Raw genomic sequence first — 288,358 nt, 5'->3', positions numbered from 1 at the left:
ATTTAGAATTGCATGTTCATTTGTGTAGTTTTCACATCTCACCTTCCTGTTTGCCATTTGCATTGATAACGTGCTAAGAAAGATTTGTTGCTATTAGAAGTTAAAGAGTAAAAGTAATACATTAAGGGGTAATTTGTAAAGCACGCACACAGCTTTGCCTAAGATACAAGGAAAGACCTGGGTGGTGCTCGGTAGATGATTGAAGACCATCTACATTGATAAACGTGTTAATTGTATTTCTGTGGACATATCTGGCTGGCATATACGTGTTTCTAACAAAAGGGTTAGACTAGTGTACGCAACGTAAAGGCCGACGCACGCAGCGTATATTACGCAACGGAGCGTCTGGGTACGCCCACGTAACTCAAATCACACTATAGTATTATTTTAACAGGCGAAAAGGTGGCAACGCGATAAATAGCGCAAGTCAATTTTAGTGTCCGAAATTTAAACTAATAGATCCTTCTCTAAATTTACGACTCATCTGGTCTAAAGGAAAGAAATTTCTGCGCAGAAATAGAAACAAAAGTAAAGTGTACATGTGGTGAGTGAGTGTTTGTATATATATGTTTTTACAATTTTTGGGTTGAACCACAAGAAGTCGAGTTCTCGTGAGGTACATACATGTAAGTGACGTGCATGGTGGCTGGGGAGGCATCCCTTGTTAAACATAAATTTGAGCATTAGAGTATAGCAGACCAGGAGGTCTACTGTAGCACAGACCAGGAGGTCCGGAACAGACCAGGAGGTCCAGGTACAGCAGACTAAGAAGTCCGCTATAGAGAAAGGAGCACAACCCAGGGGGTTGGTGCAGAACCCATATAGGCCATTAAAGCTCTGGCTGAAGGAATTCGCAGCCGCAATTTTCGATTCCACTGGTCGCTCCGCACATAAGATTAGTTGCTTATGTGCCGAACGATTGTACCGCACGTAATTGTGTGCATTAGTTAGTAATTTGACCCAGTATCATTTGCGTACGCTAGAGGGGTCATAAACGCTATTTGTACACTCTAACGTGATTTGTGTAATTTTTTTTATTTTAAGGGAGGTTCGCTGGTCACTCGGGAACTATCCAACAACCGATACTTGCTGGGGACTGGTAGGTCCAACACGCCCCAGTAAGTAAAGGTTCATAGGGGGCCTAGGTTGGGTACAACAGCTCTGGATACAGTGATTGCAGTACTGGCCAACGTGGGCGAGGAGTGAGTGGAGTACTCGGTAAACTTCGCCGCCGGCCTGCACCGGACATCTTGGTTTTTGTAAGGGTTCGCTGAAGACCCTGATTTGAAGGTCAGAGGTAGTGAAAGCAACACCTGCAAGTTATGGGGGCCAGTTGTTCAGGTAGGGGGCGATCAACCTCGGTTCGGGTTGACTCAATAAACCGGCCAATCGGGTCGGCAAGGTATGTTATGTGTGAAAAATACGGTTCACACACACAGGTTTTATGTGATGAATGGGAAAGAATGACTGTGCATGACGGGGAGAAGTTTCCCCGGGTAGGTAGCTTTAGCCCAGATGTGTTACAAAATCTAAGGAGAAGGATAGGTCTCATTAAATCAGCAAAGAGACGGATCAAACATTATGACTATTTAAAATTGTGGCAACAGGAAAGTGAAATGCAAAGAAGTTTAACTGACATATCTGACTCTCATCTTGGGAGGAGAGACATGGCAATGGAGAGCATTATGGTTGCGGAGAAAGGCACAATGTTGTACGATAAAAATGCACTTAGTAACTGTATTAAGGATGAAAGTAACAAATGTAATAATGTTTATGAAAATGAAAGTGTAAAAAATTACAAATGTTAACCTGTGCAAGTCGCACCCCATGTCAAACTTCCCTCAGGACTACAAGCAAGAAAGTGAGCCCAGCACGATGTCGGCACCTTTACCAGCAGCCATCACACAAGACATCCAGGTGGACACGACCAAATCGGTAAAGGCAATAATCAAACCCCCTAACGGAGGGTCAGGTGAGGTCGTGTCCACAGGTACGTACAATGTTTTATGTCACGCACAAACAAATGTACCCCATATTGTAAGACCAACACAAGATGATGTAGTTGAATTTGATCCTGTCAGGGTGATCACAGTCCCCAATGGGAAGACTGACGATCAGGGAATCACTCCCGTCGGGGACAGTGCAATGCGCTGTCTCTGGTCCCGGACCGAATTGAGATCAATTATGTCTGAATTTCCTGATCCTAGGAAAAATCTAGTCGCATGTCAAAGGTTTATTAAAGAACTAGGAAACGCCACAGAACCCAACAACAAAGATTGGCGGACAGTGCTGAGGGCATGTTTGCCCTCCAGTGTTGACCCTGCGAAATTTATTACTGATTGTCAATTAGACACAGAAGTACCTCAAACGGAGGAACACAATCAGGAATGTATTAAGCAGATTAACCGACAGTTAGAAGTATATTTCCCTGCCGTTGTCAAGTGGAATGAAATTTTCTCCATAAGACATAACGAAGGGGAAAGTATTTCTAATTATTTCAATCGAGCACTGCAAGTAATGGCTAGAAACACTGGGATCACAGACATCAAAACTAATGCACAGCATAGAGAAATAGCGGTTAAGGTATTAATGAATGGTTTAAAGGAGGTATTGAGAACTAGGATACAGACCACCAACCCAAACTGGAGAAATATCTCGGTGGCCACATTAAGAGAGGCCGCTATTGATCATGATCAGAATATCACCAGATACAGGGAGTCACAAAGTGATAAGTTAATGGCCGCAAGTATACAGGCCCTAACCACAAGACCATTCCAGCATAAGCCCCACACCACTGCGAGAAATTCAAATGTGGAAGTCTGTTACAATTGTCATAAAGAGGGACACTTTGCAAGAGATTGTAGATCAATAAAAATACAAAAATCATATCAACCCCCTAGACAACAACATAACCATGATATCCAAGGAATCAGGGAGGTACAGGGAAAGCGGTTGATGGTGATGAGCATCCAAGCGTTTGAGGAGGCATCAAATCAACCAAAACCTCAGGTCACTGACACTTGGAAGAAGCCCAGGGTTTGTTATCTTTGTAAAAGAGAAGGGCATTATGCCAGTAACTGTAACAGCCCACATAAAGTCAGACCCCCTAGACAAGAACATGAGCAGAGTTATGATACACAAAATCGTAATCAGATACCACATATGTAAAAAAAATTTGAGTTACACCTATAAGTTGCAATCAGGAAAGGTGATCATTAAGACTGATGGTAAGCCTGAGGTTATAGTTAATAAAGTGGGAGGTCATTCCCTGAAGACACAGGAATGACCAGGTGAAACGTTGTAAATGTATCTGTGAAATGTTTTTTCTCTCTCCCCATCTCTGACGATTATTGGTAGGACTCAAACATTGCATAGCTACTTGGTCTTTGCAGAAGTCTACCAAACCCCAGCATGACCTACCCGCATCAATGTATCCTGGCCAGATACAAAGGGTGGAGTATGGAGGTGCTGGTGGGAGGGACTGCGCAAGGATACCATTGGACATGTAGATATGACAGCCTGATGATGAACGGCAGATCTGACAATGTTTTTTTTTTTTCTCTCCTGAAAAATGTTTGAAAAGTTTTTTTCCCTGTTGTTGTTTATTGTTGGTTTATGTAATATATATATATATGAATTGTTCTCTCTCTCTTTTTTTGTTTTTTTTGTTTTCTCTCTTCTCACTCATGTTTTCATGTTTTAAAGATGGTACGTCACCCATCAGTTAGACAAATGGTAATGCAAGATTTTTGCTCCGTACAGAGAGATCGCTGGTTTGGAAGGAATATTGCATCACCGGAATGTTCGTTTGGAAGACTGAGAGACAGCACCTTTGAGATGACAGCAGAACAAGAAGGACGACAAGACTAGAGAACTAATTATCGTAACAAGTTTCTCTCCCCCTCAAACTGTTTTCCTGTACCCCCATTACAAATTTCTCCTTTTCTCCTCCTGTAAGATGGACTTGCCCCAAGAGACTGTGATCCGGATTTTCCTGTTGACCATGATGTTGACCCGAGCAGTCTGTTCCGGCGAGAGTACCATGGAGGTCGAGAAAGGATCCAGAATGGGTTTCTGATGACTGAGACGGAGGTGTAAATTTCCAATAACAACACAATCACTGAGCAAAGGCGAGTACCGGAAACGATCTAGCAGCCATGTTATTTGTAAACATTGTGAAGGATTGTTAGCTGAAAAGAGAACTGTATCTGTAGACTCTGTGACAGTGTAGTAGAGGATGGGTGCATCAAGAAATGTCAGTCCAGTTTTAACATTAACATGGACCGGCACCCATTGAGTGACTATCACTCCTTAGTGGGTAAAGTGTTAAATCAGACAGATTGTTGGGTATGCTTTCAAGTACCCCAAGGCCATAGCAAATCAGGCTTAGTACCATTCCCTTTAACGGTAGGGGAGGTACTTGAGCTAAGTGGTGGGAGGCCGGTGGACAGGAGGTTTAATATCTCCAGTCCTCCTAGTTTGATGCTCCACCAATATCATGTGGATAGATCCCTAATATGTTTTAACATTTCCAATCCCCGAAAGCCGGGAAATTGGGAAGCGTCATGGAATAACCAAACCATGACCTTTTCATATAGAGCAGATAGAATGCCTACAGATACAGAGCTTATACGCCACATAGCCGGTAGTGGAAAATCTTTCCGATATAGGTATACCCTAGGAAGTAGGATCATGAGAGTTGGAGAGGTATCACCAGGATACTGTGCACATATCATACAAACAGATACGTGTACTAGACAGATGGGAGAATTAGGGTTAGGAGATTTCATATGGAAAATGTGTAATATGGTTATGTCCTACTCCGTCCCATATGTTCTCCCCGATGATGCATATTTCATATGCGGGAGAAAGGCGTATGAGCGGCTTGCCCCAAACTCAGAAGGATTATGTTATATTGGAAAAGTACTGCCTGAGGTAATGACTGTATCGCATAACAAAATTGATTTGATTTATGACCCAACGATAGAGACACTGTTGTGATGAAAATGTGATTCCACGGTCCGTTTCTTTCACCTGTTTCTCCTTTGTTTTTCTCCAAGGTAAAAAGACCCGCTTGGAAGAGGAATTTGACGACCGTGTATACAGACAGCAGATAGACTAAAGAAGAAGTTTTGACAACCTTGTACACAGACAACAGATGGACTATGCCATAGACCCCCTTATCCCTAGTAACGTTAAAATTACGCTAGCCCAACACTTTTTGTAAGTCTATGGACATTGACAAAGCTTTTGCTCGCACTTTTGACAAAAGCCCAAAGAAGACTGCAGTCAACATGTACATCAAGACAAGACTTCAATCAACAAATGTACATTAACCTCACATAGAATATGACTGCATTTTCCATAATTGTTCTTTATCTTCATCTCTACAACCTTCAGGTAATGACACACATAGTCGATAGGGAATACAGGCACAGATATCAGCACTCACATATCCCCCCATTCATGTATCATCAACTAAAATGTGCTCCCCCATTTTGTTGCAACCAAAAGCCGAAAAGAGCTCGGTAAAGTTTGACAGCCCATCCACAGACCCTTAATACAGGATAAGAAGGAATTCAAATGTATACTTCGCAATACCTCGAAGCTTGATTTAAAACACGTACGGCACGATGATACATGACCCCCCAAACACGGATTCATACATACATACTTTTACTATTTCACTAGGTCATACCCTTTTCCCACCTTCTTCTCTCCTCCCTTACCCAATCATAGAAATGTATTTACATATGACATATATTTTTCTCTTTTTGAACTGTTTTAGGAAGTGGCAGTTATTGGTGACTGCCAAAGGGTGGACTGTCAAAGTCAAAAATATTACATAGAGAGAACATACAAACTGCACACATTTAAGTCGCTATACTTGCAAATATGCGTAGCAAGCACAGCAATATATGGTAACACACGCATTTACACGGACGTGGCACAGAGATGGATTCGACACTTATTTCATACAGTACATAATTATAATAATATCAAGCACCAGACATCATGGAGATTTAAAATTAGCTAATGAATTAATGTCATGAATGTGTATTATTTGAACAGAACCAGATACACCCGTCATGTTTAATATTGAAACAAGCAGATTGGTGTGTAGATTAATTTGATACTTGTTGTGAAGTTGTGGGACATTGCAGCGGATAGATATGATTATATGTATAAAAGCTAAAATCCCTTTGTTAGAACAATGAATGATACAGTTGGCAGTTTTCAGGGCTGAACCTGATCAGCATATACAAAGCAAGAGAGACCCCTCCCCCAGGAACTAGTCAAACCGGAAAGTAGTTCCTGGCTAAGAGAAGAGGTCAGAGTTCAGTTGCTTGTGATCTCAGAGAACAGATGTACTGTAGCTACACTCAGAACCAAGCTGGCATCCAGAAGAAATGGCTTGCTTATCACCAGGCTCCAAGCGAAAGGCTAAGTATTGAATCCACATGGCTGATTGGCATAGAATAGTTTAAAGTAGTTGTGAAATGATTGGTATTGAATAGTTAGTGGAGATACAAATGGCTTAAGGTTAATGAGGCTTGTGCAGTTGTGTGATTGTTCTGTGTTGGTGATAATACTCTATGAAATCTGTAATGAATTGGAACAGTAGACAATCTGTAGCATAGTATTCCTGGTATACATTTATGGATGGTGATTTATAACAGATTATAGTAGTTTTACATGATGCATCTTGCTGAAGGCTTGCAATCAAAACATACTTCCTTTTGTTACTGTAGTCATGTGCTTGTAGCAATGGCAGGCTGATATGTGTGGTTACATTGTGATCTGGTCTTGTGATGATTCATATAGCATAGCCAGCATACCATATGCTCAGGTTATTGAGATACTGAGTTTGTTTGGAATGTGAAATTGAATAAGATGGTTCTAGGAAGTTGGATTGGAATGTGGAATATAATTAGTTGGATTGGAATGTGGAATAAGATTAGTTGGTTTGTAGAAAATGGCTGCTGCTGGGTGTTTTCTCCTCCCCCTTTGAACCATGTGTTGCAGTCTTTGGAATCATGGGAGTTTTCCCAAAATGGAGTCTAGCTTCTGTCCCATGCGGTATTGTAGGGTTGTGTATATAGGGACAGCCAGTATGGGTAAGCTCAAGTATTCTCTCCACAAAGATTCTCAGCATTGACTAACTGCGCAGCGATTGTTTCTCACATGTGTAAGTTTCTCTGCAACCATATTGCCTTTATTGTTATTGTAAGCCATTCTCTCTCTCTCTCTCTCTCTCCTTCCCCTTAAACGTACTTGTGTCTTTATTGTATTATATGTTAGTTACTTGGTTAGATATTTTATGTTATTTTGGTAGTGTATAGCTTGTATTGTATTATTCTTTTTGAACGTTCATTCTCTCACTAAAGGCGTTAGAACCTTAGACCGGTATTTGGTTGATTATTGTATTACTAAGGGGTTCTCAGAGCGTCATAGTCGCTCATACAGCTTTTAAGCTAACAAGGTTACACTGCATTACATCTACACATTATCACTGCACAAATGTTTACAGTATAAGTACATTCCTTAAGGTATAGTTAAGGGAGTACCCTTGCGGTACTTTTTGCGCCAATTGCGTACTGTGTTCTTTAACCTTTAACGTGTTTTTAATAGGACAAATATTATAGACATTGTCAATATATATATATATATATACCCTGTTGCAAAGCGGATTACTGAGGCCATAACAACTATGCTGGTGTTAGACGTGCACCCGGTATCCGCCATTAGTGCAGTGGGACTGCAGTGCCAACCCTCGATGGGCCAGGTGTTTGTACCGCACACTTGTGTCACTTAGCTTAGTCATACAGCTACCGTATTGCACCTCTTTTACTTCTTTGCATGATGTGCTGTTTGGGTACTAGTTTTTCTTAAGTGCCATCCTGTCTGCCATTGCCATTAAGATCCCGCGATATACCGTGGCCCCCCTGAAGCACCTATTTAAATGTCGGCAAGTGTGAACAGACAAGACCCTGTCTATTATACATAAATAGGTTAAAATCCACACTATTTCTATAAATACAAAAAAAATCCATGATTTATTAAAAAAAAAAAAAAAGTCCAATGATAAATATTCTACTGGTTCCCTTTTTTGATGCAGAAGTCTGAACTATATGATTGAAATAAGTATTTAAATTATGCTGGTACATCTACATGTCATTATCCTGTGACTTTCAGCCAGTGAATGCTTGATGTAATTCCCAGAATCTATTCCTCTTTTCTAGGTGCAGAGAAACTCACACCTCCAGTCATTGCACTGCTGTATATTATAAATATAGTTTTACTACCTTCCTTGTTACCACTGACAGCTCCAGTACAGCTAATATCTGAAGTACATAGCAGGGAAGTCTTAATCTAGGTTTACAGCAGCCCTGAAGTGAGAGCATGCTTCTGAGAAAGATAGAGAAAATGTGAAATAAGTAGCCATCCACATGCATTATCATAACTATACATATTAGGAGCCTCTATTGGGATAGGAGCCTAGGCAGAGGTGGAACTACCATAAGTGCAGCAGATGTGTGCCGGAGTAATAGAGGAGTCCTGCCACCTATCAACGCTGATGATCACAGCCACTTGCTGCCTCTAACTAACAGACAGCTGTACATGTTTTCTGATTCTCTGCACCATGCAGGACATTTGGCTTATACCCCTGTAACCAGGCTTGGACTTTCCCACAGGGGTACAGGGGAAACCACTGGTGGGCCCCACTGCCTGGGGGCCCACCTCCTGCTCTAAGGATCAGGTTCCAGACTATGCACTTAAATAATACATTATACATATGTTACCTTATACTCATACTTGCCCACTCTCCTGGAAAGGCCGGGAGGCTCCCGAAATTAGGGTGGCACTCCCGGCCCCCCGGGGAAGGGGGCAAGTCTCCCGCATCCACCCCCCCCCCCCCCCCCGCGCCGCACCCCGCTCTCCTCCCGCTGCTCCCCACGCCCCCCACCACTTTCAGCCCGTTAAACAGAAAAAAGGGGCGGGGCGATGATGCGATCGCGCTAATTCGCGTCATCGTAGCCCCGCCCCCTGCCCTGCAATACCGATATTGTGGGCATTACAGAGCAGGGGCGTGGCTATGATGATGCAAACTCATCACCACGCCCCCATAGCGCCTCCTCTACGCCCCCTCTTGTGTGACCTGGCTGCTCCCTCCACAGCCACAAAGTAGGTAAGTATGCTTATACTGGACTATGGTGTATTTTCTACAGTTAATCTGTTATTAATCTGGTACATTATCATGCATGCAGCATCTGATTTTACTGTATATATTTATGAAGGGGCCCAGACATTGCACTCTCTAATGGTAAGTCAAACCAATGAGGTGGAAGGTCACATCCCCTCTGCAGACTGGCCACACCCCTAAACATGGGCCCCTACCACTGCATTCCCCCGGTGGGCCATACATGCCCCAGTCCGACACTGCCTTTAACCCACTCTCTCCCTGTCACCCACTTCCTCCCCCTGCATTCTGTGTCACTGCCTGTCATCCACTGCTGTGTGGCATATTGTGAACTTGTGTGTGGCATATTGTGAACTTGGGTTGGGGTGGAGAGGGCCTAAATTATATTTTTGCACCTGGGCCCATCACTCACAGGTTCCTCTGGGCCTAGGTCACATCATTGAGAGGGTATATCTGCATAACAGGGGCTGAGCTTAAAGTGACCATTTACCGGTCTTTGGTGCATGCGGTACCCATTCACTAGGAACAGCAGTGAAGGGGTCATACTTCCTAATTCTGTGCACATAGGGACGGACAATTACAGTAGAAAGGCAGTAGTGAGGGGAATGCTTGCGAAAGTGCGAAAAATTCCAAACCAGGCTTTAGGTGACGATACAACTATTTTTTATATTGCCAGCAGCTGTTGCATGTGAACTCATTTGTATGGGGAAGTCTATTTAACACATACTTCCCTACTCTCTTCTAATGTGCTCATTTGTATGGGGAAGTCTATTTAACACATACTTCCCTACTCTCTTCTAATGTGCTGGACACTAACCAACTTTGGAGAGTACTGCCAGATTCCCAAGGCCACACTCTTAGATCCCGCTTCTCTTTCTTGCAAAGTATGCTAGTCAGACCTATGATATCCCATCATCACCCCTCCCCCACCGCCCACCCCCCGACTTGCCTCCAAGAAGTAGGTAAGTATAATCTAACTACTAATGTGGCGCCTCTTGTGCTGCAGTGACACGTTATCATTTCAGAATTATTACAATATTATTAGAATAATTCTTTGTAAAAATGAAATAGTTTATAAATGTATTTTATTAATTTTAAAATAAATTGCATCTAGATTTATTTTTTATTATTTTTATTTTCATTAATCAGTGGAACTGGAGCCCAAATTTTGCATACACGTGCACTGGTCAGCAAACCTGTATTTCAACTCTTAACATTTTGGGCCAATACAGTATAGCAACATTGTGGCCTAGGTTTATCAAGTCTTAGAGAGTGATAAATTGCATGATGATAAAGTGCCAACCAATCAGCTCCTAGCTGTCATTTTTCAAACACTTACGGTAACATGGCAGTTAGGAGCTGGCTGGTTGGTACTTTATCACTGTGCAAATTATAACTCTCCAAGGACTGATAAATCAGGGCCTTTGTTTGTTGCTGTAATTTTTTTTATTATTGCTACAAAAACAATGCAGGGGGAAAAAAATCAGCCGCAGTAAAATATTAAAAGTTAGGCAGTTTCTTTATGTTGGTATGAACTGAAGTTTGCCTTTAACTGTATTCATATCCATTAATATTGCATGTGCATTGTAAATATTGCAGCTAGGATTGTGAGGAAATGCTGACTTAAATGTTACATATTTTATCACAATGCTATTTATTTTTCCAAGCCAGGTTTACTATATTTATTTTATTACTCTGACATATATTATACGTCTGTGGAGACCATTTACCAATATTTTGGACAAAACTCATTATAACAAATGAATTGTCACAGATTCTCCTGAAGACATCGCTGTAACAACTGCTGACTGGGTCCCTTTTATAAACTATTTTCCCGTCGTGGAGGATGTAAATGGGACACTTTTTTTTTTTTTGTTAACTCGGAGAGAAAGAATAAAAAAATTAATTCCCAAGGATTTAATTATATTTTGTTGCTATTGTCTGGCAATAGGCAGTGGCATGTCTTATGCCTGTGAAAGCATAACATTAAACATCGTGATAAACCCGGGAAATATTTGGAGCGTCACTTGTTTTATGCATACACTGTTCTATAATTAAATTACTCCTCTCCAAGATGCAATGACAAAAATGAAGATAAATAACAGGAACAAATGAGTATGCATGAGTGGGACCTGCTTCTAATAAGACGCTTTATCATGCTCCACGTCACACTAATAGATGTTTGAGGTACATTACTAAAGCTTAAAAATGTAGAAGATTACTGTGTTAATAGAAACTTAGATTGGAAATTGGCATGCTATTAATAGAACGTCTTTGGAGCAAAAACAAAATCTTTAAAAAGAAACTGCGCACAATGGGCTGATTCTGACTCGCAGGAATAGTGGCTGTATTGGCAACAACCCGCATAAGCCAGATTTACTACCTTATGCTAATGCCAGACTCTGTACAGCTAATGAGAGGGTCTGCAAGTGGGATGATGCTCTGGCCACTGATTTTCCGCCAACCATACAACTGTCATCTTCACTTGCATCCGCCCCATGCTCGGTGCAAGAGATACATACTTTAGAAGCCTTCCCCATAGGCATGACTCAGAATTGTATGGAGCTCTGCATGCATGCGCACGACAAGTCAAGGCAGTACCTTGCGCTCATATTGTCACTGCCCAGTTGCTGCACACAAAAGCCCAATTTCACAGAAAGACGGATCAGGCCAAGTTCCCTCTGACTCAGAATAGGATGCACTTATGCAGAAATACATAAATTTCAATATGCTTTTAAACTCGCCATTTGCGTCCATGCACAGAGATCCGTCTGACTCAGAATCAGCTCCAATGAAGGCAGAATTTATGGTCTGAGAGAATCTGATTGGTTGTTATGGGCAATATCTCCACTGTACCCGCAATTTGCTCTCTCTCTCTCTCTCTCTCTCTATATATATATATATATACACACACACACACACACACACACACACACACACACACATTAATGGAATGATCCCAAGGCAAAATGCAGGAGTGTCACAGCCGTTTTCAGGATGTGCATCTGCTGACGTCTGCAAGCTTACACGTGCACAGACATGGCGTCTGAGTCGCTACTGCTGTGTTCAGTCTGTGTAGCAATACACCGACCTTTAGCCCCGATGTTCCTCGTTTTTGCGTATAGGTTGCAAATTTGTATGCAATTGGAATTGAGTTTGCAATGACCCCGGTGGGCGTTTCTTTTAATTTCTGGGCGGCAGCTTCACTTGCTAACATTGCTAGCATTTCCATTTGAAAAGACTGACTTAGATTCAAGATGGCTGATTTCAAGATGGCGCCCATGTTCGGTACATACCCTAAAAGATAGGCCACCTCACCCATACCTTACTGGAGTATTCAGTTTTCCCATTTCCTGCACAGTTTTTGAAACAAAGGGGTGTACTGCGACTTTTGAATCACCCTGTATATGTTTTGGGTTTATAAAAAGTTTTGTTCTTTTTTCTTAGGAATTTTAGATACATTTTTTTTATCTTGTTTGGATAATATATTGGAAAACATGAGTTAATATGTGTTTACTATTATTGTTATACAGTTAGAACAGTCCTACAAATATCACCCTAAATTTATTTAGCAAAATCTGATGTGCATAGTGTTAACTAATGGATGTACTGTTCAAAGTTTGGTGTATTTGTATAGGCCATAGTAAAAATCTGTGTATGTACAGTATATGGTATATGGAAACGGGCAGAGTAAGTCTCGAGCTACTCAGAAACTGCACAGAGAAGTCTTTTCGCATTATTGCGAATCTTTCGTTCGCAATTTTAATATGCTAAGATTCACTCCCAGTAGGCGGCGGCTTAGCGTGTGCAAAGCTGCTAAAAGCAGCTTGCGAGCGAACAACTCGGAATGACCCCCAGAATCGGCAGCAACTGCACCCACTTTTGAATCAGGCCCTATATCTTAAATTTCTATTATCAGATGGGAGTCTATGAGACTCATAATTTCAATAATACAGCTCTATACAGCGTAATTGTCAGTGTAGTGTAGTAATGGCATATTGTTTTTTTGGCAAGAGTGTATCTTGTTCAGTTTAACAGAATGCATTGATAAGATATATGACAAAGTTGGGATAAGACAGCAGGTGTACAAACCCCAAATCCTCCTTGAAATTTTCTTTTAGGTCATTGTTGACAAACACAACAGAAAATACATTTGTAACACAGTTATACAAGTACACAAGTACTGTACATTTGTGTTCGGCTTGTTTATAAGAAGCATTTTAGGTGTCATTTAAATGCTAATTGGTTCTGTTTATAAATTATTTGAAGTGTGTGAGCAGACAAGAGCATTCATTCAGTCATTATTATAGCATAATAGCTAATGAGCAGACTAACTAAAATTAATTGCCACCTTGGCATGTATCCTTTCTGCAATAACATAACATTATAGATGAGGAGTATTTAACTCTCTGTGCTACTTCGCTATTTGGGAAGCAATATCACATAATACCGTTAATTCTGACTTGTCCAGTAAGTCAGATTTATAAGTAAGATTTTTAGAAGGATCCAGCCATAAAGTTAAAACTACACTCATTGATACTCTGGCACAGTAAGAAACCCAGCATGAAACACATCAGAGTTTTTGGATAAAATAAATTGTTAAAATGTTGTTGTTTTTTAAAACGCTGCAAACTGCAGAACGGGGCAGGATATGGAATCCAAGAACAGACAAAGAGACCATGAGCAACAACGTGACTTTACTGAGGAAATAAGAAATGATGTGATGGACTTGGTAGATCTAAGGCCCTCATTCCGAGTTGTTCGCTAGCTGCTTTCGTTCGCAGCGCAGCGATCAGGCAAAAATACGGCATTTCTGCGCATGCGCGTCGTACTCTTACAACGAACTATGTAGTTTCACACAAGGTCTAGCAAAGCTTTTCAGTCACACTGCTGACCGCAGAATGATTGACAGGAAGTGGGTGTTCCTGGGTGTCATCTGACCGTTTTCAGGGAGTGAGTGGAAAAATGCAGGCGTGCCAGATAAAAACGCAGGCATGGCTGGGAAAACGTAGGCATGGCTAGGCGAACGCAGGGCGTGTTCGTGATGTCAAAAACAGGAACTGAATAGTCTGAACTGATCACAAGCTAGGAGAAGGTCTGGAGAAACTGCACAAAATTATTTTGTAGCTGCTCTGCGATCCTTTCGTTCGCACTTCTGCTAAGCTAAAATACACTACCAGAGGGCGGCGGCTTAGCGTTTGCACGGCTGCTAAAAGCAGCTAGCGAGCGAACAACTCGGAATGAGGGCCTAAGTACGGAGGAGAACATACAACCAATACAGCTGCTGAACCAGCCATTGAACTTGGTGAAAAGAACACAAAGGTAGTACACCTGTACACCTTTCATACAGAGCTAGTGCAATCGGTATACTGTATGTGACCCTCCTACATGACACAAAGGAGTACCTCATTCTTCAGGAGGGGAAGATGATAGACATTTAAAGGCAGTCAAGTCTATGCAAGACACTGAAGCTTTGAGCTGGATGAAGACATTACAGGTTATTGAGAAAAGTTTAGTGGCCTGATTCTTAGTTGACGGTTGTCGCAGACACTACTGCAAATGTATACTAATGACACTAAAGGTGTCCTGTGCAAGTAGAAGCGTACAGCCAGCCTCTGTGATCCGCTGCTGTGCAAGTGGCTGCAGCATCGGATCATCTGCGAAAACATCGGCTATCTGCTGGGACCAGGAAATATTAATCGGAAGATGCAAACCTTGGCCTCGGCACACCTATAAAAAGTGGGCGACTCGCCCCCATTCTGAAAAACGCTCTCACTGTTGCCGTACCCACACCGCCCCCAAACAGCCGCAGCATGTCAATTCTGCTGCAACTTGGGGGCCCTTGGAGCGACCTCGCAGGAGGAGATCTGCACATGCTCAGTACAGATTCTGTGTATGCGCAAATCTCTCACCATCAGGTTTGTGTACAACACCGAATCTGGCCCTGAGCCTCAGCTGCTGAGAACTGATGTTGGAATACAGCAACAGCTTCAGTCTTAATATGAGGAGATACACTGGATGGACCACAGGTGGTGCTGTTACTAATGTGCCTCTGTATAGTGTCTCTATGGTTTAATGCTCTGGGTGTCCTTCAAGTTACATAAATAATGCATGGATGGTGAAATGCCTGCACTGTTCATTATTTTTTATTATTATTATTATTATTATTATTCCTACCAGTTATTTATATAGCACACATATATTCTGAAGCGCATTTCAGAGAATATTTGGCCATTCACATCATTTCCTGTCACAGTGGAGCTTTCAATTTATAGTCCCTACCACGGGATGCAGTCAGTTTACCTCCAATCAAAATCCCGACACCAATTGACCGATGGTCAAAATCCCGACAAGGTCAAAATGCCGACAGGTCAAAATACCGACATGAGTTTTTCATGATTTTTTTCATTGAAACCATCCCAGTGGACCTGGAGGGGGAATATAATAGTGTGTCGAGCGCAGCGAGGCACCGTGCCCGAAGCATGGCGAGCGCAGCGAGCCATGCGAGGAGACGCGGTACACTTTATATGGTGTCCATGTTGATTTATGTCGACATACACACAAAAAACAACAAAAACGCATGTCGGTATTTTGACATGTCGGCATTTTACATGTCGGTATTTTGACCTTGTCGGTATTTTAAATGTCGGTATTTTGTCCATGTCGGGATTTTGACCTTGTCGGGATTTTGACCATCGGTCAATTGGTGTCGGGATTTTGATTGGAGGTATTTCATACCGATCCCCCTACCACATGTACACCATCCGTGCTGTTCATACAAAAGTTATTCTATGTGTGTTTGATGACTGATAGAGAACATATTCTGAAACACCTTCATCCATTGTTAACCCTTTAAAAATAAAATAAGAATATTCTTTCCTGCACTAGTTCTAACAGAAGAAACAAATGAGTAATGTAAATAGATGACAATGCTAATAAATGAAGTACTATCAGCTGGAGTGGGCACCTTCAGCTGCTTAACAGTCATCATCCTTGTTGCATATCACTGCCACAGCCATATAGAACCCACAAAAGATACATGTCCAAGGAGGTGTATCTGGGTATACGTCCAAGTCATTATGTCGCATGTCCAAGGAACGTGCTACACTTAGATGAACACTCCCTTAATGTGCTTAATGTACATTTGCCTGCCGGTTTCCCACTTCTCTAAGAGTAAGGGATACACTAAAATCTAGATTTTCATGCATTTTGGGAGTCATACATAGTATGAGAAGTTGGGGGGGGGGGGCTAGTGAAGAAGTACATGATGAGTTATCCATAAAACACAGGGACTGACCAAACTGGGCAATACCTTTAATGAAAAGTATTGTAAAGCTATTTCTCCTTTAAACCAATAGATGGAAAGCAAATTAAGCTTGGCAAGTTCATCAATTGATTTATAGATAATGGCTTATTACTTTAATTAAGTGCCGTTAATAGTCTTGACAAAACTGTGTTAATTGGTCTGTGAATATCAGAGCAATACAATTAATTCAACTAAGCAACTCTCCTAAAATAGTAAAGACAAATATTGACTACAGTAGAAGCCCCGCTATACACCAGCCCACACCAGGTGGCACGTCTGAACCAAAACAACAAATTCCACAGCTGGAGAGTGCTCAGTCATTAATGAGTTGCTTGGGCTTGGATAGATCCATTGGTGTCACCAGATGCTTAGGCTAGTACAATACTGGGTAACGAGTTCAGAGTTTGCAATGGTCGTATTCCAGGATTATTATAATAAGGGAGCTTGACTGAGAAGCCCATTTAATTGCTTAAATATTGACCAACTCCTTATTTTAATCATTTCTGGAAACCCCTTTCACTGCAATATGTGTATATTAGTAACCAGCCAGTCAAAATGACGGAACAATATAACAGTGCGCAAAACATTTTAATTTTCCCCATAGAGGTAAGGAGCAGCGTTAGCCTTTTATTATATAGGATTATTATATTCAAAGGCTTATTCCATCAACGTGGGTGAGGAACATTGCAGAACCAGGGCCGTAACTAGGTGTGTGCTAGTGGTGCCTGGCACACAGGGCAGAAACGCTGGAGGTGCAGAACCACCAGCAACACCTGTCTGGCAGCTCCGCCGCTGCTGTCTCCGCTGCACTGTGGCATCCTGGCCGCATCTCCCCGCTGTCACCAGCCAGCCCCCAGCTGCATTGCCCGGCTACCTCTCACATAGGTAGCCGGGCAGCACTGCAGCTCCCCCTCCGATCCCCCGTGTGCTAGGAGAGATGACGTCTCTCCCAGCCCGCCCCCAGCCCATCCACAATGCCCTGCACTGTGAAGAGCGCAGCATAGGGCAGGAAGACGGAAGAGGAGAGGCGAATCTATCATGCCGGCTTGTCACAGATGGTGAGTATAACACACACACACACACACACACACACACACACACACACACACACACACACACACTCTCTCTTTCTCTCTCTCCTTCTTTTCCTTTCCCTCCCCACCCATGTGTAAAAAGGGGACTGCCTGCAGTAATGCATAAAAAAAGGGGGACTGCCTGCTGTAATGCGTAAAAAAGGGGGACTGCCTGCCGTAATGCGTAAAAAAGGGGAACTGCCTGCCGTAAAGTATAAAAAACGGGGACTGCCTGCCGTAATGCGTAAAAAAGGGGGACTGCCTGCCTTAATGCGTTAAAAAGGGGGACTGCCTACTGTAAAGCGTAAAAACGGGGAACTGCCTGCCGTAATGTGTAAAAAACGGGGACTTCCTGCTGTACGGTGTAAAAAGGGGGACTGCCTGCTGTAATGTGTACAAAAGGGGACTCTGCTGCCATAATGTGTAAAAAAGGGGGGCTCTGTTGGAAAAGAGGGACTTTGTTTTCGTAACATGTAAAAAGGGAACTGTGCTGCCATAATGTGTAAAAAAGGGGGTCTCTGTCTGCCGTAATGTGTAAAAAAAGGGGGATTGCCTGCCGTAATCTGTAAAAAAGGGGGATTGCCTGCCGTAATCTGTAAAAAAGGGGGTCTCTGTTGCTGTAATGTGTAAAAGGGGACTCTGCTGCTGTAATGTGTAAAAACGGGGGGCTGGGTTGCTGTAATGTGTAAAAGGGGGACTCTGCTGCCGTAATGTGTAAAAGGGAGCTCTGCCTGACGTAAAGTGTAAAAGGGAGCTATGTGGCCACGCACCTTCCCCATGAAGCCACACCCCTATATATATTTTCACTGGCCCTGTTTTGTATATGGGGGGGGGGGGGGAGGGGGCACCGGTGCGGTTTCTTGCACACAGCGCTAAAATGTCTAGTTATGGCACTGTGAAGAACAGTAAATAGTTTTTGATCATTCTCAAGATTCTCAATGGGATTGATGTTTGGGTTTTAAAAGGGAGACTCCAGGTCAAACACTTCTTTTTTTGTAGTGAAGCTTCTCCAGTGTATGTTTTATAGTATGCTTTCTGTCATTGTCATGCTGGGGTGAGGGGAGACCGCCAGTCAGCATACCGACGCTGGGATCACGGTAGCAGAATCCCGGCGAGGGGTGGCGAGTGCGGCAAGTCCCTTGCGGGCTCGCCACTCTGCGTGCTCGGTGGCGACCTATGGTCACCATGGGATCTATTCCTACTCTATGGGTGTCCACGAGTGGGAATAGCCCTGTTGGTCGGCATGCCAACCGTTGGGATTGTGAGGGGGCGGGATGTAGGGGGAGGTTATGTGACCGTCGATCTCCTGACCGCTGGTCACATAACTACATCCCGTCATACTGGAGTATAAATCTTCTCCAAAGATCTAGGCATCCTGCAGACAGCACCAGGCTTTTCTCCAAGTGTGTGTATATTCTTCACCATCCTCTACTTTGGTAAGTCTTCCAGTTGTAACCAAAGGACAAGCCTACTCCAAGAATCTTTGATGATTAATTAGCTTCTCACAGCCCTGGTTATGGTACTTTGCTTCTACATAGAAACAAAGTGCCATAACTACATAGAAACAAAGTGCCATAACTACATAGAAGCAAAGTGCCATAACTACATAGAAACAAAGTGCCATAACTACATAGAAGCAAAGTGCCATAACTACATAGAAACAAAGTGCCATAACTACATAGAAGCAAAGTGCCATAACTACATAGAAGCAAAGTGCCATAACTACATAGAAACAAAGTGCCATAACTACATAGAAACAAAGTACCATAACCACATAGAAGCAAAGTGCCATAACTACATAGAAACAAAGTGCCATAACTACATAGAAACAAAGTGCCATAACTACATAGAAGCAAAGTGCCATAACTACATACTGTAGAAGCAAAGTGCCATAACCATCTATTCTCAGGACACTAGAGGTCAAATCAGGTAATCTCTGCCAGACTCCCCGTGACACAGATACTGAACCCTAAATGTAAGTGGGGTAAAGCCACCACTGCCGCTGTATTTCCTTGCAAAGAGTGATTAGGAGTGGAAATACTTATAAATGCGTTGGAAATTTAATGGGGGAATAGATAAATGTGCTATAGCTGGGGTGGTCTTTAGTATGCCGGCTGTCGGGATCCCGGTGCACAGTATACCGGCGCCGGAATCCCGGCAGCCGGCATACCGGCACTCATTCTCCCTCGTGGGGGTCCACGACCCCCATTGAGGGAGAATAAAATAGCGTGGTAGCGCGCCACCGTGCCCTCAGCGTGGCAAGCGCAGCGAGCCCGCAAGGGGCTCATTTGCGCTCGCCACACTGTCGGTAAGCCGGCGGTCGGGCTCCCGGCGCCGGTATGCTGGTCGCCGGGAGCCCGACCGCCGGCATACCATACCACACCCCTATAGCTGCCATGAGTAAAACATGTAGAATACATAGTTTAGTGAAAGTGGCAACTGCACTATACAGCACAGTATGTATGATTCTTCCTCTTCTGTAGCAGCAAATATAACTAATACATATATACTGCAACTAGCAACAAACTAATGACCAAATAATATATATAGCCCTATATCCAATGAAAACACCTCACCAGAGATAAAGATTTTTGGCTTTTAATAAATAGAACCCGGAGTTTCTGTCTTTAAACTCTCTCTTTGTGTCTCTGAATCCAGTGTTAACTGGGTAATAGGTTGTACAATATTTCAGTCCCACTGGCTCAAGTAGTGACCATACTAACCGATTACTATTATCGAAACGGGCATACACACAAGAAGTATACGGCTGGTAGCCGTCGGCTGGTAGTGCTTCCATAGAAGTGCTGACATAAAAGTGTTATTATAATATTAGCGTTATACCTGCGTTAAGTTATATCCTCAGCTGTTATCGATTGTGAACTGACTTCTCATCACTCCTTCTCCTTCTCATTAACAGGTACACTGAACTATCATTACTACCATCGAATGCAAATGAAATAGGATTGTGTGGCATAGCAGTGTTGTATTACATAGGCACATTGAAAAAGGTTTTGATTTTTTGTTATTTGTAAAGATTTAGTTGGCTGCCTTATTGGAATGTAATGCCTGTTTTTCTTAGCTAATTTATGGCCTTAGCTTTAAAGGGGGATTGTATTGGGTGGAGTTAGCAATCATTGCATTCACATGACAATTTTTCCTATTTAAAGTCTAGTATACGGCTGGTAGCCGTCGGCTGGTAGTGCTTCCATAGAAGTGCTGACATAAAAGTGTTATTATAATATTAGCGTTATACCTGCGTTAAGTTATATCCTCAGCTGTTATCGATTGTGAACTGACTTCTCATCACTCCATCTCCTTCTCATTAACAGGTACACTGAACTATCATTACTACCATCGAATGCAAATGAAATAGGATTGTGTGGCATAGCAGTGTTGTATTACATAGGTACATTGAACTATCATTACTACCATCGAATGCAAATGAAATAGGATTGTGTGGCATAGCAGTGTTGTATTACATAGGTACATTGAAAAAGGTACATTGAACTATCATTACTACCATCGAATGCAAATGAAATAGGATTGTGTGGCATAGCAGTGTTGTATTACATAGGCACATTAAAAAGGTTTAGATTTGTTGTTATTTGTAAAGATTTAGTTGGCTGCCTTATTGGAATGTAATGCCTGTTTGTCTTAGCTAATTTATGGCCTTAGCTTTAAAGGGGGATTGTATTGGGTGGAGTTAGCAATCATTGCATTCACATGACAATTTTTCCTATTTAAAGTCTAGTATACGGCTGGTAGCCGTCGGCTGGTAGTGCTTCCATAGAAGTGCTGACATAAAAGTGTTATTATAATATTAGCGTTATACCTGCGTTGTTATATCCTCAGCTGTTATCGATTGTGAACTGACTTCTCATCACTCCTTCTCCTTCTCATTAACAGGTACACTGAACTATCATTACTACCATCGAATGCAAATTAAATAGGATTGTGTGGAATAGCAGTGTTGTATTACATAGGTACATTGAACTATCATTACTACCATCGAATGCAAATGAAATAGGATTGTGTGGCATAGCAGTGTTGTATTACATAGGCACATTGAAAAAGGTTTCGATTTTTTGTTTTTTGTAAAGATTTAGTTGGCTGCCTTATTGGAATGTAATGCCTGTTTGTCTTAGCTAATTTATGGCCTTAGCTTTAAAGGGGGATTGTATTGGGTGGAGTTAGCAATCATTGCATTCACATGACAATTTTTCCTATTTAAAGTCTAGTATACGGCTGGTAGCCATCGGCTGGTAGTGCTTCCATAGAAGTGCTGACATAAAAGTGTTATTATAATATTAGCGTTATACCTGCGTTAAGTTATATCCTCAGCTGTTATCGATTGTGAACTGACTTCTCATCACTCCTTCTCCTTTTCATTAACAGGTACACTGAACTATTATTACTACCATCAAATGCAAATGAAATAGGATTGTGTGGCATAGCAGTGTTGTATTACATAGGTACATTGAACTATCATTACTACCATCGAATGCAAATGAAATAGGATTGTGTGGCATAGCAGTGTTGTATTACATAGGTACATTGAAAAAGGTACATTGAACTATCATTGCTACCATCGAATGCAAATGAAATAGGATTGTGTGGCATAGCAGTGTTGTATTACATAGGCACATTAAAAAGGTTTAGAATTTTTGTTATTTGTAAAGATTTAGTTGGCTGCCTTATTGGAATGTAATGCCTGTTTGTCTTAGCTAATTTATGGCCTTAGCTTTAAAGGGGGATTGTATTGGGTGGAGTTAGCAATCATTGCATTCACATGACAATTTTTCCTATTTAAAGTCTAGTATACGGCTGGTAGCCATCGGCTGGTAGTGCTTCCATAGAAGTGCTGACATAAAAGTGTTATTATAATATTAGCGTTATACCTGCGTTAAGTTATATCCTCAGCTGTTATCGATTGTGAACTGACTTCTCATCACTCCTTCTCCTTCTCATTAACAGGTACACTGAACTATCATTACTACCATCGAATGCAAATGAAATAGGATTGTGTGGCATAGCAGTGTTGTATTACATAGGTACATTGAACTATCATTACTACCATCGAATGCAAATGAAATAGGATTGTGTGGCATAGCAGTGTTGTATTACATAGGTACATTGAAAAAGGTACATTGAACTATCATTACTACCATCGAATGCAAATGAAATAGGATTGTGTGGCATAGCAGTGTTGTATTACATAGGTACATTGAACTATCATTACTACCATCGAATGCAAATGAAATAGGATTGTGTGGCATAGCAGTGTTGTATTACATAGGTACATTGAACTATCATTACTACCATCGAATGCAAATGAAATAGGATTGTGTGGCATAGCAGTGTTGTATTACATAGGCACATTAAAAAGGTTTAGATTTTTTGTTATTTGTAAAGATTTAGTTGGCTGCCTTATTGGAATGTAATGCCTGTTTGTCTTAGCTAATTTATGGCCTTAGCTTTAAAGGGGGATTGTATTGGGTGGAGTTAGCAATCATTGCATTCACATGACAATTTTTCCTATTTAAAGTCTAGTATACGGCTGGTAGCCGTCGGCTGGTAGTGCTTCCATAGAAGTGCTGACATAAAAGTGTTATTATAATATTAGCGTTATACCTGCGTTAAACCGAAGGAAAACAGAGGGAAAACAACAACACACCAAAACTATGCCATATGGACTGCCTTAATGCCTCAAAAGTATGTAATTCATCTTGTGCATATTATCTGTCTTTAAAACCAAGAAAAGACAGACCCAATCTGCTCACTACAGTTCTCTCTTATGCAAACTCATGTATGTTTTTGATGTAATGATTTGCTTGTAATTGGCATTGCATGTGTGGGGAAGTTGTTCAGTTAAACAGTTTATTACTGCATGCTGTCTGGTGTTTACCTCCTTTGACCGTTTGGCCATTGTGGACAGGTGTACTATATCTTTACATTTAGGGGGTCATTCCGAGTTGATCGCTCATTGCCGATTTTCGCAACGGAGCGATTAAGGCAAAAATGCGTATGCGCATGGGGGTGTAGTATGGCTGACCGGCGGTCTCCTGACCGCCGGTCAGCTTACCGACGCCGGGATCCCGGCAGCATACCGACGCCGGGATCCCGGCGGGGAGGGACGAGTGCAGCAAGCCTCTTGCGGGCTTGGTGGCGACCTGCGGCCGCCACGGGTTCTATTCCCACTCTATGGGTGTCGTGGACACCCACGAGTGGAAATAGTCCTTGTTGGTCAGCATGCCGACCATCGGGATACTGAGCCGGCGGGATGGTGGAGGAGGTCATGTGACTGTCGGTCAGCAGACCGCCGGTCACATGAATACCACCCGTGCATGGTACGCAGTGAGCATGCGCTAAGTATTTTAGCACAAAACTTAGTAGATTTACTCATGTCCAAACGAAGAATTTTCATCGTTGTAGTGATCGGAGTGTGATTGACAGGAAGTGGGTGTTTCTGGGCGGAAAGTGGCCGTTTTCTGGGAGTGTGCGGAAAAACGCAGGCGTGTCAGGGAAAAACGCGGGAGTGTCTGAAGAAACGGGGGAGTGGCTGGCCGAATGGAGGGCATGTTTGTGACATCAAACCAGGAACGAAACGGCCTGAACATCACCACCAAACAGGTAATTTCAACTTTAAACTTGACATTTATTTTGTACTGTCTGGACATGGCTACTTATTAGTAGATGCACAGACAAAATTCTTAAAGCTATGTGCGCAAATGCTAGGAGCTTAGGAGACAAAATTCCAGAGCTAATTGCGATAATGACAAGGGATGACCTGGATATTGTCGCAATTACTGAGTCATGGTGCAATGAGAATCATGACTGGGACATAGCTTTACCAGGATACAATTTATTTAGGAAGGATAGAATGGGAAGAATAGGAGGAGGGGTAGCAATGTATGTGAAAAAAGCATAAATGCTACTTTAATACAAATGTTGAGGACAAAACTGAGGCCCTTTGGGTCACCACAGAAACCGGGGAGAAGGACATTATTCGCATTGGGGTGATCTATAGACCACCAAGCCAGGGGCAGGATTTGGACAGGAACCTATTGTTGGACATCTCTAAAATGGCTTTAAAGGGAGAAGTCATAATCATGGGAGACTTTAATTTACCTGATGTAAATTGGGAAGGGTCCTTTGCAAGTTCAGCTACAAGTGGCAATTTTTTAAATTCCTTACAGGGAGCATCTCTCAAGCAATTGGTGAGGGAGCCCACTCGCAAAGACTAAATATTAGATTTAATTCTTACAAATGGTGACAGGATATCAGACATATATGTGGGTGAGCACCTGGGATCCAGTGATCATCAAGCAGTATGGTTTAGTATAAAGACAGGATCCCACTCCTGTCACACAAAAACAAAGGTGTTGGATTTTAGAAATGCTGACTTTGCAAAAATGGGGAGATGTTTAAGTGATTCATTGGCGCACTGGAGGAACTTGGAAGGGGTGCAGGAGAGGTGGGAAAAACTGAAAAGTGCAATACTAAGGGCAAAAGACCTTTGTATCAAAAGGGTTAGGAAAAGCACCAGGAAAAGGAAGCCAGTGTGGTTCACAAAAGAAGTATCAACTAGTGTGAAAGCAAAAAAGATGGCTTTTAGGAAATACAAACAGACTCAAAATAATAATGACAAAGAGGTGTATCTTGACATACGGGAGAATGCTAAGAAAGTGATCAGATGTGCAAAGGCAGAAGCTGAGGAGAAAATGGCCCAGTCAGTAGATAAAGGGGGCAAAACTTTTTTTTAACTATATAAATGAAAGGAGAAAATCAAATGGAGGAATAATAAGACTTAAGACAGAGAGTGAGAATTTGGTGGAGGGAGACAAGGCAATAGCAGATCACCTAAATAATTATTTTTGCTCAGTATTTACTACAGAAGGAGAAGGGAAGGGACCAGAGTTAAGTTGCAAGGACATTCATAAAAATAAGGTAGATGAAGGTACATTTACAGAGGAGAAGGTCCTAACTGAACTTTCAAAACTAAAAGTGGATAAATCAATGGGGCCAGATGGGATACACCCAAGGATACTAAAAGAGCTAAAAGATGTGCTGGTGGCACCAATAACAGAATTATTTAACCAGTCACTAAATACAGGTGCCATTCCAGAGGACTGGAAAAGAGCAAATGTAGTTCCACTGTACAAAAGTGGAATCAAGGAAGATGCAAGTAACTACAGACCAGTAAGCCTTACATCACTAGTAGGGAAAGTATTGGAAAAACTACTAAAAGAAAGAGTTGTGGAATATCTTAAATCTACCAATTTACAGGATCCAAAACAGCATGGATTTACTGGTGGGAGATCATGCCAAACAATTCTTATTGGCTTTTTTGACTCTGTGATGAAAATAATAGATCAAGGGGGAGCTGTAGATGTAGCATATCTAGACTTTAGTAAGGCATTTGACACTGTCCCACATCGCAGACTGCTAAATAAACTTGAAAGTGTGGGGGTGGATTATAAAATCATTAAATGGATAAGAAACTGGTTGCAGGATAGGAAACAGACAGTTGTAGTAAGTGCAATCTATGGAGGGAAATGTTACCAGTGGAGTACCCCAGGGATCTGTACTCGGACCAGTTCTCTTTAATATCTTTGTTGGTGACATTGCAAATGGTATTGAAGGGAAAGTATGCCTTTTGGCAGATGATACAAAGATATGCAACAGGGTAGACACACCAGGAGGGGTAAAGCAAATGATTGATGACCTAGCTAGACTTGAAAAATGGTCAAGAACATGGCAACTACAGTTTAATGCTAAAAAATGCAAAATCATGCACTTGGGTCTCAAAAACCCAAAGGCTAAATATAGTATCAAGGGTACTATAATGGAAACTACTGAGGAGGAAAGGGATTTAGGAGTCACTATTTCAAGTGACTTAAAGGCAGGAAAGCAATGCAACAAAGCAATGAGAAAGGCAAGTCAGATGCTTGGTTGCATAGGAAGAGGAATCAGTAGCAGGAAGAGAGAAGTAATAATGCCACTGTATAGGTCATTGGTGCGGCCTCATCTGGAATACTGTGTCCAGTTCTGGAGACCATGGGGTATATGCAATTGCGGACGAATTGCCGCAAATGTCGAAAAACGGGGCATTTTCAACACAAAAAAAAATTCGACAATGCAATACAGTACTTTTCGACAAAAAAACGGCCGTTTCAGATTTGACTTTTTGAAATTCGACAGTTGTCAAATTTGACATGTCTGCAATGGTAAAAATGCGGCTTTTCGACAAAAGTATATTCAATTGAAGAATGTCGATTCGACAACAGTGCTTTTCGACAGTCATTTCGTCAATTTCAGTCCGCCTCATTTTGGTGGCGGAATCTAATAAAAAAATTTAAAAACATGTTGTTTTCTTTGTGGTTTTTTTTGTTGCTAATAGCATATATATTTATATTAGAAGGGATTATCTACTTGGTTTGTCTATTAGGAGCCACAAGTATTATTTATATATTTTTTAAAATAATATATTTTTTGTTTTTACTGACTAAAATAATATGAAGAGATCAGAGCATGTTTTTCAGTGGGAAGTGGTGGGAATGGGTTAAAAATAAAGAAAAAAAATGCGTGGGGTCCCCGCTCCTAAGCATAAGCAGCCTCTGGCTCTTTGAGCTGGTCCTGGTCGTAAAAATACGGGGAAAAAATTGTCAGGGGATCCCCCGTATTTTTACAACCAGCACCGGGCTCTGCGTCCGGTCCTGGTGCAAAACATACGGGGACAAAAAGCGTAGGGGTCCCCCGTATTTTTAACATCAGCACCGGGCTCCACTAGCTGGAGAGATAATGCCACAGCCGGGGGACACTTTTATACTGGTCCCTGCGGCCGTGGCATTAAATCCCCAACTAGTCACCCCTGGCCGGGGTACCCTGGAGGAGTGGGGACCCCTTAAATCAAGGGGTCCCACCTTCCAGCCACCCAAGGGCCAGGGGTGAAGCCCGAGGCTGTCCCCCCATTCAAGGGCTGCGGATGGGGAGCTGATAGCCTTGTGTCAAATAAAAGAATATCGTTTTTTGTAGCAGAACTACAAGTCCCAGCAAGCCTCCCCCGCAAGCTGGTACTTGGAGAACCACAAGTACCAGCATGCGGGGGGGGGGGGGGAACGGGCCCGCTGGTACCTGTAGTTCTACTGCAAAAAAATACCTAAATAAAAACAGTACACGCACACCGTGAAAGTAAAACTTTATTACATACATGCACGCCGACACACACATACTTACCTATGTTCACACGCCGACTCTGTCCACTTCTCCAAGTAGAATCCACGGGGTACCTGAAAATAAAATTATACTCACCATAATCCAGTGTAGATCTGTCCTCTTCTATTTTGCAATCCACGTACTTGGCAAAAAAATAAAACGCAAAAGCCGGACCACGCACTGAAAGGGGTCCCATGTTTACACATGTGACCCCTTTCCCCGAATGCCGGGACCCCCCGTGACTCCTGTCACAGAGGGTCCCTTCAGCCAATCAGGGAGCGCCACGTCGTGGCACTCTCCTGATTGGCTGTGCGCGTCTGAACTGTCAGACAGCACATGCCGCTCCATTATCTTCAATGGTGGGAACTTTGCGGTCAGCGGTGAGGTTACTTGTGGTCAGCCGCTGACCGCGAGTAACCTCACCGCTGACCGCAAAGTTCCCACCATTGAAGATAATGAAGTGGCATAGTGCTATGCTCCGTCTGAGCTCAGACGCGCACAGCCAATCAGGAGAGTGCCACGACGTGGCGCTCCCTGATTGGCTGAAGGGACCCTCTGTGACAGGAGTCACAGGGGGTCCCGGCATTCGGGAAAGGGGTCCCATGTGTAAACATGGGACCCCTTTCAGTGCGTGGTCCGGCTTTTGCGTTTTATTTTTTGCCAAGTACGTGGATTACAAAAAAGAAGAGGACAGATCTACACTGGATTATGGTGAGTATAATTTTATTTTCAGGTACCCCGTGGATTCTACTTGGAGAAGTGGACAGAGTCGGCGTGTGAACATAGGTAAGTATGTGTGTGTCGGCGTGCATGTATGTAATAAAGATTTACTTTCACGGTGTGCGCGTACTGTTTTTATTTGGGTATTTTTTTTGCAGTAGAACTACAGGTACCAGCGGGCCCGTTTCCCCCCTACATGCTGGTACTTGTGGTTCTCCAAGTACCAGCTTGCGGGGGAGGCTTGCTGGGACTTGTAGTTCTGCTACAAAAAAACAATATTCTTTTATTTGACACAAGGCTATCAGCCCCCCATCCGCAGCCCTTGGATGGGGGGGACAGCCTCGGGCTTCACCCCTGGCCCTTGGGTGGCTGGAGGGGGGGACCCCTTGATTTAAGGGGTTCCCACTCCTCCAGGGTACCCCGGCCAGGGGTGACTAGTTAGTGATTTAATGCCAGGGCTGCAGGGACCGATATAAAAGTGTCCCCCGGCTGTGGCATTATCTCTCTGACTAGTGGAGCCTGGTGCTGGTGTTAAAAATACGGGGGACCCCTACGCTTTTTGTCCCTTGTATTTTTTGCACCAGGACCGGACGCAGAGCCCGGTGGAGGTTGTAAAAATACGGGGGATCCCCTGTCAATTTTTTCCGCGTATTTTTACAACCAGGACCGGCTCAAAGAGCCCGAGGCTGGTTATGCTTGGGAGGGGGGACCCCACGCAATTTCTTTCTGGGTTTTTAAACACTTTTGTGCCGTCCAAAATATCGAATCCAGGACGCACACTATCCGTCAATTGGTCCGTTTTTCGACAGCGGGACTGTCGAATCCGTTTTTTATTGAATATGTCGAATTCGGGTCCCGGCGGCAGGGTGTCTGACTGTTGAATTGTGTCGAATTAAAAAACGATCGAATTCCAGCCGGAATTCGACCGCAATTGCATATACCCCCATATCTCCAGAAGGCTATAAATACATTAGAGAGTGGACAAAGAAGGGCAACTAAATTGGTGCATGGCCTACATCACAAAACTTACCCGAAAAGGCTAAAAGATCTTAACATGTATAGTATGGAGGAGAGAAGGGAAAGGGGAGACATGATAGAAACTTTCAAATATACCAAAGGTTTTAACAAAGTTCAGGAGGGAAACATTCTTCAAAGGAAGAGAAGTATTAGAACTCGAGGACATACACTGAAACTGGAGGGAGGCAGGTTCAGGGGAAATTTAAGGAAAAATTACTTCACAGCAAGGGTAGTGGATAAGTGGAATAGCCTCCCATCAGAGGTGGTAGAGGCTAAGACTGTAGAGCAATTTAAACATGCTTGGGATAGGCATATGAATATCCTTACAAAGAATTAAGGTTCAAAAAGGGTTGAGATTACCTAAAGGATAAAAAGTAAAAGGGGCAGACTAGATGGGCCAAGTGGTTCTTATCTGCCGTCAAATTCTATGTTTCTGTTTAAGATTGTGCCTTAATAAAGATAAAGATTCTCCTTGCAATGTCCCCAGCTGCAGAATGAAAGATATAGAGTATACACCGTGAACGATATAGTGAACCCCTCCCATCCTTGAACACAGCAGTCATGAAAGACATAGCCTAAATAAGGACTGCATTTTCTCCTGATAAAGATAAACGATAACGATCCGTGGTCTCTAAGGTAGCATTAGCAGCCACTAATAAGGCTAAATGCAGTCGTGGCCCTTAACAAACACATACCTCCCAACTTCTTATTGTTGAGGGTTGGGACATGCCGCGCCGGAGACGCGACTGCGGCCTAAAAGGGGTGTGGCTCCAAGTGGAGGGGTGGGGCCTCGAGTGGAGGGGCTGTGGCCTATCGCCACGACCCCCGTTTTTTAATTTTGGGGGCGTGCCCAGTGCTCCCTGAGCGGCTGGGCAACCCCCGACTCCACTTTCTGCACTGATAGATGCTGTGCATGTGCACACGACACCTATTAAGTGATCACCGGCTGCTTTGCAGAGCAGAGCAGCGGTGATCACTGGCTCTCCCAATCTCTCACCCGCAGCACACTGTAATTCTGTTTCAATAATGCACTATAAACAACCCTACCGCTGGAACACAGACTACACCTAGAAAGGTGCGCTTAGCTTGGATTTAGGTGAATGCCCCTACGTGAGTTCCAGTTGCACCATTTGTGTGCACACAAGATACACTCTGTGAATGACCGTATGTTAGCTCTCCATCAGACTCTGGAAGCCACAAAAATAGAGCAATGTATTTAGTAAAGTTACAAGACGATTTATATAAACCAATAAAATCATACAATCCATGTGTTCTTAGGAAACCCTTTGAATGTGCCTCATAAGAGATTGTGAACCAATATATAAGTTTTTGTAGAATGTTAAACATTTTTCAAAGGCTTTGCTAGAAATTCTATATAGATAATTGTAACACTAGAAAGCTTAGGATATGTTTAATTGGGTGGGCTTATTACACTGTGCAGTTCAGGCTGAATATACGATGCTATATATCAAAGCAGGACAACAGGCAGATGTTTGAAGTAGTTTACAAATAACAAGTCATCCTGAGATATAATTAGTTGAGATATCTGCCACTTTTATAAAGAAATAAATCATCATATTTAATTCTGTGAATCATTCCATAATCACTAACATCTCGTGATGTCTTCCATGACCTGATAGTGTCATAAAGATTAATGAAAGGCAACGTTAGTCAATGAGTAATTTATCCATACTAATTCAATATTCCCATAGGGTACCATAATGCTATTGTAGAGATAATTCACCTTCACAATAATAATGTGCTGTACATGTTTATTTACACAGTGCTCTAGAGATGAGAAATTATTTCTTTAAAACAAGCTTAGGCATCCTGAAGCTCACAACCCTTTGTGGAACTAAAAGTCACAATATGCCATCCGCATGGAATGCTGTGATGTCTGGTTCAACAGCACCTGTACATCTGCTTCAGCACAGATAATTAAAGTTCCATCTTTGCCGATCATCAAGCAACCTCCCGTATCACCTAATTTCACTGTTCTGCTCTTTAGAGCGAGATTTTTAAAATGTTCCTTTTCAAGGACAATTCATAATTGAGATATAAGGCAGAGCTGCTGAATTGTGTCATATGCCCTGTTTCCCTGTTATCCATTTTGCTAATAATACTCTTCAGAAAGACTTTGCGGAGGTATAGGCGGTGGTGGGACTACTGTTGGAACCGCCTTTATTGCCACCATTCTGCTCATGGATAAGTGTTGGGATTAGCTCATGTAGTGGAGCCCCAATTGGCTTTCAGTTGAACAGATGAACCATCATTACTTTCTTTGCCACGATAACTATCACTGCAAATACAGTACAGTGTACATTGATTTTGCCAAAGATCACAAGGACCATTGCCAGACATTGGCAAGTAGGAGTGCCTCTTGATCTGTAGGAAGATGTAACTGGAGACTCCAGTTAATGAAGTCTACAACTTTATACTAGTATTTGGATGTTTTTTCTACAATTCAAAAAGTTATGGATAAAGTGTATGTTTGCAATGGAATTGTGAGATGTACGCCCTATTTAGTATTATAACATGTATATTTTTTAGTGCAGCCAGATGGTACAATTTCATATTTCTTGCTATGTGACATAATAATGAGACAGTAAGAGAGGGAAGGTCTTTCTGACAATTCTTCACCACTCACAACCACAGTGTCAGTGTCCCTATGAATAAGATCAGTATAGACATAGCCAGATTAAGGGGGGGGGATGCAGGGCATACTGTACCCCAGGCCCCCATCCCCCCCCCCCCAGCCAGAGCAAACTCACTCACTAGCTTTCCCTCTTATACAGCAGCAGAACCAGACAGACAGAATGCAAGCAGGACAGTATGCGGTGCAGGCAGAGACACAGGAGTATCAGATTTCATGAACTATCGACAGACCTTCCCAACAAGAGGAGAGATAGGAGGTTGGAGAGAGCTGTAAGTGACACAGGGTGGGATCCCTGTGTCACTTACAGCTCTCTCCACACCTGGGTGGGAGCCCTGTGTAACTTGTCATCTAATGAGGGTCTAGAGAGACACACACACATACACACACACAGAGTCCTCCTGAGTCCTCTCCTAGTGTGTAAGTAGTACAGAGGCTGCTGCTATTTTTGCATGTGACAAGATAAACATGCTCTCTACCTGGACTTCCTTCTTAACTTATGATTGCAATCACCTGTGTTGAATTACCTTTCTTATCAATTAAAGGGAGGTATGCACAATCTTATATATAGCCCCCCCCCCCTCCCTTCCACTGGGTCCCCCCTGTCCAAAGTACCCCAGGCACCCCCAAGGCTAAATCCGGCCCTGAGTATAGACATGTCTGAATCAAAACTGATTGGGGTGCAGGAAGTTAAACAAAGACTCAAGAGGTTCTGGCTCCTGCTTTGGAGGAGAATGTGACATATAACGGTCAATGCATAATGACACACTTGGAGATATATGTAAAGTTGATGGTTGGACAATCCTGCTCTGGGAATTATTCCACATGGGTCAAACACTGTATATACTCGAGTATTTGTCGACCCGAATATAAGTAGAGGCACCTAATTTTACCACAAAAACCTGGGAAAACTTATTGACTCGAGTATAAGCCTAGGGTGGGACATGCAGCTCTAGCCGTACACAGCCCTCATACTGCCAGATATGCCCCCACAGTGCCAGATATGCCCCCACAGTGCCAGATATGCCCCACAGTGCCAGATATGCCCCCACAGTGCCAGATATGCCCCCACACTGCCAGATATGCCCCACAGTGCCAGATATGCCCTCATAGTGCCAGATATGCCCCCACAGTGCCAGATATGCCCTCATACTGCCAAATATGCCCCCTCAGTGCCACATATGCCCCCCCCCCCCCCCCCCCAAGTGCCAAATATGCTCCCCCAGTGCCAGGTTTAACTTACCTTCACAGTACTGTATATATATATATATATATATATATCTACTATATAACAGCGAAAATTTGTCCTTCTGTCTTTCTATACAAATCCACAGTTTACAAGCTAAGCTATGATCGTGAAATTTTACATACGAGCGTATTAAAACACGGCCGAGGCAACTAAAACAATTAGAAATCCCTAGAACCCCTAAGGGGGGAGACAGCAGCACAGAGTATATCAGCAGACAGCATAACTCCGGATTTGCTGGAGCAATGTACTAAAAAATTGATACAAATATGCCTTACAATCTGGCAACAAACACTGTGGGAGGGTAGACACCCCTAGCACCCCTAGGGGTGAGGCAGCAGCACTGAGTATTTCAGCAGACAGCATAACTCTGGAATGCCTGCAGCAATTTACACCAAACTTGGTACACATATGATTTACAATCTGGAAACAAACACTGTGGGGATCAGACACCCCTAGCATCCGTAGGGGTGGGACAGCAGCACAGAGTATGTCAGCAGACAGCATAACTGTGGAAGGCCTGGAGCCATTTACATCAAACTTGGAACACATCTGACTTACAATCTGGGAACAAACTCTGTAGGGGTTAGACACCCCTAGGGGTGGGACAGCAGCACAAAGTATTTCAGAAGACAGCATAACTCCCGCATGCCTGGACCAATTTACAACAAACTTGCTACACATATGACTTACAAGCTGGGAACAAAAACAGTGCGGGTAAGACACCCCTAGCACCCCTAGGGGTGAGGCAGCAGCACAGAGTTTTTCAGCAAACAGCATAACTCTGGAATGCCTGGAGCAATTAACACCAAACTTGCTACACATGTGACTTACACTCTGGGAACAAACACTGTAGGGGTAACACACCACTAGCACCCCTAGGGGTGGGCCAGCAGCACAGACTATAGGAGGACATGCATGATATGTCAGTGATGACAGGGCTGCATATGACACGGCCAGTGACATGATGTGAGGAGGGCAATGGAGGTAGCACTAACCCACACACTGACAGTTATATAGCGGAAGTAGTATGGTCCCCCAGCAGCACAGAGTATATCAGGAGAAACATAATGTGCTATGTTATATAAGAAACTGTAATTAAATTGATACTTTCACAGGGGCACTGGCATGATGTGAGGAGGGGAACAGAGACAGCAGGAAGCCACAGACTGAGAGTTGTGTAGTGGGAAGAGCAGGTTCCCTTGGGGGAACAAAAAGGGGTCTGGCCACTACACAAGGAGGGTCATTCCGACCTGATCGTAGCTGTGCTAAATTTAGCACAGCCACGATCACTTACACTGACATGCGGGGGGACGCCCAGCACAGGGCTAGTCTGCCCCGCATATCAGGCCGCCTCCCCCCCCTCGCACAAGTACAAAAGCATCGCACAGCGGCGATGCTTTTGTACTTGAACAGTAACTCCCGGCCAGCGCAGCTCCTGCGGCTGGCCGGGAGTTACTTGTCGGTTCCCGGGTTGCAGCGGCTGCGTGTGACGTCACGCAGCCGCGGCGGCCCACCCCCGCATAATCCGGCCATACCTGCATTGGCTGGATCGCGCCCACAAAACAGCGGCGTTTGCCCTCCCGCCCAGCGACCGCCTCTGCCTGTCAATCAGGCAGAGACGATCGCTAGGCAACGACAGCCATCAGCTGTATCATATGTGCCGGCGCACTGCGGCATCGGTGCATGCGCACTTCTGACCCTATCGCTGCACTGAGATGAACGGCAGCGAGCGATCAGGTCAGAATGACCCCCAAAGTGCATCAGGGAAGCAAGATATGCCTATATACTAGATCTCCAACCAACGTAAATTAACGAACAACTAACATTCTAATTTACCATCCTCATCCCGTAGCGAAGCACGGGTATTCAGCTATCTACAATGGTATTTATACTATGTGTTTAATATTTACATTTATTTTTGTAAACAGACATTCTTAAAATTCTAGGCAACACCAGGTACTCCAGCTAGTATACAGTTGTGCTCATAAGTTTACATACCCTAGCAGAATTTGTGATTTTCTGGCCATTTGTCAGAGAATATGAATAACTCATAAACTTTTCTTTCACTCATGGTTAGTGGTTGGGTGAAGCCATTTATTGACAAACAACTGTGTTTACTCTTTTTAAATCATAATGACAACAGAAACTACCCAAATGACCCTGATCAAAAGTTTACATACCCCAGTTCTTAATACCGTGTATTGCCCCCTTTAACATCAATGACAGCTTGAAGTCTTTTGTGGTAGTTGTGGATGAGGCTCTTTATTTTCTCAGATGGTAAAGCTGCCCATTCTTCTTGGCAAAAAGCCTCCAGTTCCTGTAAATTCTTGGGTTGTCTTGCATGAACTGCACGTTTGAGATCTCCCCAGAGTGGCTCAATGATATTGAGGTCAGGAGACTGAGATGGCCACTCCAGAACCTTCACTTTATTCTGCTGTAGCCAATGACAGGTCGACTTGGCCTTGTGTTTTGGATCATTGTCATGTTGGAACGTCCAAGTACGTCCCATGCGCAGCTTCCGGGCTGATGAGTGCAAATTTTCCTGCAGTATTTTCTGATAACATGCTGCATTCATCTTGCCATCAATTTTGACAAAGTTTCCAGTGCCTTTGTAGCTCACAAATCCCCAAAACATCAGTGATCCACCTCCGTGTTTCACAGTAGGAATGGTGTACTTTTCATCATAGGCCTTATTGACTCCTCTCCAAATGTAACGTTTATGGTTGTGGCCAAAAAGTTCAATTTTGGTCTCATCACTCCAAATGACTTTGTTCCAGAAGTTTTAAGGCTTGTCTCCGTGCTGTTTGGAGTATTGTAAGCAGGATGCTTTGTGACATTTGCGTAGTAATGGCTTTCTTCTGGCGACTTGACCATGCAGCCCATTTTTCTTCAAATGCCTCCTTATTGTGCATCTTGAAACAACCACACCACTTTTTTTCAGAGAGTCCTGTATTTCAGCTGAAGTTATTTGTGGATTTTTCTTTGCATCCCGAACAATTTTCCTGGTAGTTGTGGCTGAAATTTTTGTTGGTCTACCTGACTGTGATTTGGTTTCCACAGAAACCCTCATTTTCCACTTCTTAATTAGAGTTTGAACACTGCTGATTGGCATTCTCAATTGCTTGGATATCTTTTTATATCCCTTTCCTGTTTTATACAGTTCAATTACCTTTTCCATCAGATCCTTTGACAATTCTTTTGCTTTCCCCATGACTCAGAATCCAGACACGTCAGTGCAGCACTGGATGAAAGATGCAAGGGTCTTTCAGGAGTCCAGAAACTCACTGACATTTTATACACACACACTGATTACAAGCAAACAGATCACAGGTGAGGATGGTTACCTTTAGTAGCCATTCAAACCCGTTTGTGTCAACTTGTGTTATCAGGCCAAAATCTCCAGGGTATGTAAACTTTTGATCAGCGTCATTTGGGTAGTTTCTGTTGTCATTATGATTTAAAAAGAGTAAACACAGTTGTTTGACAATAAATGGCTTCACCCAACCACTAACCATGAGTGAAAGAAAAGTTTGTGAGTTATCATTCATATTCTCTGACAAATGGCCAGAAAATCACAAATTCTGCTAGGGTATGTAAACTTTGATAAAGCTAAATATTTATCTTATAACATTCACTATATGTTGGTAAGAGACTCAGTACGCAACTGGCGTATGGGGTACCGTAAGGGTACGCACTTAGTGTAGCAGACGCTTAGCCGTGGTCGAGACGCACATGCGGCACGCTCGCTCACAGCTTAACGCTTGGTGTCGAGCACGCTATAGGCGACCGACTACCGTAATGCTACGCAAACAGCGTAGCGGACGCTCGTGACCACGATGGGAACACGAGCGGCGCAGACGCTCACGGGATGACACTCAGTAAACCTTGTATGCAACACAATTGAATTTGTACTGTAAATCTTACTGAAATACCGTAGCGATATAACGCTGCTTAACCTTGTTAATACAAAAAGCTGCTTGAGCGATTGAGACGCTCCGAATACCCTCAGTAATGTAATAAACACACAATACCTTGCTAAGGTTCCAACACCTTTACTAACAATATCTAGCTATGTGAAAAAGGGTAAACAGTTAACAGTTCATACACTACAGGCTAACATCAATATCTAAGCAGAATAACTACACATAAATAAACAATAGCGTCTTAATCCTATACAATAACAGAGAGAGAGAGAGAGAGAGAGAGAGAGAGTATGGCAAATACAAACAGGGAACAAGTTGGTTACAGAGAATTACTTACACACACTGGGGAATGATTCGCTGCGCAGTCCTGGTACCAGCTCCGAGTTAGTCAAGATGAAAACCGTTTGTGGAGTGAGAGACTGAGCTGGCCAGGCTGGCTGTTCTTTTATACACTGCGTACAGTACACTACAAAGGGACCTATAATCTCATTGTTCATTGGACACAGGAATGTCTCCCCGCATCATAACAAAAGGTCATAGGTTAGTTTGAACAGGTGGGCTGTGACTATATCAAACTGCTCAGGTGGGAGGGAATCTCAGAATTCCCGCCGCATGGATAATGAACCGCAAATATAGTAAATGTCCAGAAACTACTAATAGACATAACTATACGCAGGAGCGATTAATCTCTACCTAACCAGCACCGGATTGTTTCTAATAAAATGTTCTTTAGTTAGGTACCAAACACAACTGCTCAAACCCTGTCTGACCCTTCGTATCATGCAAAGAGGAATTCCTCTGTCCAGCGACCAGTTACAATAAACAAACTTACAGTTATTATTAAGGGGAACGTTACCTATAAAACATACTATTTGGATTTACTATGTAACATTTGAGTCGCCCGCTAGACGCACACAAACTCTACCGTAAATGCACATACCACGCGTTAATGCGCACGGCCGTAGAAACTACATTACGCAACTGCGAATATGCGCACGCACGGGAGAGAATGTGCACGTGCAACGGGCAAGCGCATGGGGTGAATATATGGCAGTGTGTAGCATAATATTTTTCGACTTTGACAGTCCACCCTTTGGCAGTCATCAATAACTGCCACTTCCTAAAACAGTTCAAAAAAGAAAAATATATGTCATCATGTAAATACCTTTTTATGATTGGGTACAGGGAGGAGAGGAGAAGGTGGGAAAAAGATATGACCTAGTGAGATAGTAGAAGCATGTGTGTATGAATCCATGTTTGAGGGGTCATGTATCATCGTGCCGTACGTGTTTTAAATCAAGCTTCGAGGTATTGCGAAGTATACATTTGAATCCTTCTTATCCCTTATCAGGGATCTGTGGATGGGCTGTCAAACTCTACCGAGCTCTTTTCGGCTTTTGGTTGCAACAAATGGGGAGCACATTTAGTTGATGATACATGAAGGGGGGGACATGTGAATGCTGATATATGTGTCTATATTCCCTATCGACTATGTGTGTCATTACCTGGAGGTTGTAGAGATGAAGATAAGAAACAATCGTTATAAATGCAGTTGTAAACTATGTGAGTTTAAATAAACAGTCGTTGATTGAGGTCTTGTCTTGTCTTGATGTACATGTTGTCTGATGTCTCTCTGTGCTTTTGCTATAAATATCGAGCAAAAGTTGTTCCATTGTCCATAAAGTTACAGTCTCTAAAGTATTGGGCTATCGTAAAAGTTAAAGTCACTAGGGATATTGGGGCTTGTAGCATAGTTCATCAATGGTCTGTATAAAAGAGGTTGTCAAATTCTTCTTCCAAGCGGATGTCTTTGTACCTTGGAGGAAAACAAAGGAGAAACGGGTGAAAGAAACGGACCGTGGAATCACATTTTCATCACAACATTGTCTCTATCGTTGGGTCATACATCAAATTAGTTGTTGTTATTACAGTGTCTTCGCTCCTTAGACTCATCACTCTAGTACTACCTTTACACTTCGTCAAAACCCGAACGCATCTAAATATCAGGCCAACCAATATGGCGACTCCCAGAATACACAAGAGAAATTTCCCTACATCCATAATAATACCTTGGGCCCATTCTCCTAAGCCCGAGAACCAATTTCGTGGGTTCAACCATGACACCCAACTGGTCAGCTCATTACCCACAGCAGCGAGTGTGAGATTGTGTTTCCTTCGAAACTCCCACTTTAATTGTAAAATGTCATCCATCTTTTGGTCTATGACCTCGGCTGGGTCCTCCGTGCTGTTGGTAATGTATGTGCAGCACTTTATTCCATATTGAGTTGCTAGGGTAACACAATACCCGCCTGTCACTGCTGTGAGATAATTGAGAATCATCCTATGCTGAACCAGTTCTGTTTTGTAGGCCTGTAACTCTCTCCCAGTATACCTGAATGTGTCGTCATACATTTCGGTGATATTGTCTAACAAATTTGCAAGCGCAGATATATACTTATAATTTATCACTCCTCTGGCGGTACGAGTGATATCTAACGCGAGTAGGAATTGAATCCCGGTGGATTCATGGATCAGATCAGAGGCCGGATGCTCTGTCCTCTCTATCAGGTGCCTTTTAACGATGTGCTCGTAATGAGTGCGAGTATAAGGAGCTTGGGCACCGCGGTGAATGTCTTTCATTTTGTTATGGGATACAGTCATTACTTCAGGCAGTACTTTTCCAATATAACACAATCCCTCTGAGTTTGGGGCAAGCCACTTATACGCCTTTCTCCCACATATGAAATATGCATCATCGGGGAGAACATATGGGACGGAGTATGACATTACCATGTTACAAATTTTCCATGTGAAATCTCCTAACCCTAACTCTCCCATCTGTCTAGTACACGTATCAGGTTGTACGATATGTGCACAGTATCCTGGTGATACTTCTCCAACTCGCATGGTCCTACTTCCTAGAGTATACCTATACCGGAAATATTTTCCATGGTCGGCTATCTGGCGTATAAGTTCTGTGTCTATGGGCATTCTATCGGCTCTATATGAAAATGTCATGGTTTGATTACTCCATGACACTTCCCAATTTCCCGGCTTTCGGGGATTGGAAATGTTAAAGCATACTAAAGACCTATCCACATGATACTGGTGGAGCTTCAAACTAGGAGGACTAGAGATATTAAACCTCTTATCCACCGGCCTCCCACCACTTATCTCAAGTACCTCTCCTACAGTTAAAGGGAATGGTACTAGTCCTGATTTGCTATGACCTTGAGGTACTTGAGAGCATACCCAACAGTCTGTCTGATTTAACACTTTACCCACTAAGGAGTGATAGTTACTCAATGGATGCCGGTCCATGTGGACATTAAAACTGGACTGACCTTTCTTGATGCACCCATCCTCAACTATATTGTCACAATGCCTACAGATGCAGTTCTCTTCAGCTAACAATCCTTTATAATGTCTATAAATAACATGGCTGCTAGATCGTTTTCCGGTACTCGCCTTTGCTCGGTGATTGTGTTGCTATTGGAAATTTACGCCTCCATCCTGGTCATCAGAACCCATTCCAGATCCTTCCTCGACCTCCATGGTACTCTCACCGAAACAGACTGCTCTGGTCAACAACATGGTCAACAGGAAAACACGGACTGCAGTCTCTTGGGGCGAGTCCATCTTACAGGAGGAGAAAGATAAATTTGTAATGGGGGTACAAAAAAATACTTTGAGGGGAAAGAAAAATGTTACGATGTCTTATGTCCTCTAGTCTTGTTGTTCCTCTTGCTCTGCTGTCATCTCAGTCTTCCAAACGAACATTCTGGTGATACAATATTCCTTCCAAATCTGCGATCTTTCTGTAAGGAGCAAAAATCTTGCATTACCATTTGTCTAACTGATGTGTGACATACCATCTTTAAAGCATGAGAACATGAGAGAGAAGAGAAAAAAAAAACAAAAGAGAGAGAGAACAATTCATATATATGTTACATAAAACAACAAACAAAAACCATTGTCAGATCTTCCGTTCACCATCAGGCTGTCACACCAACACATCCACTGGTATCTCTGCGCAGTCCCCTCCCCACCAGTATTTCCACACTTCACCCTTTTGTGCCTGGCCAGGACACACCGATGTCGGTAGGTCACACTGGGGTTAGGTAGACTTCTGCAAAGATCAAGTAGCTATGTGATGTTTGAGTTCTGCCGATGAACGTCAGAGTTGGGGAAAAATAAACATTTACAGATAAATTACAACGTTTTACCCGGCCGTTCCTGTGTCTACAAGGAACTGACCTCCTAATATCATTAACTGTAACCTCAGGTTTACTATCAGTCCTAATGATCACCTTTCCTGATTGCATATTACAGGTGCGGCCCAAAATTCTTCCTATATGATCCCTGATTACAATTTCGTGTATCATGACTTTGCTCATGTTTTTGTCTAGGGGGTTGATATGATTTTTGTGCATTTTTCAATCTACAGTCTCGTGCAAAATGTCCCTCTTTATGACAGTAATAACAAGTTACCACATTTGACTTACCCACAGGGGTCGGAGACTTATACTGAGGTGGCCTTGTGGTCAGGGCCTGTATACTTACGGCCATTAACTTATCACTCTGTGACTCCCTGTGTCTGGTGATGTTTTGCTCATGCCCAACAGCGGACTTTCTTAATGCAGCCACCGAGATATTTCTCCAGTTAGGTAGAGAGGTCTGTACCCTGATTCTTAGTGTGTCTTTTAAGCCGTCCATTAATACGGACACAGCTACCTCCCTATGATGTACATTTGTTTTGATGTCCGTGATCCCAGTGTTTCTAGCCATTACTTGCAGTGCTCGATTGAAATAATTAGAAGTACTTTCCCCTTCTTTTTGTCTTATGGAGAAGATTTTGTTCCACTCGACAACGGCTGGGAAATATACTCCTAACTGTCGGTTGATCTGCTTAATACATTCCTGATTGTGTTCCTCCGTACGAGGTACTTCTGTGTTTAACTTACAATCAGTAATAAACTTCGCAGGGTCAACACTGGAGGGCAAACATGCCCTCAGCACTGTCCGCCACTCTTTGTTGGTGGGTTCTGTGGAGTTTCCTAGTTCTTTAATAAACCTCTGACATGCAACTAGCTCTTTCCTAGGGTCAGGGAATTCAGACATAATTGTCCTTAATTCTGTCCGGGACCAGGGACGGCGCATTGCACTGTCCCTGGCGGGAATGACTCCCTGAGCGTCAGTCTGTCCATTTGGGACTGTGATCACCCTGATAGGGTTAAGTTCAACTACATCATCTTGTGGTGGTTCTACAATATGAGATACATTTGTTTGTGCGTGATATATAACACCGTACGTACCTGTGGACATGACCTCACCTGACCCTCCGTTAGGGGGTTTGATTACTGCCTTTACCGATTTGGTCGCGTCCACCTGGATGTCTTGTATGATGGCTGCTGGAAAAGGTGCCGACATCGTGCTGGGCTCACTTTCTTGCTTGTAATCCTGAGGGAAGTTTAACATGGAGTGCAACTTGCACGGGTTAACAGTTGTACATTTAACTGTTTTACTTTTATCATTGTTACATTTGTTACAATTATTCTTATCATCTATACAGTTACTAAGTGCATGTTTATCACACCCCAGTGTGCCATTCTCTGTAACCACCTTCTCTCCCGTTGCCATATTTTTCTTACCAAAGTGAGAGTCAGCTGTGTAAGCTAATTCCCTTTGTATCTCACTTTCCCGTTGCCATGACTGTAAATAATCATAATGTTTGATCCGTCTCTTTGCAGATTTAATGAGACATATCCTTCACCTTAGATTTTGTAACACCTCGGGACTAAAACTGCCTACCCGTGGGAACTTTTCCCCGTCATGCACAGTCATTCTTTGCCATTCATCACACAAAACCTCTGTGTGTGAACCGTATTTCTCACACATGTCATACCTTGCCGACCCGATTGGTCGGTTTACTAAGTCAACCTGAACCGAGGTTGATCGCCCCCTACCTGAACAACTGGCCCCCATCTTTGCAGGTGTTGCTTTCACTACCTCTGACCTTCAAATCAGGGTCTTCAGCGAACCCTTACAAAAACCAAGATGTCCGGGGTAGGCCGGCGGCGGAAGTTTACCGAGTACCTCCACTCACTCCTCGCCCACGTTGGCCAGTACTGCAATCACTGACTCAGAGCTGCTGTACCCAACTTAGGGCCCCTATGAACCTTTATTTACTGGAACATGGGGGTGTGATCCGAAGAGCACTTAACCCTTCCCAGTAACTATTGGTTGTTAGAGAATTCCCGAGTGACCAGCGAACCTCCCTTAAAATAAAAAAAACTACACAAATCACGTTAGAATGTACAAATAGCGTTTATGACCCCTCTAGCGTACGCAAATGGTACTGGGTCAAGTTACTAACTAATGCACACAATTACGTGCGGTACAATCGTTCTGCACATAAGCAACTAATCTTATGTGCGGAGCGACCAGTGGAATCGAAAATTGTGGCTGCGAATTCCTTCAGCCGGAGCTTAATGGCCTATATGGGTTCCGCACCAACCCTTCCTGGTGTTGTGCTTCTTGACTTTTAAATAGCCGACTTGCTAGTCTGCTGTACCTGGACCTCCTGGTCTGTACTACAGTAGACCTCTTGGTCTGCTATACTCTAATGCTCTTCTTTTAATATGTTTAACAAGGGATGCCTCCCAAGCCACCGTGCCGTCACTTACACGTATGTACCTCACGAGAACTCGATGATTTCCTGTGGTTCTACCCAAAAATTAGAAACTTATATATATGTATACACACTCTTTCACCTCATATACTCTTTACTTTCGTTTCTGCGCAGAAATCCCTTTCATTCAGTATCGCAGGTTAATCCCGAGGAGTTGCAACTAGAGAAGGATCTATTAGCTTAAAATTTAGGACACTGAGATTGATTTGCGCTATTATCTCGTTGCCTCCATATCACCTACTAAAACAATACTATCGTGTGATTTGTATTATGTGGGCGTACCCAGACGCTCCGTTGCGTAATATACGCTCCGTGCATCGGCCCTTGCGTCGCGTACGCTAGTCCCGCCCTTTGTTAGAGACACATGTACGCAAGCCAGGTATATCCACAGAAATACAACTAACACGTTTATATCAATGTAAATGATCTTTAACTGTAATCATCTACCGAGCACCACACAGAACTTCCTTGTATCTTAGGCAAGCCGTGCGCGTGTTTTACAAATTACTCCTTAACGTATTAATATTACTTTTAACTACCAATAGCAACAAATCTTTCTCAGCACGTTATCAATGATAAATGGCAAGCAGGAAGGTGAGACGTGAAAATACAAATAAAAGAAATGCAGGTGTGTGCGTGTGTTCCGTACGCAAAACAGAGATAAACAGTTTTAAAAGACAATAGCGTTTTGTTCTTACCTTCCGGTTCCGGATTCCACCAGCACTCCTACAGCGTAGCGATGCAGACGCTTATCTAGTCAGCACTACTGTGTCCCTCACCACCAATACGGATATGAAGGGATACTGCCTTCCCGCCCTTGCTGACAGATAAAGTCTGCGTTCGCTAGTGCGGATATGTGGAGGACGGATGAGCCGCCAATTGATAAAGCTAAATATTTATCTTATAACATTCACTATATGTGGGTAAGAGACTCAGTACGCAATTGGCGTATGGGGTACCGTAAGGGTACGCACTTAGTGTAGCAGACGCTTAGCCGTGGTCGAGACGCACATGCGGCACGCTCGCTCACAACTTAACGCTTGGTGTCGAGCACGCTATAGGCGACCGACTACCGTAATGCTACGCAAACAGCGTAGCGGACGCTCGTGACCACGAGGGGAACACGAGCGGCGCAGACGCTCACGGGATGACACTCAGTAAACCTTGTATGCAACACAATTGAATTTGTACTGTAAATCTTACTACTGAAATACTGTAGCGATATAACGCTGCTTAACCTTGTTAATACAAAAAGCTGCTTGAGCGATTGAGACGCTCCGAATACCCTCAGTAATGTAATAAACACACAATACCTTGCTAAGGTTCCAACACCTTTACTAACAATATCTAGCTATGTGAAAAAGGGTAAACAGTTAACAGTTCATACACTACAGGCTAACATCAATATCTAAGCAGAATAACTACACATAAATATACAATAGCGTCTTAATCCTATACAATAACAGAGAGAGAGAGAGAGAGTATGGCAAATACAAACAGGGAACAAGTTGGTTACAGAGAATTACTTACACACACTGGGGAATGATTCGCTGCGCAGTCCTGGTACCAGCTCCGAGTTAGTCAAGATGAAAACCGTTTGTGGAGTGAGAGACTGAGCTGGCCAGGCTGGCTGTTCTTTTATACACTGCGTACAGTACACTACAAAAGGGACCTATAATCTCATTGTTCATTGGACACAGGAATGTCTCCCCGCATCATAACAAAAGGTCATAGGTTAGTTTGAACAAGTGGGCTGTGACTATATCAAACTGCTCAGGTGGGAGGGAATCTCAGAATTCCCGCCGCATGGATAATGAACCGCAAATATAGTAAATGTCCAGAAACTACTAATAGACATAACTAAACGCAGGAGCGATTAATCTCTACCTAACCAGCACCGGATTGTTTCTAATACAATGTTCTTTAGTTAGGTACCAAACACAACTGCTCAAACCCTGTCTGACCCTTCGTATTATGCAAAGAGGAATTCCTCTGTCCAGCGACCAGTTACAATAAACAAACTTACAGTTATTATTAAGGGGAACGTTACCTATAAAACATACTATTTGGATTTACTATGTAACATTTGAGTCGCCCGCTAGACGCACACAAACTCTACCGTAAATGCACATACCACGCGTTAATGCGCACGGCCGTAGAAACTACATTACGCAACTGCGAATATGCGCACGCACGGGAGAGAATGTGCACGTGCAACGGGCAAGCGCATGGGGTGAATATATGGCAGTGTGTAGCATAATATTTTTCGACTTTGACAACTTATGAGCACAACTATATATATATATATATATATATATATATATATATATATACTTGCAATTGTCGGATCGGCACTCTCCTAGCGATGGATATGTTGCTCAGGTGCCATCTGGAGGAATTAATGCAGGTAGCAAACTGTGTAACAAACAGCGGCACTCAGAGACTGACACAGCGTGAATAAAGTGCTGGTGCTTTTAATTCATGGCTGGTTACCAGCCATGAATTAAAAGCACCAGCACTTTATTCACGCTGTGTCAGTCTCTGAGTGCCGCTGTTTGTTACACAGTTTGCTACCTATATATATATATATATATATATATATATATATATATAACTGAATTGCAATGACTCCTGTGGGTGTCTCTTTTCATTTCTGGGTGGCAGCTTCACTTGCTAACATTAGCAGTTCTATAGCCTAGAAAATCGTAATGCATTTGCATACAAACATGAAATAGGTCCGAAGCTTTTATGGGACAGACAAAGGAGACAGGTGACCAGACCTCCTCAAAAGACTTTGATTTGGCACACAAATCTACATCTGAATATCTGAAAGTTCTCCTAGACTTGAATCCTAGACCTCAGACATGACTACTTTTTCAGTGGGAATCAATATGATTCTAGGAGGAGACTGGGTGGATCATGCTCTTGATTAACAATGAATTTAGATAAAAGGTTCAGGCTTCAAGGAATAGAACTGTGGTCTATTTAGTGTTTTTCCATTCACGCCGTCATATCTATATACATATAAACACGAAATCCCTCACTCACTGACTGTGGGAAGGATAACGCCCAAACGGACAATCAGATCAAAATTTGGATTGCACCTCCAGTGGGTAGAATTGAATAACCTACAAAAATGCTCCTGTCACATTTTACCGTCTCTGCTATGGGTGCTCCTCGGGTAACGCGAAGAATCATAGATTAATATTTACTTACATTAAGACGTCTCAGATTTACAGCTCTATACAGTTACCAAATTTTTGACACTCTTACATGTTTACATAACATAACATATTTACAACCGTGAAGATCAGAAACTCACATGCGAAGAACGGGTAGAACAGCTAGTGTAATTTAAGGTGCATGAATGACAACTAATGCCCGAATTTATGTTATTTGTTATATACCTCTCATCCCTAATACTAACATAAATGAAGTCTACGTAATATTAATTTTGGCTCTGAACCTCTCTTATTGCAACTTTTTACTACTTAATTCTGCACTTCTATATTTTAATATTTTGCATTAAGTTGATAATACATTTCAGTAATCAATAAAAAAAAAAGTTATGTTTTAGATACTAATATCTAAGGAACAGTGCACTGTAGTAGGCCATATTGTAATTTTTTTTTCCTTTTTCCACTAATCAGAATTACCAACACCACATTTCTGGCAGTGATACATTGCACTGTACTTCCTGTGTTCTGTGGGGATCCGGTCAGGTGGTGGTTAGGTTTAAAGATGCGGGGGTAGGGTCAGTGGCGTAACTAGAAATTTTTCTCCCCCAAACCAAAAATTCTCTGGCGCCCCCCCCCCCCCTCTCATCCCCATAATTGGCACTAGTAAAGGGATGAACCTGAGCGCGCCGAAGGCATGTGCGCCGCAAAAGAGGGTGTGGTTTGTTGAAATGGGTGTGGCTTTGCAAAAGGGGAGTGGCTTTGTTGAAATGGGCGTGGCTTCGCAAAAAGGGGCATGGCATTGCAGGGAAAGACTACCTTATACCCCAGTTTTGCACCCTGCACGCCAAGACGTTGGCCACCACAGGAAAGAAAAATAATCCTGATTCATGCCCCTTACATTATTTGTCATTTTTCCTCCTTATAGTAATGCCCAGTATATATTATGCCACATACTGCAATGGCCCTTAGACATTATGCCACACACAATAATGCACATGACACAATATGCACACACCGTAATGCCTGTGACACATTATGACAGGAATCGCAATGCCCGTTATACATTATGCTACACACTGCAATGCCCCTGATACATTATACCACATACAATGCCCCCGACACATTATGCCACACACCGTAATGCCTGTGACACATTATGACAGGAATCGCAATGGCCGTTATACATTATGCTACACACTGCAATGCCTCTAATACATTATAGCACGTACAATGCCTGTGACACATTATGACACACACCGCAATGACCCTGAGACATAATACCACATACTACAATGCCCGTGATATAGTATACCACACACCGTAATGCCTGACACATTATGACACACACCGCAATGTCCGTGATACATTATGCCACACACTGCAATGACCCTGAGCAATTATACCACATACCACAATGCCCGTGATATAGTATACCACACACCGTAATGCCTGTGACACATACCGCAATGCCCGTTATACCCTATGCCACACACCGCAATGCCCGTTATACATTATGCCGCACTGCAATGCCCCTGAGACATTATACCACATACCACAATGCCCGTGATATAGTATGCCACACACCGTAATGCCTATGACACATTATGACACACAGCAAAATGTCCGGGATACATTATGCCACACATCGCAATGCCCATTACACATTAAGTTCTACAGTAAGGCTTCTAATTACTTTTAAATTACCTGCTCATTGCAAGGGGTTTCATGCTCTTGGTTCCATGCACAGTGCCAGGGGTTTTCATGCTCAGGGTGTCATGCTCGTTGCCAGGGGTTTCATGCACTGGGTGTCATGCTCGTTGCCAGGGGTTTCATGCACTGGGTGTCATGCTCGTTGCCAGGGGTTTCATGCACTGGGTGTCATGCTCGTTGCTAGGGGGTAATGCTTGTGGCTAGGGCTGTGTTCCCAGTGCCAGATATTCCCCCACAGTGCCAGGTACACACATGCCCTCAATGCCAAATATGCCCCCCCCCCCAAGTGCCAGGTACACGTATACCCCCGAGTGTCACATATGCCCCCTCAGTGCCACATATGCCCCAAGTGCCAAATATGCTCCCCCTCCCCCAGTGCCAGGTACAGCTCCCCCCTCGCTCCCCCGCTGCTGTAAGGAGGGACACAGAGGGCACAGCGCGCGCCTCTCCTGTGTCCCTCCTGCGTCTCCGGCGTGTGTGTTAAATGAAGTGCCGGTTCGTGAGCCAATCAGAGCTCACGAACAGGCACTTCATTCAATAGACCCGCCGGAGACGCAGGAGGGACACAGGAGAGGCGCGCGCTGTGCCCTCCGTGTCCCTCCTTACAGCAGCGGCTAGGGAAGGAGGGAGACAGCAGATTGACATGCGGAAGGCTCGTCTGCATGTTAATCTGCGCTAAATCAGTGGCGGCGCCCCCGCAGCCCTGCGCCTCCAAACCACCGCGAGGGCTGCAGGGGCAGTAGTTGTGTCACTGGGTAGGGTTATGGTTTGGCGTCGCCCCGGGGAGGTTAGGGTTAGGCTTCGGGGAGAGGGGGTTAGGCTGCATGCAGGGCCGGATTAAGCAGTCAGGGGGCCCAGGGCACTTAAGGATGGGGGCCCTCCCCTTCTTGTCAGCAATTACCCCCTGGATGTGCCTGCTGTGCCCCCCACCCCCACCTCTTCCAACACAATGAGGCTAGTCACTGAACACACCTTAAGAACATGTTCTCCCTGGCGCTGCACTATTTCGTGCTCCTCATTTATTTGCTGGGGCTGGCTGCTGGTGAGTCTCCAGGCTAAGGTGTGGAACAGAATGCGGGCGGGCAGCCAGCACGGGGAGGATGGGGAGGGGAACTTTGGGGCATGCTGTCGGGAAGGGAGGGTTTGATGATGCGGGGTGTGTGGTGGTTGAGGGAGATTTCGGGGCAGGCTGTCGGGGATGAAGGGTTTCAGGATGCGGGGTGGGTGGAGGTCGAAGACTTTAGGGTAAGCCGTCGGGCAAGGAGGTTTTCAGGGATGGACAGGGGAGAGGGAGAGTAGTGACTCACATGCAGGCGCCGCAGCAGTGTGTTATCAGGCGTGCAGCATCTCCCTCCCCTCCACCTCCTCTCGGGCAGCGCGCAGAGTTATACTGTAATCTCCAGCCTCCGCTGCTGCCAGTGGAGGCTGGAGAGGGGAGACAGCACCATCAAAGCTGAGGCAAAACAGCTCTGGCTGGGGAGCCCCTTGAGCCAGGGGGGCCCAGGGATACTTACCCCCTGGGTTCCCCCCTTAATCCGGCTATGGCTGCAGGGGAGGGGGACTAGGTTTAGGCTGCGGGGAAGAGAGGTTAGGGTTAGGCACCACCACCAAGGGTTAGGGTTAGGCTGCGGGTTAGGTTTAGGCTGAAGGGAGGGACGGTAAGTATACTTACCTTCCCCTGTTGGGATTCCGAACACTGTCAGTATTCTGACCACTGGCATCCCAAACACCGGCAAATAGAACCCAACCTGCATGTGTTCATTTTTTTTTGCCTGTCACCCAAACGAAACCTTCTACACATAACCCCACCATAGCTGGCCTGAGCCTAACCTATTCCCACTGGTGATGTCATTTATTAAAGGATATGAAACAAAAATTAAAATGTAGAACACTCTAAATGATACAAATCAATAATAGTAAGAATAATAATCAAAAGATTATTTAAAATGTTTGCATTTAACGAGTGCCAGTGAAACAGGGATAAAAAAAATAGGATTTTAATACCTACCGGTAAAACCTTTTCTATGAGTCCGTAGAGGATGCTGGGGATGCTTCAAGAACCATGGGGGTATAGACTGGATCCGCAGGAGACATGGGCACTTTAAGACTTTAAATGGGTGTGAACTGGCTCCTCCCTCTATGCCCCTCCTCCAGACTCCAGTTATAGGAACTGTTCCCAGGGAGATGGACATTTCGAGGAAAAGGATTTATTTAACGTTTTTAACTAAGGTGAGATACATACCAGCTCACACCTCAAATCACGCCGTACAACATGGCATTCAACAACAACGCATGCAACAGCATGACCAACAACAGTCACAGACTGACTGAACTTAACTCAACATGAGTGTAACTACAACCAACTGCAGATACGGCCCGCACTGGGACGGGCGCCCAGCATCCTCTACGGACTAAGAGAAAAGGATTTACCGGTAGGTATTAAAATCCTATTTTCTCATACGTCCTAGAGGATGCTGGGGATGCTTCAAGAACCATGGGGTTTATACCAAAGCTCTAGAATGGGCGGGAGAGCGTGGATGACTCTGCAGCACCGATTGACCAAACAAGAGGTCCTCCTCAGCCAGGGTATCAAACTTGTAAAACTTCGCAAAGGTGTTTGATCCTGACCAAGTAGCCGCTCGGTTAAGCTGTAATGCCGAGGCCCCCCGGGCAGCCGCCCAGGATGAGCCCACCTTTCTGGTAGAATGGGCCTTCACAGATTTTGGTAACGGCAATCCTGCCGTAGAGTGAGCTTGCTGAATCGTAGTACAGATCCAACGTGCAATAGTCTGCTTGGAAGCAGGAGCCCCAATCTTGTTGGGAGCCCACAGGACAAACAGAGCCTCTGTTTTCCTAATTTGAGCTGTTCTGGCGACATAGATTTTCAAAGCTCTGACCACATCGAGAGACTTTGATTCCGCCAAAGCGTCAGTAGCCACAGGCACCACAACAGGCTGGTTTACGTGAAACGAGGAAACCACCTTTAGCAAAAATTGCTGACGAGTTCTCAACTCCGCTCTATCAGCATGGAAGATTAAATAGGGACTTTTGTGAGACAAAGCCGCCAATTCAGAGACCCGCCTTGCGGAAGCCAAGGCCAACAACATGACTACTTTCCAAGTAAGGAACTTTAACTCAACCTTACGCAAAGGTTCAAACCAATGAGATTGCAGGAACTGCAACACCACATTCAGATCCCATGGCGCCACTGGGGGCACAAAGGGAGGTTGGATGTGTAGTACGCCTTTCACGAAGGTCTGAACTTCTGGAAGGGAGGCCAATTCTTTCTGAAAGAAAATCGATAAGGCCGAAATTTGTACTTTAATTGAGCCCAACTTTAGGCCTGCATCCACACCAGCTTGTAAAAAATGGAGCAAACGCCCCAGCTGAAATTCCTCCATAGGAGCCTTCTTGGATTCACACCAAGAAACATATTTCCTCCAAATACGGTGGTAATGCTTTGCCGTTACTTCTTTTAGCCTGAAGAAGTGTGGGAATGACATCACTGGGAATACCCTTCCGGGCTAGGATTTGGCGCTCAACCGCCATGCCGTCAAAAGCAGCCGTGGTAAGTCTTGATACACGCATGGACCCTGTTGTAACAGGTCCTCTCATAGAGGAAGAGGCCAGGGATCTTCTATGAGCAACTCCTGAAGATCTGGATACCAGGCCCTCCTTGGCCAGTCTGGAACAATGAGTATCGCCTGAAGTCTTGTTCTTCTTATGATCTTTATCACCTTTGGAATGAGTGGAAGTGGAGGGAACACATATACCGACGGAAACACCCACGGTGTCACTAGGGCGTCCACCGCCATCGCTTGAGGGTCCCTTGACCTGGAACAATATCTCAGAAGTTTCTTGTTGAGGCGGGACGCCATTATGTCTATTTGAGAATTCCCCAATAACTTGTCACTTCTGCAAAGACCTCTTGATGAAGACCCCACTCTCCTGGATGGAGATCGTGTCATCTGAGGAATTCTGCTTCCCAGTTGTCCACTCCTGGAATGAAGACCGCTGACAGAGCGCTTGCATGGTTCTCCGCCCAGCGAAGAATTCTCGTGGCCTCAGCCATTGCCGCTCTGCTCCATGTTCCGCCCTGGCGGTTTATGCACGCTACTGCTGTTATGTTGTCTGACTGAATCAAGACGGGCAGACCGCGAAGATGATCCGCTTGCAGAATGCCGTTGTAAATGGCCCTTAATTCCAGAATGTTTATGTGCAGACAGGCTTCCTGGCTTGACCATTTTCCCTGAAAATTTCTCCCCAGTGTGACTGCTCCCCAGCCTCGGAGACTTGCATCTGTGGTCACCAGGATCCAATCCTGAATCCCGAACCTGCGTCCCTCCAGAAGGTGAGAACTGTGCAGCCACCACAGAAGGGAGATTCTGGTCCAGGAAGATAGGAATATTTTCCGGTGCATGTCCAGGTGAGACCCGGACCACTTGTCCAGCAAGTCCCACTGAAACACCCTGGCATGGAACCTGCCATACTGAATGGCCTCATAGGCCGCCACCATCTTCCCCAGCAACCGAGTGCATTGAAGAATCAACACTCTTGCCGGTTTCAGAATCTGTTTTACCATGTTCTGTATTTCCAGAGCCTTTTCCACTGGAAGAAAAACTCTCTGTAATTCTGTATCCAGAATCATACCCAGGAACGACAACCGTGTCGTTGGAACCAACTGTGATTTTGGCAAGTTTAGGGGCCAACCATGTTGTTGCAGAACCGTCAGAGACAGTGCAACGTTTTTTAGCAATTGTTCCTTGGATCTCGCCTTTATCAGGAGATCGTCCAAGTACGGGATAATTGTGACTCCCTGCTTGCGCAGGAGAACCATCATTTCCGCCATAACCTTGGTGAAAATCCTCAGAGCCGTGGACAGACCAAATGGCAACGTCTGAAATTGGCAATGACAATCCTGAACAGCAAACCTCAGGTATGCCTGATGTGAAGGATATATGGGAACGTGTAAGTAGACATCCTTTATGTCGACTGACACCATAAAACCGCCCTCCTCCAGACTGGAGATCACTGCTCGGAGAGATTCCATCTTGAATTTGTATCTTTTTAGAAAGAAATTGAGAGATTTTAGGTTCAGAATCGGTCTGACCGAGCCATCCGGCTTTGGTACCATGAACAGACTCAAATAAAAACCCTCCCCCTGTTGTGACGGGGGTACCGTGACAATGACTTGATTTTGACACAGCTTTAGTATCGCAGCGCATACAACCTCTCTTTCTGGAAGAGAAACTGGCATGGCCGATTTGAAAAATCGGTGAGGGGGCATGTCCTGAAACTCTAATTTGTACCCTTGGTCTACTATTTCTAATATCCAAGGATCCAGGTCCGAGTGCACCCAGACCTGACTGAAGAGCCTCAGACGTGCCCCCACTGGTGCGGACTCCCGCAGAGGAGCTCCAGCGTCAGGCGGTGGATTTGGTAGAAGCAGGAGAGGACTTCTGCTCTTGGGAACTTGCCACAGCCGGTGACCTTTTTCCCCTTCCTCTCGCAGCAAGGAAGGAGAAGCCTCGTCCTTTCTTGTATTTATTGGGCCGAAAGGACTGCAGCTGACAGTGGGGCGTTTTCTTCTGTTGTGCAGCAACATAAGGTAAAAATGACGACTTACCCGCGGTAGCCGTAGATACCAGGTCAGTGAGGCCGTCACCAAACAAGACACTACCGTTAAACGGTAACGACTCCATCGCCTTCTTAGAGTCAGCATCAGCATTCCATTGATGAATCCACAATGCTCTCCTTGCCGAGACAGCCATGACAGTGGCCCTTGATCCCAAAAGGCCAATATCCCTTACAGCTTCCTTTAAATATGCTGCAGCGTCTCTGATATGACCCAGAGTCAAAAGCACATTATCCCTTTCTAGGGTATCTATCTCAGATGACAAGTTATCTGCTTACTTTTCAATAGCGCTACTCACCCATGCCGAAGCAACGGCAGGCCTGAGTAGCGAACCCGTAGTGACATAAATGGATTTTAGGGTATTTTCCTGCTTACGATCCGCAGGATCCTTTAGGGCTGCCATGTCAGGAGACGGAAGCGCCAACTTTTTGGATAGACGCGATAAAGCTTTGTCTACCGTGGGGGTTGACTCCCACTTTTCCCTGTCCCCAAAAGGAAACGGATATGCCACTGGAATTCTTTTGGGAACCTGTATCTTCTTGTCAGGATTTTCCCAAGCCTTTTCAAAAAGAGCGTTCAGTTCATGAGAGGCAGGAAACGTTACCTCAGGTTTCTTTCCTTTATAGATACAGACCATAGTATCAAGAACAGCAGGGTCCTCTGTTATATGCAACACTTCTTTTATTGCCACAATCATGTACTGAATGCTCTTAGCCAGTTTTGGATTCAATCTGGCATCACTCTAGTCGACACTGGAATCAGAGTCCGTGTCGGTATCTGTATCGGCTATCTGGGTAAAAGCACGTTTCTGTGACCCCGAAGGGGTCTGAGCTTGTGACAATGCATCCGCCATGGATTTTCTCCATGTCTGGTTCTTAGACTCAGATTTATCAAACCTCTTAGACAACCGAGTCACATTTGCATTCAGAACACTCAACATATTTACCCAATCGTCCGTCGGCGGTGCCAACATAGTCACTCTCACAGTCATTTCTGTCCGCACTCCAGCCTCCTCCTGGGAAGAGCACTCAGCCTCAGACATGTCGACACACACATACCGACACCCACAACCACACTGGGGCTATAGGAGACAGACCCACAACAAAGCCTGTTAGAGAGACACAGAGGGAGTTCTGCCAGCTCACAACCCAGCGCCTATCCCGGTACTGAAGCGAGTAAAAAGACTGCCCAGACCTCTTAGCGCTTTATATTAATATCAATTAGCACCAAATCACTTGTGCCCCCCCATTTTGCACCCTGTTACTTGCACAGCAGTGTGCAGGTCAGGGCCAGCGTCTCTGCAACTTCTGTGAAGAGAAAATGGCGCTGGTCAGAGCTGTGTGGGCTAAGCCCCGCCCACTACATGGCGCACTTCAGTCCCGCTTAAACTTATATTTATACTGGCGGGGGTCCCTTAACTAGTGCCTAGGCACTGTTTTAACTTATGCCAGTCGCTATTTGAGGTCTTTCATGCTGCCCAGGGCACCCCCCCTGCGCCCTGTAGTGCCGTGTTATGAGTGGGAGCATGGCACGCAGCGCGGCCACTGTGCGGTACCTCAAACGCGTCTTCTGCCGTCACTGAAGTCTTCTGATCTTCTCATACTCACCCGGCTTCTATCTTCCGGCTCTGTGAGGGGGGTGGCGGCGCGGCTCCGGGAACAAGCAGCTAGGCGGACCAAGTGATCGAACCCTCTGGAGCTAATGGTGTCCAGTAGCCTAAAAAGCAGAGCCTTTGAACTCAGAGAAGTAGGTCTGCTTCTCTCCCCTCAGTCCCACGATGCAGGGAGCCTGTTGCCTGCAGGTCTCCCTGAAAATAATAAACCTAACAAAAGTCTTTTTCCGAGCTCCTCAGTGTGTGACCAGTCTCTCTGGGCACAGAATCTAACTGGAGTCTAGAGGAGGGGCATAGAGGGAGGAGCCAGTTCACACCCATTTAAAGTCTTAAAGTGCCCATGTCTCCTGCGGATCCCGTCTATACCCCCATGGTTCTTGAAGCATCCCCAGCATCCTTTAGGACGTATGAGAAATTGGTACTTCATCTGCAGGAGGCCAGACCACTCCCGCCAACATCAGAGGAATTACTTTGTTTGAATGCATTCAACATTAGGCACAGTCTTTTTGAAATGGCATTACTTAATCCATTTTTCAAACTCATCCTAACAGGTATGGGGACCCGGTCATCCATGGTTTAGAACCCCGAGGATAAGACTGTAAGTGGCTTAAAGCTCAAAGCCAGCAACATGCCTAAATGGACAGAATTATTATTTTTGGAAACAAACCTTCCATGGAGGTAAACTCACATTGCCTGCCAGTCGACCATATAACAACTGGACTCATGAGGCATAGCCAGTTCTCTCAGCGGCCATACGTATATGACATTACTTATTTTCTATTTAAACTTTTCACAGCATTGCAGTGGGATGTGTATTTATTTGTTTTTGAAGCTGAGGATGGAAATACTTTGTCACATGTTCTAATAAATCTGCAAAGGATAGTCAGTAAAAAGCAAAATTATTTAATTTATCATCATTATTCATGCATGAAAATTCTAAATGTTTGGCATTTTATAGTTTATTCAATCTACAGTATATTACAAGCATTTCATATTGTGTAATTCTAGACAAGTTTAATATGGGAGTCACAAAGGTTTGTTTCTAAACCATAGCAACCAATTAATCTGTCCAGCACGAGTTAGACAATGGAAACAAATGTCTGATTGCTATGGTTTCAGTCCACCTTTTGCCCCTCTGAGTAATGTTAGCACTGTATGTGTTAAAATCGTATATATATATATCCTACCTTTACAAAAAAAATTACCAGTTTTCACAAACTGAATATATAGGATTTTAATTACCTACCGTTAAATCCTTTTCTCGTAGTCCGTAGGGAGTAATGGGAATCTATTTAGTACCATGGGGTATAGGGGGTAATTCAGAGTTGATCGCAGCAGCACATTTGTTAGCAGTTGGGCAAAACCATGTGCAGTGCAGGGGGGGCAGATATAACATTTGCAGAAAGAGTTAGATTTGGGTGGGTTATATTGTTTCTGTGTGGGGTAAATACTGGCTGCTTTATTTTTACACTGCAATTTAGATTGCAGATTGAACACACCCCACCCAAATCTAACTCTCTTTGCACATGTTATATCTGACCCCCCTGCAGTGCACATGGTTTTGCCAAACTGCTAACAAATTTGTTGCTGCGATCAACTCTGAATTAGGCCCATAGACGGGTCCACTAGGTGCCATGGGCACTATAGAAGTTTGATTGTGTGTGCTGGCTTCTCCCTCTATGCCCCTCCTACCAGACTCAGTCTAGGAAACTGTGCCCGAGGAGACGGACATACTTTGAGAGAAGGATAAAGAAAACGAAAGTGGTGAGAATTCGAACCAGCACAACCAGAACAAGAGGAAGGCCATGTTAACCAAACTTGCAAACAGGGACAGCAATAGCTGAACCAAACAACATTACTTAATCAAGTAACAGAGCAAGAAGACTGAAGCACCGGGTGGGCGCCCAATATCCCCTACGGACTATGAAAATAGGATTTACCCGTAGGTAATTAAAATCCTATTTTCCTCTTACTTGGAATCCATTTAGTACCATGGGGAAGTACCAAAGCTCCCAAACCGGGTGGGAGAGTGCTGAGGTTCCTGCAGAACTGATTGACGAAACTAAAGGTCCTCAGAGGCCAAAGTATCGAACTTGGCAAATGTGTTCGAACCCGACCAAGTAGCTGCTCGGCAGAGCTGTAAAGCCGAGACACCCCGGGCAGTTGCCCAAGTGGAACCCACCGACTTAGTAGAGTGGGCTTGGACAGATTTCGGAATCGGCAAACCTGCCGTGGAATAAGCATGCTGGATAGTTAGCCTGATCCAGCGCGCAATGGACTGCTTCGAAGCAGGACATCCAATTTTATTGGGATCATACAGAATGAACAGCGAGTTCGATTTCCTGTGACGAGCTGTTCTCTTCACATAGACCTTCAAAGCCCTTACGACATCCAAAGACTTTGAAGTAGCAGAGGCGTCCGTAACAGCAGGAACCACAATAGGTTGGTTGATGTGAAACGCAGACACCACCTTAGGAAGAAATTGCTGACGAGTTCTGAGTTCAGCTCTGTCCTCATGGAAAATTAAGTAGGGACTTTTGTGAGACAACGCCCCCAGCTCCTACACATGTCTTGCTGAAGCCAAGGCCAACAGTGTGACAGTCTTCCATGTAAGATACTTTACGTCCACCTCCTGTAACGGTTCAAACCAGTCCGATTGGAAGAACTTCAGCACCAAATTGAGATCCTAAGGTGCCGTGGGAGGCACAAAGGTAGGTTGGATGTGCAGAACACCTTTCAAGAATGTCTGGACCTCAGGGAGAGAAGACCATTGTTTCTGAAAGAAAATCGACAAGGCCGAAATCTGAACTTTTTTGGAGCCTAGGCGTAGGCCCACATCCACTCCCGACTGCAGAAAAAGCAAGAAACGTCACAGATTAAATTGTCACAGACAGAATATTGTCTGCTCTCACACCAAGAGCCATATTTCTTCCAGATACGATGGTAATGTTTAGATGTTACCCTCTTTCTGACTTGGTTTATAGTCGGGATGACCTTGTCAGGAAACCCTTTCCTGGCTAGAATCAGCCGTTCAACTTCCATGCTGTCAAACGTAGCCGTGGTAAGTCTTGATAGACGAACAGGCCCCATTGCAGAAGATCCTTTCAAAGAGGCAGAGGCCACGGATCTTCGATCAGCATCCCAAGAAGATCCGCATACCAGGCCCTTCATGGACAGTCCGGAGCAATGAGGATTGCTTGAACTGTTTCCCTTTTTATTCTTTTTAGAATTCTTGGGATCAGAGGAATGGCAGGAAACAAGTACATCAGCTGGTAGACCCAGGGAGTTGTCAGGGCGTCTACCGCCACTGCCTGTGGGTCCCTCGACCTGGAACAATACCGCTTGAGCTTGTTGAGACGAGAGGCAATCATGTCTATTTGTGGATACCCCCACCGACGTATCAACCACTGGATCACCTCCGGGTGCAGATTCCCCCAGGTGCAGATCGTGTCTGCTGAGGAAGTCTGCTTCCCAGTTGTCTACTGCCGGAATGAAGATCACCGACAACGCGACGGCGTGTTTTTCCGTCTAGAGGAGAATTCTTGACACCTCTGACATAGTGGCTCTGCTTTTCACTCCGTCCTGTCGGTTTATGTACGTTACCGTCGTCACATTGGGCCTGAATGGCCTGATTCTGAAGAAGAGATGAGTCCTGCAGAAGGGCTTTGTAGATAGCCCTGAGTTCCAGGATGTTTATTGGAAGGACGACTTCCTGACTTGACCATCTTCCCTGAAACTGCACCCCCTGGGTGACTGCTCCCCAACCTCTGAGACTTGCGTCTGTGGTTAGCAGAATCCAATTCTGAATCCCGAACCTTCGACCCTCGACTAGGTGAGAAGTCTGTAGCCACTACAGGAGGGAGATCCTGGCGTTTTGTGACAGACGAATCCTCTGGAGCATGTGAAGATGCGATCCAGACCACTTGTCCAATAGATCCAGCTGGAAGGTCCTCGCATGAAACCTTCCACACTGAATTGCCTCGTGAGAAGCAAACATTTTCCCCAGAAGGCGTATACAGAGATGCACTGAGATTCGGGTCGGCTTTAAGATGACCCGAACCATCGGCTGGATTTTCATTGCCTTTTCCAAGGGAAGGAATACTTTCTGAGACTCTGTGTCCAGTATCATTCCCAGGAACTGAAGCCGCTGCGTTGGTTCTAGGTGAGATTTTGGCAGATTCAGAATCCACCCATGATCCAATAGTAGTCTGGTTGAGAGGGCAATGTTCTCCAACAGCGGTTTCCTGGACGGTGCCTTTATCAGAAGATCGGCCAAGTACGGAACTATGTTCACTCCCTGTCTGTGGAACATCATCATCATCTCTGCCATCACTTTGGTGAACACCCTCGGTGCCGTGGAGAGACCAAATGGCAGGGCCTGGAACTGGTAGTGTCAGTCCTGCAGTGCAAACTGTAGATAAGCCTGATGAGGCGGCCAGATCGGAATGTGAAGGTACGCATCCTTGACATCCAAAGACACTACGAATTTCCCCTCCTCCAGACCTGAGATTACCGCTCTCAACGACTCCATCTTGAATTTGAACACACGTAAGTACGGGTTCAATGACTTGAGGTTCAGAATCGGTCTTACCGAACCATCCGGTTTCGGTACTACAAACAAGCTGGAATAGTAACCCTTGTTGTGTAGATGAGGTGGAACTGGAATAATGACCTGGGTCTGTATCAGTTTTTGAATGGCGTCGTGTAAATTTACTCTCGCCTCTTGTGAAACTGGCAAGCCTGATTTGAAGAATCTGTGAGGTGGGAGATCCTGGAACTCCAGTCTGTAGCCCTGGGATATAAGGTCTATGACCTAGGGATCCTGGCACGATCCTGTCCAGATGTGACTAAAGAATTGTAGCCGGGCTCCCACCCTCATGTCTTCCAGGCATCGCGGTCCACCGTCATGCGGAATGTTTTGAGGAAGCAGAGCCTGAGCCCTGTTCCTGTGAACCAGCAGTCGCTGGTTTGCGTGGTTTACCTCTAGGACCTCTGGCGGCGGTAGAGGACCCTCTGGCCTTGCCCCTAAACTTGACAGTCCGAAAGGACTGTAGATTAGGTCCTGGGTAGGCTTTCCTTGCTGGCAGAGCTGCAGAGGGGAAGGTATGTGGACTTACCCCGTATAAGGTAGGTTTTCCACTCATTTCCTGGAGTCCGCATCAGCAGTCCACTGACGTAGCCGACACTGCCATAGCTGTAGTGCATGCATTAAGCAAACCTATTTATTTTATGGCGTCCACCATAAAGTTGTATATATTGCAGGAGCAAAATAATTTCCTCTTGAGGTAAGGTGTCTAAAACGCTGCAGCGCCGCAGTTTTTAAGCAGCGCGCGGTGAAACACCTGCCCATAGAAAACATCAAGGGAACCAGCCGGCCGGAGAGGACAAGATCTACCACCAAAGGATAGTCAGCTAGGGACAGACAGTTAGCACTGGACTTAACTACTACCTTTGTGGCTCCAGCCGCCGGCAATTATCAGGACCCGCCGCTGTCATTTAACCCGCACGGACTGCTATCATCACACACGCCTAAAGGAGCGTAAACACTTAACTTAACAACCTCCTTTTTTCTTACAGGTATTGTAGTACACATTAACCCTACATATATCACTTCATATATCCACAGTTAATAATTTATCATTCAAGCGCTCCCTATAATCTATTATTATTAAGGTGTCTAACCCCTCAATTAAATTACCTGACCATTTAGCAATGGCTCTTGTAATCCACCCACATGCTATAGTGGGTCTCTGGCCCATCCCGGCAGCAGTATACAAAGATTTTACTGTAGTCTCAATCTTGCGACCAGCCGCATCTTTTAGGGAAGCTGCACCAGGCACAGGTAGTTCAATTTTACGTGAGAGCCTGGAAACTGACGCATCCACTATCGATGCATTTTCCCATTTTTTCTTATCCTCAGGAGGAAATGGAAAAAAGATGATAACAACCGCCTGGGAATTTGACATTTCTTATCTGGATTAACCCACGGTTCTTAAAACAGGGTATTTAGGTGGTCATTCCGACCAGATCACTCGCTGCAGTTTATCGCAGCGCAACGATCGGGTCGTAATTGCGCATTCCGGCCGTCGTTCAGTAGCGATCGCCTCTGCCTGATTGACAGGCAGAGGCGGTTGCAGGGCGGGAGTGGGCTGGACGGCGGCGGGGGGGGGGGGGCGGCCCGTGGCGGCTGCAGCCAGTGGCAGCCACGATCAACTCCCGGCCTGCCGCAGGAGCTGCGCTGGCCGGGAGTTACTCCACAAATACAAAAGCATCGCCGCTGTGCGATGCTTTTGTATTTGTGCGGGGGGTGACTGACTGACATGCGGGGCGGACTAGCCCTGTGCTGGGCGTCCCCCCGCATGTCAGGGAAGATGATCATAGCTGTGCTAAATTTAGCACAGCTACGATCAACTCGGAATGACCCCCATAGTTCCTTTGACACAGGAAAAGTGGCTGAGGATTTCTTCTTCTTTTTTCAAAATACTTTATTGGACAACCGCAAAAATGGGATTTTAATACCTACCGGTAAATCCTTTTCTCTTAGTCCGTAGAGGATGCTGGGGATTCCAAAAGGACCATGGGGTATAGACGGGATCCGCAGGAGACATGGGCACACTATAAGACTTTGAATGGGTGTGAACTGGCTCCTCCCTCTATGCCCCTCCTCCAGACTCCAGTTAGAGAACTGTGCCCAGGGAGACGGACATTTCGAGGTAAGAATTTATTGTTTAAACACGGTGAGTGTCATACCAGCTCACACCTCGAACATGCCGCAGAACGTGGCATTCAATAGAACACCAGCCGACGGCATGAAAAATATACAGCAATATGCTGATCGAAAAAGTAACACAACCTGTGTGTAAACACGACTAATAATAGCATACCGCATGCCATGGCATGAATAACGTCAGCAACAGACCTGACTGAAAAGAAACAGCACATGAGTGTAACCACAACGAATAGCTGCAGATACAGTACGCACTGGGACGGGCGCCCAGCATCCTCTACGGACTAGGAGAAAAGGATTTACCAGTAGGTATTAAAATCCTATTTTCTCCTACGTCCTAGAGGATGCTGGGGATTCCAAAAGGACCATGGGGTTTATACCAAAGCTTCAGACCGGGTGGTAGAGTGCGGACGACTCTGCAGCACCGATTGAGCAAACCTGAGGTCCTCATCAGCCAAGGTATCAAACTTGTAGAACTTAGCAAAAGTGTTTGAACCCGACCAAGTAGCTGCTCGGCAATTGAACCGCCGAGACTCCTCAGGCATCCGCCCAAGAAGAGCCCACCTTCCTGGTAGAATGGGCCTTCATCGACTCAGGTAACGGCAATCCAGCCATAGAATGAGCATGCCGAATCGTATCACAGATCCAGCGTGCAACAGTCTGCTTAGAAGCAGAAACCCCAATTTTCTTGGGAGCATACAGGATAAACAGAGCCTCTGTTTCCCCAATCTGAGCCGTTCTGGCGACATAAATATTCAAAGCTCTGACTACATCGAGAGACTTCGAATCAGTCAAGGCTTTAGTAGCCACAGGCACCACAATAGGTTGGTTCATGTAAAAAGCAGAAACCACTTTCGGCAGAAATTGTAGCCGAGTTCTCAATTCCGCTCTATCCACATGGAAGAGCAATTAGGGCTCTTGTGAGACAAAGCCGCTAATTCCGACACCCGCTTTGCGGACGCCAAAGCTACAGCTTGACCACTTTCCAAGTGAGAAATTTTAACTCAACCTTTCGTAAAGATTCCAACCAGTGTGACATAAGAAACTGCAACACCACATTAAGGTCCCATGGTGCCACTGGGGGCACAAATGGAGGTTGGATGTGCAGCACCCCTTTCATGAAAGTCTGAACTTCTGGAGGGGTGGGATCCGGTCTGAAGATCGACAGTATCTAGGTCGACAATGTTTAGGTCGACCACTATAGGTCGACAGTCACTAGGTCGACATGGATGGAAGGTCGACAGGGTTTCTAGGTCGACATGTGCTAGGTCGACAGGTCTAAAGGTCGACATGAGTTTTTCACATTTTTTTTGGGGGGGGGGGGGGTTTCATACTTAACGATCCACGTGGGATCCCGGTCACTCTACGAAGAAAACGACACCAAAAATGTTTTTCCCCCTCATGTCGACCTTTAGACCTGTCGACCTAGCACATGTCGACCTAGAAACCCTGTCGACCTTCCATCCATGTCGACCTAGTGACTGTCGACCTATAGTGGTCGACCTAAACATTGTCGACCTAGATACTGTCGATAAAACGAACCACACCTGAAGGGGTGGCCAATTCTTTTTAGAAAGAAAATTGATAAGGTCGAAATCTGCACTTTAATGGAGCCTAACTTTAGGTCTGCATTCACACCTGTTTGCAAAAAATGGAGAATATGACCCAGCTGAAATTTTTTTCCCCGTAGGAGCCTTCTTGGATTCACACCAAGACACATACTTCCTCCAAATACAGTGGAAAAGCTTCGCCGTTACTCCTTTCCCAGCCTGAAGCAATATGGGAATGACCCTTTCGGGCTAGGATATGGCGCTCAACCGCCATGCCGTCAAACGCAGCCGCGGTAAGTCTTGATACACGCCCAGTCCTAGCTGTAACAGGTTCTCTCGTAGAGGAAGAGGTCAGGGATCTTCTATGAGTAAGTCTTGAAGATCTGGATACCAAGCCATCCTTGACCAGACCGGCACAATGTGGATCGCCTGAACCTTTGTTCTTCTTATGTTTATCACCTTCGGAAAAAGTGAAAGTGGAGGGAACACAAAGACCGACTGAAACACCCACGGTGTCACGAGGGCGTCCACTGCTATTGCTTGAGTGTCCCCTGACCTGGAACAATATCCCAGAAGTTTCTTGTTGAGGCGAGACGTCAACCTGTCTAATAGAGAAATTCCCCAAAGACTTGCCACTTCAGTGAAAACTTCGTGAGGAAGACCCCACTCTCCTGGATGGAGATCGTGTCTGCTGAGGAAGTCTATTTCTCCATTGTCAACACCAGGAACGAAGACCGCTAATAGAGCATTTACATGCCTTTCCGCCCAGCGGAAAACTTTTGCGGCTTTTGTCATTGCCGCTTTGCTCCTCGTTCCTCCCTAGCGGCTTACTTACGCCACTGCTGTAAAGTCGTCCGACAGAATTAAGACGGGCAGATCGCGAAGAAGATGTTCCGTTGTAAATAGCTCTTAATTCAAGGATGCTTATTGTAGACAAGCTATGCGGCTTGACCTTTTCCCCTGGAAATTCTTCCCCTGGAAAGACTGCTCCCCAGCCTCGGAGACTTGTATCCCTGGACACCAGGATATAATCCTGGATCCTGATCCTTCGTCCCTCTAGGAGGTGAGAACTGTGAAGCCACCACAGGAGAGATATCCTGGTCCTGGAAAATAGGATGTGCAGGTGAGACCCGGACCACATGTCCAACTGGTCTCGCAAAACCACTCTGGCATTTGGCCTGCTCACCGAATGGCCTCGTAGGCCGCAACCATCTTCTTCATCAACGGAACGTATTGATGGGTTTACACTGCTGCAAATCTGATCCGACTCTGGATCCTCAGATCTCTTTTCCACCGGAAAAAACAACTCTTAACAGTTCAGAACCTAATCTTATTCCCAACTCCGATATCTGCATCGTTGGGATCAACAGCGATTCTCTGTGTTGAAGAACTGACATAGAGAAACAACGATTTGTACCACTTGTTTCTTGACCTCTCCGTAGTCAGGAGAGCGTCCCAGTACAGAATAATAATGGATCTTACTATTGAAGGAAAACCATCATACTGCCATCACTCCTGTGAAATGGCAATGACAAACCTGAATAGCAAAACCAGGTAAGATTAATGCCGATGAAACCGCTTTTAAACCCTCTTTCATCTTTTACAGGTTGGAGATCCCTGCCCTGAGAGATTCCACCTCGTAGTTCAATTTCTTAAGTAGAAATCTTTTCGAGATTGTTCTGACCGAGCTGTCCGGGCTCAGAAGCACGAAAAAGCTTGCATAACAGCTTTATTTATTTATTTATTTATTTATGTGACAGAGACAGCAGGACAATGTCCTGATCCTGACCCAACTATTGTCGCATATTACCTCCCCGTCCAGAGGAGAATCGGTGAGGGGAATCATCTGGAAACTCCAGTATGTCCCCCTTTGGACTCTATTCTTAACTCACTGGTCCAAGTCCATTCTAGGACTGACTGAAGAGTATTAGACGAGTTCCCACTGGTGTGGGCTCCAGCAAGATAGACCCAGCGGTGGATGTGGTAGAAACAGAGGACGATATCTGGTTCTGCGAACTTGAAAAGGCTGCAGACCTCTTACCTTTTCACCTCCCTCTACCTACAAAGAAGGGGAATAAAAACGGTATCCAACCGGTCAAAATGACTGCATCCCACAAAAAATGCGTCACCAACCGTTGTGATGGAACATAGCACAAGAAGGTAGACTTTAACAAAGCCATCCCCAAACCAGGTTATCCCTTCAGTATTTCTCGGAGTCAGTGCATACCTCTTGTAGTCGCACGGCAGCAAGCTGCAATGTTCTAGATAAGACCCAACTTAAGGAATATCCCATCTCTCCCCAGGGTAATTATATCGGATACCAAGGTAACCGACCATTTCTGAATACAAGCACTCCCCCACGCGTATGTAATGCAAATATCATCAAAGCATATAATTAAAATATCACTTAGCTTCCTGTATACGATCCTTTGTGACAGGGCCCCGTGCAGACCAGGGGTTGACTTTCACTTTATTCTATCCACGGCGGGAAAAGAATAAACACTCGAGACCATCTTGTCATGGCTGACCTAGAGCTTCATCAACAGAGCGACCAGCACATGAGAAGGAATAACTTTACTTCAGCATTCATAATAAATTGTAATACAAATATACACATTTAAATACACATATGCACACATATATCTATCTATATATATATATATATATATATACATCTCATATATATATATAATTTGTCAGGAACAGCAGGGTCCCTAGTGACATTAATGTGTTCTGAATGTGTATGAACATGTACTGAATGCCAATGTTGTGGATCTAATCAGGAAACATTATAGCCGACATGAAACATAGTATTCATGTCGACAACAGGGAGTAGTAACTGGGCAAAACAACATTTTTGTGACCCAGAGGGGTCTGAGGGAAATATATATCTAATTTCCCTAGGACGCCCCCACAAATACTACCACGTCTGTGCTCGAGCTACAGCTCAATGCAAACGTACCATACATATATATATATACATACAGGTATATGTTTTTTACATTATTTTACACCCAGTCATAATAGTTGGTGCCAACAGGGTCACCCACATACGTCTGTGTCTCCCAAACAGAGTTTACTTTGGAAAAGCTTACAGCTACTGACATGCTGACACTTAATCTCATGAATCAAGTACCATCTGGAGTCGGCAATGCTGACAGAGGGATTCCCATATCTGTTTGTGTTAGAGCACTCACACATGTCGACACACGTGTACTAAACACCCACCAACATTGCTAAAATGGGTAGATTTCTGACAGGGAAAACACAGAAACTTTTACCAACTCATTTTACACACGCTCATTATATATACATATACACTGCTCAAAAAAATAAAGGGAACACTAAAATAACACATCCTAGATCTGAATGAATGAAATATTCTTATTAAATACCTTGTTCTCTAAATAGTTGAATGTGCTGACAACAAAATCACACAAAAATGATCAATGGAAATCAAATTTATTAACCCATGGAGGTCTGGATTTGGAGTCACACTCAATATTAAAGTGGAAAAACACACTACAGGCTGATCCAACTTTGATGTAATGTCCTTAAAACAAGTCAAAATGAGGCTCAGTAGTGTGTGTGGCCTGCAAAATGACCTCCAGCAAGCCACAAATGTGCATGTGTCTACTCAAACGATCAGAAACAGACTCCATGAGGGTGGTATGAGGGCCCGACGTCCACAGGTGGGGGTTGTGCTTACAGCCCAACACCGTGCAGGACGTTTGGCATTTGCCAGAGAACATCAAGATTGGCAAATTCGCCACTGGCGCCTGTGCTCCTCACAGATGAAAGCAGGTTCTTACTGAGCACATGTGACAGACATGACAGAGTCTGGAGACGCCAAGGAGAACGTTCTGCTGCCTGCAACATCCTCCAGCATGACCGGTTTGGCAGTGGGTCAGTAATGGTGTTGGGTGGCATTTCTTTGGGGGCCCGCACAGCTCTCCATGGGCTCGCCAGAGGTAGCCTGACTGCCATTAGGTACCGAGATGAGATCCTCAGACCCCTTGTGAGACCATATGCTGGTGCGGTTGGCCCTGGGTTCCTCCTAATGTAAGACAATGCTAGACCTCATGTGGCTGGAGTGTGTCAGCAGTTCCTGCAAGACGAAGGCATTGATGCTATGGACTGGCCCGCCCGTTCCCCAGACCGGAATCCAATTGAGCACATCTGGGACATCATGTCTCGCTCCATCCACCAATGCCACGTTGCACCACAGACTGTCCAGGAGTTGCCGGATGCTTTAGTCCAGGTCTGGGAGGAGATCCCTCAGGAGACCATCCGCCACCTCATCAGGAGCATGCCCAGAAGTTGTAGGGAGGTCATACAGGCACGTGGAGGCCACACACACTACTGAGCCTCATTTTGGCTTGTTTTAAGGACATTACATCAAAGTTGGATCAGCCTGTAGTGTGTTTTTCCACTTTAATTTTGAGTGTGACTCCAAATCCAGACCTCCATGGGTTAATAAATTTGATTTCCATTGATCATTTTTGTGTGATTTTGTTGTCAGCACAATCAACTATGTAAAGAAAAAAGTATTTAATAAGAATATTTCATTCATTCAGATCTAGGATGTGTTATTTTAGTGTTCCCTTTATTTTTTTGAGCAGTGTATATAGTGCTTCATGTTTGAACCTATATTGCACTAAACAACTGTGCCCCCCCCTCATTTTACACTGTTAGCTGTTTAACAGTGTTTTGGCGGGCCCAGCATCACTGTGAGGAGAAAATGGCGCTGTATAGAGTTGTGAGGGCTAAGCCACGCCCCCTTCTCGGCACGCTTCAGTCCCGTTATTCTGGTACATTTTTATACTGGCGGGGGTCAGTATACAGTGCCTATGCACTGTATATCACTTTGCCAGGTCATATCTATGAGGTATATTGCTGCCCAGGGCGCCCCCCCTGCGCCCTGCACCCTTGTAGTGCTGCTTGTGTGTGGGAGCAATGGCGCGCAGCGCGACCGCTGAGCGGTACCTCCGAGACTCTCAAGTCTTCTGCCATCACTGAAGTCTTCTGTTCTTCTTGTACTCACCCGGCTTCTTTCTTCTGGCTCTGTGAGGGGGGTGACGGCGCGGCTCCGGGAACGGGCAGCTAGGCGAACCAAGTGATCAGACCCTCTGGAGCTAATGGTGACCAGTAGCCAAAGAAGCAGAGCCTTGAAACTCACAGAAGTAGGTCTGCTTCTCTCCCCTCAGTCCCACGATGCAGGGAGCCTGTTGCCAGCAGATCTCCTTGAAAATAACAAACCTAACATAAAGTCTTTCAAGAGAAACACAGGAGAGCTCCCCTAGTGTGTGTCCAGTCTCTCTGGGCACAGAGTCTAACTGGAGTCTGGAGGAGAGGCATAGAGGGAGGAGTCAGTTCACACCCATTCAAAGTCTTATAGTGTGCCCATGTCTCCAGCGGATCCTGTCTATACCCCATGGTCCTTTTGGAATCCCCAGCATCCTCTAGGACGTAGGAGAAATACAAATTTGCAAGTACATTCAACTGGTAGACAAGACAATTGAATCAAACAATGTCAAAAGAAGGTACAGAGCATGCCATACATGTGGAACAATGAAATCACAATTAATAAACTTTTTAAAGGGCGGATGACCTAGGGCGAGTACGTCAAGATTATACCAAGAGGTGAGAGTTACCGCCCTTCTATAAGAGTCTTTTATGGAATCAGGTAACGTTTTGACATACGGAAGCCATACCTCAAAGAATCCCTCTATTCTTTTTTCTTTATTTACTGCCATTTCTAACCATTCCATATGAAAAAGATATGATAAGCGTGGTAATAATAAGGCCAAAGATAGAGTATCTGTGGATATCCATTGTGAAAGAATGGATTTCTTCCCGGCAGCAGCCACTTTAGCTAATAAGGTGCTCTCCACCAGTGGTATTTTGGGGGCGTGGAGAGTAGAGTAAATGTCCCAAAAAGCCCACTCAGGAGAAATATCAATATTTATACCCAACTTTTCCGTAATGAAGGACTGAACAGAACTCCAGAATTTAATAACCTCTGGGCAGCTCCACAGACAATGATACATATCTGCATCCACCATTCCACATTTAAAGCATTTAGAATCTGTCGATAAGCCCATTTGAAATCATAGTTTCGGAGTGATATACGAGCGATGTAGAATTTGATAATTAATTTCAGCATATGAGGCTGATATAAGATATTTATTCAAACGGTTAAAAGCAGTAAGTATAGTCGGGATCAGAATAGATGGGAAGTCCACGGACCATTTAACCAACCCCGTGAGAGTAGTATCCCAATCAATTGTTCTTTTGATAAATGTGTATAAAAAGGAGGTTGTAGGACTCCTTCCTGGATTCAACCTTAGGAACTGATCCAAGTCATTAGTTTTGTCCTTATCCATCAAATTGGCCAAATAACTGTGTATGTAGCTACGTATTTGAAAGTAAGTGAATAGTGGAATTTTGATTTGTGGATACTTTCCACAAAGAGTATTATAAGAATGAATATGGAGTGTACTTTGATCAAGTAAATGGTATAGTAATCTGACATTGTGTTGTGACAAAGCTATCAATGTTGAATTGACAGTAGTCCTTCTGAATTCTGTATAATGAGTTAAAGGAAAAAACAGAGTATTAAAGCTGGAGATGCCCATTCTAGAACGTGCTAATCTCCATGCAGCGCACGTGGAGGTTATCAAGATATTATCTTTGATGGAGATCGGGAAAGTAGAAGGGCGCATGTGCAATAAGTTAACAAGGGGGACATCAGGACAAAAGGCCTGCTCCAAGCCGGTGCTAGCGAACCGTTCTGTCTCATATATCCAATCTACTGCAAAGCGGTAATTCGCAGCCAACATGTAACTTTTAAGACAGGGAAGGTTTATGCCACCCAATTTTGGGGATTGACTCAGTTTAAATAAAGAGATCCTAGGTTTCTTGTTCGCCCAGATGAACCCACTGAAGGCCTTGTTCAAAATAGTCAAATCTGCTTCTGACAACAATAAGGGCAACATTTGCATGGGATATAACAATCTTGGGAATGTGATCATTTTAATCAGGCGACACGTCCAAGGTAGGAAAGCGATAAATGTTTCCAGGCCTGGAAATCAGCTAACGTGCGGGCAATGATTCGCGGGAAGTTGGATCTATATAGGTCAGAGGGGTTTGGCTGGGATTTGAAGTCCCAAGTATGTGATCCTCTGATCAGCCCAGTGAAGGGAAATGGAATATTCCAACCCTGGTATGCCATTGGGTGTAGGGCTAACGCTTCAGTTTTAGATTTGTTAATTAAAAACCCTGAGATGGACTCAAAGATTGTCAGTAGACGTAGGAGATCCGGGAAAGCTGTACGAGGATTTGAGAAGTATAACAATAAATCATCAGCATATGCCGAGACTTTTAGGTGGTAAGACCCAATTGTAATCCCGTGCCACGTGTCAGATAGGTGGCAATGTCTAATGAAGGGGTCCAAGGTGAGGTTAAACAGTAGTGGGGACAGGGGGCAACCTTGTCTGGTGCCTCTGTGCAAATTAAAGATATCTGTGTTCATCCCATTCACAGTAAGGAATGCGGAGGGTGAAGTATATAGTGTGTGGAAAAATTGGATAAAACTGGTGCCAAATTGTTGCCAGTGAAGCACTCTCTTTAGGTGAGACCAAGACACTCGATCGAATGCCTTGTCAGCATCGCAGCTCACCAACAGAGATGTACCATGTGACAATTGGCTTGTTTTAGTCAGGGCAGCCACCAACTGACGTATATTATGTACTGACGTTCTCCCCTTCACAAAACCGGTTTGCGATGGGTGAAGTAATCTAGATAAAATAATTTGTAATCTATTTGCCATGATGGCTGATAAAAGTTTAAAATCTTGATTTAACAGAGATATCGGGCGATAGGTTTGCACTAGAGCAGGGTCTTTGCCCGGCTTTGGTAAGATCATTATACGGGCCTGGTTGAAGGATGGAGGGGCAACATTACCAGATAATATGGAATTAAATAAGGCCATCAGGTGTGGTGTGATATGAGGTAATAATAGCTTGTAATATTCAGTGCTCAATCCATCCGAGCCTGGAGATTTGCCATTGGCAAGTTGTTTAAGTGCTGACGTCAGTTCTAGTTCGGTAATAGGGTCAGAAAGAGAATCCCTCTCCTCCGATAGTACAGGAGAGCCAGCCGACCGGAGGAAGGCCATGCCCTCAGTGGGGTCATCCGGGGGGGCTGTATACAGGGCCGTTTCTAGACAATTTGGCTCCCAGTGCGAGATTTCAAAATGCGCCCCCCCCCCCCCTATTGCTCTAAAAAAAAAAAAAAAAAGTGTGCCCCCCCATATAGCCATAAAAAGAAAAAGCATGCGCGCGCCGTAGGCGCGCGCACTCCCGACAAGGGTGTGTGGCCTGATTAAAATGGGCGTGGTCTCATTAAAGTGGGCATGGCCTCATCTGATATCATCACACCCACCACAGTACGGAAAAAATAAAAATGTCCCCTTTTTACACATTACAGCAGGCAAGTGTCCCCATATTACACAGCGCGGCAGGCAGGTGTCCCCATTTTACACAGCACGGAAGGCTGGTATCCCCATTTTACACAGTACGCAGGCAGGTGCCCCCATTTTACACAGTACGCAGGCAGGTATCCCCATTTTACAAAGCGCAGCAGGCAGGTATCCCCATTTTACACAGCGCGGCAGGCAGATATCCCCATTTTACACAGCGCGGCAGGCAGATATCCCCATTTTACACAGCACGGCAGGCAGATATCCCCATTTTACACAGCACGGCAGGCAGATATCCCCATTTTACACAGTACGCAGGCAGGTGCCCCCATATTACACAGTACGCAGGCAGATGCCCCCATATTACACAGTACGCAGGCAGATGCCCCCATATTACACAGTACGCAGGCAGATGCCCCCATATTACACAGTACGCAGGCAGATGCCCCCATATTACACAGTACGCAGGCAGATGCCCCCATATTACACAGTACGCAGGCAGGTGCCCCCATATTACACAGTACGCAGGCAGGTTCCCCCATATTACACAGTACGCAGGCAGGTGCCCCCATATTACACAGTGTGGCAGGCAGGTATCCCCATAGGCAGGTGCCCCCATATTACACAGTGTGGCAGGCAGGTATCCCCATAGGCAGGTGCCCCCATATTACACAGTGTGGCAGGCAGGTATCCCCATAGGCAGGTGCCCCCATATTACACAGTGGGGCAGGCAGGTATCCCCATAGGCAGGTGCCCCCATTTTACACAGTGCGGCAGCGGCAGGCAGGTTTCAAGCTGAGGAGAAGGAAGGGGGAGAGAGAGAGAGAATACTTACGTCTTCCCGCTCTTCGGTCCCGCCGCCTCACGTCCCGCGCCGGCCGCCTCCTCCTTCTTGCTTCTCCTTCTCGCCTCTCCCGAGCGCTCCTGCTCGGGGGGCGGGGCTTTGCGGAATGACGCGTTTGCGTCGTGACGTCACGACGCAACGCGTCATTGCGCGAAACTCCGCCCCCCGAGCAGGAGCGCTCGGGAGAGGCAAGAAGGAGTAACTAAGTGCCGCGGCGGGCGCCCCGTGCAGTTGCACGGCTCGCCCGCCCCTAGAAACGGCACTGGCTGTATATAACCCTTTGTAATAATCTAGGAATGAATTAGCAATATCTACCGAGTCAGACAACTGTTGAGTAGCGGTATTGAGAGTAAGAACATGGGGTGTAGTTCTGGGTACGCTTGAAATCTTCATGTCCATGTTGAAAGGATTTTTTTAAAGATACCTTTATGGGTTTCAACTCACTTGTTTCTGTTGAGTTGGGTACGCCCTTTTGTCACAGTGATATAGAAGATTGACTTTGAGCTTTGTGTGAAAATTGGTCTACACATTTGTCCCTCTTCTTTCATTTGCATGACCACGATACGATATCTCGAGGAGGAAGGTTCCATCAGTGAAACCCTTATGAAGAACATCGTTTACCTTCAGTAAAAGAAAGGAATGTACCTTTTCTATTATTTGTTTCACATGCGCTTTGGACATATATAAACACCGCTCTCAAAATAGATTGATGTCATCTAAATGTTGGATATTATCATCTACGTAATGTAAAAAATTAGTTTCCAAGTAAGACTTAAAATCAGGGGATGTAAATAAGTATGAGGGGAACCTCCAATTGAAAGAGATCATTTTGGGGGTAGTTAAAGAGAGGGTGAACCACGTGGGTGCATGGTCAGAAATAGCTATGTTTTCCACTTTTGAATCTCGTATTCTAGAGGACAGTCTAGTAGAAATTAACCAGTAGTCTATTCTAGTGGAGGTACGGTGAGGGTGTGAGTAAAAAGTATATTCTCAACTGTCAGGATGTTGATATCGCCAAGGGTCAAATAGTTGTAAAGCAGATGACAAATGTCGCAGGGCTGGTGAGGTGGTGGTATCCCTACCCCCAGGAACACCAGATTTATCTAAAATCGGATTTAGTGTGGAATTAAAGTCCTCTTCCAAGATCAGTTCACCCTTTATCCAGTCCTGTAGGCGAACATATAGATCAGTGAAGAAGGCAGTACTCCCCACGTTAGGAGCATATATAGTCACTATGGTGAATAATTCCCCTTCTAAAAGTAGTTTTATAAATAGATATCTACCTTCGCTGTCTATAAGTGTGTCTGAAATAGAGTATCTGAGAGATTTATGAAATATAATCACCACCCCTCTTTTCTTAGTGGTAAAAGAGGCCGATTTGTATTCATTAATCCAGTTGTCTCTGAGTATATTGGGATCCCCTATCTTCCAATGGGTCTCCTGCAGCACCGCTATGTCTGGTTTCAGGCGCTTCAGGTGTTGCAAGATTTTCCTACATTTTATTGGTGTGTTGAGGCCCTCTATGTTCCATGTGAGGAACTTCGGACACATTTTAGTGTTGGAAGACGTAGTCATATTACGACCCTAAGTCAACCTATACCCATCCTATCGGACATGGTCAGCAGCAATAGAACTAGTCGTGTGGATTCCCAAGCCCCAGCGAGCAGGGGAACCCAATGAAAAGTAAAGAAAAACATTCTGGTCAACATGTACAACAGCATAAACAGTGCAAAATATAAAAGTGCAGTACGTCCATTTTTCAGTATTTGTAGAACCCAAAACATAAGTCTGTCAGACCTAACATTGAACTTGAACAGTTTTCCAAATAGAAGGAAAAGGTAGGGGGAAAATGGAGGAGAAAACAGGAAAGGGGGAGGAGGGGGAAAGAAAGGAAGCATACTTAAGAAATCAAACAAGGTGACAGTGTGGTTTAGAGTAGAAATGTAAAGCAGCAACAATGATACATTACCGCACATAGGGGTGACAAAAAAGGCATAGCAAATATGGTGCGTATAGTCCAAATGTAACATTAATCTCCAAACCTAGAGGAGGGTGAAGATAGGTTTTGTAAAGAACCAACAAAAGTCTTCGCAGCAGCTGCTGAGTCGAACAAATGAGATTTCCCACTGTACTGCACGCAAAGCTTTGCTGGATAGAGTAAGGCAAAGCGTATCCCCGCATCGAACAGAGCCTTGCAGACAGGTGAGAATTCCCTTCTCCTCATGGCTACGTTATATGAAAAGTCTTGGAAGAGGAGCAACTTGTCGCCTTTATAAGAGAGTCCCAGTGCTTTACGGTATGCCTCCATAACCTTGACTTTATCCATGTAGTTGAGAAACTTGAATATGACTGGGCGGGTCTACGATGGTCTGCCTGATGATCGGGGGCCAACACGGTGAGCCCGTTCGATGATTAGTGGGTCTCCAGTAGTCAGGCAGCCCAGCTCAGTTGGTAGCCAGGTAGAGACGAAGGACATCAGCTCCCTAGGTTTGACAGACTCTGGTAGGCCAATCAGGCGGAGATTATTGCGACGATTGCGATTCTCTAAATCTTCAAGTTTGTCTTGCATGGCAGCGATGGAGGCTTCCTGGGTATCGATGACGGAGCGAGCAGTGGTAAGATCATCTTCAAGAGTAGACACACTTTGCACAACTTCATCGAGGCGAGTGCTATGTTCTTTCAGCTGCGCCATGGTGGAGTCAATGGGCTCCTTCAAACCAGCCAGCTTCTTGTCCAGTAACGGAGAGAGCAAGTCAGAGATTTCTTGTGCCTTAGCCACCGAGGCTAAGGCACAAGAAAGCCGAAGCCCGAGTGTCCCTGGCTTTTGTAGTAGAGGCTCCCCGTCCCCCTCTAGAGGATTTCGCCACAAACTTCTCGATGAGGAGAGCGAATTGGCAACGTGGCACTAATCAAATTAATTGCAGAATCGAGAGCCACAATCCTGCACAGCAGGGAGTATTGTGCCACCAAAAGCAGTCGTGCGGTGCAGAACCAGTCATAGGAGGCAGGGCCGTATGGGAGAGCACGTGTGAAGCTTTAAGTGGCCCAGCAGAGATACAGAAAGCCAAAAAGTAAAAATGAGCCCCTCTGTGGGGTGTAACAGTTGGGAGTCTGTAGAGTGAGGTAGAGCAGAGAATAGGATGCAATATCTCTTATGAAAGTGTTGGTGGGGTTAGCCAGGTAATAACATGCATAGGTAACAAAAAATTATAAAAAAATAAAATAATAATAATAATAATAATTATTATTATTATTAAGTCAGGAGTGCCCCAGGGATTCAGTAGGTAATCACCTAGCTGCAGACACCGTGAATACCCTGCCTGCAGTGTAAACAAGCAGCCCTGCGTTGAGAAGGAGGGGGGGGGGGCAACTAGGAGCCATGGAGCTAAATCAATAGTAACAGAGCTGCAGGGGGGGCTCACGACAGGCAGTGATGGCACTAAAAGAAAGTTTCAGCGGCTGGTGCGATCAATGTGCGGCGGGCTCCGGTGAGGATTTCTTCTTAATATTAAAGTAAGATTCCTCACTCTCCTCTGTCACCTTATCAGGAATATTTAGAACTTCTCTGATAGCATCTATGAGAGCCTCTACACTGTGCGACAGAGTACCCACCCCTACTTCTGTGTCCACCTCATCTTCCTTCCTTTCAGACCCTTCATCATCTGAGTCAGAATGCAGCAGTGATCGCGCTGAGCAAAGATAATTGTGGGTACCAGGGACCTCTCAATTGGAGTCCTATTCCACTGTAACAGGGTCCCATCACATATAATGGGGGATAGCCTAGGCCGTGCTGCTGGCAGGTAGCAGTACAGTTAGAGGGGGTAAGGGCCAGCAGCAGCTGGGGTAGAAGCAGGGAGAAGTTGGGGTAAATGTGGGTAAGGGCTGGCAGTGAATGCTGAAGGGAGGGGGAAGTGCCGACAGCAGTTGGGACAGCTGAGGCATTACTGTGGGGCAAGGGTCGCAGCTGGTGCAGTGTGGGGTGCAAGGATGGGGTTAGGGGCAAGCAGTACTAGGGCTAGAGAAGGGCCAAGGGTAGATAGCAGCTGAGGCAACACTAAGGGACAAAGGAGGGGGTTAGGGGCAGGCAGTACTGGTGATGTAGGGAGGGCCAGGGGCAAGGGTAGATAGCAGCTGGTGCAAGATGATTAGGGGCAGACTGTGCCAGGAGTAGCGAGGGTAAGAGTATAGTAGAGTAAGAGTATATAGCAGCTGAGGCAGTATTGGCTGTAAGGAGGGGGCTATGGGCAGGCAGTGCTGGGGGTAGGGTGGATAGCAGCTGGGGCAGTACTGGTGAAGGCAAGAAAGGGGTTAGAGGCAGGCAGTGATGGGTTAGGGAGGGGGTGAGGATAGTTAGCAGCTGGGGCAGTACTGGGTGCAAGGAGAGGGTTAGAGGCAGGCAGTGCTGGGGGTAGGGGATACATAGCTATTTAGCAGAAACAACATGAATATAAAATGTAGAACTCAAAAATGTCTGTATTTTAAAATGTATATCTGAATAAATGTCTGTATTATAATTTGTAGCATTAGTTAAGTTTATACTTCTATACTTCATAAACAAGTACTTAGTTCTTATATAGACCTCTATGCACATGCAAACTTCCTCAGTCTGTTCAACTCAACACTGAATGGCTGCCTGCTTCTAAGAGCTACCCCACAGACTCCTATCAGCACCTATTCGGTGCTGATTGGTCAATTCAGAAAGCTCTCCCTGGGCCTGCCTGTCCGGACTCCGTCCGTATGTCACGCACTTATACCATGCAGCGGAATCAGTTCTTTAGACCCCGTTGCCGGCTCCATAACAGCCACTTATACTGAAGATCTGCTGGTAGGTGGGCACCCTCTCTGGCTTCACCTCAAACACCCATCACCCACTGCCCGCCCGCCAGTTTAGTTAAATTGCGAGCAGATGGACCACTAATTTTAAATTTCTCTATTAGGCACTGCAGCCCCATCCCTTTGTCAATGAGTCCCCACCATACAGGCTCACAGTCTATACGTGAGAGCGGCAATCACTATTGAAGAGGAGGAGGAGGACGCTGTGCCGGGTGAGAGCCGAGGGGCCAGTATCTGTCAGTGCTGTAGCACAGATACATGGTGTTGGAGGCAGAGCCCAGGATCAGCAAGTTGCTGTGATTATGATTCAAAGAGGAGAGCTGCGTGATGGACTGGCGAGCAGTAAGAGGGAGACACTGCAGGGCAGGCTGTGATTGGCTGGAGAATACAGGAGGTGACTGGCTGGGGAAACAGCCAGTCACCTCCTATGTGCTGCTGATTGGCTAGGGTACTGACACACAGAAAGCCAGATGAGCACGTCCTGTGGGACCCGCTCATCTCCTAGAAGTGGGTCCCAGGTAGCTGTTTCGGGGTAAAATATGCCCTATAGCGCGTTTTTTGTGATCACTGATGCAGTATATGGGCCAAGGTACATTTCTGCGGACAAATGGTAGAGGACTGAGACGATGGTCTGGGTACTGAGTCTTTTGTCATAAACTCATCCATAGACTGCCTTAAGTATTGCGTCTCTTTCTCATTATGGGATAATTTTGTAGAAATGGTGGAAATCATTCCCCTAATGGAGTCCAGCCATGCTGGTTCTGCCCCACTAGCCTGGGAAGGGATACGACACTGAGTACATACTAGTGAACCCCCTGGAGAAGATGAACACTGTGCCTTACATAAAACACACTCTCTGCCTGACATACTGCAGTAGTGACAGCACAAAAAGGAAAAGGTTAAAAGCACAATTAACCCACAAAGAGCTCTTCCAGAGAGACACAGAGAGAGTATGGATCCAGCACACGGTGCCCTTATCGCTAATACTAAGCTTAGCCGGGTCGCAGACTAAGTATCTAGATTAGGGAATTAGTACACTAGAAATCGCTCCTCCCCTGCTATAACCCCCTGGTACCATTGAGGTAAACTGGAGGCTTTCCGGAGGAGCTGAACATCCCTGTCAGTCAGCATCTGTGTCAGCTGCAGTAGGGAAAATGGCGCTGGTGAGCTGCTGGATCTGCTCATAGTGAAGCCCCGCCCTTTCAATGGCGCATGGTTTTCCCGCTCTGCTTTATACTGACTTTATGTGTCTTGTGTGCATAAAATGGAGTAAGCCCCTTTTTATGGCTGTAGTGCCAGTCTGGGTACTGTGTACACTACAGTGTATTTAGTTAGGAGACTCAGTCCACCCCGTTTAGAAGCCGTGCGTCTCCGTACCCTCATGCTGCCATAATGGCCGGCGACCCGCTAACCGGGACGCCGGGCTTAATACTCACCACTCTTCATTCTTCTGGCTTTGTTAGGGTTGGCCGCGTGCTGCGGGAATGTAGGCTCGCCGTGGTGAGGCTTGCAAATAGTTCCCTCAGGAGCTAGCGTCCTGTCAGCGGGGAACGGGACCATTAACCCTTAGTGGGGTTGGGCCATCCTCCCCCCTAAGTCCCACGAAGCAGGTAGGCTGGTGCTATCCAGTCCTGCCTAAAAATAACAAACTTTTAAAATAAATGTAGAAAACTCTTCAGGAGCTTCCAGAGACGTGACCGGCTCCTCCGGGCACATTTTCTAAACTGAGTCTGTTAGGAGGGGCATAGAGGGAGGAGCCAGCACACAATTGCAAATTCCTAAAGTGCCCATGGCTCCTAGTGGATTCCCAGTATCTCTTAGGACGCAAGAGAAAGTAATGTGATTAAGACTCATACAAAAAGGAGATTTATGGTAGACTTACCATGGTTAAATTTCTCTCTGCGAGGTACATTGGTTCCACAGGGAAACATCGGGGTGTAGAGATGGATCTTGATCCAGGCACCAACAGGCTAAAGCTTTAGACTGTCCAAGGATGCACTAGGGGCCTCCTCTATAACCCCGCCTCCAGGCACTGTGAGCTCAGTTTCGTTAGTCAGTCCAATGCAGGAGCAGGTAAAAGAGAAGGTAGATGTTAGTCGCATAGAACCGCATTCTCACGACAGGAGAAGGGACTAGCAGCTAATGCCATACAAACCCATAGAAGCAAGGTGCGTCAGGGTGGGCGCCCTGTGGAATCAATGTACCTCGCATAAAGAGATTTAACCATGGTAAGTCTACTATAAATCTCCTTTTCTGCAGCGGGGTACATTGGTTTCCACAGGGAAATATCGGGAATGTCCTAAAGCAGTTCCTCATGGGAGGGTTGAGCCGTAGCGGGTATGAGAACCCGGCGTCCAAAGGAAGCATCCTTGAAGGCGGAAATATCGAAGGCATAGAACCTAATGAACATGTTCACGGAGGACCATGTAACCGTCTTGCACAATTGTTCAGCGGATGTGCCTCGGCAGGCCGCCCGAGAAGGTCCAACAGACCGAGTAGAATGGGCTTTGATAGCAACAGGAGCTGGAAATCTAGCCTGTGCATAGGCTTGTGCAACCACCATTCTAATCCACCTGGCCAAAGTTTGCTTATTTGCAGGCCAGCCACGTTTGTGAAAACCAAAAAGTACAAATAGAGGCAGTCCTCTCCACATATATACGGAGAGTCCGTACCACATCCAAAGACCGCTCTTTGGAGGACAAACCAGACGAGATGAAGACCGGAACTACAATCTCTTGCTTAAGGTGAAAAGATGACAACACCTTAGGCAAACACCAGGGCGTGTTTGAAGAAATATCAGGAAGGGTGGACGACAGGACAAAGCGCCTAGGTCTGACACCCTCCTAGCAGAGGCAATAGCCAGTAGGAACAGGACCTTGACCGTGAGCCATTTAAGGTCCACTGACTCAAGAGGTTCAAATAAAGACTCTTGCAGGGCATTCAGGACAACAGACCGATCCCATGGAGCCACAGGAGGGACATAGGGAGGCTGAATCCGTAAAACACCCTGAGTGAATGTATGAACGTCAGGAATAGACGCAGTGTTTCTCTGAAACCACACTGACAAGGCAGATATAAGAACCTTGAGGGAGGCCAGACAAAGGCTTAAGTCCAGGCCTTGTTGCAGAAAAGCTAGAAGTCTGGCAGTTCTGAATTTGTATGCATCGTAATTCTTAGCAGCACACCAGGTGAAGTAAGAATTCCAGACCCCATAATAAATCCGTGCAGATGCCGGGTTGAGGGCCTTCAGCATAGTTTGGATAACCGCCTCGGAGAATCCTTTGGCCCTCAGGAGTGATGCTTCAAGAGCCACGCTGTCAAAGACAGCCTGGCCAGGTCCGGGTAGAGACAAGGGCCCTGAACGAGGAGGTCTGGGCGTTGAGGAAGCAGAAGAGGATGCTCTATCAATAGACCCTGCAGGTCTGAGAACCAATGCCTTCTGGGCCACGCTGGAGCGACTAGAAGTAGTATTCCTCCTTCTTGTTTGAACTTTCGAAGTACCCTGGGCAGGAGTGAAACTGGAGGGAACACGTAAGGCAGCCGAAAGTTCCATGGAATTGTCAGTGCATCCATGAACACTGCTTGAGGATCCCTGGTTCTTGATCCGAATACCGGAACTTTGTAATTGTGTCGAGACACCATCAGGTCTACATCTGGTAGGCCCCACGTGTCCACTAGGAGTTGAAAGACTTCCTGATGAAGACTCTACTCTCCGGCATGCACGCCCTGACGAATAAGGAAATCCGCTTTCCAGTTGAGGACTCCTGGAATGAACACTGCCAATATTGCTGGCAGATTGCATTCTGCCCAATGAAGGATTTTTGATACTTTCAACATTGCCATGCGGCTTTGAGTGCCTCCTTGATAGTTTATGTATGCCACCGTGGTGGCGTTGTCTGACTGTACTTGAACAGGCCTGTTCTGTATCAGAGGCAGGGCGAGAGACAAAGCATTGAACACTGCCCGCAATTCCAGAATGTTTGTCTGGAGGAGTGATTCTCCCATGGTCCATCGGCCCTGGAAAGAGTGTTGCTCCAACACCACGCCCCAACCCCTCAGCCTGGCGTCTGTAGTCAGTAGGACCCAGTTGGGGATCCAGAAGGGACGGCCGCTGCTCAACTGCTGGTCCTGTAGCCTCCAGGTCAGCGACAGACGAACCTCTGGAGTAAAGGAGTAAATCATGTGAGACCTGTTCTGATGAGGTAGGCCATCCCACTTGGAAAGGATTAACCTCTGCTGAGGGCGGGAATGAAATGGAGCGTACTCTACCATGTGGAACGCCGACATCATGAGGCCTAGTACTTGCATCGCCGACTGTATCAACACTCTCGGGAGAGAGAGGAAGTATCTGATCCTGTCCTGAAGTTTCAGGACCTTCTCTGGAGACAGAAACAGCCGTTGACTGTATGTGTCCAGCAGTGCCCCCAGGTGCACCATGCTCCGAGCAGGGACCAGCGAGGACTTCTTCCAATTGATGAACCACCCGTGGGCTTGTAGGAAGTTTACCGTCAGTTGTAGATGACTGAGGAGGACATAAAGGGAGTTTGCCAGAATCAGCAAGTCGTTCAGATACGGCAGGATCCTGACTCCCTGGCGAAGGAGATGAGCCGTCATCACGACCATAACCTTGGTGAAGATACGAGGGGCCATGGCCAGTCCAAACCGCAAAGCAAACTGCAGATATTGCTGATGCAATATGGAAATAGGTATATGCAGGTAAGCATCTTGTATATCCAGGGATACCAAATAGTCTCCGGGTTCCATGGCCAGTACAATTGAGCGCAGTGTTTCCATACTGAATTTGGAAACTCTCACAAACTTGTTCAGTGATTTGAAGTTGAGTATAGGCCGGAAAGAACCATTCCATTTCGGGACTAGAAAAAGGGTCAAGTAGTATCCTCTGCCTCTCTGGGACAGGAGATACCGGCACCACCACTCTTGTATCCAGGAGAGAACGCACAACCAGTTGTAGAGCTTGCACCTTCAATGGATCCGAAGGGATAACCATTGTGCAGAACTGGCGAGGGGGACGTCTCTTGAAAGAGACTGCATATCCGTGAGAGACAACTTCTCGCACCCATGTGTCTGAAGTGGTCTTCAACCAGACCTGGGTGAATCGTCGCAGAAGTCGGCCTCCCACCCTGGGGTCCCCCAGGGGGAGGCCCGCCCCATCATGCGGTAGGCTTGTCGTGTTTAGAAGCAGGCTGACCCTTGTGCCCAGGATTGTTTTGCCTTGGGCTTATTGGTTTTGGGAGCACGAGATTGCCTTGGGCATGCCTGACGTTTTGCTTTCCCTTGAGGTCGAAAGGAGCGAAAAGTGGTATCTTTTGCCTTCTGTGCAGAAGGATTAGTATCTGGGAGAAAAGCAGTCTCAACAGCCACTAAGTCACAATTTTATTGAGATCTTCCCCAAACAGAATGTCCCCCTTAAAAGGGAGTACCTCCAAGGTCTTTTTGGAGTCCAGGTCCACCTTCCACAACATCAACCACAGAATACGGCGAGGCAGGATGGACGTATTCGATGCTTTGGCCTCCAACACACCTGCCTCAGAGGACGCCTCCTGAATGTAATAGGCGGCGGTGGTAATATGAGACAGATATTGTCTGGCAGTGCCAGAGATATCCTGAGGCAGCTCTTCCTCTAATGCCTGAACCCATGCTTTAATTCCTTTTGCAGCCCAGGAGGCTGCTATAGTGGGTACATGTACAGCACCTGTAAGGGAGTAAATAGACTTCAGGCATCCCTCCACACGCTTATCTGTCATTTCCTTCAGTGAGGTGACAGTGGTGACAGGCAGAGTAGATGACACCACGAGACGGGTGACATGGGAATCCACCGGCAGTGAATTTTCCTACTTGTTACATAACTCTGAATGGAGAGGATAGCGAGCTACCATCCTTTTAGACAGGGAGAATTTCTTCTTTGCGTATATCTACTAATTAGTCAGAATGTGGTAATAAGATTTTAGTTTCCCTCTGATGTTTAAACTTATCAGGTTTCTTAGACACCGTGGTGGAATCCTCCTCATCATCGGTGATCTGTAGGATCTGCCTCACTGATGAACTGCTGTGTGGCACCTTGACTACAGAGATGGGATCTTGAAGAGTCACCACCTCCACAGAGAGGCCTGGTACAATGCAGGACATAATATACTTTAACATATAACCCCAAGTGCCTTCTGGAAGTCAATTGGCTCCCGTTCCCCAAAGATCTGGCATTGGCATGACCACCTTCCTCCTCCCTCCGCCGCCCAACCTAATATTCGAAACTGGCACAGCTTCTTTAGAAACAGAAAAGGAAGGTCACTCTGGTAACAAAATCTTACCTTTGACCCACCCCTAGTTAAAACTGCAGCAAACGTGGGAAACTTAAAACTGATTCCTCACTACAGGGTATATGGCCCAAATGTATTAAGCTTTAACAAGAGATAAATCTGGGACGCATAAGGAGTGGTAAAGCACCAATTAGCTTCCTAACTGCCATGTCACAAGCTGTGTTTGAAAAATGACAGTTAGGAGCTGGTTGGCTGGTACTTTATCACTCCTTATGCGGCTCAACTTTATCTCTTCCTAATGCTTAATACATTTGGGCCTTATTGTACTAATCTTATACAGATTCCAACTATACAAATTCCACCACTGTTATTCCACCACAAGCCTAGAAAACAGTTACTCCCCAGCCCCTGCCAATGGCTAAATGGCAGCTGAAAACTTCTAAAAATACCTCAACTACAATGTTGTCATATGTGTAAACTTTGTTTTATTACTTTGCACACAAATTATGCTGAGGGATTTATTTTATTGTATTTTCACTTTTCTCTTTACATGACATATACATACAGTACGGAAGCATATGCTGGACTACAAACTCAGTCAACAATCCCAAGTGTCTTGTTTTTATACTCTTTGAAAACTGAATGTTAAAAATAAGAATTTACTCACCGGTAATTCTATTTCTCGTAGTCCGTAGTGGATGCTGGGACTCCGTAAGGACCATGGGGAATAGCGGCTCCGCAGGAGACTGGGCACAACTATAAAGAAAGCTTTAGGACTAACTGGTGTGCACTGGCTCCTCCCACTATGACCCTCCTCCAGACTTCAGTTAGGATACTGTGCCCGGTAGAGCTGACACAAGAAGGAAGGATTTTGAATCCTGGGTAAGACTCATACCAGCCACACCAATCACACCGTATAACTCGTGATACAATACCCAGTTAACAGTATGATAACAACTGAGCCTCTCAACAGATGGCTCAACAATAACTCTTTAGTTAGGCAATAACTATATACAAGTATTGCAGACAATCCGCACTTGGGATGGGCGCCCAGCATCCACTACGGACTACGAGAAATAGAGTTACCGGTGAGTAAATTCTTATTTTCTCTAACGTCCTAAGTGGATGCTGGGACTCCGTAAGGACCATGGGGATTATACCAAAGCTCCCAAACGGGCGGGAGAGTGCGGATGACTCTGCAGCACCGAATGGGCAAACTCTAGGTCCTCCTCAGCCAGGGTGTCAAACTTGTAGAATTTTGCAAATGTGTTTGACCCCGACCAAGTAGCTGCTCGGCAAAGTTGTATAGCCGAGACCCCTCGGGCAGCCGCCCAAGAAGAGCCCACCTTCCTCGTGGAATGGGCTTTCACTGATTTAGGATGCGGCAGTCCAGCCGCAGAATGTGCAAGCTGAATCGTACTACAGATCCAGCGAGCAATAGTCTGCTTTGAAGCAGGTGCACCCAACTTGTTGGGCGCATACAGGATAAATAGCGAGTCTGTCTTTCTGACTCCAGCTGTCCTGGAAACATATATTTTCAGGGCCCTGACTACGTCCAACAACTTGGAAGCCTCCAAGTCTTTTGTAGCCGCAGGCACCACGATAGGTTGGTTCAGATGAAACGCTGATACCACTTTAGGGAGAAACTGGGGACGAGTCCTCAATTCTGCCCTATCCATATGGAAAATCAGATAAGGGCTTTTACATGACAAAGCCGCCAATTCTGATACACGCCTGGCCGAAGCCAAGGCCAACAACATGACCACTTTCCACGTGAGATATTTCAAATCCACGGTTTTAAGTGGCTCAAACCAATGTGACTTTAGGAAATCCAACACCACGTTGAGATCCCAAGGTGCCACTGGAGGCACAAAAGGGGGCTGAATATGCAGCACTCCCTTAACAAAAGTCTGAACTTCAGGTAGTGAAGCCAGTTCTCTCTGGAAGAAAATCGATAGAGCCAAAATCTGGACCTTAATGGAACCCAATTTAAGGCCCATAGTCACCCCTGACTGTAGGAAGTGCAGGAAACGGCCCAGCTGAAATTCCTCCGTTGGGGCCTTCCTAGCCTCACACCACGCAACATATTTTCGCCATATGCGGTGATAATGGTTTGCGGTTACTTCTTTCCTAGCCTTAATCAGCGTAGGAATGACTTCCTCCGGAATGCCCTTTTCCTTCAGGATCCGGTGTTCAACCGCCATGCCGTCAAACGCAGCCGCGGTAAGTCTTGGAACAGACAGGGCCCCTGCAGCAGCAGGTCCTGTCTGAGCGGTAGAGGCCATGGGTCCTCTGAGATCATTTCTTGAAGTTCCGGGTACCAAGCCCTTCTTGGCCAATCCGGAACAATGAGTATAGTTCTTACTCCTCTTCTCCGTATTATCCTCAGTACCTTTGGTATGAGAGGAAGAGGAGGGAACACATAAACCGACCTGTACACCCACGGTGTCACTAGAGCGTCCACAGCTATCGCCTGCGGGTCTCTTGACCTGGCGCAATACTTTTCTAGCTTTTTGTTTAGGCGGGACGCCATCATGTCCATCTGTGGCCTTTCCCAACGGTTTACAATCATTTGGAAGACTTCTGGATGAAGTCCCCACTCTCCCGGGTGGAGGTCGTGCCTGCTGAGGAAGTCTGCTTCCCAGTTGTCCACTCCCGGAATGAACACTGCTGACAGTGCTAACACGTGATTTTCCGCCCATCGGAGAATCCTTGTGGCTTCTGCCATCGCCGTCCTGCATCTCGTGCCGCCCTGTCGGTTTACATGGGTGACCGCCGTGATGTTGTCTGACTGGATCAGTACCGGCTGGTTTTGAAGCAGGGGTTTTGCCTGACTTAGGGCATTGTAAATGGCCCTTAGTTCCAGAATATTTATGTGCAGGGAAGTCTCCTGACTTGACCATAGTCCTTGGAAGTTTCTTCCCTGTGTGACTGCCCCCCAGCCTCGAAGGCGAAGGCTGGCATCCGTGGTCACCAGGACCCAGTCCTGTATGCCGAATCTGCGGCCCTCTTGAAGATGAGCACTCTGCAGCCACCACAGCAGAGACACCCTGGTCCTTGGAGACAGGGTTATCAGACGATGCATCTGAAGATGCGATCCGGACCACTTGTCCAACAGGTCCCACTGAAAGGTTCTTGCATGAAACCTGCCGAATGGAATCGCTTCGTAGGAAGCTACCATTTTTCCCAGGATCCGCGTGCAGTGATGCACCGACACCTGTTTTGGTTTTAGGAGGCCTCTGACTAGAGATGACAGCTCCTTGGCCTTCTCCTCCGGGAGAAACCCTTTTCTCTGTTCTGTGTCCAGAACCATCCCCAGGAACAGTAGACGTGTCGTAGGGACCAGCTGTGACTTTGGAATGTTTAGAATCCAGCCGTGCTGTTGTAGCACTTCCCGAGATAGTGCTACCCCGACCAACAACTGCTCTCTGGACCTCGCCTTTATCAGGAGATCGTCCAAGTACGGGATAATTAAAACTCCCTTCTTTCGAAGGAGTATCATCATTTCGGCCATTACCTTGGTAAAGACCCTCGGAGCCGTGGATAGACCGAATGGCAACGTCTGGAATTGGTAATGACAATCCTGTACCACAAATCTGAGGTACTCCTGGTGAGGATGGTAAATGGGGACATGCAGGTAAGCATCCTTGATGTCCATTGATACCATGTAATCCCCCTCGTCCAGGCTTGCAATAACCGCCCTGAGCGATTCCATCTTGAACTTGAATTTTTTTATATATGTGTTCAAGGATTTCAAATTTAAAATGGGTCTCACCGAACCGTCCGGTTTCGGTACCACAAACATTGTGGAATAGTAACCCCTTCCTTGTTGAAGTAGGGGCACCTTTACTATCACGTGTTGTGAATACAGCTTGTGAATTGCCTGTAACACTGCCTCCCTGCCTGAGGGAGTGGTTGGCAAGGCAGATTTGAGGAAACGGCGGGGGGGGAGACGTCTCGAATTCCAGCTTGTACCCCTGAGATACTACTTGAAGGATCCAGGGATCCACCCGTGAGCGAGCCCACTGATTGCTGAAATATTTGAGACGGGCCCCCACCGTACCTGGCTCTGCCTGTGAAGCCCCAGCGTCATGCTGTGGACTTAGAGGAAGCGGGGGAGGACTTTTGCTCCTGGGAACTGGCTGTATGCTGCAGCTTCTTTCCCCTACCTCTGCCTCTGGGCAGAAAGGACGCGCCTTTAACCCGCTTGCCCCTATTGGGCCGAAAGGACTGTACCTGATAATACGGTGCTTTCTTTGGTTGTGAGGGAACATGGGGTAAAAATGTAGACTTCCCAGCTGTTGCTGTGGAAACGAGGTCCGAGAGACCATCCCCGAACAACTCCTCACCCTTATAAGGCAGAACTTCCATGTGTCGTTTGGAATCTGCATCTCCTGTCCACTGCCGAGTCCATAACCCTCTCCTGGCAGAAATGGACATTGCACTAATTTTGGATGCCAGCCGGCAAATATCCCTCTGTGCATCCCTCATGTATAAAAGTGCGTCTTTTATAAGCTCTACGTTTAGCAATATAGTGTCCCTGTCTAGGGTATCTATATTTTCTGACAGGGAATCTGACCACGCAGCAGCAGCACTGCACATCCAGGCTGAAGCAATAGCCGGTCTCAGTATAACACCTGTGTGTGTGTATATAGATTTCAGGATAGCCTCCTGCTTTCTATCAGCAAATTCCTTCAGGGCGGCCGTATCCGGAGACGGTAGTGCCACCTTCTTTGACAAGCGTGTGAGCGCTTTATCCACCCTAGGGGATGTTTCCCAGCGTGACCTATCCTCTGGCGGGAAAGGGTACGCCATTAGTAACCTCTTAGAAATTACCAGCTTTTTATCAGGGGAAGCCCACGCTTCTTCACACACTTCATTTAACTCTTCAGATGGAGGAAAAGCTACTGGTAGTTTTTTCTCTCCAAACATAATACCCTTTTTTGTGGTACCGGGGGTAACATCAGAAATGTGCAACACATTTTTCATTGCCTCAATCATGTAACGTGTGGCCCTACTGGAAGTTACATTAGTCTCATCGTCGTCGACACTGGAGTCAGTATCCGTGTCGACATCTGTGTCTGTCATCTGAGGTAGCGGGCGTTTTAGAGCCCCTGATGACTTTTGAGACGCCTGGGCAGGCACAGGCTGAGAAGCCGGCTGTCCCACATTAGGTATGTCGTCAAACCTTTTATGCAAGGAGTCGACACTGTCGCGTAATTCCTTCCACAGCACCATCCACTCAGGTGTCGACCCCGCAGGGGGTGACATCACGTTTACAGGCATTTGCTCCGCCTCCACATAAGCCTCCTCATCAAACATGTCGACACAGCTGTACCGACACACCGCAAACACACAGGGAATGCTCTGACAGAGGACAGGACCCCACAAAGCCCTTTGGGGAGACAGAGAGTATGACAGCACACACCAGAGCGCTATATAACACCGGGATCCCACTATAAATGAGTATTTTCCCTTATAGCTGCTTTTTTATATATCATATATATATATATATATCTATACTGCGCCTAAATTTAGTGCCCCCCCTCTCTTTTTTACCCTTCTGTAGTGTTCAGACTGCAGGGGAGAGCCAGGGAGCTTCCTTCCAGCGGAGCTGTGAGGGAAAAATGGCGCCAGTGTGCTGAGGGAGATGGCCCCGCCCCTTTTTCGGCTGACTTTCTCCCGCTTTTTCTGGAATACTGGCAGGGGTAATTTTACATCTATATAGCCTCTAGGACTATATATGATGTAGATTTGCCAGCCAAGGTGTCATATATTGCCCTCAGGGCGCCCCCCCCCCCAGCGCCCTGCACCCATCAGTGACCGGAGTGTGAGGTGTACATGAGGAGCAATGGCGCACAGCTGCAGTGCTGTACGCTACCTTGGTGAAGACCGAAGTCTTCTGCCGACGATTTTCCGGCCCTCTTCGTTGCTTCTGGCTCTGTAAGGGGGACGGCGGCGCGGCTCCGGGAACGAACACCAAGGTCGGGTCCTGCGGTCGATCCCTCTGGAGCTAATGGTGTCCAGTAGCCTAAGAAGCCCAAACTACCACCTGTTAGGTAGGTTCGCTTCTTCTCCCCTTAGTCCCTCGCTGCAGTGAGTCTGTTGCCAGCAGATCTCACTGTAAAATAAAAAACCTAAATATACTTTCTTTCTAGGAGCTCAGGAGAGCCCCTAGTGTGCATTCAGCTCAGCCGGGCACAAGATTCTAACTGAAGTCTGGAGGAGGGTCATAGTGGGAGGAGCCAGTGCACACCAGTTAGACCTAAAGCTTTCTTTATAGTTGTGCCCAGTCTCCTGCGGAGCCGCTATTCCCCATGGTCCTTAAAGGAGTCCCAGCATCCACTTAGGACGTTAGAGAAAGAAGAATATTCTAACAAAGGTGGAGCTTCTCGTTTTAGCATTACACTATAGCGATGCAGAAGTTTGTCTAACAGAGTTGTAGTCTCCTAGTCAAAAGTTATTCTCTATACAGACTCATAAGGTCGAAACTCAAGAGCTGAGTTAATGATGTCTTTTGTCTAAGTAGTAACCAACCGTGTGAAGCCACACAGCAGGCAGTGCTCTAGAATGTTTGTTGCAACCAATTCAATAATGCATCATATGCAACTGCCTACCAGTAAGTCCCACCCTGCTTTGCCTTTGTATTTTGTGAATAGATATCTCTGTCACTCATCCACATGCAAAGGAGCGACAGGATTAAAAAGCGGTCGTTCTTTCCTAACTTGCAACTTGACATAATTAGCCTCAAAATAATTTTTATTTCCATTGATGACATCTAAGTTCTGGTCCTTCATTTCATGGCCCAGCTGTTTTATTTTTTTAACCCGGAACTCTATAATTTGCGGGGTGAGTTCTAGCACATTCAGACACTCTTTGATTTGAAATATAGAAACACCTTCTCGGAGCAGATGTTTCAAACGTTCTTCCAACACCGGTACGGGATAATACAGAAGAGCGGGACATTTTATTATCATGTGTCTCAGCTCTTCCTGGCTGCATTGGAAAGTTGCCTTTGTAAACGAAACACCCTTTTCCATGGTGCCACGGGTCAAATCAAAGATAAAACCTTTAAGTTTGGACAGAAGTTTCAGTACCTCTGTATCATGAAAACCTAAATTTTGCAAAAACTTCAGGTTCTCCTTCATGGCCTGAGGAGACTTTGAGAGGACAAATGGGTCTTGACTTAATAACTTAAGTAACCAAGTTTTGAAGTTTTCTTCTGCACCCCCCAAACTAAGATAACTTTCCTGCAGAGAATTGATCATTTTCTTATTGTCTTCCACTGGACTACAAAAGATTTGTGGAGCACTTGTTAAAAGTCTGCAAACAATTTTGTTGCGAAGTCCCAGGTCTTGAAAGTAATTTATATTATCTTGTTGATTTTTGGGACTTTTATAAGCGAAGAAGGAATCTGGAAACTTTTTGATTATTGTTACTATATCTCCATCCCTAGGACACACTAAGTTCCATATGGATTTTTGAGTGTTGATCTCTGAAGGTTCCTGTAGAAAAGCTTCTGGACAAGACTCCAGAATACAGGCTACTGTAAGTTCACTCGCTCCCATTTCTTTCAAGATATTAGCAGTCTCTTCGACGTAGGCCACATCTTTATGTAGTACCCAGCCTTTCAACTGCCGAATCTTATTAATGTTGACAGACAGTTTATATAGATTGTCCACTGTTCTTTTGTTTTCTTCGCCACTGTGTTGGGTATCTGGACCAGAATGTACAGAGGTATATTTACGGGTACCTGCTAGACCGATGCATAGAAAAATGTTCTTGTACGGGAAAACCTTCCTTCCTGGTCCCATACGCCACTTCAAGACAGTATCAAAGATGATTTTCGACATAGTTACTTTTCAGTGTTTAAAATATCAGTCATATTCCATCCTGCACAATGAAAATAAAAAGACAAAAACAAAAAATGTAAACACATCTAGTTTCCAGTTTAGACTGATACGCCACTGAGGCCTGGTGACTTCTTTATTCTGGCCTGGTAACACGGTTCTTTAATGTATGCCCAGCTTCCACCCAGTAACATCCATTTGATGGTCAAAGTGAAACAATCGAGATGTGCACATGTTAGAATCGCTTGGATATAGGGGGTCATTCAGAGTTGATCGCTCGAAGCCGATTTTCGCAGCGCAGCGATCAGGTGAAAAAGCGGCATGTATGCGCATGCATATGGGCCACAATGCGCACACGCGTCGTATGGGTACAAAGCCCGTTGTGGTTGTGCACAGGTTGTAGCAAAGTTTTCAGTCGCACTGATGGCCGCAAGAAGATTGACAGGTAGGGGGCATTTCTGGGTGTCAACTGACCGTTTTCAGGGAGTGTTTGCAAAAACGCAGCCGTGTCTAAAAAAAAACGCAGGTGTGGCTGGGCGGGTGTATGACGTCAAATCAGGACACGAATAGGCTGAAGTGATCGCAAGCGCTGAGTAGGTTTAGAGCTACTCTGAAACTGCACAAACTGTTTTTGTAGAGCTCGGCTGCACAAGCGTTCGCACTTCTGCTAAGCTAAAATACACTCCCCAGTGGGTGGTGGCATAGCGTTTGCATGGCTCCTAAAACTAGCTAGCGAGCGATCAACTCGGAATTACCCCCATAGGCAATGATGCAGATGTTTATTGCAACACTTACACAGTCTACATAAAAAAATGCTGGATTCCGCCACATTTGGTCTTGCATGCAATTTAGGTGTTCCAAATATTATACTGTTTGGTGATGTCCTTGATGCAGAGCAAAACACCTGCAACAGTGCAGCAAGCTTTTATTATAAAAATAAATGACAAAAAAAATATTTATATCAATACAGATGGACAGTACGGATGGTGTAATGTTTATCATTACTGCCTCACAGCACTGAGGTCACGGTTCAATTGCCACCATGGCTTGGTGTGGTGTTTGTATGTTCTCCCCGTACTTGCGTGGGTTTCCTCCCGCAAACCAAAAATATACTGGTAGGTTAATTGGCCCCCATCAAAATGAACCCTAGCGTGAATCTGCGCGTACATGTGGTAGGCAATATAGGGGGTCATTCTGAGTTGATTGCTCGCTAGCTACTTTTAGCAGCCCTGCAAATGCATAGTCGCCGCCCACAGGGGAGTGTATGTTCGCTTTGTGTGAACGCGTGTGCAGCCGAGCGGGACGAAAAAGTTTGGTGCAGTTTCTGAGTAGCTCTGGACTTACTCAGCCCTTGCGATCACTTCAGTCTTTTTGGTCCCGGAATTGACGTCAGACACCCGACCCGCAAACGCTTGGACACGCCTGCATTTTTCCAAACACTCCCAGAAAACGGTCAGTTGACACCCATAAACGCCCTCTTCATGTCAATCTCCTTGCGATCGGATGTGCAAATGGATTCTTCGTAAAAGCCATCGCCCAACAACGATTCGCTTTGTACCCGTACAACGCGCCTGCACATTGCGGTGCATATGCATGCACAGTAGTAACCTATTTGCTGCGCTGTGAAAAACGGCAGCGAGCGATTAACTCGGAATGAACCACATAGACTGTAAGCTTCACTGGAGCAGGGACTTATGTGAATGGCCAAATATTATCTGTAAAAGAGCTGTGAAATATGTGTGCGCTATATAAATAACTGGTAATAAATAATAATACAACAAGCTTACATCTCGCTAGAACAACAATAAAAAAAAAATTCTAATTAATTTTACGAAACTGGCCTTTGTAAGCCTGCACATAGACAGTCAAAGCAAGGAAAAGACAACATATCAGAAATGTGAGCATAATATTGTATGTCATAGAATTCCAAGAAACTATTATTTTGTGGTTTGAACCCATATACTGTATCTATATAACAAGGAGCTTTATTTTGATTTGGATGCAAAAGCCTATGCAGATGCAATTTTTTAGCCTACATACATAGATACAAAACAACGCAGGTGAAGCAGACGCCCAGAAATGAATGGAGACGCCCACCAGAGCCACCGCAAGGTACTCAGCAACTGTGTACACATAGCAAGCATCAACGCAGAAATGAGGAACAATGGGGGTCATTCCGAGTTGATCGTAGCTGTGCTAAATTTAGCACAGCTACGATCATGTTCCCAGACATGCGGGGGGACGTCCAGCACAGGGCTAGCCCGCCCCACATGTCTGTCCGGCTTCCCCTGCACAAGTACAAAAGCATCGCACAGCGGCGATGCTTTTGTACTTGTTGAGTAACTCCAGGGCAGCGCAGCTCCTGGTCGCAGCGGCTGCGTGTGACGTCACGCAGCCGCTGCGGCATGCCCCCCGCACGGTCCGACCACGCCTGCGTTGGCCGGATCGCGCCCCCAAAACGGTGGCCAAACGCTGCCGTGCCGCCCCCTCCCGCCTCTGCCTGTCAATCAGGCAGAGGCAATCGCTAGGGAACGACGGCCTTCGGCATGCGCCGGCGCATGCACAGTTCCGACCCTATCACTGCGCTGCGATAAACTGCAGCGAGCGATCGGGTCGGAATGATCCCCATTGAGTACCCGAGTGAGTCTATGGTCACGCAGACTGGCCACGGGAGCAGCAACACTGCCACCTTGTTTCCTGTGTGTGTGATTGCAGTTAACTGAAGAAACATGTCCCCCGAAATGGCCATAAAATGCCTGCATTTTTGCCGACACTCCCCGTTACCTCCGCCAATGGTCACTTCCTGTCAATCACTTTGCAATTAAATCACCCCTGCGAGTAGCAGTGCTCAGTGTAATTACAGCGCACACGATAATCACTCAGTCGCATGAACATTGGCATTGCATAATCAGAATGAGGCCCTCTATCATGGCAGTATGAGCAGCTGTTTGTGCGACATCAGGCCACCAGGAGAGAAGAGGCAATGGGGATACTATAAGTATAACAGGAAAAGAACAGACAGGGTGGGAGCGTAACCTGGCTTATGCCGAGCCCCTATTACACACCACCCCCCTATCTGAATGAACTACTTTATGCATTATAATCTGCATATGAAAAAGCTTCTCATTGTACATTGATTTACAGTAACACATTACATATGTAAAATCGTGTCACATGCTGACCTGATACATGAATGGTGTTGCCTTCGTTTAAATGACAACACTGTGTGTGACTGCACTGTCCTTCCTGCTGTTCCTTTCTTCTCCACCTCGTCTGTCTCACAGCAGGACATACTGTAGGACAAGGGGACACTCCCAGCGCAACCATTGGTTTATTCTGGGCTGTCCTGCGATCTGGGAGACCTGGGAGATGCTCAGCTGTATATTAACTATAAAAGGACTACAAAATCCCAGACTGCACTGCTCTGTTTTAGAAATGCCAAATATCTCACATGAAAGTGTAATCTCAGCATGAGAAGGTAAAATAACACTGCGAAGGCGCTTTGGGGCTGGCACAATACGCTCGCTAATCATCCTGCTGTTTATAGATTGCCCACTGGCATTCTCCCTTCGTAAAGATGGCTGCTGGGCCCTCATAGGTCTTGTGTTGTGATTGGCTGTGAAGGAGCATGTGATTAGCATGAGCTTACTTTTATTATTTTAAAGCCTGATCGCTGAGTTAATAAGGACCAGACAGACCTGCAATTGCAATTAACAGGGTAGAATAAAACATAGACAATTAAGTTTGTGATGTCAACATTAATTAAAAGTTATTTTTAGAGGATTCTGTTCTAAAATGAAAACTGACTTTCAAACATGTAAGTTGGGGTGACAGTAAATGTATAATATCCTTATAGAAGATCACTTAAGGGACGATTTATTAAGATTTTTTTTAACGAAAATAAGGTGAAGAAGTGTGTTGTCACACCCTGTTCATATTATTTTCGTTTCAAATGTGTTAAAGGACTTTGAACAGTTTTTGTGAAAAGCTGCTCCAAACCCTTTAGTTCACATTTTTTTAGTAATCAGATCATATTCCCCATACTTATAATGGGAAATGTGATCTGGCCTAATTTATTAAAAACATTTCTCTTACGTCCTAGAGGATGCTGGGGTCCATTTTAGTACCATGGGGTATAGACGGTTCCGCAGGAGCCTCTGGCATTTTAAGACTTTTTAACAGTGTGAACTGGCTCCTCCCTCTATGCCCCTCCTCCAGACCTCAGTTTAGAAAATGTGCCCGGGAGACTGGCTGCACATCAGTGAAGCTCTACGGAGTTTTGCTGAAAAAGACTTTGTTAGGTTTTTTATTTTACAGGGAAGCTGCTGGCAACAGCTTCCCTGCTTCGTGGGATTTAGGGGGGGAAGTACGAACCAACTTCTCCATTAGCTCAATGGCTCTGCTTCCGCTGACAGGACACCATTAGCTTCTGAAGGGTACTGAACACAGCCCTTGCCTGGCTGCTGCTCACTCCCACAGCACTGCCGCCACCCCCTAACAGAGCCAGAAGTCAGAAGGCTGGTGAGTATTCACCAGAGACCTGCAGAGAGGGGTTCTCCGGTCATCGTGGCGGCATAAAGGTACCAGCGCAGCACAAACATGTCTCTCAGCACAGGGTGCAGAGCATGTGGGGGGGGGGGATGGCCGCACTCTGAGGGACATGGTTAAATCCTTACTCTCACTGGCACTAAATTACACACATGGGAGCCGCTGGTATACATACCCCTGCCAGTATAAATATTGTATTTGCTGAGGCTGAACCGTGCCATTACAGGTGGGCGGGGCTTCTCCTCAGACTTGTTAGTTACACTCAATTGGTGCCATTTTCTCCTCGCAGAGACGCCGGAGCGCTGATCCAGAATGCTGCTTCCCCTCACATCGCTGATACAAGTTCCAGGGTGTTATAGTGGGAGGGGCGCACATAATGTATTGAGGTCTGCAGACTTCATATTGGATAAAAGCGCTGTGTTGTATATATATATGTAATATATATCTTTATTCTATGCAATACATATAGGGCGCGTGGTGTGGACTGGCAATTCCCTCTGGGTCCCTCTGACAGACATTAGGTTAGAGCTGACCCCAATAGCTCCCCTGTGTGTGAGTGGTGGGACTGTACACGCGTGTACCATGTCTAGAGAAAGTTCTTCCCCAGAGGAGCCCATTTTGGAGGCACAAGAGTGTTCTGAGCCTGTGTGGGTGAGAAAGCTGCAGAGTAATATGTCTAAACTGGCAAAGAAATTATCTGAGTCTGAACAACAGACAAAGTACTGGAGACAGTCTGTGGAGGATGCATTGTTCACTGATTCCTCCACTTCATACACTCGGGACCCCTCCAGTTCCCAGAAAAGGTCTCTGGCCCAAATTATGCAAAGGGACACTGACACAGATTCCGACGCTGAGGTTGACACGGGGGATTTGAGAGGGGTAGACCCCAAACTCGCTAAGAGCATTCAATGTATGATAAGCGCTATAAAAGAGGTGTTAGAGTTTACTGACACAAAACCTGCACCTGAGGAAAAAGATTATTTTAAATTAAATAAAAAACAGGTGGTGACTTTTCCTCCGTCAGTCTAGGCTGTCGAAGAAAATCATTTTGCCTGCCCCAGGGTCAGCTTCCTTAAAAGAACCTGCTGACCGCAAGCTAGAGATTACTTTAAAGTCTATATATACAGCTACGGGTACGTTACTCAAGCCCACAATTGCTTCTGCGTGGGTAGGTGTCACAGTGGAAAAATGGGCAGACAACTTGATTGTTAATATTGACACTGTCGATAAGGACGATATGCTTCTAATTCTAGGTCATATCAAAGATTCTGCAGGTTACTTAGTAGAGGCTATGAAGGACGTTGGCTTACTGGGCTCACGGGCCTCTGCTATGGCGATTTCAGCCCGCAGGGCACTCTGGATCCGCCAATGGAATGCTGAAGCAGAATCCAAAAGAAATATTGAGGCGCTCCCTTACAATGGGGAGGCACTCTTTGGTGAGAAGCTGGATGCCATGATATCAACTACTACATCAGGCAAGTCAGCTTTTCTGCCGTCGGCAGCTGCGCCACCTAAAAAAGTATATCATTCTCATACTATGCAGTCCTTTCGGACCAACAAGTACAAAAAGGCAAAGGGTACCCCCTTCTTCGCAGGAAGTGGGAGAGGAAGAGGTCGGAAACCTACAACACCATCAGGCTCCCAGGAGCAGAAGTCCGCAACTACTTCTGCAAAAGCCGCAGCATGACGCTGGGGCTCCCCTGCGGGAGTGCGATCGGGTGGGGGCACGTCAACTATTTTTCAGCCAGGTCTGGGTTCACTCAGATCTGGATCCTTGGATATTACAGATAGTATCCCAAGGTTACAGGTTGGAATTTCAAGACCTTCCCCATGCCGATTTTTCAAATCAGCCTTGCCAGTTTCTGCTCAGGACAGCGCAAATGTCCTGAACGCAATACACAAATTATGCCAAAACAAGGTAATTTCCTTGGTTCCTGCCGAACAAAAGAACAAAGGTTTTTATTCAAGCCTGTTTGTGGTGCCGAAGCCAGATGGCTCGGTCAGACCGATTTTAAACCTAAAATCTCTGAATCTTTATTTGAAAAGGTTCAAGTTCAAGATGGAGTCCATGAGAGCGGTGATCTCCAGCTTGGAAGAAAAGGAATTTCTGGTGTCAGTGGACATCAAGGATGCTTACTTGCATGTCCCTATTTACCCACCACATCAAGCATACCTGAGGTTTGCGGTTCAGGTTTGCCATTACCAATTCCAAACATTACCGTTCGGGCTCTCCATGGCTCCGAGAATATTCACCAAGGTGATGGCGGAGATGATGGTTCTCCTTCGCAAGCAAGGAGTCAACATAATTCCATACTTGGACAATCTCCTCATAAAAGCGAGATCCAGGGACAAGTTACTCCAGAACATAACATTATCCCTGACAGTGCTTCAACAGCACGGTTGGATCATCAACTTTCCAAAATCACAATTGGAACCAACAATGAGGTTATCATTTCTGGGAATGATATTGGACACCGAGGTACAGAGAGTATTTCTACCAGTGGAAAAGGCTCAGGAAATCTAGTGCATGGTCAAACAAATTTTGAGACCACGAAAAGTATCAATTCATCAGTGCATTCGCCTGCTGGGGAAAATGGTAGCAGCTTATGAGTCGCTACAATATGGCCGATTCCATGCCAGGGTTTTCCAGTGGGACCTACTGGACAAGTGGTCCGGGTTGCATCTCCACATGCATCAAGGGATAATCTTGTCGGCCAGAGTTTCGCTCCTGTGGTGGCTACAAAATTCTCACCTCCTGGAGGGACGCAGGTTCGGGATTCAGAACTGGATCCTGGTGACCACGGATGCAAGTCTCCGAGGTTGGGGAGCAGTCACGCAAGGGGAAAGCTTCCAAGGAAGATGGTCAAGTCAGGAAACTCTTCTTCACATAAACATTCTGGAATTGAGAGCTGTGTACAACAGCCTTCATCAAGCGGCACACCTTCTTCAAGGTCGTCCCATTCTGAACCAGATAGACAATGTAACAGATGTAGCTTACATAAACCGTCAAGGCGGAACAAAAAGCAGAGCAGCGATGGCAGAGGTGACAAAGATACTCCTCTGGGCAGAAATACATGCAAAAGCTCTGTTGGCAATTTTCATTCCGGGAGTGGACAGCTGGGAAGCAGACTTCCTCAGCAGACACAATCTCCATCCAGGAGAATGGGGCCTCCACCCAGAAGTCTTTGCGGAGGTAGTAAGTCGTTGGGGCGTTCCTCAAGTAGATATGATGGCTTCACGTCTCAGCAAGAAGCTTCAGAAATATTGTTCCAGGTCGAGAGACCCACAAGCAATAGCAGTGGACGCACTGGTGACCCAGTGGGTGTTTCAGTCAGTGTATCTGTTCCCTCCACTACCACTAATTCCAAAAGTTCTCAAGATTGTCAGAAGAACAAGGGTTCGAGCAATCCTCATTGCCCCAGACTGGCCAAGGAGGGCCTGGTATCCAGATCTTCAGGAGTTACTACTGGAAGATCCTCGGCCACTTCCTCTTCGCGAGGACCTGCTTCAGCAGGGGCCGTTAGTTTATCAAGACTTACCGCGGCTGCATTTGACGACATGGCTGTTGAGCGCCAGATCCTAGCCCGTAAGGGTATTCCTACTGAAGTCATTCCCACACTTATTCTGGCCAGGAAAGGGGTAACGTCCAAACATTACCATTGTATTTGGAGGAAATATGTATCTTGGTGTGAATACAAGAAGTCTCCTGCGGTGGAGTTTCAATTGGGACGGCTTCTCCTATTTCTACAGGCGGGTGTGGATGCTGGATTGAGATTAGGATCTATCAAGGTCCAAATTTCGGCCTTGTCCATTTTCTTTCAGAAACAATTGGCTCCCCTTCCTGAGGTTCATACGTTTGTGAAGGGAGTTCTACGCATCCAACCTCCCTTTGTGCCTCCTGCGGCGCCATGGGATCTTAATGTAGTGTTGCAGTTCCTTAAATCGGACTGGTTTGAGCCTCTACATGAGGTGGATTTGAAGTTTTTAACTTGGAAAGTGGTCATGCTGTTGGCCTTGGCCTCAGGCAGATGAGTGTCTGAATTAGGGGCTCTGTCTCACAAGAGTCCTTATTTGATATTTCATGAAGATAGGGCTGAACTGAGAACACTTTCTTCCTAAGGTTGTGTCTTCTTTCCATATCATCCAACCAGTGGCGGTGCCAGTGGCTTCTGACACTTCAGCCGTTTCCAAGTCCCTGGATGTCGTCAGGCGATGAGGACTTATGTTACAAGAACGGCTCGAATACAGAAAACAGAATCTTTGTTTGTCCTCTATGACCCCAACAAGATTGGGTGTCCTACATCTAAGCAGACTATTGCGCGCTGGATCAGAGGTACCATTCAGCACGCTCATTCCACAGCAGGATTGCCGTTACCGACTTCTGTAAAAGCCCACTCTACTAGGTAGGTGGGTTCGTCATGGGCAGTTGCCCGGGGTGTCTCGGCTATACAAATCTGCCGAGCCGCTACTTGGTCAGGGGTTAACACGTTTGCTAAGCTCTACAAGTTTGATACCTTAAGTGTGGTCAGTCAGTTCTGCAGTAACAGTAGCACTTTCCCGCCCGTACTGGGAGCTTTGGTACATCCCCATGGTACTAAAATGGACCCCAGCATCCTCTAGGACGTAAGAGAAAATAGGATTTTAATTTCCTGCCGGTAAATCCTTTTCTCGCCCGCCCAGTGCTCCTTTTTTCCTGCAGTATTACATTTTATCTTTTTACACAAGTTCTCATGTGTTAAGATGTTTTACAGCATTGCTGTTATGTTAGGCATGCACGTTAGCATGGGTTATGTTGAAGGCCATGTTTGGCGGCATGTTGTGTTGTATGGTGTGAGCTGATGTGAATCTCACCACTAGTTTAATATGAATTCTTCTCTCAAAGATGTCCGTCTCCTCGGGCACAGTTCCTATACTGAGGTCTGGAGGAGGGGCATAGAGGGAGGAGCCAGTTCACACTGTTAAAAAGTCTTAAAGTGCCAGAGGCTCCTGCGGAACCATCTATACCCCATGGTAATAAAATGGACCCCAGCATCCTCTACGGACTACGAGAAAAGGATTTACCGGCAGGTAACTAAAATCCTATTTTTTTTTTCTTAAATACATCAGGGTGCTCTGTGATAATTACACCAGCTGACCATGTAACAGGGCAACACTGCGATATCAGTACTTCTGCACAGCTTTCTCTGCCCCCGGAACTGCCAGGCATCAGAACCTCCTGCTGCTGTGCTGTGACTCCTGTGCAGTAAAGTGATGCTGCAAAGCGACAGCTCACTTTATAGTACAGTGGGTCACAGCACAGCAGCAGGATCTGGCGCCCGGCAGCCTCCTGGAAGCAGCGGTCACCGGCTCCTGGACAGGTAAATATAATTATCGTGGGAAGGGGACTCGGCGTGGGGGGTAGTCGCGACAGGGGAGGGACCCAGCATCAGTGGTAACGATGGCCAGCGGCGCATGCTTGTCCCTGCATGCGATAATTGTTATATCAATGTGATGTACTCAATTATTGCATTGTGAGTTTTCCCTATCTTATCACCTGTCATCCACATCTGAGGTGATAAATAAGGCCCTTAAACACACACACAACGCAATCAGAATTTTAAGACACACTACAGGGTATTTACTGACAGAGTTAAGAGCTGCAAATTTGCACTAAAACCATAACAACTAATCAATTTGCAATAGACAGATACTGTAAAGGCAAATTGCTATGATTGTATTACAGACTAGCGTCTGCCCGCGTGGATGTCTGCTATTGCTCAGAAGAACTTTACAAAGACAGTAGTGCCATCTAATATTGTTATGTATATTTTATATTGTACAGCATTTTTTCCTTCAGGGATCAACACAAAAAGATGCTTGGGACTACTAACTCGTGACCAAGCCACGTAAAGCTGCCCATGGGAGAAGCAGCTGGCCCTGAGATCTATGCCTGTAGCCCTGAGCGTTTGCCCCTGCGACATATCGATTGTCATAGTGAAGCAGACACTTACAGGAAACTGCAGGCACTTGAATTGAAAAGGAAAATTGTTGGGGATAAGGGGTATATGTGGTATAATATATAGAGAGTCTCCCTACTCCACATCCTATTATAATGTCTGCTTCAGAAAACATTGTCTTCAGAAGGATCTTTTGCACCCAGTGTGGGGTGGATGAAAGCCCAGATACGAAGATGATGTTGGTGCCTTCTGACACAAAACCAGTGTAAGGGATAGGTTTCCGCATGCATGTACACGGATAGCATCTGCTGACACAAAACCAGTGGATGGGATAGGAAACGGCATGCAGGTGCACGGCACGCATAGTAGCTGCTGACATAAACCAGTGGACAGGACAGGTTTCCACATGCAGGAGCATGGATAGCGGATGCTGACCTAAAACCAGTGGACGGGATAGGTTTCCACATGCAGGTGCACGACTATTTAGTGTACACGAGCGGATTCAATGTCAGCAAAGTTGCCAATTGCCCCTTATTTCCATTTTGTTTTTATATGTCCCTAAAAAAAATGTCCAAAATGCCGATATGATTTCTCTTGTGCTGCAAATAAGAAGAATATAATCTAGAACGTAAACTCTCGTGAGTAGGGGCTCTCTTCTCTTGTCTCATCTTAGTAATTATAGATAACAAATTTTGTGAATTTGTACATTTTGTAAACGACCTTTAAGATTATTTCTCTTAGTATATGACATAATGCTGGGGTAAGCCCTCCCATGTACAGGCAAAAATTATAGGGTGCAGCTGCAAGAATAAAACAAGACAATTACATACTGTACTACAGTATATCATGTTTCCACTATAAATCGGCAATAAAAAAGGAGATTTATGGTAGACTTACCATTGTTAAATCTCTTTTTGCGAGGTACATTGGATTCCACAGGGAATAATATCGGGGTGTAGAGTTGGATCTTGATCCGAGGCACCAACAGGCTAAAGCTTTGACTGTTCCCAGGATGCACCGCACTGCCTCCTCTATAGCCCCACCTCCAGGCACTGGAGCTCAGTTTTGTTATCCAGTCCAATGCAGTAGCAGGTAAGAGAGATGGTAGATGTTAGTCACATAGAACCACATTCTTACGACAGGAGAAGGGACTAGCGGCTAATGCCATACAAACCCAAAGAGGCTAAGTGCGTCAGGGTGGGCGCCCTGTGGAATCCAGTGTACCTCGCAGAAAGAGATTTAACAATGGTAATTCCACCATAACTCTCCTTTTCTGCAGCGTGGTACACTGGTATTCCACAGGGAATAACATTGGGGATGTCCTAAAGCAGTTCCTTATGGGAGGGGATGCACTGTAGCGGGCACAAGAACCCGGCGTCCAAAGGAAGCATCCTGGGAGGCGGAAGTTTCAAAAGCATAAAACCTGACTTGTTCACTGAGGACCACGTAGCCACCTTGCACAATTGTTCTAGGGACACGCCATGGTGGGCCACCCAAGAAGGTCCAACAGACCGAGTAGAATGGGCTTTGATAGCAGCAGGAGCTGGGAGCCCATCCTGCGCATAGGCTTGTGCAATCACCATTCTAATCCATCTGGCCAAGGTTTGCTTATTCGCAGGCCAGCCACGTTTGTGAAAACCAAAAAGGACAATAAGGGAATCTGGCCTCCTGATAGATGTAGTCCTTTCCACATAAATACAGAGGGCCTGTACCACATCCAAAGATCTTTCTTTGGAGGACAAACCAAAAGAGATGAAAGCCGGAACCAGAATCTCCTGGTTAAGGTGAAAAGATGATACCACCTTAGGCAATTAACCTGGGCGAGTTCGAAGAACTGCCCGGTCACGGTGAAAAATCAGAAAGGTTGGATGAGAGGACAAAGCGCCTAAGTCCGACACCCTCCTAGCAGAGGCAATAGCCAACAGAAACACGACCTTCAGCGTAACCAGACGAGATGAAGACCGGAACTACAATCTCTTGCTTAAGGTGAAAAGATGACACCACCTTATGCAAATAACCAGGGCGAGTTTGAAGAAATATCAGGAAGGGTGGATGACAGGACAAAGCGCCTAGGTCTGACACCCTCCTAGCAGAGGCAATAGCCAGTAGGAACAGGACCTTGATCATGAGCCATTAAAGGTCCCCAGACTCAAGAGGTTCAAATGGAGACTCCTGTAGGGCATTCAGAACAACAGACAGATCCTACGGAGCCACAGGCGGAACATAGGGAGGCTGAATCCTGAGTGAAAGTGTGAATGTCAGGAAGAGACACAATTCTTCTCTGAAACTACAGCAACAAGGCAGATTTATGGACCTTGAGGGAGGTCAGGCGAAGGCCCAAGTATAGGCCTTGTTGCAAAAAAAGCCAAAAGTCTGGAAGTTTTGAAAGTATATACATCATAATTCTTAGCAGCACACCAGGTGAAGTAAGAATTCCAGACCCTGTAATAAATCCGAGCCAAAGCTGGTTTACGGATTTTCAACATAGTTTGAATGACCGCCTCAGAGAATCCTTTTGCTCTCAGGAGTGATGCTTCAAGAGCCACACCATCAAAGCCAGTCTGGCCAGGTCCAGGTAGACACAAGGGCCCTGAACGAGGAGGTCTGGGCGTTGAGGAGGTAGAAGAGGATGCTCTATTGAGAGACCCTGCAGGTCTGTGAACCAATGCCGTCTGGGCCATGCTGGAGCAACTAGAAGTAGTATTCCTCCTTCTTGCTTGAACTTCCGTATTACCCTGGGCAGGAGTGACACTGGAGGGGACACATATGGCAGCTGAAAGTTCCATGGAATTGCCAGTGCGTCCACGAACGCTGCTTGAGGATCCCTTGTCCTTCCTCCCCCGAAGACCGGAACCTTGTGATTGTATCGAGATGCCATCAGGTCTACATCGGGTAGGCCCCACTTGTCCACTAGGAGTTGAAAGACTATCTGATGAAGACTCCACTCTCCAGTGTGCACGTCCTGAAGTCCGCTTCCCAGTTGAGGACTCCCGGAATGAACACTGCCGATATAACTGGCAGATGGTGTTCCGCCCATTGGAGGATTTTTGACACTTCCATCATTGTCATGTAGCTTTGAGTACCGCCTTGATGATTTATGTACGCCACCATGGTGGCGTTGTCTGATTGTACTTGAACAGGCCCGTGTCAACGCATTGAACACTGCCCACAATTCCAGAATGTTTATTAGTAGGAGAGATTCCTCCCTGGTCCACTGACCCTGGAGAGAGTGTTAATCCAACACCACGCCCCAACCTCGCAGACTGGCGTCCGTTGTCAGGAGGACCCAGTTGGAGATCCAGAAAGGACGGCCCCTGCTCAACTGTTGGTCCTGTAGCCACCAGCTCAGTGACAGACGAACCTCCGGAGTCAAGGAGATCATTTGAGACCTGATTCGATGAGGCAAGCCATCCCGCTTGGAAAGGATTAACCTCTGCATAGGGCGGGAATGAAATTGAGCGTACTTTACCATGTCGAAAGCCAACACCATGAGGCCTAGTACTTGCATTGCAGAGTGTATCATCGACACTCTTGGGCGAGAGAGGAAGTATCTGATCTTGTCCTGAAGTTTCAGGATCTTCTCCGGAGACAGAAACAGTCTTTGGCTGTGTGTGTCCAGCAGCACCCCCAGGTGCACCATGCTCCGAGCAGGGACCAGTGAGGACTTCTTCCAGTTGATGAGCCACCCGTGGGCTTGTAGGAATTGGACGACATCTCCAGTTGACTGAGGAGGACCTCTTGGGAGTTCGCCAGAATCAGGAAGTCATCCAGATATGGCAGGATCCTGACTCCCTGATGACAGAGATGAGCCGTCATCACGGCCATTACCTTGGTGAATATCCGAGGGGCCTTAGTCAAACCAAAAGGCAGGGCCTGGAATTGGTAATGTAGGTTGCCAATAGCAAACCGAAGATACTGCTGATGCGATATGGCAATAGGAATATGCAGGTAAGCATCCTGTATGTCCAGGGATACCATATAATCTTCGTGTTCTGTGGCCAATACAATAGAGCACAGAGTTTCAATACTGAATTTGGACACTCTCACAAATTTGTTCAATGACTTGAGGTTGAGTATAGGGCGGAAGGACCCATTTGGCTTTGGAACTAGAAACAGGGTCGAATAGTAACCCCTGCGTCTCTGGGTCAGAGGTACCGGCACTTTGTACAATCAAGTACATGCACTTTTAACGGATCTGCAGGGATAACCGTTGTGCAAAACTGGCGAATGGGTCTTCTCTTGAAAGAGATTGCGTACCCGTGAGAGACAACTTCCCGCACCCAAGCATCCGAAGTGGTCTGTAACCAGGCCTGGGCGAACTGCAGAAGTCGGCCTCCCACCCTGGGGTCCCCCAGCGGGAGGTCCGCCCCATCATGCAGCAGGCTTGTCTTGTTTGGAAGCAGGCTGACGGGCAGGCCCAGATTGTTTAGATTTAGGCTTAGTGGTCTTGGAAGTACGAGCCTGTTACTTATATGCTTGACCCTTTGCTTTCCCTGGAGGTCGAAAGGAAGAAAGGTGGTGATTTTAGCCTTCGGAGCAGAAGGATTAGTATTTGGGAGACACGCAGTCTTGGCTGTAGCCAAGTCAGTTACGATCTTGTTCAGATCCTCCCCAAATAGGATGTCTCCCTTAAAAGGGAGCACCTCCAAGGTCTTTTTGTAGTCCAGGTCCACCTTCCAGGACCTCAACCACATAATTCAATTAGACGTAATTGACGTAGTAGATGGCTTGGCCGCCATTACTACTGCATCAGAGGCCGTCTCCTGAATATAATGGGAGGCTGTGATAATATAAGACAGATATTGTCTGGCAGTGACAGAAAAATCCTGAGGTAGCTCATCTTCAGTTGCCTGAACCCAAGCTTCAATTCCTTTTGCAGCCCTAGAGGCTGCCATAGTGGGTCTATGCACAGCACCGGCAAGAGTCTAAATAGACTTCAGGCAACCCTCCACACACTTATCCGTTGGTTCCTTCAGCGAGGTGATGGTGGAGACAGGCAGAGTCGAGGACACCACAAGACGGACGACACGAGAGTCCACTGGCGGTGGAGTCTCCCATTTGTTACTCAACTCCGCAGGGATAGGGTAACGAGCTAGCTTCTTCTTGGACAGGAAAACTTATTTCCTGGAGATGCCCAGGATTCCTGACATATGTCAATTAAATGGACAGAGTGTGGTAAGACTACCTTAGCAACCTTCTGACGTTTGAATTTATCAGGTTTCTTAGACGTAGAAGTGGGTTCAGCGTCATCCTCCATTTGGAGAATCAGCTTAATAGCCTCCACTAGGTCAGGAACATCAACTTGTGTTATAGAATCCTCATCAGAAGCAACTGTATCAGTGTCTGACAGATAAGTATTTTCCACATCTTCATCAGGAGAATTATCCGAAATATTAGTGGATCGGGAGGAAGAAATGGCCCGCTTAGAGGACCCCTTAGCCCCTTTCGAGGGGCGAGGGGTAGGTTGAGCAATCAAAGATTGATATATAATTTTTGCACCTGAGTAGATAGTGAATCCGCCCATGGCAGGTTCACCACAGGGACAATATGTGGCTGTAATGGCACAGGAGGGCCCACAGGGAACTTGAGACGCAATACCAGTGTAGATAGCATATTGGAAAATGCTTCCCAGGGTGGTTCCTGAGTGGCAACAGGTTGGCTGGGAGATGTATGACACCTAGTGCCTGAACCAGTAGCTAAGACTTCACCCTCAGGTAAACCCGTGGTGCAAGCACTGCATGATGAAGGAGCGTCCACGGATTTCCCGCCCTGTGTAGCAGACATTATAGGAAAAGTAGCCTTAGAGCATGACAGTACAATATAGCCAGACAAATATAATAGCTGCAAATAATCCTCTGTGTTATGTGACAGTAAATACCGAGCACAAACAGAGGATTTGAGCGGTATAAGGTGACTGAAACACACAGAGAAAAATACAAAATAGTATATCCTGTGTAGTACTATATATATGAAACCCTAACGCACCTAGCCTCCCAGGGTACAGAATATAGTGATAGCAAAGTAGTGTGATACACAAGAATGGAATCCACACAGCAGCTCCAGGTACACACAGTCACATGTACAATGCAGAAGTTATTACATATAAACAATAAAACTGCACTGGACTAGTAATTTACATATTACTATGTATGAGTAAAGATATAACAATGCACAGTAGATACTGGATGTATATCACAGAATATTTGTACTAAATATTCAGATTGCAGTACACTTGTTCTTAACTAACGCTTTCTAAAATGACATGTAAAATACTTAAGTGTCTGTAAAAGCACAGCGCTGATGAGACAGGCGGCTCTTTACAGAGGAGACAGAGCCCTGCAGTCCCAGAGATCAGCCCAGCTAGTAGTGAAGATTGCGCCAAAATCTCAGTCAGGGAGTGAGGGAGAGAGAAATGCAGCTCCAGGGCGGAAACACCAGCAGTAGATGGCGGCCGGAGCTGGGGGAGGGGCTACAGGTCAGCGCCTTATCCCCTATGCTGGACTTCACCATCGGGTACTATGGAGCCTATAATAAACAGATTTTAGTAAACCCGACCTGTGCTCCCTGCCCTGGTGTTTATAGTGGGGTCCCTGTGCAGTACAGTGTCCACGCCAGCGGCGCTGTCCGTCTCCTGGGACCGTGACCAGAACACGATTCGGCGGTTCCCACCTGGTGGACCCTCTTACCTCCTACCTGATGTGCAGCCACGTGATCCAGGAGAGCATCAGCGGTGTGTGCCTGAATTCCGGTGCACCTCCACTGCAAGTACCCGGGAACCAGGCCGCTGGAGTATGCAGCGCTGCTGGGAGAGGTGATGGAGCCGCTGCACAGTATGTCAGAATGACATATAAAGTGCTGCGGCCCTTGAACTCTTCTAAAAAAGCTCTTTTCAGGGCTGCATAGCGCAGCCCCACCTGTTAGCTGCCTGCACTGCAGGCACCAACTTACAAACTGAGCTCCAGTGCCTGGAGGCGGGGCTATAGAGGAGGCGGTGCAATGCATCCTGGGAGCAGTCAAAGCTTTAGCCTGTTGGTGCCTCGGATCAGTGGCGGATTTAGCGGGGGGCGATTAGGGCGAACGCCCCCCCCTACATATACCGGCACCGGGATGGAGGCCGGGTCCCGGCGCGGTATTGGGAACAGGGTGGAGAGCGGTGCAGCGCGGCGGGGTACAAGGAGAGAGAGGAGCGTCCTGACGCGCGTACAGCGACCTCTGTTCTGACCCCCCCCCCTCCTTCCTGTACGCACGTCAGGACGCTCTCTCTCTGTCTTCGTCCCCCGCCGCGCTGCACCGCTCTGCACCGCTCTGCACCCCGTTCCCAATACCGCGGCGGGGCCCGGCCTCCATCTATGAGGTGGGAGTGTGTGTGTGTGTGTGTGTGTGTGTGTGTGTGTGAGTGTCTCCCATTTCTCTCCCCCCCCCCCCCCCCCTCCCTCTTCTCCCTGCATTATTTGGCTGAATTTTGCCTCATTCTGTGTGCTATGTCATTTTTGCCTCATACAGTGTGCTATAATGTGATTTTTCCCTCATTCTGCGTGCTATCATGTGATTTTTCCCTCATTCTGCGTGCTATCATGTGAATGTTGCCTCATTCTGCGTGCTATCATGTGAATTTTGCCTCATTCTGCGTGCTATCATGTCATTTTTGCCTCATACAGTGTGCTATAATGTGATTTTTCCCTCATTCTGCGTGCTATCATGTAAATTTTGCCTCATTCTGCGTGCTATCATGTAATTTTTCCCTTATTCTGCGTGCTATCATGTGAATTTTGCCTCATTCTGCATGCTATCATGTCATTTTTGCCTCATACAGTGTGCTATAATGTGATTTTTCCCTCATTCTGCGTGCTATCATGTGATTTTTCCCTCATTCTGCGTGCTATCATGTGAATTTTGCCTCATTCTGCGTGCTATCATGTGAATTTTGCCTCATTCTGCGTGCTATCATGTGAATTTTGCCTCATTCTGCGTGCTATAATGTCAATTTCGGCTCATTCTGCGTGCTATAACGTCATTTTTGCCTCATACAGTGTGCTATAATGTGATTTTTCCCTCATTCTGCGTGCTATCATGTGAATTTCGGCTCATTCTGTGTGCTATGATGTGAATTTCGGCTCATTCAGTGTGCTATGATGTGAATTTCGGCTCATTCAGTGTGCTATGATGTGAATTTCAGCTCATACAGTGTGCTATAATGTGAATTTCGGCTCATTCTGTGTGCTGTAGAAACAGAATTTGTCGGCAGATAAGAACCACTTTGCCCATCTAGTCTGCCCCTTTTTTTTTTTTACATTAGTTTTATCTCTAACCTTATCTGATCCTTATTTCTTTGTAAGAATATCCTTATGTCTATCCCATGCATGTTTAAATTGCCCTACTGTCTTATCCTCTACCACCCCTGATGGAAGGAATGGCGATTCGCCAGTCTGTATCACCAGTGCGCAGGGTTCTCTCCACTAACTGGCAACATTTTATTAGTAATGGCAACAATAGGAAATTTTACAAGCTAACGGGAAGGGCATTACTAAGTGGGAGGGGCTATGATTAGGTGGAGGAGTCATCATTCTTAAACCGCCCCCCCTAAAAGTTAAGTCTAGATCCGCCACTGCCTCGGATCAAGATCCAACTCTACACCCCGATGTTATTCCCTGTGGAATACCAGTGTACCCCGCTGCAGAAATATGATTTTCTGTTGCTGCTTATGATCTCAGTGATAGAAAATGTTGTAGCACAGCAATTTACTAATAGAATTTTGTCAGCGCAGCTGAGCTCAGTAATATTCAGCTCCATGCTGATACTGGCCAGCAGTGCTAAGAGGAGTTTACCGCATCACCATCCAGTCCTGCAGGCATCTGTTTAAATGTGTTACCAGAACAATCATGTGTCACTGTCCTGGGGGCTGTGATAGATAGTGAAGAGCCTGGATGTTTCCATTGGAGAATGGGCTCTTTTTATAAGCAAGGCCCAAAGGGGGTCATTCCGAGTTGTTCGCTCGTTGACGATTTTTGCTATACTGCGATTAGTTACTTAGTTACTTACTTAGTTATTTTACACAAAAGTTAGGTATTTTACTCACGGCATAACGAAGCTTTTTCATCGCTGTGCTGATCGTAGTGTGATTGACAGGAAGTGGGTGTTTCTGGGCGGAAACTGGCCGTTTTATGGGAGTGCAGAAAAACGCAGGCGTTCGAGTTGCAAAACGCAGGAGTGGCTGGAGAAACGGGGGAGTGGTTGGGCAAAGGCTGGGTGTGTTTGTGACGTCAAACCAGGAACGAAAAGGACTGAGCTGGTCGCAATGCCTGAGTAAGTCTGGAGCTACTCAGAAACTGCTAAGAAATTTCTATTCGCAATTCTGCTAATCTTTCGTTCGCACTTCTGCTAAGCTAAGATACACTCCCAGAGGGCGGCGGCTTAGCGTGTGCAATGCTGCTAAAAGCAGCTAGCGAGCGAACAACTCAGAATCACCCCCAAAGTACATTAGGTTTACAAAACGTCTTATGTAGGCTTACCATACTATTCCTTTAAACCTGGACACTAATAAAATACACAGGTTCTCTAGCTACTTAGATGCAATGCAGGTTTGAAGTCAGCCAGCCACAGAACCTGTGTAATCTATGAGTGTCCCGGTTTAAAGGCATTGTATGGTAAGCCTAGTCTTATGGGGCTGTATGTAATGCTGCCTGAGTTCTGTGGCCGTGCAGTATGCTGCCTGAACTCAGACTTTTTTTTAAGGTGCATTCACTTACAGGGCAAAACCATGCCTTGTAAGTGATTGCCCTTTTAAAAAAATGTAAGAGTTCCGCTTCCAACCCACATGGCCACCGAACTTGGGCGGCATTACATCCGTCCCCCATAGAGCTGACCAATCTGAATTTTCTTGTCTTTCCTACTGTGTTTCAGACGTGTCTGCAATTTGTAAGAGAACACTGTAATCAGGATCAGTTCTAGACCATGTGGTGCCCAGGGTGGAATTTTCTTTTGCCCCTCGCCATTCAAAACAGGGTTAGTGTGCACTAAAGGCACGCACGAGAAAGAGGGGTGTGGCCACAGAACAGGGGGAAGGGGTGTGGCCACAGAACAGTACCAATTCCCATTATACCGCACAGTAGAGTCTGTCAGTCACATTGCACCACACAGTAGTGTGCGTCAGTCACATTACACCACACAGTAGTACTCCTTATATACATTACATCAGGTAGAGCCCCTTATACAACACAGGAAAAACAAAAATACAGGAGAAAAACCAAAAACCTGATTCATGCCCTTTACATTAATTGTCATTTTTCCTCCTTACAGTAATGGCCCTTAAACATTATGACACACACCATAATGCCCATTATACATCATTCCACACACCATAATGTCCATTATGCATTATGCCACACACCATAAGGCTCATTCCACATTATGCCAAACACTGTAACGCGCATTACATGTTATGCCACACACCATGATGACCCTTACACATTATGCTACACACCGTAATGCTCATTACACATTATTCCACACACCGTAATGCCCATTACACATTATGCCACACATCATAATGCGCATTACATGTTATGCCACACACTGTTACGCATATCACAACTTATGCCACACACCATAATTCCTATTATATATTATGCCACACCGTAATGCCAATTACACATTATGCCACACATTGTAACACCTATTACATGTTATTTCATACACTGTAGTGCCAGATACACATACTGCCCCCAGTATAGTGCCAGTTACACATACCACCCCTGTTTAGTGCCATATACATATACTGCCCCCAGTATAGTGCCAGTTACACATACCACCCCCTGTATAGTGCCATATTTGTATACTGCCCTCAGTATAGTGCCAGTTACACATAATGCCCACTATTGTGCCAGTTACACATACTGCTCCCAGTATAGTGACAGAAACATATACTTCCCCCAGTATAGTGCCAGTTACACATAACACTCCCTGTATAGTATCATATACATATACTGCCCCCAGTATAGTGCTAGTTACACATACTGCCCCAGTATAGGCCAGTTACACATAATGCCCCCATTATAGTGCTAGTTACACATACTGCCCCTGCCCAGCAGTGCTCACCACCCCGGGCCTCCTCCTCAAGTCCTCCATCATGCTGCTGCTGGGCTGCCTATGTCTGGAGGGAGGAGAGCGCAGCACGCACCTCTCCTTCCCTGTCGCTAAGTCCGGGCTGGTGGCTGGTTGTGTGTGGGCTGGCTGGTGGTGGGTGGGCGTCAGCAGGGCATTTGCGGCTATGCCCCCAAGCTGCAGCACTCCGGGCCATTGCCTTGCTTGCTTGACCCAAGATCCGCCCCTGATTATAACCTTCAACATCTTGGGTAGAATCCAATAAACCCTCATAAAATTCCAATACCACTTTCTGGAGGTGTCATATTCTATTCAGCCTTAATTATAATTTTTTTTATTATTACTATCCTTTATTTTTAAGGTGCCACAAATTTACAGGTTAAATACACAGTAACGGTAAACATGACAGAGGTACAACAAATGAACAATGATATTTTGTTGGGCAATGCAGAGCAATAAACCTGACAAACTAGGTAGGGTGGGCACAAGAGAAGAGGGTTAAGGACTACCTGTTTCTTGACAGGCAAGTCGATGTAAGTCATTGGAAGGGGAAGTAAGACAAGGAGCACTGGAAAAGAGGGTAGTGCTGGGGAGGGACATGAAGAAGGAGGGCCCTGCTCATGAGAGTTAACATGCTAAGGGGAGGGGAGAACAGTTGGAAGGTAAATTGGGGAGAAATGAAGGACAGGGAGGAGAGAAGAGAGACATTATAGGAGAAATGGTAGGCTTTGATGAAGTACAGATGGGTCCATGTTTATCTTGACCTTTAATAGGATTAACTGAGACTGGGCAGTCGGACTTAATCGCCTGCTCTAATGACTTAATTACCTGATGTATTGTTCTCTGTATTGTATCGCAGCTGAGAACAATAGATGAAGGGTTTATGTTAATAAACCATGTTGTGGCTAGGCGCAGCAAACTAGCCAAGATAACCGTGGACCCATCTGTACATATGTTTGAGTGAACATTTGATGTTGCAAGATGAAAGAAAGTCTCAATTTGCGAGGGAGTATGTTCCAAAGCAGGGGGGCAAAATGGGAGGTCAGCATGAGAGGAGGTAACTAGGTGTTTCCTTCTTAAACTAGAATGTACTCTTGTTTATTTTGGTTTTAATAACATATCTATATAATGTCAGCATATATTTTTAATCAAGTATAACCACTGTCAGAGTCTGGAGAACAAAAGAGACGTGATGTGCACTAAACTCTCGCTCTAAGAATAAAAGCTAATGGATGAAGGACTAGGGGGGGTCATTCCAAGTTGATCGCTTGCTAGCTACTTTTAGCAGCCGTGCAAGCGCATAGTCACCGCCCACTGGGGAGTGTATTTTAGCTTTGCAAGTGTGTGAACGCCTGTGCAGCCGAGCAGTACAAAAACAGTTTGCGCAGTTTCTGAGTAGGTCTGAACTTACTCAGCCGCTGCGATTACTTCAGCCTGTCCTGTTCCGGAATTGACGTCAGACACCCGCCCTGCAATCGCTTCGACACGCCTGCGTTTTTCCAACCACTCCCTGAAAACTATCAGTTGACACCCGTAAACGCCTTCTTCCTGTCAGTCTTCTTGCGATCGGCTGTGCGAATGGATTTTTCGTTGAATCCATCGCTCAGCAACAATCCGCTTTGTACCCGTACGACGCGCCTGCGCATTGCGGTGCATACACATGCGCAGTAGTGACTTGATTGCTGTGCTGCGAAAACCGGCAGCGTGCGAACAGGTCGGAATGACTCCCTAGGTTTGTGAAGTTAACTTACATATTTTTATATCTTGCTAATTGTTAATAATAAGATTTTACTTACCGATAAATCTATTTCTCGTAGTCCGTAGTGGATGCTGGGGACTCCGTCAGGACCATGGGGATTAGCGGCTCCGCAGGAGACAGGGCACAAAAATAAAGCTTTAGGATCAGGTGGTGTGCACTGGCTCCTCCCCCTATGACCCTCCTCCAAGCCTCAGTTAGGATACTGTGCCCGGACGAGCGTACACAATAAGGAAGGATTTTGAATCCCGGGTAAGACTCATACCAGCCACACCAATCACACCGTACAACTTGTGATCTGAACCCAGTTAACAGTATGACAAACGTAGGAGCCTCTGAACAGACGGCTCACAACAATAACAACCCGATTTTTTTGTAACAATAACTATGTACAAGTATTGCAGACAATTCGCACTTGGGATGGGCGCCCAGCATCCACTACGGACTACGAGAAATAGATTTATCGGTAAGTAAAATCTTATTTTCTCTGACGTCCTAGTGGATGCTGGGGACTCCGTCAGGACCATGGGGATTATACCAAAGCTCCCAAACGGGCGGGAGAGTGCGGATGACTCTGCAGCACCGAATGAGAGAACTCCAGGTCCTCTTTAGCCAGGGTATCAAATTTGTAGAATTTTACAAACGTTTTCTCCCCCGACCACGTAGCTGCTCGGCAGAGTTGTAATGCCGAGACCCCTCGGGCAGCCGCCCAGGATGAGCCCACCTTCCTTGTGGAATGGGCCTTGACAGATTTAGGCTGTGGCAGGCCTGCCACAGAATATGCAAGTTGAAATGTGCTACAAATCCAACGAGCAATCGTCTGCTTAGAAGCAAGAGCACCCAGTTTGTTGGGTGCATACAGGATAACAGCAAGTCAGTTTTCCTGACTCCAGCCGTCCTGGAAACCTATATTTTCAGGGCCCTGACAACATCTAGCAACTTGGAGTCCTCCAAGTCCCTAGTAGCCGCAGGTACCACAATAAGCTGGTTCAGGTGAAACGCTGACACCACCTTAGGAAGAAACTGGGGACGAGTCCGCAGCTCTGCCCTGTCCGAATGGACAATCAGATATGGCTTTTGTGAGACAAAGCCGCCAATTCTGATACTCGCCTGGCCGAGGCCAGGGCCAACAGCATGGTCACTTTTCATGTGAGATATTTCAAATCCACAGATTTGAGCGGTTTAAAATGTGATTTGAGGAATCCCAGAACTACGTTGAGATCCCACAGTGCCACTGGAGGCACAAAAAGGGGGTTGTATATGCAATACTCCCTTGACAAACTTCTGGACTTCAGGAACTGAAGCCAATTCTATCTGGAAGAAAATTGACAGGGCCGAAATTTGAATCTTAATGGACCCCAATTTGAGGCCCATAGACACTCCTGTTTGCAGGAAATGCAGGAATCGACCGAGTTGAAATTTCTTTGTGGGGCCTTCCTGGCCTCACACCACGCAACATATTTTCGCCACATGTGGTGATAATGTTGTGCGGTCACCTCCTTCCTGGCTTTGACCAGGGTAGGAATGACCTCTTCCGGAATGCCTTTTTCCCTTAGGATCCGGCGTTCCACCGCCATGCCGTCAAACGCAGCCGCGGTAAGTCTTGGAACAGACCTGGTACTTGCTGAAGCAAGTCCCTTCTTAGCGGCAGAGACCATGAGTCCTCTGTGAGCATTTCTTGAAGTTCCGGGTGCCACGTCCTTCTTGGCCAATCCGGAGCCACGAGTATAGTTCTTACTCCTCTACGTCTTATAATTCTCAGTACCTTGGGTATGAGAAGCAGAGGAGGGAACACATACACCGACTGGTACACCCACGGTGTTACCAGAACGTCCACAGCTATTGCTTGAGGGTCTCTTGACCTGGCGCAATACCTGTCCAGTTTTTTGTTCAGGCGGGACGCCATCATGTCCACCTTTGGTCTTTCCCAACGGTTCACAATCATGTGGAATACTTCCCGATGAAGTCCCCACTCTCCCGGGTGGAGGTCGTGCCTGCTGAGGAAGTCTGCTTCCCAGTTGTCCACTCCCGGAATGAACACTGCTGACAGTGCTATCACATGATTTTTCGCCCAGCGAAGAATCCTTGCAGTTTCTGCCATTGCCCTCCTGCTTCTTGTGCCGCCCTGTCTGTTTACGTGGGCGACTGCCGTGATGTTGTCCCACTGGATCAATACCGGCTGACCTTGAAGCAGAGGTCTTGCTAAGCTTAGAACATTGTAAATTGCCCTTAGCTCCAGTATATTTATGTGGAGAGAAGTCTCCAGACTTGATCACACTCCCTGGAAATTTTTTCCCTGTGTGACTGCTCCCCAGCCTCTCAGGCTGGCATCCGTGGTCACCAGGACCCAGTCCTGAATGCCGAATCTGCGGCCCTTTAGTAGATGAGCACTCTGCAGCCACCGCAGAAGAAACACCCTTGTCCTTGGAGACAGGGTTATCCGCTGATGCATCTGAAGATGCGATCCGGACCATTTTTCCAGCAGATCCCACTGAAAAGTTCTTGCGTGAAATCTGCCGAATGGAATCGCTTCGTAAGAAGCCACCATTTTTCCCAGGACCCTTGTGCAATGATGCACTGACACTTTTCCTGGTTTTAGGAGGTTCCTGACTAGCTCGGATAACTCCCTGGCTTTCTTCTCCGGGAGAAACACCTTTTTCTGGACTGTGTCCAGAATCATCCCTAGGAACAGCAGACGTGTCGTCGGAAACAGCTGCGGTTTTGGAATATTTAGAATCCACCCGTGCTGTCGTAGAACTACTTGAGATAGTGCTACTCCGACCTCCAACTGTTCTCTGGACCTTGCCCTTATCAGGAGATCGTCCATTTTCTTTGAAGAAGAATCATCATTTCGGCCATTACCTTGGTAAGGACCCGGGGTGCCGTGGACAATCCAACCGGCAGCGTCTGAAACTGATAGTGACAGTTCTGTACCACGAACCTGAGGTACTCTTGGTGAGAAGGGCAAATCGGGACATGGAGGTAAGCATCCCTGATGTCCCGGGACACCATATAGTCCCCTTCTTCCTGGTTCGCTATCACTGCTCTGAGTGACTCCATCTTGATTTGAACCTTTGTATGTAAGTGTTCAAATATTTCAGATTTAGAATAGGTCTCACCGAGCCGTCTGGCTTCAGTACCACAATATAGTGTGGAATAATACCCCTTTCCTTGTTGTAGGAGGGGTACTTTGATTATCACCTGCTGGGAATACAGCTTGTGAATTGTTTCCACTACTGCCTCCCTGTCGGAGGGAGACGTTGGTAAAGCAGACTTCAGGAACCTGCGAGGGGGAGACGTCTCGAATTTCCAATCTGTACCCCTGGGATACTACTTGTAGGATCCAGGGGTCCACTTGCGAGTGAGCCCACTGCGTGCTGAAACTCTTGAGACGACCCCCCACCGCACCTGAGTCCGCTTGTACGGCCCCAGCGTCATGCTGAGGACTTGGCAGAAGCGGTGGAGGGCTTCTGTTCCTGGGAATGGGCTGCCTGCTGCAGTCTTCTTCCCTTTCCTCTATCCCATGGCAGATATGACTGGCCTTATTGCCCGCTTGCCCTTATGGGGACGAAAGGACTGAGGCTGAAAAGACGTTGTCTTTTTCTCCTTTATACGGCAATACTTCCATGTGCCGTTTGGAATCTGCATCACCTGACCACTGTCGTGTCTATAAACAACTTCTGGCAGATATGGACATCGCACTTACTCTTGATGCCAGAGTGCAAATATCCCTCTGTGCATCTCGCATATATAGAAATGCATCCTTTAAATGCTCTATAGTCAATAAAATCCTGACCCTGTCAAGGGTATCAATATTTTCAGTCAGGGAATCCGACCAAGCCACCCCAGCGCTGCACATCCAGGCTGAGGCGATCGCTGGTCGCAGTATAACACCAGTATGTGTGTATATACTTTTTAGGATATTTTCCAGCCTCCTATCAGCTGGCTCCTTGAGGGCGGCCCTATCTGGAGACGGTACCGCCACTTGTTTTGATAAGCGTGTGAGCGCCTTATCCACCCTAAGGGGTGTTTCCCAACGCGCCCTAACTTCTGGCGGGAAAGGGTATACCGCCAATAATTTTCTATCGGGGGAAACCCACGCATCATCACACACTTCATTTAATTTATCTGATTCAGGAAAAACTACAGGTAGTTTTTTCACACTCCACATAATACCCTTTTTTGTGGTACTTGTAGTATCAGAAATATGTAACACCTCCTTCATTGCCCTTAACAAGTAACGTGTGGCCCTAAAGGAAAATACGTTTGTTTCTTCACCGTCGACACTGGAGTCAGTGTCTGTGTCGACCGACTGAGGTAAAAGGACGTTTTAACGCCCCTGACGGTGTTTGAGACGCCTGGACAGGTACTAATTGGTTTGCCGGCCGTCTCATGTCGTCAACCGACCTTGCAGCGTGTTGACATTATCACGTAATTCCTTAAATAAGCCATCCATTCCGGTGTCGACTCCCTAGAGAGTAACATCACCATTACAGGCAATTGCTCCGCCTCCTCACCAACATCGTCCTCATACATGTCGACACACACGTACCGACACACAGCACACACACAGGGAATGCTCTGATAGAGGACAGGACCCCACTAGCCCTTTGGAGAGACAGAGGGAGAGTTTGCCAGCACACACCAAAACGCTATAATTATACAGGGACAACCTTTATATAAGTGTTTTTCCCTTATAGCATCTTAATATATATAATCATATCGCCAAATAAGTGCCCCCCCTCTCTGTTTTAACCCTGTTTCTGTAGTGCAGTGCAGGGGAGAGCCTGGGAGCCTTCCCACCAGCATTTCTGTGAGGGAAAATGGCGCTGTGTGCTGAGGAGAATAGGCCCCGCCCCCTTTTCGTCGGGCTTCTTCTCCCGTTTTTCTGAGACCTGGCAGGGGTTAAATACATCCATATAGCCCCAGGGGCTATATGTGATGTATTTTTTAGCCAGAACAAGGTATTCTCATTGCTGCCCAGGGCGCCCCCTGCAGCGCCCTGCACCCTCCGTGACCGCTGGTGTGAAGTGTGTGACAACAATGGCGCACAGCTGCAGTGCTGTGCGCTACCTCATGAAGACTGAAAAGTCTTCTGCCGCCGGTTTCTGGACCTCTTCACTTTTCGGCATCTGCAAGGGGGTCGGCGGCGCGGCTCCGGGACCGGACTCCATGGCTGGGCCTGTGTTCGATCCCTCTGGAGCTAATGGTGTCCAGTAGCCTAAGAAGCCAATCCATCCTGCACGCAGGTGAGTTCACTTCTTCTCCCCTAAGTCCCTCGTTGCAGTGAGCCTGTTGCCAGCAGGACTCACTGTAAAATAAAAAACCTAAAAACTTTTTCTAAGCAGCTCTTTAGGAGAGCCACCTAGATTGCACCCTGCTCGGACGGGCACAAAAACCTAACTGAGGCTTGGAGGAGGGTCATAGGGGGAGGAGCCAGTGCACACCACCTGATCCTAAAGCTTTATTTTTGTGCCCTTTCTCCTGCGGAGCCGCTAATCCCCATGGTCCTGACGGAGTCCCCAGCATCCACTAGGACGTCAGAGAAATATGTTTAAGTCTGCATGAGTCCTACAGTACAATGATTTTAACCAAAATAATTTTGGATTGCAAGAAATTAGATTTATTTAATTTTTTTTGCCAGTGTGTGGACATGCTGCAGAGGGTCTGTCTTAGTGGTGAGGGTAAATATGATATATGCCAGCGTAGTGACTCTTGGGCAATATAGCACTTGCATATGGAAGCTTTCAGTCCCAGTAGCATAATTGATTTTTTTTCAAGGGTCATGAATTATGCACAGCAGTATAGTGACAAATGCAAGATTATTTTATTACTGGGAATACAATACAGCTACTGCAAATAGGAATAAATAAACAAGAGCCAACATTTCAGAGCTCCCCATGGGGGATGCATGAGGGAGGTGGAAAAGACTAAATGACATGACTTGCTTCATAATTCCTAGTGCATCGTGCCAAAGCACCATGGTGGACAGTCTGGACAGATCTTGAGGACACAAGTCATCCTGCTGGGTGTAGTTTACTGTTTCTCATTCTGCCCAAGCATCAGAGAGATTGCCATACCAACTTGGGTACCTGGCATCTTATCCACTATCAGTGTCAGACTGGGGCATGAAGGGCCCATCAGCATAGCTAGACTAAGGGGGATGGGAGTGTAGGAGATACTGTTTCCAGCCCCTCTCTATCAGGAGGCCTCCCAGCCAGAGTACACTGACATCACTAGCTCTCCCTTTTGTGCAGCAGCAGAAACAGGCAGCCATAATGCTAGGAAGACAATATTCGGTGCAGGGAGAAACACAGGAGTATCAGGTTTCATGACCTACCAATGGAGCTTCCTGACCAAGGAGAGATAGGAGGGGGAAGAGAGCTTTAAGTGACCTGGGGATTCCAGCATCTCCTCCTCTTCTGCGTTGAAATACCTTTCTTATCTATTAACTAGTTCAACACAGGTGATTGCAATCATATATTAAGAGGGAAATCCAGGAGCAGAACATTTTGTCCCTCCTGGAATGGGTTATGTTGGGAGCTATGCACAAACTAATATCCCCCCCCCCCCCCCTTCCCGGGAACCGCTTGTTTTAAATGCCCTGGGCTCCCCTAAGGCTTAAACTGGTCCTACCCCCAAGGGTACTCCAGTGGTAGTGGCCCATGCTTAAGGTGTGTGGCCATTTAACATTCGGTGGGACCAGCCCCCACAGAGGTTTGGACAGCGATTAGAGACCATGTAACTGACCGTCCAATAGAATAACATTGTATAATTCGAGTGCATTGCCTGGAACCTGACATTAGAGAAGGGGGTGGGGCCTTCGGGCAGAGATTTTCCATGCACCATTGTGGGCCAGTCTGACCCTATCCACTATTAGGGAGTCTCTGGGACATGTAAGGAGAGTAAGAAACTATGAAACAAGGACTGGCTTCACCTTTATGGGCTACAGATGTACAGTTAGAAGGAAGAAGCAAAAGAGGGGGCTTCAGAACATCTCTAACTACCAAACCCCAATAAATTCGCCCGACTGGACGAATATTCTGTGGATGGCAGTGAAGAAATAATAGAGCTGGAGGAGACTGTTCCCTCTAGCAACCGGAGGAGCTGTCCCTACGGCACAGATGGGAGAAAGGAAAGTGAGGTACCTATTCAGATTGTGGTGGTAGGGGATTCTATTATCAGGAAGACAGACAGGGCAATCTGCTACCGGGACTGTGATTACCGTACAGTATGTTGTCTCCTGGGTGCTCGGGTACAACACATTGTGGACTGGGTAGAAAGATTCTTGGGAGGGGCTTGGAACTACCCAGCGGTCTTGGTGCATGTTGGCATCAACGACAAAGTTAGGGGTAGGTGGGATGTCCTTAAGAAAGACTATAGGGACTTAGGCCAGAAACTCAAGGCAAGGACATCTAGGGTAATATTCTCCGATATATTACCTGTACCATGCGCTAATCCAGGGAGACAGAGGGAGATTAGGGAGGTAAATTTGTGGTTTAGAGATTGGTGTAGGAAAGAGGGGTTTGTGTTCCTGGAACACTGGGCGGATTTATCAGTGATTTGTGATTGAAAGATGAGGCTGAAGAACTTGGACTTTGAAGAAATGAAGACTTGTGATTTGTGATTGAAAGACGAGGCTGAAGAAATTGGACTTTGAAGAAATGAAGACGTCTGCGAGAACCGCCGTTAGAACCTGGAGCTCCTCTACGACCTTGGACCCCATGAGCGATTCCACAAGTGGCGATGGATTTAGCAGGACTGCAGCAGCATTTAGGTAACCGATAGATGAGAGCAACCAGGACCAGTGCACCAGAAGTAACCTGGGAGCACAGAGCTGGAGAACCTTTCACAAGGAGATAACTTGAAGCACTGTCACTCTCTCTCTGAGCCAGCTCCCTTTTGTAAGGGGAGAACACGCAGGATTGGCTGAACACAGAATGGGAACTTAATTGGTAATGCTCTGGTCTTCAACATGGCTGCCCCCAGCACAGGAGACATAGACCCTCATTCCGAGTTGATCGCTCGCTAGCTACTTTTTGCATCCGTGCAAACGTGTAGCGCCGCCCATGGGGGGAGTGTATTTTCGCTTAGCAAGTGTGCGATCGCATGTGCAGCCGAGCAGGACGAAAAAGTTTTTTGCAGTTTCTGAGTAGGTCTGAACTTACTCAGCCCTTGCAATCACCTCAGCCTGTCCGGTCCCGGAATTTACGTCAGACACCAGCCCTGCAAATGCCTGGACATGCCTGCATTTCCATACCACTCCCAGAAAATGGTCAGTTGACACGATAAACGCCTTCTTCCTGTCAATCTCCTTGCGATCGGTTGTGCGAATGGATTTGTCGCTAGAAGCACTGCACAGCAACAATGCTGTTTGTACCTGTACGAAGTGCGTGCACATTGCGGTGCATATGCATGCGCAGTAGTAACCTGATCGCTGCGCTGCGAAAAATGGCAGCTAGAGATGAACTCGGAATGAGGGCCATACTCAGCTGTTAGCACACAGCTTTAGCCAGCTTCTGTCTCTGACACAAAATACTGTGTCAACACTAGAGAACCTTACTGCAGCGATCCCCGTCGCAGTGCCTGGCTCTTCAGGCCCCTGGCCCCCGGCCCTCGGCAGCCGCACATCCGTCCAGGAGGACCTGCCGCCAGCAGATCCCTGCTGCCGCAGCCGTGCCAACCAGCGGGACGGCAACCCCCGGGAGCACCCGCCGGAGCTAAGGCTTCGGAGCCTGACAATCTGGAGGGTTATACGCTGTTCAGGAGAGACAGATTAAATAAAAGGCATGTAGGGGTATGTCTTTATCTAAAGCCTTTTTTAAAACCTGATTTAAAGGAAGACATTCACGATGGAACGGTAAATACTGTGGAGACTTTATGGGTAGAAATTGCATGCGTGGGAAAGGGAACTAAACAGATACTTATAGGGATATGCTACAAGCCGCCTGATATTAATGTGTCTGATGAGGAATTGTTACTGAAGCAAATCGAAAAAGCAGTAGGATTAGGAGACATAATACTGTTGAAAGATTTTAACTATCCAGAGATAAATTGGACAAATGATTCATGTGATAGTGCTAGGGGTATTAGGTTTTTAAACACACTAATACCCCTTTTACACTCGCACACCCGGGTCACTCCCGGGATGCTTCCCGGGATGCGTCCCAGGATGCATTCCCGGGACTGACCCCTTTCACACTGCACTAAGACCTGGGATCGACCCGGGACAGCCCCATTTACAGTACACTGATCCCGGGATATCCCTGCAAATGCATATGTATGTCATTAGAAATGGCCTTTTTCTGGCTCACATAGATGAGGTCACACTAGTCAACAAAGGGAGGGGTGGTGCCTGCTCACACCATTGCTGCAGTCATGGCCGACGGAGTGCCAGTGTGTATGCCTGAGCTCATGATTCTCTCTGCTTTGCAGATGTTTCATACAGCCAGTGACAGCATGATGCAGCTTGTCACACTGTGCAGTATACTGCACATATATTTTATGAGGAGGAGGAGGGCGCAATTTATGGTGGATAGGGCTGCTAGTCGCCGCCAATATTTGCGCAGGAGGAGAGCCCTCATATCATCCAGGATGAGTACCATCCTGAGCGTGAGTATGGGGCCTAACCGCTCATTTTGGTCCAGAGATCGCCGGCACGGAGAAGCCTTTATGAGGACCGTGGAAGCTTACCAGGATGAGGAGTGGATGGCTAACTTCCGTGTGTCTCGTGCAACCTTTAACTACATCCTGGAATTACTTACCCCAGCACTTGACATGCAGACCACCAGGCTTAGGAGACCCATCGAGGCACGCAGGAGGCTAGCTATTGCATTGTGGTGGTATGCTACCCCAGGAGAGTACCGCTCAGTCTCATGCTTGTTCGGTGTTGCGATCTCCACCTGCTGTGTCATAGTCCACCAGGTGACTAAAGCAATTGTATCTACCTTATACAAGCGCTTCATATCTCTACCACAAGGACAGCGCTTACAGGATACCATCAAAGGATTTGTGGAGCGAGGCTATCCGCAGTGTGGAGGAGCGATTGATGGGACACACATCCCCATTATTGCCCCACGTGACAACCATGCTGAGTATTTTAATAGGAAGGGCTGGCACTCCATCATATTACAGGCTGTTGTGGACCACAAATATTGGTAAGTGTTTATTTTTGGGGTGGTGGGATGAGTTGCATGTGTGAGTTTTACATTCTAACTTTTTAAATTTTACTGTTCTTTAGTTTTCTAGATGTGTTTATTGGCTGGCCAGGCCGATCTCATGACTTCCGAGTTCTTGCCAATTCTGACCTGTACAACATCGTAGAGGAGAAGCAGGGAGGCTGGCTGTACCCCAAAGAGTGTGCAAAGATTGTGAATGGGGTGGAGATCCCTGTCCACATCATTGGGGATGCTGCATACCCTTTACGCCCCTGGATTATGAAAGGCTACACCCAACAGGTCCAGTTAACCCCAGAGCAACAAACCTATACTCACACCCTGAGTTCAACAAGGATGGTGGTTGAGAACGCCTTTGGCAGGTTAAAAGAAAGATGGCGTTGTTTGATGAAGCGCAATGATGAGGACCTAAAGAATATGCCTAATGTAGTAGCTGCGTGCTGTATACTGCACAACATCTGTGAACTGAAAAATTAGGTATTCCTTCCTGAGTGGACTGTGCTGGACCCTGAGGTTATGAACCCACATGTGGAAGGTGCTTTGTTTGGGACTGCCTCAAACTCCGCTGCAGAACAAATACGCCACACTATTACGTCCAACATTGTAGCACTGGTACAATAGTGTTTAAGAATCAGCACAACATGTTTGGTGAATTACATTTTTTTTATTTTGTATTCCACCTTTGATCTTTGGTTTCAATATTTATGATTTTCCAAAAAAAAAAAACACATTGCCAGCAACTGTGTATATATGGAGAAACAATGTAGAAAACACTGAAAACATGGTCTACTGTTACGCACAAGTGGAAATGTTATGCATAGATTTGCAATCAAGTTTTGATTGGCATAAAAAAAAAAAAAAAAACACTGGTAGGCTTGTAGATACAACACCACAGTGTCCCTGCAGTATATTATTACTGTGTAAAAAATAAATAAAAAGTACTTTAATGTAGACACTATGCAAAACAGAACATAGAAAAAAAAATTAAAGAATGCACAAACAGTTGTGCATAAACACTGACCACACTGTGGTTATTTAACAACAAATAACAACAATAAGAAATTCACTGTGTTTCACGGCAAATTGCGCAATACAGTAAACTCTGTGCTTTGCGCGCTAGATGGTGCAGTATTTGGGGCATAGTATGGGCCAGGATTAAATGATGAAAAACCCTGCTCAGGGTATTGTGAGTTGTGGTGTTGGATTGGTGCTCTTGAGGTATTGCTCATACGCTCATAGAACGCCATGTTCATTTGGTGCATTTCCCTGTGCCGGTCATACTGCTCTCTACTCATGCTTTCCTGCATTGTCATGACTTGGGAAAGAAATGCATCATGCATTTGGCGTTCTGCCTCTAGAAACCTGTCGAGCCTTGCATCCTCCTGTGCGGACATTGTAGCGTCCATCTCTCGGAGTTGGTCGACAAGGACATTTGACATGGCTTTAGCCACTTGCTCCGCTTTGCTCAGTTTCTTCCTTCTAGGCGGTACAGTGTAAACTGTGAAGAGAAAAAATACAAAATGAGCGTATATAAAAATAGCAGCGTTAGCAAACATGTGTTTGTGGCATTAATCCACCTACACACTAGCTACTCTGCAACATTGAACTATTTCTAAAAATGCAAAGCCCCCCTGGGTGGGGGCAGAAATTGCAAAGTGTGCCACCGTGCCAGCAGCGTGATGAGCGCAGTGATCCTGCAAGGGGCTCATTTGCGCTCGCCACGCTGCTGCCACACTGGACACTCATACTACACACATAACCGGATGATTAACAATTGTGGATTTGTGCTATGAGTGTTAATTTCTAAACATGTACCTACTGTTTTTCTGTAAAGTTGGGGTGACGGTACTTTGTACAGTCCCACTGTCACTGGTCTGAGCATCCACGACGTCTTCAATGGTTGCAGTTATGCTGTCGTCGTTTCTGGATGTGTTTATGGACGGCTGGGAGGATGTGTCGCTGTCCTCAGGTGTGTCGTCAATTAACAACGGTGATGACAGACAGACGTCACTGCTTGTCTGTGTCTCTTCTGGGGTGCCTTCTTTAGCAGTGTACTGTGAACTGGAAGACAGACTCACCGGACTGCATATAGCTGTGTTTCCAAAGATATTGGCACAGATGTCATAGTACTGCCAGTCGATACGGCCAACACCGCTCTTTTTCCTGTTGTTGTCATGCACCTTCAGAAACTGCTTTTTAAGAGTTTTCATTTTGTTTAACACTTGCTGCTGTGTGCGGATGATTCCCCTGGCTTCCAGCATCTTGGAGATGTTTTTATAAATCACTGCATCTTTAACTGTGCCTGTGATCTGCCTCATTATTTCCTCCTCTCCCCTAATGCTCAGCAACTCTCTAACCTCCTGGTCTGTCCAGGTCGCCATGCTGCCTTCCTCACACGCATCCAGGACGCTCCCCAGGGCTCTGGAAGATGACATCATCTTTTCTGAGCCCATGAAAGCTCCAATCGGAGGCCTTTTAACAGTCTCGGGTAGTGAATCCCGAGACGGGCCCTTTCACACTACCCAGCTTCCCGGGACGGTCCCGGATTCAACCCTGGTCGAGACCTGGGTTGAAATCCCGGGATGCTCGACCTGGGAAATTGTCCCTGTACCCTTTCACACTGACAAAAAACCCGGGATGATGCGCATTCACGTGCAATATCCCGGGATTTTCATGCGAGTGTAAAAGGGGTATAAATGATCACTACTTACTTCAACTAATCGAGGAACCAACTAGGTACAATGCAATCTTAGATCTGGTATTAACAAACAATGGGGAATTGATATCAAATATTATAGTATAGGAGTCAATGGGAAACAGCGACCACAGTATGGTCACATTCAATATCAGTTTTCAGAAGCAGCCCTATATAGGCCCAACTAAGACTTTAAACTTTAGCAAAGCCAACTTTGACATGATGAGGGAAGATTTAAGTGACATTACTGGGAAATTTTGTTTCAAGGCAAGAATACTACAGAGAAATGGGACGTATTAAAAACGTTGCTCGCTAGTTATACTTGTAAATTCATTCCCATGGGCAGCAAACGAAGGAGTAAAGAGTAAGTAGCAGCTTTCTTAAACATCCCTCAGACGCTGCTTTTTCTATATTTGCTTTCCATTCACAGGAAAGTGAATATTTGCCAGCTGTTATTCAATACCCCATGTCTCCAGCCTTAAGCTTTTGTTTTTATAAAATATAACTCACATCTTCCACCTAAGCACAATTTCATCCAGGTACTTAATTTAGCAACAGCCCTTTTTACAGGCGCATAATTCCTCTTAATGTACATATAATGGCACAATCATAAATTTAGCAAGATGTCTGCATCCATCTAATGTGCAGTTGTATCCTGTGTGAATAAATGATACCGTATCTAATTTTCTCCCACTTAATCTCTGGTTGTCAATAACGCTACACACCGCAGATTGAAATATGGGCCCATTCTTTTCTACTTCATCGCTAATGGCTTTGGTTTGAAAACTCACAAAGAAACTTTAGAGGACATAAAAAGCTGCTTAACTGAAACTCATATGTAATCAGTGGCAGCGAAGCGTTACCTGGCTATTCTGTTAGGTGGCTTTAGAAAATAAATATTGATCTGGCGCCCATTGAGCTTGCCTGCTCTGTCTGTCCATGGTTTTTCAAATTAAGGGTTTACAGAAATTTTTTGAAAATACTATTAGAAATCTGGGATGTGGTTGGGTTTGTGGCACATCTGAACCAACGGGGAATTTAAACTTTTTGTGGGGAGAATTGACGCTTTTTTGGGGGGAGATAATGGCTATGTGTCTACACGTAAAAGAGCTAATTTCAAGTTATGACCCCGCCCAACCGTCTCCTTGTCACACGTTATGTTGGACCTCATTCAGTGTGAGTTGTAAAAATTTAGTATGAGTTGACAGGCGGGGGCGGCAATGCGCATTGGGGGAAGGACAGCAGGAAATGCAGGTGTGTCATGGACATTTCAGGCTGCCTGATGATGTCGCCTGTGTACCCTGCTATCAGAAACATGGTGGCGGTATGCCAGGCTGCGTATGCAGCCTGGCATTAACCTCTGATTTCTGTGATGCAATCGCAATCCAATTGCTGGGCGGCACTTTACATGCTGGGCGGCCTTGCCCTGTGCTGGGCGGCCCCCAGCATGCGATTGTAAGCAGTAGAAATTTTGCTGTTTTAGCAAAACTGCTACTGAAGCTGAATTAGGCCCATAGTCACCAACGCTTCTCTTTTCACACACTATAAACCCTCCCCTTGTCACATGTTATGCCCAAACTCTCCCTTTGTCACATGTTATACCCCCCAGAATGCTCCCCTTATCACACATCATACCTTCCCCAAGCCTCTTCTTGTCACACATTATACCCCAAACACTGCCCTTGTCATACAGTATGCCCCAAGCACTACCCTTGCCACATGTTATAACCCCAGTAGTGCAGTAGTGTTTGGCATATGTGTAAGGGGCATTATGTGTGTCATGTGCATAAATGCATTAATAATGTGCGACATATGTGTAAAGTGCACGATGTGTGTCATTATGTGCATAAGTTCACTAATAATGTGCAGAATATGTGTAAGGGATATTATGTGTATAAGAGCATTAATAAAGTTTGGCATAATGTGTAAGGCACATTATGTTTATAAGGACATTAATAATGTGTAAGGGGCATTACTGTGTGGTAATATGTGTATAAATGCTTTACTAATGTGTGGCATTATGTGTATAAGGTGCTCTACTGTGTGTCGTAACATACAGAAAGGGCACTAATGTGTGGTCTAATGTATATAAAGAGCAATATGGTATGGTGTAATGTGAATAAGGAGCAATTCAGTGTGATGTAATGTGAATAAGGAGCACTACTGTGATGAGTAATGTATATAAGGTAAAGTGGTACTACTGTGTGATATAACGTGAATAAGAGACACTATCACATGATATAATGTGAATAAAGTTGCACTACTGTGTGGCATAATTGAATTGGGGTACTATTGTGTGGCCATGTCCCTTCCCAGCAAGAACACACCTTTTTTTGGACTGTTCACCGAATGTACGAACTGTTCCTATTTAAAATATAGGTGGTAGGAGCACCAAAATGAGGACTGCTATGGGTGAGGAGTGCTGGGAAAGGGGTACAGGTTCAGAGGCATAACAAGCGATGATGCTAGGGGGCACCAGCCAAAAACTTGCCTAGGGCATCATATTGGTTAGGGCCGACTCTGCGCAGGACCTGTTGTGGGCGTGCGTGAATGGGTCCTGCAACATTGGAAGCAGGATGGCTGCAAACTGTCAGAGACTGACAGTCTACTGCTGTTCGGGAGACAACAAGGGGGCGGTGACGGCCTCTGTTTGTAAAAAATAACCCCCTAATATTTAGCAATATTTATAAAATATTTATATTAATATTTAACAAAACAGAAACATCTTGGTCTTGGCTAAGAAAGTGCTTTTTAAAACATTATCATTACGTATATTATATTTCACAAACAAATACTACCTGTACGGAATGAATTCTGTGTTCCTTGGCAGATCTGACTAATGTAACGGACACGGTGATTGCCAATAAAGTAATCTGCATTTAAAACTCTCAAATGAATGCCCCCAAACTAACCAAAATCCTAAATAAAAGAAATGAAAGCAGTAAAAAAAAAAAAAAAGATATTGCTAAAAGCAGTAATGTCTTTTATTAGAGTGGTGAAAATTACATAATGCACAACTTCTTTTAGCAAATAGAGCAATTAGTACAAGGCAGCATCTACTAATTGCAAGAGGGAATTGATGTATAGACCCCCAGTCGCAATCCTTTGTTAGATGGGATCATTAGTGTATCTGGGGCACCTTTTCGTGATCCTCATGGTCATGCTCCAGGAGGAATATTTTTATCGTAATTCCCACTGGAAAGGTGACCTGAAAAAATATACAAAGAGAATCCTACATACAAAAAGCTCCTTGTCCAACACTTGTGAACTGAATGTATCAAGTATTTTATGGAGGAAAAAAAGAAAGCGCTAAACTGACAGAACTATATGAAGGGTTGATCCCGAAACGCGTAGCAGCAGGAGTTTGGAGATTTGGATGAACTGCAGAAAGGGGAAAGGCTGACCAGACGTGTGCGACGTGGACGAGGGAACCAGGTTCCGGAGCCAGTTACCCTAAGGTTACATCTGAAACGCCCACTATACACTCCCTTCTGGTAATCCTCCACCCTTATAACCCCCATTTGGGAATTGAATTTTAAAAGGATTACTAGTTTTTATGTGCATGTTACCAATTTTTACTTTTTAATTGAATGTCATTGTAATAAATCTTCCCTATACAAATATACTACACTATATGCTTATTTATCTGCTCTTTTCATATGGAATCCCTCTGAGGACCGCATTTGCATATGTGAAAGTATTAAGGGAAGTATATGTTTTTATTTTCACGTTTAAGCAATCTATGTGCCACGTCTTAGATTGATCTTTGAAGCGCACCCTATTGCACTAATTCCATATATACTCATATAGAATAAAGGGCCTGCTTCAGATCTGATCGCTGCTGTTAGTTTTCGCACAGCGTGCGATCAGATCCAAACTGCGCATGTGTCTGAGCCTCAATGCGCATGCGCGTTGGACGGCTACAAGGGGCTTGGGCGTTCAGCGACGGGATGGTGTGAAGGATCCATTCACACGGGCGTTCGAAGGGTGATTGACAGGAAGAGGCCATTAGTGAGTGGCAACTGACCGTTTTCAGTGAGTTTCCGGAAAAACGCAAGAGGGCTCAAGCGTTTTCAGGGAGGGTGTGTGACGTCAGCTCTGGCCCCGATCAGCACGATTCAATTGCACTGGAAGAGTAAGTCCTGGGCTGTGCAGAGACTGCACAGACTGATTTTGAGCATCTCTGCTACACATAGGAACGCACACTTGTGGAAAATACACTTTCCCTGTAGCCGGCGACTATCTGATTGCAGGGCAGCAAAAAACATAGCCCAACGATCTGATCTGAATTATGCCCAAAGCCATAGAGGGGCTTTAAATGTAAGAGTGTGCGTTTATGTTGGGTGCTAATTTTGCCAAGTGGCAGAGATTGCATCGGAGTAAATGACGCTGCATTGCAAGGATACGAATGCAAACATATTTTTGAACTCGGAGTATGCTACACATATGAGCCCTCTTTCAGATGTCCGGTACTTTGCGCATGCGCCGGACCCGTGTGCAGGATTGACAGTCTAATGCCGTTTGGGGTCAAAGAGGAGGCGGCAACAGCTTTCCATTTCTTAAAACAGAGGCATGTCGCCTGCGTTGCGGGGGGAGGAAGGAGGCCAGGATCTCCATCAGAGGATGGTGTTTTCCTGGCCTCTGTGTAGCAAAAGCGGCGGCTGGCTTGCACACCCCATGGGTCTCACAACTGGCCGATGGTGCCAGGGAAGACCCGATACTGCATCCTGGGACGCAGCTCGGATCAATAATGTATGTAGGGGACGTGACGCCCCCTGCCGCATTACCATATTCTTACTATCGCTGTTGCGTTCATGTAACTCCAACCCATGTGAATGAGGGCCGTTGGGCTTCACTCTGAGTCGCCCACAATGCCTATGTTCATGTATTTGAGCGACTTTTTGCAACTACGCATGTGCATAAAGTCCTAAAAACTCATACGGCGCATGCATTACAGAGTGTATGCCCAAAGGGTCTGTTGCGATCAGGATGGACGGTATCAGAAATGTTGTGGAAAACTGATAGGCATTCCTGGACGTTGACTGGGAGGTAGCTGGAAATGGCCCGTATTATGGGCATTTTACTAAAGTGTCGCAGACGAGTCAGTGAAACCAGCTGCGTGCACAGCTGCAGACATATTATGTTATAGGGGGTAATTCAGATCTGATCGTAGATGTGCTAAATTTAACACATTTGCAATCAGTTTATCTGACATGCGGGGGGGGGGGGGGGACGCCCAGCACAGGACTAGTCCGCCCCGCATGTCAGGCCCTACACCCCCCTGCAAGGGTGCAGAAGCATCGCACAGCCACGATGCTTTTGTGTTGTCCAGACCGCACCTGCCTGTTGGCACACCCCCTCCCACCCCGCGGCTGCCTCTGCCTGTCAATCAGGCAGTGGCTCTCGCAGCCCTGAGATGCTTTTAGCATATTACTGGGCTCCCGGGTTGTGCTCGCGCAGTGAGTCCTTTTTTTTCTGGTGCGTACAGCATTTTTTTTTTGTTCTACACATCCATCTGTATGTAGATCCTGGAGAGATGTGTGCTTATGCCTCCATATGCTTAGAGATGCACAGTGGTGGGGGACATGCAAGCATTTGCCAAGGAGAGTAAGGATATGCTGACTACAACAAAGTCTGCATTAGACACAATTGCAATGGGCGTGTCAGGAGATGGATAATTTGCAGGGAAGATGATCTACTTCGGGAGAATCCAGGAGAGAGATACAAGGAAAATGGTGCCAGGATCACACACAGGGCCGGTTCTAGACCTTGTGGCGCCCAGGGCAAAAGTTTATCTCCCATAGCACCGCACAGACACTAGAGGTCAATTATGACCTCTATCGTCTATGGGCGCTCCCACAATGCTGTGCAGTGCGCGATGACGTCATCGCACACTGCACGGCACCAGTAGCGGATCTTGCCACGGTGGCGACGCCCTCAGGTCAGCGGCGCCCTGGGCAAAAATCCTGCTTGTCCGTGGGAAGATCCGCTACTGATCACACGCCCCCTGTTACACAATGCTACAAGTCATGCATAGCCACGTTTATTCTACTGCTGACTATGCTCCCGGGAGTGCAGGATAACTCCACGAAATTTGTGAGACTCACAAATTTCACACTACATGCTCCTATTCTCTCATTTTGTAAAACTGTCACCATTGCAGAGCTAATAGCATTTTGATTTTTTTATAGCTTTTTTCCACTGACTTTTTGGGGCACATTTCTCTGACGTCCTATAGGATACTGGGGTCCATTTAGTACCATGGGGTATAGACTGCTCTGCTAAGACCCATGTGCACTTTAAGAATTTGATAGTGTGGTCTGGCTCCTCCCTCTATGCCCCTCCTACCAGACTCAGTTTAGAAAATGTGCCCGGAGGAGGCGGTCACGCTGAAGGAAGCTCCTGAAGAGTTTTCTGCATTTATTTTCTGTTTGTTGTTGTCAGGCAGGGTTGGTTGGCACCAGCCTGCCCGCAACGTGGGACTTGGGGGGGGGCAAACTCTTGAAGGGTTAATGGTCCCGTTCCCCGCTGACAGGACACTGAGCTCCTGAGGGAACTATTTGCAAGCCCCACCACGGCGAGCGTACATTCCTGCAGCACGCTGCTACCCCTAACAGAGCCAGAAGAATGAAGAGTGGTGAGTACTGAGCCAGCTTCCCGATTAGCAGGGCGAAGGCCATTATGGCGACATGAGGGTACGGAGACGCACGGCTTCTAAACAGGGCGGAATGCGTCTCCAGACACAGTACACAACTGCATCTCAGTACACTGTACACATTACCCAGACTGGCAACGCAGCCTTAAAACGGTTTCTCTCCATTTTAGGCACCAGATTCCTCAGCCAGTATAAAAAAAGCGGGAGGACCGCGCACCATTGAAAGGGCGGGGCTTCACTATGAGAGGATCCAGCAGCTCACCAGCGCCATTTTCCCTCTGCAGTGGACACAGACACTGACAGGACAGGGACGCACAGCTCCTCCGGTGTGACTCCAGATTACCTCAGCGGTACCAGGGGATCATAGCAGGGGGGGAGGATCTATTAGTGTACTAAGTCCCCTATCAGGGTATTTAGTCTGCGACCTGGCTAAGCTTGGCATTAGCGATTAGGGTGTGGTAGGGTCTGGCTCCAAAACAACTATGTGTGTCCCGGAAGGGCTCTTTATGGGTTAAATGTGCTTAACCTTTTCCTGTGTGTGTGTGTGTGTGTGCTGTCACATTTGTATTATGTCAGGCAAAGAGTGTGTTTCTTTTACTGCGGAGTGTTCCTCTTCACCAAGGGGCTCACTACTGCGTACTCAGGATTCACAAGCTAACGGGGCTGAACCGGAGTGGGTTAATTCTCTCAAAGGAATGATTTCCACTCTTTCTACAAAGCTATCCTGCAATGAGAAAGAGACGCAATACTTAAAACAAACTGTGAATGAGTTTATGAACAGAAACTCAGTCCCCAAAAAAGCATCCCAGTCCCCTCCCATTTGTCCGCAAAAGCGATCTTTGGCCCATATCCTGCAATCTGACTCTGACACTGATGGGTCAGACTTGAAGGAGGGTGAGGTAGACTTTGAGGGGTGAAGGGGGGGGGGGATGTGGCTTTGTCACAGGGAATTGAGGCTCTTATAGGGGCTATCAGAGATGTTCTGCATATTCCTGATGGGTGGTCTTCTGTATGCCGGCTGTCGGGCTCCCGGCGCTCAGTATACCGGCGCCGGGAGCCCGACAGCCGGCATACCGACACTTATTTTCCCTCGTGGGGGTCCACGACCCCCATAGAGGGAGAATAAAATAGTGTGGTGCGCGTAGCGCGCCACCGTGCCCGTAGCGTGGCGAGCGCAGCGAGCCCGCAAGGGGCTCATTTGCGCTCGCCACGCTGTCGGTAAGCCGGCGGTCAGGCTCCCGGCGCCGGGATGCTGGTCGCCGGGAGCCCGACCGCCGGCCAGCCGTAGTGAACCCATTCCTGATAAGGTGTCAGAGGAGAATGAGGAATGTTATTTAAATGTAAAGAAGAAGTCCTTGGTTACTTTTCCTGTGTCAAATGAATTGAATGCCCTATTTGAAGAACCATGGGTTAATCCTGATAAGAAGTTTAAGATTCCTAAAAGGTTGCTCTCATCTTTTCCTTTTCCTCTGGAGGATAGGAAAAAATGGGAAAATCCACCGATATTGGATGCATCAGTTTCTAGGCTGTCACGTAAAATTGTATTGCCTGTTTCTGGTGCAGCCTCCCTTAAAGACACGGCTGATCGTAAAATTGAGACTACACTCAAATCATTGTACACAGCTGCTGGGGTGGCCCAAAGACCCACTATTGCATATGCGTGGATCACTAAAGCCATTGCGAAATGGTCAGGTAACCTAATTGAGGGGTTACATTCCTTATCTAGGGGGGATGTTGTCTTACTCCTGCAGCATAAACAGGACTCTGCAAACGTTATGGTGGAAGCCATAAAGGAAATAGGCGTGCTTAACGCACATAACACGGCTATGGCAGTGTCGGCATGCAGGGGCTTGTGGCTACACCAGTGGACTGCTGATGCGGACTCCTGGAAAGGCGTGGAAGGCCTACCATTCATGGGAGAGGCCTTGTTTGTAGATGAACTAGACAAATGGATCTCTACAGCTACTGCAGGTAAGTCTACGTATCTTCCTTCCGCAGCCCCCCCAACCAAGAAGACTTATTCAGCTTCTAAGTTACAGTCCTTTCAGACGGCCAAGTTAAAGGGCAAATCCAGAGGTGCTTCTACGTCCTCCAGTGGTGCAAGAGGTAAACCACGCAAATCAGCAACTGCATGGCTCAGAAACTGAGCTCAGGCTCTGCTTCCTCAAAGACTTCAACATGAAGGTGGACCGCAATGCCTGGAAGGCTGTCAGGTGGTAGCCCGACTACAATTCTTCAGTCAGATCTGGTCAAATTCGTGCCAGGATCCCTGAGTCATAGATCTTATTTCCCAGGGCTACAGACTGGAGTTCCAAGAGCTCCCACCTCACAGATTCTTCAACTAAAGAGGCAAGTATAACTGTACAGCATGCCATCCAAAAACTGGTACAGACTCAGGTCATTGTTCCAGTTCCACCTATCTACTAAATAAGGGGTACTATTCCAACTTGTTCGTAGTGTTAGGAATGTCTGTGTGTTTGTGTTGCCTTGCATTGTCTCATTCCTGCCTCTAGGGGTCTCACTTGCTGCCTTAGGTCTGAATGGCAGTTGCACACTCTGTCCCTGCAGGTTGATTACCTGATTGTGAGCAGCTGTGTCCAAGACCTTGTGCTGCTATTTAGCTCCAGCTCACCAGCATTCATGTGCAGATCATTGTGGTTCCGTTTGGAGTGTGACTAGGCTCTCTCCAGTTATCCTGTCCTGCTTCTGCCATACCTACATCTTGGAGACATTTCCTGCAGTTTGCCGTTACATATGCCTTGCTACAAGACTTCTAACCCTGCTGGATCAACATCTGCTTTCCTGTATTATTATTTGCAGTCTGTTTCCACCCCTGCCTAATTACTACGTTTTGGTATGTTATTTTCCCCCCTGCTTGGTTTAAACCCGGATTTCTTCATGTTTATTTCACCTCTGTAATTAACCTGGACTATACCTATATTTGAGCATAATCATCCTCCCTGTTTCTATAACAAGCCATTACAATTATCTGGGAATATTGTGTTCTGTTCCATGTTAATCAAGGATCCAGTTTCTGTATGCTGATATTTTACTGGTTCTTTTCTACAATAAACCTTGTTTTAATTTTCACCTGGCTTCAGCTGACCTCATTTCAGGTATGCACACACAGAGAAACCTAGTAATCCTAACAGAATGATCTGCCCAAATAAACGTGTGCAGGAGTTTGAGGTATAGCTGAATTTCATAAAATGGCTTCATTTAAAAAAAATTCACTGCCTCTCGAGTTTATGCCGTTCATGGGTTCTACATTGCTAGTGGATTTCAGAGAGAAACTGGAGAATATTCAAACCCTGTCTTCAGAGATACTGTCTGCTCTGCCTGAATATTCAATAAGATTACCAGTTCCCTTTAAGGAGACGCAGGGGAAAAGGGAAAGATATGAGTCTGGTGCTCTCAATTCTGGCCGCTGTTTTCCAATCCCAAGCAAAGGCAAGTTCTGGAGCTCTCCACGACCCAGCCTCTCTGAGGAAGAAAAAAGACACAGAAGGGATAAAAAACTTTGTTTTTATTGTGGCAGGTCTGGACATTTTATTCAATTATGTCCTGCTCGCAAACCTAAAAAGAGCTTTCCTCATTCTGCCATAGTGCCTAATTCTGCTCAGTTATGCCACTGTGGTGCTCAAATTTCAAAAGGAGGGGTGTCCGGCCCAGCGACCCCAGGAGGGGTGTCCGGCCCAGCGACCCCAGGAGGGGTGTCCGGGCCTGCTGCCCTTGCCTTTGGGCATGAGGACTCTACTGCCCTTGCCTTTCGGCATGAGGACTCTGCTGCCCTTGCCTTTGGGCATGAGGACTCTGCTGCCCTTGCCTTTGGGCATGAGGACTCTGCTGCCCTTGCCTTTGGGCATGAGGTCCCTGCTGCCCTTGCCTCACGGCATGAGGTCCCTGCTGCCCTTGCCTCACGGCATGAGGTCCCTGCTGCCCTTGCCTCAGGGCATGAGGTCTCTGTTGCCCTTGCCTCAGGGCATGAGGTCTCTGTTGCCCTTGCCTCACGGCATGAGGTCTCTGTTGCCCTTGCCTCACGGCATGAGGTCTCTGTTGCCCTTGCCTCACGGCATGAGGTCTCTGTTGCCCTTGCCTCACGGCATGAGGACCTGTCTGCCCTTGCCTCATGGCATGAGGACGCTGTTTTTCCGTCTATTGGGCAAATTAGGACGGCCGTGTCAATGGTCAGTCCAAATGTTATTTTGTCTTTCAGGGTCACTCAGTCATCCAAGTCTGCCATGCCAGAGATCCGTGAGGTGTCTGCCTTGCCAGAGGTCCGAGAGGTGTCCGCCTTGCCAGAGGTCGTGCCAAGGCCTGTCCAGCCCCAGGAGGGGGCTCTGCCTGTCCAGCCCCAGGAGGGGGCTCTGCCTGTCCAGCCCCAGGAGGGGGCTCTGCCTGTCCAGCCCCAGATAGAGGTGCCTGCCATGCCCGAGATCCAAGATTTGCCCGAGGTGTCTGCCCTGCCGGGGCCATCTGAGACTTCCCTGTCTAAGGTCCAAGAAGAGTCCATCTTGTCTGAGAGGCCACGGTTGGCTATCCTCCCTGATGTAACATCTAATTTGGAAAGCCAAGTCGTTGAGGAACTGCCTTACTTTGATGGAGATATCTCTCAGTGTATAGCTCTCTTCAAGTACTATCTGAGTTTTGATGACTTTTCCCCTATTGATATCATTGCTAACATATGTATGAGGTTCAGAGGGGGGGCCTTGAAGTGGGTAAGCGGTCTTGTAGATGCGGAAGATCCAGTTTTATGAGATTTGCCCGCTTTCCTCAAGGCAGTGTCCGAAAGATTCAGTCCACCAACTGTCCTCGCTCTCCTGGATGAATCTATTAAAGTGTGCCTGTCTGAGAACCTGCCTTTGCAGTGTGGGCAGCACCCTCAGTTTTTGAGATGTGGGCACGTATCTTTAGGTGTTCACGCAGATTGCTCGGCAAGTTTGGCTTCTACAAATTTACCAACCGCTCTTGATACGATCCAAGAAAATAAGGGGTCACTACTGCCGTTGGGTTGTGGCTCTGATTCTGAGAGTGAGCTTCTGGAGGATCCTAGACTTATAATTGATGGACCTGTACTGCCGAGTAGTGTCTTTGTGACACCTTCAAATAGGTCTAGGCAACCCAAAAAGAGGAGAGGAAAAAAGAAGAGAAGGTGAACTTTTAGGCGTCTGGAATCCGCCTGTTTAAGGGGGGGATAATGTTAGGAATGTCTGTGTGTTTGTGTTGCCTTGTATTGTCTCATTCCTGCCTACGTTTTGGTATGTTATTTTCCCCCCTGCTTGGTTTAAACCCGGTTTTCTTCATGTTTATTTCACCTCTGTAATTAACCTGGACTATACCTATATTCGAGCATAATCATCCTCCCTGTTTCTATAACAAGCCATTACAATTATCTGGGAATATTGTGTTCTGTTCCATGTTAATCAAGGATCCAGTTTCTGTATGCTGATACTTTACTGGTTCTTTTCTACAATAAACCTTGTTTTAATTTTCAACTGGCTTCAGCTGACCTCATTTCAGGTATGCACACACAGAGAAACCTAGTAATCCTAACACGTAGTACCGAAGCTGGACGGTTCGTTAAGACAGATTCTGAACTTCAAGTCTTTGAACCCGTACTTACGAGTGTTCAAATTCAAGATGGAGTCTCTGAGAGTGGTAATCTCAGGTCTGGAGGAGGGGTAATTTCTAGTGTCTCTGGACATCAAGAATGTGTACCTTCATATTCCGATCTGGCCGCCTCATCAGGCTTATCTACGGTTTTCACTGCAGGACTGTCACTACCAGTTCCACGCCCTGCCATTTGGTCTCTCCATGGCACCGAAGGTATTCACCAAGGTGATGGCAGAGATGTTTCTACTCCGCAAACAGGGAGTGAACATAATTCCGAACCTGGACGATCTCCTGATAAAAGCGCCGTCCAGGGAGAGGTTGCTGGACAGCATTGCTATTTCAACCAAACTCCTCCAGGATCACGGGTGGATTCTGAACCTTCCGAAATCTCACCTAGAGCCAACACAGAGGCTCCCATTCCTGGGAATGATACTGGACACGGAGTCACAAAAGGTGTTCCTTCCATTTGTAAAGGCATTGGTAATCCAGTTGATGGTTCGGGATGTCCTGGAGCCAACCCAGGTGTCAGTGCATCTGTGCATTCACCTTCTGGGGAAAATGGTGGCCTCTGACAAGGCACTTCAATACGGAAGGTTTCACGCAAGACCCTTCCAGCTCGATCTGTTGGACAAATGGTGCGGATCGCATCTTCACATGCACCAGAGGATCCCTTTGTCGCCAAAAGCCAGGATCTCCCTTCTGTGCTGGCTACAGTATTCTCACCTCGTCGCAGGACGGAGGTTCAGAATTCAGAACTGGATTCTGTTAACCACAGACACAAGCCTCAGAGGTTGGGGAGCAGTCACTCAGGGGGTGCAGTTTCAAAGAAGATGGTCAAGTCAGGAAGTCACCCTTCCAATCAACATTATGGAACTCAGGGCCATATACCATGCCCTTCTGCAGGCCTCACATCTTCTTCAAGATCGGGTAATTCAGGTCCAGTCGGACAATGTGACGGCAGTAACGTACATAACCTACAGGGCAGAACGAAAAGCAGAGCAGCAATGTCAGAGGTGTCAAGAATTCTTTCTGGACAGAAAGAAATGCTGTGGCGTTGTCAGCAGTCTTAATTCCGGGAGTAGACAACTAAGAAGCAGGCTTCCTCAGCAGACACGACCTACACCCGGTGGAGTGGGGCCTTCAACCGGAAGTGTTCAGGTGCTTGACAAGTCGATGGGGATATCCACAGATCGACATGATGGCCTCTCGTCTCAACAAGAAGCTCAGGTGGTATTGTTCCAGGTCGAGAGACCCACAGGCGGTGGCGATAGATGGCCTGACAGCTCCATGGGTCTATCAGATGGTGTACGTGTTTCCTCCACTTCCTCTGATCCCAAGAATTTTAAAACGAATAAAAAGGAAAAAGGTTCAAGCAATACTCATTGTTCCGGACTGGCCAAGAAGGGCCTGGTACGCAGACTTTCTGGAGATGCTCCTCCAAGATCCGTGGCCTCTACCTCTTCGTGAGGATCTTCTGCAACAGGGCCCGTTCATCTATCAGGACTTACCATGGCTACGTTTGACGGCATGGAAGTTGAACGGCTGATTCTAGCCAGGAGAGGGATCCCTAACAAGGTTATCCCGAATATGATCCAAGCCAGGAAGGGGGTAACGTCTAAGCATTACCATCGTATTTGGAAGAAATACGTCTCTTGCTGTGAGAGCAGAAATTATTCTGCGGTGGAATTTCATCTGGGACGTTTCCTGCTTTTTCTGCAGGCAGGCGTGGATGTGGCCCTGCGTCTGGGCTCCAAAAAGGTCCAGATTTCTTCCTTGTCCATTTTCTTTCAGAAACAATTGGCTTCTCTCCCTGAGGTCCAGACGTTCTTGAAAGGTTTTCTGCACATCCAACCTCCCTTTGTGCCTCCAGCGGCACCTTGGGATCTCAATGTGGTGCTGCAGTTCCTCCAATCGGACTGGTTTGAACTGTTACAGGAGGTGGACGTAAAATATCTTACGTGGAAGACCGCCACACTGTTGGCCTTGACTTCAGCAAGACGTGTGTCAGAGCTGGGGGCTTTGTCTCACAAAAGTCCCTATTTAATTTTCCATGATGACAGAGCTGAACTCAGAACTCGTCAGCAATTTCTTCCTAAGGTGGTGTCTGCATTTCACATCAACCAACCCATTGTGGTTCCGGTTGTCACCGACACCTCTGCTACTTCAAAGTCTTTGGATGTTGTGAGGGCTTTGAAGGTGTATGTGTAAGGTGTTCTTTATGATCCCAATAAGATTGGGTGTCCTGCTTCAAAGCAGACAATTGCACGCTGGATCAGATTTACTATCCAGCATGCTTATTACACGGCAAGTTTGCCATGTCCAAAATCTGTACAGGCCCACTCTACTAGGTCGGTGGGTTCTTCCTGGGTGGCTGCTCGGGGTGTCTCGGCTTTACAGCTCTGCCGAGCAGCTACTTGGTCAGGTTCGAACACGTTTTCTAAGTTCTACAAGTTCGATACTTTGGCCTCTGAGGGCCTTCAGTTTGGTCAATCAGTTCTGCAGGAACCTCAGCACTCTCTCACCCGATTTGGGAGCTTTGGTACATCCCCATGGTACTAAATGGACCCTAGTATCCTCTAGGTAAGAGAAAAAAGGATTTTAATTAACTACCGGTTAATCCTTTTCTCATAGTCCGTAGAGGATACTGGGCGCCCGCCCAGTGCTTCGTTTCTTCCTGCACTGTTACTTGGTTAAGTAATGTTGGTTCAGCCGTTACTGTTCCTGTTTCAAGTTTGGTTAGTTTGGCTTTCCTCTTGTGTGTGCTGGTTTGGAATCTCACCACTATCATTATCTATCCTTCTCTCAAAGTATGTCCATCTCCTCGTGCACAGTTTCCTAGACTGAGTCTGGTAGGAGGGGCATAGAGGGAGGAGCCAACCCACACTATCAAATTCTTAAAGTGCCCATGGCTCCTAGTGGATCCGTCTATACCCCATGGTACTAAATGGACCCCAGTATCCTCTACGGACTACAGGAAAAGGATTTACCGGTAGGTAACTAAAATCCTATTTTTACATACATCTGCGATTTGGATGCAAAATGTGTCTAAGGGCCTGATTCAGCATGGAACGCATATGCAATGTGTTCGCATGCTGAAGTCCTTTTTCAGTGTGCGCAGAAGCTGCACATATGCGAACGCCTCTGCTTGATTGACAGGCAGAGGCATACGTGGGGCAGGAAGGGGCGTTGTGTTGGCTTTCAGGGGGGCGTTGCAGCATTTGGGGAGCACGGTCTGGACAAAGCAGGTGTGTTCAGGGCCGGAGCTTCCACTAGGCAGCTTTAGGTAGCTGCCTAGGGGTGCCGGGACCTGAGAGGGCAGCCTGCTACAGTTGCATGAAAAAGGTAGCGTGGTCCTACCTCTCACAACTGCCGCAATCCCCACAGCACTCGTATCTACAATAGTCATGACTGCCAAGCTCCTGTATTGCAGGGTGACATGCGGTGCTGCTCTTCATTCCAGGCTCCTTCACAGACTACTCAGTCCCAACTCTGCATTGCAGCCTGCAGGTGAGGTGGCTACATAGTGCACTGTCCGCATTTGATAAGGAAAGAGGGGGAGAGCAGCAGTCTTGGGGGGCGGGAGCTGAGCTGAGCAGCAAGCATGCACACTATCTGGGGTGGATGAGCAGCAGCATGAACACAGATGGTAGAGGGTATAGAACAGAAGACATTTAAAAGAGTAGGGGAGGGGGTGAGAGCAGCAACAATCCACACAGACTATGGAGATGGGGAGAAGAGAGCAGCCATGCAACAGACTGGGGTTGGGGGAGAGCAGCAGTATGCTTTTCACCTGAAGGTCGGTTAGGGGGAAGGGGCAGTAGGCAGAACTTTTGCCTAGGGTGCCGAGAAACCTTGCACCGGCCCTGGGTGTGTTCAGACCATTTTGGGGTGGGCCGCACCAGCTACATTACGTCACAAGCAGCCGCTGCATCCCAAAAGTTGGCAGGTAGCTGTCTGTCTTCGCAGCTAGGCTGCACAGGCAGGGGGCTACCCTTATCATGTTAGTGCTTTGCTGCTGAGCAAAGTGTTCGCATGATAGCGGGGAGGGTCCAGCATTGCAGGGAGGACTTGCTCTGTGATGGGCATCCCCCCACATTTATACTGTACTGTTCCCGATGGAACCAGTTGCTTTAGGTACACAGAGTTAATCAAACCTTCAGACAGACATTAGAAACGTAGAATTTGATGGCAAATAAGATCAGATTAATTTATTGACCAATATACTGTACCCAGCATAAGTAAAGTAAAGTGGCAAATATAAATCCATACCTCCCATCGTTAATATATTATAATTTAGAGCAGAGTTTGCAATGCAGTGGTGGGCACATGAGAAGTGGGAGTGGTCAAGCTAGACAGGGCATACCACATCACATTGGGGGTTTGCTCGGTGCTTCTCCTTCACTAAAAATACTCCTTCAGTGCCATTGGTATGTGTGTGAGGTTGAAGAGGTATCAGTCCTGATAATCAGGTACAGTCCCTTCAAATCGGGACTGTCCTGTGCACACGGGGGCAGTTGTGAGTTATGTAATTTAGGGAAATAGGGTGATCGCCTGAGGCCAGAATGATGTAGTGAGCGAGTGACCACCTGGCATTTGCCAGAGGGGTTTCTATGTGTAAAATGAAGAGTGGGTCAATTATCCCTTGTTTATTCAATTTGCTGTTCTCTACCAAAGTTTGGGCAACAGCTGATGCTGATCAGTGCTTTTGGCCCAACCTTTATAACACAGAGGCTAGCAGAGCAATGTAGAGGGCAGAATAATGTAAAATGGCAGTATGAAATCCAACACTGTAGGGTCTGCTTCTAGTTTGGTATTGAACCAGTATAACAGAAGACTGCTAGTATCAGTGGCAGTCAATAGATAATGAAATGATGAGACCTGTATTATGTAACTGTGTGGTGCCACTCAGTGGCGCCGAGAGAGGGGGGGACAGGGTACAAATTACCTGGGCCCAGGTCTGATGGAGGGTCCCAGGCCCACGCCTCCTTTGATTAGGCCATGCCCCCTAAAAGGTACCTGGGCACAGCCAGGCTCTCAACTGCAGTAGCTGGGAGGCATGCTATGCTCCTGTGAGTGGATGCTTCTCATGTGCTAGACACGCCCCCAAAGCGGTGTGGCCATGACTCTGCATGCTGTGGTCACAGCCCCTCCAGTGGGGGCAGGGGGGCCCAGAAAGTTGTTGTACCAGGGCCCAGGGTTTCTCTTGGCAGCCCTGGTGCCACTGGGCAGTTTTAAGTGTAGCTTGAGTCAGAGTAACATCCTAATCTGCACCTAAACTATGTTTCTTAATTCCCATCTCTTCCTCTGAATATCCTGCTTTCACTGCCACCTGTTCCCTGCCCACCCCTTGATATGCATCTGATCCCCTGAAATGCAAAATTTGGAACCTGATTCCTAGAGGAGAGATAGGCCCCCAGGCAGTGGGGTCCACTGGGGGTTTCTCCTGTACCCCGGTAGGCCAGTCCATCTCTGCCGTGCATGCAGACTTATTATTTGATTTATAAACAGGAAATAGGGAAATAAGGGGTCTATTTACTAACCCTTGGATGGAGATAAAGTCGCTGTAGATAAAATACCAGCCAATCGGCTCCTAACTGCTATGCCATAGGCTGTGTTTGAAAAATTATCGTTAGGAGCCGATTGGCTGGTACTTTACCTCCAGCGACTTTATCTCCGTCCAATGCTTAGTAAATAGACCCCTAAGCCTGTTGCCTGCCACTCCTTTAGCTGCTTTCCGTGATATAATTATTTAATACTATAAAGTAAGAAAGCTTGATAAATATTTAGCATCACAACATTGCTACATAATTCATCCTGCTTCCTTATCGTGTCTTTTCATTTGGATACAATAATTGGCATTGTCCCACAAGAGGATTTTTTTCTAATAATAATTTTATTTCTCTCAAGGCATATATGGATAAAATATGACTTTTGAGAAAGCATATTTACATTTTTCATTTTGTTGATTATATAGACAAAGAATATTAATTATTTAACAAAATTCAACACAGATGCTGCTTGGTCATTTCATTCAGTTAGAAAAATGTAAACGTGCTGAAACATCACACAGAAAGTTTGAAATGAAACTCGGAACCGTAATATAAAAAACAACTTCAAAGTTATTAAAGGTTTAAAAAAAAAAAAACATTCCAGTGGGAACTTCACAGATTTCCACACCACATAGGTATACAATAAAAGAAAAGCTACATCTCTATTCTTGAGTTGCATTCCGAATAGCTGAACATTCCAAAAATTCTGGTTTTTATCTCCACCATAACAGAGGTGGGCTACGGTGGCTTAGATTTTCTTTATTAAAAAAATTGTTCTACGTTTCAGCTCTATGTTTTCCTGCTTGGTGAAAGAAGACCAAAAGACGTATGGAACATTTTCTTTCTTTCTAGTCGTCGAGCTGAAAAACCTCAGAAGGGATATAAACCTCTCATAACAAGTTTCTCAATATCGAAAGTTTCTGAAAGATTGTCTCTTCATTTCTCAGGAGAATTTCCTGACCCCAGAATATAATCCTTTGTCTTGTTCTTTTTTACCGACCCTCAACTAAAAGATCATTTCTTGGGCTGACAGCTGACATCACGACTACTGTGCAATTTAATGACAAATTGGGCAGTTAGGGGAATAATATGATAGATGAGATTTAAAAGAAAATAAAGAACAGCTTTAGGTTTGATAAAAGAACACTGGAGAACAATTGGTTGTTTATGTTCAGTAAGTTGTAAAAAGAACTAGGTCCAAACCTCTACCATTACCATCTCGGATGAGTGCTCAATGTTTTAAAAATATACATGTTTGTGTGTGTGTGTGTGTGTGTGTGTGTGTGTGTGTGTGTGTGTGTGTGTGTGTGTGTGTATATATATATATATATATATATGTGTGTGTGTACAGTCCAGACCAAACTAGGCACTCCAACAGGGCAGCGTACCCCCATGTAGTGATAACTTGCTTTGCTGCCTTCCTGGGGTGGGGTATTGTGACCCCACATACATGTGCAGATGAACGAGGCGGCACTCCAAGACTTTAAACAGGTGTAAAGTTTAGTGAAAACTCATCATGTTACATCAACTTTTAGGGGAATGATACCCCATCATCAGGATAACAAGTATTTATACAATATTTATACTTACAAACATCTCCTTTCCCGCTCACCGCTAACGACCACCCCGGGACTCTGCAACGCTTCCGGTTTCTGGTCCACCGTGTCACTGGAAGCGACATTATCACAGCACCATCACTGGAGGGAAGCGGGGAATGGAATGCCACAGACATGGTTACCTAGGTAACCAATTCTACACTTCAATCAAATACTGTACAGTATACCAGGCCTAATTCAGATCTGTTCGCTTGCTAGCTATTTTTTGCAGCGCTGCGAACAGATTGACACCGCCTATAGGGGAATGTATTTTCGCTTTGCAAGTGTGCAAACGCGTGTGCAGTCGCTCTGTACATAGACAGCTTGTGCAGTTTCTGAGTAGCTCTAACCTTACTCAGCCACTGCGATCACTTCAGCCTGTTCGTGCCCGGAATTGACGTCATACACACGCCCTGCAAATGCTTTGACATGCCTGCGTCTTTCCAACCACTCCCAGAAAACGGTCAGTTGCCACCCACAAATGACCTCTTCCTGTCAATCTCCTTGCGAACAGCTGTGCGAATGGTTTCTTCGCTAGAACCAGTGCACAACAACGATCCGCGTTGTAACCGTATGGTGCGCCTGTGCATTGCGGTGCATACGCATGCGCAGTAGTTACCTGATTGCTGCACAACGAAAAACGCTAGCGAGCGAACAGATCTGAATTAGGCCCACAGTGTAAAAAACAAACTTAAGGTGTAAAGGAGAACCTCTACACAAGTGGTGCATAGATATAAACGAAAAGCAACCAAGAAACAAAGATTCATTGGATCAATGAATCTGAAATGCATCATGGCACCATATCAGGTACTACAGTAGATGCTGATCAAATCACTGAAATGCTACAGCTTGAGACATAGGGGGTCATTCCGAGTTGATCGCTCGCTGACGTTTTTCGCAGCGCAGCGATCAGGTCACTACTGTGCATGCACCGCAATGCGCAGGCGCGTCTTACGGGTACAAAGCGGATCGTAGCTGGGCGATGGATTTAACAAAGAATCCATTCGCACAGCTGATCGCAAGGAGATTGACAGGAAGAGGGCGTTTGTGGGTGTCAACTGACCGTTTTCTGGGAGTGTTTGGAAAAACGCAGGCATGTCCAAGCATTTGCAGGGCGGGTGTCTGACGTCAATTCTGTGTCCAAAAAGACTGAAGTGATCACAAGGGCTGAGTAAGCCCAGAGCTACTCAGAAACTGCAAAAAACTTTTTTGTCCCGCTCGGCTGCACAAGCGTTCGCACACTTGCAAAGCGAAAATACACTCTCCTATAGGCGGCGACTATCTGATCGCTGCTCTGCAAAAAATAGCTAGCGAGCAATCAACTCGGAATGAGGGCCATTGATGGAAAAAAAATTCAGTAGAGGGTATCCTATGGCTGTGTTGATAGATACAAGCTAGGGACAAAGCGTTATCTCTTGATAGGGAGACGCTGTTAAAAGAAAAATCAGAGAAACCCTCTTCCAATATATTAATTCCATGGGTGGACAGATTCAACATTAAAAGCAACAATATCACTAAAAAGGCTAAACAACTCTGGCCTATTATGAATACGAATACTGATTTACCTTCATTACATAGTGTACGGCTACTTCCGAGTTATAGTAGAGGTCCTAACATTAATGGGAATGGGTCCCGTTAAACATCATTTTTTGAGCAGGAAGAGCGGGTGCTACCGCTGTACTGGCTGCACCACTTGCAGCTCTTTAATCATTGGTAATATTGGGTTTCTGGCAGATGAAATCCCGTAATGACAACCGGCATTCCGTCTGCCGGTATTTCATACCGGATGCAGTACATATTATATCATATACGAAATTGTAGATATTATGTGCTAATTGCGTATTTATATGATTAGCCCTAGGTGTATAGACTAAATTTGAAATAAATTAATTATATGCATTTACAAGTGTTCCTTAATGGTGAATATGTAGCATTTGAGTGATTTGATCAGCATCTAGTACCTGATATGGTGCCATGATGCATTTCTCATTTATTGATACAATATTATCTTATCATTGTTTCTTGGTTGTTTTTTCTTTATGCCCCACTTGTGTAGAGGTTCTCCTTTACACCATAAGTTTGCTTTATACCCTGTATACTGTACTGCATTGGATTGAAGTGTGACTTGGTCACCTAGGTAACCCATACTTACCTACTCTCCCAGATTCTGCGAGAGACACCTGGTTTCTAAGGTAGTCCCCAGCAGCCCCCAAAAAATGGGCACCCCTGTCGCATTCTGCCCACTTCCTGGTCAAGTGGGCAGAATGGGGAGCTAAATATGGTGAAATTGTGGAACTGGTGGAGGGGGCGGGGCCTAATGATGCAATTATATATATTATAATTATAATCGTGCCATTGAAGCTCCGACTCTATGCAGATATTGCCCAATCACAATATTTTCCCATCCAGTGGGTGGGTTCCTAATGATGCAATTGCTCAGCCCTGCCCCTTTTGCCACCCACCTGCTTCTCCCCAGGGTATCTCCCACTTGAGCATTGGCCTTAGTAGATGACGTTGCTTGACTAGCGTCATCATCATGACTGATTGCAGCAGCTGCAGTGACAGTATTTGGTTGCTCTTCTCTAAAGCTATTGTTATCTATTTTTTTAATTCATAGATCACTGCATGGAGTCACAGGGCTTATAGATGCATGTGAACAAAGCACACTAGGGTAAAGTGTACCAAACAGTACTAACAGAATTTAATAATATACATTTTTGTTATTTTTCTTTTTTAAAGTTGCAGCTCAATTCAAACTGCGTGGAGTCACATGTCTTATAGATGCATGTGAACAAAGCACACAAAGGTAAAGCACACCAAACAGTGCAAACCATAGAACTTAACAATATATTTACTTTTATTTTTTAAAGTCACAGCTCAATTCAAACTTTGTGGAGTCACAGGACTTATAGATGCACATGAACAAAGTGCACTAGGATAAAGTGCACCAAACAGTGCAAAGAATTTAACTTTACTATACAATACTATATTTTTATTTTTATTTTTTAAGGTTGCTGCTCAATTCAAGCTGCGTGGAGTCACATGGCTTCTAGCTGCATGTGAAAAAAGTGAACTAGGGTAAAGCGCACCAAACAGTACAAACAATAGAAAAATATCTTGATTTTTCACTTTGCAACTCAACTCTCACTGAGGGGATTCAGGTTATTTATTCATTTCATTATGTGCATGAATAATAACTGCACAGGGGTACATCATACACAGGTTGTGCAAATGTAAAATAATAAATTTTGAAAAACTTTTTTTAAAATTTTTGTTTTACTTTTTTTCACTACTGACAATGACGATACACAATGTAGTGCTGCTTGTGAACAGCCACTTTAAATGGACATAGCACAGCCAGTACAGCTGAGTACAGTGCAGCATACAACAGCGTGCTCCAGCATATATAGTAGAGTACAGCGCTGCATACAGCAGCATGCCTGAGAGTGAAATAGCAACGAGTTCCTGCCGCGGCGCCCTTATATAGAATCTTAAACTTGAAATCCGAGCCTGGCGGGAAAATCTGAGCCAGGGCTTGAATTTGACTCAGATCCCCAAGTTCGAAGCAGTTCAGATTTAAGGTAATCTGAACTGCTCATCTCTATTTATTTTAGAAGAAACAGAATAAAGGTGAGATAGGGAAGTAGGTGAAATGTGCTTTTCAGTAGCATTTCATTGACGCATATTAGCACTGGTACCACTTTACACAGACACACATATATATATATATATATATATATATATATATATATAACCAATACAGTTAGACTGGCACTCCCAAACTTAACAGTACTTAGCTCCGGTGCCCTCAGATCCAATATTGTAGTAGACGATGAAAAACACTGCGGCACTCGGAGACTTGAATGTGAAACAATATATTTCAATATGCCAACATTAACGCTTCAACGTTTCGGGGCTCAGCCGCCCCTTTGTCAAGTCTCTGAGTGCCGCAGTGTTTTTCATCGTATATATATATATATTTATATATATATATATATATATACATACAATTTCAGATTTATTTATTTTTAATCAAGGAAGACATTGTAGTCACAAAACACATATGTAGCCCCTACTGCACAAATAGATCTAAGAAAATTAAAACTGGAGTTTGTAGTACTACATGCCAGGCAAGGGTGAAGTGAATAATAACCAACTGAAAAGGGTGCCTGGAAATTATTTTGAAATGCTTAAAAAAAGTTTTAATTCAATAGTCATTAACCAGTCTTCTGCCAAACAGCCTTTCACAACTTAAATGGCACAGAATGGGTCTAGGGTTCATTTGCTATGTACACAGATGATGAAGGGGTGGGAGGATAAGCTCCCACCAGTTGAAACACATCAGTACTAGTCCCTGGCAGGAATAAAATACCAAATGACTCATTGGTTTGGCTTTCAACTCCATTCATTCACATTTCTTTGTCAGAAATCTCCCCTTGCAACTTCTGCTCTGGAAATTTGACTGTCTTCATTTTAAGTAAGATAGAACAGTCTGGTTTTACTGCAGCGCTTAGTAATAAAGAACATATTTTATACCACTTTCTCTGCTGACAATATATGCATCACCTCAGTGCTATTTGGTAAAATAAAGTTGTACATATTCATCAGTAACTGGATTTCAGGGAGCAGTAATATCTTCTGTATACATTCTCATATAGATCCTACGATTCTATCATTGCTGCCATGCAAGTGGAGCCTCACTGCATTTTAGCACATACCTACCATCCTGGAGAAAGTTTTCTTATAATTCTCGCCACTCCTTACTTATGCAAATAAGCCTCCGGTGGGGGCTTTTCTGTGTGTGTGTAGGGGGAGAGGAATTTACTATGAATATGGGGGATATATATACATCAAAGTTTGGAGGGAGATAAAGTGGAGAGAGATAACATACCAACCAATCAGCTCCTAACTCATTTTCCAAACACAGCCTGTAACATGACAGTTAAGGCCCGTACACACTGGTCGATGTATCGGCCGTTCTCTTGAACGGCCGATACATCGCGGGACCGTCGGCCAGTGTGTACGGGCGATACGTCTGTGAACTCCGTCGTTCACAGACGTATCGCGTCGGCCGCGCAGCACAGCCGACAGCCAATATATCTAACGATATATTGGCGCGTCGCTGTGTGTGTACGGGGCGGTCGTCCGACCGCCCGTACACATGCTGCGGCGGCCGGCGGTGATTGACAGGTGAACTGGGCGGGCGCGAGCTCCCGCCCGCCCAGTTCATGACGTCAGTCCCCCGACGGATCAGGCTGTGTGTATGCACAGCACACTGCCCGATCCGTACATAGATATATCTGCAGATCAATTGATCTGCAGATATATCTAATAGTGTGTACCCACCTTTAGAAGCTGATTCGTTGGAACTTTAGTTCTCTCAAAGCTTTGATAAACCTCCCCCAATATTAGTAAGGATTGCATGATATGATGTGAGTCAGGAAATAGGGGTAGCAGCTGATTTACCGACGGACAATCCCGACGGTCATAATCCCGACAGCCATTGACCGATAGTCAAAATGTCGACAGTCAGAATACAGACATTTTAAATGCCGACATGTCAAAATGCCGACATGCATTTTGAAGGAATTTTTGCCCAAAAACAGACTTGTTTATACTTTACCATCTCAGTGGACCTGGAGGAGGATTATAATAGTGTACCGAGTGCAGCGAGGCACCGTGCCCAAAGCATGGTGAGCGAAAGGAGCCATGCGAGGGGACGCAGTACACTTAGACGGTGTCCATGTCGACCTAGACACAAAAAACAGAAAACCTGAGGCAGTATTTTGACATGTCGGCATTTCAAATGTTGGTATTCTGACTATGTCGGCATTTTGAACATGTCGGCATAATGAATGTTGGTATTTTGACCGTGTCTGTATTTTGACTGTAGGTCAATGGCTGTCGGGCTTATGACAGTCGGTATTGTGTCCGTCAGTAAATCATACTAAACCCGGAAATAGAGGTAAATTGAAGACAATGGACAAAGCAGGGTCCCAACCAGCACAAAGGGGGGAATTCAATTATGGGCAAAGGGGGCAAATTGCCATTGCTGTGGTGTTTAATCGCAGGCAACAGCAGCCCGGCTGGCATACTTCCTCCTGCCATATTGCACCCCTATTCGCTCAAAAGTGCTTGCTGCCCTAAGGGGTAGCGAACACTCTTGAGTGAGATCCCACTGCCATGAAGTGCAGCGGGTGTTGTGCGAATTCGGCAGGGCAAACAAGTCTCTGGCACCATAATATTAATTGGAGATTTCTGTTAAACTGGTGTGGGAATTTCATGTGTCAAATGTACCTCTTTATTAAATAAACTTTATACAGACACATTGGGATGTAAAGTATCCCAAAGTTCTTAGAGACTCCTGGATAGGTGAATTTAAAGCCGCTTCTTTTACAGCCAAACGCAGAGGTGTTCTGATATTGTTCCGTAAACATTTACCGTATACTATTCGGGATATGTGGTTAGATCCAGACGGACATATTTTATTTCTTAAACTTACGCTTTATGGCTTCTTGTATACCTATGCATCTATTTATGCCCCTACAGCCCCAACTAAAATATTTTTTACTTCTTTGTACGTTAAATTACAATCTTGGATGGATGGAGATTTAATACTGGTGGGGGATTTTAATTGTGTTCTTTCTAAAGGTTTAGACAGGTCGAGGGGCCGGAATGTTGCTGGAAGTGGGCGATGTGTCTCTCCTCTAACATTATTGATTAATGCATTACAACTTTATCCCATCACTACTATACTTTCTATTCCCATTCCCATCTTACTTCTTCTCGTATTGATTTCTGGTTGGTCTCGGTTTGTCTTTATCAACAGATTCTTGACTCAGGGGTAGGTCTCATTGCCTTGTCTGATCATGCTCCGGTATGGTTTACATTGTCACTTCAGAATCCTGTCATTACATCGTATAACTGGAGATTTCCTTCATATTTGGTTAATTCGACTGACTTTCATAGCCATTTAGAAAATACTTTTCTCATGTATGCTGCTGATAACAAGCAACATGTGGGTGATATTCATTTATTTTGGGCTGCGGCTAAACCGGTTGTCGGGGGTCAAATTATGGAATATGTGGCCAGGAAGCGCAAAAAGCTGAATACTATTATAGCTGACCATAATAAAAGATTAACATCTGCATATGATAATTAACTTCTGACCAACTCAGATGAGGCCTGAAAATCCTATATGGCAGCTAAACATGCCTATGATACATTGTGCTCGGGGAGGGCCCAATTTACACACAATACCAGCGTAACAAATATTTTTGTGGCTGTAATAAGTCAGGAAGGTTATTGGCTAATCTAGTGCGTTCCCAGACTGTTCCTTCGCATATTCTGCAAATTGTTTCCCCTTCAGGGTCCCTGGCTTCGGACACACCGGAAATTTCTGCAGCATTTCAGTCTTATTATAAACACCTATATGACACCTCCCCCCCACCCACCCCCTTCTCCGATCGGCCTCTTGAGGGTATGCAACTCCTTCAGAAAGCTGATTTGCCGTCACTTACTGGTGAGGAGAGGGATTCTCTAACCGCTCCTGTGACGGAACAGGAACTACTATTTCTTATCCAATCCTTAGTAAAAGGTAAATCCACCGCTCCGGATGGCTTTGGGGCCAAATACTATCAAATGTTAAAGGACCATTTACTCCCTCACCTTATGTCCCTTTACAACTCCTTACTCTCTGGAACTTTATCTCCTCCTACTTTTACTGCGGCTCGAATTGTGGTGTTTCCGAAGCCAGGAAAAGACCCTACTCAGGTACAATCTTATCGGCCTATTTCTTTGTTAAACCAGGATTTAAAACTTTTTACTAAATTGTTGCCTCAACGTTTGCAGTCCATTTTACCTAGAATTTTACATCCGCCACAAAATAGGTTTGTTAAAGGACGCACCTCCGTGCATAATGTACGCATGCTAGTGGCCGCTATGCACCATATTCATCAGCTTGGTAATAGGGATGCTATTATTGTTAGTTGCAACGCGGACAAAGCTTTTGATCGTGTTTCCTGGTCACATCTTCTAAGAATATTACAAATTCAACAGTTTGGCCCAGGATTTATAGAAACATTTAGAATGTTATATTCCTCCCCAGAGGCCTGTATCACGAGAAATGGTTTAAATTCCCCTTTTCATCTATTTTGGGGAATCCGTCAGGGCTGCCCCTTGTCCCCATTGTTATTCAATTTGGCCCTTGATCCCCTGATCCGCACTTTTCTCCATGAGGTTTCTTGGCAGGGAATAGTGTTGGGAGATACGGAAGTGAAGGTGCAGCCTTTGCCAATGACCTGCTGTTATACTTTAGCAATCCGAAACTAGCCTTGCCCAGTTTACAAATTATTCTGAACACTTTTCATGACATCTCAGGCTTTTTGGTTAATTTTCATAAAACAGAGGCATTAGCACTACATCCCGATGCACAGTTAGGCTGGGGATCCTCGTTCCCTTTCCGTTGGGCCCCAGAGTATTTGGAATATTTAGGCCTACGATTTTCTAGAGATGTTTCAGCTCTTTATTCTGTCAACTTTTCCCATTTCATTTCTCAAATGCTGTCTGACTTTGATAAATGGAAACATTTACCACTCTCCTATATTGGTCGCTGCCATTTATTTAAGATGGTCTCCATTCCAGGCTCCTCTATCTGGTCCAGATGCTGCCTTTTCTTTTAACTAAACATGACATTGCTATTATTAACAGGGCTCTTACTAACTTTATATGGGCCAGCAAACGTCCCAGAATCTCGCTGCTGAAACTCCAGCAACCGCTATTACTGGGAGGTATTAACCTACCAAGTATTCAAGATTATGCCCTGGCCTCGAATTTAAGATATGTATTGGACTGGATAGGGGGCATAGATAATTATGTCTACCGGTCCTTAGATGAAGCATTTCTCTCTGATGTTACTTTGGATGCGTTGTTACATAAGCCAATGGCATCTTTTCCGGGGATACTGATTGATATATACCCCTTATTTGGCTTGGCGTACTTCTTGTAAACAACTACATTTGTCATGCACTAGATCTATATTTTTGCTTCTGATTTATAATGCAGATTTCCAAGATGGGATGGCGGATGTGGTTATTACTAATTGGCACCTCCAGGGTTTACGTCTAGTACTGTATCTCAGTGTTTGGCTGAGGAGTGTTCCTCTGTCCTTGCCTTGTCCAGCCTCAAGTAATTGCACCTCTAGGTTTCCATTCCTTTGTTTGCGTATTTCCAAGCCTGTAGTTATTTTCTGAAACTACTGTCGGAACTTTCAGTCCATGAGCGAAACAACCCATTTGACACTCTAATACTAGGTTGTAAGGGAGGTCCCATGCCCACTTCCCTACTTTATGATCAAATTCGGATAAAACTTGACCTTTCCCGTATTACCACTGGTCTAACAAAGTGGAATGCTGTCTTCCCTAGTCTTTCAATACATTCCCTCATCAAATCCTCGGTCTTATTGAATAAGCAATTAATCTCTGCCTCCTTTACGGAAATGCAATATAAAATATTACATGGGGCTTATTATTATACGCCTAAACTTCGTCACATAATAAGTGTGTCGGAGAACTCAAATTGTTTTAAATGCTCACTCCCAGAGGCCGACAACTTTCACTGTTTATGGTCCTGTGATGCAGTCTAATCCTTTTGGAACGAAGTACAGTTATCTATTAATAACACCCTACACATACCATTCACAGTGAATGCTTCTTGGGCTCTGTGGAATGATTTCTCCTCTTTCGACCCCCTGGATCCGACTATCGCCACTCACCGATTGTTAGCTAAAATTGCTGCAGTGGCAAAAAAAAACCTATTCTTTCAAAGTGGATCCATACTGATAATATATCATTACAAAGGCCCTCATTCCGAGTTGATCGGTCGCAAGGCGAATTTAGCAGAGTTACACACGCTAAGCCGCCGCCTACTGGGAGTGAATCTTAGCTTCTTAAAATTGCGACCGATGTATTCGCAATATTGCGATTACTAACTACTTAGCAGTTTCAGAGTAGCTCCAGACTTACTCTGCCTGTGCGTTCATTTCAGTGCTTGTCGTTCCTGGTTGACGTCACAAACACACCCAGCGTTCGCCCAGGCACTCCCACCGTTTCCCCGGCCACTCCTGCGTTTTTTCCGGAAACGGTAGCGTTTTCAGCCACACGCCCCTGAAACGCCGTGTTTCCGCCCAGTAACACCCATTTCCTGTCAATCACATTACGATCGCCGGAGCGAAGAAAAAGCCGTGAGTAAAAATACTTTCATCATAGTAAAGTTACTTGGCGCAGTCGCAGTGCGAACATTGCGCATGCGTACTAAGCGGATTTTCACTGCGATGCGATGAAAAATACCGAGCGAACAACTCGGAATGAGGGCCAATGTATGCTACCCAGGCATCAGTATATCTACCAAGTGGATTGGGATGAATGTTCCCTAGATATTGAATCGAGAGCTGACAAATTTTTTGATGTCTGGCTGCCTTATATTATTTCACTTACAGATGTTGAAAAAGATCGTATCTGACAATTTGTTCATTTTTCCACTTGGTATAATATGGCTGTTCTAGAAGGTGGTAGACCACCCTTTTAAGATGACTCACTAAGGGCTTACTTATCTCTATTATGCTTAGATAGTGGGGCTCACTAACGTCTACTGTTTTTCCTCACAACATTCCATGCCTTTTACTTTGTATTGCAACTGTTATCTGGTCACTTTATGTTAATAATTTTCATGACCCTTGATGACTTTTCCTACTGTTTTGCTATGCCATGTCTATACCTGTGTCTCTGAACTGTTTCCTCCACCTGTACCGTATGTTTCTCTTTAAAAAAATTATTATTAAAAAAAAAAAAACTCTATACATTAACTTCATCTGCACATTTACTAAATAGTTTGGAAGTGAGGAGCGTGCTACCGGTGCCTTGCTCCTAGGATGTGCCAGGACAACATTTTTGTTGTGCAGTGGTACGGTCTTACAGCTTTTGGGATGACTGTAGAGGCATGCCACTATCTAGAAAGGTGTAGCGCCAATCTTCCGGCTTCATGTGCACTGTTCTATGATGTTATGATGTCACTAGTGCAAGGGGACACGAATTGAGTACAGTGGGCCCCAAGATTTTTGTTAATAGACCTGCATGGGATGCAACATTCTTCTGACAGTGCAAATTCCACAAGGGCACAAATACTTCAAGCCATACTCTCCACTCTGCTACTAATAAATGCTTTTCAATAAACAGGCATGTTGATGACCCTCCATTATCAACTTCATGGGGAAGAACTGGAAGGAACCAGGGAAGCCATGGATTTTTTGGTGATACTTGTTGCGGCAGATCGTTACAACTTGCATAAGTAAAAAAATTTATTTCGTTATTACCAAAACTGAATTTCAGCTCTAGTAAAATGTTCAAATCATATAATGTTGTATTAATGGTTTTCGATGCCACTTCTCTAAGCTAAGAGTAAAGCATAAAAATGTCAACATGTTTTAGAATAACAAAAAAATATCAAACTTAACTATGCAGACCTTTGCTGCTATATAAATTAAAAAGTGATTATCTTAGATTTGATTTATAATCATGCACTTATGAGGCAGACAACATTAATAATGAATACCAGTCTTCATAAGTGATCAGAATTGTAATGTTCTAAGGCAAATTAGCATGATCAGGGTTTTCTAACTGTTTGATGTACTGGTTCCTTTGTGTCTTACCTACTACCATTATCTAATAACACAGCCACCGTGTCAATCATCAGATATTTTAACATACCATTTTCTTGAGTTCCTTTACTCTAGGTCAACAAATATACTACAGTGAAACATAAGTATATCAGAACTTCATGAGGCCTTCCAATACTTTCTAAATGAGGCTACAGGCTGGGACATACCTATTATGTACAACTGTAAGCAGTCACCATGGGTCGGATGTATTAAGCCTGGAGAAGTGATAAAGAAGTTATAAGTGGAAGGTGATAAAGCACCAGCCAATCAGCTTCTAACTGTCTTTTTTAAAACCTGTAATGATTGGCTGGTGCGTTATCACCTTCCACTTATCACTTCTAATAAAGACTTGCCACAGGTCCAGTTACTGGAGCTGTGGAAACAGAGTGGCAGATGTATTAACCTGGAGAAGGCATAAGGAAGTGATAAACCAGTGATAAGTGCAAGGTGATAAATGCATCAGTCAGTAAGCTCCTAACTGTCAATTTGCAAATTGGAGCTGATTGGCTGGTGTGTTTATCATTTTGCACTTATCACTGGTTTATCACTGCCTTATGCCTTCTCCAGGTTAATACACCTGCCCCAGAGCGAGGAGGCGGGACTGGACAGAGTGGAGAGCGGGGCAGAGAATGAGGTGGCTTGGCTTATGCCAGGCCAATATACAAGTGTACTAGTATTTAGATAAATTAGCCAGGCACTAAAGTAGCCAATGGTGGCTACCAATATGAAATCTTTTAATATAGGGCCTCGTTTGGACTTTGGAGCAAATCCAAAAGCAAATTTGCTTGTTGACAAACCAGGTTGTATATAAGGGGATCAAATACATTTATTTTATTCAGTACTTTATTTAACTCTAAATGAGACCAGAAAGTTAATGTCCTTATTCTACTTTGTTATATCATTTCAGCGTGTTTTATTATCCCAGATACATTTAATAAAAGCTAATGTGTGTTTACACGTTTTTCATCTCAGAAAACAGGGAGAAGCTATAGAAAGAATAAAATCCAGCCCATTCTGAATTTTATGAATCTTATGCAATCCCATCGTAACATTGTCCAGAAAATGTTGTATTAGGTTCAGGGGAAGATGAATCAACCCTTCTAAATAGTGGGGAATTGTCCATAGCAATTGATTTTTGCCCATAGCAACTGATCAGCTTTGCCTTCTACCTATAATCTTATAGAATGTACTTGATAAATGCTAGCTAGAAACTTATGGGTTGCTATGGGTAACTGCTCCACATGTTAACGTAACCACTCTTTAGAAGGTTTAATACATCTCCCCCTCAGACTATAGTGGAGGGTGGAACAAGTAGATAATCCATAACAGAGCCAGGGGTGCAGAAAGGTGAAGGATGTGGCACAAAGTACAGTGCTGCCACACCCATTAAATCGGATGGCCGTATTCCCTTTAGCAGTGGATCACCTATGGAGGGGTCACGAAATTCTCAGTGTAGAGTGGCCATGTTGTCCACACATTGGGCCTAATTCTGAGGAGGTGTAAAGCAAAAAAAGAGCAAAAACAGAGTAACTGTGCACCTGGGCAAAACTATGGGGGTAATTCCAAGTTGATCGCAGCAGGAATTCTGTTAGCAATTGGGCAAAACCATGTGCACTGCAGGGGAGGCAGATTTAACATGTGCAGAGAGAGTTGGGTGGGGTGTGTTCAATCTGCAATCTAATTTGCAGTGTAAAAATAAAGCAGCCAGTATTTACCCTGCACAGAAATAAAATAACCCACCCAAATCTAACTCTCTCTGCACATGTTAAATCTGCCTCCCCTGCAGTGCACATGGTTTTGCCCAACTGCTAACTAAATTCCTGCTGCGATCAACTTGGAATTACCCCCAATGCTGCAATGCAGGTGGGGCAGATGCAACATGCACAGATTTTGATCAGAGAGGGGCGCGTCCAAATTCAAATCTAACTTACAGTCTAAGAATAAAAGCTGCCCAGTATTTGTAGGCTACATGCAAAAGAATCCAGTATTTACCCTGCATGAAAAATAAATACATGTATTTTTACACCCCTTTGATTGCAACTTTTTTATGTCCAGGTGCACCGTTACTTGTTAGTTTTTGCTTTTCTTCCACATCAGAATAAGGCCCAGTGTGATTATTCTCCATTTGTCAGAATGAAATTGAAAAAAGAATTATAGCGACATAAAGTTTTGGGTTTTTTAAAACATATAATATAGTTGATGAAGGAATTCTATGTATTCTATGACTTAGATTACTCGTAAATTTGTTCTCTTTTATACATGTCCACCATTGTACCTGCCGACTCATCATCATACAGAATTTCCTATAAATACCACCTTACAGTTAGAGAATATTTATCAGTACGTCTTCGTGCTGACAATTCTTTCCCTCTACTTAGTCACAGAAATTCTTAAGGACTCCCTGAAGTGAATGGCAATGAAAATACATTAGCGATCTCACATCCTGTCACATTACTATTCCTGACCACCAAAACACAGCTTACCAAGTGAATAATAATTTTAGTAACAAGCCTTTTTCCAAATTCATGTCACAAATGTACAGGAAATCAATTTGGTCAGTGGGCTGGAAATACATTACTAAACCTTTATACCTAACGGGGAAATTTGCCAGAAATATATTTGAATTCACTGAACTCTTTTCTCACGCTCCAGTCTGTAAAAGTTTCTACTTTCCAACTTTCGCTGTGCTTTAATATATCTCTCTTGCTGCATTATTAGGAATCCGGATTAGGAGGACTCATCTTACTAATTAATTCAGTTTCATGAGTTGGTATACTGCTTATAGGTGATTCATTAATTACGTGTTCAAATGTTTGAGCTGCTAATGAGTTATTGGCTAAATCTGAAAGGGTAGTTATAATACATTACAATTACAGTTATCTCTTTTAGTACATGCTTATCTAGGTGTTATATGACTTTTGCATCACTATTTCCTTCATCCTTATGTGTCATTTACTCAAGATTAGCTCTTATAATGAAAAGAGATTTTTTTTGTGAATTTAATGTCATATAGATTTAATTAATTAAAAAAATATATATATTGTTACATTTTAGGTTCAAAGTTCCCATACTTTTATATGATAATTTGGCCTCTAGGAGACAGTGTTCTAAAGATGACAGATTATGGGTACGAAATTCTACTGGTTGTTTGGGTACATCTATTCTTTAAGTGCTTGGGATAAGCCCAAGGCCAAGTTTAGGTGAATAAAAGAGGTAGTTCGGCTCATAGCACAAATTTGAAATTCAATATCATTTCCATCATACTTGTCGCTGGCAGGCACACTGGAGACAGTCATAATGGGAACTTAATGTCTCTCTCTGTCTTAGCTGTAAACTACCATTGAAGCAATTTTTTTCTGAAAAACCTGTTATATATATATATATATATATATATATATATATAGTCTATTGCTTATCAGCCCTCATACAGCATACTGTACTTGCCGACTCTCCCTGAAATAGTGGTGATCTCTCTGACTTCCTGAAGAGTCTATCAGTCTCCCTGAGACTGGCCCAACACAACGATGACATCATCACTATCCATCCACAATGGAGGACTGGTGAGCACACTCTCAAGCACACAGATGGCTAAAATTTACCAGGAAGCCATGCACCCTATACTTAGGGAAAGTGCTGCTGCCATGATGCCAAAGGAACTGCAGGGATCATTGAGTGGCTTCAATGATTGAGACCAGATCCAGGAATCCTGCTGCCATAGGGGAGAGTGGACAGCGGTTCACAATGCTGAGGAGAACAGGGATCTGGAGACTATGGAGATAATTCAGACCTGATCGCTAGGCTGCGTTTTCGTACAGCGGGCAATCAGGTCTAAACTGCGCATGCGTATGCGTCGCAATGCGCAGGCACGTTGCACGGGTACAAAGCGAATCGCCGCTCAGCGATGGGTTTGTGCAAAGGATCCATTCGCACGGGCATTCACAAGGAGATTGACAGGAAGAAGGCATTTGTGGGTGGCAATGCACCGTTTTCTGGGAGTGGTTGGAAAAATGCAGGCGTGTCCAAGCATTTGCAGGGAGGGTTCCTGACGTCAATTCCGGTCCCGGATAGGCTGAAGTGTTCACAGCGGCTGAGTAAGTCCTGGGCTACTGAGAGACTGCACAAAATCTGTTTGTACAGTTCTGCTACACATGCGTTCGCACACTTGCAAAGCGAAAACACACTCCCCTATGGGCGGCGACTATGAGGACGCAGGACTGCAAAAAATCCCTAGTGAGCGAACATGTCTGAATTAGCCCCTATGGGGTATATTTACTAAAATTCGTATTTTTCCGAATGAGGTTAAAGTTCAATCACGAATGACATCGAAAGTGTAAAATTGCAACTTTTTGAATTTATTATGACTAATTTACTAAGCTGTCAAATTCTGCATTTTCGTATTTACCGATGTCGATGTCATTCGTATTTTTTGGCAGTGTTTTACGGGAGTGAATTGTAAAACACTGCCGACTTTAACACAATGAATCTCGGCCGGATCTGTGAGATCCGTGCTGGGCTTCATTGTGCACCTTTCGTAAAAAATAAAACATTGTTAAAATTCTTTAAAAAAAATGCGTGGGGTCCCCCCTCCTAAGCAAAACCAGCCTCGGGCTCTTTGAGCCGGTCCTGGTTGAAAAAATATGGGGGAAAAAGTGACCGGGGTTCCCCCATATTTAATCAACCAGCACCGGGCTCTGCGCCTGGTCCTGGTTCCAAAAATATGGGGGACAAAAAGCGTAGGGGTCCCCCGTATTTCTGAAACCAGCACCGGGCTCCACTAGCCAGATACATAATGCCACAGCCGGGGGACACTTTTATATTGGTCCCTGCGGCCCTGGCATTACATACCCAACTAGTCACCCCTGGCCGGGGTACCCTGGAGGAGTGGGGACCCCTTCAATCAAGGGGTCCCCCCCCTCCAGCCACCCAAGGGCCAGGGGTGAAGCCCGAGGCTGTCCCCCCCATCCAAGGGCGGCGGATGGGGGGCTGATAGCCATTTTGACAAAATTTGAATATTGTTTTTAGTAGCAGTACTACAAGTCCCAGCAAGCCTCCCCCGCAAGCTGGTACTTGGAGAACCACAAATACCAGCATGCGGTAGAAAACCGGGCCCGCTGGTACCTGTAGTACTACTACTAAAAAAATACCCCAATAAAAACAGAAGACACACACCTTGAAAGTAAAAGTTTAATTCATACATCCACACCTCCAAACATACATACTTACCTATGTTCACATGAGGGTCGGTCCTCTTCTCCATGTAGAATCCATGGGGTACCTGTTGGAAAAATTATACTCACATAATCCAGTGTAGATGGGTCCTCTTCTGTTCTATTTGTAATCCACGTACTTTGCAAAATAACAAAACGGACACCCGACCACGCACTGAAAGGGGCCCCATGTTTTTACATGGGACCCCTTTCAGCGACTGCCAGGAACCCCCCCTGACTTCTGTCTAAGAGGGTTCCTTCAGCCAATCAGGGAGCGCCACGTCGTGGCACCCTCCTGATTGGCTGTGTGCTCCTGTAGTGTATGTCAGGCAGCACACGGCAGTGATACAATGTAGCGCCTATGCGCTCCATTGTAACCAATGGTGGGAACTTTGTGGTCAGCGGTTGACCGAAAGTAACCTCACCGCTGACCACAAAGTTCCCACCATTGGTTACAATGGAGCGGATAGGCGCTACATTGTATCACTGCCGTGTGCTGCCTGACATACACTACAGGAGCACACAGCCAATCAGGAGGGTGCCTCGACGTGGCGCTCCCTGATTGGCTGAAGGAACCCTCTTAGACAGAAGTCAGGGGGGGTTCCTGGCAGTCGGGGAAAGGGGTCCCATGTGAAAACATGGGGCCCCTTTCAGTGCGTGGTCGGGTGTCCGTTTTGTTATTTTGCAAAGTACGTGGATTACAAATAAAACAGAAGAGGACCCATCTACACTGGATTATGTGAGTATAATTTTTCCAACAGGTACCCCATGGATTCTACATGGAGAAGAGGACCGACCCTCGTGTGAACATAGGTAAGTATGTATGTTTGGAGGTGTGGATGTATGAATTCAACTTTTACTTTCAAGGTGTGTGTTTTCTGTTTTTATTGGGGTATTTTTTTAGTAGTAGTACTACTACAGGTACCAGCGGGTCTGGTTTTCCACCGCATGCTGGTACTTGTGGTTCTCCAAGTACCAGCTTGCGGGGGAGGCTTGCTGGGACTTGTAGTACTGCTACTAAAAACAATATTCAAATTTTGTCAAAATGGCTATCAGCCCCCCATCCGCCGCCCTTGGATGGGGGGGACAGCCTCGGGCTTCACCCCTGGCCCTTGGGTGGCTGGAGGGGGGGGACCCCTTGATTGAAGGGGTCCCCACTCCTCCAGGGTACCCCGGCCAGGGGTGACTAGTTGGGTATGTAATGCCAGGGCCGCAGGGACCAATATAAAAGTGTCCCCCGGCTGTGGCATTATGTATCTGGCTAGTGGAGCCCGGTGCTGGTTTCAGAAATACGGGGGACCCCTACGCTTTTTGTCCCCCGTATTTTTGGAACCAGGACCAGGCGCAGAGCCCGGTGCTGGTTGATTAAATATGGGGGAACCCTGGTCACTTTTCCCCCCATATTTTTTCAACCAGGACCGGCTCAAAGAGCCCGAGGCTGGTTTTGCTTAGGAGGGGGGACCCCACGCATTTTTATTTTGCAAATTTAACACTTTCCCACCCCTTCCCACTGATAAACATGCACGGATCTCATGGATCCGTGCATGCCTATCAGAACACGGTAAAAAAAAAGCAGGTCTGTTTTATTTTAGCACTTTTTTACGATTTGTATTTTTTCACGGCAGTGTTGGCCTATTGTCGGCAGTGTTTGTGAATTGCACTTTTTAGTAAATGACCGAGTTCTACCAAATTACAGGCGTATTTGACCGATGGTGTTTTCATTCGTATTTTTTTTCTTGTACTTCCAAAAAAATACGAATGCCCTCATCACTGCCGTGATTTGAGTTTAGTAAATTCCCGAGATGACACTTTGAAGGAAAAACACCATCTCGGTCAAAATCGGGACCTTAGTAAATATACCCCTATGTCAGTGTAACTTTGTTGGAGCTTAATTACAGGAATTGTTTTTATTGCAATAAAGGTTTTTTTTTTAAATTAAAATCATTGACACATGTTCAAAACACCCTCATAAAACAAGGGACCATCTATATCAGTAAAATGTTCCATAATAGATTACCAACAATGAAGCAAAACAGATCACACCATAGGCACCAATTACTCAGGGCAATTAGTAATAGTTGCAAAGAAAAAGAAAAATAAAGCAAAAAAGAGGGACTTAGAGTAGAAAATGGAGACAGATGGAAAGGAGGGAAGAGGAGGAACCACCCGAGAAGGAGTTCTAGGAAGTAATAAGACCACCAAGTGAATTAGCAGCCTCCCTAAACATTATTGAGTTAGGAAGGAGAATCTTTAAACAAGAGCCATGGGCTTTTAATTGTCTTAAACTCTAAATTTAGTAGCTCCAGACATCATAAGGATATCTATGGTCATATATAAGTCCAGTTTGCGTTGGGGAGGGGGAGGGGTTGGGGAGAGGGTGGGGGGTGGAGAATCATAGATCTCCAGTGAACTGGAACTGTAGCTTTGGCTTTTGCATCTCACTGGCTGCACATGCACAGTGCGCATAGTAATTCAGCCTGCGATCGCTTCCGCTGCAGTGGTGCAGTCTGAATTAACCCCAAGAAGTGGGGAGCCTACAGCTGAAGCACATCACCAACAAGGGGCAGGAAACCATGGGAACATTTTGGCAAGCACCGAAGGGCATCTGTACCAGTGGGCAAGAACTTTAAACTAAGTCTCCACTACCAAATAGTTGTCACGATCCGGTTTACAGGACACCATAATTTACCTTTCAGGTGTCTCTTGAGGCTGGCTCAGCGTTCCAGGGCCGGGTCTCAATCATGCTGCTAGACATCCTTAATTCATATTTCCTCTCTGCCAGTTTGCAGACGCTGTCACAAGGAACTCTTATAAGTGGAATGGCGTTTCTAGCCTCTGCCACCATTATTGCACTCTCAGCACTTGGATGGCTCTGCATAGTGTCTCCTGTCAGCTGTGGCCTCCGCCGCCATTGCTGCGCTCTCAGCGCTTGGATGGATCTGTGTGGCGTCCCCTGTCAGCTGTTGCAGTTCGAAGCACTGACAGGTCTGTGCGGTGCCTCTCGCCCGCTGTGGCTCTGCGGGTTTGCTGTGTAGCTTGGCGTCCACTGTTCCCTGTGGCTGCCGCCGCCATTACTGCAGAATCTTCATGTGGGATTACAAACCAGGTTTTCCTCCAAAGACCAGTATGGGCGCAGCCATGTTGGTCCTGATCACATGACGCTATATCCTCCAATCTACAGCATTGCTGAGTTCTACCTGATTGCTGATCCAATCCCTGCACTGCTAAGGGTATAAAAGGACTGATCCTGAACCAGGAAGTTTTCAGTGCTTTGGTTGTCATTACCAGTGTATCCTGTCTCTGATCTCTGTGATTACTAACTGTGTTCCAGGTATTCCAGCTCCTGTGTCTTCAGTTCTTCAGAGACCCGCACCAATCACCATCCTGCGGTGCCTGCCTGACTCCATAGTATCCTCAGTGCCTTCTGCTATAGGCAGTGCTCTAAAACACCGGCTTCCAGCATTTGGCTCCCAGCGGTGTTCAGCTTCCTGAAGTCATCAGTGCTCCGCCATTGGTGTTCCTTATATCTTCAGTGCTCAAGTCATCTGTTCTTCAAATTCATCGATCTCTAGCGTCACCAGTGTCATTCAACTCCTCTGCTAACACTGGTTCATCTGCACTTCATCCACAGTTCTTTGTTATCGGTCCCATCAGGCAAAACCGGCAGTCTACGTGTACTACTCACTCTACAGCATGTTCAACCTCTGTACAACATCTGCTGACCAGTTCCAGCTTTCATCTACCATATAGCACCTAGATGTTGGTAAAAGGACTCTCCATCTCCTAATTTCCCAAGATAGCTTTGTGCGGATACCACACCTAAGGGAATACTAACCTTTGCTATTTCTTGTGGAACTATGTACTGTTTTTAATCATTTCTCATATCATATTTCTGCAACTGCCGATGTACCATAAGAGCTGTGTTCAATAAACAAACATTCATTTTATCTTTGTTGTCGTGGTCACACCTTCGGGCACTGGTGGTACAAGTCATCTTTATGTCTAGGAGTCCTATTCTACCGCCCAGATTTACATTCACACCAGCCCCTACAACTGAGGCTGTTCTAGGTCAACACCAGCCCTCAGTTGTGACAATAGTTAACCGAGCATGACATGATGGTCTGGAAGATCTTGTCCCAGTCCTTAGGTTCTGATTGTAAACCAGGGTCTTTCTCCTAGTCAGCTGTGATACATGGTACCATCAAAAAAGTAACCTCTATGAGGATTTTGTAGGGAAAGGAGAGAAAGTGCTGAGATCGATCCTGGAATTGTCAAAGTGATTTGAAAGGGTAGGTGGTCTCCAAGAAGCCTTGCTTATCAATTTGCTGGAAAACAAAAGCTTAATGGGAAGGTATCTCCATATCTCTGAGGTGGGAAGATCCTAAGTCATTCGGACTCAGCTAATGGAGTCTATGCCAGAAGAGGACACCAGTTGGCCAATACGCATAACCCCAGCCTGTAACCAGAGATGGAAGGAAATAGAGGTCATTCCAAGGTGAAAGAAAGAATTGAAAAAAGCGGAGTCATAGGACAGAGAACAGAGAAAATCAGGGTCTTTTTTTCTGAGCGATTTGCATATAGACAGAGTCGGGCCAACAGTGGGATGTGCAGCAGAAGAGAGTTTGTAGCCATGATGTAAGCTCAAGGCACATGGGAAGCACTTGCTTTTCAATCTTCAACCATGTTTGTCCAAGTTCGGCCTAGACCACTCTAGAACTCTACTGAGAGACACAGCTTTATAATATGTGAGAAAGTGTGGAATTTGTGGTGAGCTCAACTACCTGCCACCTCTCCCCATCCAGTTCTGTTGCGGGCGGTACAGGGCTTGAGACCAAATCTTGCCAGTCAGGAAGATGAGGAGGGGGTAATCCCAATGCCAAGCAAAGGGCAGGCAGATCCGATGGTTCTCTTAGGATCAACTGTTTGCCCTGATGTGTCACCTGAAGGGTAAAAAGAAAGCCCCAAAGATAGCGCAGGTTACGGTTATGTTGTTCTGCATTGAAAGGCCTGAGAATCCTATGATGTTGAAGAGTAGCCCACGATAACTCTTGGAAAATCTGGAGCTTCTGGCTGTCAGTCTCAACTGAGTCTTGATTACGGATCTTGCACAGTACCTTCTCCTTCTTTATGTAGTAGTGAAGGCAACCTGTAATTTATCTGGGCTAGTCAGCTGTTGCACTATGAGCCCTGAGTGCCCGGTGGGTTCTGTCAAAGAGGATGGAGGAGTCAGATTTCCTATCCAGGATCTTGTTAAAGATTCTAGTGAGGTAGTTGACCAGGCTGTTAGCAGAAATATGTTCAGATACCTCGGATCCAGAAGTTGTTACATATTCCTCTAGTATCCAAATCATACAACCACTGAGACATGGCAGTTTGCACTAATGCCTGATAGACCACCACCTCCTGAAGGATTGTATGATTTCATGGATATGTCCCAGAAGTCCTCACACTGGGACACTCTCTCCCCTAGATGTCTGATTTAATGTCCACCTGTTCCGAGCATATGGTATCACTGAGTCTGTGCTCCAGAGAATCAAAGTCCTGGCAAGTAGGCATAGATCGTAGGAATTGGAGTACTTGAGAGAGATCCCCTTTTTCAGAAACCTGGACAGACCGAGGAAACTTAGCAGGTAAGAGGGTTCAGGAACAATCAATGGTAGGGAGCAAAAGTCCTCACTGAGGGGTGAGGGGCCTGTCAGCTTGTGAAACTGACGCATGTCAGACCTAGAGGGTGTTTGAATGGAAGGGCATGGCTCCTACTCAACAGCAGATTTCCTATGTTTCTCCATTATGTGACAGGGATGATGAGTTGACACAGAGAGAAAATAGGCCTTCTGAAGATAATGATATATAAACGACTGCTTTTTACTTTCCCTTGTAAATAGAAAGGCTAAGCAAATGAGGTCACTAGTTGTCAGTGTTCACATCAAAAGAATCCATCTTAGGACCATGTCCAGGCAAGCAAGGCTTCTCAGGGGTAGCAAAGACAGTTAGCGATTCAGCGGTAGGGTTCCAGCCTAATGAGGGTCATGTAGAGGAATCTAGGCAGTGACAGAGCAGTGGTGTGAGTAGACTGTAAAAGCTGAAAAACTTTAACAGGATCTGAACTGCAAGAATGAATGTCCCCAGGTGCCAGAGTCACCACATCTCCCCCATTGGGTCCAATAGACAGTAGGATCCTCAGCCAATTGGAGGTAATGGCGGCCAAATAGAGAGACCCATTGCAGAAGACTCTGTAGGAGATCCAGATGCAGATTTGCAGTGCATGCACAACCCAGAGGATGACAGGCGAGCATGCTGTGCAGTGAGGTCCCATCATCTATAGCCACTACAAAAGGTCAGTGACAGAGGAGGCATTGGGAGAGTGTCTGCAGTGGGTCTGGCAAACTCAGGCAGATGAGGAAGAAGCAGAGATATGGTGGGTCCCAGGCACCGAGGCCCACCCACAGAAGGGACCGAGTAGGCCGCAGCTGGTCTCCTAGTCTGGGTGTGGAAATGCCAGTTCTGGATCACACCCTCCACAAGTAGCCCCATTTCAGGCATTGGGGAACCACAGTTGGAGCCTCAATAAAGATGGTAAGAGCCCCCAAAACACTTGGAGCAGGAGCTACACTGATCTGCTGCCATCCAGTATGGCTGTCAAACCATGCCCTCTACAGATTTTTGCTGCATTAAAGGGGATCTGTGCCCAATAATATGTGTTGTGTGTCATGGGCAATTTGATAAGTTACCAATTTCACAATTGCACTTCAATTTGCAAGGCTCTTAGACAAATGGCAATATACAGTGAGAAATTGTGTTGCTTACCTGTATTGCAATCTTGAATCACCACTGATAGTAGCAATAGTCAGGAAATAATAGGCACTGATAATGCTGATTATCTTTACAGGAATAAAAGCTATACCTTAAACACACCGTAAATACACTTTAAACCTTTAGCCGCTGCGGCCGCTATACTTAATTCACACTACGCACCTTTTACGCTATTAGCGTAAAAGGGTTCCGTAGTGTACGGACTTTGCGTACACACGCCGTGCTGACGGTACAAAGTACTCACAGCGCATACACACCCAGAGATACACTTTAAACTTTCTACAGCAATGCTATGCAATAATAGTACACTTTAAACCTGACTAGGGCAATGAGGACACAACACCAATTGTGATTTTACCGCTGGGTTCCGACACCACAGTGGATTATTTCAGGGGGTTTACAATACAAATTATACACTACAATACAAAACAATATAACAGAATAATGGCTACAGTCAATGTACATACGTGAGTGGATTCGCTTGCGCAACCCGGCCGGTCCCCGGTCATCTGATAGATAACTTTGTGAGTCTTGTGTGTGGCCAGGCTGCAGCAGGCTTTATTTATACAATTCTTCCAAAAGCAATACAATGGATACTGTAATCCCTTTGTCCATTGGACACAGGAATGCACTTTTACAGTACAGGAGAGGTCATAGGTTGATAGGAAAAGGTAGGCGATGTCTTTCTCAACTGCTCTTGTGGGTGGTCTCCTCTGGATTCCCGCCGCATATATAATATACAGTAAATACAGTTTATATCTATATTCTGCTTCTGCACATAACTATCCGCAGGAACATGCGATCTTCCGCAGACCAACACCGGAATGTTACCCTTAAAATACCCTACAGCTGGATACCAAATACCACCTTATAACCTTAGTCTGTCCCCTCTTATCCTGTAACGGTGAATCCCTTTGTTCTGCAACCATTTAAACAGCTATAACTTTCTGATGTGGTGCAAGGAGACTATGTGTACATTGTGCACTATTTGGATTAAATATGTAATGTGTTCTGATGGCCCTCCATGCGTACACAAACTCTGCTGTAAATACCCATACCACGCGCCGATGCGCAGGACCGCGGGAGCGACCATACGCAAAGTGCGTACATGTGCACGCACTGCAGAACAAGTGCACGCGCAGTGGGCATGTGTGTGCAGTTTGTACGTGATGTGTGTTCTGTAATATTTTTCGACTTTGACAGTCCACCCTTTGGCAGCCACCAATAACTGCCACTATCTAATCACTAAACAGAAAAATATCAATACAATATCTACAGACGATTGGATGGTCGGAGGAGAGTTGTAGGCGGGAAATGTATGACCTAGTGGGATAGTAAAAAGCATGTATGTATGAATCCATGTCTGAGGGGCATGTATCATCGTGCCGTATATGTTCTAGATAAGCTTCGAGGTATTGCGAAGTATACATTAAATCCTTCTTATCCTGTATTAAGGGTCTGTAAGTGGGCCGACAAACACTACCAAGCTCTTTTCGGCTTCTTGTTCCAACAAATGGGGTGCACATTTAGTTGATGATACATGGAGGGGGAACATATGTGAGTGCTAATATATGTGGATATCACCTGTCGACTATGTGTGTCATTAACTGAAGGTTGTAGAGATGAAGATAAGACACATATCTAAAATACATTCACATAACATTTACATAAACATTCTTGGGTAGGGCTGATGTCTTTTCCGGATGGGTGTATCTGGGCAGAGGGGGAGACAAAGGAAAAACGGGTGAAAGAAACAGGCCATGGAATTCATTTGCAATCCTTATCATAACACTGTCTCTATGGATGGGTCGTAAATTAAATCTGCTGCTATGACAATGCCCTCGCTCCTTAAACTCATCAAATTTGTGCCGTGCTTGCGCCGCGTCAGAATTCGAACACACCTAAATATCAAGCCAATAATTATGACAACTCCCAGGATACAAAGGAGAAACTTCCCTACACTCATAATAACATTTTGAGCCCACTCTCCTAATCCTGAGAACCAATTTCGTGAGTTCAACCATGAGACACAGCCGGTCAGCTCATTACCGACAGCGGTCTGGGTAAGGTTGTGTCTCCTCCGGAACTCCCACTTCAACTGCAATATATCATCCATCTTTTGATCGATAATCTCTGTGGGGTCGTCAGTGCTGTTTGTAATATACGTACAGCACTTCACACCATACTGAGTCGCCAAAGTGACACAGTACCAACCCGTCACGGCTGTGATATAATTAAGGACCATCCTGTGCTGGATCAGTTCCGTCTTGTAAGCTTTTAACTCCCTTCCCGTATACCTGAAGGTGTCGTCACACATCTCAGTGATATTATCTATCAAGTTCGCTAGCGCATGGATATACCTATAATTTATAATTCCTCTGGCAGTACGGGTGGTGTCTAATGCAAGAAGGAATTGAATCCCGGTGGATTCGTGGATCAAATCAGAGGCTACGTGCTCTGTCCTCTCTATGAGGTGTCTCTTGACGATGTGTTCATAGTGAGTATGAGTATAAGGAGCCTGAGCACTGCGGTGAACGTCTTTCATCTTATCATGGGTTATGGTCATGACCTCTGGCAACACTCTTGCAACATAACACAATCCCTCTGAGCTTGGGGCAAGCCACTTGTACGCCTTCCTCCCACATATGAAATAGGCATCATCGGGGAGAACATAGGGGACAGAAAATGACATTACGATATTACAAACTTTCCAAGTGAAAAACCCAATCCCTAGTTCTCCCATCTGCTCAGTACAAGTATCGGGCTGGATGATATGAGCACAGTACCCTGGTGATACTTCTCCAACCCACATGGTCTTGCTTCCTCGAGTATACCTATACCGAAAATACCTCCCACTGTTGGCTATTTGGCGTACAAGTTCAGAGTCTATGGGTATCCTATCAGCTCTGTGCGAAAAGGCCATTGTCTGGTTATTCCACGTCACTTTCCAATTTCCCGGTTTTCGGTAATTGGAAATATTGAAACATAATAAGGATCTATCTACATGATACTGGTGGAGCTACAAACTAGGGGGCCTAGAAATATTGAATTTCTTGTCCACCGGTCTCCCACCCCGTAATTCGAGTACCTCATCTATTGCTAAAGAGTACGGTACTAATCCTGACTTGCTCTGACCTTGAGGTACTTGTGAGCACACCCAGCATTCTGTCTGGTTTAAGACCTTACCCACTAGTGAGTGGTAATCACTCAATGGATGACGGTCCATGTTGATATTAAGGCTGGACTGACATCTCTGGATGCACCCATCCTCGACTATGTTCTCACAATTCCTACAAATGCAATTTTCCTCAGCCAATAATCCTTCACAGTGCCTCCGAGCTCCCTGACTACCAGATCGCTTTCTGATACTCGCCTTTGCTCGAGTGATGTTTTGCTCTTGAGATTCTACAAATCCATCCTCGCCATCAGAACCCATTCCAGATCCATTCTCGACCTCTCTGGGACCCTCACCGAAACAGACTGTCCTGGTCAACATCAGGATTAACAGGAGAACCCGGAACGCAGTCTCTTGGGGTAAGTCCATCTTGTTAAGGGAAGAGAAAGGAAACAAGAAGGGGGAGAAAAAGAAGGAGAGAAGGAGGGTAGTGGGGGATGGAGAAAATAAAAAAAACTGGTGCGACAACCGCCTCTGGTCTTGTTGTTCTCCGCGCTCAGGTGCCGTCTCAACAGTCCTGCCTCTCAACCTTCCCGGAACAGACACTCCAGTGATACGATGTTCTCTACACTCTGCTCTTTGTCACTGGTTGTCTCCGGGTCAGCGACCTTCTTACAGTGGGACGAGTGGACCCAAGTCTCTCTTTCGGCAACCTTTAATGCTGTCGTGCTGGTTAGCAAGACTTGGTACGGTCCTTCCCACCTGTCAATGAGGCAACCTGAGCGTAGAAAATTTTGAATCATTACATAATCCCCAGGTTCAATGTCATGACAATTACTGTTCGGTAGGTCAGGAATCACCAGCTTTAGATTTCTATTTTGAGCTGCTGGTTCATCCTAACCAAATATTTTACAGTCACTTCGTTACTGCATTTCAAATCATCCTGGGGGTCTATCATTACATGAGGTTGTCGGCCAAAAAGAACCTCAAAGGGTGATAGGTTAAGGGGGGACCTGGGAGTGGTTCTGATGCTGTACAATACTAGTGGCAAAGCTTCTGGCCACAACAATCCAGTCTCAGCCATCACTTTGCTCAGCTTGTTCTTAATAGTGCTGTTCATTCTCTCCACCTTCGCACTCGCCTGTGGTCGGTACGGAGTATGCAGCTTGCTATTAATTCCCATCAGTTTGCACATTACCTGAAAGACTTCACCTGTAAAATGGGTACCCCTATCGCTTTCAATTATTCGAGGGATACCATATCTACACACAAATTCCTGCACAATTTTCTTTGCAGTGAACGTAGCAGTATTTGTGGCAGCAGGGAACGCTTCTACCCAATTGGAAAACACATCAATACAGACTAACACATATTTTAAATTCCTACACGGTGGTAACTGTATGAAATCAATTTGTATTACCTGAAAAAGGGCCGTCTGTCGGAGGGATATGGGATGGCTCTGTTGGTATTGACTTTCCAATATTCTTCCTCAAGCAAGTAAGACATGTCATTGCTCTCTTACCCGCATGAGAAGAGAATCCTGGCGCACACCAGTAGGCTCTCACCAGCTTACACATACCCTCTTTACCCAGATGAGTCAGACCGTGTGCCGCCTCAGCTAAGCTTGGAAGATATGCTCTGGCGGCCACTGGCTTACCGTGTCCACCTGTCCAGAGTCCTGAGGACTCCTGGCCCTACCCCTTTGACCTCCAGACCGCCTTTTCCAGGAGAGAACACAAATTTTGCATTTCAATTGTGTTTAACTGTTGTGTATTATCAGTTGTGTGGAGTAAACCATCTGTGGAAAGTGAAAAGAGAGGGGAAATAATAAAAAGAAAATTTGTCGGATTTGCGTTCACCATCAGGCTGTCACACCATCATGTATATCGGTATCTATGCACAGTCTCCCTACACCAGTATTCCCATTCTCTACCCTTTGTGCTTGACCAGGCACACTGATACTGGTGTCCCTATGCTGGTGAGATACTGGATTTGGGCAGAGCTCTGAAAAGACCGAGTAGGCATGTGACGTTTGAACTGTAATCCTGTCGGTGAACGTAAGAAATGAAGGGGGAGCTTTTGAAAACCAATCACATAGAGTTTAGTAACAGGTAAGCTTGTAAAGGCAAAGAAGATTTTACAAAGTTTGACATCTGGATTGGGCACTACGGGGAATGATTCCCTAATCGGTCTGTTCCCCTTAAAAAAAATTCTATGTGTGTTATATCTCTACTGGGACTATCCCAGCCATCAATCCAGTGTCCTGTCCATTCTAAGTTCATAGGGAACCCGGTATCTTTGAGATAATTTCCTCTACCTGTGATGGACATGCATCTAAAACAGTGAAATGCAACATTAGTCTTCGTGGGTATCAAACATATTTTGTGCTTCCTGGGTGGGAGCACTCAATATGTTTACCATCTCTAACAAAACTCCTGTTAAGTTACTTAGAGGTCACTTCTGCTAGAGAGAGAAGCAGAAGTTTAGAGGCCTCCTCCTAACCCCAGTAAGTTCTGTCAAAAGGGTAAAGTTGCATTTATTCTGTTCTTCCCATTAACCGAATCTGTGTTTTTCTATACTGTATCGTGATTCCTTACTATATGTCCCTTGACCCCGTCTATGTGTTTAATAACGTGGCTTGTTTTCTCTGTCTAGGGGTCTATATTGGCTATGTGTTCTACTATACCTACAATCTCTGGCAAAATGCCCTTCCTTCCTACAAATGTAGCATGTTCTCTGTCTTTTCCAAACAGCAGGGGTCTGGGGTTTAGGCTGATGTGACTTTGGTGTAAGAGCCTGTATACTTTCAATCCTCAGCCTCTCCTCCTGTTGTTTTCTACGCCTAACAATATTCTTGTGGTGTACAATTGCGCACTCTCTAAGGCAAGCTACTGTGACCCCTCTCCAATTAGGCAAAGATGTTTGTACTCTGTCCCTTACTGTTTTATCGAGTCTGTCCATTAGCACAGAGACAGCTACCTCCCTGTAATTCATATCGTTCCCTGTATCTGATACCCCAATGTATCTATCCATTATTTGCAGGGCCCGATGGAAATATTCAGATGTCATTTCATTTTCCCTCTGCTTTATGGAGAAAATTCTTCTCCACTTAACAGTTGTGGGGAAATACAACTCTAGTTGCCTGTTAGTTTGCTCTAAATTCTCCTGATTGTGTTTGTCAGTCATAAGACTATCCGACTCTAATCTACAATCAGTGATAAATTTTTGGGTGTCAATATTAGGGGGTAGGCACGCTTTCAAAAATATCCGCCAATGTTGGTTTGTCGGTTCATACGCATTACCCAGATCTCTGATAAATTTCTGACATCTGGCTAAATGCTTCCGAGGGTCGGGGAATTCTGAAATGATTGATCGCAGCTCATCTCTGGGCCACGGGCAATACATTGCATTATTCCTGGTGAGGACTACTCCCTGACTATCGGTTCCCCCATTGGGAGTTACTATTTCCAAGACAAGGTGTAATCCTACCGTTCCTAATCGGTTTATTGTGTGGTGTTGTTGTCTCTGTGCAATGAACTGTCTCACACTTACCGGTAGCTGTGACCTCACCAGTTCCTTCATTGGGGAATATTGTTACTGCACTACCTGGTTGGACAGGCCCCACCTGATTGTCCTGCAAAGTGACTGCTTGGAGGAGAGCTGCGATTTGGCTGGATCCTTCATCTTCCTGTGACCTATAACCTTGAAAAGACTTCAAAACAGGATACATCTTGCAAAAATTAGGGTTAATACATTGTTTTTGCATACTACTATCGTTTACGGATATACCATTGACTGTAGCCATCTCTTCCCCTTGACCTGCGTCGACACTGGTGTGTTTGTGTTCTCATTCCCGCTAGGTTTTGAACCTGTTTTACGAATTTGTTCTCTTTGCATATCCCCCTCCTGTTGCCATAATTTTAAACAATCTTTATGTCTAATTCTTTGTTTTCTGGATTTTAGAAGACATATTTTACTGCTTACATTCTGCAGTACCACTGGTTCAAAGCTGCCCACCTTAGGGAATGGTTCCCTATCTTTGTCAGTCACACGTTCCCATTCAGACAAAAAGTCTTCAATACTTTTTCCTTTAAACTCCGCTGACCCCATGGGCAGCGGCTCTACAACCTGAACCCTGGCTAAACATCCCTTACTTGAGAAACTGGCTCCCATAATTGTGGGCCTTTTCCCACAAACACCAAAATACTCAATATAAGATAACGGTGAAAGTTCTCCGAGCGCTCTTCACCCACTCACCGCCTACGTTGGCCAGTACTACCATACACTGTCGATAGCGAAGGCAATGTACCCAACTTAGGGCCCTATGTGACCTATATTTACTGGAAGTTTTTAGGAATAACTTACCCTTTCCAGTAAAGTATCGGCCGTTGGAGATTTTCCTAAGAGAGACCAGCGAAAACTCCCTATGCACTTTATTATACACAAATCACGCTTGCGTATGCTCTATACAGCGCTGATGATACCGCGATTTTACGCAAAAGCTCGTAAAAAGGATATCACGTTGCGCTATATATCACACCCACAAACACGCGGCCCAATCGCACAGCGTATAGGTACTTGTTACATATCTGCCGTACGACCACTGGAATCGATTTTCAGGCTGCGAAACCTCACCCGGAGCATATAAAAAAAAAAAACTACATGGGTCACACAGTTCATAATTCACAATTCCCTACCACGCTCCTGTGTAAGTCTCCTCACGACTTACGTATTAAACCTTATACTAACGTGAAGTCAGCCGCCTCCCGCCACCAAGTCTCCACTCACTTGATGTACCACACAACGAGATTCCAAATTCCGGGGTTCAAATTTCCACTCGCTCCTACGTTCGCTCACTCAATTACACTTTGTTTTTTCTGTACAGAAAATTATCATTCATTCAGACAAGCAGCTTTACTCCCAGAGGCAATACAGTAAACAAGAGTTTTATACTAAACTTTGGAAACTGGGCAATTTTGTGTTATTGTAGCGTGGCTACTGTCCCACCTTTAAACTAAACGAACTATCGTGTGGTTTTATTATGCGCACACAACGCTACGCAAGCTTGTGTAATTACGCAACCGTGCGTACCTCTATGCCACGTGTGCGGCCTTGCGCTACGTGCACGTTTTTGTACGCTGTCCTCACGTTCCGTACCATGTATACCAATGTGCGTATGCAATAAAACAGATCACACAACTTTTATAAATGTGAGCAATATTAACTATAATCGCTCACTTAACACGCCACACAGTTTCTTTCTGTATAAACCTTTATGCAGAACTGCGTTTGTGTCTTTACGCTTACTTACTCTAGCAATAATCAATAATTTAAATGATATGATTCAGATTGGATAGCTATCTTGCAGAACATACACTGATATAAATATACACATAATTATAATATATATATGTATCATTCACTGGTCTCCTATGAAACTCATTTACCCATTTAGTGCTTCTAATTTGCATATCAATGCTGTGTGCTTTTGGCTGCCTGTAAACGTGGTTTTCACTGCTAAGAAAAAGCAGTTACACAGGTTAATTTGCATTTCAATGGCTATCTTATAGCAAGCAGAGTTAACTGAATCCTAGAGGTAGAAGGGAAAAAAAACTTTGTTTTTATCTGTGTGTAATTCTTACATCAAGTATTCATCTTACTATTAACTTTTACTAGGCCCCATTGAAACTATTTGTAATTGACTATGGCATGGGTTAAATAATGCATTGGTAACTCATAAATCGCGTTTCATGTGACCAAGGAAAGCGGATTATTCTTGAGCAGATTAAAAATCAGCCATTTAGAAAAATGGCCGCTGCTCCTCCCCCTTCCACATCCATGAGGGTTACACAAAATGGTGGACAGGCCATGTGGTTAGTCCAAAATGGAGGACAGACCATGCGGCTTCCTTTGTCACAAAGAAATCACACACCATGCAAGCACCTGAAGTTATTTTAGGCCTGAGTTAAACATAAAAACTATATCAATGCTATGCAGCAACTTTTAAACGTACTTTTAACCCTACTTAACAGATAAGCAATCCAGTCTGAATCAAACACAATATGACTTATTTGAACCTTGTTTTGCAACAATGTGAGAGAGTATGCAAAGAGTATGGGTGCTGTGTACGCTTTTTGGCGCCAAAAAAAATTCACAGATTTTAAATAGCTTTTTCCTGCTTACCGTACGAGTTCTACCAGCATCTCTACAAACCATACAGAGCAGACTCCATCTAATCAGCAATTAAGTAGGGTTTTCAGTGTCTCCACCGACCAAGAAAAGGATACGTAGGATCCCTGTCCACCCTTATGCTGATAGATTAAGTCTGCTTGTGACCTATTAAGCAGTAAAAAATGTGGAAAACCGGATGATGCCCCCAATTGATAATGCTGATTATCTTTACAGGAATAAAAACTATACCTTAAACACACCGTAAATACACTTAAAACCTTTAGCTGCTGCGGCCGCTATACTTAATTCACACTACGCACCTTTTACGCTATTAGCGTAAACGGGTTCCGTAGTGTACGGACTTTGCGTACACACGCCGCGCTAACGGTACAAAGTACTCACAGCGCATGCACACCCAGAGATACACTTTAAACCTTCTACAGCAATGCTATGCAATAATAGTACACTTTAAACCTGACTAGTGCAATGAGGACAACACCAATTGTGATTTTACCGCTGGGTTCCGACACCACAGTGGATTATTTCTGAAAGGGGGTTTACAATACAAATTATACACTACAATACAAAACAATATAACAGCATAATGGCTACAGTCAATGTACATACGTGAGTGGATTCGCTTGCGCAACCCGGCCGGTCCCCGGTCATCTGATAGATAACTTTGTGAGTCTTGTGTGTGGCCAGGCTGCAGCAGGCTTTATTTATACAATTCTTCCAAAAGCAATACAATGGATACTGTAATCCCTTTGTCCATTGGACACAGGAATGCACTTTTACAGTACAGGTGAGGTCATAGGTTGATAGGAAAAGGTAGGCGATGTCTTTCTCAACTGCTCTTGTGGGTGGTCTCCTCTGGATTCCCGCCGCATACATAATATACAGTAAATACAGTTTATATCTATATTCTGCTTCTGCACATAACTATCCGCAGGAACATGCGATCTTCCGCAGACCAACACCGGAATGTTACCCTTAAAATACCCTACAGCTGGATACCAAATACCACCTTATAACCTTAGTCTGTCCCCTCTTATCCTGTAACGGTGAATCCCTTTGTTCTGCAACCATTTAAACAGCTATAACTTTCTGATGTGGTGCAAGGAGACTATGTGTACATTGTGCACTATTTGGATTAAATATGTAATGTGTTCTGATGGCCCTCCATGCATACACAAACTCTGCCGTAAATACCCATACCACGCGCCGATGCGCAGGACCGCGGGAGCGACCATACACAAAGTGCGTACATGTGCACGCACTGCAGAACAAGTGCACGCACAGTGGGCATGTGTGTGCAGTTTGTACGTGATGTGTGTTCTGTAATATTTTTCGACTTTGACAGCACTTTAACAAGGATAGCATACTGCTTAGTAGCAAGTGATCAGGCACTAGTTAAATGGAACATGGTGCATATATAACATGTGGGTCAGACAGAATTATAATCCAATATACTGTTCCAGTATCTGATATAGAGAGGGAGACAAAATGGCTAACAGAGCATTGTCAGAGTCAGGCCAGGTTGTTAGACAATAATTAGAGAGGGAACAAACAGAAGCTGTAGTCATGGGTGTATCGCCCCTGGCAGACTAAGGGATTGGTGCGTCCCCCAGAGCATTGTAGGCCAGTGGCAGTTGCAGAGGTGGGGCTGCAGCAGAGATCGAATTTGAAACAGGGGAGCCACAGCAACTGCCCCCCCCCCTCAAAAAATGCTGCCAAACATCAGTGCCATTTTAGCGCTGTGTGCAAGAAACAACATCGGCACCCCCCCCCCCCCACACACACACACACACACACATAAGGCATGCAGAATCCCCCTTTCTCTTACATCCTAGAGGATGCTGGGGTCCACATTAGTACCATGGGGTATAGACGGGTCCACCAGGAGCCATTGGCACTTTAAAAGTTTGATAGTGTGGGCTGGCTCCTCCCTCTATGCCACTCCTACCAGACTCAGTTTAGAAAATGTGCACATCTAGAGGAGCTCTCCTGAGTTTTCCTGGTAAAAGTAATTTTTTAGAGTTTATTGTTTTACAGGGAGGCTGCTGGAAACAGCCTCCCTGCAGCGAGGGACTTAGGGGGTGAGCAGTGTCCGCCCTGCGGGGTCTGAGCCACAGAGTCCGCTGACTGGACACTGAGTTCCAGAGGGTCTGATAGTTCTCCGCCACAGGGGACCGCTCGCCCCAGCAGCATGCCGCCACCCCCTTGCAGAGCTGTAGAATCGGTGGCGAGTGAGACACTGACCCCCCTAGCAAGCAGGGGGGTCGGTGTGAAGATGGTGGCAGCAGGCATAGGCGTGCGCAGACACTGACAGGCGAGGGTGCCGCTCCGGACCCCCCCCCCCCTCCACGGCATTATAGCGTTCTCTCACCTCCCCTGTCTTGGATATAGACTGCTCACCTGGGCGGCGGGCGGCCCATAGACTGCTCACATGGGCGGCCCAGGTAAGCAGTCTATATCCAGGACTGGGGAGGTGAGAGAACACTATAATGCTGTGGAGGGGGGGGGGGGGGGGGGGGGAGTCCGGAGCGGCACCCGCCTGTCAGTGTCTGCGCACGCCTATGGCAGCAGGGTACGAGTGCAGTATTAACTGCGCTCCTGGGATGGCTCAGCGGTACGTGATGCGGCGCTATGAGGGTCGCCCTGAGCCAGCGTGACACCCTACACTGGTCCAGAAGTACTAAATCCTCAGGCCAGTATAATCTGATGAAGAGCGGGAAGACGGGACCATTTTGGGGGCGGAGCTTCTCCTCAGAGAGGACCCAGCAGCGTTCAGCGCCATTTTCCTGCCTGCACAGCGCTGACAAGGAGAATCAGGTCCCTCCACAGCAACTCCAGCTATCTGCAAACGGTACCAGGGGGTTGTAGAAGGGGGGGAGGCTGCAATACGACTGTGTATCCTATTAAGGTACACAGTCAGCGCTGAAAACGGGTCTCCCTTTACTAAAAGCGCTGTGTGTGGGTTGGCTCCAATCTCTGTGTCTCTCTTGCCATTCTTGGGTGGGAAACTCTGCCTGCCCTCACGTGTGTGTGTGTGTGTGTGTGTGTGTGTGTGTGTGTGTGTGTGTGTGTGTGTGTGTGTGTGTGTTTGGTGGTCTCCTTTAACTATGTCCAGGGACACTGTGTCATATGCTGCAGAGGATTTGTCCTCCCAGGATGATCCCATTCCATGTAATCAGGATAGCACTGGTTTAGCACGGATACCAGCAAGGGAGCCTGAGTGGTTTTCCTCTATCAAATCTTGGATTTCTCAGATTTCTGACAGGGTTGCAAGTAATGAATCTGCAACCCAGGTATTACTGAACTTTATGGCAGTATGGCCTGATTCTGGTACCTCGGGATGCTCCGCTATATACCCCCACAAACGTGCGCTTGTGCATGTCACGCAGGATGACACGGATACTGATTCTGACACCACAGACGGTGATAGGGATGTGCTGCGGGGGTCTGCATCTCTTGCAAAGGGGGTGCAACTGATGATAGAGGCTATCAGGGATGTGTTACATATTAATGATACCACACCTGAGCAGGTTGAGGAGGCTTTTTTCACTGAAAATAAAAAAGCCTCACTAACCTTCCCTGCGTCAAAGGAATTGAACGCTATATTTGAGAAAGCATGGGAAAACCCTGAGAAAAAATTCCAGATCCCTAAACGGGTACAGGTGGCGTTTACTTTCCCTGAGGAGGATAGAAAAAAGGGAAAACCCACCGATTGTTGATGCATCTGTGTCCAGACTCTCTAAGAAGGTGGTTTTACCTGTTCCAGGATCTACCGCCTTAAAGGAGCCGGCTGATCGAAAGATTGATAACACGCTTAAATCAATGTACACTGCTTCAGGGGCCATATTACGTCCCACTATTACTAGTGCATGGATTGCAAAGGCTATAGTAAAGTGGTCGGCTACCTTACTAGAGGATTTGTATACGATGGATATGGGTGATGTTGAATTATATTTACACAACATTCACGATTGAGCAGGTTTTATGGTAGAATCCATGAAAGACCTGGGTTCCATGGCTGCGGGAATCTCTTCCATGTCTGTTTCAGCTCGTCGGTGACTGTGGCTGCGCCAGTGGTCGGCCGACGCGGAATCCAGAAGAAGTGTGGAGTCCCTACCCTATACAGGTCAGGCTCTCTTTGGGGAAGCTTTAGACGCGTGGATATCCACGGCTACAGCGGGTAAGTCTCCGTTTCTTCCCTCAGCTGCACCTGCTCCGAAGAAATCCTTCTCTTCATCAGCAACACAGTCCTTTCAGCCTAACAAGCCTAGAAAGGCCAGACCATCCAATACCTTCTTTAGGGGAGGTCGAGTTAAGTCCAAGAAACCTGCCGCTGCAGGTTCCCAGGAACAAAAGCCTGCTTCAGGTACGCCAAAGTCCTCCGCATGATGGTGGAACGTGCGGCCTGGAGGTGGGGCCAGTGGGAGCGAGACTCAGACAATTCAGTCACGTCTGGGTATCGTCCGGCCTGGATCTCTGGGTGATAGATATTGTATCCCAGGGATACAGGCTGGAATTTCAAAGTCTCCATCCTCATCGTTTTTTCAAATCAGGCTTACCAGCTCTGCTAAGAAACACAAACAAAGAATTGCCACAAAGCGCCTAGGAGAACAATACCCAATGATTAAATAAATTGATAATTGCTCTGCCACATGCGCTGCCACAGAACACTGTGTGCGTGTTCAATAGCAAGACATGAGATAAGGAAAGAAAAAATGGCTGCGCAATGTGTAAGAGCATATATATACTAATTAGGAGCTGACATGTGAAAATATAAAAATGTTTTATTATATAGATAGCTGTTATTCAGCTGCTCATCTGATTGTGGATCCATATATGGACATGCAATTTGACTTGCTTCCTCATTAAAACCGGAGGATATTATTTCCTTATACATTTATAAACTCAAGGTGTTCTTGCTTTGTATCTTGTTTTATTGCACCATAATATTGTTTTTATGTGCTAACCTATGCTATCTATATAATAAAACATTTTTCTTTCCTTATCTCATTACCAGCTCTGCTGGCAGACAGCACTGTCCTACAAGTAGTTGTCCAAAAGTTGGTGGAGGCACAGGTCATTGTGCCAGTTCCTCCTCATTCGCAAACCACAGGTTACTATTCGAACCTTTTCGTGGTACCGAAACCGGATGGTTCGGTCAGGCCCATTCTGAACCTAAAATCATTGAACCCCTTTCTAAAGGAGTTCAAGTACAAAATGGAGTCTCTCAGGGCGGTGATATCAAGTCTGGAAGAGGGGAAATTCCTGGTGTCCCTGGATATCAAGGATGCGTATCTACACATTCCGATCTGGCTGCCGCATCAGGCTTATCTCCATTTCGCATTACTGGACTGTCATTTCCAGTTCCAGGCCCTGCCATTCGGCCTCTGCACAGCACCGTGGGTGTTTACCAAGGTGATGGCAGAGATGATGGTTCTCCTCCGCAAACAAGGGGTGAACATCATTCCATATCTGGACGATCTGCTGATAAAGGCATTGTCCAAGGAGAAGCTGCTGCAGTCCATTGTTCTCACAACCCGCCTCCTCAAGATCCACGGTTGGATTCTGAACCTTCCAAAGTCACATTTGGAACCAACCCAGAGGTTGTCCTTTCTGGGAATGATCCTAGACACAGAAGTGCAGAGGGTGTTTCTTCCACAGGAGAAGGCGTTGGTGATACAAACAATGGTCCGGGATATCCTGAAGCCAGCCCGGGTGTCGGTTCATCAATGCATTCGCCTGTTGGGAAAGATGGTGGCCTCTTACGAGGCTCTCCAGTACAGGAGGTTCCACGCTTGGGCCTTCCAACTGGATCTCCTGGACAAGTGGTCAGGATCTCATCTACACATGCACCAGAGAATACGTCGGTAGCCTAAATAAACCGACAAGGCGGAACGAAGAGCACAGCTGCAATATCAGAGGTGACAAGAATCATCCTCTGGGCAGAAAGACAGGCGTTGGCGCTCTCAGCAATCTTCATTCCCGGGAGTGGACAACTGGGAAGCAGACTTCCTCAGCAGACACGATCTCCAGCCAGGGGAGTGGGGTCTCCATCCGGAGGTGTTCAAGAAAATAACAGACATTTGGAGGTTACCCCAAATAGACATGATGGCCTCTCGTTTCAACAAAAAGCTTTGACGCTATTGTTCCAGGTCGAGGGACCCACACGCAGTGGCAGTGGACGGCCTAGTGTCTCCGTGGGTGTTCCAGTCGGTGTACGTGTTTCCACCACTTCCACTTATTCCAAGAGTTCTAAAGCTTGTAAGGAGAACAAGAGTTCAAGCGATCCTCATTGCTCCAGACTGGCCAAGGCGGGCTTGGTATGCGGACCTTCTGAATCTCTTGCAGGCCTCTTCCTCTTCGGAAGGACCTGCTGCAGCAGGGGCCGTACACCTATCAAGACTTACCGCGGCTACGGTTGACGGCATGGAAGTTGAGTGCCTGATACTTGCTCGGAAGGGTATTCCAAAGAAGGTCATTCCTACCCTGATACAGGCTAGGAAAGGGGTAACGTCTAAACATTACCATCGTATTTGGAAGAAATATGTCTCTTGGTGTGATTCCAAGAAGTTTCCTACGATGGAGTTTCAACTTGGACGTTTTCTCCTCTTCCTGCAAGCAGGTGTGGAAATGGGCCTGAGGTTGAGATCTGTGAAGGTCCAGATTTCGGCCTTATCCATTTTCTTCCAGAAACAATTGGCTGCCAAGTTCAGACTTTTTTGAAGGGAGTTCTGCACATCCAACCTCCCGTTGTACCGCCTACGGCAACTTGGGACCTTAACGTGGTGTTGCAGTTCCTCCAGTCGGATTGGTTTGAGCCTCTACAGGAGGTTGAGGTCAAATTTCTTACATGGAAGGCTGTCACGTTGTTGGCCTTAGCTTCGTCTAGGCGTGTGTCCGAATTGGGGGCTTTATCATGTAAAAGCCCTTACTTGATCTTCCACGAAGATAGAGCTGAGCTCCGGACACGTCAGCAGTTTCTTCCGAAGGTTGTGTCGGCATTCCATATAAACCAACCTATTGTGGTGCCAGTAGCTACTGACTCCTCAATTACATCAAAGTCCTTGGATGTTGTGAGGGCTCTGAGAAAACTTCTTGTCACAGAAAGTCAGACTCTCTGTTTGTCCTATATGATCCCAAGAAAATTGGGTGTCCTGCTTCTAAACAGACAGACAATCTCTCCCTGGATTAGGTTCACTATCCAGCACGCTTATTCTACGGCAGGATTGCCATGTCCAAAATCTGTTAAGGCCCACTCTACTCGTAAGGTGGGGTCTTCCTGGGCGGCTGCCTGGGGTGTCTCGGCATTGCAACTTTGCCGAGCTGCAACTTGGTCTGGGTCGAACACGATTGCAAAGTTTTACAAGTTCGATACTTTGGCCTCTGATGATCTGAAGTTCAGTCAATCAGTTCTGCAGGATCCTCCGCGCTCTCCCTCCCGTTCTGGGAGCTTTGGTACATCCCCATGGTACTAATGTGGACCCCAGCATCCTCTAGGACGTAAGAAAAAATAGGATTTTGGTTACCTACCAGTAAATCCTTTTCTCGTAGTCCGCAGAGGATGCTGGGCGCCCACCCAGCGCTTCGTTTTCCTGCAATCGTTATCTGGTTCAGTACATCTTTGTTTAGTTATGTACTGCATTGTTACTTGGTAAGTACTGTTTCAGCAGTTGCTGATAGTTTCAAGCAAGTTAGCTTAATGTGCCTTGTATGTGTGAGCTGGTAAGAATCTCGCCACTATCTGTGTTAAACCCTTCTCTCGAAGATGTCCGTCTCCTCGGGCACAGTTTCTAGACTGGTAGGAGGGGCATAGAGGGAGGAGCCAGACCACACTCTCAAACTCTTAAAGTGCCAATGGCTCCTGGTGGACCCGTCTATACCCCATGGTACTAAAGTGGACCCCAGCATCATCTACAGACTACGAGAAAAGTATTTACCGGTAGGTAACCAAAATCCTAATTTTTTTTACACACTAGGCAGCAGAGTCCCCCTTTGTTACATATTACAGCAACAGAGACCCCTTTTTTCTACACATTAGGCAGGGTGTGTGTGTGTGTGTCTCTCACGCAGGGCCGGATTAACAATGGGGCGGATGGAGCTGCAGCTCCAGGCCCCCCCATCAAAATAGGCCCACAGGATCCCCTGCTGTTGGTAACAGGAAAAAATGTTTTTCCTATTACAGCACATCAGCAGCACTAGACAGCCTCAGAAGTCCTCCCTGCGCCGAAAGATTTCTCTGCTTCTCCCCTGCGCCATGATCTCACACAGGCGCCACGCCTCCCCTCCACTGGGTACAACAGCAGCAGCCAGCGCTGTACTTGCCTGCCAGGTCGCAAGGTGACAGTCCTGTGACCCCTCTGCCGTCCCGGCGTGCTTGCTAAATGGTAGGGTTTCCCCCCCTCCACCCCCCGAGAGGGCGTGGTCACGGTTCCGTGATTAGGCCACGCCCCCAACTTTTCCTGGTTGGTCTGTCTGCTCCTGCTCTGTCGGCATAGCTCAGTGACTGGGGAAAACGGGGGAAAGTGAGAGGGCTGTGGGGAACAGGGTATATGTGTTGGCCCTTCCAGGCAGGAGGTGTGTGTAGGGAATGGGGTGAACAGGGTGGCTCAGTGTGTGTGTATGGTGACACTGGAGGGGAAATGCTGTGTGGTAGGGGGGGAGAGCTGGGAGAAACAGGCTTTTTGTGTGTATGTATTTGTATGTGTAGGGACTGGGGAACGGGGGGGGGGTGTACTGGGGAACAGGCTTTGTGTGTGTATGTAGGAACTGGGGAACAGGGTGTGTGTGTGTGTTTAGGGACTGGGGAACAGGCTTTGTGTGTGTGTAGGGACTGGGGAACAGGCTTCGTGTACGTGTGTGTGTGTGTGTGTGTGTGTGTGTGTGTGTGTGTAGGGACTGGGGTACAGGCTTTGTGTGTGTGTGTAGGGACTGGGGAACAGGCTTTGTGTGTGTGTGTGTGTGTGTAGGGACTGGGGAACAGGCTTTGTGTGTGTGTGTGTGTGTGTGTAGGGACTGGGTAAACAGATTGGGCGTGTGTAGGGAGTGTGTGGTGATATGGGCATGTTGGTGGGGTTGGTTGCATGCAGCGACTCTGGGTGATCTGCACGTCTATGGACGCTCAGTCCATGTGCATTCGGCTGCACTATGTGCACTGGGAGGGGCAGCGTTGGAGTGTTGGGAGGGTCGCTGCTCATCCAGCTCAGGGGATCCTGCCAGTGGCGGTTTTAGGTGCGGGCTAGCAGGGCGGGCACCCGGGTCCCTGTGGCCTGAGGCCCCTGCCAGTGCCATCAGCACCCGTCTGCTGCCTGCACCACAGTGCCCCTCACCACTTCCTGCTCCGGCCGGCCGCCCCCCATCCTGGCCACTTCACGCTGCCTGCACCCCACCGCGGGAGTATGACAAGAACATAGAGCCGGGGGACCACAGGCGCCGAATGGTGAGTGACGGCTAGCTAGCGCAATTTGTATAATGGGCTACCTGTTGCTATGTGTATAAGGCGCTACCTGGTGCAGTTTGTATAACAGGCTCTACCTGGCGACACGTGTATAAAAGGGGCTCCACCTAGCATAACGTGAATAAAAGAAATGGGTTCTACCTGGCATAACGTCAATAAAAGGGGCTCTACATGGCGTATTGTGTATAAGGGGCTCTACCCCTAGTCACAACCCCACTGTTGCTGGTCAACCCTCTGCTACGGTACACAGAAGGCCCTTCAGAAATTTCAGCTCCAGGCCCATGTGGTCCTTAATCTGGTACTGCTCTCACGTGTGTGTCTCATGTCACGTGTGTGTCTCGTGTGTGTGTGTGTCTCATGTCACATGTGTGTGTGTGTTATGTCAGGTCTGTGTGTGTGTGTCTGTGTCAGTGTCGCCTGTGGGGGCGATTTGGCATCCAGGCCTGCCAGGCACAGACACTCATATACAGGCGCTCCCAGTCCCTCTCCATTGCTGAGGCGGGCGCGGGTCTTTTTCTTTCTGGATTGGGACTATTTACACATCCTATTCTCTCCTACGTACACCGTGGGTGGAACTGTGTATACTTGCAGTATTACGCTATTGTATGTCTGTTCTTTTTTTATGTGATAATCATTGAATGACTTGCTATTCGACTTTACCGTGGAACGAGAATCAACTTTACTGTTGGATTATTTGGAGCGCAAAGTGAGATTGTACCTTTTTCTTTATCTGAGTATCTACCTGAAACCTTAAGTATGGTGTTTATATTTCCTGCTGGGTACTTTTCCACATCTGTGAACATTAACTTTATCGGAAATGTAATGCTTGTTACACACGTAGCTTGTGTAGTCACTGTTCGGTAACCTAGCGTTGAATAAGGAAATGCCATCTTTCCATTTTTATTGGTTTATGCCTGTACTGTAGCTGTATACAAAGTTTGGATGTTTTGTTTATGTCTGTAATAATCATGTTGTAAAGTAATATTTCTTGGATATAATGCCAAAACATATAATTGTAAAAGAAAAATACTGTAGTGGTGCTTGGTAAATAAGGTATAGACATCAATTCCTAAAAAATATATTTATTAACTAACCCAAATAAATTACTAAAATATCTAAGAGGCGGCCTCTTAAGATAGCTGCTGCTAGTGGAGAAACACGTGGAGTATGAAGTATAAGCATTAGAGATGCCGGCATCCTCAGTGGTGTATGCGCACAGTATGCTGCCGTATCAATGATTGCCATACAATCCCAAGCTGCAGAGCTTGCCCGTACCAATATTATGCCCTAGGTAAGATTTTGTCTTCTAGCACCGCTGCTAGTTCCGCCTTTAATCTTGCACCCCTTTCCCAGCAGCATCACCCCTCATCCATAGCAGTCCTCATTTTGGTGCTCCTACCAGCTATATTTTAAATAGGAAAAGTGGACACATTCGGTGCACAGCCCAAAAAGGGTGTGTTCTTGTTGGGAAGGGGCATGGCCACACTATAGTACCCCCAATTCAAAATACACCACACAGTAGTGCAACTTTATTCACATTATATCATGCGATAGTGTCCCTTATTCTCATTACATCACACTGAATTGCTCCTTATTCACATTACATCGGGACGCAGGGTCAGAGGTGGAACTAGCGGTGGTGCTAGAGGGCATCAGCCAAAATCTTGCCTAGGGCATCATATTGGTTAGGGCCGGCTCTGCTATGTGACTAGGATGCACAAGCAGCTTCTGTTGATTAAAATTATATGTGGCATGCCTATATTCTGTGTGTGGCTGCGGCTGTATCTGTGTACAAATTATTACGATACAGTGATTTCCAGGACTACACTGTAACATAGCATTTCATATGCAGATACAGCCACAGTTACACTCAGAATGTAGGGATGCTGCCTATCATTTTATTCAGCAGAATCTGCTTGTGCCCCTAGGCATTCCAAATTCCCTAGGCATTTGCCTAGTTTACCTGTGCCTTGGGCTGGCTCTGCCCAACAGATTGCCTCATTGCTGGCCTTTTGGGATTTTATTACAGCCTCGCTCATGCTGCTCCACTGACCTTGAGAGGAGAACACATTGAGAGGAGGCAGCGCAGCTGGGACACAGCCCAGCAGTGTGACAGCAGATTCGGACCTTTATTTCATCAATGCAGAATGCATTGCTGAGGACCACATGAAATTTGCAGAATCCAGACTGCTGTGACTGTATTGGTGCAGGCACGTTCTCAAGTACAAATTGGAAACAGGCTTAACTATCAGGTTTCACTGTGCCAAGTCTGGTAAAGCATTCAGGGTAGAGATGTTCCACCTATTAAGCTATATGCGGTTGCCAGTTTCATAGCAATTGCAATTGAAGTGATTAGGTACACTTTCATTGAACAATATCATTGTAGATAAATATCTATTTGGTTGTTTGGCTGCTCTGGTGAGACAAAATATATTTTATTGTTAATAGGGATACTTTTGAAGTTTGGTGACCATTTTGTTTTTAGCAAGGATTTATGATATATGTTTTTCATAGGGATGTGTTCGGCATCCAGGCTGTCTGGATGCCGGTGGCCATGTGACACTGGAATCCCAACACCATTCGTGAGACTGGCCCCAGAACACCGACCGCCAGAATGCTGAAGATGAGTATCGGGGTATCGGGACTGCCAGCATCCAGACCATTGAAAATATATATACAGATGGATCCATGTTTATCTTGGCCTTTAATAGGATTAATTGAGACTGGTCAATTGGACTTAATCCCCTGCTGTAATCACTTAATCCCCTGCTGTATTGTTCTCTGTATTGTATTGCAGCTGAGAACAATAGATGAAGGGTTTATGCTAATAAACCATGGTGTGCCTAGGCGCAGCAAAGAAGCCAAGATAACCGTAGATCGATCTATATATATATATATATATATATATATATATACATATCTATCTATCTATATATATGAGACATTCATATTCCTTATTGTGATATTTTATTCATTATTTCCCATTTCTGCAAACAAAAATATTTTTTTAAAGGAATTGGTGTGTATATATATATATATATATATATATATATATATATATATATATGGCATGGCTACAGGCTTACTGCTGATTGCTTTTTAGAAGGTATCATATCCATAGGAAACCATAAGAACTTTGTATCTATATCTGCATTTTTTCACCTACATTTGACCCTTGAGGTCTTCCCTGTGTGCATGAAGTTGCCGATCCTTTTTTTCATACGAATGCTTCTATTTTTAGCTCTATGAAATTTGAGCCACCAGATCCACGAGGCAGAATCCATGTTTTTACCTTTCGCCTCATTGATGTTTTTGAAGCCCCCGTATGAACCAACTCGGCCAATGGTTTAGGCTTGGTACTCTCTTGGATAGACACGGCTATCTAAGATGCACCCCATATGAAATCTAGTTCCTAGACGAAAGGCGTTGGGTTACCGTATTTTCTTGTTGATGTTATCTCCGAACATTTATGAGGAGAATTAAGGACACAACATAAAGTTGCCTTCATTCCTTTATATCCTATTGACGGATCGTTGTAGGAGAAATTACATCTTAATGTCTATGTAATAATGATGGACACAGATTATGTTTCTGTATAGTTGTTTTAATAAAAAATTTTTATGAAAAACAGTCCGTTATATATTTTTAAGAAAAACCTTTATAAATATTGATTGTGAAACCTGTTAAGGAACAGTCTATATATTAGGGTACTTTTAATTCCTGGGCGCCATTTTTCCTCTATTTCTATATCTTATTCTCTATGTTCAGTTCCTCCTAACAGGGAACTTAGAGGAACCAGGCAGCCCTTCTCCGATACAATCTAATCTAATTGCTTATCTTGAAACCAAACAGCGCAGGAGGAGAGTTTTTGGTTTGAGATATATATATATATATATATCCATCCACAGTATGCTGGCACTCAATGTGATAACCCCAACTGCTCAGGTGCCCTTCCAAACAAAGTAATATCCAACAATATCAGAGATGGCACTCAGAGACTTGCAGCAGTGAAAAAAGACATCTGTATTGGATGTTGATACACAAACGTTTTCGGAGCTACAGGCTGTAGATGTTGTCCTGAGGACGGGGCAGTAGCTCCGAAAACGTTTGTATATCAACATCCAATACAGATGTCTTTTTTCACTGCTGCAATTCTCTGAGTGCCATCTCTGATATTGTTGGATATATATATATATATATAATGTGAAAGCCCTCACTCACTCATTGACTCATCACTAATTCTCTTACTTCCCGATACTGTATGTTAGGAAGCTGAAATGCAACATAGGTATTCTGCAGGTGGTAAATAGGAAATCAACGTAATTACTAGGAATGAGCGGGTTCGGTTCCCTGAGAACCGAACCCCACAAAACATCACGTCCCAAGCCCGGATCCGAGTCCGGCTCGGGTTTTCCTGCCAGACTCGAAAACCAGAATGAGTCAAAACGTCATCATCCCGCTGTCGGAATCTCATGGGTTTTGGATTCCATATAAGGAGCCGCGCGTCGCTGCCATTTTCACTCCAGTCCTGGAGAGTGTAGCGAGAGGATGTGTCTCCTCCATGTCTGCGCGGGAAAGTGGTGTGGCGCGTGGGGTGGCGACCTGCTCTTATGTGTCATTCTAGTGCTGTCTTGTGCTGCATCAGTCCAGTGGTGGTGTCTTGTGCTGCATCAGTCCAGTCATGAGTGGTGGTGTCCTGTGCTGCCATAAGTCCAGTGCTGCTGTATAAGTCCAGTCCAGTGTAGTGGTGCTGTGTTGTGCTGCATCAGTCCAGTGGTGGTGTCCTGTGCTGCCATAAGTCCAGTGGTGGTGTCCTGTGCTGCCATAAGTCCAGTGGTGCAGCCGTATAAGTCTAGGGGTACTGCCGTATAAGTCCAGTCCAGTGGTGCAGCCATATAATTTCAGGGGTACTGCCATATACGTCCAGTGCAATGGTGCAGCCATGTAAGTCTAAGGGTACTGCTGTATAAGTCCAGAGGTACTGCCATATTAGTCCAGGGGTACTGCCGCATAAGTCCCGGGGTACTGCCGTATAAGTCCAGTCCAGTGGTTCAGTCGCATAAGTACAGGGGTACTACCGTATAAGTCCAGTGGTACTGCCGTATAAGTCCAGGAGTACTGCCGTATAAGTTCAGTCCAGTGGTGCAGCCGCATCAGTCCAGGGGTTCTGCTGGATAAGTCCAGGGGTACTGCTGCATAAGTCCAGGGGTACTGCCGCATAAGTCTAGGGGTACTGCCGCATAAGTCCAGGGCTACTGATGTATAAGTCTGGGGGTACTGCCATATAAGTCCAGTCCAGTGGTGCAGCCATATAAGTTCAGGGGTAATGCCGTATAAGTCCAGTGATACTGTCGTATAAGTCCTGTGGTACTGCCGTATAAGTCCAGTCCAGTGGTGCAGCTGTACAAGTTCAGGGGTACTGCCGTATAATTCCAGTCCAGTGGTGCAGCTGTATTAGTCCAGGGGTACTGCCGTATAATTTCAGGGGTGCTGCCGTATAAGTCCAGTGGTACTGCCGTATAAGTCCAGTCCAGTGGTGCAGCTGTACAAGTTCAGGGGTACTGCCGTATAATTCCAGTCCAGTGGTGCAGCTGTATTAGTCCAGGGGTACTGCCGTATAATTTCAGGGGTGCTGCCGTATAAGTCTAGAGGTACTGCCATATTAGTCCAGGGGTACTGCCATATAAGTCCAGGGGTACTGGCGTATAAGTCCAAGGGTACTGCCGTATAAGTCCAAGGGTACTGCCGTATAAGTCCAAGGGTACTGCCGTATAAGTCCAGTCCAGTGGTGCAGCCGTATAAGTTCAGGGGTACTGCTGTATAAGTCCAGGGGTACTGCCGCATAAGTCCAGGGGTACTGCCGTATAAGTCCAGTGGTACTGCCGTATAAGTCCAGGAGTACTGCCGTATAAGTTCAGTCCAGTGGTGCAGCCGCATCAGTCCAGGGGTTCTGCTGCATAAGTCCAGGGGTACTGCTGCATAAGTCCAGGGGTACTGCCGCATAAGTCCAGGGGTACTGATGTATAAGTCTGGGGGTACTGCCATATAAGTCCAGTTCAGTGGTGCAGCCATATAAGTTCAGGGGTAATGCCGTATAAGTCCAGTGATACTGTCGTATAAGTCCTGTGGTACTGCCGTATAAGTCCAGTCCAGTGGTGCAGCTGTACAAGTTCAGGGGTACTGCCGTATAATTCCAGTCCAGTGGTGCAGCTGTATTAGTCCAGGGGTACTGCCGTATAATTTCAGGGGTGCTGCCGTATAAGTCTAGAGGTACTGCCATATTAGTCCAGGGGTACTGCCATATAAGTCCAGGGGTACTGGCGTATAAGTCCAAGGGTACTGCCGTATAAGTCCAAGGGTACTGCCGTATAAGTCCAAGGGTACTGCCGTATAAGTCCAGTCCAGTGGTGCAGCCGTATAAGTTCAGGGGTACTGCTGTATAAGTCCAGGGGTACTGCCGCATAAGTCCAGTCCAGTGGTTCAGTCATATAAGTTCAGGGGCACTGCCATATAAGTCCAGGGGTACTGCCGTATAAGTCATGGGGTACTGCCGTATAAGTCCAGGAGTACTGCTGTATAAGTCCAGTCCAGTGGTGCAGCCGCATATGTCCTGGGGTACTGCCGCAGAAGTCCAGGGGTACTGCCGTATAAGTCCAGGGGTACTGCCGTATAAGTCCAGGGGTACTGCCGTATAAGTCCGGGGGTACTGCCGTATAAGTTTGGGGGTACAGCCGTATAAGTCCGGGGGTACTGCCATATAAGTCCGGGGGTACTGCCATATAAGTCCAGTCCAGTGGTGCAGCCATATAAATTCAGGGGTACTGCCGTATAAGTCCAGGGGTACTGCCGTATAAGTCCAGTCCAGTGGTGCAGCCGAATAAATTCAGGGGTACTGCCGTATAAGTCCAGGGGTACTGCCGTATAAGTCCAGTGGTACTGCCATATAAGTCCAGTCCAGTGGTGCAGACACATAAGTCCAGGGGTACTGACGCATAAGTCCAGGGGTACTGCGGTATAAGTTCAGGGGTACTGCCAAATAAGTCCAGGGGTACTGCAATATAAGTCCAGGGGTACTGCAATATAAGTCATGGGGTACTGCAATATAAGGCCAGTCCAGTGGTGCAGCCGCATAAGTTCAGGGGTACTGCCATATAAATCCAGTGGTACTGCCATATAAGTCTAGGGGTACTGCCGTATAAGTCCAGTGGTACTGCCGTATAAGTCCAGTCCAGTGGTGCAGCCATATAAGTTCAGGGGTACTGCCGCATAAGTTCAGGGGTACTGCCAAATAAGTCCAGGGGTACTGCAATATAAGTCCAGTCCAGTGGTTCAGTCGTATAAGTTCAGGGGTACTGCCATATAAGTCCAGGGGTACTGCCGTATAAGTCCAGTGCTACTGCCGTATAAGTCCAGGAGTACTGCCGTATAAGTCCAGTCCAGTGGTGCAGCCGCATGTGTCCAGGGGTACTGCCACAGAAGTCCAGGGGTACTGCCGTATAAGTCCAGGGGTACTGCTGTATAAGTCCAGGGGTACTGCCGTATAAGTCCAGGGGTACTGCAATATAAGTCCAGGGGTACTGCAATATAAGTCCAGGGGTACTGCAATATAAGTCCAGGGGTACTGCAATATAAGTCCAGGGGTACTGCAATATAAGTCCAGTCCAGTGGTGCAGCCGCATAAGTTCAGGGGTACTGCCATATAAATCCAGTGGTACTGCCATATAAGTCTAGGGGTACTGCCGTATAAGTCCAGGGGTACTGCCGTATAAGTCCAGGGGTACTGCCGTATAAGTCCAGAGGTACTGCCATATAATTCCAGTCCAATGGTGCAGCCGTGTTAGTCTACAGGTACTGCCATATAAGTACAGAGGTACTGCCATATTAGTCCAGTGGTACTGCCATATAAGTCCAGGGGTACTGCCATATAAGTCCAAGGGTACTGCCATATAAGTCCAAGGGTACTGCCATATAAGTCCAAGGGTACTGCCATATAAGTCCAGTCCAGTGGTGCAGCCGTATAAGTTCAGGGGTACTGCCGTATAAGTCCAGGGGTACTGCCGTATAAGTCCAGTGGTACTGCCGTATAAGTCCAGGAGTACTGCCGTATAAGTCCAGGAGTACTGCCGTATAAGTCCAGTCCAGTGGTGCAGACGCATAAGTCCAGGGGTACTGACCCATAAGTCCAGGGGTACTGCAATATAAGTCCAGGGGTACTGCAATATAACAGAAAAATAGAGACCAAGACTTAACTAGCGCGTTCTCAGGTTCTTCTTATTCTTAAGATCCCATGGAATTTCTTTGCTCAGGATCGAATCCCATATGAAACAAAGGATATGTGTATATAGTGAAGTACTATTTTAATAGTAGACATATAACACATGCAAATACATACAATACAATTGATAAAAGATTATATAAAAGTTAATATAAAATTGATAAGCAATCCAATATATTGCACAATCCCTTCAAGCATGCATATGAGGACGGGCTATTTACCAGATGATTCTGAACTGTGGTTTAGACAGTTCAAACAGCACATGAAAGATGTAATGTGGGGTTACCGGATCTTCAGGTTGTTTCCTGAACAAGCCCGAGGACGGACGTAAGAACCAGGCTCTCAACAAGATCTGAGTGGCATGGTGGGAAGATCCGGTAACCCCACATTACATCTTTCATGCGCTGTTTGAACTGTCTAAACCACAGTTCAGAATCATCTGGTAATTAGCCCGTCCATCTTTTATCAATTGTATTGTATGTATTTGCATGTGTTATATGTCTACTATTAAAATAGTACTTCACTATATACACATATCCTTTGTTTCATATGGGATTCGATCCTGAGCAAAGAAATTCCATGGGATCTTAAGAATAAGAAGAACCTGAGAACGCGCTAGTTAAGTCTTGGTCTCTATTTTTCTGTTGTGCACTATATGGGTGAGGGGTGAAGGAAAACCTCCTTAGAAACTTTGAGACTATACTAGCTGCTGAACTTGCGCACGACGGTATCCTATTCAATTTCGTATTGTACTGCAATATAAGTCCAGTCCAGTGGTGCAGCCGCATAAGTTCAGGGGTACTGCCATATAAATCCAGTGGTACTGCCATATAAATCTAGGGGTACTGCCGTATAAGTCCAGTGGTACTGCCGTATAAGTCCAGTCCAGTGGTGCAGCCATATAAGTTCAGGGGTACTGCCGCATAAGTCCAGGGGTACTGACGCATAAGTTCAGGGTACTGCCAAATAAGTCCAGGGGTACTGCAATATAAGTCCAGTCCAGTGGTTCAGTCGTATAAGTTCAGGGGTACTGCCAAATAAGTCCAGTGGTACTGCAGTATAAGTCCAGGAGTACTGCCGTATAAGTCCAGTCCAGTGGTGCAGCCGCATATGTCCAGGGGTACTGCCACAGAAGTCCAGGGGTACTGCCGTATAAGTCCAGGGGTACAGCCGTATAAGTCCAGGGGTACAGCCGTATAAGTTTGGGGGTACTGCCATATAAGTCCGGGGGTACTGCCATATTAGTCCAGTCCAGTGGTGCAGCAATATAAGTTAAAGGGTACTGCCGTATAAGTCCAGTGGTACTGCCGTATAAGTTGACAAAGCCTAATATATATATCCTATATTAAACACGCTAAAAGGTTAAGAGACTCAGTACGCTACTGGAGTATGTGGTACCGTAAAGGTACGCACTTTGCGTAGCGGACGCTTAGCCGTGGACGAGACGCACGAGCGGCACGTTCGCTCACGGCTTGATGCGTAAAGGCAAGCACGCTATAGGCTGCCGACTAACGTAATGATACGCTATCAGCGTAGCGGATGCTCGAGACCACGAGGAGATCACAAGCGGCGCTGACTCTCACAGAGTTAAACCTTTGTAACAATATCATAAACAATGTACTTATATTGTAAACCTTTGTGCAGTGATAAGGTGTAAATGCAACACAGTGTAACCTTGTTAGTTTAAAAGCTGTATGAGCGACTCTTACGCTCTGAGAACCCTTTAGCAATACAATAAACACTCAAATACCGGTCTAAGGGTCTAACACCTTTTAAGGGAATGAATGAACGTTCAATCGCAAAAGAATACACAATACAAGTTATACACTACCAAACTAACATAAAATATCTAACCGAGTTACTACACGTTAAAATACAACAAAGACACAATTACATTTAAGGGGGAAGGAGAGAGAGAATGGCTTACAACAAAATAGGAGATAAATATGGTTGCAGAGAACTTACGCACAAGGGGAACAATCGCAAGCGCCTTTCTGGATATCCAGCTCCCGATTATCAGTGATGAGAACCGTTGAGAAGAGTAGAGAGCTGGCCCAGATCGGCTTGTCTTTTTATACACTACACACAATACAGTACAATGGTCCCTACATTCTTATTGTTCATTGGACACAGGAATTCGTCTTCGCATTATAACAAAAGGTCATAGGTTGGTTCATACAGGTGGGCTGTGACTATTCCAAACTGCTCAAGTGGGAGGGAAACTCAGGTTTCCCGCCGCATGGGTAATAAAGTGCAAATATAGTAAATGTCCATAAACTTCTTATGTCCATAACTATACGCACGAGCGAGTAATCCGCTTCAAACCAACACCGGAATATTGCTAATTATATTCTCTTCCGATGGATACTAAACACCACTGTGTAACCCCTGTCTGACCCTTCGTATCAAACAAAGAGGAATCTCTTTGTCCCCGAACATGCTACATTAACTAAACTTTCAGATTCTATCAAAGGGACCATAATCTACAAAATACATTATATGACTAAAATATGTGACGATCGAGTCGCCCGCTAGACACACACAAACTCTACCGTAAATGCGCATACCGCGCGCCTGCGAGTGCACGCGACCGCGAGTATACGCACGCACGGGAGAGCTCATGCACGTGCAGCGGGCACACGCATGAGGTGCATATATGGCAATGTGCAGCGTGATATTTTTCTGACTTTGACAAAGTTCAGTGGTACTGCCATATAAGCCCAGTCCAGTGGTGCAGCCGTATAAGTTCAGGGGTACTGCCATATAATTCCAGTCCAGTGGTGCAGCTGTACAAGTCCAGGGGTACTGCCGTATAATTTCAGGGGTGTTGTCGTATAAGTCCAGAGGTACTGCCATATAATTCCATTCCAATGGTGCAGCCGTGTTAGTCTACAGGTACTGCCATATAAGTCCAAAGGTACTGCCATATAAGTCCAGGGGTACTGCCATATAAGTCCATGGGTACTGCCATATAAGTCCAGTCCAGTGGTGCAGCCGTATAAGTTCAGGGGTACTGCCGTATAAGTCCAGGGGTACTGCCATATAAGTCCAGTGGTACTGCCGTATAAGTCCAGTCCAGTGGTGCAGATGCATAAGTCCAGGGGTGCTGCCACATAAGTTCAGGGGTACTGCCAAATAAGTCCAGGGGTACTGCAATATAAGTCTAGGGGTACTGCTGTATAAGTCCAGTGGTACTTCCGTATAAGTCCAGTCCAGTGGTGCAGCCGCATAAGTTCAGGGGTACTGCCATATAAGTCCAGTGGTACTGCCATATAAGTCTAGGGGTACTGCTGTATAAGTCCAGTGGTACTTCCGTATAAGTCCAGTCCAGTGGTGCAGCCGTATAAGTCCAGAGGTACTGCCATATAATTCCAGTGGTACTGCCGTATAAGTACAGTCCAGTAGTGCAGCCATATAAGTCCAGGGGTACTGCCGTATAAGTCATGGGGTACTGCCGTATAAGTCCAGTAGTACTGCCGCATAAATCCAGTGCTACTGCCGTATAAGTCCAGTGGTACTGCCGTATAAGTCCAGTCCAGGGGTACTGCTGTATAAGTCATGGGGTACTGCTGTATTAATCCAGGGGTACTGCCGTATAAGTTCAGGGGTACTGCTGTATAAGTCTAGTCCAGTAGTGCAGCCATATATGCCGTATAAGTCCAGGGGTACTGCCGTATAAGTCCAGTAGTACTAGCGCATAAGTCCAGTGGTACTGCCGTATAAGTCCAGTCCAGTAGTGCAGCCATATATGCCGTATAAGTCCAGGGGTACTGCCGTATAAGTCCAGTGGTACTGCCGTATAAGTCCAGTCCAGTGGTGCAGCTGTATAAGTCCAGGGGTACTGCCGTATAAGTCCAGCGGTATTGCCATACAAGTTCAGGGGTACTGTCGTATAAGTCCAGTCCAGGGGTACAGCCATTTAAGTTCAGGGGTATTGGCGAGAAAAGTCATGGAGTACTGCCGTATAAGTCCAGGGGTACTGCCGTTTAAGTCCAGGGGTACTGCCGTATAAGTACAGGGGTACTGCCGTATAAGTCCAGTCCAGTGGTGCAGCCGTATAAATTCAGGGGTACTGCCGTATATGTCCAGAGCTAATGTCGTATAAGTCCAGTCCAGTGGTGTAGCCGTATAAGTTTAGGGGTACTGCCTTATAAGTCCAGCGGTACTGCCGTATAAGTCCGGGTGGTACTGCCGTATAAGTCCACCAATATTGTGCGTGCATTACATCTGGCCAAATTCCAGCATGTCCCATGTTTTGCACATACAATTAATTTGGTAGTGCAGAATGTTTAGAAAAATGACAGGGGCATGCAGGAGATGCTGTCGCTGGCCAAAAAAATTGCGGGACACTTTCGGCTTTCAGCCACTGTGTGCCGAAGACTGGAGCGCCATCAAACACTCCTGAACCTGCCCTGCCATCACCTGAAGCAAGAGGTGGTAACGAGGTGGAATTCAACACTCTATATGCTTCAGAGGATGGAGGAGCAGCAAAAGGCCATTCAAGCCTATACATCCACCTGCGATATAGGCAAAGGAGGGGGAATGCACCTGACTCAAGCGCAGTGGAGAATGATTTCCGTCTTGTGCAAGGTTCTCCAACCGTTCGAACTTGCCACACGTGAAGTCAGTTCAGACACTGCCAGCTTGAGTCAGGTCATTCCCTTCATCAGGCTTTGCAGAAGCAGCTGGAGAAATTGAAGGAGGAGCTCAGACGGAGCGATTCCGCAAAGTATGTGGGACTTGTGGATGGAGCCTTTCATTTGCTTTGCCAGGATTCAAGGGTGGTCAATCTGTTGAAATCAGAGCACTACATTTTGGCCACCTTGCTCGATACTAGGTTTAAAGCCTACGTTGTATCTCTCTTTCCGGCAGACACAAGTCTGCAGAGGTTCAATGACCTGCTAGTGAGAAAATTGTCAACTGAAGCGGAACGTGATCCGTCAACAGCCCCTCCTTCATTTTTCCCCGCAACTGGGGCTGCAAGGAAAAGGATAAGATTTCCTAGCCCACCCGCTGGTGGTGATGCAGGGCAGTCAGGAGCGATTGCTGACATCTGGTCCGGACTGAATGACCTGCCAACGATTACTGACATGTCTACTGTCACTGCATAGGATTCTGTCACCATTGAAAGAATGGTGGAGGATTATATGAGTGACAGCATCCAAGCAGGCATGTCAGTATATATACTGGCAGGAAAAAGAGGCAATTTGGATGCCCTTGCACACACTGGCTTTATTTTAACTAAGTTGCCCCCTCCCCCCCCCCTCTAGTGTGTACTCCGAAAAAGCGTTTAGTGCAGCCGGTAACCTTGTCAGCGATCGGTGTAGGAGGATACTTCCACAAAATGTGGAGAAGATGATGTTCATCAAAATGAATTATAAATTCCTCCAGGAAGACCTTGACCAGCAGTTGTCTCCGGAAAGTACACAGGGACCTGTGATGGTGGATTCCAGTGGGGACGAATTAATACTCTGTGAGGAGGGGGATGTACACAGTTAAAGGGGTGAGGTGGACATCTTGCCTCTGTAGAGCCAGTTTGTGCAAGGAGAGATTGATTGCTTCTTTTTGGTGGGGGCCCAAACAAACCACTCATTTCAGCAACAGTCGTGTGGCAGACCCTGTCGCTGAAATGATGGGTTTGTTAAAGTGTGCATGTCCTGTTTATACAACATAAGGGTGGGTGGGAGCGCCCAAGGACAATTCCATCTTGCACCTCTTTTTCTTCTTTGCATCATGTGCTGTTTGGGGACTATTTTTTTAAAGTGCCATCCTGTCTGACACTTCCGTATATGTCCAGTGGTACTGCCATATAATTCAAGTGATACTGCCATATATGTCCAGTGGTACTGCTATACAATTCCAGTGATATTGCCGTATAATTCCAGTGGGAATTGTTTGTGTCGCTTGACTTAGTCATACAGCTACCTCATTGCACCTCTTCTACATCTTTGCATGAGGTGCTGTTTGGGGCCTTTTTTTATTATATCTGCCCTCCTGTCTGCCACTGCAGTACCACTCCTAGATGGGCCAATTGTTTGTGTCGCTTGGCTTAGTCATACAGCTACCTCAATGCACCTCTTCTACATCTTTGCATGAGGTGCTGTTTGGGGCCTAGTTTTTGAAAAGTGCCATCCTGTCTGCCACTGCAGTTCCACTCCTAGATGGGTCAATTGTTTGTGTTGCTTGGCTTAGTCATACAGCTACCTCATTGCACCTATTCTACATCTTTGCATGAGGTGCTGATGGGGCCTTTTTTTTATATCTGCCCTCCTGTCTGCCACTGCAGTACCACTCCTAGATGGGCCAATTGTTTGTGTCGCTTGGCTTAGTCATACAGCTACCTCATTGCACCTCTTCTACATCTTTGCATGAGGTGCTGTTTGGGGCCTAGTTTTTGAAAAGTGCCATCCTGTCTGCCACTGCAGTGCCACTCTGTTAGGGTCTCCTGCCCTGTGCTGCCACATCGTCATGGCAACCGGGAGACAAGTGCTAGCGGAGTAACCTGAGCGCAGCTGATACTCCGGTTCGGGTCTTTTGCTGTGCAGTGGTTATAGGCTCTGTGCACGGCAGGGGATCCGGTGCTGGTTTTTGTGCTCACAGTCTGTGAGGTCTGAGTGGGGCGTGGACAGCACCTGCTTTATAAGGCCTCTTCTCAGGGTAAGCAGATGCTGCTGAATCTTTGTTGGTTAGTCAGTTCCTGAAAGTTAACCAGTACTGTGTAGCTTTGTATTTGTTTGTTGCTTACTGCAAATAGGCCTGGGGATTTGGTATTACACTCTGCCAATCCAGACCTAGCAGTAAGACTGGAGTCAGTCGTTTAGCTTGCTGGGGTTCTGTTACTACTCTGTGAACTTAGCAAGTTTGCGGCTGTATTCTAAGACTTGCCTGTCTAATCCTGTCTCACTGTGCTAGGTGTCAGGGGTCAGTTTAGTGGCAGTAAGCTGAACCTGTGCACTGCAAGTGAGAATTAGGATTGTGGAGACTCTCCTTGTGTCTATCATTCCATCTCTGACCAAGGAGTTTACTGCCACACCCGTTGGTAACCCTTTAGGGTTTTGCTGTTGCCCTTAGCAACAGCATTTCGGGTTCTCTACGTATTAAAACACAACATCTTGCTTTTCCCATCTGAGCAGTTCTAATACAAGGGAGATACCCAGTTCCTTAGCCTCTGGGCTTCTCTGTTCACCTTGTGTGTATTTTGTTACCCTATCACCTTCTGTGTACGTTATGTCATATTCCCCAGTCTGTCTGTGAGTCCATTTGTTTTGCATAACAGTTCAAACACCAGTACATTCCTGCAGGCACTGGAGTGCATAACAGTTCTGACACCAGTACTTTCCTGCAGGCACTGGTGTGCATAACATATTCAGCAGCCTAATACTCCTGTTGAAATTTTGTGGGAATATGGAGCATACCCCTCAAAATACGTTGCAACAGGTGGTCGATCAGGTGCAGGTCCTGACTCGACAATTTAATGATTTGTCCATTAAAATGCACACCTCCCAGGCTGCTGGCGGAGCTCCCGCAGCAGCAGCACCTGCAGGGGTTAAGGAGCCGAAAGTAAATCTCCCGGATCGTTTTTCTGGAGATCGCTCGCAGTTCTTTTGTTTCAAGGAGAGCTGCAAGCTATACTTCCGGCTTAGGCCTCAGTCTTCTGGGTCGGAGATTCAGCGGGTGGGCATAGTGATTTCCTTGCTACAAGGAGACCCACAGGTCTGGGCATATGGGTTGCAGCCTGACTGTCCGTCGCTTAAAAGTGTTGATGCTTTTTTTACGGCACTGGGCATGTTGTATGATGACCCTGACAAGACGGCCTCAGCCGAGGCTCAGATTTCGATCCTTAAGCAAGGGCGAAGGCCAGTTGAGGTTTACTGTACGGAGTTTCGGAGGTTGGCCCATGATACCCAGTGGAATGACCCAGCCCTGAGACACCAGTACCGAAGAGGTCTTTCTAACCAGATAAAGGACCAACTGGTACAATATCCCTTGCCTGATAGCTTGGATCAGCTCATGCAGTTATCCATCCGGGTGGATAGACGGCTGAGAGAGCGTAGGCTTGAAAGGGAGACTGAGATTTCCTTCCTTCCCAAGGGAACCTCAGACTCTGAGGAATTTTCCGAGGAGCCTATGCAGATTGGGGCTACCCGCCTCTCCTCGCGTGAGAAGACGCGGAGGAGACAGCAGGGGTTGTGTTTGTACTGTGGGAATAAAGGTCATGTGGCAGTATCATGCCCAGAAAAGCCGGAAAACTTCAGGGCCTGAGGGTGATGGGAAATATCCTGTCAGGCCAGAAGTCAGAATTTCCCAAGAAGACTTTTATCATTCCGGTGACCTTGAAGATCCTCGGTCAAACTGTCAAGACTGAGGCCTTTGTGGACAGTGGGGCCGACGGGGTTTTTATGGACCGCCAATTCGCCCTGAAACACTCTGTTCCCTTAGTACCCTTGGCATCGGAAATTGAGATTTGTGGGTTAAACGGGGAACCATTATCCCAAGGTAAAATTACCTCTTGCACTAGCCAGATTTCTTTGTTTATTGGAGCCACACACTCTGAAAAATTGTCCTTTTATGTGACTGTCTGTACTTTTGCCCCATTGGTGTTGGGGTTACCCTGGTTAAGGGCCCACAATCCTCAATTTGACTGGGTCTCTGGGGAGATTCTTAGTTGGGGTACTGATTGTTTCAGGAGTTGCTTGAGCCTTCCAGTCAGGCTCTCGCAGCTAAGTTTGCCAGGATTGCCAGGGTGTTATGCGGACGTGTTCTCCAAAAAAGTTGCAGAGGTACTACCTCCCCATCGCCCCTATGACTGTGCCATTGATTTGTTGCCAAATGCTAAGCTTCCCAAGAGCAGGTTGTACTCCCTGTCACGTCCTGAGACTCAGGCTATGGCAGAGTACATTCAGGAGAACTTGGCTAAGGGATTTATCAGACCTTCACAGTCTCCAGTTGGGTCGGGGTTCTTCTTCGTGGGTAAAAAGGACGGTTCGTTGCGACCCTGCATCGACTTCAGGGAATTGAACCGTATCACGATTAAAAACTCATACCCACTGCCTCTCATTTCGGTCTTGTTTGACCAGCTTCGTACTGCCACCATTTTTTCTAAGATTGACCTACGCGGTGCGTACAATCTAATCCGAATAAGAGAGGGGGATGAATGGAAGACTGCCTTTAATACCCACTCAGGGCATTATGAATATTTGGTGATGCCTTTTGGGCTCTGTAATGCCCCGGCAGTCTTCCAGGATTTCATGAATGATGTGCTCAGGGAATATTTGGATAGATTCTTAGTTGTATACTTAGATGACATCCTAATCTTCTCCCATTCCCTGGAGGAACATCGGAAGCATGTAGGCTTAGTCCTCCAGAAACTCAGAGACCACCGGCTTGGGGCGAAGCTGGAGAAGTGCGAATTTGAAGTTCAGCAAATCGCATTTCTAGGATATATTATCTCCCCAGAAGGTTTCCAAATGGAGGGTTCCAAGGTACAGGCAGTCCTGGATTGGGTGCAGCCCACTAGTTTGAAGGCGCTTCAGCGTTTCCTGGGCTTTGCAAATTTTTATAGACGATTTATCGCTGGATTTTTGTCTATAGTGGCGCCCTTGGTGGCACTCACTAAGAAAGGGGCGGATGTTGCTCACTGGTCTTGTGAGGCTAAAGCGGCTTTTGCCCGTCTCAAAAGGGCATTTGTTTCGGCCAAGGTGCTGCGACACCCAGATCCAGAGCGTCCTTTTGTGGTGGAGGTGGATGCCTCTGAGATGGGTATTGGGGCAGTGCTTTCTCAGATGGGAGTGTCTGATAATCGCCTTCATCCCTGTGCTTACTTTTCCCGTAAATTTTCGCCTGCCGAGATGAATTATGACGTGGGTAACCGGGAATTGTTGGCTATTAAGGATGCACTCGAGGAGTGGAGACACTGGCTTGAGGGGGCTAAGTTTGTGGTCTCAATTCTCACTGACCATAAGAATCTGGCATATTTAGAGTCAGCAAAGCGTCTCAATGCCAGGCAGGCACGATGGGCTTTGTTTTTTGCTCGCTTTAATTTTTTGATAACATATCGCCCTGGGTCAAAAAACATCAAGGCTGATGCGCTCTCGCGGAGTTTTGCTCCAATCCAGGAGACCACCGAGGAGCCGTTGCCCATTGTTTCCCCATCATGTATTAAAGTGGGCATTACCCAGGACCTCTTATCATTAGTCCTTAGAGCACAGGAGCAGGCTCCTCCAGACCTTCCGGTAGGTCTTTTGTTTGTGCCTCCTAGGTTAAGACAGCGAGTGTTCCTGGAATTCCATGCCAAGAAGTCGGCAGGTCACCCGGGTATTGCCAGAACTCGGGAGTTGCTATCTAGGGCGGTGTGGTGGCCCTCGGTGGCTAAGGATGTGGATCAGTGGGTTCGGGCATGTGACATCTGTGCCCGAAATAAGACTCCTAGAGGGGTTCCTGTTGGCCCATTACATCCACTCTCTATCCCATCTAAGCCATGGACCCACATTTCAATGGATTTTGTGGTGGACTTGCCCAAATCCTCGGGGATGACAGCCATCTGGGTTGTCGTTGACAGGTTTTCGAAGATGGCGCACTTCGTTCCACTGGTTGGGCTGCCATCGGCCAGACGCCTGTCTGAATTATTTATGCTGCATGTTGTGCGTCTCCACGGGTTGCCACTTGATGTGGTCTCTGACCGCGGATCCCAGTTTGTGGCCAAATTCTGGAGGGCATTTTGTTCCGATCTCCAGATTTCTGTCAGCTTGTCGTCAGGCTACCATCCGCAGTCTAATGGGCAGACTGAAAGGGTGAACCAGTCCTTAGAGCAGTTCCTCAGGTGTTATGTCTCCAAGTGTCAGACTGACTGGGTTGCTCATCTGTCCATGGCGGAGTTTGCCTATAACAACGCGGCTCACTCTGCTACAGGGATCTCTCCCTTCCTTTGTGTGTATGGGCATCATCCTAAGGCCAATTCTTTTGACCCCCTGGACTCCACGCCTGGTGGTTCCTCTGTGGTTTCGGTCCTTAGAGGTATTTGGCGGAAAGTGAAGAAAGCCCTTGTGTCTGTGTCATTAGTGACCAAAAGGGTTTTTGATAAGCGGAAAAGACCCTGCAGCTTCAAATTAGGAGACTTCGTCTTTTTGTCTACCAAGAATTTGAAGTTGAGACAGCCATCTCATAAGTTAGGCCCCCGGTTCATCGGCCCTTATAAGATCACCAGGGTTATCAATCCGGTGGCATTTCAGTTAGATCTGCCCCGTTCTTTGGGTATCAATAAAACATTTCATTGTTCCCTTTTAAAACGGGCGATTAGTAATCCTTCTTCCAGTGGAAGACCTTCCCCTCTTCTGATACGTGGCCAGAGGGAGTTTGTTGTTGAAAGGATTCTTGACTCCAAGGTGGTTCGGGGTCGGCTGTCATTTTTGGTGCACTGGAAGGGGTATGGCCCGGAGGAGCGGTCGTGGGTGCGCAGTTGTGATCTTCATGCCCCCAGACTGATACGCTCTTTCTTCTCGCAGTTCCCCGATAAACCCGGTGGTAGGGGTTCTTTGACCCCTCGTCAGAGGGGGGGTACTGTTAGGGTCTCCTGCCCTGTGCTGCCACGTCGTCATGGCAACCGGGAGACAAGTGCTAGCGGAGTAACCTGAGCGCAGCTGATACTCCGGTTCGGGTCTTTTGCTGTGCAGTGGTTATAGGCTCTGTGCACGGCAGGGGATCCGGTGCTGGTTTTTGTGCTCACAGTCTGTGAGGTCTGAGTGGGGCGTGGACAGCACCTGCTTTATAAGGCCTCTTCTCAGGGTAAGCAGATGCTGCTGAATCTTTGTTGGTTAGTCAGTTCCTGAAAGTTAACCAGTACTGTGTAGCTTTGTATTTGTTTGTTGCTTACTGCAAATAGGCCTGGGGATTTGGTATTACACTCTGCCAATCCAGACCTAGCAGTAAGACTGGAGTCAGTCGTTTAGCTTGCTGGGGTTCTGTTACTACTCTGTGAATTTAGAAAGTTTGCGGCTGTATTCTAAGACTTGCCTGTCTAATCCTGTCTCACTGTGCTAGGTGTCAGGGGTCAGTTTAGTGGCAGTAAGCTGAACCTGTGCACTGCAAGTGAGAATTAGGATTGTGGAGACTCTCCTTGTGTCTATCATTCCATCTCTGACCAAGGAGTTTACTGCCACACCCGTTGGTAACCCTTTAGGGTTTTGCTGTTGCCCTTAGCAACAGCATTTCGGGTTCTCTACGTATTAAAACACAACATCTTGCTTTTCCCATCTGAGCAGTTCTAATACAAGGGAGATACCCAGTTCCTTAGCCTCTGGGCTTCTCTGTTCACCTTGTGTGTATTTTGTTACCCTATCACCTTCTGTGTACGTTATGTCATATTCCCCAGTCTGTCTGTGAGTCCATTTGTTTTGCATAACAGTTCAAACACCAGTACATTCCTGCAGGCACTGGAGTGCATAACAGTTCTGACACCAGTACTTTCCTGCAGGCACTGGTGTGCATAACACACTCCTAGATGGGCCAATTGTTTGTGTCGCTTGGCTTAGTCATACAGCTTCCTCATTGCACCTCTTCTACATCTTTGCATGAGATGCTGTTTGGGGCATTTTTTTTTTATAACTGCCCTCCTGTCTGCCACTGCAGTGCCACTCCTAGATGGGCCAATTGTTTGTGTCGCTTGGCTTAGTCATACAGTTACCTCATTGCACCTCTTCTACATCTTTGCATGAGGTGCTGTTTGGGGCGTTTTATTTTTTATAACTGCCCTCCTGTCTGACACTGCAGTGCCACTCCTAGATAGGCCAGGTGGAGAATGTACACACTGAAAGGGGTGAGGAATCGGAGGATGAGGTCGACATCTTGCCTCCGTAGGGCCAGTTTGTGTAAGGAGAGATTGATTGCTTCTTTTTTGGTGGGGGCCCAAAAAACCACTCATTTCAGCCACAGTCATGTGGCAGACCTTGTCACTGAAATGATTTGTTTGTTAAAGTGTGCATGTCCTGTTTATAGAACATAAGGGTGGGAGGGCCCAAGGACAATTCCATCTTGCACCTCTTTTTCTTCTTTGCATCATGTGCTGTTTGGGGACTAGTTTTTTAAGTGCCATCCTGTCTGACACTGTCGTACAAATCCAAGGGTACTGCCGTATAAGTCCAGCGGTACTGCCGTATAAGTCCAGTTCAGTGGTGCTGTCTTGTGCTGCATCAGTGCAGTGGTGGTGTCCTGTGCTGTAAATTATTTACTCCAAATAAAATGCTTATATACATTACTTATATTATTATCTAAATAATTTTTACAGGGTTTGCCTTGTGTGGTGTAGGGGTACAGGCTCGCCTGTGCTGCATATTGGTGCAGGCTCGCCTGTGCTGCATATTATTATAATAGCTCCAAATAAAAGGGTTATTATTATCCAAATTAATTTTACAGGCTTTGCCATGTGTGTGATTTAGGGGTAATACTGTGCGTGTATTACATCTGGGCAAATTCCAGCACGTCCCATGTTGTATGTGCCGCACAATTGTGTTGCATAGCTTAGTCATACAGCTACCTCATTGCACCTCTTTTACTTCTTTGCATGATGTGCTGTTTGGGGACTAGTTTTTTTAATTGCCATCCTGTCTGCCACTGCAGTGCCACTCGTAGATGGGCCAGGTGTTTGTGCCGCACACTTTTGTTGCTTAGCTTAGTCATACAGCTACCTCGGTGCAACCTTTTGGCCTAAAAACAATATTGTGAGGTGGGAGGTGATCAGAATAGACTGGAAATGAGTGGAAATTAATGTTATTGAGGTTAATCATACCGTAGGATCAAAATTACCCCCAAATTCTGTGATTTCAGCTGTTTTTATGTTTTTTTCAAAAATCATCCAGATCCAAAACCAAACCCCGAAAGGGTGGTTTTGGCAAAACCAATCCAGATCCAAAACACGAGGCTGAAACCAGAACCAAAACACGAAAAGTGCCGCCGCACATCTCTAATATATATATATATATATATATATATATATATACTGAGTGTTCACAGTACTAGGCCAGCACTCTGATCAAGTCCAGAGCAACGTAACGCGCAGGGACATTCTGAAATGCGGGAAAGACACCAAGGTGAATCCCTGCCACTTGACAAAAAAACATATTATTAACGAAAATCAATTCCTTCCACGTGTGCATTATTAAATCCAGTATATTCTGCTTGCATGTAGCTACTACAGTATGAGGACCAACTTACAATAAATCTATTAGATCTGGCAGTAAATGAAAACCATAAAGTGTCTTTCTCAAATGACCTCCCCTTATTTAACTGGAATAAACCATGAGTAAAATACACTCTGTAAAGACAACTTTACCACAAACCGCAAAGATAAAAGCGCACACCCCCTCATTCAGGACTGCAATACATTTACTAACCTTCACCATTAACTTCAGAGTTTTCAGTCTTGGGAAACTAATTTCTGGAAGAAAACACACACACACACACACACACACACACACACACACACACCGGTATTGTTACTAACCTCTGCTTCCTCTTTTTCCAAATACCCTTAAGGCCCGTACACACTGGCCGATATGTCGCCCGTTCTATTGAACGGCTGATATATCGCGGGTCCATCGGCCAGTGCGTACGGGCAATATGTCTGTGAACTCCGTCATTCACAGACATATCGCGTCGGCCCCGCAGCACAGCCGACGGCCAATATATCAACCGATATATTGGCGCATCGCTGTGTGGGTACAGGCGGTCGGACGACCGCCCGAACACATGCTGCGGAAGCCGGCGGTGATTGACAGCTGAAATGGGCGGGCGGGTGTACATGCCTGCCCAGTTCATGACGTCAGTCCCCGACGGATCGGGCAGTGTGTATGCACAGCATACTGCCCGATCCGTCCATAGATATATCTGCCGATCAATTGATCGGCAGATATATCTATCAGTGTGTACCCAGTACAGAGCGATGGAATGTATTTACTCAGCCTTGGATGGAGATAAAGTCCCAACTAATTAGCTTCTAACTGTCATTTTTCAAACACAGCCTGTGACATGGCAGCTAAGAGCTGATTGGCTAGTACTTTTATCTCCACGCACTTCATCTCTACCCAAGGCTTAGTAAATAATAGTATGTTTTGAAATTCAAAAATGAATGAATCTATTCTCGTGTTCTACTTATTTCATGTCACACTCCAGATACATTGGGAATTAAGCCAAGAAAGTGCCTTCAGTTAAACGTAAACATTTATTTCATTTATTATGTGAGGTTAAATTGAACTTGACGTCTACACAAAATTCCAAAGGAGACAGTTATGTGAACAGACAACATATCAATACACATACGCTACATTCACTTCATTCAGTTTTTTTTAGAACTAGTGATGTAGCTCATAGCAACCAAACAGATTCTACATAACATTTATCTTGCTGCTTCTAGAAGATAATAGAATCTGATTGGTTGCTATGGGCAACATCACCAGTTCTTAAAAAAAACCTCCCACCTTAGTAAATTTACCCAACTGTGTGTTAAAGCTGTAAAGTTTCAACCAATGTAGACCTTTTTACACGTGTGCACGAATTCAGCCATATTCTGGGCAGGAATAAATATATTTATTATTATGAATGCGAGTACTGGCAGGAGCATGCTCAGTGTGCTGCATGTGACATCATCAAACTAAAGGAAGTCTGCCAGCTTGCAGTACACTGGCTCTGAATGAACATTAGGCAAGGGATGGGGTTCAGTAAATGTTGTACTATCAAGAAACTCATGGTGGCAATATTGTAAAGTACCTTATTTATCATTTATTTTATTGTTCTCTTAATGTGATTTTAAGACATTTATGCGTTCCCATGATCGTTGACAAATACATACTGATTGTCATGTCATGAGATCCTTGTGTCCCCAAGGATGACACTAGTGGTACAGTGGTTGGAGTGGAGTGCATTACTGCCTCACAGCACTAAGGTCATGGGTTCGATTCCCACCATGGCCCTAACTGTGTGGAGTTTGTATATTCTCCCCGTACTAGCGTGGGTTTCCTCCGGGTACTCCGGTTTCCTCCCACAATCCAAAAATATACTGGTAGGTTAATTGGCTCCAAACAAAATTAACCCTAGCATGAATGTGTCTGTGTGTACGTGTGGTAGGGAATATAGATTGTAAGCTTCACTGGGGCAGGGACTGATGTGAATGGGCAAATATTCTATGTAAAGCGCTGTGGAATATGTGTGCGCTATATAAGTAACTGGTAATAAATAATAATATTGTAGTACTTGCACATGAGGTAGTTCTGGAGCAATAGGACGGAGATTGATCTGGTACTGTAGTTGCGAATACAAGATACAGGATGCAACTGGCCAGGAATATCTGGCTAGTTTGGAATGGACACTTGCTTTTTAACAGGATCGGAACCGACTGGAATGATACTGAAGTCAAGATGGAACTGACACTTTCTTCTTAACCAGACTGGAACTGGCTGAATTGACACTGAAGTCAGGCTGGAACTGCCGCTTCTTAACCGGACTTTAACCGACTGTAGGCCTTGGCAGGTTGGCGCTTACATAAGTGCTGTCATAAAAGTGTGATTTAGATTTTAACCATAATATTGGCGTTATACTGGAATTATTAGTTATATCGTCAGCTGTTATCGATTGTGAATTGACTCTTCATCACTCCTTCTCATCAACAAGTAAATCAAACAGTCACTACTCCCATTGGATACAAGGGAAATAGGATTCTATTGTATATCAGTGTTTATATTGCATGGTTAAATTGAACAGTCACTACTCCCATACGTTACAAGGGAAATAGGAATTTATTGTATAACAGTGTCTATATTGCATGGTTAAATTGAACAGTCACTACTCCCATACGTTACAAGGGAAATAGGATTCTATTTCATATAATTGGGTATATTGCATAGGTATATTGAACAGTCACTACCCCTATTGGATACAAGGGAAATTAGATTATATTGCATATCACTCTCTATATTGCATAGGTAAATTGAATAGTGTTTTTATTCTTCTTTGTAAAGCTCCATTTTTCTGCCATGTTGGTATCTTATGCTTGTTTGTGTAAGCTTATTTATTGCTAGGGCTTTTAATGGGAATGTATTGGGAAGAGTTTTTAATCATTGCATTCACATGGTACATTTCACTATTTAAAGATCATTGTAAAGCTGCATGCACATGGTGGGATGTGTGCTTACGATTTTGACTATATGGTCAAAATCGTAAGAAAAGTTTGCACATATCACACCGTGTGTATACAGCTTGCGATACCGATGCGCGCTCCCGTGGGGTGGGTATTGCAAGAAAAAATTGACTGTGCAGGCAAGGCAATTGTGACTAGGGAGGCCAATCCCGGGGCATTTTTTCAATCCCGGGATCCCGGGATTGCAGTAGGGATCAGTGTAGGGAGCAGGGAAAGTATATGTGGAGGGCAGCAAGGCAGGGTGGATGTAGGGAGCAAGGGAGGGTGGGTGTAGGGAGCATGTAAGGAACAGGAAGGGAGGGTGGGTGTAGGGAGCAGCGGGAGAGTGGGTGTAGGGAGCAGCGGGAGGGTGGGTGTAGGGAGCAGTGGGAGGGTGGGTGTGTAGTGAGCATGTAAGGTACAGGAAGGGAAGGTGCTGGTGGGTGTAGCGAGCAGAGGGAGGATGTCTGGAGCAGTGAGGGAGTGTGGGTGTAGGTAGCGATAAGATAAACACTTACCAATTAGGCGGGCCGCGGGCACCAGCCATGGACACACACACACCGACCGCGCTGGCAGCATTTCAAACGTAGCGCTGGCCGCCAGCCAGTCAGAACTGGCAGTCCGGTAGCCAATCAGGGGCCGCGGCTGCTGCCGCTTCCCTGATTGGCTGCCGGTCTGCCAGCTCTGATTGGCTGGCGGCCGGCGCTACATTTGAAATGCCGCCAGCGCGGTCAGTGTGTGTGTGTATCCATAGCTGATGTAACTACATCGCTGACAGCCGGGCAGCGCTGTGCTATAGTGCTCAGCGCTGTCCGGCAAAACTGCGCATGCGCACTCTAATCCCGTGAATCCCGGGATTGGAGGCTTCAATCCCGGGATTCAAATCCCGGCATTTTTGGGCCCAAATCCCGGGATCCCGCCGATCCCGATCCCGGGATTGGCCTCCCTAATTGTGACTATATTATGTATAAACTAAATTTCTAGTATAGTCAAAATTATTTATAGTTAAAAATCGCACATAGGGGGTGATTCCGAGTTGTTCGCTCGTTATTTTTGTTCGCTAGGAAGCGATTAGTCGCAAACTGCGCATGGTATGCAGCGCGCCTGCGCCAAGTAAATTAGCACAAAAGTTTGATATTTTACTCACGGCGTAACAAAGTTTTTTCATCGCTCTGCTGATCGTAGTGTGATTGACAGGAAGTGGGTGTTTCTGGGCGGAAACTGCCCGTTTTATGGGAGTGTGCGGAAAAACGCAGGCGTGCTAGTTGAAAACGCAGGAGTGTCTGCAGAAACGGGGGAGTAGCTGGGCGAACGCTGGGTGTGTTTGTGACGTCAAACCAGGAACGAAAAGGACTGAGCTCGTCGCACTGGCAGAGTAAGTCTCGAGCTACTCAGAAACTGCAAGGTAATCGTTACGAGAAAATTAGCAAACCCTTCGTTAGCAAATCTGCTATGCTAAGATACACTCCCAGTAGGCGTAGGCTTAGCGTGTGCAATGCTGCTAAAAGCAGCTAACGAGCGAACAACTCGGAATCACCCCCATAGTCAGAATCGCAAGTAAATATTAGAGATGTGCACCGGAAATTTTTCGGGTTTTGTGTTTTGGTTTTGGATTCGGTTCCGCGGCCGTGTTTGGGATTCGGACGCGTTTTGGCAAGATCTCACTGAAAATTTTTTGTCGGATTCTGTGTTTTTTTTCAAAAAACCCTCAAAAACAGCTTAAATCATAGAATTTGTGGGTAATTTTGATCCTATAGTATTATTAACCTCAATAACCACAATCTCCACTCATTTCCAGTCTATTCTGAATACCTCACACCTCACAATACTATTTTTAGTCCTAAAATTTGCACCAAGGTCGCTGGATGACTAAGCAAAGCGACCCAAGAGGGTGGCACAAACACCTGGCCCATCTAGGAGTGGCACTGCAGTGTCAGACAGGATGGCACTTCAAAAAATTGGCCCCAAACAGCACATGATGCAAAGAAAAGAGAAAAAGAGGTGCACTGTGGTCGCTGGACGGCTAAGCTAAGCGACACAAACACCTCAATATCACAGGAATTATTTGTTCTAATCAATGGTATTATTGGTCCAAATCACTGGAAGAAAATGACAAAATCACAGAAATTATACGTTCTAATCAATGGTATTATTGGTCCAAATCACTGGAAGAAAATGACAAAATCACTGGAATTAAATGGCAGTAATGTCGGGAATTATATCAAATGGCAGTACCACTGGACATATACGGAAGTGTCAGACAGGATGGCACTTAAAAAAATTGGCCCCAAACAGCACATGATGCAAAGAAAAGAGAAAAAGAGGTGCACTGTGGTCACTGGACGGCTAAGCTAAGCGACACAAACACCTCAATATCACAGGAATTATTTGTTCTAATCAATGGTATTATTGGTCCAAATCACTGGAAGAAAATGACAAAATCACTGGAATTATTCGTAAACATTTGTAGAAAGTCGCTGCTTTCTGATTACAGAAATGCTCAGATATTCCTGCGAATCCACAATCCCTTCCCAGATTAAAAAGAAATTGATAAACCGTTGTTTGAGAACATTTGTTCTCTTTCCCTTACAAAGGCACAAACCACTTTCCAAGAAGACTGACGTTTTGGGGATTATGGAGACATAATGTTTTTTAATATAAATCCTAAAGCAGGTGCTGTATTAGAGCAAAAGAGTGCAAGAGACCAGCCATACAGTTTCTGAAATATTATGACAAAATGTTACTGTATTTCATAAGCACTCATTCCTATATCTGCTAAGTACTGCTTGGTATACTGTATCTGGCTTCCATGAGGTAGTTGTCCATTATTTCAGCTTCCATTTACCTTTTTGAAAGCGGTAGAAGTTATCGATTCTTTTTTTTTATTTTTATTTTCCCCTATTTTTAATTTTCTCCTGCATAGCCCAGTAAAATGTTGCAATGTTAAGTATTGACTTGAGCCTTCTGGGGGTCCACTTCTTCACCAAACCCAGCCAAATCTCATCCTAACCCTCTGTTCCACGTTCTCTATGTACCCCATCTGTGTCACCCATGTCTGTCTACCCCTCCCCTTTAGATTGTAAGCTCTCACGAGCAGGGCCCTCTTCCCTCATGTGCTTATCTCACTTTAATAACCTTCAACTGTACCACATCCAGCAGTCTTCTGCCACCTGATACTTATTCCAGTGTCATCTGCTGATGTAACTATGTGTATTTACCCTGTACTTGTCCTATACTGTCATCAACTGTAAGTTGCTGTTTTCCTGTTTGATTATTTATGTACTCTGTAATTGGGCGCTGCAGAACCCTTGTGGCGCTATATAAATAAAGGATAATAATAATATAGGGTGTATAATCCCCAGGTGTATCTCACACATCGCTCAGTACAGATTACAGGATGTATAATCACCAGGTGTGTAACACATGTCGCACAGTACAGTATACATACTGGTCACAACAATGCAGCAAATATTGAGCACTGATCAGGATATTAGAAGTGACACAGAGCTGCAAGATACAGCAATGGCCTACTGTACTGTACTATATATGTATACTGCTGGTCACCAAAATGCTGCAATATCCTACTATATAGTTTTACTGCTCACAAAAATGCAGCACAGATATGGAATGGATACTTGCAGTGACACAGAGCTGCAAGATACAGCAATGGCCTACTGTACACAACTATATACTGTTGGGTCACCAAAAATGCTGCACTGTAATACTATATATATACTGCTCACAAAAATGCTGCACAGATATGGAATGGATACTTGCAGTGACACAGAGCTGCAAGATACAGCAATGGCCTACTGTACTGTACTACTATAAGTATAATTATATACTGGTGGTCCCCAGTCCCCACAATAAAGCACACTGAGCACAAATATTTGCAGCACACTGAGCACAGATATGGAGCGTTTTCAGGCAGAGAACGTAGATATTTGCAGCACACTGAGCACAGATATTTGCAGCACACTGAGCACAGATTACGGAGCTTTTCAGGGAGATAACGCAGCCACGTCCTCTCCGTTCAATCTACAATGCACAAGTGAAAATGGCGGCGACGCGCGGCTCTTTATATAGAATACGAATCTTGCGAGAATCCGACAGCGGGATGATGACGTTCGGGCGCGTTCGGGTTAACCGAGCAAGGCGAGAAGATCCAGCTGCCTCGGAACCGTGTAAAATGGGTGAAGTTCGGGGGGGGGGGGTTCGGATCTCGACGAACCGAACCCGCTCATCTCTAGTAAATATAGTCAATATTGGTGGATCTAGGCTCCGAGGAGTTCAAGGGAAATCGCATAGTCAAAATTGTCACTAGTCAAAAAAAATCTCACTGTGTGTATGCACCTTAAGGCTGTAGGCCTAGGCTGTTGGTGTTTACATATAAGTGCTGACATAAGAGTATTATTTAGATTTTAATCATAATATTGGCATTACACAGGCGATAAAACTGAAGGGAAACATACTACAAACCAACACTATTACAGATGAACTGCATAAAAGCCCAAAAGGTATGTAATCCATTTCTAAAGGTACATACACACGGTGAGATTCGGGCTAACCCCGATTCTCACTATGTGACAGGGGCTAGGTCGGCATCGCAAGCACATAATGACTGTGCTTGTGATACTGACTATGTGCAATTTTGGCTAAGTGGCAATTTTTACTATCTTTTCTATAAGATAGTCAAAATTTACTTGCCTGCACAGTCTATCTAGGCTTGCGATGCCGACCGCTCGGAACCGCGCATCGACATCGAATTGGGATCGTTGCAATCTGCACTAACTTTTCTTACGATTTTGACTATATAGTCAAAATCGTAAGAAAATATCTCACCGTGTGTACACACCATTATGCTGCATAATCATCTGTTTTAAACAATGTATAGTAATCTCCATTCTACATGCTATAAACTGCAACCTATATTTCTCTCTCATGCAAACGAATGTATGTTTTTAAAGTTTTGATATAATGACTTGCTTGTAATTGGTAATGCCTGTGTGGGGGTGTTGTTTAGTGAATCATAGTTTATTGTTGTGTGCTGCCTGGTGTTTACTCAAACACAGTGCTAATTATCTCCTTTGATCATTTGGCCATTTGTGGTCAGGTGTAGCCTATCTTAATCAGACTTACTATTTCGTTAGATTTAGTGAGGTGCAGACGTGGTGTAAAGGACAAAGTGTGATTTCTGAACAGTAAAAAAATAATAACAAAATAAACATTGCACAACATCACCAAACAGGTAATTCAACTTTAGACTTGACACTTCTTTATGTAGTAGCAGACAAACAATGGCAGTTGCTCGGTCATTCCTGGAGATAATTATATATCAGGTGCTAAAAAGGGGGAGGGGTCACAGACAAACAACAGAGAGAGGGCGGGGGGTGCAAATCCCCACCCCTAAATTTCCCCCCAGAACACTAAAAATTACCTGTAACCATACCTGAACCTATCTGGTAAAAGAAATTCAGAGAATTAGTCACACATGTTTGCAAAGGCATGTTTAGCTGCTGAGCCACTTCACGGCTTCTCCGATATCAGCAGTCCTAACACTACATAATAGCAGTGCCCACATAGGGCCATGTAATTTGTCACAGTAGGCCTCATGATAAAGGCTATTACTAAAACACATCCAGATCGAGAGCTAACTTACCCGGGAGCCACCCCCAGGATCTCTCATTGGCACTACAAGGAAAAGCATGCCTTCTTTATGTACTGTCAGAACATGGCTAGGAATAACAGATGCACAAACAGAATTCTTAAAGCTATAGGTGGAATTCAATTGGGTGCGAGGTTTACCGAGGTGAAAAAACCTTTCATGCTTCACACCCATATTTGGATTACCGCAGTTATGCACATTCCCAATAGCCAAAAAAAAAAGTGGCTGTGGGGTTTCCGGCGCTGAAAACCCAGCGGCAAAAGTTTAAAAAAATTTATACTAACCCCTCTGGTATTCTCCCTTCCATCTTTTCACTGGGAAGGGGGCTGGTGGAAGTTACACACTCATGAATACACACACTGATTCATACACAGTAACACACACTCACAGATACTCATACATAGAATTTGATGGCAGATAAGAACCACTTGGCCCATCTAATCTGACCCTTTTTTTTATCATAATGTTAATCTCAAACCTTATTTGATCCTTATATCTTTGTAAGGATATCCTTATGTCTAACCCATGCATGTTTAAATTGCTCTGTCTGAGCCTCTACCACCTTTGATGGGAGACTATTCCACTTGTCCACTACCCTTTCTGTGAAGTAATTTGTCTTTAAATTGCCCCTTAACCCCCCCCCCCTTCCCCTCCAGTCTCAGTGCATGTCTTTGTCCTATTGCTTCTCTTCATTTGGAGAATGTTTCCCTCCTGGACCTTGTTAAAACCCTTGATATATTTGAAAGTTTCTATCATGTCCCTCCTTTCCCTTCTCTTCTCCAAACTATACATATTGAGATTTTTTTAGTCTTTCTGGGTATGTTTTGTGATGTAGGCCATGCACCATTTTAGTTGCCCTTTTTTGTACAGTCTCTAATGTATTAATATCCTTTTGAAGATATGGCCTCCAGAACTTAACACCGTATTCTAGATGAGGCCGTACCAATGACCTATACAGTAGCATTATTACTTCTTTCTTTCTGCTGATTCCTCTCCCAATGCAGCCAAGCATCTGACTTGCCTTCCTCATTGTTTTGTTACATTGCTTACCTGCCTTTAAGTCACCTGAAATAGTGACTCCGAGATCCCTTTCCTCCTCAGTAGTTTCCAGTATAGTGCCATTAATATTATATTTAGCCTTTGAATTTTTGAGACCAAAGTGCATGATTTTGCATTTTTTGGCATAAAACTGTAATTGCCACACTCTTGACCATTCCTCTAGTCTACCTAGATCCTCAATCATTTGTTTTACCCCACCTGGTGTGTCTACCCTGTTGCATATCTTTGTATCATCTGCAAAGAGGCTGCCATTTGCAGTGTCACCAATAAAGATATTAAAAAGCACTGGTCCAAGTACAGATCCCTGGGGTACTCCACTGGTAACATTTCCCTCCTGTGAATGCACTCCATTTACCACAAATTTCTGTTTTCTATCCTGCTACCAAGATCTTATCCATTCAATAATCCTAGTATCCAATCCCATGCTTTCCAGTTTATTTAGCAGTCTGCGATGTGGAACAGTGTCAAAAGCCTTACTAAAGTCTAGATAAGTTACAGTATATCCACGGCTCCACCTTTATCCATCACTTTAGTCACACAGTCAAAAAGTCAACAAGATTTATTTGACATGATCTCCCCCCAGTAAATCCATGCTGTTTGGGATCCTGTAAATTGCTTGAGTTGAGATAATATACAACTCTTTCTTTTAAGAGTGTTTCCATCAATTTCCCTACTACTGATGTAAGACTCACTGGTCTGTAGTTGTTTGCCTCTTCCTTGCTTCCACTTTTGTGCAGTGGGACTACGTTCACTCTTTTCCAGTCCTCTGGAATTACTCCTGTAGCTAACGACTGGTTGAATAATTCTGTCAATGGTGCTACCAGCACCTCTTTAAGTTCTTTTAGTATCCTTGGATGTATCCCATCTGGCCCCATAGATTTGTCCACTTTCAGCATGGAGAGTTCTGTTAGGACCTTTCCACTGTAAATGTACTTGTTTCATTTTTCTGAATATCCCTGCAACTTAACTGTAGCCCCTTCCCCTCTCTTTCAGTAGTGAATACTGAGCAAAAATAATTATTAAGATGATCTGCTATACATTGTCTCCTTCAACAAGACTGCCAGTCTCTGTCTTTAGTTTTATTTTTCCGCCTTTTGTTTTTCTCTTTTCTCTTATATACCTACAAAAATGTTTGCCTCCTTTACCCACTGACTGGGCTATTTTCTCCTCAGCTTGTGCCTTTGCACATCTGATTACCTTTTTATAGTGTGTACACACGGTGAGATAAATCTGTAAGATTTTGGCTATATAGTCAAAATCTTGTGAAAAGTTAGTCCATATCTCAAGGTGTTAGGCAGCTTGTGATACAGATTTGATCCCGATGCGCGCTCCCGTGGGGTCGGTATCGTAAGGCTAGATAGACTGTGCAGGCAAGTCAATCTTGACTATGTAGTACAAAGTATAGTCAAAATTGGCACTTAGTTGGCACTTACTTAAATCGTATATAGACAAAATCGCAAGCACAGATAGTCAAAATCTGTACTATCTGTACTATCTGTGCTGTCTGGCTTTGGGGGAGTTCAAGGGAAATTGCATAGTCAAAATCGAACATAGCAAGTATCCTTAAGTCTCCTTCCGTCTAACAAGATATAGCTCTTTGTCTTAATTTTTTTGTATCTGCTTATATTTACTAAAAGCCATCTTTTTTGCTTTTACAATATTTGCTACTTTTTTCGCAAACCACAATGGCTTCATTTCCCTTGTGTTTTTCGGAACACTTTTGATACAAAGGTCTGTTGCCTTTAATATTGCACTTTTTAATGTTTCCCACCTCTCCTGCATTGCTTCCAAGTTCCTCCACTCTGCTAAAGAATCGATTATACATTTTCCCATCCCTACAAAATCAGCCTTCCTAAGATCCAACACCTTTGTTTTTGTATGGGATAAGCTGAACCATACTGCTTGATGATCACTGGATCCCAGATTTTCACCTACTTTTACGTCCAATGGGGGTCATTCTGAGTTGATCGCTAGCTGCCGTTGTTCGCAGCGCAGCGATCAGGCTAAAAATCGGCACATCTGCGCATGCACCGCAATGCGCAGGCGCGTCATACGGGTACAATGAGCATCGTGGGTTTGCAGAGTCTAATGAACATTCTAGACGCACGGGCAAACGCAGGAAGATTGACATGAAGTGGGCGTTTCTGGGTGTCAACTGACCGTTTTCAGGGAGTGCTTAGAAAAACGCAGGCGTGGCTGGGAGTACGCTGGGCGGGTGTGTGACGTCAAAAGCCGTCCCTCCGTCGTTAGAATCAATGCACAAGAAGAGTAACTACAGGGCTGGTCTTGTTTTGCACAAAATGATTTTGCAGGCGCTCTGTGCACAATCGTTCGCACTTCTGCAAAGCGAAAATACACTCCGCCGTGGACGTCGACAATGCGTTTGAACGGCTGCTAAAAGTAGCTAGCGAGCGATCAACTCGGAATGAGGGCCAATATTCTGTCTCCATTTGTAAGTATTAAGTCTAACATTGTGTCTTTCCAAGTGGGCTCCCTCACCAATTGGTGGAGTGATGCTCCCTGAAGGGAATTTAGAGGAATTCCTCTTCCTGACCTGTTGGCCTGTATGTCACGCCAATACGAATAATTGACTTCTCCCCTGTTTCTATGGTCACCCAAAGGTCCACAGTTTTTTCTTCAATACTTTGTATTAAGGTAGTATTTATGCTTTTTTTTTTTTACATACATTGCTACCCCTCCTCCGATTTTTCCCATTCTGACCTTCCTAAATAGAGTATATCCCAGTATAGCTATGTCCCAGTCATGATTTTCATTGCATTCCAAAATATCTAGATCATCCCTTGTCAATATTGCAATTACTTCTGGGATTTTATTTCCTAAGCTCCTAGCATTTGCACACATAGCTTTTAGAGGTTTGTTTGTGCTTTTCCTGTTCCTAGATATGTTCTTCTCTCTGCCTATATTTATTTGGTTTTGATCTAAATTTACACACTTGCAAACACTCGCACACGCTGGATAAGAAGACACCACTTCGAAAGGTGAGCAATTGGTACTTATCTGAGAGTATATAATGAGACTTTTAAAATGACTGAGTGATCCATATGGATTAATTGGACACAACAGGTGTCCTAATAAAGTGATTAATTTTCTGGAGTTCTGAATGGACATCACTAGTTTAAATATGGACCCAAGGAGAAACCACGTACTATCTTCTCCCGCAGCGTTATCTGTATTTCTCTGTGCTCCCTTTAGTTTTCTCCTCTCACCCTCACTGGAAATCACTAACTCGTCCCGCCTCTTCACCGCCGCTGCCACTCTGAACTCTGCGTTGGCTCAGCCGCGCTTCCCATGTCTTTCGGACACGCGCATATGACACAGCATCCCGACAGGCTGCTGCTAGGTGCGGTGCTGTGTCATATGCGCATGTGTGAAAGACATGGGGAGCGCGGCTAAGCCAACGCAGAGTTCAGAGTGGCCACGGCGGTGAAGAGGCGGAATGAGCGAGAGATTTCCAGTGAGGGTGACAGGAGAAAACTATAGGGAGCGCAGAGAAAGGCATATAATGCTGCGGGAGAGGATAGTACATAGTACATCCTGCCCTTAATGATGGAGAAATCAGTTAGGGTGTGCTGCTGATGACCCCGACAACCACCTGCTATCCCCTATACCAGTGGCATAACTACCGTGGGTGCAGCTGCCATGGGGCCCATGCTGCTTCGATGGCCCACTGCTCCCCCTGCACCCACACACAGAATGCCTCCAAGCCAAGGCCCGTAGCTCCCCTTCAACCCCCCCCCCCACTAAGAACTGCTGCCAATAGCATAGCGCCCCCTTCCCCCGGAGCTGCAGCCAAACAGAGAATGCAGCAGGTGGGCTGGGGGCTACCTGAAACCCCCCGCAGGTCATGTTTTCATGAAGCATACATAGGGGTGCAGAGAGAGGGAAGAGGTATTAAATTGCCTGGGTCCAGGCTTGTTCAAGGGACCATCTGTTGTGGGGTACAAATCAAAAACGTAACGAGGGCGGGACAAGCAGGGCACATGGCAGGAGCGGTATAGGGGGGGCACTGCCTGCCAGGGCTGTGTGTAGTTTTGGTACACCCAAATGTCCCGTTTTTATGGTGGAGGGTGGCCACCCGCAGCCGCTGTTGCAGCGAGGGTGGAAGATCGGAAGAGGATGCAAATATGCAGGCTCCTGCATGTGCACGGTCAGGTGACAATACCTAAGGACAGCGGAGGCTGGCCGCCGACACCGTCTTCTTATACTTTCCGACCGGCACTCACCATGTTGATGCTGTGGGGAGGAAGCTAGGCACCTCTTCTTAACTTGTGCCCAGTGTCGGACTGGGGCATGAAGGGCCCACCGGGGGGATGCAGTGGTAGGGGCCCATGTTTAGGGGTGTGGCCAGCCACCACATTGGTGTGCCTAACTATTAGTGAGTGCATGGTCTGGGCTCCTTGATAAATATATATAGTAAATACTAATCTGGTACAGTATCATGCATGCACTAGCAGTAACAGCAATGTACTGTAGAGAATATACCATAGTCCTGTGCAGTATAATGTAAAACATGTATATGTATATACGTGCACAGTCTGGAACCTGATCCCTAGAGAGGAGGGGGGCAATGGGGCCCACCGGTGGTTTCCCCTGTACTCCTGTGGGCCAGTCCAACCCTGCTTGTGCCTGACAAGGAATGGGGAATAAGGGAGAAACGCATATACAGTGATCCCTGCTGCAGCTTTACTGACACAGAACCCAGGCGGCCGGCCTCACCACCTGCTGACCAGATCACAGGTTACAAAATAACCTGGTGCTCTGTATGGAGAGGTGAGAAGTATGTGGGTACAAGCCCATTGGCTGCCTATCCAGCTGTGTTGAGACTACATTTCCCAGCACACCTTGTCAACTGGATGTGCTGGGACTTGTAATGCCATCGCAACTAGTGATGCCCTGGGGAAGGGAGGGGCTGGAGTGCGGTGCTGGGAGGTCCAAATCAGAAGCTGCCAGTTAACTGTGGGAGAAGAGAGGCTGTAAAATCTATGAGATTAGGGAGGGAGCAGGACCTTCACGCAGCTCTCTACTGTCCAACTACTTATACTCCTTTTCCACTAGCTAAATTTACCCGTGTTTTTGCAAGGGAGCGCGCATCAGCACGGGTTTTAGTAAGTGGAAATGGCTCAACACGGGTTGAGTGACCCTGGAATCCTACCCGGGTAGCTACCTGGGTTGAACATGGTAACACGGTAATGACCCGGGTATTGTGCAATGGAAACGGTCATTACCCATGTTTCAGAACCGAGTAATGAGTGACATCAATAGGCTTTTACAGAGCTTACCCGGGTTAAGTGGAAACAGATCTGACCCGGGAATAACTAGTGATGAGCGGGTTCGGTTCCTCGGAATCCGAACCCCCCCGAACTTCAGCCTTTTTACACGGATCCGAGGCAGACTCGGATCTTCCCGCCTTGCTCGGCTAACCCGAGCGCGCCCGAACGTCATCATCCCGCTGTCGGATTCTCGCGAGGCTCGTATTCTATCGCGAGACTCGGATTCTATATAAGGAGCCGCGCGTCGCCGCCATTTTCACACGTGCATTGAGATTCATAGGGAGAGGACGTGGCTGGCGTCCTCTCCATTTAGATTAGAAGAGAGAGAGTGAGACACTTGATTTACTGGAGCTTAGGAGTACTCAGAGAGTGCAGAGTTTACTAGTGACTGACCAGTGACCACCAGTGCAGTTTTATTATATTATTATTTAATATAATCCGTTCTCTGCCTGAAAAAAAAACGATACACAGTGACACAGTAACAGTATACCATATCTGTGCTCAGCCTCAGTGTGCTGCATCATCTATGTATATCTGACTGTGCTGAGTGCTCAGTGCTCACACAGCTTAATTGTGGGGGAGACTGGGGAGCAGTAGCAGGAGTACATATTTAACAGTGCACACTTTTGCTGCCAGAGTGCCACTGCCAGTGTGACTGACCAGTGACCACTGTCTGACCACCAGTATATTGTGATTGTCTGCCTGAAAAAGTTAAACACTCGTCGTGTGGTGTTTTTATTCTATAAACGCATTCTGCTGACAGTGTCCAGCAGGTCCGTCATTAATTATATAATATATACCTGTCCGGCTGCAGTAGTGATATATATATATATATTTTTTATATCATTATCATCCAGTCTATATTAGCAGCAGACGCAGTACGGTAGTCCACGGCTGTAGCTACCTCTGTGTCGGCAGTCGCTCGTCCATCCATAATTGTATACCACCTACCTGTGGTGTTTTTTTTTTTCTATCTTCTTGATACTAGTAGCTTACTTTAGGAGTCTGCAGTGCTGACAGTGTCCAGCAGGTCCGTCATTATAATATATACCTGTCCGGCTGCAGTAGTGATATATATATATTTTTTATATCATTATCATCCAGTCTATATTAGCAGCAGACGCAGTACGGTAGTCCACGGCTGTAGCTACCTCTGTGTCGGCAGTCGCTCGTCCATCCATAATTGTATACCACCTACCTGTGGTGGGTTTTTTTTTCTATCTTCTTGATACTACTAGTAGCTTACTTTAGGAGTCTGCAGTGCTGCTGACAGTGTCCAGCAGGTCCGTCATTATATAATATATACCTGTCCGGCTGCAGTAGTGATATATATATATTTTTTATATCATTATCATCCAGTCTATATTAGCAGCAGACGCAGTACAGTAGTCCACGGCTGTAGCTACCTCTGTGTCGGCAGTCGCTCGTCCATCCATAATTGTATACCACCTACCTGTGGTGTTTTTTTTTTTTCTATCTTCTTGATACTAGTAGCTTACTTTAGGAGTCTGCAGTGCTGACAGTGTCCAGCAGGTCCGTCATTATAATATATACCTGTCCGGCTGCAGTAGTGATATATATATATTTTTTATATCATTATCATCCAGTCTATATTAGCAGCAGACGCAGTACGGTAGTCCACGGCTGTAGCTACCTCTGTGTCGGCAGTCGCTCGTCCATCCATAAGTATACTAGTATCCATCCATCTCCATTGTTTACCTGAGGTGCCTTTTAGTTGTGCCTATTAAAATATGGAGAACAAAAATGTTGAGGTTCCAAAAATAGGGAAAGATCAAGATCGACTTCCACCTCGTGCTGAAGCTGCTGCCACTAGTCATGGCCGAGACGATGAAATGCCAGCAACGTCGTCTGCCAAGGCCAATGCCCAATGTCATAGTACAGAGCATGTAAAATCCAAAACACCAAATATCAGTAAAAAAAGGACTCCAAAATCTAAAATCAAATTGTCGGAGGAGAAGCGTAAACTTGCCAATATGCCATTTACCACACGGAGTGGCAAGGAACGGCTGAGGCCCTGGCCTATGTTCATGGCTAGTGGTTCAGCTTCACATGAGGATGGAAGCACTCAGCCTCTCGCTAGAAAAATGAAAAGACTCAAGCTGGCAAAAGCACCGCAAAGAACTGTGCGTTCTTCGAAATCCCAAATCCACAAGGAGAGTCCAATTGTGTCGGTTGCGATGCCTGACCTTCCCAACACTGGACGTGAAGAGCATGCGCCTTCCACCATTTGCACGCCCCCTGCAAGTGCTGGAAGGAGCACCCGCAGTCCAGTTCCTGATAGTCAGATTGAAGATGTCAGTGTTGAAGTACACCAGGATGAGGAGGATATGGGTGTTGCTGGCGCTGGGGAGGAAATTGACCAGGAGGATTCTGATGGTGAGGTGGTTTGTTTAAGTCAGGCACCCGGGGAGACACCTGTTGTCCGTGGGAGGAATAGGGCCATTGACATGCCTGGTGAAAATACCAAAAAAATCAGCTCTTCAGTGTGGAAGTATTTCAACAGAAATGCGGACAACATTTGTCAAGCCGTGTGTTGCCTTTGTCAAGCTGTAATAACATCCTCCCTTATACGTCACCTGCAGCGCATTCATCATAAGTCAGTGACAAGTTCAAAAACTTTGGGCGACAGCGGAAGCAGTCCACTGACCAGTAAATCCCTTCCTCTTGTAACCAAGCTCACGCAAACCACCCCACCAACTCCCTCAGTGTCAATTTCCTCCTTCCCCAGGAATGCCAATAGTCCTGCAGGCCATGTCACTGGCAATTCTGACGAGTCCTCTCCTGCCTGGGATTCCTCCGATGCATCCTTGCGTGTAACGCCTACTGCTGCTGGCGCTGCTGTTGTTGCTGCTGGGAGTCGATGGTCATCCCAGAGGGGAAGTCGTACTCGTAAGACCACTTTTACTACTTCCACCAAGCAATTGACTGTCCAACAGTCCTTTGCGAGGAAGATGAAATATCACAGCAGTCATCCTGCTGCAAAGCGGATAACTGAGGCCTTGGCATCCTGGGCGGTGAGAAACGTGGTTCCGGTATCCATCATTGCTGCAGAGCCAACTAGAGACTTGTTGGAGGTACTGTGTCCCCGGTACCAAATACCATCTAGGTTCCATTTCTCTTGGCAGGCGATACCGAAAATGTACACAGACCTCAGAAAAAGAGTCACCAGTGTCCTAAAAAATGCAGTTGTACCCAATGTCCACTTAACCACGGACATGTGGACAAGTGGAGCAGGGCAGGCTCAGGACTATATGACTGTGACAGCCCACTGGGTAGATGTATGGACTCCCGCCGCAAGAACAGCAGCGGCGGCACCAGTAGCAGCATCTCGCAAACGCCAACTCTTTCCTAGGCAGGCTACGCTTTGTATCACCGCTTTCCAGAATACGCACACAGCTAAAAACCTCTTACGGCAACTGAGGAAGATCATCGCAGAATGGCTTACCCCAATTGGACTCTCCTGTGGATTTGTGGCATCGGACAACGCCAGCAATATTGTGTGTGCATTAAATCTGGGCAAATTCCAGCACGTCCCATGTTTTGCACATACCTTGAATTTGGTGGTGCAGAATTATTTAAAAAACGAGAGGGGCGTGCAAGAGATGCTGTCGGTGGCCAGAAGAATTGCGGGACACTTTCGGCGTACAGGCACCACATACAGAAGACTGGAGCACCACCAAAAACGCCTGAACCTGCCCTGCCATCATCTGAAGCAAGAAGTGGTAACGAGGTGGAATTCAACCCTATATATGCTTCAGAGGTTGGAGGAGCAGCAAAAGGCCATTCAAGCCTATACAACTGAGCACGATATAGGAGGTGGAATGCACCTGTCTCAAGCGCAGTGGAGAATGATTTCAACGTTGTGCAAGGTTCTGCAACCTTTTGAACTTGCCACACGTGAAGTCAGTTCAGACACTGCCAGCCTGAGTCAGGTCATTCCCCTCATCAGGCTTTTGCAGAAGAAGCTGGAGACATTGAAGGAGGAGCTAACACAGAGCGATTCCGCTAGGCATGTGGGACTTGTGGATGGAGCCCTTAATTCGCTTAACAAGGATTCACGGGTGGTCAATCTGTTGAAATCAGAGCACTACATTTTGGCCACCGTGCTCGATCCTAGATTTAAAACCTACCTTGGATCTCTCTTTCCGGCAGACACAAGTCTGCTGGGGTTCAAAGAACTGCTGGTGAGAAAATTGTCAAGTCAAGCGGAACGCGACCTGTCAACATCTCCTCCTTCACATTCTCCCGCAACTGGGGGTGCGAGGAAAAGGCTCAGAATTCCGAGCCCACCCGCTGGCGGTGATGCAGGGCAGTCTGGAGCGACTGCTGATGCTGACATCTGGTCCGGACTGAAGGACCTGACAACGATTACGGACATGTCGTCTACTGTCACTGCATATGATTCTCTCCCCATTGAAAGAATGGTGGAGGATTATATGAGTGACCGCATCCAAGTAGGCACGTCAGACAGTCCGTACTTATACTGGCAGGAAAAAGAGGCAATTTGGAGGCCCTTGCACAAACTGGCTTTATTCTACCTAAGTTGCCCTCCCACAAGTGTGTACTCCGAAAGAGTGTTTAGTGCCGCCGCTCACCTTGTCAGCAATCGGCGTACGAGGTTACATCCAGAAAATGTGGAGAAGATGATGTTCATTAAAATGAATTATAATCAATTCCTCCGTGGAGACATTGACCAGCAGCAATTGCCTCCACAAAGTACACAGGGAGCTGAGATGGTGGATTCCAGTGGGGACGAATTGATAATCTGTGAGGAGGGGGATGTACACGGTGATATATCGGAGGATGATGATGAGGTGGACATCTTGCCTCTGTAGAGCCAGTTTGTGCAAGGAGAGATTAATTGCTTCTTTTTTGGTGGGGGTCCAAACCAACCCGTCATTTCAGTCACAGTCGTGTGGCAGACCCTGTCACTGAAATGATGGGTTGGTTAAAGTGTGCATGTCCTGTTTATACAACATAAGGGTGGGTGGGAGGGCCCAAGGACAATTCCATCTTGCACCTCTTTTTTCTTTCATTTTTCTTTGCGTCATGTGCTGTTTGGGGGGTGTTTTTTGGAAGGGACATCCTGCGTGACACTGCAGTGCCACTCCTAGATGGGCCAGGTGTTTGTGTCGGCCACTTGGGTCGCTTATCTTACTCACACAGCTACCTCATTGCGCCTCTTTTTTTCTTTGCGTCATGTGCTGTTTGGGGAGTGTTTTTTGGAAGGGCCATCCTGCGTGACACTGCAGTGCCACTCCTAGATGGGCCAGGTGTTTGTGTCGGCCACTTGGGTCGCTGAGATTAGTCATCCAGCGACCTCGGTGCAAATTTTAGGACTAAAAATAATATTGTGAGGTGTGAGGTGTGAGGTGTTCAGAATAGACTGAAAATTAGTGGAAATAATGGTTATTGAGGTTAATAATACTTTGGGATCAAAATGACCCCCAAATTCTATGATTTAAGCTGTTTTTAGGGTTTTTTGAAAAAAAAAAACCGAATCCAAAACACACCCGAATCCGACAAAAAAAATTCGGTGAGGTTTTGCCAAAACGCGTTCGAACCCAAAACACGGCCGCGGAACCGAACCCAAAACCAAAACACAAAACCCGAAAAATTTCCGGTGCTCATCACTAGGAATAACCCGTGTCGAAGTGCAGTGGAAACGGCGGGGCCGACACAGGTTGTAGCCGGGTTAAACATCCCATATCGGACCCAGTACTCAGGTGGAAAAGGGGTATTAGATGGACATTAGCAGCATTATATAATAGATATTTAATCTATGAATGATTTTTTTTTTTTTTTTAAATGAGATTGGCATAAGTAGTTTTAGATAATACCTAAGAGATAAAAAAAAACTATTCAATTAATCATAGCACAATATGAATTGATGGTATCACTATCTGTGATACTGTAGGTTGCATATTTCCCCATTGGAAATGCCAGTTTCTGGCATTCAGCACAGTACTGTAGATCACACATAGAACAACCAATATCCGTAACCCTCTAGTGCTAACTATGGGCCTAATTCAGACCTGATTGCAGCAGCAAACTCTTTCTCTAATGGGCAAAACCATGTGCACTGCAGGTGGGGCAGATGTAACATGTGCAGAGTTAGATTTGGGTGGGTTATTTTGTTTCTGTGCAGGGTAAATACTGGCTGCTTTATTTTTACACTACAATTTAGATTTCAGTTTGAACACACCCCACCCAAATCTAACTCTCTCTGCACATGTTCTATTTGGCCCCCTGCAGTGCACATGGGCCCTCATTCCGAGTTGATCGCTAGCTGCCGTTGTTCGCTGCGTAGCGAACAGTTTAAAAAATGGCAAAACTGCACATGCGTATGCACCGCAATGCGCACACGCGGCGTAGGGGTATAAAGAGCATCGTGGTTTTGCACATGTTCTAGCGACGCTTTCAGTCGCACAGCCGATCGCAAGGAGATTGACAGAAAGTGGGAGTTTCTGGATGTAAACTGACCTTTTTCTGGGAGTGTTTGGAAAAACGCAGGTGTGGCCGGGCGTTTGCTGGGCGGGTATCTGACGTCATTACCGTGTAATTTGTTGAAGCAATCATTGCACAGAATAAGTGACTAAAGGGCTGGTCTTGTTCTGCACAAAATGTGTTTGCAGCCGCTCTGCTGCACAGGCGTTCGCACTCCTGCAAAGCGAAAATACACTCCCAAGTGGGCGGCGACTATGCGTTTGCATGGCTGCTAAAAGTAGCTAGCGAGCGATCAACTCGGAATGAGGGCCATGGTTTTGCCCATTAGACAAAGAATTTGCTGCTGCGATCAGGTCTGAATTAGGCCCTATATTTTTCAGGCTTTTTAATATACACCCTGAATGAGTAAGACTTCTCTGCAGTATTATAGGGACTAGTCTCTTTAAAGGAATCATTAAAAATTAGCCAATTATAGTGACATTGATGAAATATTTATTTTTAGCTAATGCACATTGCCCATGTCAGCAATTGCCAATATCGCTTTCTGATTCCCCTCATCTTGTCCCCTGTGTTTTGCCGGGTTTCGGGTGGGATTTGATTTTCCATTTCTCTTAATGGCTTGCTGCATTAATAGAAAGCTGGAAAGTGATACAGATAAGCCACTAAATGAAACAGTGAGGTAGCAAATCAAAAGGAAAGTGCAGCCATATTGGATTTGCTTCATCATTTCCACACACAGGAAATCTGTGTATTCACAAACAACAACCCTGGACACTTTGAACTTCATGGAAAATGACTAGCAATTCATCTGCTAACATTAAATGGATGAAATGTCACAGAGAAAGCACCGCTCGATATGTGTTTTTTAATGGTTATATTTGTACAGCTTTACTTTTTTAACCCAATTTATGCTAGAGGGCCTGAATTGATTTTATTTGAAGGGTATTATGACAACAGACAGAAGTCATAGTTATATAATATCAGCACGGAGAAAGAAAGAACAACTACAGCTGAAAAGGTATGAAAGATCTTTTTATAATTCAAATTGTAATTAAAAATGTACAGTTATAGTGCACCCATGAAAATGGTTATTTTAAGGCCCATCTCACTGGAGAATTGGCACATGGATCTTGACGTGAAAACTACATTGATTTATTCATTTACAAATACCAAAAAGACTTATACCCTGCATTGCGCATTATACACCTGCATCACACAGAAAAATTACCCCACATTGCCCAGCATATACCTGTAACACAAAGAACTAGTCTGCATTGCCCATCTGTATCCCACAGAAGAACTACCCTGCATTGCCTATTATATACACCATGGGGTGTCAGAACGTTTTTTGGTTGGGGGGGGCAAGATAAAATCTCAGTTTGGCGCCCCTAACTTCTGGCCACCTTAGACAGGTCACTTGTACCTGTACGGAACTCTGTGGAGTAGTCAGGAGTGAGTGGCCCCTTGTACACATTATGCCAGTTAGAGACACTTATATACATTACCCCAGGTAAAGCCCATTATACACATTATGCCAGGTAACCCACAGCTCTGTGCATGGGGTCCTTAGTCTGGTAGAGCACCTCCTCCTCCCCTACGCCTTTCCCCCAGCAAACAGCTGTACTGCTGCTTACCTCTGTTGTCTCCGGCGGCAGCACGTCCCTGCAAAGCGCAGACACTACAGGAGATGAGATGGGGGGCAGAGCACACAGGGCAGGAGCAGGCTGCTTCAGCGCTGCCCGCACTGTATTAGCAGCAGTGCGTCCGGCACCACTACTGTTACTTTACACCAGGGCCGGTGCAAGGGTGTTCGGCGCCCCCTGCAAACTATGCATTTGTGCCCTCCCGCCCATATTCAATAAAGGGATAGTGAACGCCGAAGGGGTGTGGTCTCAAAAGAAAGGGGCATGTCCACACAATACCAGTTCAAATTACACCACACAGTAGCACAATCTTACAATGCACATAGTGAACCGGATTCACATTACACCACATAGTAGTGTCCCTTATTCTCAATGCCCACAGTAGTGCCCCTTAAACACAAAAAGCCCACTATAGTAGTACACTGCACAATAGCGTCCGTTAGTCACATTTCACCGCACAGTGGTGTTCGTTACTCACATTACAGTATAAAGTGGCGTCCATTACTCACATTACACTGCACAGTAGTGTCCGTTACTCACATTACACTGCACAGTAGCATCCGTTAGTCACATTGCAGTGCACAGTAGTACCCTTATACACAGTACATCACACAGTAGAGTCCCTTATACTCAATACACCACACGGAAGAGCCGATTATACACATTACACCACAGTAGAGGCCTTTATACACGTTACGCTACAGTAGAGCACCTTATACATGTAATGCCAGCTAGATCTGCTTAAACACATTATGCCAGGCACAGCCCAAACACCTCCTACCTGCCACCCGAACCCACCCCCCTCCTGTTATTCATTAAATACTTATTCACATTGATGCTGATTTATAAATAAAATATAATATGTTATTTGTGTGGTTCTATTCATTCATATCAAATTTCTTTTAAAACCAGCACAGGTAATTTTAAATTTTCCAATAACTCTGTTTTCTCTGGTGTTCTAGGGTAAAATGATTCAGCAGGTACTCACTATTCTCAACATCCCCCTACCCCCACCTCCCACCCTACCCCTCCCTGAGCTGTTTTGTGATTGAGGGGTGCCCGACTTCCATACTTACCAGGCGCAGGCGATGATGTAGCTGCTTTCTCTCCCACCACGGCTATCGCGTTTAGATTGTTGGCCTGACCCGGGACACTACTGGGGCTGGGAAGCAGTGTCGGACTGGGGCACGAAGTGCCCACTAAGGGGCGTTGCCATATGCAGGAATGGGTGTAGCAACTTGACCAGAGAGGAGTGGCCAGCCATTATAGGAACCACCTAGCATAGTATACAAAGAAAACATAAACATCCTAATGATAATTTGTGGACCCTTTATTCAAAAGTAAAGCATTCATTACCTTTACTACCAAGAAATAATGACACGGAGACTTGAATTTGGCAGAAAATTGTTAGCTTTTTATTGTACCCTAACCATTAGTAAACCTGTAAATTGAAAAATATATTTAACATGCCGATTCAGCCGGCATATGGTGGCAGAAAAAAGAACGGCTCTATTCAACTGACGCTAACCTCAAAACGTTAAAATTCAAAACTATCCTAATTTAAATACAAACTATAAAATCGGTAATAGGTGCACAACTCATACCCCCACGGTGACTACCCACCCTGATGGGTGATGCCGCTGCCTCCGGACGGGTGGTCGAGCGGCCTTAAAAGTCAATGGAGGTGAGTGCACCTAAACCACACCAAACTGTAAATCACTACAGCTAACAAGACAAACTACAACCTGCCGTTCTTTTCCGCCAACAGCGAAAGACTCCTCCCCAGAGTCTTCGCACCGCCACCATAACCTCAACCTAACTCCTGTAACACTAGAAACATATCCTCCAGGAACAGCATCATCCCCTCATTGGACAGATGCACACCATCAGGCCGAAAAAGGTGACTGTCTCGAAACCGAATCCTAGGGTAGCGAACCACTTTGCCTCCGTGGGACAACACCCACTTCGCCACCGCCCCATTCACCTTCTGCCTGGCCTCATCAATCAGGCGACCGTCCGCCACACCTCGCCAACTCAACCTTGGCACCATCATTGAGAACACCAAGACACAATTGGTCCATGCTGCGGCCACACAGGCCAGATCCTTAATCATGGCCCACCGCAGCTCCAAAGATGTCCTCTTCCCCAGGTCGTTGCCACCTAAATGGACAACCAGTACCCTAGGGACTCCATGCTCGCTGGCCTGACTGACTAATCTACTCTTCAGATCTTTCCACATCATCCCCCGCCAACCAAGCCAACGAACGCCATGAGCCCTAGGAAACATCTGCGCCCCCTCCGAGGCCAAAAACCTGGCTGCCCAGTACACATAAGAGTGGCCAACCACCCAGACTGCCAAATCATCGTCTACCCAACCTGAAGAGAAGGAAAGGGGTAAAAATTCGGTTAATAAGAATCTAAAGCAGAGTTTATTAAATGCATTAACCTGAAGGATCTGCCAAAAGAAAAATGGATTTTCGTGTCTTGCAGAAGTAACGGCCTAGCCGATCTGCACAAGCTTCCAGCCAATTTGAAGCAGAACATAAACACACAATGGGAAAAATCAAAATAAAATAAGAAAATAAACGGGGGGGGGGGGGGGGTGAGGGGGGGTATAAAATGGGAAAAACATGTAAGAACTCAGCTGGAGGTGAAAGCGTAAAAACCTGCTGAGGGACTTTGATTAGAACTGATCAGCCGAATTGTAGATTAGAATTCAATCCGTCAAGTCAGGCAAAAAATCGCAAAAGAACTCCAGACCCCCGCTGCCAGCAGCGGCGAGTGCCTAATCCCTGAGTAGGATAAACAGGGGAGACAAACAAATACACCACACCAGGACGTACCGAACTTTACAACAGGACTTATACAACTTACAAATAAACAAAACCATATTCAAGCAAACATATCATGCAACGGGGCGAATATATCGTCTGTAACTCGACGACTTCCATCGCCCCACCGCCTGGATTTCAGCCACGGAAAACCCTGCCAACGCAGCCGATGTCGCAGCCCCGATACGGAAGGAATGCGTCCCGAAAGCAGCGGGTGGAAGGCCCAAGCTCACCAGACAGCGACCCAGCATCCAACTAAACTGATATTTCGTCACTGGCAGACCCTCATAATGCAGCAACCACGACCCCCGACCATCGGGCCGTACTGCCGCATATTGTACTGCCAACCTCACTGGGCAAATGCTCTCCTCCAGCGCCGAAACCAAGGTGACCCATCGACCTCTACCTACTTGGTCCGCCTTAGAGCGACGCAATCTGCACAGCAAGGACCTCTCACCCACCACCACGTCCTCGAGAAGCATGCGCGAATCTGCTCACTTAGATGGCGCCACCAGCTCCGAAACCCGAAAGGCACCGTGATAAGCCATTGAGAACGCCAAACGGAACAGCAGTGACTCAAAAATAGACTACGCGATACTGCCAACCGCCATGATGACAGCCGGAAGCAAGGCCGCATCAATGGGCCGCCTCCTATCAGGCGGCGTCGGCGCCACGCGCGCCCACCCCTTCATCGCCTTAAGCAAAATCCCGCTCTTTGTCACGTCAGGGACACCCTTGATTTTGTTAAAGAACGAAATACCAGCTAAGTACCGGGATACCACCGCTCTGGACCTACCCGTAACAAACAGCTGCCAAATAAAAGAAAGCATCATCCGATGCCCGCTCTTACCTTGTTGATTTCGTCCTCGGACAAACTCCTCCCATTTGCTCCAAGCTTGTCCGTAAGCCTTGAGCGTGTTCGGACTGACCGCATCGCTAGGCCCTCCAGTCCGGCCCGATCACTTGCCAGACATAACCGGGACATTGAAACCCTTGCTCATCGGCCTCGGGTGCCAACAAACAAAACCTCTCCCACTGACCTCGTGACAACGCGTCGGCAATTCCGTTCTCCAGACCAGGCACATGCTGCGCGCGGAACCACACATTCCTATGCAAGCATGTCAACAGCAACTGCCCCAGCACCCTCAGGACCACCAGCGATTTCGCCCTCCGGTTATTTATCGCATGCACCACGCCCAGATTGTCACATCTAAACAGGATGCTGCGATGCGCCAGACGAGCGCCCCAAACCTCCAGCGCCACCATAATGGGGAAAAGCTCCAGCAGCAGAAGGTCCTTAGTTAAACCCTTGCGATGCCATTCCGCCGGCCACAAGGCCGCGCACCAAGATCCCTCCAGATAGCAACCGAACCCAGAGGAACCCGCCGCGTCGATAAACAGCTGCAGCCCAGCGCTGTCGACTGTTGGGGCCTGCCATATACACACCCCGTTGAAGTCCTCCAGGAACGAGGCCCATACGGCCAGATCCCTCTTAATCTCGAAGGACAAGCGTACGAAATGATGCGGTCTGGCACACCCCGCAGTCGCCCTCTCCAGCTTCCGGCAGAAAACCCTGCCCATCGGGATTACCCGACAAGCAAAGTTCAAAAGGCCCAGCAAGGACTGCGCCTGCCGCAGCGTGACTTTGCGCGACCTTACGAACCAGCAGATAGGCTCGCGGAGCTTCGCAACCTTGTCCGGAGGCAGTCGACACGATCCCGCCACCGTGTCGATTTCTATCCCCAAAAATGACAAACAGGAGACCGGCCCCTCCGTTTTATCCTCGGCCACAGGAACGCCAAAGTGAAAAAACAGAGCTCGGATGCTGAACAGCAAGTCGCCGCAGCGTGGTGAATTCGCCGGACCCACACACAGGAAGTCATCCAGGTAATGGGCGACTCCGTGACCCCCTGATGAAGACTCCACGCACCAATGTAGGAATGTGCTAAACCGTTCGAAAAACGAGCAGGAAACGGAACATCCCACCGGCAAACATTTGTCGATGAAATACTCCGCTCCAATCCGAAAACCCATAAAACGGATTGAGTCCGGATGCAACGGCAGCAACCGAAACGCGGATTCCACATCGATCTTAGCCATCAGGGCCCCAGGGCCGTAACTACGGACCAACTCTAGAGCCTCGTCAAACGACTGATACACCACCGAGCAATGAGCCGGCGGTATCGCGTCGTTGACCGACGACCCCGACGGGTAAGAAAGATGCTGAATGAGCCTAAAAGCATCTGGAGTCTTCTTGGGAACTACCCCCACCGGGGAGATGACCAAGTCATCCACCGGGGGTGAGAAAAACGGTCCCTCCATCCTACCCAGCCTTATCTCCTTATCCACTTTCTCCCGCAGAACCGACGGCAAGGCACGAGCAGACTGGAGATTCCGTTGGGCCCGGACCGAAACCTTGCTCGCAACAGGCAAGCGAAAACCAAACTGAAAACCGTGAAACAAAAACTGAGCGTCCGCCTTATTTGGATACCAGTCCAACCACTTGGCCATTGTATCCAAATTAATTGGCGTTGGTGCCCTGCGGAGCGCTCCCGCCAGGTCTTGGGTAACTTTGCTTACCCCGCGAGCCCTGGCGACTGCCTTTAAAACAGGTAGAGGCTGGGTGGGAGCCGCCACATTGCAAGCACAAATGTCGAAACCGACACTGCTTGCCGAAGGAACAGGACGCATTGTTAAATGCGAAGCACTTCCCTTTTGCGGCGGCCTGCCCCCCCCCCCCCCCCACGGACGGCCAACCTACCTGTCTTGCCCGATCCGCTGTCCGCGCCGGTCCCTTGGGCGGACGACCCTGCGCGGTGCCCGTCCGCCCCTGGATTCCGGGGCTCCCTAGCAGGTTGAGAAGCCCGGGTGACTTGGAGCCAGACTTCCACGTCCTTGCAACCAAAGTCAATCACCTGCAAGCAGTCCTGTTTTTCCCGGAATTTCTCGTCATACATCCGCCATTCGATGCCCGACGATGTGCGCTGCATATCGTGTATTAAATGCAGGTATCTAATGACATTCATATGTTCGTCAGGCCTATCTTCTAGGTAACAAGCCGCGAAGACACAAAAACCGGCCAGCCAGTTGTCGAAGGTACGGAAAGCCTCGGCCCCGATGCCCTTCTTTGCTGACGCTGACTTATAGTCCTTCTTTGCGTCCTTCGTCAATAAGAACATATCAACGTAATCGCCCCTGCAGATTTTCCTACGGCAGCTATCCCGCAGTCCCCGCATCACGGCAGTGTAATCGCAGTGGACTACCCCAGGCAAATCGCGGCGCTTCTTGGCCATGCGAGCATCCTCGCTAAGCCGCTTACGTCTCTTCCGCCTCTCCTGCTGACCCGCCGCCCTCTTGGCGTATTTCGTCGCACGCTTTTTCGCCCTAGTCGTGCTTCTGACTTCGGATGCCGGCGACGACAGAGAAGAAGAAGAGGAAGAGCTGCGAGAACTAGAGCGCGTGCTGGAGCCCGACACCGACTGCTCAACCTCACCTGATGCTGTCGACTGCTCGGACCGGGAATCTTCCGATGTGGCCACTGCGACATCCTCGTCCTCGCTCCCCACGATCTCCACTTCGCCGCGGTCACCTGAAGTAGAAAACGGAGCAGAGGACCCAGCAACCAAACGAGGCGCATGCCTAGCACCCCGGGGCGAAGGCGTCCCCACCACGCGCCCTTGCTCGTCCCGCATGGAACGACGACCCAGCTGGGCCGCGGCCGCCCCCAGCTCGCGGCAAGCGCGAGCAACACGCTGCGCCGCCGACCCCGGCCGGGCACCGGGCCCGCTTGCTACTGCGTGCGTGCGTGCCGGAACTCCTTGCCCCCCCCGGGGATGCGGCAGCGGCCAGCGGACCTAATGCCGCCACTACCGTTGACAGGGCCGACGCAAGTGCTCCGGAGGGGTCTTGACCACCCCAAAACTCACTGCCGGCACCCGCGGGAGCCCCCGCAGATGCCTACACGTGCCTCCCTGCCCGTCGCCCGACAGGCACCAACAGGGGGCCCGGTGCCCGAAGCCCCGACTGTCCCGATGGGGAACCGCCAGCGCCCCTGAACATCAGCGGCTCGGTCCCCCACCAGTCACTGCTCTCCCCCAGTGCCTGCCTGCTGCTGCCTGCGCTGCCACTACTGTCTGCTCCCCCGCGCGCGCCCTCCCTCCGCCCGCAGGGAGGGCGCCGCGGCGGGACTCCCTGCTGCCCTGCTCGCTGCTCCCCGCCGCCGCCGGACTCCGGCTGCAAGGGAGGCAGCAGGGGAGACAGGGACACCAGCGGCGCCACCTGTAACGAGCGCGGGCGTGCACGCACCCTGCGCGCGCGGCCCGCCGCTTCCCGCCACAACCCCTCCATCTGTGTCTGCAGCCTGCGCCCGGATAGCAGCCGGACGAGACCCCGCTACAGGCCTCGTCCGACTCACGACCGCCGCCCGCCCACTCTGCCCCCCTCGCCCGGCACCGCCTCTCGGCCGCGACAAGGGGGAAGAGAAGGGGACCGCAACGGCAGCCTCTGTCGGCCGCCCCAGGTGGCGCGCATGCGCGCGCCCGAACGCCGCACAGACGCTGCCAACACTGCACCCGGAGGTGAGGGCCGATGCCCGTCCACCTCCGGGCCTCCTGCCTGTGCCCCCAGCCCTCCCCGCCGCCCGCGCCCGGCCGGCCGGCAAGACCGTCCCGGAATCCAGAGGCAACGAGGACCGGGTCCGCCGCGCCCCGTCCGCACCCGCGTTGGCCCCAGAAGCCGGGAAGCTGTCAGCAGCGCCAGCCAGCCCGTCCTCGGGCCCAGACCCACCGCCAGATGAGCGGTAACGGGCTGGGGCCCCTGCGGTACAGCGAGGTCGAGATGTGGCCATTACAGACAAAATAGCTTTGAAGGGAAGTGGCAAAAATAAGCTCTAGCAAACAAGGCTACCAAAGTGTGGGAACTCTGCTATGCAGCACTCACCAAAGGCAATTTCAGCAGCAAGAGAGACCGAGCTGGCCTAGCATCATTCCCTATATATATTAACCCTCCCCTTTTTCCATGGGCTGTACTTTCCTCACAGCTAGGTCCACCCTTCACAGGATGTTTTACTCTCTCCATTCCTATGCAGTCATTTCTAGAGATGTGCACTTGAAATTTTTCGGGTTTTGTGTTTTGGTTTTGGGTTCGGTTCCGCGGCCATGTTTTGGGTTCGACCGCGTTTTGGCAAAACCTCACCGAATTTTTTTTGTCGGATTCGGGTGTGTTTTGGATTTGGGTGTTTTTTTCAAAAAACCCCTAAAAAACAGCTTAAATCATAGAATTTGGGGGTCATTTTGATCCCAAAGTATTATTAACCTCAAAAACCATAATTTCCACTCATTTTCAGTCTATTCTGAACACCTCACACCTCACAATATTATTTTTAGTCCTAAAATTTGCACCGAGGTCGCTGGATGACTAAGCTAAGCGACCCAAGTGGCCGACACAAACACCTGGCCCATCTAGGAGTGGCACTGCAGTGTCACGCAGGATGGCCCTTCCAAAAAACACTCCCCAAACAGCACATGACGCAAAGAAAAAAAGAGGCGCAATGAGGTAGCTGTGTGAGTAAGCTAAGCGACCCTAGTGGCCGACACAAACACCTGGCCCATCTAGGAGTGGCACTGCAGTGTCACGCAGGATGGCCCTTCCAAAAAACACTCCCCAAACAGCACATAACGCAAAGAAAAAAAGAGGCGCAATGAGGTAGCTGTGTGAGTAAGCTAAGCGACCCTAGTGGCCGACACAAACACCTGGCCCATCTAGGAGTGGCACTGCAGTGTCACGCAGCATGGCCCTTCCAAAAAACACTCCCCAAACAGCACATGACGCAAAGAAAAAATAAGAATTTACTTACCGATAATTCTATTTCTCGTAGTCCGTAGTGGATGCTGGGGACTCCGTAAGGACCATGGGGAATAGCGGCTCCGCAGGAGACTGGGCACATCTAAAGAAAGCTTTAGGACTATCTGGTGTGCACTGGCTCCTCCCCCTATGACCCTCCTCCAAGCCTCAGTTAGGATACTGTGCCCAGACGAGCGTACACAATAAGGAAGGATCTTGAATCCCGGGTAAGACTCATACCAGCCACACCAATCACACCGTACAACTTGTGATCTGAACCCAGTTAACAGCATGATAACAGAGGAGCCTCTAGAAAAGATGGCTCACTACAGCAATAACCCGATTTTTTGGTAACAATAACTATGTACCAGTATTGCAGACAATCCGCACTTGGGATGGGCGCCCAGCATCCACTACGGACTACGAGAAATAGAATTATCGGTAAGTAAATTCTTATTTTCTCTAACGTCCTTAGTGTATGCTGGGGACTCCGTAAGGACCATGGGGATTATACCAAAGCTCCCAAACGGGCGGGAGAGTGCGAATGACTCTGCAGCACCAAATGAGAGAACTCCAGGTCCTCCTCAGCCAGGGTATCAATTTTGTAGAATTTTACAAACTTATTTGCTCCTGACCAAGTAGCTGCTCGGCAAAGTTGTAAAGCCGAGACCCCTCGGGCAGCCGCCCAAGATGAGCCCACCTTCCTTGTGGAGTGGGCATTTACAGATTTTTGGCTGTGGCAGGCCTGCCACAGAATGTGCAAGCTGAATTGTACTACAAATCCAACGAGCAATAGTCTGCTTAGAAGCAGGAGCACCCAGCTTGTTGGGTGCATACAGGATAAACAGCGAGTCAGATTTCCTGACTCCAGCCGTCCTGGAAACATATATTTTCAGGGCCCTGACAACGTCTAGCAACTTGGAGTCCTCCAAGTCCCTAGTAGCCGCAGGCACCACAATAGGTTGGTTCAGGTGAAACGCTGAAACCACCTTAGGGAGAAACTGAGGACGAGTCCTCAATTCCGCCCTGTCCGAATGGAAAATCAGATAAGGGCTTCCACAGGACAAAGCCGCCAATTCTGACACGCGCCTTGCCCAGGCCAGGGCCAACAGCATGACCACTTTCCATGTGAGATATTTTAACTCCACAGATTTAAGTGGTTCAAACCAATGTGACTTTTGGAACCCAAAAACTACATTGAGATCCCAAAGTGCCACTGGAGGCACAAAAGGAGGCTGTATATGCAGTACCCCTTTTACAAACGTCTGAACTTCAGGGACTGAAGCTAGTTCTTTTTGGAAGAAAATTGACAGGGCCGAAATTTGAACCTTAATGGACCCCAATTTCAGGCCCATAGACACTCCTGTTTGCAGGAAATGTAGGAATCGACCCAGTTGAATTTCCTCCATCGGGCCTTACTGGCCTCGCACCACGCAACATATTTTCGCCAAATGCGGTGATAATGTTTTGCGGTTACATCCTTCCTGGCTTTGATCAGGATAGGGATGACTTCATCCGGAATGCCTTTTTTCCTTCAGGATCCGGCGTTCAACCGGCATGCCGTCAAACGCAGCCACGGTAAGTCTTGGAACAGACAGGGTCCTTGCTGGAGCAGGTCCCTTCTTAGAGGTAGAGGCCACGGATCCTCCGTGAGCATCTCTTGAAGTTCCGGTTACCAAGTCCTTCTTGGTCAATCCGGAGCCACAAATATAGTGCTTACTCCTCTCCATCTTATCAATCTCAGTACCTTGGGTATGAGAGGCAGAGGAGGGAACACATACACTGACTGGTACACCCACGGTGTTACCAGAGCGTCTACAGCTATTGCCTGAGGGTCCCTTGACCTGGCGCAATACCTGTCGAGTTTTTCCCAGCGGTTTATAATCATGTGGAAGACTTCTGGGTGAAGTCCCAACTCTCCCGGGTGGTGGTCGTGCTGAGGAAGTCTGCTTCCCAGTTGTCCACTCCCGGAATGAATACTGCTGACAGTGCTATCACATGATTTTCCGCCCAGCGAAGAATCCTTGCAGCTTCTGCCATTGCCCTCCTGCTTCTTGTGCCACCCTGTCTGTTTACGTGGGTGACTGCCGTGATGTTGTCCGACTGGATCAACACCGGCTGACCTTGAAGCAGAGGTCTTGCTAAGCTTAGAGCATTGTAAATGGCCCTTAGCTTCAGGATATTTATGTGAAGTGATGTCTCCAGGCTTGACCATAAGCCCTGGATATTCCTTCCCTGTGTGACTGCTCCCCAGCCTCGCAGGCTGGCATCCGTGGTCACCAGGACCCAGTCCTGAATGCCGAATCTGCGGCCCTCTAGAAGATGAGCACTCTGCAACCACCACAGGAGGGACACCCTTGTCCTTGGTGACAGGGTTATTCGCTGATGCATCTGAAGATGCGACCCGGACCATTTGTCCAGCAGGTCCCACTGGAAAGTTCTTGCGTGGAATCTGCCGAATGGGATTGCTTCGTAGGAAGCCACCATTTTACCCAGAACCCTTGTGCATTGATGCACTGAGACTTGGCTCGGTTTTAGGAGGTTCCTGACTAGCTCGGATAACTCCCTGGCTTTCTCCTCCGGGAGAAACACCTTTTTCTGGACTGTGTCCAGGATCATCCCTAGGAACAGAAGACAAGTCGTCGGAACCAGCTGCGATTTTGGAATATTGAGAATCCAATCGTGCTGCCGCAACACTACCTGAGATAGTGCTACACCGACCTCCAACTGTTCCCTGGATCTTACCCTTATCAGGGAATCGTCCAAGTAAGGGATAACTAAAATTCCCTTCCTTCGAAGGAATATCATCATTTCGGCCATTACCTTGGTAAAGACCCGGGGTGCCGTGGACCATCCATACGGCAGCGTCTGAACTGATAGTGACAGTTCTGTACCTTAAACCTGAGGTAGCCTTGATGAGAAGGGTAAATTTTGACATGAAGGTAAGCATCCTTGATGTCCCGAGACATCATGTAGTCCCCTTCTTCCAGGTTCGTAATCACTGCTCTGAGTGACTCAATCTTGAATTTGAACCTCTGTATGTAAGTGTTCAAAGATTTTAGATTTAGAATCGGTCTCACCGAGCCGTCCGGCTTCGGTACCACAACAGTGTGGAATAATACCCCGTTCCCTGTTGCAGGAGGGGTACCTTGATTATCACCTGCTGGGAATACAGCTTGTGAATGGCTTCCAAAACTGTCTCCCTGTCAGAAGGAGACATCGGTAAAGCCGACTTTAGGAAACGGCGAGGGGGAGACGTCTCGAATTCTAATTTGTACCCCTGAGATATCACCTGAAGGATCCAGGGGTCTACTTGCGAGTGAGCCCACTGCGCGCTGAAATTCATTGAGACGGGCCCCCCACCGTGCCTGATTCTGCTTGTAAAGCCCCAGCGTCATACTGAGGGCTTGGCAGAGGCGGGAGAGGGTTTCTGTTCCTGGGAACTGGCTGATTTCTGCAGCCTTTTTCCTCTCCCTCTGGTACGGGGCAGAAATGAGGAACCTTTTGCCCGCTTGTCCACGAAAAGACTGCGCCTGATAATACGGGGTCTTCTCATGTTGAGAGGCGACCTGGGGTACAAACGTGGATTTCCCAGCTGTTGCCGTGGCCACCAGGTCTGAAAGACCGACCCCAAATAACTCCTCCCTTTAATAAGGCAATACTTCCAAATGCCGTTTGGAATACGCATCACCTGACCACTGACGTGTCCATAACCTTCTACTGGTAGAAATGGACAACGCACTTAGACTTGATGCCAGTCGGCAAATATTCCGCTGTGCATCACGCATATATAGAAATGCATCTTTTAAATGCTCTATAGGCAAAAATATACTGTCCCTATCTAGGGTATCAATATTTTTAGTCAGGGAATCCGACCACGCCAACCCAGCACTGCACATCCAGGCTGAGGCGATTGCTGGTCGCAGTATAACACCAGTATGTGTGTAAATACATTTTAGGATACCCTCCTGCTTTCTATCAGCAGGATCCTTAAGGGCGGCCATCTCAGGAGAGGGTAGAGCCCTTACAAGCGTGTGAGCGCTTTATCCACCCTAGGGGGTGTTTCCCAACGCACCCTAACCTCTGGCGGGAAAGGATATAATGCCAATAACATTTTAGAAATTATCAGTTGTTATCGGGGGAAAACCACGCATCATCACACACCTCATTTAATTTCTCAGATTCAGGAAAACTACAGGTAGTTTTTCCTCACCGAACATAATACCCCTTTTTGGTGGTACTCGTATTATCAGAAATGTGTAAAACATTTTTCATTGCCTCAATCATGTAACGTGTGGCCCTACTGGAAGTCACATTTGTCTCTTCACCGTCGACACTGGAGTCAGTATCCGTGTCGGCGTCTATATCTGCCATCTGAGGTAACGGGCGCTTTAGAGCCCCTGACGGCCTATGAGACGTCTGGACAGGCCCAAGCTGAGTAGCCGGCTGTCTCATGTCAACCACTGTCTTTTATACAGAGCTGACACTGTCACGTAATTCCTTCCAACAGTTCATCCACTCAGGTGTCGACCCCCTAGGGGGTGACATCACTATTACAGGCAATCTGCTCCGTCTCCACATCATTTTTCTCCTCATACATGTCGACACAAACGTACCGACATACAGCACACACACAGGGAATGCTCTGATAGAGGACAGGACCCCACTAGCCCTTTGGGGAGACAGAGGGAGAGTTTGCCAGCACACACCAGAGCGCTATATATATACAGGGATAACCTTATATAAGTGTTTTTCCCCTTATAGCTGCTGTATCTTTAATACTGCGCATAATTAGTGCCCCCCCTCTCTTTTTTAACCCTTTCTGTAGTGTAGTGACTGCAGGGGAGAGACAGGGAGCTTCCCTCCAACGGAGCTGTGAGGGAAAATGGCGCCAGTGTGCTGAGGAGATAGGCTCCGCCCCCTTATCGGCGGCCTTATCTCCCGTTTTTCTATGTATTCTGGCAGGGGTTAAATGCATCCATATAGCCCAGGAGCTATATGTGATGCATTTTTTGCCATCCAAGGTGTTTTTTATTGCGTCTCAGGGCGCCCCCCCCCAGCGCCCTGCACCCTCAGTGACCGGAGTGTGAAGTGTGCTGAGAGCAATGGCGCACAGCTGCAGTGCTGTGCGCTACCTTGTTGAAGACAGGACGTCTTCTGCCGCCGATTTTCCGGACCTCTTCTGCCTTCTGGCTCTGTAAGGGGGCCGGCGGCGCGGCTGGGCCTGTGATCGTCCCTCTGGAGCTAATGTCCAGTAGCCTAAGAAGCCCAATCCACTCTGCACGCAGGTGAGATCGCTTCTTCTCCCCTTAGTCCCTCGATGCAGTGAGCCTGTTGCCAGCAGGTCTCACTGAAAATAAAAAACCTAAACTAAAACTTTCACTAAGAAGCTCAGGAGAGCCCCTAGTGTGCACCCTTCTCGTTCGGGCACAAAGATCTAACTGAGGCTTGGAGGAGGGTCATAGGGGGAGGAGCCAGTGCACACCAGATAGTCCTAAAGCTTTCTTTAGATGTGCCCAGTCTCCTGCGGAGCCGCTATTCCCCATGGTCCTTACGGAGTCCCCAGCATCCACTTAGGACTTTAGAGAAAAAGAGGCGCAATGAGGTAGCTGTCTGAGTAAGATAAGCGACCCTAGTGGCCGACACAAACACCTGGCCCATCTAGGAGTGGCACTGCAGTGTCACGCAGGATGGCCCTTCCAAAAAACACTCCCCAAACAGCACATGACGCAAAGAAAAAAAGAGGCGCAATGAGGTAGCTGTGTGAGTAAGCTAAGCGACCCTAGTGGCCGACACAAACACCTGGCCCATCTAGGAGTGGCACTGCAGTGTCACGCAAAATGGCCCTTCCAAAAAACACTCCCCAAACAGCACATGACGCAAAGAAAAAAAGAGGCGCAATGAGGTAGCTGTGTGAGTAAGCTAAGCGACCCTAGTGGCCGACACAAACACCTGGCCCATCTAGGAGTGGCACTGCAGTGTCACGCAGGATGGCCCTTCCAAAAAACACTCCCCAAACAGCACATGACGCAAAGAAAAAAAGAGGCGCAATGAGGTAGCTGTGTGAGTAAGCTAAGCGACCCTAGTGGCCGACACAAACACCTGGCCCATCTAGGAGTGGCACTGCAGTGTCACGCAGGATGGCCCTTCCAAAAAACACTCCCCAAACAGCACATGACGCAAAGAAAAATGAAAGAAAAAAGGAGGTGCAAGATGGAATTGTCCTTGGGCCCTCCCACCCACCCTTATGTTGTATAAACAGGACATGCACACTTTAACCAACGCATCATTTCAGTGACAGGGTCTGCCACACGACTGTGACTGAAATGACGGGTTGGTTTGGACCCCCACCAAAAAAGAAGCAATTAATCTCTCCTTGCACAAACTGGCTCTACAGAGGCAAGATGTCCACCTCATCATCATCCTCCGATATATCACCGTGTACATCCCCCTCCTCACAGATTATCAATTCGTCCCCACTGGAATCCACCATCTCAGCTCCCTGTGTACTTTGTGGAGGCAATTGCTGCTGGTCAATGTCTCCACGGAGGAATTGATTATAATTCATTTTAATGAACATCATCTTCTCCACATTTTCTGGAAGTAACCTCGTACGCAGATTGCTGACAAGGTGAGCGGCGGCACTAAACACTCTTTCGGAGTACACACTTGTGGGAGGGCAACTTAGGTAGAATAAAGCCAGTTTGTGCAAGGGCCTCCAAATTGCCTCTTTTCCTGCCAGTATAAGTACGGACTGTCTGACGTGCCTACTTGGATGCGGTCACTCATATAATTCTCCACCATTCTTTCAATGGGGAGAGAATCATATGCAGTGCCCGTAGACGACATGTCCGTAATCGTTGGCAGGTCCTTCAGTCCGGACCAGATGTCAGCATCAGCAGTCGCTCCAGACTGCCCTGCATCACCGCCAGCGGGTGGGCTCGGAATTCTGAGCCTATTCCTCGCACCCCCAGTTGCGGGAGAATGTGAAGGAGGAGATGTTGACAGGTCGCGTTCCGCTTGACTTGACAATTTTCTCACCAGCAGGTCTTTGAACCCCAGCAGACTTGTGTCTGCCGGAAAGAGAGATCCAAGGTAGGTTTTAAATCTAGTATCGAGCACGGTGGCCAAAATGTAGTGCTCTGATTTCAACAGATTGACCACCCGTGAATCCTGGTTAAGCGAATTAAGGGCTCCATCCACAAGTCCCACATGCCTAGCGGAATTGCTCTGTTTTAGCTCCTCCTTCAATGTCTCCAGCTTCTTCTGCAAAAGCCTGATGAGGGGAATGACCTGACTCAGGCTGGCAGTGTCTGAACTGACTTCACGTGTGGCAAGTTCAAAAGGGCAGCAGAACCTTGCACAACGTTGAAATCATTCTCCACTGCGCTTGAGACAGGTGCATTCCACCTCCTATATCGTGCTCAATTGTATAGGCTTGAATGGCCTTTTGCTGCTCCTCCAACCTCTGAAGCATATATAGGGTTGAATTCCACCTCGTTACCACTTCTTGCTTCAGATGATGGCAGGGCAGGTTCAGGCATTTTTGGTGGTGCTCCAGTCTTCTGTACGTGGTGCCTGTACGCCGAATGTGTCCCGCAATTCTTCTGGCCACCGACAGCATCTCTTGCACGCCCCTCTCGTTTTTTAAATAATTCTGCACCACCAAATTCAAGGTATGTGCAAAACATGGGACGTGCTGGAATTTGCCCATATTTAATGCACACACAATATTGCTGGCGTTGTCCGATGCCACAAATCCACAGGAGAGTCCAATTGGGGTAAGCCATTTCGCGATGATCTTCCTCAGTTGCCGTAAGAGGTTTTCAGCTGTGTGCGTATTCTGGAAACCGGTGATACAAAGCGTAGCCTGCCTAGGAAAGAGTTGGCGTTTGCGAGATGCTGCTACTGGTGCCGCCGCTGCTGTTCTTGCGGCGGGAGTCCATACATCTACCCAGTGGGCTGTCACAGTCATATAGTCCTGACCCTACCCTGCTCCACTTGTCCACATGTCCGTGGTTAAGTGGACATTGGGTACAGCTGCATTTTTTAGGACACTGGTGACTCTTTTTCTGAGGTCTGTGTACATTTTCGGTATCGCCTGCCTAGAGAAATGGAACCTAGATGGTATTTGGTACCGGGGACACAGTACCTCCAACAAGTCTCTAGTTGGCTCTGCAGTAATGATGGATACCGGAACCACGTTTCTCACCACCCAGGATGCCAAGGCCTCAGTTATCCGCTTTGCAGCAGGATGACTGCTGTGATATTTCATCTTCCTCGCAAAGGACTGTTGGACAGTCAATTGCTTGGTGGAAGTAGTAAAAGTGGTCTTACGACTTCCCCTCTGGGATGACCATCGACTCCCAGCAGCAACAACAGCAGCGCCAGCAGCAGTAGGCGTTACACGCAAGGATGCATCGGAGGAATCCCAGGCAGGAGAGGACTCGTCAGAATTGCCAGTGACATGGCCTGCAGGACTATTGGCATTCCTGGGGAAGGAGGAAATTGACACTGAGGGAGTTGGTGGGGTGGTTTGCGTGAGCTTGGTTACAAGAGGAAGGGATTTACTGGTCAGTGGACTGCTTCCGCTGTCGCCCAAAGTTTTTGAACTTGTCACTGACTTATTATGAATGCGCTGCAGGTGACGTATAAGGGAGGATGTTCCGAGGTGGTTAACGTCCTTACCCCTACTTATTACAGCTTGACAAAGGCAACACACGGCTTGACAAATGTTGTCCGCATTTCTGGTGAAATACTTCCACACCGAAGAGCTGATTTTTTTGGTATTTTCACCAGGCATGTCAATGGCCATATTCCTCCCACGGACAACAGGTGTCTCCCCGAGTGCCTGACTTAAACAAACCACCTCACCATCAGAATCCTCCTTGTCAATTTCCTCCCCAGCGCCAGCAACACCCATATCCTCCTCATCCTGGTGTACTTCAACACTGACATCTTCAATCTGACTATCAGGAACTGGACTGCGGGTGCTCCTTCCAGCACTTGCAGGGGGTATGCAAATGGTGGAAGGCGCATGCTCTTCACATCCAGTGTTGGGAAGGTCAGGCATCGCAACCGACACAATTGGACTCTCCTTGTGGATTTGGGATTTCGAAGAACGCACAGTTCTTTGCTGTGCTTTTGCCAGCTTGAGTCTTTTCATTTTTCTAGCGAGAGGCTGAGTGCTTCCATCCTCATGTGAAGCTGAACCACTAGCCATGAACATAGGCCAGGGCCTCAGCCATTCCTTGCCACTCCGTGTGGTAAATGGCATATTGGCAAGTTTACGCTTCTCCTCCGACAATTTTATTTTAGATTTTTGAGTCCTTTTTTTACTGATATTTGGTGTTTTGGATTTTACATGCTCTGTACTATGACATTGGGTATCGGCCTTGGCAGACGACGTTGATGGAATTTCATCGTCTCGGCCATGACTAGTGGCAGCAGCTTCAGCACGAGGTGGAAGTCGATCTTGATCTTTCCCTATTTTTGGAACCTCAACATTTTTGTTCTCCATATTTTAATAGGCACAACTAAAAGGCACCTCAGGTAAACAATGGAGATGGATGGATACTAGTATACTTATGGATGGACAAGCGACTGCCGACACAGAGGTAGCTACAGCCATGGACTACCGTACTGTGTCTGCTGCTAATATAGACTGGATGATAATGAGATAAAAATAAAATATATATATATATATCACACTAGTACTGCAGCCGGACAGGTATATATATTATGTAATGACGGACCTGCTGGACACTGTCTGTCAGCACTGCAGACTCCTAAAGTAAGCTACTAGTATCAAGAAGATAGAAAAAAAAACCACGGGTAGGTGGTATACAATTATGGATGGACGAGCGACTGCCGACACAGAGGTAGCTACAGCCGTGGACTACCGTACTGTGTCTACTGCTAATATAGACTGGATGATAATGAGATAAAAATAAAATATATATATATATATCACACTAGTACTGCAGCCGGACAGGTATATATATTATGTAATGACGGACCTGCTGGACACTGTCTGTCAGCACTGCAGACTCCTAAAGTAAGCTACTAGTATCAAGAAGATAGAAAAAAAAACCACGGGTAGGTGGTATACAATTATGGATGGACGAGCGACTGCCGACACAGAGGTAGCTACAGCCGTGGACTACCGTACTGTGTCTGCTGCTAATATAGACTGGATGATAATGAGATAAAAATAAAAATATATATATATATATATATATATCACACTAGTACTGCAGCCGGACAGGTATATATATTATGTAATGACGGACCTGCTGGACACTGTCTGTCAGCACTGCAGACTCCTAAAGTAAGCTACTAGTATCAAGAAGATAGAAAAAAAAAACCACGGGTAGGTGGTATACAATTATGGATGGACGAGCGACTGCCGATACAGAGGTAGCTACAGCCGTGGACTACCGTACTGTGTCTGCTGCTAATATAGACTGGATGATAATGAGATAAAATTAAAATATATATATATATCACACTAGTACTGCAGCCGGACAGGTATATATTATGGAATGACGGACCTGCTGGACACTGTCTGCAGAATGCGTTTATAAAAACACCACACGACGAGTGTTTAACTTTTTCAGGCAGACAATCACAATATACTGGTGGTCAGCAGACAATCACAATATACTGGTGGTCAGTGTTCACTGGTCAGTCACACTGGCAGTGGCACTCTGGCAGCAAAAGTGTGCACTGTACTAAAAATATGTACTCCTGCTATAACTGCTGCCCAGTCTCCCCCACAATTAAGCTTTGTGAGCAGTGAGCACTCAGCACAGTCAGATAATGATATACAGTATTACATATGATGCAGCACACTGGGCTGAGCACAGATATGGTATGTGACTGTGTCACACTGTGTATCGTTTTTTTTTTCAGGCAGAGAACGGATTAATTAAACTGGTGGTGGTCACTGGTCACTGGTCACACTATCAGCAAGTAGTACTCCGTCCTAAGCAGACAATCACAATATACTGGTGGTCAGTGTGGTCACTGGTCAGTCACACTGGCAGTGTGGCACTCTGGCAGCAAAAGTGTGCACTGTACTTAAAATATATTATTTATGTACTCCTGCTCTAACTGCTCCCCAGTCTCCCCCACAATTAAGCTGTGTGAGCAGTGAGCACTCAGCACAGTCAGATATACAGTATTACATATGATGATGCAGCACACTGAGGCTGAGCACAGATATGGTATGTGACTGTGTCACACTGTGTATCGTTTTTTTTCAGGCAGAGAACGGATTAATTAAACTGGTGGTCAATGGTCACACTATCAGCAAGTAGTAGTACTCCAGTCCTAATATGCTCCCCAAAATTAGTAAATACTAAATAGTGTCTCTAACTCTCTACTCTCTTCTCTATAAACGGAGAGGACGCCAGCCACGTCCTCTCCCTATCAATCTCAATGCACGTGTGAAAATGGCGGCGACGCGCGGCTCCTTATATAGAATCCGAGTCTCGCGATAGAATTCGAGCCTCGCGAGAATCCGACAGCGGGATGATGACGTTCGGGCGCGCTCGGGTTAGCCGAGCAAGGCGGGAAGGTTCGAACCTGCCTCGGACCCGTGTAAAAAGGCTGAAGTTCGGGGGGGTTCGGATTCCGAGGAACCGAACCCGCTCATCACTAGTCATTTCGCTCTCCCTCATACAACTGTTAAAATAATTACAGAGATGAAATGTGTATCAGTCAATAAAAAATAACTTTATTTTTAATGATAAAGCTGTGGTGTATGTGCCTGGGTCACACTGGGACAGAACATTAGTATATGTGCCTGGGTTACACCCTGAAGAGATCAGTAGTATATGTGCCTGGGTTACACCCTGAAGAGATCAGTAGTATATGTGCCTGGGTTACACCCTGTAGAGATCAGTAGTATATGTGCCTGGGTTTACACCAGGAGAGATCAGTAGTATATGTGCCTGGGTTACATGGGGAGAGAGCAGTAGTGTATGTGCCTGGGTTACACGGGGAGAGAGCAGTAGTGTATGCGCCTGGGTTACACGGGGAGAGAGTAGTAGTATATGCGCCTGGGTTACACGGGGAGAGAGTAGTAGTGTATGTGCCTGGGTTACACAGGGAGAGAGTAGTAGTGTATGTGCCTGGGTTACACGGGGAGAGAGCAGTAGTATATGCGCCTGGGTTACACGGGGAGAGAGTAGTAGTGTATGCGCCTGGGTTACATGGGGAGAGAGCAGTAGTATATTACAGAGGATAGGTATGATATACCGGCTGTTGGGATCCACGCGAGCTGGAGACCACCGCAGGAATCCGAACAGCCAGAATATCGGCAACAAGCGGATATTGTTAAATTTAGCAGTATCGCAAACCCCAATAGAAACTTATGGGAGATGTGGCTGTGGCCAACAAAACGTGTGAATTTAGCCACAAATACTGTACAGTATACTTTGATAAATGGGCCCATAATACAGATGAGACAGTATGACTTCAGCGGAGCACAGCATTAATTTCATTGACTCATCTCCTCCCACTGGCAACAAGTTACTCAAAGAAACTCATTAGTCGTACAATTATACTGGGGTGGTACATACAGTGCATCCCACTCATTCATTGCCTGCAGTCTCTCCCCATTGCACATCTGGGAGACACGGGGGGGCAGGGACTCCTGCTATTTACAGCACTCCCTCGGCAGTGCGTCCTCCCTGGATGGTATACACAGCATGTGTCTGCACTCACCAGCTCCTCTAGACCTTGGCGGCGGGATCCTCTTGACTGTGCAGCGCAGCGTGAGGTTGGCCCGCTACACCCGCCGTGCTCCTCTCTGAACGGGGCTTGCGCTGACTGTTAGCTGGCTAAGCGCCGCCTCCTGCATGCGTGGGCGTGGTTATAAACTGCCAGTGTACCTGCTGGGAAGGCATGCTAGACGGGCGCTGCGCTGCAAAATGGTATGACAGACAGCGGCGCTGTCAGTGTCTAGAAGCAGCTGCGGAATACAGCAGAGTTGCAGAGCGGGGAGAGCGCCTCCCTGCTTTGCAGACTCGCTGAGCGGTATACAGAGGGCTCTGATACAGCTGGATTGGATTGTGGATCCGCGTGAACGGCGCCTCTCTCATGTTTGGCGGGAGCAAGCTGCCCCCTTGCCCCCCCCCCCCAATTCCGACGCCCCTGTATACACCTATATATATATATATATATATATATATATATTGTACCAGCATCACTAAGAAGAAGAACTAGGATTAATTGAGCCAGGGCAGTCAGACTTAATCCCCCGCTGTAATGACTTAGGGGGTCATTCCGAGTTGATCAGTAGCTGAAAATGTTCGCTGCGATCAAGTAATGCATATGCGGTGCAGTGCGCACGCGCAACGTGCATTCACATCAACCGATGTATTTTTACACAAGGTCTGTCAAGGCTTTTCAGTTGCAATGGCAGCCGCAGAGTGATTGACATGAAGTGGGCGTTTCTGGGTGTCAACTGACCGTTTTCAGGGAGTGCTCGAAAAAACGCAGGCGGGCCAGGAAAAACACACGCGTGGCTAGCCGAACGCAGGGCGTGTTTGTGACGTCAAATCCGGAAATGAATGGTCTGAAGTGATCGCAAGCGCTGAGTAGGTCTGGAGCTACTCTAAAACTGCACAATTTTTTTTTGTAGCCGCTCTGCGATCCTTTCGTTCGCACTTCTCCTAAGCTAAAATACACTACCAGAGGGCGGCGGCTTAGCGTTTGCACGGCTGTTAAAAACTACTAGCGAGCGATCAACTCGGAATGACCCCCCATAGATTAAAGGCTTATGCTAATAAACCATGGTGTGCCTAGGTGCAGCAGAGAAGCCAAGATAAACGTAGCATGGTGTAATGGTTAGCATTACTGCCTCACAGAACTGAGATAATGGGTTCAATTCCCACCATGGCCCTAACTGTGTGGAGTTTGTATATTCTCCCCGTACTTGCGTGGGTTTCCTCCGGGTACTCCGGTTTCCTCCCACACTCCAAAAATATACTGGTAGGCTAATTCGCTCCCAACAAAATTAACCCTAGCATGAATGTGTGTGCGTGTACATGTGGTAGGGAATATAGATTGTAAGCTCCACTGGGGCAGGAACTGATGTGAATGGGCAGATTTTCTCTGTAAAGCGCTGTGGAATATGTGTGTGCTACATAAATAACTGGTAATAAATAATAATAATAATAATATTATTATACCTGTAACACATACCATACCAACCCTGTATTGACTAACATATACCTGTATCACACTGAAGACTTAATCTGCATTGCCCAGCATATACCTATATTGCACAGATAAACTACCTTGCATTGCCCAGCACATACTTGTGTCACAATGAAGCAGGGGCGGAACTACCTGCAGTGCAGCCGGTGCATTGCAGCGGGCCTGCGGAAATGAAGGGTTCAACAACAGCATTGACAGCAGTACTAAAAATCATATACTTGTATCTCACATAATACTTACCCAGCATTGCCCCATATATTCCTGTAACACACAGAAGACTTACTCCGCATTGTCCAGCATACACCCGTATCACACGGAAATTTGCCTAAATTTGCCAGGAGTTTTCTTAGGGACCACTCCAACCGGGGATAATATCAAATTCGGCAAAGGGGATGCAGCAAAGAGGCCAAAGACAAAGAAACAAAGCTGTACCTCCTTGGCCACTTTCTCCTTCAAGATGTGGGGAAGGTCCCTGGTCGAGCGCAAATTCCGAAGTGGGTACTAATTCAGTAATTTGCGCATGGCGCCAACCCTGACGTGGGAAGGGGCTGTACTTAGTGCTGTTAATGCCGGAGGATCTGCCGCCTGATCCCGCACCGGGAGGCTTGGGACATTCTTTAGCTGGATTGGATGCTCCACAACGCAGGCAGCTGTGTCGAAAACAACATGTCGACCTGGATCCGCAATTGCCATTGTTAAAGGCAAAACAACCACCTTTGGCCTTTTTTGCCTGTGTTGGAAAGAAAGGAATCCCTATCGTTTGACCTAACAGGCTTGGCAGGAGAGGCTTCCGCAGGCTCGAAGGAGTTCTGCGTAAACTCAAGCCACACCTTAACATCCTTCACTCCGAAGGCCATTATGTGCAGCCCTTGCTGCTTGCGCCTGAACGCTTCATCATACAGGAGCCATGTGAGTGGCCGGTTGGAACAAAACAGACCATGAATCATGTGCATGATGTTCATGGCCTCTTCCGGTAGCGTCTCCAGATAACAGGCTGAGAAGGTGTAGGACCCACTGAGCCAGATAACATAGGACCGATAGGCATCCTCACCTATCCCACTCTTTTTCTTGGCAGCCACCAACGCCTTGAGGGTTTTGGATGTCAAGGCACAGACATCCACGTATTTCCCACTATTGATACGATCACATATCCGCAGGCAGAGACCACGCAAAACCTTGGTGTAAGGGCAACGCATGAACATCGCTGGAGCTGCCCTCTTCCGGATTACTGCTACTATGCCTATGGCAACGCGAACGCTTCCTGCACTTGCGGGGATGCCCATGCCTATGGCGTTTACCTTTCGAACGCTCAGCATGCCTATCGCCACTTGCATCCTCAGCTGCGCCAATCAACTGACCCTGTGCGCAATCAACATCAGTCTCACCTGATGAAGAGGCTTACGAATCCTGGCTTGGCCCGGCTGATGAGGAAGCCTGCTCACTGTCACCAGAATCACTCTCCACCATGTCTACCGGATCTGAAACACATGAGGGAACAGAAAGGGCCTGCAAAGAGCCAGGCAATTTGTTACTTGCAGACGCCTGCGCACCGGACCCATCGGCAACTAATGGTTGCTGTCGGGCAGAAGAGCCTGAAGCCACGCACAACGTCGTCAGTGGTGTGATTAGCGGGGCCAAGGCCGACCGCAGACCACTGACCTGCCCCACCGATCCACTCCCGGACACCTGCGCTGTCAATAATAAGATTTTACTTACCGATAAATCTATTTCTCATAGTCCGTAGTGGATGCTGGGGACTCCGTCAGGACCATGGGGAATAGCGGCTCCGCAGGAGACAGGGCACAAAAGCAAGCTTTTAGGATCACATGGTGTGTACTGGCTCCTCCCCCTATGACCCTCCTCCAAGCCTCAGTTAGGTACTGTGCCCGGACGAGCGTACACAATAAGGAAGGATCTTGAATCCCGGGTAAGACTCATACCAGCCACACCAATCACACCGTACAACTTGTGATTTGAACCCAGTTAACAGTATGATAACAATGAAGTAGCCTCTAAAAAAGATGGCTCACAACAATAATAACCCGATTTTTTTGTAACAATAACTATGTACAAGTAATGCAGACAATCCGCACTTGGGATGGGCGCCCAGCATCCACTACGGACTATGAGAAATAGATTTATCGGTAAGTAAAATCTTATTTTCTCTAACGTCCTAGTGGATGCTGGGGACTCCGTCAGGACCATGGGGATTATACCAAAGCTCCCAAACGGGCGGGAGAGTGCGGATGACTCTGCAGCACCGAATGAGAGAACTCCAGGTCCTCCTCAGCCAGGGTATCAAATTTGTAGAATTTAGCAAACGTGTTTGCCCCTGACCAAGTAGCTGCTCGGCAAAGTTGTAAAGCCGAGACCCCTCGGGCAGCCGCCCAAGATGAGCCCACCTTCCTTGTGGAATGGGCATTTACAGATTTTGGCTGTGGCAGGCCTGCCACAGAATGTGCAAGCTGAATTGTACTACAAATCCAACGAGCAATAGTCTGCTTAGACAGTGCCAGATTAAGGTCCTCATGGGCCTGGAGCTGATATTTTTGAAGGGCCTATTGTGTACTTCCGTAGGGGTTGTGGGGGTGTGACGGGGGCTACTGATATGGGTGCGTGACCAGTGCTGTATTTATCATATTTATATATATTATATATACATATATATATATATATATATATATATATATACAGTGGTCGAAGTGAAAATTTTGAAGTGGAAGTATGGAAATGTGAAAGTTGTAATTCGACGTGTGCTCCGGAAAAGGGGCGTGATCACTCAAAAGGGGGCATGTAGTTTAACACTACCACACCATGTACTCCTTATACACCACAATAGTAGGACCCCTTTTCCTATTTAGTACTGGTGCCCTTGCACATTACACCACACGGTATGAGCTGAAAATTCACATTATAGCACATGGAATGAGCCGAAATTTACAATATAGCACACAGAATGAGCCAAAATTCACATTATAGCACACAGAATGAGCCGAAAATCACATTATAGCACACAGAATGAGCCGAAAATCACATTATAGCACACAGAATAAGCCGAAATTCACATTATAGCACACAGAATGAGCCGAAAATCATATTATCGCACACGTTATGAGCCGAAATTCACATTATTGCACACAGAATGAGCTGAAATTCACACTATAGCACAATGAATTAAACAAAATTCACATTATAGCACACAGAATGAGCCGAAATTCACATTATAGCACACAGAATGAGCCGAAATTCACATTATAGCACATGGAATGAGCCGAAATTCACATTATAGCACATGGAATGCGCCGAAATTCACATTATAGCACATAGAATGCGCCGAAATTCACATTATAGCACACAGAATGAGCCGAAATTCACATTATAGCACATGGAATGAGCCAAAATTCACAGTATAGCACACAGAATGAGACGAAATTCACATCATAGCACACAGAATGAGCCGAAATGCACATTATAGCACATGGAATGAGCCAAAATTCACATTATAGCACACAGAATGAGTCAAAATTCATAGTTTAGCACACAGAATGAGCTGAAATTCACATTCTAGCACACAGGATAAGGCGAAAGTCACGTTATGCCACATGGAATGAGACAAAATTCAGGGAGAGTGACAGCAGGGACAGGGAAAGTGACAGAGAGAGGGACAGGAAGGGCATATAGTAGGGACTAGGGAGAGAGAGATGCAGCAGGGTAAGATTACCTAGTTAGCAGCGGTGGTGCTGAGGTTGCTGTGGTCTGCGGTGCAGTGGATGAGGAGGCTGTGGTCGACGCGGAGCGGAGGAGGCTGTGATCCACGGAGATGGTACGTGGATGAGGAGGCTGTGGGAGTTGGCGGAGGTGCATAGATGGACTGAGGGCAGCAGAGGAGGCTGAAGGCAGCGGTGCAACAGAGGAGGAGGTTGTGGTTGGCGGCCTTTGGTGTGGCACTGCAGCTCCTATGACCGCGGCGATACTATTTGAAATCTGCCTCGAATCAGCAGCCAATCATGAGCAGCCACTGATTAGCTGCCGGTCCATGTCAGGTTTGAAATAGTAGCGCTGCGGTCAGCTCGATGCGGTGGCGGGGGTCACACACACTACATAAAAAAAAATATATTACATTTAAAAAATATGTATATCTAATATATACAACTTGTTCATTTCGTTAAGTGTGTAGGAACCAATGATGAACGATGCGCGGCCCCATGCGCGTTCATCGTTGGTGCCTGGCGTCTTATACAAGCAGGCCGCCAGGTGACAGGGGGAGTGAAGAAACTTCACTCCCCCCGTCACCACCCCCCTGCCGCTGGGTTGCTTGTCTGCCGTATCAGCTGTCGGGCACATCGCCGAATGTGTAGGGCCATTTAGTCGTTTTTTATTCATGCTGTGAGTGCCGCACTTCTGGAATCATGTGTGTGTGTGTGTGTGTGTGTGTGTATGTATATATATATATATATATATATATATATATATATAAAAGCGGATTTGCCTGGCACTCCCAATATTGGCAAGTATCCCAGGTGCCCACGCAGCAAAATAAAGTAGAGATGAGGTAAATGAAGCAGCGGCACTCCGGTTTAAATCAATCAACGAACGTGTATTGTATCAAAAGCATACATGAAGTGGTCACATAGGGCCAACGTTCCGGGGTCCGCAACTCCTTTGTTAAGTCGTGAACCTTGACAAAGGGGTTGCGCACCCCGAAATGTTGGCCCTAAGTGACCACTTCATGTATGCTTTTGATACAATACACGTTCGTTGATTGATTTAAACTGGAGTGCCGCTGCTTCATTTACCTCATCTATATATATATATATATATATATATATACATATGTATGTATATATATATATATATATATATATACACATATATATATATATATATATATATATATATATATATATATACTGTGTGCATTTGGGGGTATATATATATATATATATATATATACTGTATATATATATATACAGACGCACATACTCATACAGTATAGAATATATACATGTTATATAAAAAATATATAGGCAGCCCACCCCTTGAAGTGTCGAACATCTCACAGTAATCCTCCCTACTGAGGAGCGACGGACCAGCCAGGGCTTCCTTCACGGGGCTTGCAGCAGAGGGAGCAGCGCCTGTGCCGTGCTGCGCTACGAAGCTGGACACTGTGTGCGGTGGCGGGGCGGCGCCTATATGACGTCACACGTCGTGACGTCTGCGGAGGAGGCACTGGGTCTCACTGTAAGAACGCGGCGCAGGGAGGGCTAGGAAAGCCTTTCACTGCGCCGCCATTGTCTCTATGCCTGTGGGCTGTGGCGGCATCTCAATCATCTCTAAGGCGGCGGCGGCGTAGGTTTGAAGGGGGAAGGCAGCGGGGATGTGAGAATGCTGCTGTAGAAGGAATTTTTTTTTTCCTTGTCTACAGCAGCATAGAGCAGTGGAGAGGCTGTGGGCCTATTTGATGTGTGGGCCTGGAGCTGCAGCTCCATCCGCCCCATTGTTAATCCGGCCCTGTGCTTAGAAGCAGGAGCACCCAGCTTTTTGGGTGCCTACAATATAAACAGCAAGTCAGACTTTCTGACTCCAGCCATCCTGGAATTATATATATATTTTCAGGGCCCTGACAACGTCTAGCAACTTGGAGTCCTCCAAGTCCCTAGTAGCCCCAGGCACCACAATAGGTTGTTTCAGGTGAAACGCTGACACCACCTTAGGAAGAAACTGGGGACGAGTCCGCAGTTCTGCCCTGTCCGAATGGAAAATCAAATATGGGCTTTTGTAAGACAAAGCCGCCAATTTTTACAATCGCCTGGCCGAGGCCAGGGCCAACAGCATGGTCACTTTCCTTGTGAGATATTTCAAATCCACAGATTTGAGTGGTTCAAACCAATATGATTTGAGGAATCCCAACACTACGTTGAGATCCCACGGTGCCACTGGAGGCACACAAGGGCTGTATATGCAATACTCCCTTGACAAACGTCTGGACTTCAGGAACTGAAGCCAATTCTTTCTGGAAGAAAATCTATAGGGCCGAAACTTGAACCTTAATGGACCCCAATTTGAGGTTCATAGACACTCCTGTTTGCAGGAAGTGCAGAAATCGACCTAGTTGAAATTTTTTCGTGGGGCCTTCCTGGCCTCACCCACGCAACATATTTTTACCACATGTGGTGATAACGTTGTGCGGTCACCTCCTTCCTGGCTTTGACCAGGGTAGGTATGACCTCTTTCGGAATGCCTTTTCCCTTAGGATCCGGCGTTCAAACCGCCATGCCGTCAAACGCAGTCGCGGTAAGTCTTAGAACAGACAAGGTCCCTGCTGGAGCAGGTCCTTTCTTAAAGGCCGATGCCACGGTTCCTCTTGGAACAGACATGGTACTTGCTGAAAGCAAATCCCTTCTTAGCTCCCGAGGCCATTAGTCCTCTGTGAGCATCTCTTGAAGTTCCGGTTACCAAGTCCCTCTTGGCCAATCCGGAGCCACGAGTATAGTTCTTACTCCTCTATGTCTTATAATTCTCAATACCTTGGTTATGAGAAGCAGAGGAGGGAACACATACACCGACTGTTACACCCACGGTGTTACCAGGACGTCCACAGCTATCGCCTGAAGGTCTCGTGACCTGGCGCAATACCTGTCCCATTTTTTGTTCGGGCGGGACGCCATCATGTCCACCTTTGGTCTTTCCCAACGGTTCACAATCATGCGGAAAACTTCCAGATGAAGTTCCCACTCTCCCGGGTGGAGGTCGTGCCTGCTGAGGAAGTCTGCTTCCCAGTCGTCCACTCCCGGAATGAACACTGCTGACAGTGCTATCACATGATTTTCCGCCTAGCGAAAAATCCTTGCAGTTTTGCCACTGCCCTCCTGCTTCTTGTGCCGCCCTTTCTGTTTACGTGGGCGACTGCCGTGATGTTATCCCACTGGATCAATACCGGCTGACCTTGAAGCAGAGGTCTTGCTAAGCTTAGAGCATTATAAATTTGCTCTTAGCTCCAGTATATTTATGTGGAGAGAATTCTCCAGACTTGATCACACTCCTTGTGTGACTGCTCCCCAGCCTCTCAGGCTGGCCTCCGTGGTCACGAGCATCCAATCCTGAATGCCGAATCTGCGGCCCTCTAGAAGATGAGCACTCTGTAATCACCACAGGAGAGACACCCTTGTCCTTGGATATAGGGTTATCCGCTGATGCATCTGAAGATGCGATCCGGACCATTTGTCCAGCAGATCCCACTGAAGAGTTCTTGCGTGAAATCTGCCGAATGGAAGTGCTTCGTAATAAGCCACCATTTTTACCAGGACTCTTGTGCAATGATGCACTGACACTTTTCCTGGTTTTAGGAGGATCCCGATTAGCTCGGATAACTCCCTGGCTTTCTCCTCTGGGAGAAACACCTTTTCCTGGACTGTGTCCAGAATCATCCCTAGGACCAGCAGACGTGTCGTCGGAACAACTGCGGTTTTGGAATATTTAGAATCCACCCGTGCTGTCGTAGAACTACTTGAGATAGTGCTACTCCGACCTCCAACTGTTCTCTGGACCTTGTTCTTATCAGGAGGTCGTCCATTTTCTTTGAAGACGAATCCTCCTTTCGGTCATTACCTTGGTAAGGACCCGGGGTGCCTTGGACAATCCAACGGCATCGTCTTGAAACTGATAGTGACAGTTCTGTACCACGAACCTGAGGTACCCTTGGTGAGAAAAAGCAAATTTTGGGACATGGAGGTAAGCATCCCTGATGTCCCGGGACACCATATAGTCCCTTTGTTCTTTGCTATCACTGCTCTGAGTGACTCCATCTGGATTTGAACCCTTGTAAGTGTTCAAATTTTTCAGATTTAGAATAGGTCTCACCTAGCCTTCAGTACCACCATATAGTGTGGAGTAATACCCCTTTCCTTGTTGTCGGAGGGGTAATTTTATTATCACCTGCTGGGAATACAGCTTGTGAATTGTTTTCAATACTGCCTCCCTGTCGGAGGGAGACATTGGTACAGCAGACTACAGGAACCTGCGAGGGGGGAAACCTCTCGACATTCCAATCTGTACCCCTTGGATACTACTTGTAGGATCCAGGGGTCCTGTACGGTCCCAGCGTCATGCTGAGAACTTGGTAGAAGCGGTGGAGGGCTTCTGTTCCTGGGAATGGGCTGCCTGCTGCAGTCTTCTTCCCTTTCCTCTATCCCTGGGCAGATATGACTCTTATAGGGACGAAAGGACTGAGGCTGAAAAGACGGTGTCTTTTTCTGCAGAGATGTGACTTAGGGTAAAAAACGGTGGATTTTCCAGCAGTTGCCCTGGCCACCAGGTCCCATGGACCGACCCCAAATAACTCCTCCCCTTTATACGGCAATACATCTTTGTGCCGTTTGGAATCTGCATCACCTGACCACTGTCGTGTCCATAAACATCTTCTTGCAGATATGGACATCGCATTTACTCTTGATGCCAGAGTGCAAATATCCCTCTGCGCATCTCGCATATATAGAAATGCATCCTTTAAATGCTCTATAGTCAATAAAATACTGTCCCTGTCAAAGGTATCAATATTTTTAGTCAGGGAATCCGACCAAGCCACCTCAGCTCTGCACATCCAGGCTGAGGCGATCGCTGGTCGCAGTATAACACCAGCATGTGTGTGTATACTTTTTAGGATATTTTTCAGCCTCCTATCAGCTGGCTCCTTAAGTACGGCCCTATCCGTAGATGGTACCGCTACTTGTTCTGATAAGCGTGTGAGCGCCTTATTCACCCTGAGGGGTGTTTCCCACCGCGCCTTAACTTCTGGCGGGAAAGGGTATACCGCCAATAATTTTCTATCGGGGGAAACCCACGCATCATCACACACTTCATTTAATTTATCTGATTCAGGAAAAACTACAGGTAGTTTTTTCACCTCACACATAATACCCTTTTTTGTGGTACTTGGAGTATCAGAAATATGTAACACCTCCTTCATTGCCCTTAACGTGTGGCCCTAAAAGAAAATACGTTTGTTTCTTCACCGTCGACACTGAAATCAGTGTCCGTGTCTGGGTCTGTGTCGACCAACTGAGGTAAATGGGCATTTTACAGCCCCTGACAGTGTTTGAGACGCCTGGACAGATACTAATTTGTTCGCCGGCCCTCTCATGTCGTCAACCGGCTTGCAGCGTGTTGACATTGTCACGTAATTTCCATAAATAAGCCATCCATTCCGGTGTCGACTCCCTAGAGAGTGACATCACCATTACAGGCAATTTGCTCCGCCTCCTCACCAATATTTTCCTCATACATGTCGACACACACGTACCGACATACAGCACACACATAGGGAATGCTCTGATAGAGGACAGGACCCACTAGCCCTTTGGGGAGACAGAGGGAGAGTTTGCCAGCACACACCAAAACGCTATAATTATCCAGGGACAACCTTTATATAAGTGTTCCTCCCTTATAGCATTTTAATATATATACATATCGCCAAATCAGTGCCCCCCCTCTCTGTTTTAACCCTGTTTCTGTAGTGCAGTGCAGGGGAGAGCATGGGAGCCTTCCCACCAGCCTTTCTGTGAGGGAAAATGGCGCTGTGTGCTGAGGAGAATAGGCCCCGCCCCCTTTTCGGCGGGCTTCTTCTCCGGAGTTTTAGATATCTGGCAGGGGTTAAATACATCCATATAGCCTCAAGGGCTATATGTGATGTATTTTTCGCCATACAGGTATTATACATTGCTGCCCAGGGCGCCCCCCTCCAGCGCCCTGCACCCTCCGTGACCGCTGTGTGAAGTGTGCTGACAACAATGGCGCACAGCTGCAGTGCTGTGCGCTACCTGATGAAGACTGAGAGTCTTCTGCCGCCTGGTTCCGGACCTCTTCATCTTCAGCGTCTGCAAGGGGGGTCGGCGGCGCGGCTCCGGGACGAACCCCAGGGCGAGCCCTGTGTTCCGACTCCCTCTGGCGCTATGTCCAGTAGCCTAAGAATCCAATCCATCCTGCACGCAGGTGAGTTGAAAATCTCTCCCCTAAGTCCCTCGATGCAGTGAGCCTGTTGCCAGCAGGACTCACTGAAAATAAAGAACCTAAAAACTTTTTCTAAGTAACTCTTTAAGAGAGCCACCTAGATTGCACCCTTCTCGGCCGGGCACAAAAACCTAACTGAGGCTTGGAGGAGGGTCATAGGGGGAGGAGCCAGTACACACCATGTGATCCTAAAAGCTTGCTTTTGTGCCCTGTCTCCTGCGGAGCCGCTATTCCCCATGGTCCTGACGGAGTCCCCAGCATCCACTAGGACGTTAGAGAAAGGGGAGTTAAAGTCCCTATCACTGAAACCAGTAGCGCGGTAATGGCCCCCGGGTCCCCGGCCAGAGGCGCTGGGCTGGCCGCTGTTGTAGCAGGGAGCGTAATGCCACTAATAGCAGGTTCCCCACCAGCCAAAAGCAGACCACCTCCATACAGAGGCGTAGGCCCCTGAGCTGTGCGCCTAGCCCTACGCCTAGGGATTGCCTGTCCTGGATCAGATGCACCACGCCTCCTGCCACGCCGCGTCCGAGCCCGGACACCGCGGGACAAACAGGATGTACGTACCGCAGCCACCTCTCGTGCCCTACGACCCTAGTGAGGAACCCCCAGGGTTAACATTAGTGGGGACTAATCCCCTGGAGGCTGGCACATCATGACCCCCTGGGGATAATACCGTCTGTCTCCTTGTGGATCCCCTGTGGGTCATAACAGTGGGGACCAAACCCCTGGAGGCTGGCACAGCAGTAACCTCCAGGGGATAAAACATCCTGATCCTTTATGCGTGCCCCCACCGTGTGGCAGCGGGGGCTGATGCGGAGGCAGAGGGAACACTAGCGGTAAGAACCGGGACCTGCCGCCGACTTCCAGAGGCAGCTGCCGCGTGACCGCTGGGGGCAACCCGCCGCAGCCCCTCGTGACCGCACATGGGGAGAGAAGACTACCGCCAGGCAGAAGGACGGATGGCGGCACCGAGCAGGAGGCTCCACTGAAGCCGCCCCGTTCCCAAGGTGGAGGGCATGTCTGAGTGGGCGAGTGGCCATTGTATCAGGTTAAGTAAACCCCTGGGCAATATAGCTCAAGTTGAGACATGAAAAGGGGGAATGGAAAGATAGCAAGGAATAAGTAGAGACAGAGGATAGAAAGGAAGAAAAAGAAATATAGAAAATTAGAGCAAAGAACTGCTAATATAAGAAACAAGTTGTTACTCACAGGAGCAGCACAACCTTCTCAGGGAAAAATCCGGAGAGAAGAGGCAGATGAAACTCCTGCATCACACAAAATGTCCGCTAGCTCCTCCCTAACACTCCCATTATTCTAATTAAAATCCTGCTCCCCAAACCTATTAACTGTTTAATAACCTAACCCAGTGGTTTACAAACTTTTTTGAATCACGGCGCCCTAGAGTATAAGAATTTTTTTCACGGCACCCCTAGGCCAAAAATTTCTTAGAAAGAAATTTAGAAAGAAATATTAAATTAAGTATTTAATTATAGTATTAAGATTGTGTTTATATATCATCCTTAGGCTCAATTGTGTGGTGAGGGACAAGATTTGCTTCTGTTGGTCCCCATATTTTATGACTGACAGCTACTAGCACTAGTTTTTCCTATTATATTGACCATAAATAATTTGAATTGGTCCTGAACCACCAACCCAGGGCACCCCTGCAAGTGTCCCGAGGCACCCCAAGGAGCCGTGGCACACAGTTTGGGAACCACTGACCTAACCAAACTGTGCAAGCCTCATACAATCCTACCGCCTTGAAGTTTACGATCGCTTGTCCATATTTGTACCCGCTCTTCAGTACCTGCATGTACTTGTGCGATACAGAAGGATTCCCCAACATTGGCCGGCATGTACCTGTATTGTACAGTAGGGGATGTAGTAGTTATATGACCGCCGATCACAATACCTCCCCCTACATTCCGCACCCTTACTATCCTGACAGTCGTCATGCCGACCAACAGGGAGTATTCCATGACACCCAAAGAGCAGGAATAGAACTCGCGGCAAATGAGCCTGCAAGGGGCTTATTGTGCTTGGGTCCCACCGCCGGCATTCCGCTTCCGCATACCACACCCGCACAGAAGAATTACCCAGCATTGCGTAGCATGTACCTGTATCGCATAGAAGTATTATCCAGCATTGCATAGCATGTACCTGTATCGCATAGAAGTATTACCCAGCATTGCGCAGCATGTATCTCTATCGCATAGAAGAATTATCCAGCATTGCGTAGCATGTACCTGTATCGCACAGAAGAATTACCAAGCATTGCTTAGTATGTACCTGTATCGCATAGAAGTATTACTCAGCATTGCATGGCAAGCATGTACCTGTATTGCACAGAAGAATTACCCAGCATTGCATAGCATGTACCTGTATCGCACAGAAGAATTACCCAGCATTGCATGGCATGTACCTGTATCGCACAGAAGAATTACCCAGCATTGCATGGCATGTACCTGTATCGCATAGAAGTATTACCCAGCATTGCGCAGCATGTACCTCTATCGCATAGAAGAATTATCCAGCATTGCGTAGCATGTACCTGTATCGCATAGAAGTATTACCCAGCATTGCGCAGCATGTACCTCTATCGCATAGAAGAATTATCCAGCATTGCGTAGCATGTACCTATATCGCACAGAAGAATTACCAAGCATTGCTTAGTATGTACCTGTATCGCATAGAAGTATTACCCAGCATTGCATGGCAAGCATGTACCTGTATTGCACAGAAGAATTACCCAGCATTGTATAGCATGTACCTGTATCGCACAGAAGAATTACCCAGCATTGCATGGCATGTACCTGTATCGCACAGAATTACCCAGCATTGCATAGCATGTACCTGTATCGCACAGAAGAATTACCCAGCATTGCGTAGCATGTACCTATATCGCACAGAAGAATTACCCAGCATTGCGTAGCATGTACCTGCATCTGCATGTACCTGTGTGACACAGAAGAATTCCCCAGCATTGGGCAGCATTTATATGTATAACACAGAGGAATTAAACAATCTGGGTCTACAATTTTTGCAGTTTAGAAATGACTCTTACTTCACTAATTTACTTTTCTTGATATATTGATATAATAAAATAAAAATACCATCCAAATAATATTGAGAAAACTTGCAAAATATACTTTAGAAATGGGGCCTGTACGCTATGTCCAACGGTCATGCACATGAGCGATTATTGTCAGACTGCGCATGTGCTGTGATTGCCCTGTGCATGTGTCCAGGTTACATTGCGATCCCGCTCACAATGAGGAATTCATGGGAAAGTTATTGACAGGAAGTGACTGTATGGAGGTGTTAATGAGGAGTGGTTTCAAAAACGCAGGCGTGTCATGGACTTTTTTTGGGTGTGTATGTTTCATCAGCTACAGGCTCGTACGTACAAAAACATGGCGCCTGCCTCACAACTGCCATGTCCAGTCTGAGTAGCCATAGGCCAACCCTTAGATGCGATGTTTCTCGTTTTTCCGTATCAGCTGCAAATGTGTACACAATTGCAAATTAGTTTGCGCTGACTACAGTGTTTTCATTCCTGGGTGGCAGCTTCACTTGCTAATGTTAGCACGCAGTGGTGAAGCCGAGTAAATCGCACGTACCAAAGCATGTGCATACAAACATGAGTTAGGCCCATACACTCGAGGGCTATTGTAGCATTCAACACAGGTTGCATAGGTACATTGGCCCTCATTCCGAGTTGTTCGCTCGCAAGCGGATTTTAGCAGATTTGCTCATGCTAAGCCGCCGCCTACTGGGAGTGAATCTTAGCATCTTAAAAATGCGAACGATGTATTCGCAATATTGCGATTACACACCTCGTAGCAGTTTCTGAGTAGCTCCAGACTTACTCGGCATCTGCGATCAGTTCAGTGCTTGTCGTCCCTGGTTTGACGTCACAAACACACCCAGCGTTCGCCCAGACACTCCTCCGTTTCTCCAGCCACTCCTGCGTTTTTTCCGGAAACGGTAGCATTTTTTCCCACACGCCCATAAAACGGCCTGTTTACGCCCAGTAACACCCATTTCCTGTCAATCACATTACGATCGCCAGAACGATGAAAAAGCCGTGAGTAAAAATCCTAACTGCATAGCAAATTTACTTGGCGCAGTCGCAGTGCGGACATTGCGCATGCGCATTAAGCGGAAAATCGCTGCGATGCGAAGATTTTTACCGAGCGAACAACTCGGAATGAGGGCCATTGTGTGAATAGTACACATATATACGCGTATATTCATCTGTACTGTGTATAGAGTTATATATTTCTTTGCGAGTGGACCAACCCTATGCTTATGTTTGTTGTAGTACCTGTAAATGCACCCCACCCTAAATGATACAGATGTATTCTGTTGACACACCCTCACTGACCTTTTACATGTTACACCCAGGGCCGGTGCTAGGGTGTTCGGCGCCCCCCTGCAAACTATAAATTTGCGCCCTCCCATACTTTACAGAGGGACGGCACACAAAGAAGAAGGGTGTGTGGTCTTACAAGGATGTGGCGTGGCCACACAATAGTATACCCATTTCAAATTACTCCACACAGTAGCATAATCTTATTCACATTACACCGCATGCAGTAGCGCCGCTTATACGCATAGAGCCCCCAGTAATAGCGCAGATTCCACGTATAGTGCCCCGAGGAGTAGCGCTACTTATATGCATAGTGCCCCAGTAGGAGTGCCACTGACACGCATAGTGCCCCCAGTAGTAACGCTGCTTATACACAGTCCCACCCAGTAGCTGTGCTGCTTATACACAGTGCCCCCAGTAGTTGTGCTGCTTATACACAGTGCCCCCAGTAGTTGTGCTGCTTATACACAGTGCCCCCAGTAGTTGTGCTGCTTATACACAGTGCCCCCAGTAGTTGTGCTGCTTATATACAGTGCCCCCAGTAGTTGTGCTGCTTATACACAGTGCCCCCAGTAGTTGTGCTGCTTATACACAGTGCCCCCAGTAGTTGTGCTGCTTATACACAGTGCCCCCAGTAGTTGTGCTGCTTATACACAGTGCCCCCAGTAGTTGTTCCAGTGGCGGGACTAGCGAGTGGTCGGCCCAGGTGCAACAAAATGCTTTGGGCCCCCCTCATCCCGTCCAAGTCCACCCCCTCACCCCTGGAGAGGATCTGGTGAGGGAGACCTGCTCAGGGCCAGGGAAATGGATACCTAACAACAGTGCTGTAACTAGACATCTTAGCGCTGTGTGCAAGAAGCGGCATCTGAGCCCCCCTTCCATGCAAAACAGGGGCAGTGCGCGCCGTAGACACGCGCAAAAAATGTAGGGGCATGGCTTCATGGGGAAGGGGTGTGGCCACAAAATAATACCAATTCATATAACAGTGCACAGTAGTCTCCATTATTCAAATTACACCGCACAGTAGCACCACTACACCAGGTAGAGCCCCTTTTACACATTACGGCGGACAGATTCCCCTTTTTACACATTACGGCAGACAGCGTCCCGTTTTTACACATTACGGCAGACAGTCCTCCTTTTTAGACATTATGGCAGACAGTCCCCATTTTTACACATTACGGCAGACAGAGTCCCCTTTTTTACACAATACGGCAGGCAGCGTCCCTTTTTTTTTTACACATTACTGCAGACAGCATCCCCTTTTTACACATTACGGCAGACAGAGTCCCCTTTTTTACACATTACGGCAGACAGAGTCCCCTTTTTACATATTACGGCAGACATCGTCCCCTTTTTTGCACATTACGGCAGACAGAGTCTCTTTTTTTACACATTACGGCAGACAGCGTCCCGTTTACACATTACGGCGAACAGCGTTCCCTTTTTACACGTTACGGCAGACAGCGTCCCCCTTTTTACACATTACGGCAGACAGCGTCCCCCTTTTTATACATTACGGCAGACAGCGTCCCCCTTTTTACACATTACGGCAGACAGCTTCCCCCTTTTTACACATTACGGCAGAGTCTCCTTTTTTACACATTACGGCAGACAGCGTCCCCCTTTTTACACATTATGGCAGACAGCATCCCCCTTTTTACACATTACGGCAGACAGCATCCCCTGTTTACACATTACGGCAGACAGCGTAGTGACCCCAGTAGTTGTGCTGCTTATACACAGTGCCCCCAGAAGTAGCTCCACTTAGACATACAGTATAGTGCCCTAGTAATACTTATACATAATACCCCCAATAGTAGTGCCACCTACACACATTGGCCCTCATTCCGAGTTGTTCGCTCGGTAATTTTCTTCGCATCGCAGCGATTTTCCGCAAACTGCGCATGCGCAATGTTCGCACTGCAACTGCGCCAAGTAAATTTGCTAAGAAGTTTGGTATTTTACTCACGGCATTACAAGGTTTTTTCTTCGTTCTGGTGATCGGAGTGTGATTGACAGGAAGTGGGTGTTTCTGGGCGGAAACTGGTCGTTTTATGGGAGTGTGTGAAAAAACGCTGCCGTTTCTGGGAAAAACGCGGGAGTGGCTGAATAAACGGGGGAGTGTCTGGGCGACTGCTGGGTGTGTTTGTGACGTCAAACCAGGAACGACGAGCACTGAACTGATCGCACTGGAAGAGTAATTCTCGAGCTACTCAGAAACTGCACAGAAAAATCTTTTCATAATATTGCGAATACTTCGTTCGCAATTCTGCTAAGCTAAGATACACTCCCAGAGGGCGGCGGCTTAGCGTGTGTAATGCTGCGAAAAGCGGCTAGCGAGCGAACAACTCGGAATGAGGGCCATAATCCTCCCAAAAACACACACACACACACACACACACACACTTTCTCTCACTCACTCTCTATTTCCCTCCAGTTACCTAAATCTGGCTGGCCGGATCAGGAGCAGCTTCCTCTCCCTCTTCAACACAGAAGCCTGGTCCGTGTAGCTCCGCCCATCGAACCCATGTAACTCCACCCCCTCTGTCCATTTTTAGCCCCGCCCCTTTTGTCATCCAGAAGAACACTGTGGGACTGCTCTGCTGCTTTGACAGGGAGAGGGGGGACAGCCTCTTCAGGCTGTCGGCGCCGCTGCCTGTATCTGTAGTAGTGTGACAAGAGCAGCGGCAGGGAAACTCAACACAGGGATGCAGAGCAGGAAGAGCGCATCTGCATACTGGCGCCTACCTGCACTGCATCCCTTTGCTGAGCGGGCAGCGCCGGGCCTGGTTACACCCCATTACAATTACACCCCTCTAGTCACAAATATATATCCAACTGTAATGCGTAGGCCAGTGATTCCCAAACTTTTTTGAATCACGTCTTCCTAGAGTATCAGAATTTTTTTCACCTAGGCCAAAAGTTTCTTATTGAGAAATCTTATAAGAAATATAAAATTAAGTAAATTGTGTTTATATGTCATTGTTAGGGTCAGTTGTCTGATGATAAACAGGATTTGCTTCTGTTTGGCCACTGGTTTTGCCTATTATATTGACCATAAATTATTTGAATTATTCCTGGACCACCAATCCAAGCCACCCCTAAAGTGCCCAGACTCACCCCATGGGTGCCACGGCACACAGCTTGAGAACCACTGGCGTAGGCTGTGTTCCAAAAACTGCCACGTACAAGTCTGCATTAGCCCCATCTTCAGCGGCCACTTTTCTAGGTACAACTGAACACCTGCTTATTAGTGCGAGCATCTGAATAGCCAATCATGGGGCAGCAATCCAGTGCATGAAAGCATAGGACATGGTCAACAGGTTCAAAGTAGATACACTCAGACATACAGACATGGATGAATAGTACACAAATAGCTAAATAAATAAGGAAAACATTTTCTGTCTGATGTCTGTCAAGCTGCAAAATGAACTGGTCAGGAAAGTCCGGTGTCTACTGTCCCTGGAAATAGTGCTGTTTAGGATTCAGATGGTATATAGCGGTGGTCCAGAAAGTATACTGTATGTCCCAAAGTGTCGCTGGTGTTCTAAGAAATGGGTGTGAAGCCAGTACACATATTTTAGATGTTGAATCAACAACCAATGTTAATTGCCAAAAAATATTTAAAGTGTACAGTACATGTTGCTTCCACAAAATGTTGATGTTCCTGGAGACCTAATAAGGGGGATTATTCAGAGATGGATGCAGATCTTGCTTCCACACTATGATCTGCGTCCATCTACTCACATGCTGGGGGCCACTCAGCACAAGGCAAGGTTGCCCAGCATGTGTGTGGCGCCACCCCACGATGCATTTGCAATTTAATTGCGAACGCTTCGATTTGTGGTTGACCCCTGACTGTGCAGCCTGGCTGCGTTGGCAGGCGGTCGGGCACCATTTTTTTTCTCAGAGCAGCTGCATGTGATGTCACGCAGCCACCCCAAAAGCATACCTGACACGCCTGCGATGTCCGGGATGCGGCCTCATGGTGAAGAGTTGCGTGCGCAGACCCGGTGGACACGGCTGCTGCATGCGAAAGCAGTGACTGCATCCATCTCTGAATAAGGCCCAAGAAGCATGTCATGAATATTGGAGAATGGGATCGGTCTACTGTTGTAGACGTGTTAATGAATACGCTTACCCTCCCCATGTATTCTCCTCAGGGGCGTTTCTACAGAGAAGGGGGCCCGTGTCCACCGCCAGGTGGGCCCCCTCCTCTGCATGGTGCTGTAGACTCTGGCACTGTGCCGGAGTCTACTGCGCATGCGCAGGTCTTCGGAAACATGGCGCCCGCCATGATCCGGAGACCAATTTGGCTACCGCGCATGCGTGGCGGACATTTTGGCTGTGATTTTCGGCGCGATCACAGCTCCCGGTGCTGGACCCCGGAAAGGTAAGTATTAAAATGGGTGCAATAGGTACGGTGTGGGCCCTCCCTGGACCCATGGGCCCGTGTGCACCGCACCCATTATAGAAACGCCAATGATTCTCCTGCAAGACTAGCTCATCAGAATACCTCAAGAATACAGGTTGTATTGTAATGAAATAAGTGAGTAATGTTAGCCAAAATCGGAAATTAATTAACAAGAACTTTAAGAAGAATCATACTCACACTGAATAATCTATACAGGGAAATATACATCAGTATGGCAGGAAATTACATTGACTGGGAAAAATATCAATACTCTGTGTCACTGACTAAGGCTCTATGGCTTTCTGGTGATGCTGAGGAACAATATGAATAATGTATTGTTTTAAATACAAAATAAATATTATTTAACTCCAACGTGACAATTAAACCATTGTTGTGTGACCTAGGGGCTAATTCAGACCTGATCGCTAGGCTGCGTTTTCGTACAGCGGGCGATCAGGTCTAAACTGCGCATGCACCGCAATGCGCAGGCGTGATGCACAGATACAAAGCGTATTGCCGCTCAGCGATGGGTTTATGCGAAGAATTCATTTACACAGATGTTCGCAAGGAGAGTGACAGGAAGAAGGCATTTGTGGGTGGCAACTGACCGTTTTCTGGGAGTGGTTGGAAAAACGCAGGCAAGTCCAAGCATTTGCAGGGAGGGTTCCTGACGTCAATTCCGGACCCAGACAGGCTGAAATGTTCGCAGCAGCTGAGTAAGTCCTGGGCTACTCAGAGACTGCACAAGATCTGTTTGTACAGCTCGGCTACACATGCGTTCGCACACTTGCAAAGCAAAAATACACTCCCCCATAGGCGGCGACTATGCGAACGCAGGACTGCAAAAATCCCTTAGTGCTCTACAGTGGGACAGAATTCCAGCTGGAAAACAGATAATTTACCATAGAATTCCATTAATACATGTACAAAATAGAATTTACAGGTTTTCTGTTGATAAAGTTAAAATTCTGCTCTACGTTTGCTTTTGCACAGAAATAGTTACCCTGCATTCTGCAAACAGAGGCGCAAACTGCTGTACCTTCACAGTTGCCACCATCTTCACAATTTAACGCATATACATACATTTAAGGGAGCAAGTTCAGTTGAATTAATGATAGTGTTTTATAGAGAGAAAGTGGTAAACACTGGATATATGAAACACACTGACAGATCAAAAGTAAGGTAGGAGGGTTTTTTTTATTTTTAGGAAAATAAGAATTTACTTACCGATAATTCTATTTCTCGGAGTCCGTAGTGGATGCTGGGGTTCCTGAAAGGACCATGGGGAATAGCGGCTCCGCAGGAGACAGGGCACAAAAAAGTAAAGCTTTACTAGGTCAGGTGGTGTGCACTGGCCCCTCCCCCTATGACCCTCCTCCAGACTCCAGTTAGGTACTGTGCCCGGACGAGCATACACAATAAGGGAGGCATTTTGAATCCCGGGTAAGACTCATACCAGCCACACCAATCACACCGTACAACTTGTGATCTAAACCCAGTTAACAGTATGACAACAGAAAGGGCCTCTTAAAGATGGCTCCTTAACAATAACCCGAATTAGTTAACAATAACTATGTACAAGTATTGCAGATAATCCGCACTTGGGATGGGCGCCCAGCATCCACTACGGACTCCGAGAAATAGAATTATCGGTAAGTAAATTCTTATTTTCTCTATCGTCCTAAGTGGATGCTGGGGTTCCTGAAAGGACCATGGGGATTATACCAAAGCTCCCAAACGGGCGGGAGAGTGCGGATGACTCTGCAGCACCGAATGAGAGAACTCCAGGTCCTCCTTTGCCAGGGTATCAAATTTGTAAAATTTTACAAACGTGTTCTCCCCCGACCACGTAGCTGCTCGGCAGAGTTGTAATGCCGAGACCCCTCGGGCAGCCGCCCAAGATGAGCCCACCTTCCTTGTGGAGTGGGCTTTTACAGTTTTAGGCTGTGGCAGGCCTGCCACAGAATGTGCAAGTTGAATTGTGTTACAAATCCAACGAGCAATCGACTGCTTAGAAGCAGGTGCGCCCAACTTGTTGGGTGCATACAATATAAACAGCGAGTCAGATTTTCTGACTCCAGCCGTCCTTGCAATGTATATTTTTAAGGCTCTGACAACGTCCAACAACTTGGAGTCCTCCAAGTCGCTAGTGGCCGCAGGCACCACAATAGGTTGGTTCAGATGAAATGCTGATACCACTTTAGGGAGAAAATGCGGACGAGTCCGCAGTTCTGCCCTATCCGAATGGAAGATTAGATAAGGACTTTTATAAGATAAAGCCGCCAATTCAGATACTCTCCTGGCAGAGGCCAGGGCTAGTAACATAGTCACTTTCAATGTGAGATATTTCAAATCCACCTTTTTCAATGGTTCAAACCAATGGGATTTGAGGAAATCTAAAACTACATTTAGATCCCACGGTGCCACCGGAGGCACCACAGGAGGCTGTATATGCAGTACTCCCTTGACAAAAGTCTGGACCTCAGGGACAGAGGCCAATTCTTTTTGGAAGAATATTGACAGGGCCGAAATTTGAACCTTAATGGATCCCAATTTGAGACCCATAGATAATCCTGATTGCAGGAAATGTAGGAAACGACCCAGTTGGAATTCCTCCGTCGGAACCCTCCGATCCTCGCACCACGCTACATATTTTCGCCAAATGCGGTGATAATGTTTCACGGTGACTTCCTTCCGTGCCTTAATCAAGGTAGGAATGACTTCTTCTGGAATGCCTTTCCCTTTTAGGATCTGGCGTTCAACCGCCATGCCGTCAAACGCAGCCGCGGTAAGTCTTGAAAAAGACAGGGACCCTGCTGTAGCAGGTCCCTTCTCAGAGGTAGAGGCCACGGTTCGTCCGTGAGCATCTCTTGAAGTTCCGGATACCAAGTCCTTCTCGGCCAATCCGGAACCACTAGTATTGTTCTTACTCTTCTTTGCCGTATGATCTTCAATACCTTTGGTATGAGCGGCAGAGGAGGAAACACATACACTGACTGGTACACCCAAGGAGTTACCAGTGCGTCCACAGCTATTGCCTGTGGATCTCTTGACCTGGCGCAATATTTGTCCAGTTTCTTGTTGAGGCGAGACGCCATCATGTCTACAATTGGTCTTTCCCAACGGTCTATTAACATGTTGAAGACTTCTGGATGTAGACCCCACTCTCCCGGATGAAGATCGTGTCTGCTGAGGAAGTCTGCTTCCCAGTTGTCCACGCCCGGGATGAACACTGCTGACAGTGCTATCACGTGATTCTCCGCCCAGCGAAGAATCTTGGCAGCTTCTGCCATTGCACTCCTGCTTCTTGTGCCGCCCTGCCTGTTTACATGGGCGACCGCCGTGATGTTGTCCGACTGAATCAACACCGGCTTTCCTTGCAGGAGAAGTTCCGCCTGGCTTAGAGCATTGTAGATTGCTCTTAGTTCCAGAATGTTTATGTGAAGAGACTTTTCCAGACTCGTCCATACTCCCTGGAAGTTTCTTCCTTGTGTGACTGCTCCCCAGCCTCTCAGGCTGGCGTCCGTGGTCACCAGGATCCAATCCTGAATGCCGAATCTGCGGCCTTCTAATAGGTGAGCCTTCTGCAACCACCACAGAAGTGACACCCTTGTCTTTGGTGACAGGGTTATTCGCAGGTGCATCTGCAGATGCGACCCTGACCATTTGTCCAACAGATCCCTTTGGAATATTCTTGCATGGAATCTGCCGAATGGAATTGCTTCGTAAGAAGCCACCATTTTTCCCAGGACTCTTGTGCATTGATGTACTGACACTTTTCCTGGTTTTAGGAGGTTCCTGACCAGATCGGATAACTCCTTGGCTTTTTCCTCTGGAAGGAAAACCTTTTTCTGAACCGTGTCCAGAATCATTCCTAGGAACAGCAGACGAGTTGTCGGGATTAAATGGGATTTTGGAATATTCAGAATCCACCCGTGTTGTCTTAGCACCTCTTGAGATAGTGCTAAAGCTGTCTCCAGCTGTTCTCTGGACCTTGCCCTTATTAGGAGATCGTCCAAGTATGGGATAACTAATACGCCTTTTCTTCGAAGAAGAATCATCATCTCGGCCATTACCTTGGTAAAGACCCGAGGCGCCGTGGACAATCCGAACGGCAGCGTCTGAAACTGATAGTGACAGTTTTGAACAATGAACCTGAAGTACCCCTGGTGTGCGGGGTAAATCGGAACGTGTAGATACGCATCCTTGATGTCCAAGGATACCATAAAGTCCCCTTCTTCCAGGTTCGCTATCACTGCTCTGAGTGACTCCATCTTGAACTTGAACTTTTTTATGTAGAGGTTCAAGGACTTCAGATTTAGAATAGGCCTTACCGAGCCATCCGGCTTCGGTACCACAAATAGAGTGGAATAATACCCCTTTCCTTGTTGTAATAGGGGTACTTTGACTATCACCTGCTGAGCGTACAGCTTGTGAATGGCTTCCAACACCCTCTCCCTTTCGGAAGAGACGGTTGGTAAGGCAGACTTCAGGAAACGATGAGGAGGATCCGTCTCTAATTCCAACCTGTACCCCTGAGATATTATCTGCAGGATCCAGGGGTCTACCTGCGAGTGAGCCCACTGCGCGCTGTAATTTTTGAGACGGCCCCCCACTGTCCCCGAGTCCGCTTGAGAGGCCCCAGCGTCATGCTGAGGTTTTTGCAGGAGCCGGGGAGGGCTTCTGTTCCTGGGAAGGAGCTGCCTGTTGGTGTCTCTTCCCTCTTCCTCTGCCTCGTGGCAGGTACGACAAGCCCTTTGCTCTCTTATTTTTGTAGGAGCGAAAAGGCTGCGGTTGAAAGGTCGGTGCCTTTCTCTGTTGGGGAGTGACTTGAGGTAAAAAAGTGGATTTCCCGGCAGTAGCCGTGGCCACCAAGTCTGATAGACCAACTCCAAATAACTCCTCCCCTTTATACGGCAAAACCTCCATGTGACGTTTTGAATCCGCATCGCCTGTCCACTGTCGTGTCCATAAGGCTCTTCTGGCTGAAATGGACATAGCACTCATCCGAGATGCCAGTGTGCAAATATCCCTCTGTGCATCACGCATATAGATAAATGCATCCTTTATTTGTTCTAACGACAGTAAAACATTGTCCCTATCTAGGGTATCAATATTTTCAATCAGGGATTCTGACCAAACTACTCCAGCACTGCACATCCAGGCAGTTGCTATAGCTGGTCGTAGTATAACACCTGCATGTGTGTATATATTCTTTTGAATAACTTCCATCTTTCTATCTGATGGATCCTTAAGTGCGGCCGTCTCAGGAGAGGGTAACGCCACTTGTTTGGATAAGCGTGTGAGCGCCTTGTCCACCTTAGGGGGTGTTTCCCAGCGCGCCCTAACCTCTGGCGGGAAAGGGTATAATGCCAATAACTTTTTTGAAATTATCAACTTTTTATCAGGAGCAACCCACGCTTCATCACACACGTCATTTAATTCTTCTGATTCAGGAAAAACTGTTTGTAGTTTTTTTCACACCATACATAATACCCTGTTTTACGGTATCTGTAGTATCAGCTAAATGTAACGTCTCCTTCATTGCCAAAATCATATAACGTGTGGCCCTACTGGAAAATACGTTTGAATTTCTACCGTCGTCACTGGAATCAGTGCCCGTGTCTGGGTCTGTGTCGACCGACTGAGGCAAAGGGCGTTTTACAGCCCCTGACGGTGTTTGAGGCGCCTGTACAGGCATTAATTGATTGTCCGGCCGCCTCATGTCCTCAACTGACTGTTTAAGGGAAGATAAACCATCACGTAATTCCACAAATAAAGGCATCCATTCTGGTGTCGACCCCCTGGGGGGTGACATCTGCATATTTGGCAATTGCTCCGCCTCCACACCAATATCGTCCTCATACATGTCGACACCACGTACCGACACACACCGCAAACTCACAGGGAATGCTCTAATGAAGACAGGACCCACTAGCCCTTTTGGGGAGACAGAGGGAGAGTCTGCCAGCACACACCACAAAGCGCTATATATACAAGGGATATCCTTATATTAAGTGCTCCCTTATAGCTGCTTTAATATATATATATATAGCCATTAATGTGCCCCCCCTCTCTGTTTTACCCTGTTTCTGTAGTGCAGTGCAGGGGAGAGACCTGGGAGCCGTTCTGACCAGCGGAGCTGTGACAGAAAATGGCGCCGTGTGCTGAGGAGATAGGCCCCGCCCCTTTTTCGGCGGGTTCTTCTCCCGCTATTTTTCCAGTCAGGCAGGGGTTAAATATCTCCATATAGCCCCTATGGGCTATATGTGAGGTATTTTTAGCCTTGTATAAGGTTTATATTTGCCTCTCAGAGCGCCCCCCCCCAGCGCTCTGCACCCTCAGTGACTGCCCAGTGAAGTGTGCTGAGAGGAAAATGGCGCACAGCTGCAGTGCTGTGCGCTACCTTATGAAGACTGAGGAGTCTTCAGCCGCCGGTTTCCGGACCTCTTCACGCTTCAGCATCTGCAAGGGGGTCGGCGGCGCGGCTCCGGGACCGGACTCCACGGCTGGGCCTGTGTTCGATCCCTCTGGAGCTAATGGTGTCCAGTAGCCAAGCAGCAAATCCACTCTGCATGCAGGTGAGTTTACTACTTTCCCCCTAAGTCCCACGTTGCAGTGATCCTGTTGCCAGCAGGACTCACTGTAAAGAAAAAAACCTAAACTAAACTTTCTCTAAGCAGCTCTTTAGGAGAGCCACCTAGATTGCACCCTTCTCGTTCGGGCACAAAATCTAACTGGAGTCTGGAGGAGGGTCATAGGGGGAGGGGCCAGTGCACACCACCTGACCTAGTAAAGCTTTACTTTTTTGTGCCCTGTCTCCTGCGGAGCCGCTATTCCCCATGGTCCTTTCAGGAACCCCAGCATCCACTTAGGACGATAGAGAAATAGGTGTGGTAGTATACATTCTGTATGTGGATGGTGGAAGTTGCATCATTGTCATACTCTTGACTCCTGTTATCCAGGAAGTGTTTGTTATACAGGAAGGGCTTCTGCAACTACTGTTCAGCATGACTGTAGCTAGTAAAGACACACTTCTACTGCTCTCCAGAATCCTGTGGTGATTTATAAACAGAACAGAAGTAGAACTACACACAGAACAGAAATAGAACTAAGGCTATGTACACATTGGGACGACATTGCAAACCATGCAATGTCGTCGGGATCCGACATCGACAAGTGCATACACCCTTGCCAATGTGAGCTGCGAAATGGGGGGAGGAGCTGGGTCATGCTGCATTTGGCAACATGGCCCTCGTAAGCAATATCGCACGTCGGACCTGCATGCAGGTCTGACGTGCGATGTAGGATACGACCCGCGGGAGCGCGCATCGTATCCTGTATCGCGCATACACACTATACAATATCGCAACGAACCGGCCGATATCAGCCGGATCGTATGCGATATTACATTGGACTAGATCAATCTACAGCCAATCAGAGCTTTAGAACATTCACATGCCTTTCACATCTGTGGCTACCTGGGTCAGACCCAGGAATAACCCTGGCACTGATGAGGGTCAAGGCCCAAGCAATATGGACCTAGGTAGACCCTTTCACACTTAGCCAGGATCTGGGTTGCCTCAGCTTGCCCCTGCAATATCCCAGATTTTCACTCAGTGTAAAAAGGGTATTACTTACAGGGAAACTTATTAACACTGTCAAAAACAATCAGACTTTTGCTTTCATTTTCATCAATGTTTCCCTGGCTGTCACATGTGCATCTGTCACTACTGTCACACAAGGGATCTTAGCATCACTTACAATGTCTGGCAGTCATATAACATATCTGCTCTCAAAGCATCAGCTAAACTTTCAAATTGTAAACATGTTGGACTCTGTCAGGTGAATCACCTGAGCACTCATCTGATCTTCCATATGAGCCTGAGCTGCTCACTATATTAAAGGGGATGCAGTTAAAATGCTGCCGGACAGATCCCGGCAGTCTGAAATACCGACACCGGAATCCCGAACGACGTGATAACACCAGAGTGAAAATCCAGTCTTGATTCCGGCGTCAAAATACTGACGCCTGGAATCCCGATCATTGTTATAGAGGCATGTGCTCACTTCCTGCCGCAAGGGCTGGAAGGTTAGGGTTAAGCATTAAAAGGGGGGTTAGGGTTCAGGGGCAGGAAGGTTATAGTTAGGTACAGGGAGGGGGGGTGAGTGGTTAGGGTTAGGCACTTTCTAACCCTACAGAACTCTGTAATATTGAGGATTAAATAAAAATATATACAATAAACATAAAATACTGAACGTGTGACCACAACATTTAAAATATCTGGTATGCGCAGTAAGATGTCTAAGATTATTGGAGACGTTTAAAATGTCTATGACAGGTATATATGAACATGCCTGACTAGAAAAGATGAGTATGCTAGATGTGAATATGAGGTAGTAAGCACATATTAATTAATAATTGGATTGTAAACACAGTATATAGACACATGAAAAATATAGATAGATAGATATATAACATATCATAGACTAAGATAAATAAATATGCACTAAAAGTAGAGACGGAGGGGTAAAAAAAAGTAGGGGAGGAATGAGGGAAAACACAAAGATATGTAATTAAATATGAAGATCAAAAGATGGCCTTAATACACATGATGACTGATCTGTGCAACTTAGCGAGAAACTCAACTGTATACAAAGTAAATAAGTAAAATGGGGATGAACATCAAAAGAGAATTTGCCAAGATGATATGCAATGTATTATGTATTCAATGTACAGTATGAATGTATGTATGTATGTATGTATGTATGTATGCTATATGTATTGTCAGGGGATTGTCAATTTTTTTTTTTATTGTTTGTTATGTATTGAAAATAAGTAAAAAAAATTCAATTAAAAAAATAGAATAAAACAATATTATAACCACTTAACTGGCATGGTCCCATGTGATGCTACTAAAGCCAGGAGTCACAGGAATTACTGTACATGCAACCAGCTGTCCCCTGGCTTCCGCAGCCCCTGGTGGTCCCCAGCTCTCGACAGTCTGCAGCCCCTACAGTGCGCCGTACCCAGCAGTGACCACATCACTGCCAGAATCGTGCCCCAGAATGCCACGCGGCCGGCATTCTGGAGCTTACAGTATGTTCCGGGAATTACGGAATTATAGTGCTGGGAGGGGTACAATCATTCCTCTCCCTGCAGATTTCGGCTGATCTCTGATTTGCAGAGATCTGTTGCAGCAGGGAAGACGGATCATCAGTCCCGAGAGAGAGAGAGAGAGAGAGAGAGAGAGGGAGAGTGTGTGTGTGTGTGTGTGTGTGTGTGTGTGTGTGTGTGTGTGTGTGTGTGTGTGTGTGTGTGTGTGTGTGTGTCGGTTCCTAACTGTCATGTCACAGGCTGGTTTTGAAAAATGACTGGAACCGATTGGCTGGTACTTTATCTCCAGCGACTTTATCTCCATCCAAGGCTTAGTAAATAACATCTAAGTAACTTATCATAATTGTCTAAATATTTTTGTAATATTCTAATTATTAAACATAAAATATAGGATATCTTGGGTATGTTAGAGTTATGTATTGTTATTGTAGGAATATGTTTAATTACCAAAAAATATATATATTTTATAGTATATATTAGTAAACACTTTGTGTAGGTATATACACTGCTATTATATAACAGCATAGCTCCCTATTTCTTACCAATTCAAGAAAGATAGAGTTTTGATAAATAACAAGGCTCTCATGGACTAGACCACAGGTTCTCAAACTCGGTCCTCAAGACCCCACACGGTGCATGTATTCCAGGTCTCCTCACAGAATCACAAGTGAAATAATTAGCTCCACCTGTAGACATTTTAAAATGTGTCAGTGAGTAATTAATACACCTGTGCACCTGCTGGGTGACCTGCAAAACATGCACTGTGTGGGGTCCTGAGGACCGAGTTTGAGAACCTATGGACTAGACCAGGGGTTCTCAAACTCGGTCCTCAGGAACCCACACAGTGCATGTTTTGCAGGTAACCCAGCAGGTGCACAGGTGTATTAATTACTCACAGACACATTTTAAAAGGTCCACAGGTGGAGCTAATTATTTCACTTGTGATTCTGTGAGGAGACCTGCAAAACACGCACCGTGTGGGGTCCTGAGGACCGAGTTTGAGAACCTGTGGACTAGACCAATGGTCCTCAAACGCGATCCTCAAGGCACCTCAACGGTCCATGTTTTAAATTTATCCCTGTTTGGCCACAGGTGACTTAATTAGTGCCTCAATCAATTTGATT

The 288,358-nt window shown here is 46.3% G+C and overlaps 1 protein-coding gene and 1 long non-coding RNA gene across 2 annotated transcripts; both read right to left on the bottom strand.

Annotated features, from left to right (window-relative positions):
- Positions 1 to 91,211: 91,211 nt before the first annotated feature.
- On the bottom strand, positions 91,212 to 96,257 carry MTERF2 (mitochondrial transcription termination factor 2). The gene is made up of 2 exons (XM_063930563.1): positions 95,929 to 96,257; positions 91,212 to 92,789 (listed from the first exon to the last, which is right to left on the bottom strand). Exon 2 carries the CDS (start codon positions 92,747 to 92,749, stop codon positions 91,565 to 91,567), a length of 1,185 nt encoding a protein of 394 aa, XP_063786633.1. The 5' UTR covers positions 92,750 to 92,789; positions 95,929 to 96,257; the 3' UTR covers positions 91,212 to 91,564.
- Positions 96,258 to 147,286: 51,029 nt separating this feature from the next.
- On the bottom strand, positions 147,287 to 287,881 carry LOC134935626 (uncharacterized). Its single transcript, XR_010180292.1, has 3 exons — positions 287,777 to 287,881; positions 148,364 to 148,441; positions 147,287 to 147,821 (listed from the first exon to the last, which is right to left on the bottom strand). It is a non-coding gene; the product is annotated as an uncharacterized LOC134935626 (long non-coding RNA).
- Between the last annotated feature and the right edge of the window lie 477 nt (positions 287,882 to 288,358).

This window comes from Pseudophryne corroboree, chromosome 6, assembly GCF_028390025.1.
Source record: "Pseudophryne corroboree isolate aPseCor3 chromosome 6, aPseCor3.hap2, whole genome shotgun sequence".
NCBI classification, from domain to species: Eukaryota; Metazoa; Chordata; class Amphibia; order Anura; family Myobatrachidae; genus Pseudophryne; species Pseudophryne corroboree.
The sequence above is the reverse complement of the archived record's forward strand: the minus strand, read 5'-3'. Positions and strand labels throughout refer to the sequence as shown.

What these genes read in the sequence shown, in the direction of transcription:
- MTERF2 (XM_063930563.1), bottom strand. Translation starts at nt 92,749, where the DNA reads ATGTCGAAAATCATCTTTGATACTGTCTTGAAGTGGCGTATGGGACCA.